Source organism: Salarias fasciatus, chromosome 4 (assembly GCF_902148845.1).
Source record: "Salarias fasciatus chromosome 4, fSalaFa1.1, whole genome shotgun sequence".
Classification (NCBI taxonomy): Eukaryota; Metazoa; Chordata; class Actinopteri; order Blenniiformes; family Blenniidae; genus Salarias; species Salarias fasciatus.
The window spans coordinates 18,703,544-18,913,509 of NC_043748.1; the positions used below are offsets into that span (position 1 = coordinate 18,703,544).

Sequence of the window (209,966 nt, forward strand, 5' to 3'; positions counted from 1 at the left end):
AAAGAAAAACCAACAATCCCTATCTCAAAAAATTAGCGTATTATGAAGATGTACTCTAAACGGGCTCTTAACCTAATCATCTGAATTAATGAGTTAACTCTAAACACCTGCAAAAGATTCCTGAGGCCTTTAAAAACTCCCAGCCTGGTTCGTTAAATCAAATCAACTCAAACTTCATTTGTAAAGCACTTTTTCATATTTATGAAAACAACGCAAAGTGCTGAACAGTAAAAACGGTCATAAAAACAAAATAATAAAAACTGCACCATCAATCAGTATACACCACACACACACACACACACACACACACACACTCCCAATTTTTTGCGCACAGCAGAAGGGACATGGCATGGCACTAAGGGCGAATCCCAATTCTCTGCTTAATCCTCAATCTTACTCCTCATTCCTCAAAATGCGCGCTCCCGTGAGGTTAAGTGCTGTCCCATTCCTTAACAAGTTGAGGAAAGGAGCGAGACTAAGGAGCATTATCTCCCTTAATTTTGAGTTTCTATGAGACCTACCTTGGAGTTAAGGATAATCCAGAATGCTTGTTAAATAGTTCGTTTTGGTGTTATTTTATTAATAAAAAATCTTGTATATTACTTTGGGAGTAATTGTATTAAGTTTCTATCACAGATAATATTTACAAAGGCTATTAGAAAGAAATCAAGAAAATTCATTTGAATGCATTTATTAACAAGGTCACACATGCAAAATGTTAAACATTTGTAATGCAGGGCACATTACTTACAGTTATAAAGGATGTTGTTATGGATCATTGACCTAAATTATTACAAAATTATTGCGGAGAGAAAAAAAAAAAACAGCGCTCCACGCGTGTGCGCTCTCTCTCTCCTTCGGACGGTCCAAAGAAGCGTCGCGCGAGCCCCTAGCACCCTCCCGACGGTCCGAAACCCCCCCCAAACTTTTTTCCTGCAGGAAAAACTGCACTTCCAGCTTTCTTCTACCCTCTTGCGCAGTGCTGCCCCCTGTGGTCCAAGGATGTAACTGTCTTTAAGGGTTGTCCCATTTCCAAGTGACATTACATTCCTTAACACTTGTTTTGAGGAGGCACTTAATTTGAGATTGAGGATCAAGGTTGAGGAGTGAGGATTAAGCAGAGAATTGGGATTGGGCCAAAGCATCATGGGAAAACACTACCATTACTCAAAACCGCAATCATGGGTAAGACTGCCGACCTGACTGCTGTCCAGAAGGCCATCACTGACACCCTCAAGCAAGAGGGGAAGACACAGAAAGACATTTCTGAGCGAATAGGCTGTTCCCAGAGTGCGGTATCAAGGCACCTCAGTGGGAAGTCTGTGGGAAGGAAAAGTGTGGCAGGAAACGCTGCTCAACTAGAAGAGGTGACCGGACCCTGAGGAAGACTGTGGAGAAGGCCAATTCCAGACCTTGGGGGACCTGCGGAGTGGACTGAGTCTGGAGTAGAAACATCCAGAGCCGCCGTGCACAGGCGTGTGCAGGAAATGGGCTACAGGCGGCGCATTCCCCAGGTCAAGACACTTTTGAACCAGAAACAGCAGCAGAAGCGCCTGACCCGGGCTACAGAGAAGCAGACTGGACTGTTGCTCAGTGGTCCAAAGGACTTTTTTCGGATGAAAGCAAATTTTGCAGGTCATTCGGAAATCAAGGTGCCAGAGTCTGAGGGAAGACTGGGGAGGAGGAAATGCCAAAATGCCTTCAGGCATTTTGAAGTCCAGAGTCCGGTATCCACAGTCAGTGATGGTCTGGGGGCCATGTCAGCTGCTGCTGGGGGTCCACTGTGTTTTATCAAGGGCAGGGTCAATGCAGCGAGCTATCAGGAGATTTTGGAGCACATCATGCTTACATCTGCTGAAAAGCTTTATGGAGATGAAGATTTCATTTTTCAGCACGACCTGGCACCTGCTCACAGAGCCAGAACCACTGGGAAATGGTTTACTGACCATGGTGTTGCTGTGCTCAATTGGCCTGCCAACTCTCCTGACCTGAACCCCAGAGAGAGTCTGTGGGATATTGTGAAGAGGAGGTTGAGAGTCACCAGACCCCCCCACTGTGGATGAGCTGAAGGCCGCTATCGAAGCATCCTGGGCCTCCAGAACACCTCAGCAGAGCCACAGGCTGCTGCCTCCATGCCACGCCGCACTGAAGCAGTCATTTCTGCAAAAGGATTCCCGACCAAGTATTGAGTGCATAAGTGCACATAATTATTTGAAGGTTGACTTTTTTTTTTTTTTTTTTTTAATATTAAAAACACTTTTCTTTAATTGGTTGGATGGAATATGCAAATTTTTTGAGATAGGGATTTTTGGTTTTTCTTCACTTTTTGGCCAAAATCATCAATAATAAAACAATAAAAGGCTTGAACTACTTCAGTTGTGGGTAATGACTCTAACATATATGAAAGTCTAATGTTTACCAGTACATTACAGAAAATAATGCACTTTGTCACAATATGCTAATTTTTTGAGAAGGACCTGTACGTCGGCGTGCAGCAGCAGAAACTGGCGGACAGCAGAGCCGGGGCTGTTTGAATGCACGTTCAACGTGCTGACGTCATCAGAAATGTCCAATGAGGAAAAGTATCATCGGTTTGTCGTTTTGACTCAAATTCCTAATTCCACTGGAATCGTTTCTCTAATTTTGAAAAGTTTTCTTTGGTGAACACAACATAACATCTTCAGTTATCACAGCTGTTTCAATAGTCTGTAGTCCTGCTGACTAAAATTCTTAATTTATCATGGCTAATTGGTAGAATTATTTTTTAGGGTGTAGAATTTTATGCAGAGAAATTTACATCAAGACCAAGCAAGCAAAACTTGTTTATGGAAGTTTGAAAGATGAACAGGATTTTTTTTCAATGTTACAGTTACACTCTAGAGGAAGCTTTAGGCCTCCAGCCAGATAGCATGGCTAGAAATAAAAATCCACATTGAGTTATGTTTTTTCATAACAGTTTGACAAATTTAATCTTAAATGTTTTGTTTAGAGTATCAAAGTCTATGAAGTTGAGTTCTTCATTCTCATATGTATTCACGACAACAGGTTTTTACAAAAACATTTGAAAAGCATCTTGTCCATGCACTGGATGGTTTTATTATCAACAAAGGGCTGCGTAGGTGAGTCTAGAGACTCCCTCTGCTTTTGATGTAAGTGTTCTACCCTTGATTTTCAGTGATGCTGTGGATAATGATTCACTTTATAAAATATTCATGAATTTTGTCCTTTTTTCAGATTTAAGTTTGAATAGCAAAAAATATGATAATGTAAAAAAACAGTAAGCTACAGCAGTAATAAAACTGTAATTTTGAAGTTATGCTATATTATATATGCTGTTAGACGCCAGAATGAAAATAAGTGGTTTTAATGATAGTAAATGAGCTCAAAATCGTTTCCAGGAAAAAGTGTGATTTTTATTTGTCTACACGTTATTGAAATGTCAACATACTTGAAAAAAAAAATTTAAATCTTTGTCAGATTTCACAGCATGAACGACATGAATGAGAGCACAAATAAAACAAAAGATAACAGAGGACAAAAAATATTGTGCATTAAAAGAGGCCAATTAAAGTTAATGGTATTTCACACCTGAAATATAATTTTTATTGAATTTGGTACAAACAATAATATCTGTCATTGTGAGCTTATCTCTACATGAAGAACAGACCCGGGTCACATGTGGCACAGTTTGATATGTGGGCCACATACTAAACTTAACATCTGGCCCACATCTTTTTTTCCACCTTAAAGTGATACCAACCGAATGCCACCTGTGGCCCACTGCTCTTTTTTGACACGGCCACATATTAAACTCAACATCTGGCCCACATTCGGTTTGCCACCTTAAAGAAGGCACCACCTCTGCCACATCTGGGCCATGTTTGGTTCACATGCTGCATGCCAGTGCCGACCGAATGCCACCTGCGCCAGCTTCCAGCCAGATGTGGGTCAAATGTCTCTGCTATGTGGGGAGCATTCACAGCACTACTCACTTTATCCTTATATAAAAATGAATGTTAGCTAACCAACATTTTTGCAGCACTGGCAACTTGACAAAGCAATGTAAAGCTCCAACAATAAGAGCTAATGTTTCCCACAGGCAGATGAATTCATTCATTTGTTTTTCGTTTAGGGACTCACCTCACCGTGACTTCTGTTCTCTTCTGGATAGTAGGGGTGGGCGGATCGATCCAAATATCAATAGTATCGATACTAAAGTCAGTACTGGTATCGGATCGATACTGGCACGTTGAGATCGGTTCTTTTGTTTTCTGCTCCTGACAGAGCCTCTCTGTCGGGCCTGCAAACAGCTCACTCTGGCTCTCCTTCCTCTGCTCTGAGCAGACAGAGAGCGAGCGAGAGAGAGAGAGAGAGAGAGAGAGAGAGAGAGAGAGAGAGAGAGAGAGAGAGAGAGAGAGAGAGAGAGAGAGAGAGAGAGATGTTCGTGCGGCCCACATACCGCATGGAACGATGGCGCTTGGGAGGTACGCTCCTGTTTGCCAAAAGTGGGCCACTACCAAGCCTTCACGGTGCCAGATGTGAACCAAAAACAGGCCAAATACATCGACACTCAACCGAATGTGGGCCACTGAGGCAAAGCGATGGCGGACAGGAGAAGAAGTGCTGCGTGAATGACTGAACGTACTATTTCACAGCTTCAGACAGAGACACAGCGTCATGTAATGTGTGCAGGAAATAAATTCTCTTCTGTTGTAACACCACCAATCTGCACAAACATTTAAAAGCAGTGTAAACGGAGGGAGGAGGAGGGAAAGTCCCAATCGACCAGACCCCCGACACAGAGACAGAGGTCTCTGCCTGAGGCTTTTCAACAGAAGCCTCAAGAATAACCAGGGAGCTGTGTAATAGAAGTGAATGAAGATTTAGGTATTTCCAGCATAATTTGATGTTGCTTTTCAAGGTGCAATTGGTGTTCAAAGGTATCATTTTAACAGTGAATAAACCATTTTCATATACAGTATTTAGTCAACTGAAGTAAATCCTGACTGTGTTAAAGCTATAGTGCGTAACTTTTAAATGTCTATGAATGTCCGTTTTAGCCAAGCCACTGCTAGTGGAGATGACAAAGTGCAGATTAAGCCCATCGGCTCCTCTAACATGTCGCAGGATTTTTCAATATATATAATTCTTGCTTTGCGTGTTGACCGGCGACATTCCCGCGCTGGCGCGCAGGAAATTATGCATTTTACGTCACAACAAGACGGGAGTGGGAGGACGGGAGGGTCTCATAGCAACAGGCACAGCTCAGGCAGAATGAGGAAGCGGCATGGCGGATAATCCAAAGAAACGGCTGAGAAAGAGTCCTGAGGTGGATCCTACCTCCAAAAAAAAAAAGCCTGGACGGTCGGCAGAAGGATTGCTGATGGAAAAGGAAGGTGACCGACGGAGAAGGCAAACGAGGATTTGTATTGGCGTGGCTTTTCCTCAGTGGAGAGCGTTGAAAGCAGAAATTGGGCTGAGGGCAGACACAGACGTTGCCTTGCTGCTGTTGGATAAGTAAGGGACTTGGTTTATAATTTATAAGTACTTTATTATTTTTTGTAAATGGTGCTATGAACGTTATTTTGTAATGTTAGCAGCCTGCTAACATAATGTCACACGGTAATAATCACACATTCGCAAATCCACTAACCTGTCAGTTACAAATTAGCAGGCACCTTGTCTCCCGTTTCTAATAAGCTTTCTGCTTCTGTGGCAAAAAATAATAATAATAAAAAATAATAAATAAATAAATAATTACCTCTTCGGAAGAGTCCATCTTTTTTTCACCAGCGGTCCTTATTCACACAGAATAAAAACCAACGGTGATTCGCGCGGTGGAAGCGCGAATCACCGCGGCAGTGGTTGAGGGAGAAGGGAAGGGGAACATCGGGGACACCTGGGTGTACGTCATGTGGAAGCGCCGGCTTTATTGTTGTAAGAAGGCAGAATTCCACTAGAGGGCGACCGAAGTTACGCACTATAGCTTTAATGGAACTAAAAATATATAATATATATGAAAGGTGGCGGTGAATGACAGCTAACTATAGCTTACAGTATATTAACACTAATGGCTGGAGTTGTTTAAAGCATGTGCTGTGTTGTGTTGACGCAGAAAATGTGTGTTTTTTAAGATTTGTATTTATTATGCAACTACTCACGATATCCGGACAAAAAAGGGGACCTCGGGGCATCAGCTCTTTGAGAAAAGAGCAAAGAGCCAATAGCATTTTGCACCTTTTTTGCACTATTGATTTTATTTTTCATAAACTCCTATGGGTAATGGTACTTTTTGTTGTACTGCCGATATCGTTACATTTTTTTATATTGTTATATTTTTAGCATTGACATTTTTTTGTGTATTAAAAAGGCAAAAAGATTATTTTATTTTAAAATGTTCACATAGTTGTAATATTCTTATGCTAGTTAATAAAAATTGTTCTTTTATTTGTTTAAAATCTTCATCCTGTGTTTTATGATCCTGGTGAGATAACTGAGCTACTTTACAGCGTCAGACAGCAAAACCGCTACCTGTGGTGTATGTAAAATAAAAGTTAAAAATGTAAAAAAAAAAAAAAGAAAACCTAGTAAAAATGATCTGGCCCAGTATTTACTTGGTATCAGATCAATACCAAAATTCGGAGTATCACTGGAGAGACCTTGCAGCTCGCGAGCTTTTTGCTTCCTTGCGCCCTTTCATCAGTTCAAATATGATGCATTTAAAGGATTCAGTAATTTGAAAAACTCCAATTTAAACCGTGAAAAAAAAAAAAAAAAAAAACATGATGGAAAGTAGAGTTTGAATAAAGATACGATCCTTCACGGTATATAGATGTAATAACAAGGACGTCATTAACAAAAAACTGTCAGTGTGGGTGATGTGTTCAGGTACATGTAGGTCTTTTACATTTTCCAGTGTCTATAGGGGCCTTCAGCTGAGAGGCCTGCCAGTCATTTTCTATGTGACACTGAGTTTCGGCAGAGAGCAGGTGGGAGCGGTTTCTGTTCACAAATGAACTGTCCCTCTTGGCCGAGCTTTTATTGGCACAATCCATCATGTCAAGGAATGTACACTCACCGGCCACTTTCTTAGGTACACCTTGCTAGTTCTGGGTTGGACCCCCTTTTGTTTTCATAACTGCCTAAATCCTTCGTGGCATAGATTGGAGCTGTAGGCTTTTTGTTTAAAAGGTTGAAAAACACTGAACTAACATGGCGTAATATGATTTCAGAGGACACTCAGTCAATTACAAAAATAATAAATAATTACAATTGTTGCCGTTGGTATATATTTATAGACAGAGAGATTACTTGATTTACACAATAATAAAGTCACACTTCTATTTATTTATAATTATATCTCAAATATGTCTCATTGAAACTGAACATTTGCTTTGGGGACATCGTAAAAAGGTGTATATGTTAAAAAAAAGGTAATTAAAAGTAAATGAAATATATTTTGCATGCGTTATTTTGTGTTAATCCTATAAAGAAGACCTCAATCGATAATAAAAGCTTTTCATCAGACATTTACTTGCCATTTTTCGGCCAGAATGTGTTTTCCATCATTCGCCAAATGTGTTTCAGCAAAGGTGGGCCACGTGTGCTGCACCACATGTGGCCCAGCCTTGGTTCACCTACAGAATAACCATTTCCTACCCTGTCACGTATTTACCAAAGATGGACCATATTTGTTTATATGTAAGGGCCAATTGTAGTGTTTACCACACGGGCCGCTTTCAGCTCACATCTGTTTTGTGCGGCCCAGAAGAATGCCTACGGTGCCGGATTGTTGCCTGAATTGGTCTACATTCGTATGCTATCTGGGAGCCAAATGTTATGTTTTCAGTCTGTGTTGAGACAGAATAAAACCGTTTCCGGGGATAAATGAGCCTGCAAGCTCATCTAATCGATCACCACCAAACCTGCGTTTCTGTTCAGGCTAATTAATACAAATGAAATTATAAGGCTTATTAAAATGATCACTGACGGACCGTCTCACTCAAACTGGCCCGTTCACATCTAACGTACTAAGATTCTATAAGATAGTTTAGTTCAGGGGTCACATGCAGCCCGATCTCACCTGCACTGTGTCTAAGAAATATGTGAAAAATCAGTTTTTCCTTTGAATTTTCTACAGTTTGCTTGATGGCCCGGTGGGCTAGATTGGCGCCTCTTGCGGGCCGGTTCTGGCCCACAAGCCTTATATTTAACACCCCCGATTTAATGTATTAACATGCAAACAAGGGTTTTTTTTTTCACAATTATAAAAAGAGAACTAGCCAAGTTGAGTTCACTAATGGATGATTGGTCCTAATGTACCTAATACTCTGTATACCTACCAGTCTGGGTTTAAAACTCATTGCTGTCTCACCTTTGAAGAACCAAAACAAACTAGAGTCCAGATCAGAATGCAAAATATATCAACAACATGAAGAGAAGCCCCATGCTGTGAATGTACGGAGACAGATTCCTCTGACCCTGCAGCATCAACACGACCTGAGACGATGACGATGTGCTACATTTAATATCAGCACCTCTCAGTTTCCGCTTCGTTGTCTGTCACCATCAGAAATTTCACTTTACTTACAGATCGATCCTCGCTTGGTTGATGGAAGCCTTGTGGTTCAACGGAGCACCAAAGTCACAAACCTGTTTCCTGACATGCAGATTTCATCATGCAAATTATTAATTAAATTAAATTAAAAGATGAGTACAAGAAACAAAAAAAGAGCATGAGCTGCATGGCAGAACTTAGAAGTTAATCCAATTTAATTTTGCAACAGTAAGGACACTAACGCTGGGGAAAGTAATTAATTTACTCATTTCTAAAAATAGTAACACCGTTAGTAACACTGTTTTATCACAGTTACTCTCGTCACTGGTAGAGGATATAGATCAGTTTAGCAGTTCTGGTCACCGTTTAAACTGGTAGCTCACCAGAGTGGGAACATTTCTCCAACTGAATTACTTCATCCCAGATGATGTCCTTTTACCTGGCAACCCAGCAGAGGTTGCCAGAGCTGAGGTCAGTTAGAAACGGGGATGGAGAAGTTGAACGCTCCAGAAATAAACCCGTTTACACAATGCTTCAAATGAAAACATCAAAACTAGGGATGTTCGATACCACTCTTTTTCAGACCGATACCGAGTATGAGTACTCCATCTTCAGTACTCACCGATACTCATACCGATACTTTTGACACATAGAATTTCAAACAATGCAATGACAGATAATTTTTGAAAAAATGACTTTTATTTCTAAAAAGGGCAGCACAGCCACTATCCTTAAGTCCAAAATAATACCAGTCTGAGTTTAAGATATATAACAAAAGTGAAAAATAAAACAAACAACTCTGAGTTTTACCCTTTTTAAATGAAATTAAGCGCAAGATAAAACAATTTCTCTGAGTTTTAGGGTTTTTTTTTTAATTAACTGAAGTACAAGATGTAAACAAAAAAACTCTTGAGTAATACTTTGTTAAATTTAAAATGAATTTTAACATTTTTTAAATGAACTAAAGTGCAAAATAAAACAGCTTTCTCTGAGTGTGTGTGACAGAGAGAGAGGGAGAGGGAGGGTGTGCGTGTGTATTACCTGGACTGTTGTGATTGACCGACATATTCAAGCAATGTGGGACCAGTGTGTGACCGTGTTGCGCGTACGTGCCAGTCACGCCGGTATACGCAAGCGCCAAAGCGCCACGGCAAACAAACCGTGACAGCCTCTCGTCCACATGCTTCGCCCTGACGCGTTTCAACAAATTACTAGTGTTAAATGAACAAGATCGCGCACCTCCTCTAGCAATTTTAGCATTGCAGAGTTTGCATCCTGCAAAGCTTGTCTTGTTTTCTCTTATATAAAAGGATTTCCACACCGGTGAAGTTTTGGCGAGACATGTAGAAGTCAGCCAGTGGCAGTGTAGCGCCAACTCCCGGCGAGGAGGGCTTACTACACGTGGAATTTTCTTGCCTTGAGTATCCGCAGCTGGTATCGGTAGCCTTCAAAAATACTCAATACTTTGAAATAAGGCCAGTATCGGCCCGATACTGATACCTGGTATCGGTACTCACCCATCCCTAATCAGAACCATGTCCGCTAACACACAAACTACAGAGACACTGAAAGGCACGCAGTCAGCATCCCAGGCCATGAGGTGGCGCTGTTGTGTTTGGACAACCCCTCCAATAAAGGAACACGTCAATGACCACAGGCGACACAGGTTTACAGTCAAGAACATCCTTTTATTCAATCAAGTAAAGGTGTTGCTCTTTTCAAACTGTTTTTTATTATTATTATGGAAAAGAAACTGTAATTAACACATGCATTTCACCATGGGCTCTGGGAGGCGTGACTGAGGAGGGCGGGGCACCCGTGACCCTGCAGTGGGCGGGGCTTACAGGCCGAGCGAGGGAGGGCGGCGAGGCGGGGCGGGGCCACTAAAATCACTAAACACAGCCTGGAGTTCCACGAGACGAGTTAGAAACAAACCAAGGAAACGAAAAAAAAAAAAAAAAAAAAAATCAAAGTAGGTTCGGCGGACGGTTGGGCCACAGGGTCCGACTGGGGCTCTCTGATTGGTGCAAGGAGCAGATACTGCAGACACACTCACTCCACTGGAACACACAGAGACACACACACACACACACACACACATACACACACACACACTCCGCTCCGTGCAACCTGTTCGCCTCTGATATGGCTTCTCGGCTGTGGCTTCTCGCTTTCACTCGTCAAGGCTTGATTGATAATACTGCTGCTGGCTTCGTTTGCTTGGTAAAGAAAAAATAATAAAAGAAAGAAATAAAGTTGCATATGCACGTTTGCTTTCCTGTTCTGTTAATTGCTGGACTTTGCTGGTGGAATTTCTCGGTTCTTTTCGCTCACAACTCACTGACTTGACTTGACTTTTTTTTTTTTGGAACCGCATCACTTTGGTCAACGGCGGGTGAATCGGGTTTGAAAAATGATTGTGCTAAAAATGTGAGCCGGTCAGTCTGGGATGCTGTGGAGCCGCTCCGCTCTTAAGGTGCTTCATTTTTACATTTTTTTTGTAAGTTTTCTTTTTATATATATTTTTTTTAAATAGCTGGTCTCATTCAACCACTAGAAAGGTGCATAATTGTAGGTGTCGACGCAGCGTCTCGTCCGCTGCCTAAGATATGCAGTAACATCGACAAAATTAAAACAAAAAAAAAAAAGCAAATCCAAATTGAATTATAAAAAAAAAATAAATAGAGGCAAGGATTACAAAACGTTTTTTTTCTTTTTAAATTCTGCCTACACTAGCAGTACTACTGGTCGTCGCCCTCGCCGTCAGCGTTGCGCTGCTCCCTCCCACCACCGGGGGGCAGACGTGGTTTCTCCCTGGGTCCTCAGCACAGCCCAGAGCCCCGTGGTGTAACTTGTTCACTTACATTAGCTGTTGAATGGAGAAGCTGAAGAAGATGGGTATGGTAATACAATGTGAAGCGTACAGACAAGAATAACATGTGAGCTAACTGCATTCCGCTCAGACGAAAACAAAAAACAAAAACAAAAACAGGAGAAAAAAAAAACAACAAAAAAACAAAAACTGAAAAAAAATTGCGTATTCTTTTTTTTTTTGAGTGTTTTCTTTTTGTTTTTTTTTTAAACCCCGCCGTTCAGAGAAAGGGAGAAAAAGGAGGGGGAAGGGAAATGGAGGAGGAGGAGGAGAAGGTCACGCGGCTACAGACTACTCCAGTGTCCAAGATAGACAGACGACAAGATACAGAGGAAAGAGAAGCAAGACAGAAAATAGCTTTTTTTTGGCCTTTTTTCAGCTTTTCTTAATTATTCAACAATAAAAAGAGGAACTAAATCACACCAATTTCCTTTAGTACTATGTATACTGCTTTAAAAAGCTCGAAGAAGAAGGAAGAGAAAGATATAGAAGCATGAAGGAGGGGACTGTTTTTGTCGGTTTTTTTTTTCCTTTTTTTCTTTTGAGATGGGCACTCAGGATTACAAGATGGAAATCTGTGAACAAAAGGCACTTTTTAGGGACAACCTTTAAAGATGCTCTGAGTCTATAACACTACATCACCAAACAAATATTTATAATCATTTACAGCGAAGGGAGGAGGGGGGTGGGGGGTGGAGGAGGGGATTCTGGGAGGAGTGGATGGCTGGGTGAGTCGGTGGGTGTCGGTTCGGGTGGGGGTGGAGGGGGTGGGGCTCATGTTGTTACTGATGACGGCGCCGCTCTCTGAGAAGAGAGGCGGCCGATTCCCTCTCGTCCAACCCTGGTAATCTTTAAAAAAAAAAAAAACCAGAACTGATAAATTCGATCAGATTTGACTGTTGCTGCTGCTCTGCTGAATCAGGGATCAATTCCTGTGCATCTCCCAAAACTGGGGAAGATCTTGTCTCTTTTTTGTTTCTTTTTTTTCCCCCACATTAGGACCACATGCTGGATGCTACGGAGACCCGGAGGGGTCAAAGTCAGGCTCTGACCTTTAACCTTGCAGCTTTGATCGAAGTTTGCGATGCGTTCAGGTGAGCTCGTATTTTCTTAGCTTATTCAGCATCTGTTCGTGACAAGTTAGCATTAGCTTCTGTGTTTTCTGCCTTGTAATGCCTGAAAATTGGTGTTAGATTACAACGTCTTGAACTGAACAAAACATTTAGCATTAGGTTTTTTTTGGGAGGGATTTCATTAGTCTAGCTTTTTTGGTGGTACTCTGCATCACCTCATTCATCTGCATAACTCTGGAAAATGTTCCATGCATTACCTCAGATTAGCCAATAATCTACTTTTTTTGTAATTGCATGCGTTACTTCAACAACGCATGGCAGCTTAAGCAATTCCACTCTGCAGTGTTTTGGTTTAGTTCGTCATAATTTCAGTTTCCTTGTGATATTTATAAATCTCCTCATAATGAAGTTTTTGAACGAGACTAAGGTAATAACAAAATCTGGAATGGCATGGATATTTTTAACAGGAATTCAGATCTAATGAAATTTGCCAGTCATTCAATTAAAAAAAAAAAATTGTTAAAAATATCCAAAATCAAGGACGGCTAACTGCACTTTGGTTTTGTTTGTGATTCTGGTGGTAAAGGAGTTTGAAGGAATCAGCAAAATGAAATAATGCAGAGAACTAAACTATCACGAGGAAAGCCACAATCGCTGCAAGGTAACTCAGGCGATTTCCTGCAGCGCCCCCGTCAGGCTCCGTAGGATACAACATGACCAACTGTTGGAAAATTTTGCATCTTTCAAGGTTTTACAGCTTTTTTGTTTCGTCTCCCTGCTGCGGCGTAAAGGTTGGGGAGGAAAAATGCCTTTTGTCACAACAACCTTTTCATACAACGAACCCCTCCCCCCCTCAGTAAATACAAAAAAGAGAAATAGAATAATGCATGTTTTCCTAAAAATTTGCTTCTTATGATAACACTTAATTTCGTTTACTATCATTTATGTATAATAGAGATCGAACGTACTTTATTCTTTACGAAAGCACCAGTTTTCATAGTGATATATACTTTACGAGTTGCAAAAATTGTTCCTTCAGCCCTCCCACATTTTTGAAAACAAATCAAGAGTTTTTTTTCTTTAAAAAAAGAAGTGATAAAAGGAGAAAAAATATAACATAAAAGGAAATTAAAAAAACAATTTCCCCAAAAAACTTAGTCATACAAAGAGACTGGGATTTTTTTTTTCTTTTCTTTTTTTTTTCTTGCCGCCCTCGTATTTAGAGTCCCGGAGCATGTGGACTTGAGAACAGAACAAAAAGAAAGAAAAAAAACCTTGAAGAGGGTTTTTTTTTTTAAATTCCCCCTCGTTTCGCTTGACACCCTCGAAACAATCGCTAACAAACACAATTCCTCTACCAAGGCATTGCACATGGCTCAATCAACATACATCATTTAGTTTCAAGAACAATACTTCCCATCGAAAACAAGAAAACAAACAACAAAACCTAATCTGCTCTTCTTTTTTTAAATCACCATCATCATCATCAGTTGCTGTCTGTGTATCTACTGTGTTTGCCATGGATCTTCCTCTCATGTCCTTTAATGTGGGTTTAAACTGGTACTTTAGCTCAAATCAGCACTTTTTTTTGTTTTTTTTTTTTGTCTTTTCGAGATGCATCCTATGACCTGCGATGTTCGCCATGCTTCAAAAAATAACTAGACTGCCACAGAGCTTATCTTGCAAATAAAAAAAAGTATATATCTATAAATATATATGTGTATTATATATAAAGATGCTTGCGATTATCTAGTGAGCTGTTTTTTTTTCTTCTTCTTCTTCTTCTTCCTTTTCCCTCCTCCTGTCATAAATGTTTTCACTATAGCTTATATGTGAGAAAAAAGAACCTGAATTCATGTTTGACAAATTGCATAATGGGAATACAGAGGCACTTCCATAGATTAGAAAAGAAATCACCTTTAGCCGTCGTTGGCGTTCAGCGGAGCTAGTTTCTCTCTACCAAGCTGATGAGATGCTCGCCGGCCGGGGGGGGGGCCGGCCGGCCCTGTGGCGTTTTTCCCTGCAGTGAAGAACATGGCCAGGCAGTCCAGTTATTTTGTGAGGTTGGATGGGTGGTTCTGAATCAGAATGTGTGTGTCTGTGTGTTTACATTTGTGTGTATGTGTGTGTGTGTTTGTGTGTTGATTATATCCGTCGATATATTGATATATAAAATGATTAAAAGCATAAAGGCCTCCACAGATTGTCTATTTTTAAGACTTCCCTTTGAATACAAGTCGGGCTCATGGGGGCGTTGTTTTTTTGTTTGTTTGTTTGTTTTAAAGAAGTGGCGATCTGTGCTCTACCAGCGCGTTTCCATCCCAGTAACACGTCCACTGAAGTTGGTGGTCAATCTGCTGTAATGCTTACAAAAAAAAAAAAAAAAAAAAAAAAAAAAAAAAAAAGAAAGAATAAAGACTCACAAGGTTGGCTGGCGTGATTGTATTAGTGCATTTTTTTTTTTTGTGTTGATCTAGAAGGGCTCTTCCTTTCAGAATAAGAGGGCGGGGGAGGGGGAGTGCTGGTGTGTGTGTGTGTTCGTTTAAAGTGCGCGGCGTTCGAAACTCAGACGCACACACACGGAAGAAAAAAAAAACTGAAAAAAAGGGGGGCACAAGTGTGATCCTCCTCCCGCCGGCCCTGGAGGCCCCTCGGCCCTCTGGGACCAGATACGTCACATCCTCTCCTCGTTCCATTTTTTGCTCCGCAGTGTGGCCTCCTCTGCTCTTGGAGCAGCGGCTCATCTGGGAGTGTAAACAACAGGGTAAACTTTAAGAGCGACTCTTCCTCTCTTTTTTTTTCTTTTTCTGTTTTATAACTCCTCCTTGGGCCGGCTGGTGTCTCCGCCGCCGCCAGCAGCCACTAGCTAAACGCCTCCGTCCGCTCGGTTCCCAGAAGTGAGACCGGCTTCCTGTGATTGTCTAAACCCGGCGCCGGGCCGTCCGACGGCGCAGGTTCGTCTGAGAACGGACGGCGCGAGAGGAAAACGGGCTTCCGGGGAAATGCGCTCGTGTGAAACGTCGATGCCACTCGCGTGTTTCCGGAAACGGAAAACTGCAGCTCGTGTGAAGCCAATTCAGAAAGTTGTGATGTTAAATCTGGTTTTAGCTTCAAAGGAGCTCCATAAGGTTTTTTTTTGTGTTTTTTTTGCCTCAATAAAGTTTGGCGTCAAGCAAGATATTGAAAAATGACGTCTGTCTTACACCAAACCCCTTAAAACAATGTAGTTAGCACACCAGTCCACAAGTTGGAGCTGTTGGTCATTTCTATGATAAACCAGACGCGATAAGTTTTGAATTTTCACTTGAAAACTGAACTTAAACTTGCTTTATTCCTGCAAATAAATCTTTGACTTTAAATGGACTAAATAGAGAAAACTGAGGAGATCGCCTCCCTCTGCAGCGGTTCGGGTAAATTCAGATTTATAATGAGAGTAACATGGCTTAGCACAGATTCTGAGATCATTTAATTCAAGCCGGATGGCAGTGACATGAAATGAAACAATCAAAATACACATTAAAACAGAGTTTGGCCTTTGTTTCCATCCACTGACTGTGGAAATGCGCGTTTTAAGGCTGGTTTTTCGACGCTCCTCGAGCTCATGGGTTCATCTGATTGAAGGCATCTGATGCTGTGAGTTGAGATGTCTCGACACCTGTGGCTTCTCAACCAGTTCTGCGAGACAGCAGGATCAATATTTGGTTTATTTTAGCTGCACTTTTAGAAAAAAGTAAAAAAAAAACAAAAAAGAAAAAACAAAAAAGTAAAAAAAAGGCAGGATTCTGGTACGATTCTGAAAATTTGCGTGTGTATGAGTAACCGGAATGTCAGGGTCGTATTCTCACGAGATGGAGGGTGTTTTGGTATCTGCATTAATAGCTGTATTTATTTAGTGAGGATGGATTCTAATCATCGGCTAAATGCTCAACAAACGACCAGTTCCTCCCTTTAAAAATCACAACTTTAGGTTCCGCACACGAGTGCTGGATTTTCAGGTGCAGCTAAACGTAAAGGACAAGCGAGTGGCATCGAGTTTCATTCCCCGTGGGAAAAAAAAAAAAAAATCCTGGATTTTATTTGTTGAATTGTAATTTTTTTTTGCAAGCACTACTTGATCCGGCTTCGCTCACCACCCTGTCTACACCGCTTCAACACACCGCTTCCTGCTGTGTTTCTCTTTAAGGTGCTGTCATTCAAATACAAAACAATTATAAAATAGTACAAATCCAAAAAAAAAAAAAAAAAAGGAATAAATGCAAATAAGAGATAACACACAAGAGATAATAATAAAAAAAAGAAAATCATTCATCTACATCACAAGAGGGCAAAACGGGGAAGCAATAGCTGCTGTCTATTGTGAAAACTGATGAACACACACTGCCATTTGTCAGTGTGCGAGTGTGTGTGTGATTGTGTATCTGATTCACTGGGCTTCTTTTGTGTGTATGTGCGTGTGTGTGCATTTAAAATGATCGTAACACAACACCACCACCGATTAAAACACTACAATCTAAATGGTCAGACTGGGCAAATGAGTGTGTGTGTGTGTGTTTTTTTTTTTTTTTTTTTTTTTTTGAGAATGAATGGGAGGCCGATGATTTGTCGAACTGAACGATGGGTGGGTGGGGGTCGGGTGGGGGGGTCGGGGTGGGGGTGCGGAGGACACGTGAAGGCTTCTTGCACCTCGGTTTACTTCCTCTTTGAAACTTCTGTCGGGCGTGGCCTCGCACGCCCCGCGGGTGAAATAGTGCACATCGTTACGATTAGTGTTAATTGATTCGGCTTGTAGTGCAACCCTTGATCAAGATATGTTTTGGCATGGTCTCTCTCTAGTTAGTAGTAAGGGTGGAAAAAAAGGGGGCTTGGTGGAGTCAATGGTCATTCGGAGGGACGGGAACATTGGTTAATTTCGAGGTGGGGGGGGGTGTTTTGTTGTCGTTTTTGTCCGGGTGTGATGACAGACATCACAGGAGCACGGACCGCAGCTTTCACTGGAAAAAGTAATGCTTTGCTTTGATTTTTTTTTTTTGTTTGTTTGTTTTGTTTGCAGCTTGAATCTGCACCTGCTGGGTTTTTCCTTTCACACAAACGCGTCCCTTCGTCGAAGTAGGCGGAGCTGCGTCTTCCCGCTCGTCCACAGGTTCCTCCCACGTCCTCCCGCCGCCGTGTTGTGCTGGTTGGTTTCGAGGAGAGATGCCTGCATTGCTGCTTGCCCCTTTATCCCCCCCTTCTCTCATCCTAGCATCCTCTTTGTCCATCCATTCGTGCTTTCAGTCCATCCATCTTTGTTTAGAAAAAAAAAAAAAAAAGGGTCCTCCCTCTGACTGCGTAAAATAAGTCCGGAGTTCCACTAAAAGCGTCATGCTGCTGTAATTTCCTGCTTTGCTCGGTTATATTTCATATCAGGTGACAGTCGGGGGGCCGGTCGGTCAGTGGGGCGGTTGGAGGACAATTATTATCCTGCGGGTTGTTTCACTATTTATTTGTTTTGTTTCCTTTTTCTATCTCCGATTGTAAAGAAAGAATTCTAGTTGCTGGTTTGTGCACAGATCTTGTCAGAGGAACCAAGACTGAAAAAGAAAGAAGGAAAAGAGCGTCAGTGACCATAAAACCAAAAAAACATGAACAGAAACAAAACCACCAGGTGAGCAATGACAAGAAGAAGAAGAACAAGAAGAACAAGAACAACAAGAACAACAACAACAACAATAAGAACAACAAAGAAAAACTATACAGTTTAAATTTAAAGGTCATCATGGCATTATTGCGGCATTATCGCGGCAGTCCGGCCCACTTCAGATGAAGCTCTGCTGCATGACCCCTGAACTGAAATGAGTTTAACACCTCTGCTCCAAGTCTGGATAAGACGGACCATCAGTGCCGGGACCCAGATTTTGAAACTACACTGAGGTGAAAGACGGTTTTACAGAGGCAAACTGGAAGCGTCACCCACTGACGGCTTCAGAGTAACACTCAGCAGATCACTGACGTTATCAGAAGTTATCCCCTTGACGTTCTTCCAACATCTCCAGTGCATTTCGGTTCGCCATCTGTCCAGGAGTTGGCAAGATATTTCTCTGGGAACCGCACAGGTCAGGCTTGTGGCGGCGTTTGAGAGAAAGTGTTGGGGACCATGCAGGTGGCGAGGATTCATCCCGTCACCTCGGTGCACGTATTGCACATGTCTACAGGAATTTCTTTGAAATTTCCAGTTTGGACGGTGTGTCTGGCTCCAGGACGCCTCGGGCCAGAAGCACTGTACTGTAAACCGTGTCCGGGACTCCGTGGAGCACGTTGGCTTTTGGCTCCTCTGGTTCTTAAATACAGAGGGTGAGAGAACAGTGATCCGGGCGGCCGGCCCAGCTTATTACCACCAAGTCTGTCCGTTCCTCCGGAGCGGTACAGTATGCCTAGAACTTGGCTCCTGATGGTCAGTCGGGGGGACGGAGAGTCTGGCGCTCTGTGTCAGTCGCGCCATCTTCACGTCGGGCCTCTCCGGCTCAGCGTGAGCAGGGAGCAGAAACGGGTCACCGCCGCCGTTGTTGGCTGCCCCGCTTGGCCCGCAGGATCCGGCTCGGCGGGGGGCCGGTGTGCCAACATTCAAGAAGTCAAGCCTTGGAAACTGCTCGCAGGAAGGAGGAGGGGAGGGAGGAGAGGCAGCCTTTTTGTCTTGTTTTGTTTGACTCTAACAGGTCTCATGAATACCCCCTCCTGCCTCCTTGCCCTTCCCAGCTCACCCTGCTCCCCCGGGCACTGTCCCAGCAGGCCTCGGGGCATTGTAACTTCTCCCTTCTTAGTTACTCTCTCTCTCTCCCTTCTGTGTGTTCGCTCTTACAAACACACACAATCCATCTATCTCCCGTGAACACTCCCACTAAATCCTTGGCAGCAGACAGTGACCACCCTCTTTTCTTTTCGCCCCCCCCCCCCTCCCACCCTCCCCCCCTCCCCCCCCTCTCTCCGGCAAACGCTTCTCAAATTCAAGATCAACTGGCTATGACATCATGTCTGGTTGCCGGGGGTAACGAGACAACCGGGACGTGACTCCTATAAGGGGCCGAAACTCTGTTGCTCTGTTCCCTCCATTTCCCCCTGTTGCTCCTCGCTGCGAGTATCTCGTTTCTCTTCCTCAACCCTTCCAAAAAGCCGCAGTACCCCGAACCCGCCACACGAGTGCGCAAGAAGCCCACCGTAGGGGCGGGCAGAGGCTTTCCAGGCTTTCAAGTCACCACGTACACACTTTTGACAAGGTCTTTGTCTTGTAAGCGATCTTTCTGTGGCTCATTAATCTTTTTTTTCCTCTTTTTTTTTTTCTGGTGTCGTTGTGGAGACACGTGTAAACAGTTAGCCGGTTCTGCCTTGAAAAGCAAAACCACACGTCAGATATTTTACCCCGCTCTGTACAGAAGAAGCGCCACACAGCCAAAAAACGCATGTGGTTAACTCTTGTCCATATACTCGTGTTTACTGGGTCGAGGCTTGTTTTTCTTTTTTTGCTTCCAGAGAAGGTGTATCCAAAGTTTGAGGAAAGCCAGAGTCTTGTCTTGAAAGACAACTGGACCTGCTTTAGGTCTCGAAGAGGACTGAAAACAGTCTGAAAGAACATTCCCAAAACATGGAAATGAATTTCACAACTAAAAACAAAGTCTACACAAGAATCAGGAATACTATGATCTGGATGATAGAATCTTCACAGAGGTTTGAGGAAGACTTTGCAGTGGTACGGCATGATGGTACCAATGCGCACAAAGACAACGTGCAAATCCAGGATCCACAATGAAATGTTCAGTAAGTGTTCAATCAATTTGGGAATGTTAGGGGAACTCCAAATCAGCTCGAAAAATTCTGGAGAAATCACAAAAATGGCCTTGTTGCTCAAGAGTGGAGGAAGAACATTAATACCCCTGGGTTTGGAAAAAGGATTTCTAATCAAATACACTAAACAACACAAGAGTCTGGAGTCGACCCGGAGTCCAGGCAACTTGTACCAAAAATGGAGGCGCAGAGATGGAAAGAAAGGAAAAGTGAGAGAACGAAGGGCAGAGAAAGGGAGGGGATCAGGCGAGCGGCTTCAGATGGTTTCCATGTGTCGAGGAGCCGAGTTGCGCTGAGCTGAGCTGAGCTGGCTCCAGGCGGGTGTGGTTGGACACTAATGAGAAAAGTACTGGTGGTAATGGTGGAGGCGCATGAACGAGGCGATGGGAGGGAGCAGCAAAAAGGTGCGAAAGGGAGAAAGTTACTGGGAAAACAGAGAAAATCAGCATGGAGGAAGGAAGATGGTGGAGCACGACGGCTCAGAACGGGGAGAAAGTGAAGATGAAAAAGTGGATGGGAGGTAGCGAACGAGGGGAGCGAAAAAGGCAGCAAGGGAGCCGACCTGCAGCCCGAAGGGGAGGCTCCATATGTGCCAAATAAACAGTCCAGCGCATATGGTAAACCACACACGTACAGTAAAATACAGATGTACAAATGCACACACTGGCGGTGTGCTGTGGGACGGCGAGAGATGAGAGGCAGAGGAAACAGCAGCAGGTTTGAGGGAATGAGGGAATAAGAAATATTTTGGCGCACGTCCACGGAGTTAATAAGTTTCCCGAGTTCGACGGGCAATCGCAGTCAAAACAGACGAGTCTTCCTCCTCTACTCGGCCAGACAGACCGTCAGGCAGCGGCGACTCCTACCTGTGTCTGCTGCGGGATGTTCAGAAAGTTGTTGTCCCGTGATCCGATGCCGACAAACCTGTTGGGAGCTGTGGCGCCTGGCGTGGAGTATGCTACAGAAACAGAAGAACAACAACACAGGACATGAGGACACGCTAACGGAGCGAGCGCTACAGCCGCCTGCAGGACGCTAAAAGTACAAGTTCATATTCTGGGGAAACAAAATCGTCCATGTAGATAAAACACTTTGAATACCATGTTACCCCGTTAGCTTGTTAGCTTATCATGAAAGCAATACAGACAGAAATAGTTCACTTAAGTTCTTTAATATGACAAGAGACAAATGAACAAGCCAGGAAGGAGTCTAAGCAACTACTCAGAAAGGAGAAATTTCAGATTTATGTCAAGTTACGCTCAAAACCCTTAAGATTAGCCGCTAAGCTAGCTTGCTATGGCATCATATTTAACATGCAGGTGTGCTAGTGGCCTTTTATAAAGAAAAGAAAAGAAGAAAAGTAAACTGGTGTTCTCAAAACAGTAATGAAAATATCATGAAGTAGTGTTAGATTTTTATTTTCTCTAGTTGCTAGCAGTTGCTAATATTTGAGACCGTCATTTTTTTTTCTAACTACTTACGGAAAACTTAGTTACTGCCAACATAACATTGCTATAATGGTTAATTGGCAGAATTAAACACAATACAATATTCTTCAAAAGTTGTCAAGAAATAAGTGAAAGAAGAAATGTTTGGTTGTGCGAAATAAAGAAATGTTTTATACCTGGAGGTATTTTGCTTCAGTTTTTAAGCCTAAATATGTATATGTATGATAACATATTCAACAATGTTAATTGTAGAATGTTTTAAAGTTTATCATTGTCAGTATTGAAATATTTAATTCAACAGTAAATTGAATTTATACGAAAAGTAAATGTTTCTGTTTGTGGTGTTAATATTGAGCACTATCACTGTTTCACTTCAAGAATATAGTTGATATTTAATCCAAAATGGTATTTTTTATTTTTTTTTAAGAAGGAACATTCTTTGATTTAATTAAGATTTTAACAAAAATGAATAATGTGCTGATAATGCAAACTTGATCAAACAAAGAAAAAAAGAAATGCATGATTTAAGATAAGCTTAAAGTGCTGCTGTTTGTAATTGAGGTCAAACTTGAAGAAAAGTTTGCCAAAAATCTGGTATGCAAACTGAGATCTCCCTGAGTGATAAAATCCACTTGATGAACTCATTTGGAAGTGATTGAGCACACCAGAACCCTGACACCGAGGATCAGTCAGGGACATTTAAAACCCACTGGCATCAACGTCTCTGACAAATTTAGGGCAGTTTGAGGTACCCTACGGACTCCAGAATCTGAATTTCACCGAGGGGATTCGCAGAAGTTGTGTACATGTGAGTCAGTTCGTGTGAAGGGAAAAAAGAGGGGGAGGAAGAACGAGAAGAAGAGCGACAGGAAGAAAGATACAGCATACATCCATGTGTTTCTAAGAACTGGATACATATATAAGACATAGAAGACTTAGAGACACTGACTGGGGGTAAAACGGAAACACTAAATTTGAAGGAGAGCTAAGAAACAAACAAGAAAACAAACGTGCTCCATCCAGTGCCCCTCCTATCATAGGTGAGGAAATGCACGCCTGACAAAGCCTTCACCCGAACGCACAACCTGCGCTTTATTAGTTTGGTCCAACAAAAAAGGGAAATGACGGTTAAAAAAAAAAAAAAAAAAAATCACCCAAAAAGAAAATAATTCCACCAATGTCCCCATTTCTACTCTTTGGAGTCCATGGAAATTAACTGCCCTAAATTTGTGCCCGGAAAGTAGGATTAATGAGAAGAGCCGTCGAGGTGAGTGCAGCGTCCACACCAGACAATGCAGAGCCACTCAAATCCAGCGGGGGCCTCATACGGAACCCTGAGGAGTCTCACGGAAGGCGGCGGTGATGGGAAGCGCTCACCAGACCTCTCGGTGGCTGCGATCTACTCTGACAAGCTCCACACGCTGATCTCTACAGGCCGTCCGAGGGTTCGGGGACGTGAAATGCTGGATACACACTGATGACACGTTGAAGGTAGAACAATGGCAGGGGTCTTGTCTCACCGGAGAGGGTCGGGGAGGGAGGGTCTGATTCTTTTTTGTTTGTTTGTTTTGGTGCTGGTTTGGATTTGAGACCGGTCTCTGCGGGGTCACTTACACGGAGATGTGGGCGAGGAGAGTCCGCCGTCAGGGGGCGTGCTGTTGGGTTTAGAGTCGGGCATGGGGAGGGGCACTGGGCGGGCCACTGGGGGAGGTGGAGGCAGCAAGAAGGAGCCTGGCATTTTGCTCTGGCCGCTCCCGTTTGGCTGCAGACAACACAAATAGGGTCAAGGAGGGCGACATGCGACAGTCCGCAAGACACGGGATGAAAATGAGGCGCAGCTCAGGGAGGCCGGGCCCCAAAAAATATCCATGACGGAGGGAAGGAGGGGATGGTGGAAGAAGAGGGGAAGGAGGTGGTGGGTGGTGGGACACAACCAAAGGAATGAGGTATGCGGCTGGCTTCTTTTATGGAGGTGTGAAAAATAATAGTCACCACAAGGTTTGATAAGAGTGGGAGCTGGAGCTGGAGGTGAGAGGGTCCACGGTGGGGGGAGTGGTCCATGTCGGGTGGAGGAAGAGGAGGAGGGGAGTGAGCAAATCATTCGACTGGGATTCGTCCAGAAGATGGCAAGAAATCAAAATCATGGGAGAATACTCTGCTACACAGGCACAACACCAACCAACCAACCAACCAGCCAACCAGCCAACCAACCAACCAACCAACAAACGATACCGCCACCAAACGACCAAACTCCAACTAAAATCGGAACATCTAGAGATGAAAACAGAAACACGATGACACAACACAAGGGCGAGGTATGCTTGGCTGAAGAGTGCCGTGACTGATTCACGCTCGTGCGAATGGTTGTAACTTCTGAGGGGTTGGGTGGAGCGAAAGAAAATAGAAATAAAGAAAAGAACAATACAGGAGAAGGAGGGAAAACGTTGGGGGTCTGAAACGGGAAACGGCAAGATGACATTGACAAGACAGCACAAAGAATTGTAGACCAACCGACTGAAGAGCGTTGAGTTTGTGTTGCTGTGGTTGTGTTTTCCCATCAGGGAGGTGGACTGACACCATTATATAAGCTTCTAACATGCACACGGTGTGTACATACAGTATAGGTTCATATTTTGAGATGCATTTTGAAGCACACTGTCTTTGATTTGGCAAAAAAATAAATAAAAATCTAAAGAGATGTAGTTATGATCAGAAGAAGACCAAACTGTGAAATTTAACCACAGCTTAAAAACCACTGAAAGTAACCATTAAAACCGAAGTCCGAAGGGTTTTATGTGCAACTTAAAACACTTTAGGATGCAAAGATAACCTTGGTTTTCTGACAACTTGAGCCTCACTGTGGTAAAAGTTTCAGCTTTGCAATTGTTGGTCTTTTGCAGTTTGCATGTTTTAGTACCGGTTTGTTATTTCTGCACACTACAAACCTGAAGTATTTTATCTTACAGACGGAATATTAATTGAGCATGTGCGGGAGCAGTGCTTCAGATACGTTGTGTTTCCCCCCCGTTTCCATGGAGATGGTGATGGCGTGTTTTTAAAAAGTTGCACCTTTTCCCCATTGGGGATCAATGAAGTTTCTTGAATCTTTGGGAGTCGTTTTCAAAAAGCTGAGTCTTCAGTGGCTCTGAGCACTGCTGTCATGAAAACGGACCCCAAAATGCAACAAAGGTTCTGCGTTCTTGTTGGCCCTAAGCCAATGCACCGATAGTAACTAAAGACTGAAGGACAAACGAGGCAGTAGTGGGTTGTAATTCAAGCTTCAGCAGGTGCTGCCACATCAAAAAATCTTAAATTCAGCCTTTAGGTAGAGAGCAGTGGTTAAATTTCACTGTGGGAGAGGCAGCTGTGCGTAGATTTTTGAATCATTCTTGTCGACAGAACTCACACTTTTCAATTAAAACGCCTATTGTCTGGCTTTTGGTGTGCTTGAAGCAAGGTTGTGCATTAGCACTGTACGCTCTGCTGGTACCTAACGCGCATCAAAGGTAGTAGTCATGCCTTACCTGTCCGGCGCCTTGGCCCGAGCCATCAGCACAGACAAACTGCACAAATTCCTTCAGGGGGTCCTGTCCAGGGTGGTGGTGGTAGCGGATGGTTGGGTGGGTGAAGTAGGGGCTAGACTGCTGGATGATGGAGGGAGACGGGAAGTGCAGGGCCGAGGCTGAAGCACGGGGACTCCCTGCGAACACAGGTGTTGGTGTTAGAGGAACGCCGGCGGCGAAAAAAAGAGAGGACAGAGCGAGACGAGGAAACGGACGGAGAGAGCAAACGGTGACAAAAACATCACGTCACACAGTGAAAAGCTGGGAAGAAAGCTCGTTTCTCGCCCGAGAAACAAAGACTGCCAGGTGAAAACCACAATGAGCGTCCAATCAGTGCAGCTTCACGGAGATTTGTACACATCGTATTCATATGCACACACTGGTGTCGACACAATGCCAAGCCCGAAGGTGCAGCGATTCAGGTGATGCTAGTGCAACATTTTGAAATGAGATGCAAACAGCTTGCACAGAGAAAGAAGGAAAAAAAAAAAAAAAAGCAAAACACAAAGAGATCGTGGAGCTCCGTCTTAAATTAGCCGGTCTTAATGCCGGCACGCTGCTTTCAGAGTGTGATTCATTTGGCGTTGACGCAACTTGGCATTGAGACGGTAAAGCCGTTTTTTTTTTTTCTCCTTATCTGACACATTTTTCCTCTGTGACAGAATTAATCTGTACGTACACTTCAGATCTGCAAAACAGCTTCACATATCTGCAAATATGAACGTATGTGTGTACGAAAAGGTGTGGAGGTGTGAAGTACATGGCCGGTAAGCACGTTTGGTTTTTTGTTTTTTTTGAGGGAGGAAAAAAAATCTGAAGAAACTCACACTAAACAGAGCTGAATGTATGTCGAGGCGTGAAAGGGGGGCAGTTGGTCGAGCCCGTCCACACCGAACACAAAGAACTCTCTGTCAGACCTATATCCATTACTAAATCTCCTTGATTTGTATTAGAGGGCTGTTCTCCTGTGAGCCGTGCCCGTCTGACGCCCACCCCGTCCCGTCCAGGCCCCCCAGCTGCCCACGCCAGGCTGCCAACAGTCTCTGGTGCTCCAGTCTTATACATTGTGTGTGTGTGTGTGAGTGTGTACTTGACGAGGGTGCCAGCCCGGCTGCATTACCCCCCAGACGGGCTCATGCCTCCGAGCCCGGCAGCGCCTCGCTCCCATGCCAGGCCGCCTGCTCCCGAGTGCAGCCGTCTCCCCGCTCCTATAGCGCCATGCTAATCTCATTAGGGACTGGGCCCGGGCCAAGCCGAGGGGGTCTGGGGGCGGGTCGGGGACGGGATGGGTCGTGGGGAAAGCAGGATGAGAGGGAATCCCCTCACCCGCCCTGATCTCCTCTCAACTCCCACTCGAGCTGCTGTTTTTTGTTCGACGTGCTCCAGTCAGGTCAGGCGAACCCAGAAACCCTTCGACTCACATCACTCCTGCAGATCTGGTCCAGCGTTGCAATAAAGATACGACTTGTGATCAATACACTTACGCAAATAATCATATCTTAGAACGATGCTCTTTCTCTTTCTTCTCATTTAGACCTGCTTGTTTTTATTTTCATCATAATTTTAAACGTTTTCTGACTTAGTTGTTTATCTTTTTTAAAATTTTTGTGCTTCCAGTTTCTAGCCTGAAGACAACAGGTATGAAATAATAAATTAAAATGTCCTTAACTGGGTAATCACACATGTTTTGTGACTTTATTTGTATTGGGTATTTCAAATTCTGTCATTTGGAAAATTGAAAATCTGACCCATCTCCAGATAGCAATCACAATAAAATAGCGGTGTACAGTGCAGCTCTGCTCTGAACACTGTTGACCATGATGTAGTACTGCCAGTGTATCAGGTTCAACCACTCCACCAGTTCTTCAAGATGAACAGACTCAATTTATTATTGGAAAAAGCACCAAAATAAATAAATAAATAAATAATTAAACAAACATGCTAAAAATGCAGTAAACAGTGCATATATGCAGATGTTGATAAATAGACTGAAATGTAAAAAAATCTTCAAAATTTCAAAATCCCATTCGGACTTCTGGCATCAATGACTCTTTAAATAAATGTCATCAACACACAAACACATCTTTTCCATCATTGTTAGCTGGACTACATGCTACAAGCTCATTTAGCAGCCTTGGAGCAGCAGAAATAACACTGGTCTCCAGGTACAGCCGGCTGTGTGGCCACTGCTCAGGGACCGGCTACAAATTCCAACTGTGAAGACAGATACTACAAACATTCACTGCAGTGCCACCAGAATCACCGCTGCCTTCACTCGTATCCTGCTGATCGCACTACAACACTTGGTTTGATATAAAAAAAAAAAAAAAAGGCTTTTTCAAGCAGTGTGTTTGTTCAGTTTGTTCATTCTGCAGGGAAATAAAGTCCAGCAGACAGAAGCACCTGTCAGAAACTCCAGACTTGAGAGCTACAGTCCTTCACAAGGGCTGGCAGGACATTAATAATGTCAAATATTTTCCATTTTAAAAGATGGACGTGTTCCTCAAACGCAGATGGAGGATGGTTAAATGTGACTGAAGGGACAAACTCCGTGGAAGCCGTGGCAGCCGGCCCCGGCACGCTCCTCCAGCCCACTTCTCCAAACCCCAAACCCTCTTGGACGTCGTCCTTCACACAAAACAACAACATCGCCGACGATGTGGTGAACGCTTTCACGCCGGCGTCGCTGCCACGCCGGCGTGGCAGCGACCCCGGCGGCGTGGGTTACGACCGCTGGACGGGGAAACGGGGGGGGCGCTGGGATACGCCGTCCGTCCGCGTGCGCCGCTGCAGGCACGTACGCCATACACGCGTAAGTGAGGAGATCAGAGCGGCTGTAGCTACATCTCGAGAGGCAGCGGGTCTGTCAACAACCGCCGAGGAGGGTTTAATGACACGGCGGTCAACCTCATCGCCTCACATCTGCTCAGCGGCTTAAAAAAAAAAAAACCCTTTGATGTCGCCTCGTACAGAACTAAAGCACATGGGTAATTATCTCCAGCGAGCCCCTTCGCCCGGCGCACTTTGGGAGAAGAGGAGAGAAAGTCTCCGTGCGATAAAACGCAGAGGGCGATGATTTATATTTGGATGTGACTGACATCCGAGCGGCCTCGCACGTTCTAGATCCGAACCGCACTTTCCACCCTGGAACGAAGGGTTCAGCATGTGACCGACCGCAACGTCAAGGCGGGAGAAAAAAACATTAATGACCAAAAATAGGAAGAAGCACATCAAAATTCAGAGCGCACGGCCAAATCCGCCAGTAGTAGCTCAGTGGAGTTTGGTGTTCTGGCGCCTCCCGTGTGGCGTGTTCAGCATCCCGCAGTATCACGTGGTTGTTGTGTGATAATCTGATAACGCTCCAATTAATTCTGGGATCAGGAGCTATCAGTATCACCTTACCAGTACACTGTGACACACGGCTCCAACACTCATTAGGAGAGTCCTGTCACACGGCTTCAGATTGTGTTGTGGTGCCGAAAACAAAACTGCGTTTCATCAAATCATGAAGGTGGAGGAGAGGGCGGAGGTGGAGGGGAAGCCGAGCCAGCCAGAGCCACAGGAGTCACTCTGGACACTGCAGGTCCCACCATGGACCCCGGTTCGAGTCTGGGCTCAAGACCTTTCCCAATAGTTTGCATGTTCTACCAGTGCATACATGGGTTTCCTCCTGGATTTCTCCAACAATCCGGAACATGCCAGGTGTTTGAATAACGGCGACTGTAAGGATCTGTTGACACGACAGCAGAAGCCTGAAGCCACTGAAAAAGTGACTCGTTTTGAGAACGGCTCCCAAGGTGAAATGGGCAAAAATGCAACTTCTGGAAATCGCTCAGGCTGTGGACGGAGGAAACGCTGCTGCTGCACATGAGCATCATGACCGGAGGAGAAAGGTCTTCTGCACATGTGAGGAGATGGAGAATAACAACGTTTTGCTCCAGAGTGTCAACACTCCCGGTCCATATCCTCCTGGACGTGGTAGTTTTGGAGTTGACAGTCACCATTTTAATGTTCTTTGTGCGTGTGTGTGTGTGCGTGCGTGCGTGCGTGCGTGCGCGTGTGCGTGTGTGTGTGTGTGTGTGTGTGTGTGTGTGTGTGTGTGTGTGTGGTTTGATTACAAAAACTAAACAACAAAAATGTTTCGCTACCAGAAAACCACATCGCTGCCTGGTTCTCTTCATCGTTCTTGGTGTTTCTGTCGTTGCCGTGGAAATGGACGTCCTTTTGAGAATGTTGCCATGTAGACGTAAAACTTTTCTGAAACATCGTGTAAACAGTGGCCTAAACTTATTAGTAAACTAATCATACTTTATTTATTAATCCTCTGTTGGGGAAATTACTTACTGATGTGATTTGCAGGATGTGGTGGGCAGCCATATTGAGGTGCTGTTGGGAGCTGACTGGGGTCAAAGTTCATGTTGTGGGACCCACAGAGGTAACCTGTCGACTGTGGGATTTGAACGTGAACTTCAGATCCAAAGTCTGCTTCTATCTCGCCTTAATATTTAAACTGCCTCAATATTATCTATTCGTGAGGGACTGACCTGTTTATAAGGCGTCTCACTGGCCCATGTGCAATCTGCTTTACTGCAGGTATATTTTGTTATTTTCTAAAATAAATGTTGCAATTTAATGATAATTCAATCATGAGATTGAAGTGAGAATGAAAGGTATTGAGTGAAAATAAAGTACGTCTTTCACAACATTCCTAAGATAGATCCATTGATTGTATTGAGTTCACTTCCAGATAACACAGGTTTAAATGACTAAACACGTTGAACTGCACCCGTCCGCCAAGCGAACATGTGACCGAATCGAAGCGAGCCGCAGTCGGCTGCCTGAAGACGCCACAGACCAGAGAGAAAGGAAGCAGCGACCACCGAGCGCCCGGAGAAAGGAGGCGGCGACTACCGACCGATCTGACCACCAACCATCTGCCACCCAGCAAAAAAAAAAGCAAAAAACACACCCCTGCAAGCGGCGCCACCAGCAATGTCCTGCACCCCACCAAGGTCAGCAGGCGGGGGGGGGGGGGGGGGTCAGATGAGGAAGAGGACGCCACACCCCGCCAGCTCTCACCCCCAGCCAGCGACAACGCCCCCACCTCGAAACCAGCGGGGGAGGGAGGAGGAGAGGGAGGGGGCGGGTGGAGGGGGAGGTCGGGGGAGGGGGTCGGGGAGGGTGGGTGGGTGGGTGGGTGGGTTTCGGGAGCTGGGTTGGTCTCACCTGGTCTCACTCCCGCCAGCATTGGCAGTGGGTGGTGGGTGAACGCCATGCGGGGGGACCTCGTCTGGGAGGACAGGGCGCTGAAATCGAATTTCCCCGGCTTCTTAAGAGAACCAGGCGACGAGAGTCCTGGCAAAGAGGGGATCAACAGAATGGCAGAACAGAGACGAGGTTTTAATCAAACATGGCTGCGTTTCTGAACTTCGACTCTACTTTTACAAAAAAAAAAAAAAAAAAGAAAAAAGGAAAAGAATCTTATCAGACTTCTATCAGATTTGATTACAGGAATCAAATGGTTATGACCGACTGAAATCAATGGATTGATCTGCTGATTCATTCATTGATTTGTTTGATTGGCTGAACATACAGATGGGTCGTCACAATCTGTACTGAGGTCTAGGTTTGCTGCGCCGCGTCCGTCAGACAGCGGGGTGGAGGAGGGGGGGAGGGGGGGAATCCGGTGAGAGGCCATGTTTTCCAAGCAGCAAAAAAGGGGTTGAGAGTGAAGGGAGGTGGGCGGGCGGGCGGGGGAGGCGGGGGGGCAGAGGTCAGGTGGGGCACAGCGTCAGGGACAGGAGGAGAGCTGGGAAACGCGTCCGCCAGGGCGAAAAAACATCAAAACCACCAGAAAAAAAAAAAAAAAAAAAAAAAAAAAAACTCCCGGAACCACGAGCGCCGCCACGGATCTCCGACAACACTGTGATCGCCGTCCAACGCCGCCGCCGCCGCCGATCCCACCAAAACACACATCAACCGACCCTCTGATGTGCATATCTGCCTGTCAGGTATTCCACCGTCTTAAGACGTATAGCATTTCATAAAGAAATGCTTCAAATCACACACACACACACACACACACACACACACACACACACACACACACTGGCTCACACAAGCTGTTGGGGCTGGGTGGCGAAGCGCCGGGCGAGCCGCCAGTGACGGCTGGAGGAGGATGGGAGGAGGAGCGGTGACGGCACACAGACAAACATATTAAAGTCCCCCCCGCCCCCCCTCCTCCTCCTTTCTGTCTATAAATGTGGGCTGAGGCTGGAGGGCCGCTCCGTTCGGTTAAGAGCCGGGCGCAGTAAGTACAGACCCGGCTCACCAGCGGACCAGAAACATGGCCAAACGTGTGAGAGCCTCAGATAAAAGCGGCTCTCTCTCTCTCTCCTGTGATCCCGGCCTCGTGCGGCCGGCACCCGGGGAATTTATTTTGATGTATGGTAATCCAAAAGGAGCAATTTAGACTTTCAGGGTTTGAGGAGCAGCGCCAAATGGTGCGTCTGACCTCTGCCGGGGGAAACCGCAGCGTTGAATATACGCTGGAATAAAAACTCTGGAAAAGAAAGAAATCCATAAAACGGGGAATAACGAGGAAGAGAGCGAGCGGAGAAGTGGATCGGTCGGACGCGCAGACCTCATTACCTCTCTCTGAGCTCATGTTCTGTTTGCTTCAGATTCGCTTGAAAGAATCGAGCGATAAACAAGCTTGGCGAGCGAAGAGGCCTGTAAACTACTAAACGACACAATATTCACACATATAAAACAAACACACTCGAATAAAGACGGGGGTAATTTCAACAAGGCCCAAAGAGATGTGGAAATAGATTTTTATGAGCAAAGCTTATAAAGTCCAACAGAGCAGATTTCTGAAAAGCTTTTCTTTTTTTTTTCTTCCTTCTTTTCTTTAAATGCTACACTGGGAAACATTTTTATCGCGATTGACTCACAGCGGGTGCAGCTGCGCTCGTGCGGGCACCGAGAAGTTTGGCTTATGCTGGAGCAGCCATGTCATGTGACTCCATATGTAGGTGTGCGGCAGGAGGAGGGGGGGGGGGGGGGGGGGGGGGGGGGGCGATATAGGTTTTATTAGCTGGTTGCATTCTGGGATGAAAGAATAAAAATCCACGTGCAAAGAAATAAATAGGAGTTGCATCCATCTGGTAACGATATTGCACTTCTGGCGATGTGCTAGTTTTAGCAGGGTAACGTATAACTAACAGTTTACGGCCAAACAAAGTGAACCGCGCGCGCGTGTGTGTGTATTGTTGTTACGCACACAGATCGGCCAAAACAGAAGAACATTTCAGCAGTCTTTGCTTTCTTGTAATTATTGCGTCATATAATTAAATTACAGCTGCTGCTCACTTTGTGCATCAGTTTAAAAAAAATATGCACAACGTAAAGGTAGACAACGGAACAAATAAGACAAGTTATAAGGTAACCATGAACAGGGCTACATATGATGGAGATTAAAACACTCGTCTCCGGGGAAACAGTTATTTAATGATCTGATGGATAAAAACTGAAATAAAGATTTCATAATCTCTGGTGAAAGTAAAATCTACTGCAGAATGTCGTCAAAACTGGAAAAAAGTAACATTATGTACTGAACAGCTTTTGGGTAAATCGGTGAGAAAGTGCTGTTTCAGCTTTTACTTTTTACGTCATTTTTATAAGTCGCAGTTTTCTTTATGAACTTAAAAAACAAAATGAAGCAAGAACGGAGTAGCGGTTTTACAAATTGTGTACACGTTCCAATATTTACCTCCTGAACAATCTCCTGATTATTGTTTTGGTGCCGTTTTGATCATTTTCTTCCTGTCATGCCAATCTGGAAGTCATCATTGTTTCTATTGTCCGTCTCCTCTCGCATCTACACAAGAGCTATTTACTTTAGCATTTCAGAAAAATTGTTCTCTCCTAATTTCTTCAGAGTCGAAACTATTTTCCAAAAGTTCTTCTATCAGTGGCTCCGAGCACCATCGTCACGTAAACAGATGCTCAAGACAACAAAGGTTTTCTGTTTTCAGTTGAAAAGGTCGTGTTTGCACGGATGCAATACTTCACAGGTATGTTTCTATTTGCACTTCTTAAAGTCACAAAACTACCTAATTGCGTCATTATGTGTCATTTATAACTCCAATGGAAAAAGCATAAAGTCGAGAGAAATTAAGAACATTTCACGAAAAGGTCACTGAAAATCTGTCTACATGTGAAATATTCATCACTATGTCCAGAACGTGATGAGTCATTTACAACAAAGGCCGTTTAATCTGCCCACAGTGTTTCTATTTTAACAGTATTTCCACAAATTTAACGAAAATTCCTCATGAGCAGCACCGATTTGTCATTGTTTTTTTAGTTTGGAATCAACAGGAAGAAATGAGGACTCTATTAAATAAATAAAAAAAAAAAATGAAACACTTTAGAGAGTTTGATGATTATCAAACTGTGAAGCTGATATCACTGATATCTAAACTCGGGTCAGGAAATGTTGTCAAAAAGTCAATTTCAACTTCAGAATTTTTCCGATTTGCGTGGTCATTTCCGGGGCTGGCTTGGAGTCTCTTGTGGGCCAGTTTTGGCCCACGGACCTTATGTTCAACACCCTTGAGCTCCGCCATAAAAGGCAGGAGGTCATAAAGTAACGGCTGAGCAGTGAAAATATCGTCTTTAGTGAAAATCTTCAAAACCGTTTCCCTTTTCGAGGCCTCTTCTTCTTTCTTATTGGATCATTTCAACATTTATTTAAGTAAAACCATGTGAGGAGTTTAGTTTCACTGGAAGAAAAAAAAAAAATCCTCGCTGTTTTGAAGTTTTCACGACATTAAAAGCTAAAACTTGTTTTGAACATAATTTTCCTGTTCTGTGAGCTGCTGGGTCAATCGGCCATCCGAGAGCTGCTACACGAAACGTTTCAGCTATTTTATAGATGATTTTATATAAAAGATCATAAATCTGAAGGAACTTGAGATCATTATTGGGAGAGAGAGAAGAAAAGGAATGGAAAACCAAATCTGTCTTCTGTTCTTTCTTTTTCTTGAGGAAATACTGGAACATTTGAAGATTTATTGAAGTGAAACCATGTGAGAAGTTTAGAGGAGAAAAAAAGCATTTTTTTTTGCGTGTGAAGCTGTTAACAACTCTGACATATGAAATATGACCCTGACTGAACATCGCATTTTTCAAGAAAACGCTTCAAACCGCTGCATCCATCTTCTGAGGATCAGGAAACAAGTTTGTAACCAGAAGTATGCCGGTTCAAATCCGAATATGGGGTAAAAAAATCTGCTGTTTTTGGCCCCGGAAAAGACGTCAAAACTTTTTCTGTTTTCCAGTGTGTTCAGATTATGGCCAGTTTATCATTCTGAGAAGATCCCAGAGTTTTGTTATTGACCACTTCCCTGCAGTGAGCTTCAAATCTGCTGCTTATTCTCATTTTGTACTGAGAGCAAACTCAATGCTACGTGTTGCTCATCACACCCTCTAGTGGCATGAAGTGAAATCACAACAGGAAATTCGCTGCACACGTATGTTTAAAGATGTGCTCGAGTCATTTTAATATAACAGGCAGAGCATCAAGTGAATAAAACACAATATTTCTGTCTAAAATGTAACATACATAAGTGAAGAGAAAAATGAAAAATGGAAGTTCTACTGTGGTTCTGTAGCAGGATTCTGTTGTCACACACTGACATCTAGTGGTCACAGTTGGTATGTTTCCTTAAATTAATAATTCACTTGTTAACATGAGCTGCAAAAAGAGTGTCACTTATAATCTGAAGAATACGGTGGTCTGTAACTTCATTTTAATAATAAAAAGAAAAGATATTGCCTCGCTCTGCATAGCTAAGCTCTAAATCTGACGCAGGTCTCCGTTTCCTGGAGGAGAGGAAACAAACGAGCAGCAGATAAAGACGGCGTTGGAGGAGCAGCAGGTTTGGCTGCAGCACTGATGCTGTGAAGAACAAAACCAGCTGGAGAGGGCCGGCTGAGAGCTGCTGACGTGAACAAACACCAAAGAAAAGGGAAATACCTGGCTGGATGCTGAAAGGACAAAGGTAAGACGTTGTGTACGTCTGGCAGAGGAATGGATAAACTGAGACGTTTGTAGCTTGGAGAGGAACAACAGGCATACAGACGGTTTTGCTCAAGAAAGAACTTTGAAAGTGGCCCAAAAAAATGCACCAAGTTATTGGAGACTCTTCTCGTGTTTGTATATTTGAACTGGGGGGAAAGCAAACTGAAGCAAGGCCTTTCTATATTATAATAACTGTATTGTTTATATGTGAACGACAGGACCAAGATGAAGGAAATGCTGAAGTTTACGTCTTTCCTCTGTGAGGAAACAAACGTACAAGAGAGACTTTCTGAAGATTGATGCTGTTTGACCATAAAAAGGTTGAATATCGAGGGCTGATCGGTAATTTGACACCAGCCTCGCCAAGTAAGGGACTCTCCCTTTGCCGGCACGTATTAAAACTAATGTTTTAAATCTTTACGGAAGCAACTTAAGCAGGCATCCAACCACTGACATGGAAAACACATTCATTCACACTTCTCAGATGACACTGGACTGAAATGTCCGCTGGTTCAACTGTACAGTGAACTCTAGTCCAAGCCAGTGTGTCAAACACACTGTCCCACTCAGTCCCAAACACACTCTGGTAGTGAGCTCCGCTCAAAGGTGACTAATGGACCAAACAATAGCAGTTCGGACGTAATCGTCAGAAGCGAAGCGTCTTTGCAGCATATTGTATTCATTGGCGTTTGTTTGTACAATGGAGGAGTTCCTGCTGGTGTTTTGACTCATTTATGAGTTCTTGATGAGTTTCCAGCTGGTAAAAATTCCACTATAATAACTGTACGAGTGCATTTAGCCCAGCGTGGAGCGTTGCAGTGGAAGACAGCTGTCCGACATGCTTTCTGTAGGAATCTTCCAGCTTTTCCAAAGGCCAGAATAACACAGTTACAAGAGAACAGAGTGAGCTGGACGCAGCATGAAACACGGAAATGCAGCTTAAATGTCAATATTCCTCCTGCTCCGCTCCTTATTCTCACACAAAAAAATATAATACCAACATGAAATGAGGTTTTTTCGATGTATTTCTGCAAACAGACCCAGGCGGCCGCTTTGGCTCCGGCTCCTCCATACAGGGACGACGGCACGCCACCAAGTCCCCGCTTCAATTAGAACCAGCTTATTAAGCATAAACAGCCTTAAATTATACATATTGTTTTTAGTCTCTGTGATATTCCCTAATTAGCCGGTATCTCGCTGAAATATCGGCGGCGACGCCGCTTCTCAGCGAGGAGCGGCGAACGAGGCCCAGATGCCCAATGAAAGCTTTGTCTGATAAAGCTAACAGAAGTTACTCTGATCTCTCCCTTAATCTGTGTGTGTGTGTGTGTGTGTGTGTGTGTGTGTGTGTGTGTGTGTGTGTGTGTGTGTGTGTGTGTGTGTGTGTGTGAGAGAGAGAGAGAGGATCTACACATTCACAGTTGTTTGTTCAACATTATTTCGGTGTCCTGCTCCTGGCACACTCGCACCAGCAGCCTGGCAGCCAATTGCTCCCATGACCCTGTAGTCTTGCCACGCTAACAAGCTGGCGACCGCACAAACCCCCTTAACTGTCACCGAACCGGTCCACTCGCAGGCGCCCGCACACACGCACACACACACACACACACACACACACACACACACACACAGGAGAAAAGAGCTCGCACACTCCTTATCCAGGTGAGCGAGAAACACCAGCAATCCTCATTAACCGCCAACCACGCTGCCATTAGCGCTCATGAAGAAACGTCCTTCAGGCAAAGAGAAGGAACACACACACCCCCACACACACACACAGCACAGTGCACAAACCACCAGCTTCAATTCTCCGTCAGACAACCCCACTCCCCGTTCCCTTATCCGGGAGGAAGGAAGAAGAGGAAGAAGCAGAAGAAGAGGAAGAGGAAGAGGAAGTGGGGCTTCCCCACCGCTGAGCAGCAGCAGCAGGAGGAGGAGGAGGAGGAGGAGGAGGAGGAGGAGGAGGAGGAGGAGGAGGAGGAGGAGGAGGAGGAGCGCCAGAGCGGCAGACAGCACACCCAATGATGAATTACATGATCACCTGCTACGCCTCGGAGCTCTTCATTCAGGTAAGAGAAGCACCTCCGGAGCGGGCAGAGGCGGCGGCGGAGGCGGAGGCCCCCCTCTCCCCTCCCCTCCTCTCGCTCCCAAACACCACCAGCACCATCACCAGAACAGATGTCTGCTGTAACCCAGTAGCTCCCCTCGCTGTAGACACATGGAGGCGCCATCTGGACCGGAACGCCGTTCCTCTCCAGATTGGGGAGCGTTGTTGTTGTGTACGGGTGTGTAAGTGTGTGTGTGTGTGTGTGTGTGTGTGTGTGTGTGTGTGTGTGTGTGTGTGTGTGCGTGCGTGCGTGTGTGTGTTCCAATGTGTGTATGTATGCGAATGTAAATCACAGAAGCTTCTATTTAGTTTCCCGAGCGTCGTTTGTAAATGTGCGTGTCAGTGAGTAAAAAGCGCGTCTCGGAGACAGAAGGCGCCGCCGCTGACACACCTGAGCGCCGTGTTTGTTTGGGTCGTATGTTGTTGGCTGTTTTTTTCGGAGGCGGTTGAGTCAGGCCTTGCGGCAGGTGGGGAGCGACTCAGCCGCTCTGGCTAAATAACCGTCTGGATCGAAGGCGGAACCCAACTCGACGGAGAAATCACAACACCCAAACCGCCCGGCTAAATATAGCTCTGCTCGCTCCCATGTGGCGTCACAAACAAACATGTTTGTTTTTCATTAGAATGATGCAACATTGCGTTTTCACAGAATTACCTGTGACTGTGGTTCAATCCATCCCATGATGAGGCTTTTACAGTGTTTCACAATGACAACCGGCTCCAGCAGCTCCCGACAGCTTCCTGATCTATCTATAAATCTTAACCGGCATGATTTCTGAACAATGTTTCCTGCAGATCTCCTGAGACGATGGCGTCCCCCCACAACCTCATGTCTCCCGCCACAATCAGAAACAAGATGCTTATTAAAGAGAATGTTGCAACTGCCCTGTTTCCCCATCCCTGCGTCTGTGGCGGCCCACCACGTCTCTCATTACAGGCCTTCAGTCTCCTTTGGTATCTTGGTATAAATGTTTCCCAGTGATTCCCGGGGACTGCGGTGGCCCACGTTAATCTGAGGAACCCACAAATGGCCCATTAGAGCCGTCAGTTGTCCCGTCCAGAGCTGGATGAGGAAACTAAACTGTCATTTCATCATTAATTGTACCAAAAATGTTTCTTTTTTGTTAACATAATGACTCAAATGCTACAATTTATTTCAGGAATCCACATATATTCCAGTTTCACCTCAAGTGAGCCACAAAATTTAAACATTAAGGTTTTTTTCTTTGAGTATATGTGATGAAAATGTCAATATTTGCTCAAAAACAAAACAATTATTCCCAAAAAGTATTAAAAATTTCGACATAAAGTCAGATTTGAAAATGCAAAATGCCCAACAGCCTTCTCCTAAAGCTGTTGCATAATTACTATTTTATAAACTTGTGGCTTTGGGGCTGGTTTGATAGCAGCAAGGCTCAGTGAGGGCAGAGTCACTGATATCTCAGCTGCTGTTGGGCCAGATCGGAGCCTCTTTTGGGCCGGTTTTGGCCCACGGGCCTTATGTTGGACTCTCTTGGTGGCCTATCAAGGTCTAATTTATTCTACTACAATTTTTTGAGGAATCAGAAACTGTCTTTCCATCTCTTATTCAAATAATCAAGGTGTTTTTTTTTGTCTCAGCAGTAATTCCCACTGCAAATGACTAACAGTAATTATTTAACGAGACCTCGATTCACAACAATATTGTGATTTTTGAATGGCATTACGCACGTGACTTTGGCATCCCTTAATCGTCTAATCTGAGGCTCCACAGTTTCTTCATGAACCTCAAATGACTTTACAAATCTGTCTTCTCTTCCCAACATGAACCAAACACGGACCATACAGACTGTATGGAAACAATGGCGACCCAATCGCATTCTCACAAAACGCTGCGGGACGACACACTTCGCACGGCTTCAGCGCGCTGCGGACGACTCCGTCCCGCCAGACTTCTGATCCCTCCCACAGATTTACAGCAAGCAGCTCTGAAGCAGACAGGCGGTGGATGTTATGGAGCTACCGGGCGACCAAAAGGCTTTGGTGAACCCGCAGTGGACAACAGCAGACATCTGGTAGAAACACAACCCCACCCAGCAGCAGCAGCAGCAGCATAGCCAGAGAACAAGACACGAGAGAGCGATGGAGGAGGAGGAGGAGGAGGAGGAAGAAGAGAGATCACAGGAAGTTTAAAACAGGCGTGAATCAAAAGGACAGAGAGAGAAGAGATGGACACAGGTTGAGGGTGGTGTTGAGCGGAAGTAGAGCAAATGTATATACATGTACACAGTATAATGTTTAATGTTGTTCTAACCATGGTAAGGAAACTGCACTCCATCGCTCTCATGCTTAATCTTCCTCTCCTGCACACTGGCCAAATGGTGCTGCACTGAAAGGCCAAACAGGGGAGAAGGGAAGAGTTAACAATGGAGGAGAGAAATAAAGACAGGAGACAGAGAGAGAGAGAGAGAGAGAGGGAGAGAGAGAGAGACACACACACACACACACAAAGGTGGTAAAATAACGGGCAATGGGGGATTTTAATGTTATAGAGTGCAGCAAGTGTCCATAAAATAGTTACATCACGACTGCTGGCAGCGTTAAAATGGCAGCATGTGAGTGGGAGTGACGGCTACAAACTGGAAAGAACATGAACATTTCGCAAAACAAGGGGGGGAAAAAAAAGAAAAAAGAAAATCCCCCAAGTCGCCCTCTCTCCACCCAACAGGCACAGATGAGGTGTGTTGTGGATGCGTGTTCGACGTGACGCCCGTTGGGAAGGGTGAGCGGCGGGGAGTGAATGGGTGATTACACAGGTGGCGCTCTCCTCGCCGTAATCAGGAGGACGACACAGAGGGGGAATTAAATGGAAACAGTCAGGAGGCGTCTGGGGTGTGTGTGTGTGTGTGTGTGTGTGTGTGTGTGTGTGTGGAACTTTCTGGGGATGGAAGTCGCCGGGCAGAGGTAGATTACAGGCCGGTTCCAGCCATTAGCAGTGAGAGTGGGAATAAATCATCTCAACTGATGCGCAGCGAGGAAGCAGGATAAATAGGATTACCCGAAATGTCGACTATATCTTTAATGCGAAATGGTTCCAATTAAAAAAAAAGGAAACGTGCACTATTTGTTCATTGCGACGGCGGTAATGCTATACGCAGTAATTACGGCCCACGGCTGCGGTTTGGTGAGGTTTCGGTATGAAAATGACTGTTTGGACGTGATTTATTCTGATACTGACACAGAATTAATGCTTTATGTTCATCTACTTGTACAGTCACTTTTAATTTCACATGAAACTGAAACTTGTCAGGACTTTTGTTCCGAGTTCATGTCATCTCCTCCCTCTCTGCTCGCCCTGCAGCTCCATACTGCCACATTTCTGGAGAACCGATTGAATCTTGGGATCAGCTGTCCACGTTTCACCGTCTCTGGGCCTGATTGACTGAGATCCTGCATGATGTGCGCTAAGCTGCACCTTCAGGCCCCGTTTACCAAACGTTCCAAGTGAAAACTTGTGGCATTTGCGGTTTCTTTTCAGGAAAGTTTCATGTTTACACGGCAGAGTTCTGAAAATGATGTTTGTTTCCACGGAAACGGCAGAATGTGTCAACGTGAAACCTTTCTGAAACTTAAAAATGATGCGTTTTCACTGGAAATGTGAAGCAAACAGGTTGAAAACCTGTGGGTTGACGTTAAATATCTGAGAAAAATGCTGGTAAATAAAAGCCGTGGTGAGCCAGCTGTGGAAACCACTCCTGCAGGCGGAGCTGGTTTGAACCTTCTCTTCAGAAGCATAATGTGTCTGGAAACGTGTTAACTGGAAAGTGTGTGTTATTTTGCACATCTGTCGGACGTGTTCCTCAACGTGTCGCGTCCGCAGATCGCTTTCCACTGTGTGTGCACGCCATATCGTGTCGGTGTCATCCTCACACACGCAGCTCTTCGGGTAGACCAGGCCCTTCCAGTATTATGTTTTAAAACTGATTATAGCTTCAAAACCACCCGAAACCAAGCGATTCAGCTCCATCTCCCCAACATGAAAGCCAAAAAATATTTACCTAAATATTATACTATCGTTTACATATAATGAAACACTGTTAGTTTTACTCATTTTGCCTGACTCACACAGTTAAACATAATCCTACACAAAAAGGAGACAAACTCCGGAGCTGAACGGCTTTCTGCAGCCTGCTGTGTTGCATCTCCGGCCTGTGGCTTTGGCTCTCGCACGCACACACAGTCCCGGAGTCGAGCTCTGTGTATGTTAGCGCTAACGCCATAAACAACTAACTGGACCGAATGTATCATCCCTGACACTCCTCTCAATGGCAGAAGTTTATGAGTCAGACTGAAGAGAGCGGGCATATTTTTGCGCCGCGTCACGTCGTCCGTGCGCGGATAGCTTGGGCTTTATGTGCTGAAACTGTGAGACACCGGTAAGCGATACCTCTGCCTCCGCCCCGGCACCACAGAGGTGTGGTTGTGCTGTGGAAACTGGCAGCAGAGTGTCATTCGAGAGAGAGCGCCTGTCCCAGTTTCTGGAGTCCTTCAACTATCGCGTTACACCACAAATTATATTTCATTTACCTTCATTGTACTGAAGTTCTGGCAAAGGTTTCGCTGGTGGAAATCACTAAATTCCCTGAAATTAAACCCAAACTGTCCGCAAACCATGAAGGGTAACTGAGAAAGTGATACTTTTATGTGTTGCGAGTCGTGGCTGCGTGTGAGAAACGAGGCTGCGGTGGAGAGCGGGCCCGACGTGCTGCACGGGGCTTTAACTGGAAACAGGTTGTGAATGAAAGATGCTGAGAGTGAAGAAAGTGAGGAGAGGGGGGGGGTCGAGTGATGGAGGGAGGGAGGGGGCGATCGACACAGCACAGAGGTCAGGGGTCAGGGCGGCCAACTGTGGCTTCTGGTCCATTTCAATTCAGATTGGTAGAAATTCACATCTCATGAACTTTGCAGTCAGATCGGAAGGAAAAGTTCAACATTTGTTTCGTCAATCAAGAAACATTACATGTAACTTCCTTCGCCTGTATTCTATTCTACCATTTTTCTTGAACTCACTGCCAAAAATCAAGGCAATACGATGCCGTCAGGATCCCTCTAGGTGACGATCAAGCTGTTTAAACTTTACTTTAAGGGGGTCAAATCTTTCTGCAGACATAAAATGAGGCAAATAAATGCAGTCCCAATAGAAATCACATCATTTTCCGAACAATCAAAAAAAAAAAAAAAATCTCGATTCTCATTCTACAAGACTAAAGGCCGTGTCACATTATTTCCTTTTGTATTGCTTTAAAAAACTGTGAGGAACAAAAGATCTGGAAGTTATTTCTCAAAATTTTCTGACATTTGAAGTGAGAAGCTACAGGAGCACGACGTCAACACCACCGCTGCGAAGCTTCCGATAAATAATCTGAATAAGACTGAACATTAGCGTGTCCAGTCGGGTTTAATCTGAAAATACTGAGTAGTATAAGATAAGAAAGTTAGCATTAGCATGGTCATGGTTGAACACCCTGAACTCAAAGTTAACATATATTTCACACAGTTTCGTTTAACAAGTCATAGAAGGAGGACTACATGTTTTTCTGATTTCCCAAAATGTTGAACTTTTTCCTTCTACAATTAAAAAAAAAAAAAATCTGAATTTATTATCCAGTCTCAAGACGTTTGAAATCAGTATAATCTTGAATAGTGTCTGGATTGAGGTGGACTTCGGCCCAGCGGCGTTTCGGGACTCGTGCATGGATCTGATGGGGGGGAGGGGGGGGGCGCTGGACTACCTGCATCCACATCATTGGGCCAACCGCTGGACTGAGAGCTGCTGCCGGCCGCCGGGGAGCGGCCCGAGTAGAAGACATCGTCCACCGGACTCTCCATCTCGCTGTCGTCAATGGACTTGCGCTTGTTGGAGCTGAGAGGAATAAAAAGAAGAACAACACTTAGGAATTCACAACGAAGAGTTAAAACCTTCTATTTCTTTAAATCCTAATCCGATCTGGGCGTCTCGTTAAAAACAGGCATCAGTAATTTGTGTTTGTGCGTGCTAATGAATCTGCGCGTATCGCTTGTGTGTTTATTTCCCCGGGAGTCGGGCATGAGTCTGCATAACGATCAAGAGCAATAAAAAATCCCAAATGTCAAGGTCGCCGCGCAATGTTTTGTTTTCAGATTGAGTTTCAGCCGGGGGGGTCGAAGCGCGACGCGACGGGAACCAGCGAGACGAGCGTGAGGCCGGGCTGTTCTGAGCGTGCACGGCGGCGGCGGCGGCGCCTTGGAGCGTTCCTGCGTGTGTGTGTGTGTGTTTGCAGATTCTTATACACTCGTACATCTGTGACCAATAAAAAAACTGCAAATGTACAGCATGTGCATATCTGTGCGACAGCATGCGTGTGTGTGGGTTTTTTTTTTTTTCTTCTTTTTTTTTATTTTTGGGAGTGTGATGCAGGGTCTGTGTTACATTAGTATCAAGGGAGATATTCAGTAATGAGTGTAACTACCTCCGTGGGAGACTTGCATAAAGCTCCATTTCAGTCCTGCAGCAGTAAGATGAGCGGGAGGAGGAGGAGGAGGAGGAGGAGGAGGGGGGGCAGAAAGAGATGCAAAAAGAGACAAGGCGATGGACAGAGAATGAGGAGGATTAGTGGCGAGGAGGAGGGAGAGAAGGGGAAATAAAGAGCACCATCAAAAAGCAGAGTAAGCAGAGTTCAGAGGTTAGGAAACTTCAGAAAGGAGGAGAGTGTGAGCGCGGGGGGCGGGGCGTACCTGGTGGAGGGGGTGGAGGTGATGGAGCGCCGTCCCAGGGTCACCTGGTTGATGTTGTAGTAGCCGGGGCTGTCCAGGTCCGCCAGGGAGAAGTTGGGGCCCGTCGCCGTGGCAACTGGAGCTGAGGAGAGACGGAAGTGAGACGATTGTGACGATGGGAACGCGACTTTACATCTTCACTCCTCACGTCACAAAGAACCGCTCAATAAAAGACGAACGCAACTTCAACCGTCTGCGCATCAACTACAGTTTTCACATTTTGAAAGAGTTTTTTTTAAAGCTCCTTTATTCATGTAATAAATACCTTATTACATTATTGGCAAAATGTTATTACAATAATGGATTGAATATATTCATTACAGTATTGGATATTATTCCATTTTTGGCTGTTTATGTGCTTTAAATTGAAAACACTAAACTTTTTTTTGATTATGAAGGCCGAACACACAGCAGTCCGACCTCCTAAAACCATTCCCTCCTTCTCCGTGTGTCTTTGACTCTCTTGTTCCAGGAACTCTGGAGAACCGTGTGGAACAAGACGAGCACCGTCACTCCAGGGAAATCAAAGGCCGGCCGGCCGGCCGGTCTGATGGACACCATTAAACAAACACATGACGGGCCGCCAGCGCATTTCCACACTTTAATGATCCCGAGAGGAAAATCAAACTCAACTCGGAGGTTTCTGCTTAGCTTCATTCTGCAGGGCGACCCAACACACTGCTGCTGCTGCTGCTGCTTCTTCTTTTTGTTTTTTAAAAGCTTTGTGCGGGAACCGTAACACCCACTGGCTGGATTCCTCTACAGCAGGCAAAAGGCCACTTTTTTTTTTTTTTTAATTTTCCAAGACGAGAGCGAACAATGTGTTGGTGAATTTATCGATGTGAAAATAAGACGACTCCGCAAAGGTACGGAGTGATTCTCAAACTGTGGGTTTGGTCATCAGGAACAATTCACTGTTTTCACTAGTTGTTCTTTACAGTGTTCTCCTGATTCTGTTTCACCAAAGACTGAATGCATTGATAGAACCTTTAAAGCCTTTATTGACTACATATTGTGCGTATATCTGATTTGGATCTAGTTTAGATTCTACATTATATTCTATTCCATTTAAATAACATAATATTTTCTGCTGAAGCTTCACCCAAGAGATATCAAACCGTGTTGTTATTACAGTGTTATAACAGGTAGATCAGGTGTGTTAGGAGCAACAGCGAGTAAAGAAGTGACTCACTCTGTGACACCCGGACCAGCTCGGCCACGTTCCACACCCCTGAAGTCACAAAGCAGTCCTGGAAACTCAAGTGGCCTGAGCAGAAGACACAAGAAGAGGAGCAGTGTGGGTAAAAAATGCATGCTTTAAACATGTAGAAAAAAAAAAAAAAACACACACACACACACGGAAAGACAAACACGTGTGGAAAGGCGGGACCCGACGCCAGTGTCATCCAGTGGGACCATGTGTTTCCTATAAGATACAACAGGCCTTTGGTTTGGACATGTTCATTCTTTCGACTGTTGACAGTCCAACATACACGAGCAGTCAGGTCCAACAAGCCCGTTTAATCTCCACTCACACAGCTATATAATGTACGGCGCATCGCGCGCCGTGTGCTCCCCGTGTCCATGTGGCACGACGCATATCAGAGCGCTCATGTCGGAGGATAATGATGCATGACGACGTGTTTTCAGCTCCAGGAAGTCCTTTTCTCCAACGATACAGAAACCGGAACCTCAAAGTGGCGCTGGGCTCTGACGGCCTGAGAGCTGCGTCCACGGGTTTGACTATCAGCTGCGATTAGACAGATTCGATCCATAAACTGTGACTGATTCGGAGCCTCTGGCTGGTTCATTGCTGAACCGTCGTCTGACGGCTCGTGTTTCTGCTTTTGTCCGTTTGGAGTCTCCGATTTTCCATATGTAGAAGTTCCATTCCACTGTTGTAGTGACAGATCCTTTCATTTCTACAGTGTGTCGTTCTCTGCCTGCATGTGTGGTTTTAGTTCATGAACGACCAACTGTTGGGCAGTGATGGATGCTCACTCCGTCGTTTTCAGAGTTTCTGCCGTTTCTGTGTGAACGGACATCATTTTCAAACTTTTCTGACATGAAAATACAAAAATGATGCAATTTTCTTTCAAGAAATGTGGCGGTATAGAGTCAGGACTCCTAAAATCCTTTTTGGTTCAGGGGATTCGTGGAGCTGAATCAGACCAATGAACCCGTCAGACGTCTCAGGAGACGTTTTGTCCATTAGCCAAGTGGCTTCATCAGTTCAGGCTTTGTTTGCTGTTACCTATATGACAATGAACATCTTCAGTCTTAAGTCAATTATTGCTCCAGCCTTCTTTTGACATCAGCCATTCAGATTCACTCCCTCGTCTCCCATAAACATCATTTCTTGCTGTTTTCTTGCCCACACCGAACATCAGTGCTTAAATGAAAAGTAAGTTGGAAGCACGAGTTTTATTAAGGGGTTTCTGTATTTATGAAGTGGTTTGAATGACTGCATGAACGTCGTGTGGTATTCTGGGCCAGCGTCTCCCCGTGAGGTTTAAGTAGGTAAGACCCTATAATGTGCAGCGCCGTCACATCCAGGCCGGTATGGAAGCCCGTAAAAGACGTCTTGGGGCTTGAGAGTTGGGGGACTCTTAAATGGGGGCTGTTCCTCTCTTCATTCTCTCCATCTGTCCATCACTCCACTCCTCAACCCCTCACCTCCTATTTCCCGCCCCCCCCCCCCCTCCATCCTTCACTCCTCAGCTCCGGCGCTGCCCGGGGTTTAACCGCAGCGGGGACGGCGCATGAGGTCAGCGCTGGGCTCGGCTCGGCTGGGCTCGGCGGCGGCCATGTGGTTCCCATCTTCCAATAACGTCAGTGTGATTTATGAGCGGCCCGCCGCGGCCTCGGCGCAGCCCCCCCACCTCCCCTCGCCATCCAGCTCCCCTTACCATAATAAACTCCGCGCAGAGGCCCGTGCGCAGGGGCGGCGTGCGTGCACACGCATGTGTTTCAGCATCCGCATCAATGTGGTTGCATGTGCATGCAGGTATGTCAGACATTTGTGTCCGTGTGCACGTAAAGAGTCAAACTCGTAGAACGTACCGTTCGGTGGCGGCTTCACGTCTGTGTCTCCTTGCTGGTTTGAATTGTCTGATTGTCCTGATTGTTCTGAAAGAGATAAAAAAAAGAAGAAGAACAAAGGGAGATGGTTAGTCAGGTGGACAGATGTCTGGACCGGACCCAGAGCGAGGGGGCAGATCGGGATCACAGGAAACGCTTCAGAAAGTCGACGGGGAAACGGCGCCTACTTTCTTCTCCGCTGAGAAGAGACAGACGCGGAGCTGAGATTAAAGATAGGCGCTTATTTCCATGTCGGTCCACTCAGAAGTGCAAGAAAAACTATTGCAAAACAGAAAAGTTCAAGATCCATATTTCTGGAATTGATTAGAGGAGAAAAAAAATGGGAGACTGTTTGTGCAGAATTCTCTCCGCTGACTTTGTAGACTCCATTTAAAATACTGTCATCCATTCGCCTCAGTGCAAGTCGGTTAAAAGCACTGAAAACACAAGAAACCAAACTTCGTTCGATACCATGAGAGGGCGTTCGGTTCTGTTTACACGGTTTCTATGACTTCATGTGAGGTTTCCCTCTGGAAAACATGCCGAGTCAGCGCGGATCTCGAAAACCCGGTGGAAGAAGTGTCAGCTTCCCCCGAGCCGCTCCGCATTTCCAAGAATAAAACCACTGGTTGCATGGCTTCTTTCTGAGGAACTCCCACTTGTTTAATCCAATAAACACTCCTCAATTGAGTCAAGAAGCGAAATTCCAGGAATAAAACAAAGTTCACTCCTGAGTTCACTCGAATGTACGTTCTATAAAATCAAGCAAAGTGCAACAAACCTCAGAAAAACTAAACAGTTTTTCAGAGCTGACATGTCTGTTGAGGAACTTCTAACAAACGAAGCCACTTCCTGCGGTTTATAAGTTGTTTTCTGAATATCTTCCCTAAAGCTGAAGCTTGTAAGTCATGGACTTTGACTCTAGATCCAACAAATGTCAACGTCTCCCTGTTAAACCCTGAACTGGAGAAGCAGCATTACGGTCTGCGTACTGTTACGCTGCTTTTACTGGGTTTCTGTAAGGTAAAACCATCAAACCCACTTACTCTTTGCACATTATTCTTGATGAAAACTCTCACCAGCAATAACACTCTGTAGTTTCTTTGAAGACTTAAAACGTGCTGCTGCGTTACTTCAGGCTTTTGATGGTGGAAACTGACTAACGGACCTTGGATTAATCTTACACTCGTAAAGCTGTACATTTTTTTTTGCCTGGAATTGCTTTTTGAGTGTTCCTCAATCAACAAATCCACTTCTTCCAGCTTGTTTTCATAAAACGTCACATTTGTCATTTAATGCCATTTAAGGTGCCCTTCCAGCTCCCGGCGGTCCTCTGCTGCTCCAGCTGTGACACTGAGACACACACTCTCTCACTGAAGCCCTTTGACACTGCGGAGTTTGGCCTCTCTCCAATTACTCTTCAGAATTGAGGAGTAATTGTAAGACGAGTGGAATAACATTTATTATTTACCACACTGAGCAGTTTCTATCTTTGATGGCTGAAACCTTCTCTTTGACTTCCCTCAGTTCAAATCAAGCTGCTTTTGCTTGTTTTCTTGGGATATCTGCCAATTCAAACATACAATTACTTCTTGAATGAGGACATTTGACTGGCTGTGTAGGGGAAGGTGGGAGAAGAGTGAAGCGCCGCAAAAGGCGGCGCATTTCTTGGCTTTGGGGCCTGGTTGGAGCTCGTATCTCTCGAGTGCATTAACCTTAAGAAAACCACTTTCGGACAGGTAATGGCTTTCTCTCTCTCGGCCTCTAATACACACACACACACACACACACACGCAGGGAGTTTTTATGACGGTGTGAGTTGGGCGAAGTGCTACAAGTCCCCAGAAACCTCTGCTTCGCAACTGCTGACTTGTAAAAGGCGGGTTTCCTCGCCGTTGTTTGGACTGCATCTCCGGTGTGTGTTTACCCTCAGCTCCGCGGGGCCGGGCGGGCCGAGAGCTGCCTGCTTCAGCGAGTTTGCTTTGGCCCCGCCGGCTGCCATTCTTCTTCCGACGCGTAATGCAGCCTTAGAGCGGAGTTTTACGGTTGTATCATACAGGCCGTTCGGGCCAATCGCCCCCGCGGTGCTCCAGCTTTAGGGCCGCGGCGGGCCGCGGCGGGCCGACAGCGCGGCCTCCTCCCGGCCGCCACCAGGCCCCCCGAATCTCAACATCTCCTAAGCCCGAGTCGGCGTCCTAATCTTGGGTGGCAGCGGCGCTCGGCGTGCCAAGAAAGCGGCTGCACTATTCACCCCCGTGCGCTCGCTGCCAAAACCCAAGAAAACAAGAAAAGGGGAGAGACAGAAAAATCAGGACGATCATGACTCCGGGCCCGAAGCGAGAGGGAGGCAGGCGGGACGACGGGAGTTCCTGCTTCCTCCCGCGAAGCTCGCCGCTGGTTCTGTTTGGAAGGGAGAGTCCATCTTCCAGTTTTTTCTCCTCTCACACACTCGTCGGGTCTGTGATTCTCTTTCTCTCTCTCGCACTGTCGCTCTGTGGAATCCTGGCAGCCATCTTAGCGCTTGGCAGCCATCTTAGCTTTGGCGGTACCCATGCATTCCTGCTAGCTGACGGCACACACACACACACACACACACACACACACACACTCTCACTCACACACGCACACGGCCCCAATAGTCTTAAAGATAAAAAGACCTACAGAGGATATGCAACGCTAATGGGGTGAGGATGAAACCGGCGGGAAGCGTCTCGGCGGTCCTTCGAGTGTCGTCTGACGGCCGAGACGACAGTCCGTCACCGGCGTCAGGACACACTCCTCAAGTACAGAAGCAGTGCGGAAACAACCGCGTGAAGGGAATCACTCGAGGAAAAATAACGCGGAGCGCGAGCGGAACAAAAGCCCGGGGCCTTTTCTAAAACACGCCGGCGGTGCGTTTCGCCACGGGAAGGCGGAAAGAAACCGTCAAAAAAAAAAAAAAAAAAAACCTTTTTAGACCTGGAAACAAAACAAAAAAAACCCCCGAAAATCTCCGTTACATTATGTGACAGCCTCCACGCCAAAAACTCAGTGCCCGGTTGCCATGACAACAGGGATGGCACGGCGCAGCCAGAGTCCCCGGTGATGAGTGGCTGAAGCCTGCGCGTGCATATGTGTCGCTGTTTGGCCTGGCAATTAGCTCCAATGAAGATAATAATATAGCTGACTGGCACCGGCTCCGCGTGTTGTTTTGTTTAAGTATCTCTTGGCACCAAACGGCGCAGCAGCCACCGTCATCACAAAGCCGCCGCCGCCGCCGCCGCCGCCCCCCCCTTTACTATAGGAGCCGTTCTGTATTTCCAGGCGTTAAATCCTCCCTCTTAACGTTATCAAACACCATTTTAGGAACTTTGCCGCTCGTCTTGGCAACGCGCTGATAAAACCTCACCTGATTGCTGGTGAAGTGGAAATAGTATGGATCCACGACAGCTGATGGCGTGCCAGCTGAATGCTCATACTGAGTTTTTCTTTCAGAAAACCATTTTTGACGAATTTACTTTAACTCCAAGCTTTTTGCATGAAGCTTTTGATTACAATCTTCTACGACCAATGTATGAGATCAGATGCTGGAGGTTAGTGGGCATTGTTTGTCCTGGTAGGATATAATCAGGCTTTTTGACTCAGCCAACTCGATCTAACTTTTATGGGATTTTCTAGATCTAACTTAGAAAATTCCTCTATAAATGTACAACCCTTTTGTGATGCTTGCAATCCAAAGCCTTGAATTTGCACAGGCGTGGTTTCATTGGGAGCATTTTGTCTCAGAAATGTTGTTATCATCTCTTGTTGAGCGGGTTTGCTTCATGTTCTGGTCCTCATTTTTGAAAATTAACTTTATTTTCTTTAAAAACATTGAATTCTTCCACACTCATGTCGCTTTTTACCCAATTAGCTGCTCTATACTGTATCCTGGTTAACAGAGTCTGCGTCCGTTTGAGAGTCAGTGGTTGTTCGCTGCAGTCCAAGCTCCAGCAGGTACGTTTGACAGGTGAATGTTGATCCACAGGACTGATACTTGTCGCCTTGATTTTAACCCCCAGTGCCTCAGGAAGCTGTTCTGCATGGTCAGCAGACGGGAGCATTTCTACACACTGTGACGGCTTCTGATGAAATATAGTCTAGATTCTGTGCCTGGTCTGTTCATGTGCAGGTTGAACAAAGTTAAATAAGAAAAATCAGAAAAAAATAAGTTTTTTTTGGAATTTACTGTGAGTCAGCATGTGATGAATTGTGTATTTATACTTTTTTCACAGTTTTATGTTGCATGGTTAAGAGTATTCATGTAAATATAGTTTTGTGTGTATGTGTGTGTGTGTGTGTGTGTGTGTGTGTGTGTGTGTGTGTGTGTGTGTGTGAACAATGAGCGTGGAGGGTGTTACATTCAAGAGGGAAGATGCTCTATTTTCATAGAGAACAATGGAGAAGGTGTGTATTATTATGTTATTATATCATCAAATGCGTTACACACACTGCCTGCAGGGAGAAATCACTGCCAGGAGGCACCTATCCACACACACACACACACACACACACACACACACACACACACACACACTTGTGAATGTCAGTGGAAATGCTTGAACGTGCACACATCAACACAGATACACATGCCTCCAAAGCACAAACATGCGATGACACACACAACGAGAGAGACACACACACACACACACACACACACACACACACACACACACGCTCAAACACAGATGAATCGCTCTTATCTAGTGCGCACAGTCGCCCCAAGGCCCCCTGCTCCTGCTCTGCCCCACCAGAGATAATACAGCGTGCACACACACACACACACACACACACACACACACACACACACACACACACACACACACACACACACACACACACACACACACACACACACACACACACACACACACACACACACACACACACTCACAGGCACACACACACCTTGTCAATATAGTGTACAGTTCCTGCTGATAGACTCCAGGGAGTGTGTACACAAAAGTTCGCGTCGGCCATACATTTATCACACTGCAGATGCAGACAGAGGCCAATAACTCACACCCGGGATAACGTACACACACTCCAAAAGAAGTCGCACTTCCATAATTACCCCCATTCATCACGCACGTACAAACCGCACCGCGGCGCACGCACGTGCACTCTCGTGCACGCAACATGGAGAGACACTCGAATGTAAAATCACACACACATGCTCAGTCAGAGCCCGGGCTGCTGCCGCTGCTGCTGCCAGTGCTAATGGACTCATTTAGCCTGTGCATATTCATATATGAGTGCAGCCGCAGCCCCCCCCACTAATTCGCCCAACAGCTTAGAGTGTTTGTTTGTGCATCAAAAGCACACACGAGTGACGGGAGTGACGGCAGACAATAAAATTAGCATCTCTGGTCCGGCGCCGGAGATGCTCACCGTGATTAACTGGATGGAAATGGGAGGAAACGGTCACCGAAACGACACATTTCCATAAACGAGTCGAGGAGACACACAGCCGAATCTGGAGCTACGAAAACTGCAGACGTCAAACGTGTCGTCGAAGCTGTTCCCCGAAATGTTCTTCTCAGTGACTCTGAGCATCGTTCTCATGTAAACAGACACGGAACTGAACCGAAGTTCTGTGTTTTTCAGTCTAACTGAACTAAACTAAAATGATGCAGCTGCTGAAAACTAACAGTTTTCCAACTATAATTCTGTGTTTTTCTTATTAGTTATTATGTTAACAATCAAGTTTACATCTTGTTCAACTTATTCCGGCTTGAACTTTTGACCCTGTTGTTACCATGGTGATCGAGATGAAGCACATTTACACTGTTCCTCACATCCACGATGGTGTTGAGCTCCACTGGGATCAATCTGGGGTTCAATGCCTTGCTTATGGACGTTTTAAATGCTATCTCCTGAATGGAAGGGAAACTGTTAGTTGTAACTCGAGGATTTATGTAAATGTTGCTTCAGTGACTCGGTCTGATTGTTGTTTGTGAACAAACACATTCGGAATGTTCCTTTTGAAATATATGCAAAGATATTCTAACAAAGCATGAAATGAAGCCGATCGGAGCTCCTTGTGCTTTCCTGACAGAACGCCGTGTCTCCTGCATGGTGATTGAGACGTGAAACTGTCGGAGTGGCTCTTTAAATACACCCGAGCAGGCCGGAGTTCAGAGGTGACCACGGCGCGGCCTCCGTCAGAAAGCCTCCGCGCCGCCGCCCGTCGGGCCGCCGACCTCTCTGACTCACTCGCTCCCTGCCGCCGCCGCCGCCGCCGTGTCATTTAAGGACAGCTCCCCGGACACGGTTCAGCTCGCAGTCAAATGATAGGGGCCTCTTCCTCCGCCTCGGCCTCGGCCTCTCCCTTCCACCCGCCCCGCCTCTCCTTCCCGTGCGGCCGGGCCTCGGCTGCGGTTCGCCGTCCGTCCGTCTCTGAAGTGACGGAGGTCGGCCCCGGCCGAACTGCGGCGGCGCGTTGCGGAGACGAGGGATAACTAAATATACTGGAAATTGGAGGGCCGGCGCCGCCGCACGCTGACAGGAGGAGGATGCAGAGCGGAGGACGGAACACAAACCGACTGACACGTCGTGAGCGCGAAAAGCGCGTCTGAGTGGAAGTGGCTGCACCCCCCCCCTTCCTCCTCCACCCCCCCACTCACCCACCAGCCTCTGGATAAAGAAACCCAGCAGCCTCCCCAATTGGGTTTCGCTTAAGAGGTTTATCGGTATGTTGCTAAACATTCTGACCTTTTTTTTTAATCTTTAATGCGCTTAAAATGTTCCAAACCCTCCTAATCCCCACGGCTATCCCACACAGATGTTCACTCCGCTCTTTTATTGGACTTCATTTCAACCTCTTTTTTTTTTCCTGTTCTCCTTCTTCTCCTGCTTCCCTCCTCCTCCTCCTCCACCGCCTCCTCCATCCTCTCCACGTCCCACTTCACATTCCCCCCAACCTCCTCCACACCTCCGTCTTCATTCGCGTTTCTAGTTTTCGAAAACGACTCATCGCCTTCTAATCCCCCCCCTCTGTTTCAATCTTCTCCAGCGAAGCCGAGTTTTCAGCCCAGATTGTGTGTAGAGGTGGTGGAGTGTCTTATTGCGGTGACGGTTGAGGACATGCTGTCCTACGGATGACCCCGGCTCAGAAAACCACTGGAGGCGACGCCGCTGCCTCCGGAGGAGGAAAGAAAAAGACATCGAACGATAACTCGCTTCATCGAGTGACGGACGGTGTGACGCAACAAGATAAAGACAGAGAAAGACAAAAAAAAGACTGCTGGAGTTATTTTCCCTTGATCTTCAGCACAGAAACAAGTCGCTCCACCACTTTTTGTGGCTTTGAGCTCATTCACTAATTAGAAATTCTATTTTTTGGTAATTGCAAGAGAGAAGTCCTTTCACTAGAAAACATCGAATAATCGAAGCCTAATTTATTTTAACTTCTTTAAACAGCAAAAACCTAATAATAAAAAAAAAAACTTTCTGCACGAAGGAAGTTTTGAAATGTTTCAATCTCAGAAAAGATGAACCTGAATGCAGCTGTATGAAGCTGAACTTCTTAGTACTTGTTCAATCTACCTGACTTCCAGTCACGATGCGACCACTTCCCCCGCCTAACCGCCCAACAGGTGCCTTTTCTACTTGCCTGTTTAACCCATCACGGGAAATCTCCATACCAGTGTGAATAAAACATATTTCAAGACGGAGGACGTTGAAATCGGTGGACATAAAAGCGACAATGTGCCTATTTGCTATAATAAAGCCCGTGAAACGATGTCAAATATGAAATCTAACCTTGAATACTTCTGTATTTTGAGACTTAATCGCACCCATTTAGATTGAAAATTGAAGAACTGAATGAAAAAAAAAAAAGATTATTTCAAAAGTCAACAGCGGGAAAATGCAATAAGTCAGCCTGAAATATCAAAAGGTATGAAGATTACTAAGATTTTCGTTTAATCTCTAATAGCTGATAAACACATTGTCATTATTATTGCCCTGACAACCAAAGATGATTCACTTTTCCTTTCATTAGCGGTGGATTTTACTTGAACATCTCAGTTCACAGGAAGTTGAACTTTGATGAACTAAATACAGATGTTGTCTTTGAGTAACATCTGGTGTCTGGAGGTAAAGAAAACATCACCCGGAGCAGACTGCGCCGAGCCCGAGAGGCGAAAAAAAGACACGAAACACAAAATTATGGAGGACTGAGGATTCCTTCAGTCACCTACAGCCGCCCTGTGTTCAGTGACGGCGGCACCGGCTCATTTACCGCCAGTGACGCCGCTCCTCCTTGCTCACAAATGAAGGCTGAGACTTCGGGGGGAACTGAAGGAATAACAACACGTTTTCCTTCTTGTCCTGCTTCAGGAAGGATTTTCCCCCTTTTTCAGCTATTTTCGGCGCCGTCCTGGGAAGTTTATTTGGCCTCCGCATCCACACCCTCCCCATTAAACCCGGCGGCTCCGAAACCTCCGGCGCTTTCTGTCCGCCGGTGCGAAATCCTCATCTCCCCGATACGTGGAAACGTCTTTAGAAATCAAACCTCGGTGCCCACATTCGGCACAAATAAAGAGAGGGAAAAAAAATGACAATGGCGGATCTGTGTGTCGCTGGGTGAATGCCTGGCATGTAACTGCATGTGACAGCGCAGCATGGGGCGATGTGATTAATTGTGAAATGTGTTTCTGCGCTGGTAGTGGCGAAGTGTGAACGTGTGGGCGCCGCCACTATAAATACATCAGTCAGCGGCTACGGATGTGAGACGACTGTGTCTTATATATATGTTTATGATGGTGTATAAGTGTAAGAAAGAAAAAAAAAAAAAGAAGAAATTTCTGGAGAGCACATGTTGAGGCGCAGTTGGAGATAAGCGTGTAAACATCTGTGAGTGACAGGCCGAGCGGCGGCGTGTGGGAGGGGAGACGCCGGCCTCCGTCACCGATCCCCGTCTGCATGTGGGAAAGTTCAATAAATCGGGGGAGATAATTCTGCGTTGGATGCACATCTGTGTTTGTGTGTGCGTGCGTGTGCGTTCGTGTGTGTGTGTGTGTGTGTGTGTGTGTGTGTGTGTGTGTGTGCGTGGCCGCCTGGCCTGAGCCCCGTGCCAGCAAGGAGCAGGTGTGGGGAGGCAGCCCTGCGTTGCCCGTTGCCCATCTGCGCGGCCGTCTGTGTGCCGCCTGCGCCCTCTCTGTGCCAACGCCACACAGAGCCGGGGAGCCGGGGGGGTGAGGCGGGCAGGGGGGGGGGGGGGCCGAGGGGTGAGAGGGGCCTAAAGGGAATCAACCATGGGAGAGAGAAGAGGGCAGGGGGTAGGAAGGATGGAGAGGGGAAGGCAGAGGGCTGGCTGGCTGCCCATGTGTACCCCGGCCCCCCCCCTCCCTCTGCCCCGCTTTCTTTTATCTTTTATCTGTGCCTATGCTGATGAGCTGTGATGCACAGGGAGGGGGGGCACACACACACACACACACACACACACACACACACACACACACACACACACACACACACACACACACACACACACACACACACACACACACACACACACACACACACACACACACACACACACACACACACGAGTCCCCGCTCCAGCCCGGCTCGTTCTCAGGGTAGAAGCACGAGGGCGAGAGAAATCCTCTTCAGACGTGTGTGAAAACACACCGATCCAACGGTTCTGACGGTTCATCCAGACTCACCGGCCTGGTAAAGTATTTTTTAAAAAAAACCAACAAGAGGAAGGACTCGCCCTCACACGTCTGCTGAAGCTCTCTGAAGGCGACAGCAGACACACCACGCAGCATACAAATGATAGAAATGGACTATTTTTACATATTTACCCAAATAGCTACCAAAAGCACCAAACCTGATGAGAAAGTTCAACTCAAATCATTCAAGGACACTGATTGCCTCAAATTGCTTCAGTTTATTCCATTAAATCATCAGTGGCGATTCGATTTGAGCACAAGTAGCTGAACTGTTCCAGCTTCAGCGATTAAAGTCGGGTGATTATCGTCGTCTCCGTACCATTTGGAGGACTTTAAGAGGAAATAATGGTTACAATAATCTATAAAGGAAAATAAAGATGAATTTTTCTGTTGGTCGGTTGAGTGAGTTGTCTCCCAGTCAGAAGGTGGATGGTTCAATCCCCCATCTCGCCCTACATGCCGTGTGAATGGATGAATTTTGTTCTTGTAAAGTGCTTTGGGGAAAAACAGTGGAAAGAGTCCAGTCCATTTAATATTAATCCAAATTAATCCAAACACAAGTTGATGAAACTTGAGAAATACCAACAAATCCAACTCGCATTTAGATTTTTTTTATGCTTCAGATCTGTTCTTGTATTTTTATGTTCTGAAGGTTTGGCAGCAGCTGCAGCTCCGTCCTCTTTCACTTCGTACTGAAAGGTGACGACTGTCGAGTGCGACGACTTCCCAACGCTTCACACTCAACTTTCTGACCATTTTCAGAATGCCATCTGGGCTTGTTATGTATGTGCTTTTTGCATTAGGCGTCATCGTGCAGCCACTGGTTTGGGCTATATGCAATCCTCCGCTAACGTTACAGAAGATGAGGTGAAAGTATAGAGTGTCTTCCAGGAAAGAAATACTCATGCTCTCATTTTCATTCCTTGGTTTGCAAGAGTTCATATATTCAGATGCACATTATTTGATTGCACAAGTAGGAAAACAATATTGTCACAAACTAATCTATCCAGTCTAATATAATCCAATGCAACAGATCAACACTTTTCTCAACTTGCGAGACGATGATTCCTGAATATATCATGCATACTTCTCATTAACCCTGTATTAACACCATTTCAGCATCTGCTTTTTGAGGTTTGTGACTTTTTACAGCCAATCCTCCACTGGCTGTGTTTTAAATGTCACGGAAAGTGTTTGAAAGTGCAAAACTGATGAAAATAACATTGCATTTCTCGAAAAAAGCATCTCAAAATAGGCTCAAAATGCAAGTCTCATCCTGATCACCTGTGGGTTTTATCACCATAAAAGTGATGTGTTCTATAATGGTTTTGACATTAAAAAGATGCACATTTAAAAAGAAGAATAACTTATGTACTATCAGATTGACAGTGATAGGACCCTGCGAGTGTATAAATGTACTTTCTGAAATGCAAACTGTGTTCATCATGTCAGTTATGAATTTACTTGTGTTAAAAGTCAATAGATTCAATATAGATTATGCTAATTTTATTTAAATTTAGTAGAAATTTTTCGAAATGAGTTCAGTATGTGAACCACATCTTTATGAACACTGGAAGTATACTTTTTAAAAGAACTTTTAGATTGAAAAGTTCCATTATTTGAATTTCTCTCTTTCTACATATAGAAAGCTGTAATTCTGCCTTGTGGCCAGCAGGTGTCACTTGATAGCAGTGGGCTGCTGCAGCCATGCACACATGTTAAAGAAATCTGCCTCTCTCACTTTACTTTTCTTTTTTTTTTTTTTTTTTTGGGGGGGGGGGGGGGGGGGGGGGGGGGGGGGGGACTTTAGCGTGAGGGGCAGGCTGGGGGGTGTTTAGAGCAGAAAGCTCTCCAGCGCAGCTTGCTGGCAAGCTGCGCTGGAGAAACCAGGCAAAAACTCAACAAATGAACAATCTGCCTTTTTCTGAAATTTGGTCACATTTGGTCTCTTCAACTGGAGATCATCTATAGTACCCCCTGAGGCATGCTGGGTAACTGCACCATAAACAGTGTCCAGGCAAACTTCTTCTTCTTTTTCTAATCACACGGGGAGAACTGTTTAAACTGCGCTGATGATGTGTGGATATTAAGTTTCACGTAAACAGAAAGGAGGCCGAGAAACGTGGAGCTTCACAGCTCCGAGTGAAAGACATGAACCACCCTGCTGCACTCCAACGGTTCCCATGTTGTGGTGCGTGTGTGTGTGCGTGTGTGTGTGTGTGTGTGTGTGTGTGTGTGTGTGTGTGTGTGTGTGTGCCTGGGCACCAGTGGGATTGAGCGGGATCATGTGATGCCAGCCTTTGCCAAGGAAAGAGGGGAGACGAGGAGGGGGGAGGAAAGCTGAGGAGACACAAGAAACAGATAAAAAAAAGAGTGAAGGGTGAGGAGAGCGAGAGAGAGAGAGAGAGAGAGAGAGAGGTAGAAAGAGATGGAGAGAATGAGGAGAGGAGAGGTGGAGTGGGCGGGGCTTGAGTTGCGGGGGGATTGTGAGAGCTGTGGGAACGTTTTGCCTCGCCAAGAAAGACGTGAGTAGTGAGAATAAAAGGAGGAATGAAAGAAAGAAAGAAAGAGACTTGTTGGCAAGGAAGAAGAGTGTAGGGAGGAGGAGGAGGAGGAGGAGGAGGAGGAGGAGGAGGGTAACAAGGAGTGTACAGTGGGCACCAGCCAGGGAGCAGACGCGATGGAACCCAGCACAACGGGGGGAGACCAGAGAAAGCAAACACACACCACGACGCCTCCACCGTGAGGCGGAGTCGCCACCCCCATCAAGGAGGAACACCGGCTCCCCCGTCCGCCCGCCGCTCCCCACTCGTGTCGGCGGCGGCGGCGGCGGGTGGGCGTGCTGTGAGGCGGGGGCCCGGAGGTGGCGGCGGACTGTCAGTCAAAGCTTCAGGGATGGCGCGGGGGGAGCAGGGAGCGTGACCCCGTGAACTTCTGGTTTGGCATCCGGCGGCCGGTTCAAACTGTGCCGCTTCCTCCTCGGAACAAATCCTCAGCGGCGAGCTTCGCCTCAGCCCAGATCATCAAGCTTTTAATGTCAGAATCAAGAAAGGCAGGCAGGGAAACGGGCGCCAAAATGACAGGAGGCCCCCGCCACTGCTGATCGTGGTGTTTAGCTAGAAATTTATGTCTAAAATTTGCAAAACAGCAAATTTTGCATCAGTATTTGAGGCCCCGTTTCCATGACGACGTTTCAAGAAAAAAATCATCATTTGCTCTTTTTTACTCTTTGTAAAGTTTCACACTAATACGACTAATTTTTAACAACGTCTACAAAGTAACACCAGGAACACTGAAAGCGATGTAGTTTTCACATTGGGCCACTAGTGGGTGTCGCCATTTGTTTCTGTAGTGAAACCAAACACACAAGCAGAGAACAACAAACATTAACAGCGGTGAGTAAACGGACATTCGACTGGACTGATGTCGAAGTGTGATTAGCTGTAAAAACAGTTCATCAGTTCCAGATAAAAAAGAAGGAACTGTACAAACACGAAAAGACGATAGCAGATTTTTACATACGTTGCATCCTGTGCAGTTTTATTAGCTCGTTGTTAGCAACAAGAGACACTTAAAAGCTTCTAAAATCTAGTTAGGTTTTTATTAATACACTTCAAAACTTTGTAGAGTAAAACATGAAAACCACAGAATGGATTGTATTTAAGGTATTTAACAAAAGCAAACTCCTGAGCTAATGCTAATCTGCTAAAATGCTAACCTACTTTCTGTATGGCAAACTTATCCTCGCGTCATACTGTTGATATGAAACCAAATAACTATTTGCAACGCTCCGCTCCTTTATAAAGCAGTGATTCAAACAGCAGGAGGCTGATCAAAACTTTCCAATAACAAATTTGACCAAACACACCAACACACACAAATCACTAAAGCAACACAAGTAAATAAACTGATCAACACACACAGGGCACATCAAAACTTTATAATTCTATAATTACACAAAATTTGGTCCAGTTGCTCGGAATTACTTCCTCAATCATCTGCAGTCAACATGTGGAACGTGGTCTTCTGCCATATTGGATCAATCAACATAATACTGGAGCGATTTTAAAAATGAACGCTGATATAACACAAATAACTCAGAAATGCGGATGTGCTCCCATCAAGGATCAGCAGCATCGACTGCAGCTCATAAATGAAACGCACAGTGCCAGCTTCACCAAAACCTGACCGAAATCCAGCTTTTCCTTCATGGCGAGCTCCGTCTGAGAGGCATTCAAGGACTGCTCTGAGCGTCGGTCATCTGAGACTCGAAGCGATTTAATGCCAGTTAAACAATGATTAGACAATAATTTTACTGCTTATAGGCTCAGTGATCTGTCACAGGTGGTCATAACAAGGTTCAAGTTTGCTTGCTTTTTTTTTTTTGTCAGCAAACAACACACTTTTGCATCTTCACTGATACCGATCCTTCAATTGACCAGTAGAACACAAGAATAATTTTTATCAAAATGATCAAGTGTAAGGGTAAGGGTTTTCACTTTTTTTTTTGCTTCATTTAAAATTTTAGAATTTTTTTTTTTTTCTAAATGTAATAACCGATTTAATTTATTTTCCCTCGTCCCTCAGATTCTTCCATAGTCGTGACATTAGACCAAAAAGCAGATTTCCTTTTACTTTCTTCTGAATCTCAGCACTTTGGGAATATCTCCTCTCTCTACTCCCTGCACCATACTCGCCCTGAGTTGTAAAATAAGTTTCTAAAATATGACAATATGAAGACTTGAAGCTAAATTAAAAGAAAAACTAAAGATTTTTCAGCCTTTTCCACCATAGCATTAGAATCAAAGTACATAAAATATCCGGCAGTAAATTTTATCCCCTAAAAAAATAAAAAATGCGAAACTTCGACGTGTAAAAAATAGAGCAAACCTTAAATTAAAGCATATAACTCTGCTATGACAATCACGAAACAAGAAAACTACCCAGTATATGCACGCTGATAAGCTTATGCTTCATTTGTAGAACACTACAGTAACAGTACTTTCTATTCTGAAAGACATCTCACTCACTATAACAGGATGTGATCCTACTGAGAGTCCATAATGATGAATAAATCAGCCGTCTTCTGGGGCAGTCAGACGGTCCTTTTAAGCCCAACGAGACACAAAAACCAAAAGAAAACTGTATTTTGCATTTTGACAAGACACTGCGAATCCAAACTTTGCTCTCAGGCTTCGCACCAAATGTCATTTGAATAGTGTACAGGCAGTATTCTTCTCACATTTTAATACAATGTCAACAAAATATTACTCAAATTACAAGACAACATTGTCTGCATCGCACTCTTTATTTACACCAGCAGGGCCTCCAGTCTGATCCGGCTCCAGGGCCAGAAAACACTAAAGATTTATTTTGGGTTTGTGAACTATGCAAATAAATGCTCCCAAATCTATCTGGGGCTTGGAGAACGTGTTTTATGAGGGTTGTAAAACTCCACACAAACACATAAAGCGGGCCTGTAAAAATAATGTGTGCTCTGCATAAATGCTCATTTGGACTAATGAATTAGGGGAGCGATGAATGGCTGCGTAAAAGTCCACATCCTCCCCGGGCGCTGCCAGCCACGGCTTAATGTATGATGTGCATGATTTGCAAAGTGAGGCTGCACGTCTGCTTTTTGTACATACGCACCAACTGTGGGAGTGTGTGTGTGTGTGTGTGTGCGTGTGTGTGTGTGTGTGTGTGTGGCTGGAGTTCATTTGTAGGAATGACTCAGGATCTCATCTTCCATACGAATGTCCGCGGTATCGCTCTGAAGATGTTGCCGTGTAAAACGCAAAACTCGAAAAATGCCGACGTTTTCACTTTCGCTCGTGCAAACGAGGCCAGAAGTCAGAGGCTGTGAGAGACGCACACATACACACACGTATATTTATACACACACCAGCAGAGGCTAAACATGGAACAGTAGAAGCCGCTCTGCATGAGCCCTCCTCACATGCTGGGGGCTTTCCCAAGTTAACCGCCGCAGTAAAGTCCAAGAATGAGAGTTCCTGGGGAATAATCAACCACATCTGCATACCGAGAGCATGACCTGAAGATTTGATTTTTCACTGAGAGAGAAGAGGAGGAGGAGGAAGAGGAAAAAAAGAGAGCAAGAGGAGGCCTGAGAAAAAACAATCAGCCAAACGAGGGCACAAATAGAAAGGCGACCTTTGACCACCAGCTGTCTGGGAGTCACTGCCCAGCCGCATATGTCAGTCTGTGTCCCCAGACGAACCCTGACCCGGGGGTCAGCGGCTCCAGGCACAGTGTGTGCATGCACTCCTGCAGACTCACGCACGCATTAGCGAGTCCATGCTGTGTGTGTATGTGTGTGTGTGTGTGTGCCGTGCGCTTGCTGCTATCTGTGTCAAAGCTGGCTTTATCTCCCCGTCAGATAAGGTGAGTAAACAGCCGCCCGGCTCCTCCTCCCTGCGACATTCTCGCCGATTAGCGCCTCTCCGGTGTCGGAGCCGGGCGCCCGGGACAAAACACTCAGGCGAGCTCCAGGCTTTGGCTGCAGCTGCAGGCCCCAAAAGTGAAAACCCAGTCCATCTTCTCATAAGTCATATCTTCACCCCCAGATGTGAGGAGCAGGTCCTTGCAGTGGTCACGCATGTATTTAATGCCCCGGCACAATCAGATCGGCCGCATAAGTGAATCAAAAGGCATGTCAGACACACAGGATTAGCCCAGTTTGGGCAGCTTAAGGCTCCACTCACGCTCTCCCTCTCAGTCAAGCTGATAATTGGAGATTTATTCCTCCCATCTATCAATCCATCTATTAACTTATTAACCCAGATGAAAGCTTTAAAAAGCGTCCTCTCCCCCCCGCTCAACAGTCAACACAGCGAAACCCGATTAAACGGGTGCAAATCCACTTAGCGAGTTCAAAAAAACATATTCATCAATAAGCATCGCTGACTTTAGCCTGAATATGCGAGCCGCCGCTCGCTCGAGTGAAGCACTTTTCATTCTGACCTTGTTTGAAAAACAGAAATGTAAATAAAACAAAAGAGAGAGGATGAGCTGCAGTCTTCATGAAAGGATATAAAGATTAAATATCCGCACAGAGAGGAAGACAATCTGCTGAAACTGAGCTCATTGGCAACTTTTTCAAATCTCGTCATGAAAACATCCACGTCCATGATATGAAGGGATTATTTTATGTCTTTGTAATCACAGATGACGGTTTTTGACACATCTGCCACCAAAATATTGGACTAAATAAGGCTTTCATATCAGTTTTGCATGCTTTAAACTGGGAGAAAAACAGCCGTGTGAGTTTAGTTTGCACTGTGGGGGTGTCAACAGCTCTGCGGCTGATGCTGCGTTGCTCACTAGTTTGTATTTAACTTGTCTCATTATTCCTTCTCAAACAAACACACATGGGTGTGCACATATTTTACCAGTTTGCACTGTGGGGGTGTCTGAGGAAATGCTGCAAAAGCAAATTTGACTGCACAGACATTCCACTAATGCACAAATTGATGTCAACCTTCATGCCGTTGCACCTTTTCAATATTTTACTTTTTGCACTCTGGGGGTGTCTGTCAGAGAGACACTGCAGCAGGTGTTGTAAGAAGTTATATTTTCTTTTTGGAGTGATTCATGACTGCATGTGCTGCCTTGCCACAGTACGAACCATTCCAATGTGCAAGCCAATGTACCTTTTAAAACGGAGTTTGCACTTGGATATATCTCTTGGGCAAAAAAGGAAGCGGATATCAAAAGTCGTTTTGCTAAAGGTTCTACTGATTTTGACTACTTTTTTGCCATTCAAGAGCTGATCTTGCTTCATCACCACAGGTCAAAGCACAAAGCTTTTGAAGATCTGTTCGCACTGTGGAGGTGTCGGGTTGAGAACTGCTGTAGAGGCTACACAGGTATTCTGCTGGTTTTCATGCTTTGCTGCTTGATGTCTCACATTAGGTAAAAACACACACATGTTCATGCTGATGCACTTTTTAAAGTTTTGTTTGCACTGTGGGGGAGTCTGTCAGACAGCAGGTGTGGGATCATGTGTCATTTTCTGCTTGATCCATGCCAACTTGTGCTGCCTCACCACAGGGCAAACCACCCTAAGATGCACCGCTTACTTTAATTGTGGAGGCTTTGTTTGCACTGTGGGGGTGTGTCAAGAAAAAAAAGATTTCCGAGAAAGTCCTTTTTATAAAGGTTGCACTAATTTATTAATTTAATTATTCTTTTGCGCCTCGATATCTGAGTCCATACTACACATCAAAACACACAACATTTGAAGATTTGTTTGCGCTATGGAATATCTGACAGAGACTACAGAAACCGTAATTCCTTAGAGCTTCCTAAATGTGTTCTTCTTATTTCTGTTGTGCACATTCACTGCCCTACCACAGGGCTAAGTACATTCTTTGAGGCACTTCTTCAAATTGTGTTTGCACTCTGGGGGTGTCTGCTGGTGGGTCTACATCAGAACCTCGTCTTCTGATTGATGCATTGATGTTAAGTTTTCTCGTTTTGAACGCTGAATGGATGAGGTTATATCCTCATCATGAGGCAAAGCAGGCTACTGGGAGCCGCTATGGGGGTTTCTGCCAGTGCCAGAGTTAGATGTGCATCTGAGCTGTTTTGTTTTTTTGCACTATGGGGTGCCTGCCAGTGATTTCTTTTGTTTGAATCCTGTTTTGTTTTTGTTGTTCTCTTTTGGACAGGTTTTGATGACATTTTAAAAATGGTGTCGTCTTGATTTATGAACGCCGACACAGGAAGTGACAACTGAATTATCCCGATTTGTGAGAGTGTATTAATTGAAATGGGAACCCCTTGTCAGCGCGCTCTGCCCCCGTAGAGGGAGGAAATGTCAGCAGGATGGCTGCCCCGTAGCCCACGGCGCTCTGCTATTAAATGGAGAGGATGTTCGCGTCGAGGGGCAGACCAGAGGAGCCTGCATCTGTTTGGCAGTCACTCAGAAATGTCTAGCGTTTCATACTACGCCTCTGGGATCGCTGGCTCCAACTCAGCCAAAAGTTTATGAAAAACAGAGCGAACCGAGGATGGGGGGTGGGGGGGGACGACCAGGAAAGAGAGAAAAGCGAGGGGGTGGGTGAGAGTGATGGAGCGTGAAGCGGAGGAGAAGAATGAGCCGGGTGACATGAGAAGACAGGGAGAGAGATAGCGGAGAGGAGGAGGCTGGACAGCTGAAACCAGAACGGGAACCGGTTTAGATGATGATGTGATGTTTTCCATTCTGTCTGCACAGTGTGTGTGTGTGTGTGTGTGCGTGTGTGTGTGTGTGTAGGGGTTATTCTGAGGCCCCTGAGGAACCCGAGGGCCCACTGGTAGGAAACTGACAGTGGATTCAGGTGAGCAACAGGTGCAATCGCACAGCAAAACACTGCTGCGAGCGTGGCGATCACACGCTGCGGATAAAGGACAAATGCGTGCGTTCACACGTCCACGTCTGCAATCTTAAACCGTGAGAGCAGCGGTGCATGACTGCGAGAGTATATTTTATGTACCGTAAAGCACCGGCGCCCGTGTATTCCTTGGATGGAGATGTGACAGGCGGCCCTGCCTTCAGTCAAGCCCGTTCCCAGGAGGCCAATCTTTGGTTTTGGTCTCTGTCGGCGCTGTCACCGCGCCCGCACCGTCTGCCTCCCGTCAGCCTCGCCGAGGAAATAATCCACGATTTACAGCCCCAGCACACAGATCCATACATTCAGCTTTCTGCATATCAGCATTTTAACAGGGATAAATTGTGCAATGAAAGTCAGAGGGAGCAAGTTTTCACTTTTAGACACTAAGGAAGTTATCTGTAGTACTTTGGATTATTTCTGTTTCAATGCAGAGGTGTTCAAAGTATGGCATATTTTAAAATCTGAAACATGAAACACATGAAACTTGTATTTCACTTTAACAAGGCTAATTATAGAAGAAAAATTGTGCTCCTGGTGATTAAAACTGGCAGAATAATGTCCAATTTACATATGTTTCAAGTGGAAACGTTTCAAGCATTTCCATTTCAGAACATCCATCCATTTTCTGAACCGCTTCTCCCTTTCGGGGTCGCGGGTGGCTGGAGCCAATCCCAGCTTCTGCAGGTGAGGGCAGAGTCACCCTGGACAGGTCGCCAGTCTGTCGCAGGGCTGACACAGATAGACCAACAACCATTCACACTCACACCTACGGGCAATTTTGGGTGACCAATTACCCTGACATGCATGTTTTTGGACCGTGGGAGGAACCCACGCACACACGGGGAGAACATGCAAACTCCACACAGAAAGGCCTGAGCCCCTTCTTGCTGTGAGGCAAGAGCGCTAACCACTGCGCCACCGTGCGGCCCCATTTCAGAACAGCTTTCAGCGGCCCTCAGCACCGTTGTCGTGTAAACAGACACCCAAAACACAACAAAACTTTTCTGCTGTGGTGAAGACGGGACCTAAACTAACGCGGGGTTCTTTGATTTTTTTTATCTTTTTGCATTCAAACTAGCTGGATGTTTTACAAACTTAACTCTTCAAATGTCGTGTTCAGTCCTTAACTTACTAAATAGTTAAAAAGCCTGTTTGAAAGGTCGTCGGTAAAGTATGAACTATTATTAAACAGAAAATGATTCACTTAATGCCAATTCTTTGTTAATGTGGGGAAAGCTGGAGTCTGTTCTTGTATTTCTCATAAAAGTCCCTTTATTGAAAAAGTAAAAGTGGTCTTTTGTATCATTTATGTCCCAGTAATACAATCGTTTTTTATATTTTGTGTGTACATTCATGGCTGAATGAACTCATATTGCTTTAGGGCATATTTTCACGGTAAGCCTCTGCTAATGGCCTCCAACCTCTTTCCCTCTGAATATGAGCCTTGTTGTCAAGTTAAAATAAAACTTGTGGATTTATATTTGAATCAATACGTCTGTCTGTATGACTTAATTCAATAAAACCGCTTTATTTGGAGGAGTGGTTCACATGAGGACAATTTAAAGAAAAATATTGCTGTAAAACTAGATCTTTAAATGACACTTCAACAAGCCGAGATCACTTGAATTATGTCAACAAAATACATCATAATGAACTGAAACTGCGCAGCAATGAACATCTTTTAAAATCAAAACGGCGCTGTATCCACTGCTACGTCGTTTATCAGTGGTGAAATCTGCTCCTTGCTGCTTCTTTAGGCCGGATCCAGCATTTCTTCACACACCACAGTCACCCCTCGGTCAGGGTTTGAAGTGAAGCCGGGATTTCCACAGCAAATTACAAAGCCTGTGACTCTAAAAAAGAGGTTTTACGCTGTATAAATCTGGTGTACCCAATGTTTTGGTAGCGGGACCACGACGGCAGGTCCTGCCCGACGAGCGTGGAGGAGGGAGAGCGGGTGATCAAAGCCGCGCCGCTGGTCAGCGAGAAGCCGCAGCTTCCCCGGGAAAAGCCAAATTAAAATGCACGATACAGGGTCCAGCTTATGCTTAGAATTCTTCATAAATAGATGGATTTTTTTTTTGTCATGATATTAATCACACCGATTCCATTAACATCTGATCATTTGATATGAAAAGAGCACATCTCATTTAGAAATGATTATTTCCCCCCCCCCCAAAAAAAAAAAAAAAATTATTGGAGGCATAGATGATGGACAAAAATAAACATTTTGAGTCTAAATTACAAAAACCAGGATGATCAGACAATCACTGGAAATAGTAGAAAACACAATTGGCTTTGCTGGAGATTTGATCTTCGTGACTGAATGCATGTAATCTGCACCCATCTGGTCCCTCGAACCCGTTTTTAACCCTTTGTAGGTCAAGAAAAAATGTCAAAAATAGCACAAAATCAGAACCAAAAAGAAGATTGTTGTAAAATATTGCTTGCATGCTACTTTCTCTGGAACATATTTGTAAATCCTTGATGTTATTTGCTCCATGCTGTAACTTTGATCAGGATTTAGATCTTTCCTGATGAGGCCGGTCAGACCAAACATCATCTAGTCCACGATTGTCGTCAACTTCCTCTTGAAAATGTGGAGGTTCTATAAAAATCTTTCATGGAGAGCAGACTATAGTGCTGTTGCACATAACAGCGAGGTACACAGCTCGTCAGCACATGGAAAAGAAACAGCAGTGGCAGATCGCAATCCAACATGGCCGAAGGTTTGTCAGTGTTTACAGTGTGTTGTTCTTTGCACGCATGTGTGTGGTTTTATTATAAAAACCTAACGGCAGCCACTGGTGGCCCCACCTGAAAAGTAATAGTTTCCAGTGTTTTTATTTGAAACGCTGTTGTGTTAAAAAAGGACCCGAGTCCTGAATGTGGCCCTGAACTCGAATGTGAAACGCTGAAGGCGGACGAGTTCCCGGAGACGTCTCGAGGCAACACGAGCCGGGATTCCTCCTCTCAGGTCCGGAGCTACCGTCGGACCCTCCTCGCTGTGTGGCCTGTAAGGGGGGGGGGGAGGCAGTGGCAGCCTGTTTATTTTACTGAGGGCTGTATCTGGCCGTCATTATCTCACGCCGTAAACAGATGCTCGAAGCCGTCTGAGGATGCCGAGCTCAGACGTGGCAAAAAAGAAAAAAATCAAACGTAGCCGGGGATCTAAATCTGCAGGTTGAGGACGAGGATGAGGCCACAGCTGGAGCTGGAGCTGGGGACGGATTGACGCGATGCGGCATCGCACTCGAAAGGGGGGTAAAAAAAAAAAAAAAAAGAAAGCCTCGCTTTGCAAGTGGTCACAACTCAGGGGGAAGCCGCATCGATTCAAGATGCTCTTGCCGGAAAGCTCAACAAACACTGGCAGAGAAGTTTTCACAGAGCCGCGTGGCCGAAAACAAACCGCCGTGGAAAGAACAGAGAGCAGGAGAGACGGCGAGGAGGGGAGGAGAGGGGGGAGGGACAAAAATGAAATGGCGTCTCTGTTAGTTACAGTCCGGAGTGGGATCGAACGCCCCCCCCCTCTTTTTTTTTTTTTTCTCCTCAATTTTAATCGAAAGCAGAGGCGCTGCGCAGTGGAAAAAAGCATGACGAAAAGCAAAGTTTACATGAGCTAAAGGCAGAGAGAAGGAGGAGGAACGGGAGAGACGAAGGGTAGAGACAAACAAACAGACAACTACTGACGAACAGCTGCGCCAAGCAACCGGGAGAGAGAGAGAGAGAAAGAGAGAGAGACTGAGACAGAGACAAAAATGGAAAGTCCACATTTCAACGCAGTATGGAAATATGGTCCTCATTTCATGATTCAGTTCCCGCTCCCTCCCTCGGTCCCTCCCTCTCTAACTACCTCCTTTCCCTCAACATAGACTCCTGCTCTCTTTTGCAGCTGCAGCCGGGTTTATAAAAGCCCGTTAAAGCTCAGGAAGGCCAGTAAAACCCATTGAAAAAAATAGCAGGAGGGAGGTCTCGCGCCCAGAGGTTCCAGCCTAGCAAGTGTGAAGAAGTTCCTCGTGTTACTACTCAGTTACTTCACCAGGGAAGGAACTCAGGACACTGTGGCGTCTGTGTATCCAGACAGATGTAAAGTGATTCTCTCGGGGATAAAAAAAAAAAAAACAGAACACAGCCATCTTCAAACACAACATGACTGAATCTGTTGAGTACTGAGACAAAAAACAAACCAGGAATCCAAAATTCACATGGAATCTATAGAAGCTGATCTGCAGACGTCTGCAGCTGTTTGGCCGTGGCTCAGCGGTCTGGAGGGATTAATGAGAAACATGGAATAAAGTGAGGGAACAGAATGCATGTGAGATCACTGAGTGGCGGTTTTCAGCTCTGTTTTTCAGTGTGCATAGCTCAGAACTGCAGGTGTAGCTTTCTTTTATTTTATTTTGAAAATATGCAAAGAAATCCAAGAATGTGATCAGAAACAAGGAAAAGAAGAAAAACTGATTCTGACAGGTTGTTTCTTCTGCGACTCTCCCTGACATAAGAGCATTTCTGTACTTCATCAGCCTCCATCCCTCGCTTTAATCTCAGACTCATCTTCTCCTCATCCCTGCATTGCATGTACACTAACACACACACACACACACACACACACACACACACACACACACACACACACACACACAGACACACACACACACACACACTGAGTTCACGGTGGCCATAAAGCTGCATCTAAAGGTCCCTGCGACCCCGTAAGGGGCTCATCCCGACCTCGTCCTCCCGCGTCTTCAACCCTCACACAGGCTTTAATCCCGGCGGCTTTACATCTTAAAACTCCCCTCCCCTCCGGCTCAGGACCCGCGCCAGCCAGAAATTAAAAATGCTGCCCTAAGACGCCGAAGAGGCAGTAACCCCGCTGACATTACACATCCGAGAACAGCGAGGATCAGAGGCCCAGCGGCTCTGCCCGACTTGTCCTCAGACGACATCCTCTCTCCTCTCATCTGGTTCTGTTCACTATCTGTTCACGATGTTTTCTCTGACTTTCATTCCTCCGTCAGGTCTTTTACCCGCTTCTTCTCCGCAGCTCGCCTCCCTCCCCGCTCGGATCGCCGAGTTAGGCCAGGCAGTTCATTATTTCAAATTTACGGCCTGTCCGTTTGGCCGGCCTGGAGGAGGAATAAAACCGGGCTTTGGGTTGGCGCGAGGATCCGAGGCCGAGGCCGGACCCCGCCCCCACGCCCCCCCACCCCCCGCCTCCTTTGACAGTTTAATATAAAGTCATATCGAATTAAATTTAATGAATAAAAAAAGAAAAAAAAAAGATTGAGTGTGCCAAGAGCTTTCGCATGACCACAACACACCTTAACCCATGATATAGACACACACACACACACACACACACACACACACACACACGGAGCTGTGTAGGAAAACACTGAGCATCGTTCAGCTTGTGGCAAAAAAAGCATACATTTAGCATGTCAACCTAAAAAAAGACATCTGCATGTGGATGGAGAAGAGCGCTATGAGCATGTGTGTGTGTGAGTGTGTGTGTGTGTGTTTCATGCATATTGACCCACATCTATTAACCCGCCGCCGAGCAGAATGGAAGAAGCTGAATTTTAAAAGGATCGGGCTCCACGGTAATGCTAAATAATGACGGTTGTGCTGTGTGGAGGCCCTCCGAGCCGTCCCATCCCCGCGTGCTCATCGGCCCGTCGGGGATTTCAGCCATTTGAAAATATTTTAAAGAGGCCCGACTGCCCCCAGCTCAGCGGCTCAGAGAGGCCTTAAAACCCTGCAGCTAAATCCCGGGGTTATGTAAGGTAAAGCCCTAAAGCTCACCGCGCCTGATGTTACATATTACTGTAATTGCAAATTAAATTAAAAAAAAAAAAAACAGGGGGAAAAATACCGGGTGGGGTGAAGAAATGCAGGGAAACAGGGGGACTTCAGGGGCTAGTAGGAGGAGGAAAGGAAAGGAAATGAGTGAGGTGTGAGAGGATGGATGGAGCAGTGGAAAGAGGAACGATGAAACCAGGAATTGATCCGAGGGAAAGAATGAGGCGAGTGCTTCTCCGAGACCCCCGAGGTGAGCGCTCCTTCTTTTGTGACGCTCACGGACTCGCGGGGGGAAAGCAGTCAGAGCCAACGACGTGGACTTAAAAGGAAATCCGGCGAAAACTCTGCGTTTCTCATCTGTCGGCCTCACGCCGTCCGTCATCCTCCCGAACCCCCCCGGAGCCGATACCGACACATGTAAACATCGACTCGTGACGGAAAAGCGCGCCACGTTTCCAGAGAAAGAAACCCCGCTCCGACTGTTTCTCCGGCGTCTCGCTGCAGTGGGATGTGCGCTTTCAGTGCGGTCGGCGGATCGGAAATGCGCGCGGAGGCGGATAAGGCAGTTAGCGTTGTGATCATGGTGCATGATGCAACGCACCGCTCCAAGATGTAAACAGCACACGAGGAGTTTCTTTCAAAAAAAAAAAAAAAAGAGGAGGTTTATACAGCGAGTAGCGCCCGGAGCAGAGGCTCAAGCTTTTGACGAGACAAATCTGTGAGATCTGTCGCTGCGACAGGAGGCCCGCCTGGAAGGAGTACAGCTTGATCTTTGCTCTTTTTTGATCTTTCCATCACGCAGATAATAGGCTGATGCTAACATGCTAAACGGCTATAATCCAGCAGGGATCGCAACACCTTTTAAATACAGAGATCTCAATAACGCTTTGAAGAAAGATCACATCATAACCTGTGCGATTTTAGGTAATACAGTTGAAATGCTAGTGACAGAAAAACTCTTGTTTAAAGTTTAACCAACTCCATTATCTGAACAATAGAATCTAAAGTACCACCAACTGCAAACATCAAGCTGCAAACCCCAAACCTTCAAACAGAGAGCGAGCACCTTGAATTTCTCTATTCATCTTAAATTAAAGCAACTCTTCGCTGAAGTAGGAGAGCCGATCTTTTATTCACATTTCCAGTTTTACAAGTCAGAGTTTTTTTTTTTCTATCAACGTCATTTGAAGGTTGTTTTTGGCAAAATCAAGAAGAGTCTTTTACATTTACATCAAGGTTTCAAACTGAGGTTCTGCGGGAATTTAACCAACACTGATTGTAGACTGTGCATAAAAAAATGAGCTTAAGTCCCATTAAAATCACCAAGAAGCAACATACTAATGACTGGGATGAAGCAGAAAGATGAGTATTCTGTACATTTTTCATTAAAATTAATCAAATTTGGGATGTTCTCCTAATCTGCCCATTGATTAGACACAATTCCTGGAGCCGGCACGGGCTGGCATTGTTCAAAAAAATTGAATTAAGTCAACAATGGAAGACAATACGTGGACAAACTGGAGGTACAAACGCGCAGACAACGGGAAGAATAGACCCCAGACGACGTAAAAGTAATTGAGATTGTGAAAGCCTCTGGGAGCCATTGGCACAGTGGGACTCGCACCGCCACACAGCGGTGTAGCCCAGTCTGTTGCCGTGCCCATTAAACATCATAATGAAATTAAGCCAGCATTAGCACCGACACCAGGGACTGGATTATACCTCGCCGGCGGATTAGAGGGCCGACGGCGGCGCAGACCCGAGAAAGGTTAGACGGAATGAAGACGAAGGTTGTAGGGGGAAGGTGGGGGGGTGGGGGGGGCGGGGGGTGGCGGCGGAGGAATGCCGCTCACGTAGATCAGCGGCGCTGTCTGTGCCGCTGGCCGCCGTCCAGGACGAGGACAGTCAACAAAGGGACGCGCACAAAAGCGGAGGGGAGAGACGGTAATCTGCTGCGACTGGGGGATGTCAGGTAAACGAGGGGTTGTGTCTCTGCAGCGTGGAAGTCAAGAAGAACAAAGGGGGTCGGTGGCAGATGGCGCTATTACAGGTGAGGACGAAGTGACAGGATCCAAGTTAGGAAAGTTGATCATTTAAGGCTCATTAACGGTTCCCAATTCCCCCGCTGGCTGAGCGAACGACAAGGCTAATTCTCGCCTACCCTTGACGAGAGGCTTGGGCACATTTCAAGAAAACTCATTCAGAGCAGGAGGAACGACAGACCCTCGCCGTCTCCTTCACATGGCACGCGCTTTTTCTTTTCTCTTCTTCTCTGGAAACCCAACACAGCCAGTGTCATCCACGTTCTATTGCTTCAGCTCATGGCTCTGGCTCTTGTTAGCGACACCGCCTTCCCATTGACATCAGTGTTTCCCATTAATTCCCAGACTGTGGCGGCCCACCATCGTCGAATGTGTCCCAACAAAGCCTCTCGCACTTTTATGGGGTTCTGCAACTTTTTGGTGGTGACCATTACTTCCAATTTGTTGCAGGGAAGAAAAAAAATAATAAAGTGAAAACTCAACGAGCAGTTATAAGATGTGTGATGATTCAATTTCAGGCAAGGTATTAAGATCAACGTTTCCCGCTAATTACGAAGACCGTGACGACCCACCAGAGTCCAATTCGTCCCACCAGGGTCTCTTTATGTTTTGGCAGGTTCAACTGATTTTGATTGTTGTATTACTTCATTTTTTTTTCCCTACAAAGAAGAAGAAAGAGAGGGTGGAGTGTAAAAACACTGAGCCTTACTTCACAGTGACAACAGAGAGACTGACAGCCCTCCATAGAATGACTGATACGGTTGATATAGTCTTGTAACCAAGGTTCATCCCCTGTTTGAACCAAACACCTGGATACAGTCTTAAAACATTTTCTTGATCCACCAAAAATATGCTGCAAACTGTTCAAAAATGACCGAACAAAACCGACAACTCACTCACTGATCTCTTTTTCAACTCATTTCATTTTTTTTAGCACCGTCAGCTGCAGTCCTTTCAGCAAACTCATTCCCCAACACACATTAGGTGAAACTTCACCAGCAGCAAACAACAAAAAGACTAAATTAGCAGCTAGCTGGTGAACACAGCAGAGTGTTCAGCTGCCACAGAGCCAGATATTACCCTCATTAGTCAGCGGAGGCCAACATGAAGCTAAATGGAGCATGAATATTGGGCCTACATTCATTAGATGGACACAAACATGACTCTAAGTGAATGCCACAGTTTTTTTTATCGGATTTGATGATTGTCAATATGCAAACAAAAGCTGCGTATAGAGCAGAATGAGGGCTGCATAGCTTCACAGTGTCTGTTTCTGTGTGGTTATACTTATTTACCAAACTCATTTTTCGTTAAAATCTATCTGCTGGGCCTCGTTCTTCCTCATCATTCTAAAATTCCCTTTCCAGTCCTTTCACTCTTCTCCTTCTCTGCATTTTCCCCTGAAAGCGCCGCCAACATGTGATTTCACTTATCTCCCAGTGAAATTAGAGCGGAGAAGAGCCGAATTAATGGTCATCTCCTTGTCTCTTCCTTCTTTCCCTCTCCTCACCGTGACAGGGCCTGATGAAAGGACCTGTATATTTTGCTTTAGTTTCAAATTCCGCCGCACAAAAATGCTGCAGATGTGGGCCGCTCGCCACACCTACACAAAAATGCAGGAATGAGGAGGAAAAGAACGGCACAGACAAAAGAGCGCAGGGGGAAACGGATCTCCAGCTCTTTCCATCGTCGCATAAACACAAGCGGAGCTCCCATTTATTCTCCATCCAGAAAAGTCACCTGGTCAGATCCTCCCCGCCGACTCCCCGATAAAGCCTTCACTGCACCTCTCCAGTGAGGAATTAAGTTAATCAGCACCTCGGCAGCAGGCACGGATACAGCAGGCCCAGCTGCGAAAACACGCTGAGGCAGCACCGGCAGGCCATCAGAAGACGGCCGACATAAAAACGACCGTCATCTCGGCTCCTATTAGTCCCAGAGAGGATCTGCTGCCGTCTTCTAGGAACAGTCACGGTGATCAATCAGTCCCGCTCCTCCCGCTGTCCTCTCATCTCCGTCCCTTTGGTGCCTTCACGGGCCACGAACACGCGGCCGTACATCTGCGGCGGCCATCATCCTCGGACTCCGCGGGGGTCCGAAGGTCTCGAGAGCTCACGGAACAATCAGCGGGAGAGCAGAGCCGCGGCGAGGGACGTCCGACATGAAATACGAGCTGATTTCTAGACAAAGTCTGACATATCCAGTGTTTTCAGAGTGTTTGTATTCACAGAGGCGCCTCAAGTCAAGTGAAATATGGAGCAACTAAATTAAAAGTAACAGTAAAGCCATTAAACTCCAGCTGAAAATGGACAGCAAAATCTCTTTTTAGAGTTTAAAAAAAGTACATTGCAGTACAACTGAAAAATTATCCCATAATGCAATATTATAACTGTTACAGGTTTGACAGCTGCAGCCTGCATGTAAAGACTTTCACCGTCACCTTGAAAACATGGCAGCTGGGGGTCCGATCACACGGAAACGATGCTCGGGGCCAGTGAAAATGCAAGTTTTTTTTAAATCGCTCCTACTCAGGAAAACCTTTTCCTCCAGAGGTGTCATGACTCCCGGTCCATATTCTCCTGGGACTTGGTAGTTTCAGAGTTGATCTTCACTGTAAACCAACAGCAGCCACTAGTGGCCCAACATGGTAACTACACTGTTGTCAGTGTTTCTGCTGTTTCCATGTAAACAGATCTTGTTTTGAAGACATTTCTGAAGTGAAAATGCAAAAACAATGCTTTTTCTGCTTGAAACGTTGACGTGTATACGATTCTTTAGTGATGGATTGGTTGCATGTGGATCCAAAACAACAAAAACTAAAATCACCGAAGTTTTCTGTTCCAGCAGAAAGGAACAAAAAGTACTTTAATGCTTCGCAGCGGCCTCACTGCTCCCTGGTTGTTGAGAGAAAGCATTTGCACACTGAAGAAAAACTTACTGCAGGAAGTACCTCACCAATAGTAACCCCACTGGGATCGTAAGATAAAATGGAAAAAAAGGAAGGAAAAAAAAAGAAGGAGCGAGGGGGTGGAGAAGGGATGGAGAGCTAAAAGGCTGCTGGAGCCAGAGAAACAGAGGGGAAGAGATGGAGGGAACGGCTGCTAATGTTTTCTGCAGAACCTGGCTCCTGAATGTTCCTGTAATTGGTGCGACACGAGAAGCTGGATCTTTCCATTCCAGCTCTCCGGGTCTTTCTACTCCTCCCTTCTTCTGCTCCTCTTGTCTTTCACCTCGTCCTCATCCTCGAACCTGCAGGAAGCATGTTGGCTAGTGTTTTCTTCTTCATCTTTTTCCAAATTCTTTGTCTCCTTCATTTAGCGGGAGCGAGTTAAAGAGGAACCGCAGGACGGGAATAGCACCGTCGACCCGGAGCGCCCTTGAGGAGAAACCCTGATTATTCCAATCAGAATGCAAAGTCAGCGAACGCTGTAAATGAGGGCGGAAAAGCCAAAATCAACGCGGGTGAAGAAACACAGGTGGCGATTTCATGATCTCCGCCTGTGAGTTTTTCCACACGGACTCTTCTGTCAGAATAAAGCCCCGTTCACAAGACTCTCCAGCCAAATCTTCAAACTCCTGCTGCGTTTCAACTGTTCTCGAGTCTCTGACAAAAGCATTTTGGAACCAGAATCCAAAGTGCAAAGTTTTCTAAACATTTCTAGCGCATATGTTCACAGTCAATAACTGATCGATATTGTTTCTCATTAAATCACTGAGCTGTTTCCTGTCCCAGCCTCCCAACTCTGAGAATCACCTGGATCACCTGCAGGAATGCATTTATAGACCCTGTTTAAACGACTGCGGCGCTCGGAGCCACTGAAAACGTTCATGATCACGTGTACGACCACTGTTTTTAAAGATCAAACGAAAACAGATATGTAGAGTTTCCAGGGCCTAAACGTGCGGCTTGCACAACCGGCCGTCCCGGCCGGGGCTTCAGCTCCAGCTGCAGCGCAGGTCGCCATCTCCTCTGCGCAGGACTGCCGGCGTCTTTAAATAATTCAACGTGTCCCTCTCTGATTGCACCAGTGTTTAATGCTGTGCTGTTCACAGCAGCACTAACACAACAAATCCCAGTGTGTGTCTGAGGTCAGGCCGAGAGGGCCTCCGAGGCATGAGCACCTTTAAGACCTCTGGCTTTGCAGCTGAAAGGGAAGAGATAAGCTTGCTTAGCGGCGCATAAAGACTACCTCCACACCGCTGAGGAGGGGACACGCCGACTTAGGCGGATTATTCTCCAGCTATATGATCCATTCACGACGGCGTGTGTGTGTGTGTGTGTGTGTGTGTGTATGTGTTAACCTGAGCGACCATAAGCCACACTCGCCATGCACGGAGCCGGGCGAAGGTTTGGTTTGAGGTCTCTGAATACCAACTCCAAGCATGAGTTTGATTAACATCACTTACTTCAATAAGTGATCATGGGTTTGTGCCTTTTGATGTTCGGCAGGGGAAATCAAACGTCTCACACACACCACGGGTGTTTAATTTTGTCCTTAAGTTTCACACATCAAAGTCAGCTGGCAGGACCGGAGGAGTTTTGCTCCATATGTGGAGAGAAAAGGAGCCTTTTTTTTTTCTTCTTTTTTTTCGCTTCTGGAGACTACAAGTTTGACAATGTGAAATAAATGTGAAATGAACTTACCAGACCTTGAGCGCCAGATCTCTGCTTGAGGCGACTGGCTTTAGGCTGCATCAGGTTTTTTTATTAGCGCCGCGCCAGAGTCCCTGACTGAACTGTTTGCGGTCAAGTTGCATTGTGGGTAATGACAGTGAGAGATTATGTGAAATGAAAGAGAGGGGAACCTTTTTTGTTCCCTTCATCAGACGTCGAACGGTGCAATAAAAAAGCAATGCAAACGCGAACATAGCTGCACAACTGCAGTCATCCAAAATCAAATCTGCACTTCAACTTTACTATTGTTATTTTACTCTTTCTTTTTAGATTGCTGTATTAATACTGTGATGGTTTTACTGCATTAATAGCATTTACACAGACTATTTGCATCTGTGAATAACTTTACCTTGAAGTCTGCAAATTTGTAATGCCACAATAGAAGAAACCATTTCTAGCAAGTTAAGCTGGAATTGTATTAAATTCCAATAATGAAATCCAAAAATCCTATAAGGTTGGAGTAATTTAGCATCATCTCATCTCCACTATACACATATGGTAAAAAAGAAAACTTCCCCCAACACTATGGGAACCGATGATTCTTCCGTTGGCGGTTTGACGTTCAAACCGATGGATTTGTCATTATGGATTTTTTTTTTAAAGCAGCTTACATCTGGATGTTAGTAGTCCTTTCACTCTGAATGGAGGACTGATGCTCGGCCACTGGACAGTTTTGCCTCGCTGGTTGAGATCTGCTTAAACCGTATGCAAATCCTGAATTCATATAAATATATCTTCATGAATTCAGTTAATCCCGACCGGGGTTTGAATCCCTCCCCTCAATCTGCCTGTCCTGTTTTTTTTAATATCTCCTGAACCCAGAGCAGCAGAAGGTCTCTGAGTCTGGTTCTGCAGGTTTCTTCCTATTTAAAAAGAGTTTTTCGTTTCCACCGTCTCGTCTATTTGCACATGTGGAATTGTTCGGCTCTCCTCTGCCTTAAAGCGTTTAAAGCCAACTCCTGATGAACACTGAAGGCCTCTGTCTCTTCTTTTAGCGTAAAACGAGGCTCAATACACTGGTTTTTTTTCTCTGTTGTGTGAAAAGTCAAAGGCAGCAGTGATGTTTTACGTCACATGCCTCCAACTATGAGTGGATTTCCTCTTCCCATAAAGGATCATCCAATTCCCAACAAGGCCGTTTGACCTCCGGCTCTGATTCCGTCCCCAATCAAAAAAAGCACAACCTCGTCTTTTAATCCCGCTCCATAATCACAAATTCTGCCCGTTCGCATCAGCGTGGCCTCGCTGGCCTCCAGAGCTCTGGACAGAGTGTACAGAGCTGAGCGGACGCCCTCGTATTACAGCAAATGAATATCTCCACTGATTAAATCATTAAGGAGCTTTTTTTTTTCCCCCCCCTGACACGTCCCAATGAAATCCCGTCCCCTCGATTTGCCTCCGTTTCTCCCCCTCCGCTGTAGATCAGGAGTTAGTGAGAGGATGAGGCGGTGGAGGGGGGGGTTAGCCGTGGTGGGGGCGGGGATTAACTTGTTTGGGCTGTCCGCAGGCTCAAACATTAAGCGCTCAATCACTCAATCACCGGGATCCACACGCTCACGAGGACTTAGCCTCGCAGATCCCACTGACATTGACCGCAACCGGACCGCTAAATCTCTCCACTCCCCGGTTGACCCGCAAAGCCACCGATGATCCCATATCTGTATCTGTATTGACCAAACCTCCGTCACTATCAGCAGCTGGCCGCCAACGGCGATATGAAAGCGGGGTGGAGCAGGAAGGTGGAGGATGAACGGACCGCTTCGGTTTTCTCTATTTCAGAAAAGACGTTCGGGACTCTTCACAAAATAATGATGTGGTTTGTCGACGATCTTATCTGAAACCAGCAGTTTGTACAGTCCTTATTTCAATAACAGAAAGTATTAAAATATAATTTCCTTGCTGCCTCATAATTTTCCTGGTGAATGTTCTCCCCGTGTTGTTCTTACTGGCTCTCTGGAGACTCCCAGCTAAACAGACGCAGCCAAACGTCCTTTTCTAACTAGAGGAATGGTGTGTGAAGCAGAGTCATATAGACAGAGACAGAATGTCAGAAAGCCCACAGGTTCAACTCAGCGCTCACTTTCTGTCCCTCCAAGGCACATTAATATTCCTCTCATCACCTATAGCGCTGCTCCTCCTCCCCGCTACTCTCCACACCTCATATACAACAAGGGCTTCGCATAATATTTCTTTTTCCTGAATCGGTCCCAGAGCATCTCTAAACTCTGGCCGGTCAGGGTTCCAGTTCACCTTCGGAAAAAGAATTTTACACAAATTATATACATTTTAATCCTTGCAGAACAATACTTGCTTTATAAGCTTCGGGTGTAATTCAGCACCAACTGGAGGCAGAAGGGAGGATTCATGGCATCTCCAGTAAAAAGTAGAATCGATGAAGGCAGGCAGCATATATTATAAATGACACAGAGTTATACGATTTTTACCAAGGAGATCAGTGTTGCAATCTACAACTACATCAATAATCTGGCTGAAAGGGACACCTTTAACAACTCAAATTTTATTCCAATAAAGAAATGTTTCGAAAGTTACAAATGCATAGTGACCGTGGTTAAAACCGAGTGACGTTTTAATTCACAACACATGCATTTTATGCATTTTCATTTTAGAAAAGTTTTGTGTTTATTTTGAAAACAACGCACATTTACTTAAAAAAGCTAAAACTGATGCCGTTAGCATGCTGGGCCACTAGTGGGCGCTGTTGGTTGTTTTTGTAATGAAACAACAGGAATGAGCGACAGACAATGAGGCTGCATTGTTGTGACCGGTGACTCTAAACTCTAAAGCTGTCAAGTCTGTTGATTTGAAAGTTACAAAAGTGAAATAATTCATTCCTGTAAATTTCCGCTGCTGCCTTACGAAGCCGCCGCAGTCCATTATTTCCCCACATTTCCACAAGTCTGAGGCTTCCTGATGCAAACTTGATCAAAACCTTGCAGCTCTAAACAACTAATGTCGTCTTAACGTATAGAAGCCTGCATGGATTGACTTCAGTCGGCGTCTCGTCAGATCAGAACCACCTGATGGAGGTAAGCTGTGCGTCCGACCTCCTGCTTCTAATCACACCATCCTCCAACACGGAGCGCTGCTGGATCGCAGCGTTACACACACACGGAGCCGGGAAAACATCATGCAATAATCAAGACTAATGTAGCTGTCCTACAAACGGAGAAAAACTGAAAGTCATTCAGCTGTTGTCCAAAAGCATTACTGTCCAAGCCTTGAGGAGGAAAAAAAAAAAAAAAAAAAAGGGTTTTGTTGAGAGCAAACTGTTGACATGGGGTTGAGGCCAACCGCAGTGCGAATACAGCCAAGCTCCTCAAGCCTGGTTTTATTTATTTGGAGATTATTAGTCAGGTTATTACATTTTCATTTTATTAAGACGGCCTCATTGCTCGACTATTTGTCGCTTTTATTTATAAGCGCTGTTATCTAAACAGCTCATCTTTATGAGCCAATAAGAGAGTCCCGACAGGGGCTGCTCCTGCTGCTGTGGAGGGTTTTTATCATCTCTGGAGTTCAGTTCTCAGATATTAAACTGTAAATTGGCGTTGGTAAAATCAGATTTGGGTTTTTTTCCAGTGAGTTTACTTTTCATGACCAACAAGAGGCAAAAGCAGAGAAAACTTGAGCGAGAGGAGAAGTTTTTTTGGAGAAGCACGAGGTGAGAAAAGATGGCGTTGAGGGTTCGGAGGAGGAGAGCGGCGAGCGAGATGGGGAGCAAGCGGAGCGGCGCTGGTGTCTGTTTTCCCTCTGGCTGGTGATGGGCGACTGCAGCCAGCATAAACACATGCCTTCATGGCTCACACATTTCCTGCTTCACTCCACATCCCAGTGCTGGGCCACACAGGCTCAGGACACCACAGCGAATTTTCTCTGTGTGTGTGTGTGTGTGTGTGTGTGAGTGTGTGTGCATTTGCATACATGCGTGTACAGTATGCATGCACGCTCACTGGCCTTGCGGTTCGCCCGGACTCTCTGCGTCTTTGGCGGAAATGTCTCCCTTATCACTTGTCTGACTGCAGACGCGCACAAATCACACGTGAAAAGCACATCGCGGCTGCGCGTCACGCCGGGTGTATTTCACATCTTTTCTTGGAGGGAGGAGAGAAGCAGGCTTATTCCCATCTGATTCCAACATATGCGCTTTAACAAGCATTAACACTATTCATCTTCTGGGTTGTTGGCGTACCTCTCCTCCCACAGGCAAGATATCTTAATGCGTGGTACTCCTTTTTTTTTTCTTCTTCTTGCTGTCGTGCGGTACATATGTGCGTGTCGGTGTGTGTGAGAGTGTGTTGCATCATTCTGTTACTTTTAGGGGGGGGTGGGGGTGGGGGGGGGCAGCAAGGTTGTCTAATGTGTTGATTCTACACAGCTTCTTTCATCTATAGAGAGCCTCTTTTCATCTACAGCGAGAACCTCCTCTAGCACCTTTCAGACAAAATCAAGCGGAAAGGGAGATTTAAGACACAATGACGACGGGCAGAGAGGAGCAGGGGAGTGTGGGAGATTGAGAGATGAGGGGTGGAAGTGGGGCGGGCGGGCGGCGGGGGCTAAAGAGACGGATGGAGGAGAAAGAGATAGAGTAGACAAACGAAGGGGAGCAAGGGTCTTCGCCATCGATCATCCTGCAGAGACACTTCCCAAGAAAGCAACAGGGCCTTTTTCACCCCCTCCAGAGTTCCTCTAATTCGGAAGCATGCGGTTAATCGAGAAAGACATTACGGCCCGGCTCCAGCTGCGTCGTCTCTCCTCCACACTGGCCTGGTACATCCCCGGGCTTATTTACTTATGCTTAATTTTAAGCGTTAATTTGAGAAATGGAGGAGAAAAAGGCTCCTGTCGCCATCCATCCCTGCAGCAAAGGACCTCAGAGCAAAGGGGTCACTGAGGCAAGTCGGCGCCTCTCTTCCTGGTAAATGGGCTGTAAAACAGGCCTGGTGCTGAAGGTGGCTGCAGCCCAGAAGGAGATGATTATCTGGGGCTAATTTCACCCACAGCGGGGCTCCGAGTGTCCCCTGAGGATCACATCGGGCCCGTACAGACCCAACCACACACAACTGGACGAGCGTACCCCGAAGAAACAGGGCGATCATCTGGGTATCATCCTCCCTGGATCGACGGCGCACGATTCTCCATTCATAAATCTGACTAATGAGGTACTGGGAGGAGGACGGTCTGCCTGCTTGCAATAAAAACATCACTGGATCATGTTCAAAAGCTGGAAAATGTGGGAAAGACTCAAAATGTGTTCATGCTACTGTTTACAACCAATAGTAATAATAATAAAAAAAACTTCCATTGACAACTGAGAAATCTAAACAAGTCTATCAAGAACATTCAATACAGAAAACCTTTTCATTGACATGGTGACGATGATTATGAGCAATTTATTATCTGTTTGGTGCACCATATATATCTGACTAGTTTGATCAAACCGTCATACTAAGTCTTGAAATTAAAAACGCAACATGATCTCACTTATGTACCTTTGAAAAACTCCACATATTTAACATTCGCAAACTGGACTTGAACAATGGTAACTAGTCAAAAGAAGATAAGAGTCCGTAATCTTACTCACACACTTTAACGCTTTAATGCCATATTTGTTTGAATGTAAATCAAATTAATCTGAATAAAAGACAAAAGAACCATCCTGTTGTCACCTCAAAACCAGCCAGTATCATATTCCCAAACCCGTTTATTCTTGCAATACGAGTTTCCACCACAAGGTGGTGTTATGAGTCATAAGAAGAATATATAAACCAACACTTACTGAAGGTCCTGGCAACAACAGAGAGGTGGAGTCTCTGTGATAAGCAAGTTTAATCTTTTCTGTATCAACAGCAGGGGTTTGGACCACTAACTGGACTCACATTGTTAAAATCTACAGGTTACACACATTAAGTTCCTACATTGTAATTGACACAGTTTAAAAATGATTTATTTTTCCCTAAAAGCCCAAGCTTAATAATAGCCACAAGCACAGCAAACAACAAACAGTTGACTCCGAGCTCAAACTATGCTAGCTTAGCAACACGTTAGCTTAGCAACACGTCCCTCAATCACCAGGAGGCGCTTCGAGACAACCTCGACACATCAGCTGAAGTTGCTGAAGTCCGGCTCTCTTACACTAATTAAAACCAAGTCGTCGTTCGGTGTCAAGTCGCTGCTCTCGCGAGTGTAAAACGCCGGCTGGGACCCGAACTCTTCCCGTCTGCGTCGAACACTCGAACACAAAAGCTCGCCGCCCCCCAGTCGGTCTAATCATGCGTGACAACATGTGTTAAGTGCGTTTGCCGGGGTCACCGGAGTGCGCAAGATGAAAGCTGATCATCCGCCGGCCTATCGGCTTACGTGAAAATTAATATGCGTCGCACAAACTCTCTCGTGTGACATTTTGTCTTTTTCTACCATCACCCTCCCCCTCCTCCTCTTCCTCCTCCTCCTCCTCCTCCTCCTCCTCTCTGTCTGCTTTTCATTCTGCCTGCAGCCTCCTAATGGCTCAAGTGAGGTAATTCTTTTCGGAGAATGCACCGAGTAACCCCTGTCAGTGTGCATATGTGTGTGTGTGTCTTTGCATATGGATGTACACACTGTATATGTCTGAGCATGCATGAAAGTGTGTGAATGTGTGTTTCTCGTGTGAGCCCAGAGCGGCTGTGTGTGTGTGTGAGTGTGTGTGTGTGCCGCTGAGCGCTGGGCTGTTTCAGGCTGCGGTCTAAGTTCAATAAGCCAGGTTTGACATATGCTAACGTTCTGTACAAACACTGTCCAGCGGCGAGGCCTGCGCCCTCGCCCTGCCATTACCGCCGCCGTGCCGCCCGCCCGCCCGTGCGTGCGTGTGTTCCCGGTAAAGACGAGGAAGGAAAACAAGAGGAGATGGCACCCGAGGAGCGCGGAGGGGAGCGACCGCAGCTCCCTGTGATCGTTCTTCCTCCACAACTGATTCAGTGGAAACGGTGGAACCAACTGGAAGAAGACGGGTCAGAGTGGAGCCTGCAGGTGTCCTCACGTATCACCACAGGCAGGGAGCCGAGCTTCACTGAGGAGCTGCTGATCGGACTGAACGTTTCCCTCAAAACACAAAATAATCAACACCTTTAGGTGAGAAAGCTAAAAAAATATACACAAAATCCTGTTTTTTTTTCCTTAAAGAAAAAAAAGTAGTACCCACCAATGACGGAAACATGTGGGATATTTTAAAAGCAAAGTCAATGACATCACTATATGCCGACAATATTATGAAATATCTGAATCAATTATGTTATCGGATGCTAAATTATTGCCGTCCAAGTAAAAACGAAGGATTCCATTCCATGGAAATAAAAGTTCTCTACAGATTTTGAGCTTATCTAAAAAAATGTATCATGGATGGTAAAGTCAGTAATTATGTTTGTGAATATATTTTGACTATATTATTGAATTACTGAGACGTTATTACATTATTGGCTTTATTTCATTAAAAAAAAAGCATTATTCTTTTCATTATTGGTTGTGACAAAGTCACTGGATTTTAGATTTACTCGACATGTTAGATCTGAATTCTGAAGACGGTTTCATAAAACACGCTTTTCTGACCATGTAACAAACTTCAAGCCAACTTTCATTTATCTGTTCAGTCGTATGTCAATAAAAATGATAACAACTCAAGCAGCTTACCAGTTTAAGACAGCTATTCTATCTGGAAAAGTTCATTTTATTTGCTTGGCAAAGTTAACATGTTGGAAAATCAGTGGAGGGAATCAAACACTGTATCTTTATGAACTAATGAGTCGATCAAACTGAACACACAAAGATCAACTGATGCTTTTACTGGAGAAACTGAAGAAAATCTAACGACAGCTCAATCTTTCAAGTTGTATCAACTCAGATGACAACTTTTATTGTTGTTTTCGGTTGTATGGACAGAAGCTGCATCAATAGTATTCCCTTTATGTGAGATATTTGAAGGGTTTGGCTTAAATGAGCTACAAAAATATAAATCCTCCAATCCCCTCTGCTTTTTGACACGTTGTTTTACACTGTATAGGTGTTTTCACTGTTAATGTTTCCGTCAGATTGGCACAAACATGTTCGGCCTCCTCCACTTTCACACTAAAGCCAGTTAAGTTTCACACTGAGAGCAGAAAACACACAACAATGGAAGATGCTCTCCGGGGAGACGTGTGAAGAAACAAAGAAGAAACAAAAGTTTTATCAACAAGTGTTTTTAAAAGCGATAACAGCACGACATTTCAAGTTGTGCACATATACTCCGGAGTCCCAATCACTGTTGTATGACTTGAATTTGATGTTTCTCCATCCTAAGTAAAGCTTAATCCACTCAACCAATCCAGACATAATGAACAAATGGCCATTGAGCTAAACTTTAAAGAAAATTACCTTTAAGCTCTGATCAAATCCCAATTTGCTCGTATGGAAAGCAACCGGTAATACTGAAGAGTCCAATCTGCGTAATAAAATTCACCAAATGGAAAAAGTGAATTGGTTTAGTGGTCTGAGAAACCAGCGACGATGTTAATCCTCAGTATTAACTGTACTTTGCCGTACTGCGCTCTAATCTAATTGACCAGTGAAGGGCATCAGATAAAAGCCTGTCCTGTGTGGCTTCCACATCCTGTGAGGCACTAAACGCCTGCCTGCCTTCCTACCTGACCCCCCCCCCTTAAAATCCCACCCTCCTCTGTCTGACAGACCGGGCCGTGGCTCGCTCGCCCGACACGACGCCCTCCTGCCTCCGTCTTCCTGGCGGTTCTGGCGTGAAGCGCTGCAGAGCGTCGGGCGGCTTGCCTGCCAGCTTGCTGCTCCTATAAAGATGCAGGAATGAGGGACCAATCTCATTAGGGGAAGATTAGGCCAACATCTGTTTGCTGTCCCGATGCCGCCACCGCCGCCGCCACCGCCGCCGCCGCCGCCGCTGCTGCTGCGGAGCTGTGATGAGTGTTAATGCCACTGCCGGGGTATTGTACCAGCTAACCTGCACTCTTTCTCACACTTTTCAAGCCCTTGTGAGTTACTGATCACTGCTGTCAAAGAAAGAGTCGGCGGTGGTGGTGAGTCTGTCTCTACTGTATGCTTCATGTCCGCAAACAAGTCCCAAAACACCCAGGGGAGATGAGTAACGGGCCAGAGACACAACCCGAAAACAGCTACGATGTTATGAGAGGGAGAGAGAAAAAGCAACAAGTGAGACAAGACGGAGGGAGGGAGGGAGGGAAACACGTGAGGAGGTTAAATGTAACAGAGGGTTTATTGTTTGCGGTTCTTTGGGGAGGGAGCGGAGCGAGCGGAGGAGGGGGGGGGGAGGGAGCGGGATGAGGGGCGGAGACGAGTCGGAGGAGGAGGAGGAGGAGGAGGAGGAGGAGGAGGAGGGAGACGGTGGAGCAGAGACCTGCTCAGTCAGACACCAGCAGCTCAACAGTCATTACTAATGCCGCTCAGCAGACGAGCCGGCACGCCGGGAAATCAAGCGGCTACGGTCGCAGATTAAAACGGCCGGTGGCGGCCGACGGCGACCTTCCTCAGTCAGGTCACTGACGGCCGACGGCGACCTTCCTCGGTCAGGTCACTGACGGCCGACGGCGACCTTCCTCTGTCAGGTCACTGACGGGCGACGGGACCCGAGCTTAACTCTTAATGTCAGGTTTTCTTAGCGAGAAGCGTTGTTTTTACACACCACAGCGGACTGAACTTGAGGACTTATAGCAAATTGAAAATAAACACCCACGCCCTGAAAAACCCCAGAAAAACATCATATTTGGTACATTTACCGATTAAAACCTCCAAGCAGTGTGAAGCCACGGCTGCACTGGCATTGCAGTCGCCGACAACTCTGCTCTTCCTCCTCTTGGATACAATTCTGACCTTTTTTCCCCTCTAATCACACACACACACACACACACACACACACACACACACACACACACACACACACACACACACACACACACACACACACACACACACACACACACACACCAGCTGTTTCCAGCATCAGCGAAGTACTTTCTATCCATTCTAGTTATTTTTCCTTGATTTTCGAACTTCCCCTCCTGGTATGATGTAATGTTTAAATCATTAAGTGAAAAACTATCCGTTGTCAACACATGTAGAGCAGTACGGCTCCGTCTGATTGTCCCAATATGTTGGCACGCAGAGCATGAATTCATGGAAACAAGTAATCTATGCAGTTCTGTCAAAACTTACATTTCAAATTTTAACACCACAATGAAAATGAATATGCAAAACGTCTTACAGCCCTGCAGAAGTGGTCATAGAAATTAAAAGACAAACATTTCTTTAATGAACTGCAATGCTTCAAAAGTGAAAGAGTATCCTTTAGGAACAGTTAAAAGTTACCTTCTTTAAGCTAAGAGACATTTCAAAAGCCTCCAAATCTTACAAGCTAAAGAGCATATATATATATAAAAATGCATTGTTGTTGTAAATTACATTGGCCTAACCCATATTTTTATACAAAGCATGAGCCTAATCGATTGGAAAACGTTAATAAATGAGACGATACAATAAAAACTCACAAACTTTCTTAGAAAGACGAAGTTTGGCGACTGATTAGCTCACATGCGGAGAGTTTGGCAAGACATTTAATACCACTTTTGTGTCTTTGCGGCAAATCCAAGCAGAGGAAAACGATTAGCTTAGCTTAGCTTGGCACTGAGACGGGACACAGGTGGAAACACTTCTCCATTGTTCATAAACCAAAACAGCAGAACAAAAAAAAAAAAGCTTGTTAATTAAACACATTATTAAATCTGAGGTGGCCTACTGTGATTTAAGTTAAATTTCCAACACTAACAGGAGGTTTCTGTATGCATAACCTGGTAGCTGGCTATGCTAGCTGATCCATGCCTGTTCAGCCACTTTAGCTAAAAAACTTCCAATCCAACGTCCCACACTGACAGACAGAAATATCATTGGAGCACACTTTTATCGGAGGACAGAAACTTTGGACATTTTCCACCCATTTCGATGTCCTGAGCGAAGATGGGGAGTTACTCAACACCTACATTCAATATAATTATGAACTAACTTTACCTTCTGTCCTGTGAATGTGTCATCCCTGCACTTAAAATCTGCCACCTTTCTATCTTTTCTATTCTAAAAAAGGCTTTTTTGGGTTGCTCCATTGGAAAATCTTCTGTTGTTTCAAAGTTTACCAGCTCAGCGTGAGATTCAAATTTTGTGTGAAAGTGGAGGAAGGCGAACTCGCTTTTGCCAATCACATTGAAACATTAACACCATCACACCTCAACGGTGTAAAACAAGAAAAGGGTCCAGATCAAAATAATAAAAACCCAGGTTTAACCTCCTAATGAGCATGACACAAGGATTTAATTTGGTTTTAAGGCTGCAGAATTGCCAAGAAATGCGCAGTGAGTGAGAATTTCTGCCTGTTTTAATAACTTGTAAGTTTCACTGAACGGTAGTTTTTCTATCTCACAGTCTGTTTTCAAAGGTACAGGGTTGCTCATGTTACAAATGTGTGCAGATGGACGAACCGCAGTGCAGTGTTGCAGTTAATACCACCTAGACCAAGACTGAGTCAAGTCCAAGACCCAGAGCATCCCGAGATCAAGACTCCAAGAAGTCAAGACCAAATCAAGTCCAAGAAAAGACAAAGATTTTAAGGGGGCTGAAACCAAATCAAGTCCAAGACGAGAGCATCCCGGGAACAAGACAAGGCAAAGATTTTAAGGGGGCCGGGACCAGGCGAAGACCAGAGTAAAGCAGAATCAAGACAAGACCAAGACTTGCTGGGGTCGAGACCAAGTCAAGCTTTAGACCAGAGTATCCCGGGATTGGTGCAGGGTTTTTTGAGGGCCAAAGTTACAGCATGTACTGTAAATGGGGGCAACTTTCCACTTTTTCACTTTCTGATAGTTTTAAAATCTCTTGAGGATCACTGGTGATGAGTTATAGAGATCACAATTACAAAAACCAAACAAACCCAGGATAAACGGTCGGTGAAGACATAGCAGGAATTTCTCCAGATTCACTAATGATTTGAAACCGAACCAGCATGTTACTTATCAACATGCAGCGGAGCTTAAAAAGCCAATGAGACTTGAACTGATTTGGCTCATGTTACCATCAGAACCCATTAAGAGGTCCAGAGAAGTGCGACAGCTGAATTCACTTCTGCTGAAGTTAGCATCAGGCTAAAGAGCCCAGCATGCCCAGCGTGCATTCATCCATCAAGTGTGGAAATCTATCCCTATCGAGATCTTAAAAAACTCCACTAACTGAGATTTTAACTTTATTTTTTGGACTCGATCAGTCTTTGGTTTTCTCATATCAGAAAGTTCTGCAAAGTCGACATTACACAATAATCTGGCCCGCAGACATGAAGTCCTTGTTCAGTATCAGTTGTAGACCCCCTGGCTCCAGCAGCTCAGCAGGTTTACGGTCTAGCACGACTTTTTTTTTTCCCTCCCGAGAACTAGTATGTACAGTATCCATGGAAAGCAATGCACATATGGACGCATTTCTTCGTCAGCTGCAGGAAGACAACTGGCAGATAATGATCTGCGGAGGGGCCGAGGGGTCTCGCTCCCCCGCCCCGCTCCTTCTCCTTCCCCTAACTCTTGCACTTACTCATTTTCTCTCTGTCTTTGATAGATTTTAAATAAATACCAGCAAACAAGCAATTATTTCTGGCAGCCTGGGCCCCGTCTCCCTTCCAAAAGACATGGAGCAGAGGGAGAGGGGGTGGATGAAATCACCCTAACAGATGTGATTTAAATCAATATTACATTAAATGTGCCTTATTTATTTAAAGAAAAAAAAAAAAAGAAAGAAAGAAATAAAGAACCAACACAGGGAACCAAACCAAAAAAAGAGCCCAGTGATGACTGCTGCCCTTCACTTGACGGAATAATTGCTTTTAATACGTCAGGGTTTTTCATATTTTAATTTCCTTTTACCCCCTGCTCGTCTTTCTTCTGTGTTCCTGAAGGTCTGAGCAATCCCCCCGATGTTAAAATAATATCAGGCAAGAGAAGGAGAAAATAAAAAAAAAGAAAGAGGGAAAAAGCGGAGCTGTCAAATGTGGAGTTTTAACACAAACCATCTGGTGGAGCGATGGAGGTAAACAGGCGCAAACAGAACCGAGCTGGGAGGAAGAGTGGAGTGGAGGGGTTTTAGGGGTGGGGGTGGGGGTGGGGGTGGGGGGCCGCCGAGGGAGGAGACAAGAAGCAGAGATGGGGGTGAGATAAGTCGAACGCCACAGAGGAGGAGCTGGAGTAATGGGAGATACAGTCAGCGGGAGGAGGAGAAAAATGGGGGGAATAAAGTGGAGAATTTGGAGGCAAAGGAGGCGAAAGGTGGAGGATGAAGGGGGGGAGGAGGAGGAGGAGGAGGCAGAGATCATCGGGGGGGGGGGGGGGGGGGGGGGGGGGGGGGGGGGGCAAAACGTGAGTCTGGGAACAAATGAAGGTGCTGAAGAAGAGGCCTGACAGAAGGAGAGGAGGAGTGGGAGCTTCAGACGCCGCTGTGTGGTATCCTCCAGAGCAGGATATGGGACAGTGGGACGGCTGTCCCCCCCCCCAAAAAAAAAAAAAAAACACTCAAAAACTACATTTAAGTGAGAATTTTCCTTCAAATCTGCAAACTAATTATCAGAGCTTCATCCGGACCATATTCAAGATGAAGGCAGGTGTGATCAAACCTGCCTCAGTGTTTTGCCGCCGTTCGTTTTCCAATAGTTGTGCATGCAGGTCAATGAAAAGTTTGTTTTGGGGTAAAAATCTTCCAGCTTCCTTCATGTCACGCATGCTGTGTATGTGTAGACACACTCAGCTCTCTGCAAAAGTAAACAGAGAAGCATTCCCCATACACTGGATATAAATATGTTTATTCGCCTGCCTGGAAGCAAACGCAGGCTATGAAACGCAGACGCTGACAGAGCTGGCCTCTGCCATAGGATTACCCGGTTTCCACTCAACTCGGACGGCGTGTAATTCAATAGAGAGGGAGCACATGGGAAAGGAGACACTGAGGTAAATACATGTCAGTAAGAAGGGCGTCTTACCTTTTGTTGAGACAAGCGACGGCCACCAGGAGAAACATGGAAGAGAGGAGAAAGAAAAGACGTTAATTAACTTAAAATGGAAAAGATTATAAAGCAAATATCGTGTGAAAGAACTGCGCCCTCCTGTCTCTCATGGAAACAAGCCATTTTTTTTCCAAACCGAGTTGAGAGTCTGTAATTTGACACCAGCTTCATCATAAATTCAGCCCCTAACTGTGCCGACAATATGAAGAAACCAGAGCTCCCGTCATGTGGTGTGACCACTGTGAGAATTTATTAAGTCTGCCTTGTTCTCAGGAGCAGGCCGGACCTCCTCTCGCCTTCAGAACTCGTCCCATCACCCCATCCCCCGTAGATCCCGCCGTATCCAGACCCGGGATGTGAACGTGTTGTGTGGACGGCGATGGTTTGCTGCAAGCCCGGCCAGTAACAAGTGGTTATTTGAGTTACTGCTCAAACAAGTCCACACATTCTCCCTCTGACATCTGGCATCAACAAAACATTTCCACCCACAGAAGTGGGTATTTTCTCTTTTTTTCTAGCATCCTCTGTAAACTCCAGCGGTGGTGCCCCAGTAGATGAGCAGTTTGGGAAACACTCAGACCAACAACCATGTTTAAAGTGGCATAAATCACCCTCTTGTCCGTCCTCGTGCTCGGTCTGAACCTCAGTGAGTGTGTAAACACGCGGCGCTGCAGCCTTGTGATTGACTGGTTAGCACTTTGCTTTAACCGGCGGCTGAACAGGCGTCTTAATGAAGCGGCCCGTGAGTGTTTATGTAGGCGGAAAATGGGGAAAACATCTCCCGTAATGTTTCAGCCTCACGGCCCCCCCCCCCCCCCCCCCCCCCCCCCCCCCCCCCCCCGTGCGCGCACCCCTCCCCTTCGTGCGCTGCTCTGCGCTCGGTGGCATGGCCCCCGTCAGGTGACACAGGAGCTGATGAGGCCTGACAGAAGGTCAGCGACCTCACTTCCCCCTCTAATTGGTCCTGGGTGATAAACCGGTCCCGGGGGAAGGGGGTCTTACGACTGAGGGGGGGGGGTTCTTACGAGGCCTCTTCTAACTCAAGCATTTGGTAATGCGCTAATTAATTTTAAGAGTTCAACATGCCCCCCCCCCCCCCCCCCCCCCCCCCACACACACACCCCTTCCTCTTTCTGGCCCTCACAAGAAACAGATGTTAAGTTTGTGGGAGGGGGCGGCGGGTGATACGCTGCTGAGCGAAACCCAGATTCTGATCTCCAGAACGAGGCAGAGGAGACCGAGCGCTCGCTGCAAAGCTTCCCAGCCACCCTGACAGGTGAGGCGGACGGCGGGGGCAATTCCTCACTCCGGCAGATTCCCCCTCCGTCTCAGCGAATAAAAGAAACATCTTGTGGAGCAGCGTGCCCACGCCTACTGCCGCTCGTAGTAAAAGGGACTGCAAGTGATTGCGAGAGGTGCTGCAGACGAAAATGAGCAAGATTTTCTGTACTTGGCTGGAAATCACAGAAAAACGTGTGGTGATCATTTATGGGTTTGTTGCTGTAAATATAGCCAATGAAGCTGAAACATGTTTCTAAAAAGCAAGTGGGACTCAGGTCCCTCTTGGGAGCAGTTTTTTTTTTTTTTTTTTTTCCCCAAAAAGTTATGTTTTCAGTGGCTCCCAAACCAAAACACAAGTTTTGCAGCTTAACTTGAAAATGTTGTGTAAAATGAGGCTAAAATATGAATGAAAAGTCGTGACCTAGAGGTTGTAGAAACAGACACGGGATCAGTGGTTGGCAGGTTTGAATCCCACAGTGAGTCCCTGAGCAAGACCCTGGACCCCCAACAGTGCACGAGCCACCGCTCCTCCACATATGATCAATTATATTAGGGGAAATCGAGTAATTGTTTCCTCCTAATTAACTGATTGACCACTCTAATTACTTCACAGCAGGTGGGAACAGGACAGAACTCATAGAATTTAATGTAAACGTAAATATAAATTCTTTTGATTGCCTTTACAGACTTACATATTTGTTTTGTCTGTCATTCTACTCTTCATCTCAGAGGATTGAATATTAAGATTTATTGAAATTCATACAATTATGGTGACACTCGATAACAGAATACTGATATCCTTGGCCAGGATATCCCAGCCCTGGATCACATCACATGGGGGGTGGGGGGGTGTCGTGAAATCAGTGCACACAGAGACGAGTGTGAAGGGAAAGTGAAGTTATCAGCAGCGAGCGCAGGATCAGCAGCAGAAAGCGTCTTGTTTTGCCTTCTGTGTGAGCAGATCTGGAAGTGATCTGTGGCTCTGACATGAAAACAGGAGGGTGTGTGTTGGGGGTGGGGGGGGTGGGGGGGCATGGGGTTGGAAGGATTTAAGTGTTTAAAGGGTTGGGGGGGGGGGGGTTCAGGGAGGCCCAGTTGTTGTAACCTCTGACCTTTCGGCACGCTCCTGGGCCTCCCAGAAGCCACTTCAAATGCGCCCTGCATGGGAGCGGCCCCTCGGCCGCCCCCCCACCACACCACCACCACCGAAGGCCTCGTGCCACAGGGGGGCAGCGGGATGGGGGGGGGGGGGGGGGGGGGGGGCGAGACACAGCTGTCAACGCTGTCACAGAGCTGCTGTTCGCAAAAACCTCCACGCAAAAAACTTATTTGTTCCAGCATCTGTTTCTGTGTTTTCACTAACCAGGAGACACGCCGAGCCGTCCGTCTCCCCCCCCCAACCCCCCCCACAACCCTCCCGCCGAGGACGACGAGCCGCTGCCATACATCCACTGACTGACACATGCTGCAGATTTCCATCTCAACTTTTCACCTTCTGCTTCTCCCAGTGCCGCCTCTCGCAGCTCGTCCCACAACTCTGGTTTTCAACACTCTGCCCTCAAAATCAAGATAACGCTCAGCCTCGTCTGCACGTCGCTCTTTAGGCTGACCGTCGTATTCTCTGTTGTTTCCTAATTCTCAACAAATGGGCAACAAACGCTTCAGCGGAGACGACTTCTTACAAGAGAATTCACAGAGTAGAAGTAAGTAAACTAAGTGACACAAAATGTGTAGAAAATAATGAAAACAAACACGAGAATTTGTAAAATGTGAACACAAATGTGTATAAAAAATTTTATTTTTAAGAAAGTGAGAATGATGACTCGCTGTTACATGCTGGCATGTTTGGGATTATTTTAGGACAATAACTTTAGAAAGATGGAAATAAACTTTTACTAATGCGAAATCAGAAAAAAAATTTAATAAAACATGAAAGATCAAATCCAATAAATTGAATTCTGACAAATGATGTGTGGCATGCTGGCGAATACTTGGCATCATTAAAATAAAATTGGGAACGAAAGGTCGACCTGTTGCTCAATTATTTGGGATGATTCAGAAAACCAGTTGGAAAAGAAGGAAATGTGGAGAAAAGGAGGGAAAGCAAATTCAAAATAGGATTAAAACAAATGAAATCAAAAAGAAAACCAGAAGTAACTCCTTCCAAACTTCTGCGTTCTTGAACTCATTCGACTATATTCCAACAAAAAAAAAAAAAAATGTTCACAGCCTTCAGTAAAAAAGGAAAATGGCTCATATTAAAACCAGCGCAACTGGCAACTTTTTTCTTTAATTTCTTTGAAGAGAAAACCCCAAACTTTTTTGTGGATCCATCTGATCAGTCATGTGATCATTTTCTCTTCCTCTCCCAAAAATCTCTTTCAGTATCCACTTTTCCTTCTTAAAACCTCCACTTTCTGTCAACTGTGTCTTGCACTAGTTTTCTACTATTAGTGCATTAAAAGCCCTGATGGATACGGAGCAGTCATATTCCAGTTATTGTGCCTTTTGAATGGACTGAAATCTAATTTAATGCAGATTTTTATACTAAAAGTGAAAAGATTGTCAGATCATGCTGTGCTGCTGCAGCTGAAAGGCCTATTTAAGCAAAAAAGACCAATTTGTCCTTTATAGTTTCCACCTTAAACTGTTTAAAACTGACTCTGACAGCATATATCAACAACAGTAAACAGCCGAGACATAAATCCACCACCTGTGAATGAGTTTCTTTAAGAGATTTAATGAGGCATTCGCTGCTATTTACAGGAAAATGTGACTGGCCTGGTTTTATTCCACCTGAACGTCCCTAAACGGCCCCTTTCTGGTGATCCGTCCCTCTTTTCTCCCTCAATTCTGCTTTTTCAACGTTTTTTTCCACACACCTCCGACTGTCTCCCTGAAGCCTCAGAAGCCCCGCCCCTTCCTGCGAAGCGACGGACCCCCACCCCCCCCGGTCTGCTGTTAGCGTGTGTGGTCCGATTGCTGCGGTTCAGGCCCGACCCGGCCGGCGCTCAGCTCAGGCGGGGTTGCATTGGTGCACTCTGAAGTGCCAGCACCAGGAAATGTGATCCCATCCTCAAGCTGTGGGCTCGGAGCGAGAGAGCAGACCCACAGCAGTGTTATCGTGCCAGCCCCGTCCCGTCCCGCCCCCCCACCACTCAATTCCTCCCATAACCCCGTGGCTATTTCTGACCCCGGTAAAAACCGGGCCTGACAGATGACGGGAATCCCTCATCAATCACGCCTTGACGGACGCAGTCAAACAGTCAGGCTGATCCAGCACCAACGTGAAGTTCCCGTCCGATAACAGCGGCGGGGGGGAGGAAGCGCTCGTTTGCTTTGGCCGCCTCGGCAGACGGCAGCCGCCTTGGCCAGACAGACTCTGGACGGGTCTTCGCTGGCCTGCAGAGCAGCAACAAGGCTGCAGCAGCTCCAAACACACAGAAACATGCAGGATGCAAAGCATCCAATGGATCCACGCAGCAAAACCCTCCTTCAAATCAATACACTAATCCAGACGATGACACTCTATAAGACAACTTCTTCTTATGTTCATCTACCGAGCATGAGCAGGAGAACAGCCGCGGTGCACATGCGCAGTAACAGCGTTTCAGAAAAGTTGCGTTTTCCTCCGTTTACATGGAGACAGTCGGAGCATTTTTGAAAAGTATCGTCTTCACAGGCTCCGAGTGCCGTCGTCATGTCAACCAACCCCCAAAACACAACGAGAGACGGCGTTGCAGCATTTTCAGAGAGCTGCGTTTTCCCCCCGTCTCCATGGAGGCGGAGTCTCAAAAAGTTCCACCTTGGACGCTGAGCTTGAAGCTGAACTTGAGGCCTAAACTCCTGCGATTAGCTCCGTGTCTCCCTGCCCGGCCTCGACTTGTTCGACTCAACCTCATAGACGCCTCCTCACAGCACGACTGGGAGACACTGACGTATTTACATCAGATGAAAGCGTCGTGTGGCAATACGCTTTTCTCCTTTTCATACTGAAGCAGGTTTTAATGGGGTTCTGGAAGCAGGGCTGCTGCTTGTCCCCGTCTTCCCTCGCCGCAGAAAGCACACGAGGACGGCAAAAGTCCAGGAACCAGGGAGGGAGGCTCTGCCAACCACCTACTAGGCTGCTTCTCCGCACTATTTGAAGAGCACTGCGTCTCCAGCCAAAGCGTAAAAACACATGATGGCGGCCCTTCCTGATGAGAGCCAAGGGGGCGGGGGAGGGCGGGGGGGGGGGGGGGGGGGGGGGGGGCTCTTCCCCCCACAACGTACGACCGTAATGATGTTTTCACGCCGAGACGGTCCGAGGGAGAAACGCCGAAAAAACAAGCCGGGAGTCTGTGTGTGGACGCACGGGAGGGGAGAGTGCGGCGAGGGGGGGTGTGGGGGGGGTGGGGGGGATTTTAAGTCACTAAGTCCTTCATTTCCTGTGAAGGCGAGGCTGAAGAATTCAGCGACGTGCTGCGAATGTTTCACCAACAACTGTCGGCCATATTGGTGATCACAACTGGCAGCGTTCCCCCGGTCGGGCCGATCCGGGGCCTCGGCGCTCGACAGATTGAGCTGTGCGAGTGTGTGTGTGTGAGTGAGTGTGTGTGTGTGTGTGTGTGTGTGTGTGTGTGTGTGTGTGTGTGTGTGTGTGTGTGTGTGTGTGTGTGTGTGTGTGTGTGTGTGTGTGTGTGTGTGTGTGTGTGTGTGTGTGTGTGTGCGCTCACCATCGCACATGTTCGAACTGTCATAGCAGTCATCTGCTCGGAGCTCTCTGCATACACTGGGCGCACACTCACGCACACACACACACACACACACACAGAGTGAAATATTGACACAAGCTGCTGGAAGCCTGGTGATTTTGTGCAGCAAAATGCAGGAAAGGCCTCGTCTTTCCGTCACTCAAATCTTGGCCTCGGCCGTTCTGTTTTGGTTCACGTCTTGCTGCTTTCTGGAGCTTCGGGAGGAAAAGGAGACGGAGGCCTGAATGCATACCACATGCTAAATGTGTGCGCCGGTGATAATGCGGGGGCAATCTGGACGGAGGGGTTGGAGCTGGGTGGGGGGGGGGGATGCCGGCGCAGCCTCGGACAGATTCGCAGGAAACGGGTCTTCGAGCCCGACCTCCAGATTATCGGTTTGTGCATAAATGCGAGCCCTGGAGAATATCCCGGCGACCGATAATGACAGACACCATGAATTCTGGAGTCAATGAGCCTAACAAATGTTAACAATGCGGCCCCCCTCTCACCGTCACCCCCCCCTTATTTTTTTTCCAGCCCCCCCAACCGCTGGGACCATTGTAGCAATTAGTATAATGAATGTGGTTTTGCTGGTAGGTAATCACACACTGTATAGCACAGCCCCCTCTCCCCACATACAAGCGCTCCGCTTTGAATGCTTTGGTTTCATTACAGTCCTACCCTGGAAAGAAAAAGAAGAAAAAAAAGAAAAAAGCCCTCACTCCCACTTGCTTTCCCTCTCTTTCTCCGCGTTGCAAAGCTCGCCTCCTAACTCCTACACCCTTCCTTTCCGCTCCGTTCAAATCTAAACAAAAGACACATCTGGTCCGTCTCTTGCCCCCCTTTTCTCCCCTCCAGCTTTCTTTCTCTTTAACTCCCTCCTTGTTTCTACCGCGACTCTTTTTCAACTGTTTCTATCGGCGTAAGAGCAGCACTTTGTCGGTGGGAAGAGCCGGGTGGAGGGCGCTTTGTCCGCGGGTCAACCACTCGACTTAAGTCTGCAGCCGGAGTCCGGCTCGCAGTGAAAAGACAGTCGCCGTGTCCCACAACCTCATGTATACAAACTGCGAAGCCGCTGTGTATTAATCTGCCTTTCAGGCGCTGGCCGCGCTGCCAGTGCAGCCGGCAGTGGTTTCCCAGAGTGTTTCCTCTGATGCGACGCCACGATCCGGCCGGGACGACAGAAACCCCCCCCCTCCCCGACGTCCCGACGCGGCGCCCGATCCACACGATTACCGTTAATGACATAACGCTGTTTAACGCGACAGCTGAGGGGTGCATCGCATCCATCCATTTCACCGTTTTATGACACTTTTAGTGGATTTTATTTATGTAACCGACTTCTGGCTGAAGACGTCACATTTTTCATCAATTACTTTTAATAACCTTAACGAAGCTAATCATGCACTGGCGTGCTAACTACACTGTTTTCAGCGTTTCTGCCATTTCCATGTCAACGGACATCATTTTCAAAACGTTGCCTTGAAAACACCAGACTTTTGGAGCCTTAATCTATAAACTAACTCTGCTTTAGATTTTTTAATCTAGTTTTTAAGCAAACAAAACTGTTCTATCAACCTAAACTATGCCAAAAACAAATTCTCAAAAACCTTGATGGTTTACTCAACTGTAATCAAAATGATCTAAATCGGTTTTATACTTTCATCTAACTTTGTAATTTGTACAGTCGGAGAGCTGAGCTCTAACCTTCAGCCAACGACACGACTGTTACTTTCAGTTTACACTCCGTTTCATCCTGGTTTCTATTCTAAGCAGAGCTTTGTTTATTAGGCTTGGCATCAAAACTCTGATTACTTTGGCCCGACTTGATTAAAACAGAACCATTTAACAGCTACACAGTCATGCTAACTATTACTGTTTGAATAATAATCTGCCATCTCCTGCTGGGCTCATCCTCTCCGTGTCTTGCGTCGTATCGGCTGAGATCGGCTCTGGCGCCACCCTCGGTACGTCAAGACGGTTTCTGGCGTTCGATTCCCTCATCTGACACTTCGCCCTCGACCGCCGGGGTAAAATGGCGTGCCGAGAGCGTCCCGATGGAGGCGCGGGGCGAGCGGCGGCGGCCAGGTGACGACGGACCGCGGCTACATCTGTTCAGACCGTGTCGCGAGCGGAGAGGGGAGCGTGTCGCCGCGCAAATTTAGACCTATTGATCATCGTCTCAACAGATAACCTCCTTCATCCGTTGTGCCTCGTCAGGGCCCTCGGGGAGTCTCCGGTCTCCGCTGAAGTCTGCCGACACCACCAACACACACACACACACACACACACACACACACACACACACACACACACACACGGTGCTGCGAGTGTGCAGAGCATGTTTTCAAAGCCTCTGACAACTATATGCACTGTTCCACCTCAGGCTGAGCGGCATTAACTCAAACGTATACACCGACGTCATTTTATACACATAATCATCATTACTGTGTGAATAACAAGAAAGTCAACCTGCAGTTGCAGATATTAAACAGATAAATGAAAATAAATGGTGTAATCAGGTTAAAAGTGGTTCCAAAAGATAAAGTGATGTTATTTAGATGTACAAATACGCGGGTAGAATCAATGTTTTCACCAAAAGTCGACAGCGTTAAGTCACATGTTTAATTAATAGCGTGCGGATCTCGAGTGTTCGATCCCTCGTCTCGCTCTGTCCATTAGGTTAAGGCGTCCTTGAGGACTGAATAAACAAACACTGAGAGGCAGCTCGCTGTGCACGGCAGCTGCTGCCACCGGTGTGTGTGTGTGTGTGTGTGTGTGTGTGTGTCAGAATGGATGAATGTGATGGGACATGTACAGTGCGTACAGTGCTAAGGAGGTAAAAATGTGGCTCTGTAGGTGAAAGTCGGTCGGCCTTCAGCCCTGCGGCAGCGGAGTTTCCCGCCGCTCCATCACGGCGTCCCGTTATCAAACCGAGTGTCCGTCCTTCGCTGCAGGGTCACCGGGGTCACAGTGACTCACCAGCTGCCTCATTTTTCGCCCTATGAGCTGTCAAACCGGAGCAGCTTCACATCTGGACCCAAGGTGCTGTTGTCAACCCGTCCTCCTTTTTCTTTTTTATTAATTTGACTCTTCTTTTTTTTCTTTCCACCCATTCCCTTAACCTTATCTCTTTCTTTCTCACTCTCTCTCCCTTGCTCCATTTCTCTCAATCCCCCCCCCCCCCCTCGGTTTTATATAGAAAAACATTCCTGGTGTTCTCCTCGGCTCCACTGAAACCTGGTGCTTATTTTCAGGGCCCTAAATTGATAGCAAATGTGAAGACAGATCCCTCCTCTGCCTCGCTCTTCCCTCCCTCCATTCCTCCCCCTGCTCTCACCCCCTCCTCCTCCCTTTCTGGCATCGGCGGCGGAGGATACGTGGAACATTTTCGTGACCATATTGAACCCTGGGGTTTTATGTTTTCGGAGGTGTTCTCCTTTATATTCGGCTGCATGTGTTTTTGTTGAATTTTCTGGAGGGAGCGGGAGTCTGCAGCCCGAGAGTCTCCTTGAGAGCGAGCCTGACTCATGGACGTTTTGTTTTTCAGAAAGCCCTCCCACTGCACCGTGGAAACCAAACCTGGTTAGCCTCAGCTGTCTTTACCCATAATTCAACAATCCCTGTGTGTTTGTTTTCTCGTTGTGCCTCTCTTTTGCGCCCCCCGCCCCCCCCCCCCCCCCCTTTTCTCCGACTCTGTAAGTGAAACCCTAACTGCTCCCTTCATTTTGATGCAGCCGAAGGACTTGTGCTGGACCAAAATGCCCTCTATTGTCAGGGATGTGTGCCGCCGAGAGAACCTGAGCCTTGCGGATCGTCCCTCTGTGGGTGAAGCTCATAATACTTTTGATTAGGAAATGTGTGTGTGTGTGTGTGTGTGTGTGTGTGTGTGTGTGTGTGTGTGTGTGTGTGTGTGTGTCTGTTGGAGGAGAGTCAGCTCCTTGTTGAGTCTGTTTCTGTTTCAAATTCAAACCTCTGGATTTTACGAGTGGAGCCTGTAGATAAACTTTCAAAATGCTACATTTATGTTTTGTTGCTGGTCTTTCTTTTCTTTCTTTTTTTTTTTTTTTTTTTTTGCACAATGCATGCAGGCAGAAATGAAATTAAGCAATTACCCCCCAAATGGAGCACAGCTGAACAGCTATTTCAACTCAAGTTTTCAATAGAACAAGTCACCTGCTTATTATCCAATTATGAAGTTGTCCTAATTCACCATCCATCCGCCGCTGCAGCTTGTTATCATTTTTCAAATACCATCCAGAACAGCACGGTGAAGAAAGGACTCACTGAAAGCTCGTTCAGCCGAACAACACTACCGGATGAATCAGTGGAAGCACTGATCTTCAATCAGTACCGACCAGGAAGATTAGATCAAACGATATTGGATAAAACTTCATTATTAGACCGTATTCAAGAGGAGCATTTCTGCACCGATTATGAAGAAGCTAGAAACACTCGACTTGTTCAGTGTTCCAGTAAAAAGTCATTTGGATGCAGATGAACCAACTCTCCACGTGGGAATCTGGGAATCACAGCAGCTATTAGACAACCCAGGAGAATTTAAATAAATATATTTTTCTGCCAACTTTGCATGAAATCGTCACTACTCGTTCTCTTCATTGGTTCTTATTGGTGGGACACGTGGCGCCCCCTACTTGCCTGAATAAATATAACAAGAACAATGTAGAAAATCAATGGTGACGGGGTTTGTGTTTGCAAAATCACTGGATTTTTTTTTTTTTTTTTTTTATTATTACCGTAAGTCCTCTTATAGTAGCCGGGGCTTTTATTTGTCTCAACTGGAGCTGGCACCAGGCTTTTAATGGAAGGAGGCATGTATAAGAGAGGGGCTTATATTTTAAAATGTTCAAAAAGAGCAGAAAGATCTTTAGACAGTAATGCAGTTTAGAGCTGGGGATATATCGAATTAATTCAAATAATTACATTTTATTTTTTCAATCGATGTGAAAAAAATTAAATCTCAACATCGAGTTTAAAGTTTTCTGTCCCTCCGCCATTTTTACCGAACGCGTGTAATACACACAGTCGCCATACCAGGAGGACTGGCGCTGTAGCACAGACTGTCAGTACAGCGCCGTCGCGCTTCACAGAAAAAAAAGAAAAGCCAAAAAAAAAAAAAAAAAAAACCAGGCTTATACTGGGAGGCGGCTTTTATTAGTTTTCTTCAAAGACGCACCCGGTCAATAAAGGAGACGGGCTTTTAATGGAATACAGGTCATTATTAGAGGATTTACGGTATTTAGTTTTTAATATAATTTGGACACTAAAGTTTGTATACAGGCTACATTTCAATGAACTAATCCTAATGTTTTCATTTGTCAGACTGATGTTCTTCACAGGTAAAATGTTAGATTTCATAATCCGGTGATATTAAACGACAGGTAAGCCAGTCTTCATGAAAACAGCTATCTTAGATTATTTAAGTGCTGAAATGTTTATTTTTGTCTTATTCGGTAAAAAAGGCTAACATGTATTCAACAACTGCAGGTCCTGTATTCACTGCTCCTGGTATGAGTCGGTAAGGTTAACTATCAACAGGAAAACTGTGTCTTAAATTAACCGACACCTCCATCCTCACCCGTCTGTCTTTCCTTCGTTCTGCGATGGACGTCTAATGTACACGGAGTCTTTGGAGCTTTCGAACATATTGCTCAAGAAGGTTTTATAACAGATGTGGGGGAGTGGAACAAAAAAGTAATTGTGGGCTTTAAAAGTTAAATAACGAGTTCAGCAACATTAAAACGTCTCTGCGGAGCTGAAGGAAACAGCTGTCAAGTGATCATTCCCTGTGAGAGTTTACCCCAACCAGCGATCCATCACTGCTAAAGCCACTCTCAGCGTTCGCCATTAGCCTGAAAGTCATTTGTTTTTAATACTTGCTGGCCGCTGAATGCCAGAAGTGACTCGAGGCGGGCACCGGCGGCTCCCGGGCCGGGCCGGGCGACGGCGGCGGGGCGAGCCGCTGGTTGTTGAGCTCTGCAGGGACGGAGAGCCAGGCCTGCCTGTTTGTATTGGCCACCTCTCAGCATTCCACATGTCTTTGTGATTTTCAGCTCCCTGACCTCAGGAGACCCTCCACGCTACTGTAAGTTATACTCACACCAGGAGCGCAGATGGATCGGGACGGAACGCCGCGTTCCTATTGGCCCACAGCTGCTTTCCAAATACCCTCGCCGCGGCGGCCGCAGACTAAAATACGGCCCGATGATCCCCCGTTAACGATCTAATCACTGACTTTTCTCGCTGAAGGTCGGAGTTACAAGAGCAAAATAAGTCTTCGCCGTGAATCTCCAGCTTTATTGCCGTTCACGTCTGAGAACGAGTGCAGCTCGGAAACGAGGTTACCGCTCCCGGTTGAGAGAGGAGAGGACGGATGCGGCGCGTTGAAGCTCCAAGTGGAGCAGCGAGTCGGGGGCAGTCGCCCGCGGTGTGCCACCGAGTCTGCAGCGCACGCAGCACGTGCGCAGCACCTTTCGCCGCGAGGCATTGTTAGCACGGCTAATCACGGCAATTCCGCTGAAAATGAAATTAGGAGCTATTACAGTGTCGAGGTGCGAATTACACACTCGCTGTCTGGCCAGGGGAAAGAGGAAGAACCGGATTTCTGACACAGTCTAATGCAGATTTCAAGAGAGAGAGAGAGGGGGGGGGGTGCAGTTTTCAACTTTATTTTAGGAAAAAATCTTGAGAAAGGGAGATCCGTGAAAGCAGCAGAGAACACAAAATCATAACCACAAAACCAACAATGTCAATAAACCACAATGGAGTAAAATGCATGGCTTATTGCAACAACTTCACTCTTACAGCATGTTTCCATCGATACCCTTGATAGTGTTTTTCTGACCTTAACCAAGTAATTTCGGTGTTTTAAACCAAATCAAGTAGTTTTTCCAAGGGATAAACCTCCAAAAGGAACAGGATTTAAATCAAAGCCACTGCCTTGTGCTCAACCCAACGGTGAGATCCTGGCATTAAAACTCAACTGTGATGGAGCCAGAAAGTTACCAGCGTTGTTATTATTGCCGTGGCTGTGCAGGACCAGGATGACATCCATTTACATAACGTAATCATGAAACAAACATTTGGTTCAGAAAGAAAACATCTTGGTGGGGGAGTTATTGGGAAACTAGGAGAAAAAGAAAAAACACACAATATGATAAATCTCCAAGCAAAACATCAGTTTCACTTCAGACAGGCCAAGTTTACACGCCGTTTGAGAGTGAAAATGGAAAACTTTTGTCGCGTTTTCGTTGTCCGTTTCTAAATGCAGACGTGAGCGTGGAAGTTTATCTGAAACTGAAAATGTAAAAATGATGCATTTCTGCTCTCCAGGCAGCAGCGACAGCCCGCTCCGGACCTGCACACAGTTCATTGACCAAACAAGCGGAATCTTCCCCCGTATGTTGACTCAACAGTGTCAGTGTCACCTTACCCGCCCGCTCCGCAGCCGTCACCTCGGCCGACCTATCGGGCCGCTCCGGCGGCGGGGAGCCGGGCGCGCGCTCAACCGTGCGCTCGACAAGCGGAGTTCAAGTGCGCGGCGCGAGAGGAGATAAAAACAGAGCGAGGCGAGCGGAGAAATGAGGAGATGGTGCATGAACGAGATTACGAGGAAGTGCTGAGGTGATTAGGGGGAGGGGGGGAGGGGGGAGGGGCAGGTGGAGTGTGGTTCGGAGCCAAATTAAGGAGCAAGTAGCGCCTCGGGGCTGATCTGAACAGGATTTACCTGTTGCTGTCCCGAGGTGACTGGCTTCACTCATTTAGTCTGCACCGCCGCCGGGCCTCGGCTCCCAAAGACCTCATTAATCAAGGTGCAGACATGCAAAATGCTCTCCGTGTGTGTGTGTGTGTGTGTGTGTGTGTGTGTGTGTGTGTGGGGGGGGGGGGGGGGGGGGGGGGGGGGGTGCAAACGCTCGCGAAAGCTCGATATCCATGTATCCATGTAAAAAAAACAAGCTGGAATAACTTCCATTTTTATTGAATTATCTGACAGCGCCACTTTAAATCAGCGTCTCTCAGACTCCCGTAAACATGAAGGTAATTTTTTAGACATTCATGAAGCGTGTGGCGGTCCTGCTCCGACAGAGGGGGTCTCTGTAACCCTCCCCGCTACCGCTCGCTCCTCACTCCAGTTTATTCAACTTCAGTCACTAGAAGAATTGCGAACTTTAATCAACAAATTCTCATGTAATAAATTCTCCAAGCAAAACACAAGTGTGACAGGTGGAGGAGGTGGAGGAGGTGAGGCCGCCCTGCAAACCGGATCATTTTGGATTTGAACCTGACAGAGCGGCGCTTGACTCGCGCTCGTCAGCGGGTCGTGTCAGGATGTCACCAACCCGTCACTCCACAGGCCCAAAACAGTAACCGTCAGCCGGAGCGGGGACGGAGGCCACGTCCCGATCTCCACCCCCCGCCAGCGGAGACGGAACCGTCTGAGGGAAATATATGAATATTCCTGCATCCGCCCTTTGCCCCCGGGACTGTATGTCAGGATGGTTTACACACCAAAAACAAACAGGCGTCCCAGCGCAACAGCAAGAGAAATGGATGTGGGTTTGGACGAGTCGGGAGGGAGGGAGTGGAAAGAGAGGGGAGGCGTGGAGGCGGGAGGGGGGGCCATGCGGGAGGGAAGGAAGGAGCAGGGAAAGGGAACGAGGGGGAGTCGAGGCGCCGCAGAGCCAAGAGAGTGAAAGTTGTCATAAAACGACAATAATGAGAGGCCTCAGTGCCACCCAGTGACCACATGAAAGCTGCAGTAATGACAGGCTGAGGGGAACACATGTCTGCATGAGAGGGTGTGTGTGCGTGTGTGTGTGTGTGTGTCCTCCTTGACAGTGCTAAAAAAAATGGCTTCGTTAAGCAAGTCGTATCATTCTCAGCTGGGACACCAGCGGCGCGTATCATTCCCGCCGCAGAACAGCAGAGGACGCATGCAAACCTTCACTTAAACTGCAGGATCAGCAGCTGTGCTCTCCTAATTGTAGCGCGGCCCGAGAAGCTCGCCGAGCGCCTTCGCCGGTGACGTCTCGGGATGTGAAATCACCCCGTTGGAAGCGGCGGCCGGGGCTGCCCCCTCCCGCCGCCTCCTGACCGCAGCTCCAGCCTTCGTCTCTCAAGTCGACCGACTCGACAACAAACACGGCCGTTGGGATCTGACAGCGAAGTCGGTCTGGAGTCGGCATGTGGCGCACCACTGCCCCCGGATCTCGGTGTCACGTTGGGTTCGCTTGCTGGCTGTTTTGCTCATGAACCACTGCTGGAAGTGAATGAAGTAGTTTTCAGAAGTATCATCCATTAAAGAGGTTTTATCATGTAGAAAAATCATCTCATGAGGTTTGTTTACAACCACTTTGGCTTGAAGGACCCTTCAGTAACACCATGGCTGATTGAAAGAGTTAAAACTAACATCCTTGGGTTTCTGCTTCTTAAATCAAAATATTTAGTGGTTTCTTTTCATGACCCATGAAATATCTTGATTAGAAGGACAACAAACGAGACTTTATGTCACATCTCAGAGAGCTGATGTGAGATTCCAGCAGAGATGAATCAATAAAGAAAGTAAGCCTTCAGATTTGTTTGCTGATTTGGAATTTTTTTCTGCACCGGGTCTTTCCCATCGAGCAGGAAGAGAAGCGGCAACGTTCAAAAAAATCCTACTGAACCCGTTTGTTCGTCAATCAAGTCAATGTTTTTGCATATTTAGGATCACAACGGCGACCTGACACAACTGTGTCAGAGTCGTGAGTCAACTCGCTGCCAGCGGAATAACAAAGAAAGGAGAAAGCAGATGTATTACATGCCGCACACACATCCAGCGCACGTGGCATGTACTGTACATTCAGACTAAACCATAGAGCTCATACGAGGGAAGAAGAAGAAGAAGAAAAAAAAAAAGCACAGCCAGAAGGAAGAGTGGTGCAATATTCCAAGCAAAATGCGAGCATTTCCAAAAATGACCCCAGCGTGTGTGATAAACAGTGTGTGTGTTAAGACACGGCTGTTTACCGGAGCAGACCTGGAGCACGACTGCCAGACGGGTCGGCGATGCAGGGACCTGTGCCCAGGAGAGAAAACCCTGTTCTTTTTCACAAACACCTTGGAGAAGAGAGAGAGAAAAAAAAAAAATACATGCCTGACCACAAAAGAGGCTCTGTGTGCTGGAGGCTATTTCAGTGAGAGAGTTCCAGCCAGGACAGATCCAGAGCGAGATGGAAAGAGAAAAGGAGCTTTATTTGGTTAACAACTTCCACGAATCACGACGGGAGGAAGAATGTCTGTGATTTGGCTGTGTTTGTCTTGCATTAGGATATAAAATATGGCGGGATTACTTCATCACACATCTAAAGGCGAGCGAAAGGGAGACGGGCGAGAGAATAGAGGGTGAACTGAAGGAGGGGGAGAACCGTGGTTCTTTGGGTGGCGTATCAAATGCTCCTCGCCGGGACGACGTCTTCGGCAGAGCGCGGTGAAAGTATACGAGCCAAAAGTGCCAGAGAGACAACCTCAATCGACATGAAAACTACTTGGCAAGGCGAGACAGAAACGCAGCTGTATTTATCCGCCACGTTCAGCCGTTTCAACCGTCCTGCCATCACTTCTAACTGACTTCTTGGCTTAATGCAGACTCAACGTCTCTGAGCAGTATTTCTACAGACGTACACACCGATTGGAGGAATTTGATGCAGCATGATCTGGAATGGAAGCTAGAGTTTAACTCAAACATACTGCAAGTGTGAGCCTGGTATTTTTTCTCTTTTAAAAACATACAATTAGTGTAAACTGTGTGTAGCAGGGAACGTCTGTGGAGCAGAAATGTTACTAAAGACTAAAATATGAGGCACTGGCTCCTCCTCTTGTATTTTCAGCTCCATAATTCCCATGATTTGGAAACTAAGGCCGCATTTGCACAACAAAACGACGCATCTTCACTTGAAACACTGTGGTGTAAATGGCACCTGGGTGTAAAGCTTTCCATAGTTTACTGTAGCTTCACCTACAATTGTACTTGTGAAATCACAACAGAAAAAAATCCTCAAAACTAATTTTAAAAGAAGAATAAAGCCAGTGGTGCTTTCAGAAAGTTTCCATTTAAAAGCTGCTCTTTCTTTCAGGACACTTTATTCTTCCGTCATTTGAATGATTTGATCATTTAGAAGGCAGAGTTAGTTCAAGCTGCTTTAAAAGAAGTGAAAATTGAGAGAAGAACTACTGATCCCAGCTGAGGGAGGGCGAACGCTGCTGCTGACTTCACTAGTTCTGTTTTGCAGCACTTATCCAATCACATGAATTTACATTTTTCAGGTTTTTTTTGTCCCGTCTGTTTAAAACCTGACAACCTGTGACAAAAAGTCAACAAGTAAATGTTTCAGCTTGTGTGGAAGTGTTCAATCAAAACCAATTAACCTCTGTTTTTCAGTTTGTAGTGTTCAAAAAAAAAAACAAGGAGAAGGCAATGATATGAAACTTTTAAGTGTTTTCCATTATTACCTGAACATTTTATATTCGATTTGTCGGGTTGTATTTATCTGCTGCGAAAAAAATCTCATGAAAAGAAAAAAAAGCAGCTCAGATGAGTTCAGAAAACGCCTTCAGCCACGAGCGCCCAACAGTTTGTGACGCTAAACCCTGTGTAAGCATCATTATCGTAAAGAGGCACCTTTGGGTTAAACACACAGGTAGAGGGAAATGTGTGAAACCGGAGCTCTATATGCGATCCGGAGTTTACCTGGATAATCGTGCTTCTTATCGTAAGGATTTCCCGATGTAGCTACTGGGATTGTGTAGTTTGAATCTGTGCCCAAAGACTAAATCCTTCAGTCCATCAGAGCAGAGGGAAGCGGAGAACTTGGTGGAGTGTGTGTTTGTGTGTGTATGTGTGTGTGTTTGAGGAGCTGGACGGTCGGGAAGGGTCCGCTTCACAGCCGAGCCAGAGGGGAACGTAAACTCAGAGGAGAAGAACAGGAACAATGAAAAAAGGCAGACAGGAAGAAGAAAAAAAAAATCAGAAAGAATGGATTTGAGATGCTCTTCAGGCCAAATCTGCAGATAGAAATCTGACCGTTCAATGAAGTCCAGATTGCTGTAATTCGCTGTCATCTCAGCTATTTTTCCTGTTTGCTTGTCTTTCTGTCTTCCTGCGTGGCAGAAAACCCCTGATCCACCCACATCTCTCCTCCATTCAGGGTTTACTGCTCTTAAATTGTTTGCCCTCTGCTTTTAATGGCCATCTCCAGATCATCAGCTCTTAAAATAAACACAGAGTCTTGGATTACGCTCCCTATCGCCATCTCACCCGAGCAGAACAGCCTCCCCCCCCTCCTCCCCTCTTTTTCCTCCTCTTCTTGCCTTTACGTTGACTCCACGCTCCCGCCCCTCCCTCCTGTATGTTTGGGCTGCTTGGAAAAGAGCCTGACATTAAAGCTGGAGCGGCAGAAGAATGGAAACTCAAGTGGGCCTCCGGAGCAGGGTGGTCTGCGTCTAATAACACACCAATCAAACGCTGCCGCACAAGAGGGCGAGTAACGGCGGATCAGCCGGAGGGGACACCCGAGAGATCAGAACGCCGGCCATTAAGTGGAATTGCGACGTTCGGCACCTTCAAGTCGTCGGCGGGAGAGTTTCATTTCCCTGCGGTCCGTTCGGTTTGACAGCTTTCCACGCTTTGCGGCGACAGATCGCAGCCAGTGGGAGACCAGCGAGCGAGGACCCGGTCCGGGCCTGGTCTCTCTCTCTCTCTCTCTCTCTCTCTCGCTCTGCGCTCCGAGTCCCGCCGTTTGCAGCTGGGTCATGCGGATACGGCGCCCACGGCGGGCATCAGGTGCGACGGGGGGGTTCAGGTGCAGGGAGGGCTCTCATGTGTTCTGCTGCGGACGCTCGTTTGTTGTCACTCGGCTTGCGTCCACGCCGCATATGAGCTTCCACGCCGCCGCTCCGGTGGAGAGCAGCACGCCGGCTAAAAGCACACTTCACACACTCTTCACTCCTATGGAGCTGCAGAGAGCCACGAGGGATGTGGGCTTCATCTTTCAACATTACCATCTGAGTGGATTTTGTTTTTTTTAACAACACAAAAGAGGCGAACTCACGCAACGATGAAGAGAGAATTCAGATGTTATTGCAATGTCAATATAGAAAGATCCCCAAATTATAGAGAGAATTAGTCCAGTAAATGCTGTTTTACCCCATTTTTTGAGAATTCTATGGGAATTCCATTGGATATTGGAACATTTGATCCCTCACGATTGTCCAAACATATATATTATTGATATTTTATTAATAAGGGTTTAAAAACTGGATTGTCTGATACCTTACATACTGTATCTCTTTGTAAGGGCAGAACTAAAGTGTTAGAGCAGTGCACAGTTATTCCCTTATAAAGTTTCTTTAATTCTAAAAACACTAAGTTTCCGACCATGCTTAGAACCCGGTACCACCACACTCAATCTGAAGACTTTTGAGGCCAGATCCTGGATAACAAGAGGCTTTCACAATCAAATATATGTTCAAAATTTGGGAATAAACACTGTTGTATGCTTTACAGCCGTGGTGAAGAACCACAAAGGTTAAAACCAGCGAGTCCTTCATACTGTATCACGGTCTCCCCTGCTTTTCTAATTAAATAATATCTGAGCCGCCATCTCAAACGGTACTTATAGCTTCTTAGAGCGAAGAAAGCCCCCCCGGACCGAGCTAAGCCGAAACCAAACGTGTGAATACCGTTAAGGCTCTAAAATTACAGCGACGTTTTTATATGTCTGGCTTGGTCCGCGTCCAACGGTAAGTGTTTAATATATCTCGAAATAGTATATCATGAAGAAAATCTAATATCCTCCTCTCTCTCCGAGGAAAACAAATGATTCTTTTGAATCTGAGTGGTGATGTTGACACAGGAACACAGCAGCGGTTATCTGGGTGGACGTCCCTCCGCCCCCCCCCCCACCCTCCGCTGTATAGGTATCTGGTCCCTGTGAGGAGCGAGTGTGGGGGATGCCCTCTATAGACTGAAAGCGATCTGAGCAGATTCCTCTGGCAGGGCTTTGTGCTCCGGTTGCCCACACAGAGAGCCGGAGCGCCACGGAAACGGCCCGGCGCTGCACGGCCGCTCGCCGTGCCAACCAGGCCAGTCGCTGCTGACACTCCTTGGACGTCACCCAGAAAAGGTACGCTGGGAGAAGGGGGGGGGCAACGTGGCCATGGCAACCCGTATTCATCTGGCTTTCTGGACATCTGTCCAATGCATACATAAGAGAGCAGCTCATAACGGGATTTCAAAGGTTTTGCTACATCAGCTCGTTTCCCGAATCAGATCAACTCAAAAGAAGGGAGAAATATGAAAATCTGATTTTTGGCGATAGAACCTAGTTTGTTCTTTTAGCAGCCATTTCATGGGTGAAGTGTGTGTTGGTTGGTTGATTTAGCAAGGCTTAACAGCTATTTTATGAAACAAGTAATGCAGTTTGAAATTCCGTCATCTTGGTTGGTGTTGTCAGTGGACTCAAGAGCTGAGCCCATTATTAGCAACAATCTTCCATTTCTTCCATTTATTTATCCATTTCAGGCTCACAGGGGGCTGGAGATGATCCTGGCAGACCATAAACGAAGGCAGGCTAAACCTCAGGCTCCTTGTCATTTTGTTTCAGAAAAGTTTCGCGTTTACACGACAACGCTTTGAAAACAATGACTGTTAACAAGGAAAAGACAGAAACAGTGAAAACCACGAGTGGGTGCTGTTTGGTGCTGTGATGAAACCACAAGTTATAAACATTAACAGTGAAGGACAGACGTATGGACAGACGTACGGACAGACGTATGGACAGACGTATGGACAGACGGCCAAGTTGGACTGTTGTTACGGCTGACTGTCAACCCTAACAGCCCCAGGAGAATAAGGACCGGGAGCCACGACTCTCTGCAGAACCCAACTGTGCAGGAAAACCACCCGACTCCATCATGGGTCAAACACACTCATGCTCACACTGCATCGTTTGGGATGCAGGAAGAAAAGCCATGTGAGAGAGAGAACATGCAAACTCCACCCACACTGTTACTCAGAAGGAGCAGCTCTGTTGCTGTTTCTCAGAACCGTTTACTAAAGAATTCCTCCTCTCCCTTGTAAGAATAGTAGTTTATCTGGATCCCTGAGAAATCCTCTGGGGACCGCTGGAGGACTGCTGATTACTCTTCTCAGTCACAGTATAATCAAATTTCTTACCTGACATTTTCATGCAAATTAAACTTCATCCGCTTAACATTTGAAGTGGGCCAGATTTGAAGTTGTTCATTTCCACAGTGGAAAGTTTTTTTTTTTTCTTTTATAACTTCTCCATTTAAAAACAAGGGTCAAGGATTTAAAATGTTCCAAAACTAAAATACGGCGCTGGACATGTGTTTATCAGATAAATAAATCCAAACAAAGAACGCAATTTCAAGCCTTCCTTTCTCCCTAATCTCTTCCATATTTTATTGCTCACCAGGGAGAAAATGAGAGGTGGGGGAAAAACTGTGTTGTTTTCCTGTTTTTTAAGAAATTTATGCGTCGAAGCTGCCAATAAGAATTCAAATGAGTCTGAAATTACAGACGAGAGAGTTGAGCGCTGACAGTTGACGGGTATAATGAGAACGTTACCGTCCAAAAATGATGCCTCTGAAACCGAGCTGGCCATCAAAATATAAAGCAAACAGACGGAGGAAGAAGTGAGTGAACCTGTCAGGTGAGAAAGCTTTTCATGATTTTTTTTTTTCCCTTTTTCTAACAGGAGCTAAGAGTTGGACTCAGGATTTGCCCTGGAGAATGACTTCAGAAGAGCGACGGAGGAAGACTGTCATGCAAATATGAGAATAAGATGAGCGAAGGCTTGGCGGAGAAAAGGATTTCTACGACAGGTGTGAAAGTTGTTTTCATCAGTGGCTAAATATTAAATTATACAGTCAGAGACAAGTCGGAGGCAAGACTGAAGTCTACAGGAATGATAAAGGTAGAGTAATAGTAAGGATTTGAATCACAGTTAAGTCAAGTCACAGTCAAGTTTTCAGTCATTGTAAAGTCTTTACCGCTATCGAAGTCTTTAGTCATAGCGTTTGTCATTGTAGGTCTGCAGTTTTAGCAAAGTCTTTAGTCATAGCACAGTTTTTAGTTCTAGTGAAGTCTTCAGTTCTGCAAAATCTTTAGTTCTAGCAAAGTATTTAGTCATAGTAAAGTCTTAAAGTCTTTAGTCACAGCCAAGTTTTTAGTTCTAGTAAATTCTTCAGTTCTGCAAAGTCTGTAGTCATTGTAAAGTCTTTAGATTTTCCAAAATCTTTAGTTCTGGCAAAGTCCTTAGCCATAGAAAGTCTTTAGTCGTAGCAAAGTCTTTAGTTCTATCAAAGTTGTTAGTTCTAGCCAAGTCTTTAGTCATATTAAAGTCTTTAGTCATAGCAAAGTCTTTAGTCATAGTGAAGTCTTCAGTCATAGTTAAGTCCTTAGTTTTTCCAAAATCTTTAGTTCTAGCGAAGTCTAGACAGTGAGAACCTCAGTAGCAGTTTGTAACGGCTATGGTGATAGAAATGTGAAAGCCACAACAAATTTAGTCATGACTTTAAAGTAGAAAATTTGACTGAGATGTTTGACTTTGATCATATCAAGATGAACAGTACCATTAACTTCTTTGTGAACGGTACATAATAATAACACTCAAATGGTGGCAATCGTGACACGTATAGTCATATTACACTTAATCATAAAGATAAAGAGCCACAGTAACATTAAAGTCTGTGATAACAGTAATTTTTCTATCAGTCACTTTCATATAGGAATAGTGATATAAACCTTGATGCAGTTATCAAAACAGCAACAACGTCGTTCTAAACAGAAAATCATCTAAATGTGAGCAGAAGCCTTCCTGTACGTGACGTTACGGCACAAAACAAAGAAAGCACAGCCTCTTTATTCCTTCTAACAACTTGTTCTAGGTGTAAATCCCTCTTCTCCTCACTCCGTCCCCGCCTGAGCTCGGCGTTCGCCGTTCAGATGCTCGGAGACGCGGCGAGATTATTTATTTATCCATCCGTTTCCCCGTTAATTAGAACATTTGCACCGACAAACGTGGAAGCAGTGGCATTAGCGCCTGGTTTACGCCCACCTTCCCCTGACTGTCGGCTCGCAGGATGAAGGAGTCGGAGGAAGAAAACCGGCGGGGTTTTTTTTTTTTTTTTTTTCCCTTCCAGTGACGATAGTGGAGCAGAGGGGAGGAGAGACGCCCAGGTGCACCTCCAAACGCAAAGGAACACTTTCAAACCGGCTGCCAGAACGGCTGAACCCGCGACACCGGCGCATTTCAACACATCGGAGAGTTAATTACACAAGAGTTTCAAAGAAATGCAAGAGGGGGAAGAAGCCAGAAAAGCTACATTAAAGAGCAAAACTGAATAAATAAAGAAAAAAATAAATTATACGACTGTAATATTGAGAGCAGCTGCACGACTGTGCAAAACGTAAATAAAAACAGAACGCACTGGTGTGAAAATCACTTAAATAAATCCAATATTTAACTGGAAATGGTGCAAAGACAACAAACAAAGTGTTAAAAAACTTTAAAAAAAAATAAGCTAATTGCGAGTCCCACGCCAGCAGCCATGAAAGTTACTGTTTTCCTTCATTTCTTCTAACACTTTGGAAATGGAAGAAATTCATAGTTTGAAGCTGGAAGAAAACCCAAAAGTTAAACTTCTACAGAGTTTCTCTTGATGTAGGAACATTTCAGCATCTCGTCGGTTCTCAGCGCCGCCGGGTTCCTGATATTTTGGACTTTAACGTATGCTGGATGTGGCCCCTGAGCCAAAATGTGTTTGACATCCCTGCATTCTGAGAAACTGGATTACTGCACGTCTAAATATCTATTCTTACTCTGCAACAGAGAGATTTGTTCATCGTCTCACTGATTCCAGAAAAGAGGACTGTCACTGGCGCTTCGCTGAACGCTGTTCTTGCATCCAGCTTCAGGCTCGAGGACGTGCACGACTTTCACTGAAGGCTTCGGCTGTTAGTCCATCTTTATTCGATTGAATCTTCAGCACAGTCTTCTAGAGTTGTGTACTTTTCGTCTATACAATATCAAACGATCCACATTTTGAGAATCATCTGTTGGGAAACATGGCCGAATGATTGGATTCATTCAGATTGCGGCTGGACCCTCGTGTGCTTGAGGGAACTTTATCTCTACAATGTCTTGCTTTAATTGCTTTTAGCGTCTTTCTCTCTGTATGTTGTTTCCTTTTCTTGTTTTTGTTTTTTTTTCTTTTTTACCTCCCTTATTCCAACTTTCTTGAACAAATCTCTGGCATTAAAGTCCAATTCATCTGCAGATGTTGACATATCTGGTCACTTCTGGTGACTCCTTCCTGTTGCTTTCAAACTAACATCATGTTTTATTTCTTAATATCAATCTAAGGGTTTTCAATTCGACAGGATTGATGCTTTTTGTCAGAAAAAGATGAAAAATCCTGGAAAAGATTGTGGAATGTCTTGGAGAAATGGATTCCATTGAGAGGAATTCTTCTATGAATAGTGAGATATGTGAGCATTCAATCAGTTGAACACTTCCCAGCAGATTTTGCCGAATGGAAAGTAAGTGTAAGGATTGACTCTGAATTTAAAACCCGTCACGGGGAATAAGATGTGGTGCTCAGACGCTTGTGACGGGAAGGTCGGGGTTCAAATCCCACACTGTACTGGGGAGGAAACGAAGACTTATGCCAGGTTAAACACACACTGATCTATCTGGAAGGATGATCACCAACATCAGTCGCTCTCATGAATTCATCCGCCTGCTAACCTCCTCCTCTGAAACCATCTTCCTGATATCACTGTGTGCCTCATAAAGGGTTAAAGGTCAACATCTGACACGTCATCTCGGTGCTATATTTGATCAGATTCCGTGCTCGAGGGATTTACGGTGCAGTAAAAGGAGACGTATGTCACAGCAGGCAGCTTTACTCCAAACAGGGACCCCCCCACCACCACCACCACCTCCGTGACCCCCATATATTCACGCTGTTATTCCAGGGAACAAAAGCGGGGCTCTCGAGGCCGTGGGTGGATCCATGAAAGGGAAGAAAGGAGTCCGGCTCCTGGTCCGGGCTGAATGGGGGCCTTTCACACTTAGAGAGGCCTGTTTACTCTCCCTCAATAATGGCTCTAATTTTCTGATCATTATTGAGTAATTCCATCCACCCCCGCGCCCGGCGTTCCGCGCTCTCTCTCTCTCTCTCTCATCACTCACGATCGCCACCTTCTTGTATCCGAAGACAGACCCCCGGGTTCTCCGTCCGCGGTTCTCCATTCCCTCTGAATCCACCGGCGCTTTAATCCTGACTGCTAATTTCCTGCTCTGCTTGCCAGGATCAAAAATATGAACACACACACCAAAAAAAAAAAAAAAAGGCAAAAATATAAAAACAGGAATCATTCAGAATTGTAAATTTGCCAATAATATTTTTTTTTATTTTCCCCCCACATGTGGAATCGTTCTGGGCTGTGATTGGAGAGAAGCCGCGTTTTATCCTCCATTTTGTTTTGGACGTGGATCCAGAGAAGCACCATCACAGCGAGTAACAATATTTGCTCTGCTTGGAGAGAAAAAAAAAAAAAAAGAGAGAGAGTGGAAAATATTCTGGAGGAAGGAAAAGAGAAAAATAAAAAGCTGTAACACGATATCCATTTTATTCAACGCAACCAACTTTAAATGTCCCTGCAGCTCGGCCATTTTTTCTTTCTTTTTTTTTTTTTTAAACCTGGCAACCCCCGCAGAGAGCGAGCATCCATAGGCGAGGTGGAGGTGGAGCCGGAGGTTCAGGGGGACGAAGAGTTAAGCGAAGAGCAAGGATATGGGGGGAAAATGTTAAAACGAGAGAGAAAGAAAAGGATCAGAAGGAGAGAAGTTGGCAGCGGAGCCGTGTGTCGGTTTGAAAAGCTGGCACCTCCTAAACGGAGCGGCGGCTCCGGGTGCCAAGCGCTGCCAACCAGCCCCACTAGCCTGAATATCTGCCCTCCCTCTCCCTTTGTCTTCAGCATGGCATCTCGCATTATCTGTTTTCTACGCTTTTCTTCTTACTTTATATCAGCGCTCAATATCAGACGGCGGCGGCGACGTTTATTACCACTAAATGAGGATGTTAAAAAATAAATAGGGATGATTTTAAGTCATTTGCATGTTATTAGTGGGCTGGGGATTTGTTTGTGTGTGTGTGTGTGTGTGTGTGCATAATTGTTTATTTTTGGAATTTTTTAAAAAGCCATCCTGGCGGAGACGTTTTCTTCTCTCTGGAAAGAGCTGTCCCGATTACAGGGCGGGCTCAGCGTTCTCCGCTCCGCTGGACCGAGGGAGCAAGGCGCGAGGCGGACCGATCAGAATCTGGCTGCTGAGGACAATCGGCCCAGACTTTCACTTTTTCCTCTCCTCCTCCTCCACCTCTCCTCCTGCTCTTTGCCCCTTGGAGATGACCCCCCCCCCCCCCCTCGCTCCTGTACCGGGACGCTTTCAGCCGGGCGGACACGTGTCAGGCCTGGCGGAGGATCACACGCTGCCGCAGAGCCGAAAAGCCCGGAGCCGAAACTAAAAGTCGAGCTAAAATTAATCACTAAATAACGTCCATTTATTTTTTAATAGCATTTGTTCACCAAACTCAGTCATATTATTAACTAATTTAATTCCTCGAGAATTAAATAAATCTGTTTGTTAAACGACAGTATAAAAACTGTGAGCTGCTTAAAGACGCACCATAACATTTATTTATTAACCTTAATTACGCAAATAATTAAAAATCACTGTACAGTGAAATTGGGGAATAAAGCGACTCCGCGGTGCCCACAATGAGCGCTCTGTGCTACGATGGATTTTTCTATTTGTAAAGCTAAGACCTGACCTTCGTTTCAAAATTAGACCTAATTCAATCACACACTCGCTCTTTTGTGTATCTTTTTTCTGTATTATTCACTAAACTGGATAATTACGGCGAATGTGGCGCGGGCTGGAATGATCCCAAACCCGCCGAGCCGCTCAGCAGTGGCGGGAAAAAAAAACTTGTGCGAGAACGGTTGAAGGAGGTCAGAGACGGCTGGCCGTCCGCAACCTTTTCTTTTTTAAACGATCACATGATCTGGAATAATCTGTTTACCAGTGATTTTCTTACACTTGTCACACTCCACTCATAGAAAAAAAAAAAAAAAAGTGAGTTAAAAAGTGTCTGAGATGTCTCGACAGTCCCAGAACTCAAACTTTATGGTGAGCGTTAATTCAAACGGGAGTTTCCGCTCAGAGTGTGTGGAACGCGGCTCCCCGGGCGCCGGCGCTCTGCGGTTCCTGCCTGATCCCCGATCACGATGCCTCTTCTTTTCTCAGGTACAGGTTCTTAAAGCAGCAATAAAGCCGAGGCGCACTTCGTCCTGTTTGGTTTCTTCTTCATTATGTAACTGCATCTGATAGCGCCGCCTCCCTTTGAAGCGCAGGATATTGGGCGAAGCAGATAAGATGTGTTTGATGGATTAGCGTGACGTGAAGGCGTTAAGTCCCTCGGACTGGCTGTCCGTCCTCCAAGTCCATTCCCGTCTCTTTGTTTGTCTCTATTAAAAAGACATTCTCTCCCGGCCGTTTGGAACCACGTACAAAGACACACCGATGGGTGAATGGACATCTTGGGCCGGCCGCCGCCGCCACACGGCGATCAGCCGCTGTCTGGCACAAACACACAGTCGGTTTGGCGCTCGGACCTGGCCCGGGCCGGACCTCGTTCTCCCGTCTGTCTGCAGCTCGGAGAGGAGAGAGAGGAGGGACGGGCAGGCCTGCGTTCGCCGGAACATCTTTTTATCATAAGAGTAATGAAAGCCGTATGAAGCCGCTCGGCTCCAAACATGACTAATGCTGGAACCGTCCGACAGACACGTCGCTCACAAAGACGACGACCCGGGGCCGGGGGTTTCTCTCCGAACGGATGGAGAGACGAGTGCCGCACCCCCACACACCCAGCCCGATTGGCGAGCCAGCCAAGTCGGCGGCCCGGCCGGCGAACTGGAATCTGATGTGGAGAGACGGTGTGATCAGAGATGAGCTCAGACGCTCTCCTTCACTTCCTCCACATCGCGGAACCATTATCGTTATCATCATCAAACGTTAGCGAGAGGGAAAGTCCAGCACTTCTGGGGTTCGGTATATCACGGAGTGTGCGTGTGTGTGTGTGTGTGTTGAGCCAGGTAGCTGCCAGGAGGGAAACATCCAGGCGTTTTTTTTTTTTGTTTTTTTTTTTTTCCTGTTTTGGTGGGACCTTGCTCTGCAGCTGCAGCGCAGGCGATCAGAGCGCCACTGCTTTGATCTGCCCCGGCTCCGCTCGCCGCCCCGCCCGGCCGGGGCCCGAGTCTATAATTGGACAAAAGCAGAGACACACACTGTACTGCAGGGACCTCGAAAGACGAGTCGGCGGGGGCGGAGGGGGGGCATCTCCTGTTCTGTCAATCACACTGCTTGAAAGCAGAAAGCCCCCCCCCCCCCCCCCATCACTTCCAACACCACCCGCCCCACCCTCTGCAGCTGGCCACAGTGACATCAGCGGGGACGGACTACACTTCCAAACACTGCGGGTCGGTGGGGGGGGGGGGGGGGGGGGGGCAGACACGGCTGTGGTCCAATCATCAGGGCTCTGGCAACTGATAGCTTCCGCAAAAGACACAGACACCCTGGAATGAAAGTGGGAAGGGAGGGAGGAGAGGAGGGGAGGCGGAGGTGGGGGGGAGCTAAGAATAAAACTGTAACGCTGCCACCCCCAAAGGTTAGAATGGAGCCACTGTTAAACTCTGCCTCAGCCACCTCTTGTCTGTCGTTATTTCCCATCCGGGCCTCGGCTCCACCTGACTTTCCTGCAAGATGCTGCTCAGACTGCGAAGACCAAACCTGTCAGCCCTCCGCATTATCAGACCTGCACCTCGCAAAAACAAACACACAACGCAACATTTAGCAGAGCAACAAAGCCATGTGAAGGAAACTGGTGACCACGGACGGGAAACAACGATCATCTCTGTGGCAACAGGGGCCACAAACAGCGCAATATCACCTGGACTGGCAAAATAAAGCCATAATAAAGTTTTTCTTTGTCGTGGCACAGAGTATACATTATGAACCTGTTCCAAACATTTGCTACAATCTCAATGCGAAGCCAATTTCAAGGAAAACTTCTGGTGCAAAATACAGTGAAAACTTCTTTCCAGACTCTCCCTGACAGCATGCCTCTGAGACTAATGCTAGTTAGCTAGCAAGGGAACTAGCTAACGAGGTAACTAGCTGTAATGCAGTATTGCCGATCTCTCAGCCCGGGTCTCGGTGTTGTGTTGCGTCTGCAAATCTCCAGGTATTTGATTTATAAAAACAATCTATGCTTTCATTGAAATAAGTACAGTGTCTTGGTGGTTTCTTTGGCCAGATCCGAACCTCTTACAGGCCGTTTTTGGACCACGGGCCTTATGTTTGAGACCAATTCGGTAGCGGGTGAGATATATTAGGCAACATTTTGTGGAAGATTTCGTGAATTCAAAAGGAAATAGATCATTCTCCGTCTGCAGAATCCAGTCAAAACGCTCCGAGCAGGGAAAGCAGTGGAGCGGAGGCGGGGTCACGGCTGGCCAATGCTCACCGACGCACGTGGCGAGCGCAGCCTGGCCAGACAGGTCCGGTCCAAACAGACGAGCCATTGTGGCTCAAACTGCTGCGCAAAGTAATGCGGGAAGGTGCATCAGAGAGAGCCATGACGCCGCGGCAGACTCCAAACCAACACAAAGACGCCGGCTTCCGGCCGCCGCGCGTTTGATTTTTTTTTTCAAAAGCCGGGCTTTCCTCTCTGAGGGGCGGCCGGCTGCGCTTGGAGCTCGTCTGAACGGCGGCGGCGGCGGCTTCGCCACGCTGCATTGTGGAACAGGAAGAGGCGCTCACGGAGGCCCCGCGAACTCAAGCAGAGTTAACACAGTGGGCTTGAAAGGGAGCCTGGCGTGTGGGGAGGGGGCGGGGGGGGCGAGGGGGGGGACTCCGTCACAGAGGGAGCGCCGCACCTCCCCTGCCAAGGAGAGGAGAATTAAGGCCCTGTAACTGTACGCCAGTCTGCAACGGGAAAGGAAAAGCAAGAGAGGAGCGTCTCTGTGTGTGACGATGAGAAAAGTCACCTGACAGAAACACACAGCTGGATGGAAGGACACCAACCGGGCGAGAACTGCATATATTCTCTAAAAATATACAATTCGGATGAAAAATCTGCTCAAACGGTCTCATATAAACGCATTAATTAGCTGTTCATGTGGGGAAACTAAATCAGGCGGAACACTGAAGACTTAGCAATGCCATGTTACTTCATAAATTGCAAATAAATAAAAATTGTACTTGGCGGTGATAAATGAGAAGCAGTTGTATTCCCGCTCCACAGGCTGAGAGATACAACATTTATAGCAGGGTTTTATGACAGAGTCGGTCATTACGCCGCAATAAAAAAAAAAAGAAAAAAAGAGTGAAGTTGGAGGAACAGACTGAAAACATTATCTTCTCTGATAAAATAAATGTTGAGAAACTTTTCCTTTGGGGACAATGAAAAAAAAAGAATGTACAGAAAATCCCAGTGACGTCTCAACTGGAGGACGGTGAAGTGAGCTGTCAGATTCCATCATGTGGCTTCGAATCATTCACACACTCATGAAATAACAATAACACACAACTTTCAATATGTTGTTTCATATTCAAACACAATCACACGACTGGATCCACAACTATTGATCAAATATTAAAGCAGTCTCAAATTCAGACTGAAGCCTGGAAATATGAATAATTTAAGATTTCTTCGGTCTTTCAGTTAGAATTAAAAAAATAAAATAAAATTAAGGATTGCTGAGCGATACGATTGTGGACATCTTGCAAATTTTGAGGAAGATAAAATATTTAGAAAACCATAAAGAGAGAAATTAAATGAAAATCTCCCTGATATTTGACTGCACATTTAATACTGAAGAGAGGGAAGAAGAAGACAAAACACATTTTTAAAAGTTTTCCTTCTGATTGGAGAGAAGAAGTAAAAGCTAAATATATCCCCCATAAATCGCTCTTTACACAAAGAACACATTTAAATGAAAATCTGAATGCTCAGATAACTTGATGATAAACAGAATCTGTATTGTCTGTGGTCAAAACATTTAAAACATTATTAAAGAACTAATTACATTAAAAAAAAATTCATCACAAAAATGAATAATGTCATTTTCAGGTCTGTTTCCAGCAAGAAAAATGTGAAAATTAATCTTTCTTATTCCCTTAAAAACTGATCATATTCTATTATTTTTTGCCAATAAAGCATCAACATTTAACCTTTATTCTGAGTTAAGAAAAATGTATTTTCACTGCTGAAATTGAGCGTAGAGACAGTAAAATAAGTAACGGCGGGATCCAGTGAAGTGGAGAGCCCGGCTATTGTATTTCTCAGAGTGCATGGCCGCCCTGGCAGAAGAATGCGTGTGGGTTTGCAGACGCGTCGCGTTCACATGTTTTCACCACGTCTATTTTAACTCCGGGGTCACGGCAGGAAACACATGTGGCGAGGATGGAAAAATAAAAACATCTCGCCGCTGTAAACAGAGACTATTGACGTGTGATCGGCTCAGGCGGCGAGGCCCAGCGGCTCGGGTGTTTTCAGACCTGCCTGCGTGTGTGTGTGTGTGTGTGTGTGTGTGTGTGTGTGTGTGTGTGTGTGTGTGTGGGGGAGGGGGGGGGGGGGGGGGGGGGGTGTGTGTTAGTGTGTGAGGCTGTGGACTGGCCGGCTTGCCCTGCCTCCTAAAAACTACCTGGGACCGGGGCCAGCTGTCACTGTGCTCTCCAGACCACCACACACACACACACACACACACACACACACACACACAAAGAAACCCACACATATATACATGCATATACACACTCCTGCATGTACACACACCAATCTCCCTGCAACATACACACGGATTACCGGCACATGACAAACCACCTCTCGCACACACACACACACACACACACACACACACACACACACACACACACACACACACACACACACACACGTATGCACGTCGCATGCACACGCAGATAAACAGGTTTGCAGACGCTTTTGTTTACAGATGGCACCGGAAAACATGCACATTTGGATTTAGGCAAATTTGCACACAAATACTTGAACAAATGTACCAGTGCAAACATATCTCTAGGTAAACACAGGTTTTAAGCCTGGCTGTCAAATTCTCAGGATCTCTTTAAACCAGATAGAAACATCTACCCGCAGAACTGTCTTTTTTTTTTTCCTCCCCCTTTCTTTTTCTTTTTTTTTTTTTTTTAAGGATTACGCTGCGCAGACTGTCCCTTTAAATGTCAAGACGGGGTCCTTATCGCAGCCCTGACTGGGTTTATCAAAGACTGGCATTGGCTCAGCTAGGTACACAGAGCAAGGGGGAGGGGGCGGGGGGCAGGGTCTAATCAGAGGCTGGCTCGCCAATTTGTGTGTGTGTGGGTGTGTGTGTGTGTGTGTGGGTACGGGACCACGCGGGCGTCGCATACCTGGCGTGTGGACGAAGTAGGCCAGGTAGAGATCCAGCTCCTTGACCGTCACCCCGATGTGGTGCGGCTGGACGCACAGGCCGTGGTTGGAGCACTGGGGCGACTTGACCAGCCGCTCGCCGTCCGTGCTCTCCAGCGGGCTGCCCTTAAACAGGATGACCATGACCAGGTCCAGCCGCCACACCTTGTCGGCCTGGCGCAGGCAGTCGATGCGGCGGATCTTGCCCTTCTGGTCGGGGTTGGACAGCACGCAGCAGGGCGGCTTCTTCCCCGTGATGGTCAGCACAAAGTCCTCGCGGAACTCGGGCCGGATGTCCTTGCGGAGCTTGGCCAGCAGGCGCGAGGCCCACTTCTGCTTGATCTCGGGCTTCTCCCCCAGCAGCTCGTCCTTCACGGCGCGCTCCTCGTCCTTGGTCATCCTCTTCTCGTGCTTCTTGAAGTACTTGCGCTTACGGGCCTGCAGGTTGAACCAGGTGTAGGAGAAGGCACGGACATGGGGGAGGAGGGCCTCAATGAAGGGATGAAATTCATCCTGATGGGGGGAAGAAAAAAAAAAAAAGACACAGACGGCGTCAGAAAACCGGAAAAATATCATGCGTCTGGTTAAAAACAAAGCAGGCAAGGCTGGAAAACAAGGCTAAAATTGTGAAAATGTGATTTAAAAAAAATTCTAAAATTATTCAAATTATGTAATTTTTTTCATAAAACACAACTTAATTTATCATTCAGATAAAAATGGAAATAAACATGCAAGCATGCGTCAGTAAAAGCAGTAAAAATTATCTTAACTTCGACATGCAAAACATTCATTAAAAGAAAAGAAAGAAAAAAGAAAGAAAACCTGCAAAATGCATCAAATTCAAATCCAAAAAATTAAAGGGAAAAAAAAAAAACTGAGCCAAGTTGCGCTCCCGCTTTTTCTGCTGCGAAAAGAGAAGTTATTCTGCGGCACCGTAATACCTTCACTACATATCTCTGGGCAACAAAGCCCAGATCTCGCCACAGCGCTCCTGTGCCAGGGTTGCCACACACCGGTCGCTCACCACCACCACCGCCGCCAAGCTTTGCCGCCACTAGACCACTGTTGAAATGCGCCGCTAAGAGATCAGCCATACCATTTCCTATCTCCTGCTCTAGGAACCATGCAAAAAAAGGGAGCTCCAACCGGACTCACATCATTTCCACAACAAACTGAAAGCAGACAGAAATCACCACAGAAAACCACACTGCGAGAGGAAGACAGACGGCCTGGTAGTTACCATTTTGCACTCTCATCATAAATTTGGCACAGCGTTTAAAGTGAAAAAAAAAAAAATCTCCTGCACCAGTTTTTTTTTTTTTCCTCCTCCCGCGCTCCCCAATGTAAAGCAAGCAAGTGCTGGTTTGGTTGGCAGGATGTGGAGAATTAGCAGATGAAAAAAAAAAAAAAAAAAAACTTGAGGGGGGGGTTGTATAAAAAAAAAAAGCTGAATTCACTGCCTGCTTAAAACAGTGGGCTGAAGTTTAAAGGGAAAAAAAAGACTTTAGTGAAGGACGACAGCCAAGAAAAACAAATACATTAAAAAGAAAAAAAACTTGTACAAAAAAAATAATTGTCAGATAAAAATAGAAATTAGGAAAAAAAGGAACTTCAACAACTAGGATGGAATAAACAATCCTTTGTGCTTTCCAAAAATTTAAAAAATGAACCTCGGTTAAGATTTAGGAAAAAAAAAAAAAATCCTTGGCAAAGTGTAATTGGTAGTGGTGTCTCTTCTGATCCCTGGGCCCGGCGCAAGACACACAAACACACACTGACACACACACTGAACACACACACTCGAACACACACAGATGGGGGGGCCAGAGAGAGCAGAGCGCAGAATAGGGAGAGAGAAAAAAAAAAAAAAATAGAGAGCCGAATCAATGTTGGACGAGCGCATACGACCGCTGGCAAAGCCGAGTGCTGCTTCTTTTTTCCCCCCTTTTCTCTCCAACTCTCTCTCTCCCTTTCTCTTTCAGTTCCTCGCTCGCCGTCTCTCGTCCTCTCCGCGTTCTTTCCCTAACCATTGCTTGAGCCTCTGCCAGCGCCAGCGCAGGGCCCACCTATTTGGCAACGAGACGCCTGTAGCCCAGCCAATGCGTTAGCTTCAAGAGCTGAAAAGGGAGGGAAAAGAGAAAGAGGAGAGGGAAGGGGAGAGGAGGAGGAGGAGGAGGAGGAGGAGGGGAGGGGGGTGTAGTGGCAATGAGAGAGAGAGAGAGAGAGAGAGAGAGAGAGAGATGGAGGGGGGGGCAGGTGGCGGCGTCAGAGAGCGCGCAGCCTCGTCCGACAGTCGCGCAATTCGCCAAATCGACAAGTTCCACTCTGACACGGGAGGCAAAGTTCAGGCGGAGCGAGTCTCCTCCTGCCCCCCCGACACAAGCCCCCTTTAGCCTTCCTCCATCTTTACTATGGCCGCCGCGCCGTCTTCCCCACACACCAACATTCCCCCCCCCCCCCCCTCCTCTTTCCACCCCGCTCCCTTGCTTGCATAATGCCACCTTGGCAGAGGATGGCAGAGAGAGGACACACAGCTCCAGAATCCCTCCAGACCCCACCGACCGGCAGCTGCTCCGGGGTTTTTCACCACCGCAAACAAAGAGGGAGAAACAAACCCGGGGCGGCCGCACTCCTCTCTCTCTCTCTCTCTCTCTCTCCGCCGCCTCGCACGCAGGAGATGATTTAGAGGCAACAAACACAGGAATCGCAACAAGAACTCATGAAGGAGGGGGACGGCGCTTTAGTGGAAGGGTACAGAGGAGACGGGAGTTCTGAACCATCGCCGCCGTGAATCCCCCAATTTTCCCCCCCGATTTCCCCGAGGGGAAGGCGGGCATCGGGCGTCGGGAGCGGGAGCGGTGGCAGCGAGGGACGGAGGCTGCCATGTTGCCTCATGGCGAAGCGTGTCATTCTCGGGCTGCACCTGCTCTGCAGACAGAAGGCGCCGAGCGCTGCCGGAGCACAGAGCGAGCGAGAGAGAGAGAGAGGGAGGGAGAGAGAGAGAGAGGGAGAGAGAGGGAGAGCGAGAGGCTGGTGGCTGCAGATCCACAGACGCCAGAAGGGTCGGACATGATCGGCTCATCCAGATCTGCAAAATGTCACCGACACAGAACGGTTCAGAACGGCTCCTCAGAGCTTCACACAGCCTCAGACGCTTTGTTTAGTCCGGTATGACAATAAACAACAAGACAATCATCACTTTCCCGTCAAAAGATTCACTTTCAAGACCCTATTTCACGAGTTCGGGCAAATATTCCAACAGTTCCTCCTTCAGTCGTGGTTAAAAACTGGCAAAACACATTTCCTGAACCTCGAGAGGCACCTTGAGAAGTCCTGTTTCACCCCGTCAGACAGAACACAGCCAAACAATGCTCACTTTACTATCAAAATATTCACATTTGGGACCTGTAAATTACAGCTGCAACTAAAATTTGACTCATATTTTGTTAAAAATGATTCAAAAGATATTCACATGAATGCACCAGTGGACCACGAAGTCAACAGAAAACACGTTTAAGAAGAAAAAACTGGAGAAATGTACCTATAACACACTCAAAAACAGAAACATTCAGGAGAATTTTTCCCGTCAGAGACTGAAATTGTGAGCTTCAAAGCAGAATCGGCCTGAACTGAACTCTCCCACTGTTCATGGCTGATATATACAAAGGAAAATCATGTTTCTGTAGGAAACTGTGCTCACAGCAGGCAGGAATCCTGGAAGGTAAATGGCTTTTCTGCTTTAATATAAAAGCAAATCTCAGGTGTAACCCTAAAACAGAACTAATGAGGCATCAGAAAATAGAAAGAAATTGATCAATTTGATTTCAGTATTAATTTCAGCATCCATGTAAATCCAAAAGGTATTTATAACAAAAGACTAGTAAACACAGGGGCCTCTTATTCCAGGATGATAAAAAAAAATAAAAAGCTCTGCCACAAATAGATCAACACTAATAATGCAAAAACACTACTGACATGACAAATGAAATGAAAGTGAAAACCCAGCTGCAGAAACATTTCAGCGACTTCCAGAAGACGACTCCAACCATGACGATTCAAAAGGCTTATTAGACAGTCTGGAGACGAGCTCTCACTACGATACAGCAGATGGAAGCAGATCTGGAAAATCAGACCATTTTCAATCAGAAGCCTAAAAAAATTGAGTTAATTTAAAAGATTATAGACGCATCTTCCTAAAAACAGGAGACTAATGATCGCCAGTTAAGAACAAAAACATCAAAGATCAGGGTTATTTTCTTTTTCACAGTTTTTCTCCTTATTGCATTTTAAATATCTGAAATCACAAATTTCCCCTCCGACCGGACCACCAGCGCCGTGAAAAAAAAAAAACCCAGACGAGACTGAGTGATAACCGAGGTCATTCAAATCCTGGTTGGGAGTTAAAAGGCAGCGGAGCGGGCAGACAATGGGGAGCTGATAAAACACACCACCTCCGAATCGCTCCAGCTCCATCACCGAGCCATAAACACACATTAACTCTCCCATCACACACACCTCCACATCCATCTCCGTCCCGCAGGCCCCACCGCGATGTGTGGTTAGATAACGCAACAAAGGAGAGCTGTGTGTGAGTGTGTGTGTGTCAGTCAGTGCAACATATTGGTGCAACCCATCATGCACCTGCAGAAACTTAAGTGTAGCAGGAGAAAGATAACTGGCACTTGAATGTGACTCCCTGTGTGTCTGCTTTTCAGCGGGAGTTAAAGCCTCTCTGGGGTGACCCTGCCAAAAATGCAAATACGCCACCATTCAAATGTCAGTGGAATTTGACTACAAGGAGGTTTAAGTCATTTTTCCTTCGCCATGCTTGGGAGGGAGGAAGAAAAAAAAAAGAGAGAGAGTCACGTGTTTATTTTCTCCGGGAAATAAGTGTTATGCAGATCCGCGCAAAAAGTGCCAAACTGTGGAGGAGTGGAGAGGAGAGGAGAGGAGAGGAGAGGAGAGACGGTGATCCAGACTGTGGGTGCAGATCTGCTGCTTTGTGCCGCTCAGGACGCCGCGCGCGCGTCTCCACAGAGCGCGCGAGACAGGAAGGAAGGTGTCTCCCGGTTAATCTCCTTACCTGGGAATTCAATTATAGGCCAAATGCGCTTGGCCTTCAGAGCTTTAATTCGGGCTTATTATCAATTAGCGGGCGGAACTCTGCGTCTTTCCTCCGCTTTTTTTTTTTCCGTTTCTCAGAACAGCGCAACTTCCCAGCATTAATATTTTTTTTAACTCATTACTTTTTCCTTAAACGTCGAACGGAATAAACAAAAAACAAAAACACTGGTGCATCAATTTTTCCTTTAAAATATGCAGGAATGTTTTCATGAAAAATTACTACAAAAAAAAAGAAGCGCAAAAAACGCAGCGTCACATTTTCCTCACAGCATCATCTGCCAGGAAAATAAAAAAATAAAAATAAAAAAATATATATATAAAAGGAAAAAGGCTGGCATAACTGCAAGCGATATATTAGTGCTACACCGTTACTAAAACCCCGACGTGGATTAATTTTGAGAGGAGACCCGGAAACACGGTGAAGAAGCGACGCGCCAAGAGGCCCGAGATGACCCGGAGACATATGAAGCTTCTCACAGTCTCTCCTCCTCCTCCTCCTCCTCTTCCTCCTCCGAAAAGTATACATTTAATCAACCTTCCTCTCAAAGGATTCTCCAGCAATTTCATTAAATCAATTAAAATCACAATTTAAGCCTAAAAATGCTTCTCCTGCCCGTCAAACCTCATTTTATTTGAAAACGATATTATACGTGTAAAATATATAAATAAATGAAAAAATACAAATCCTCCTTCTGTCGAACAGAGAGCGCCCATGACGAGACAAAAGAAATGATTTTAAGTCCCTTTATTTCTCAATTCTCCGCACGTCTGACCGAGACTGAGAGGAGTTTGGCTGCCAACTTCAGATTAACTCTTTCAGCGGAGGCAGAAAAGAGTCTTTTAGTGTGGAAAAATACAGGAGAGAAAGGAAGGAGGGGGAAAAAACCCTGAGTTTGATTCATTGGTGCGTCTTTACATTTTCAGCTTCATCTGAATGAACAATGGCAGAGTCCATCACAGCAATTAAAGATGAGTATTTATTTTATTTTTAAATCCTGCACTGTTCTGTATGAGCACATTTCAAAAAGGAATCCAATTAGTGAATTATGGGATCTTTTTGGGTCATTTATACTGAATTGTGATGATTTGATAAATGCAATACATCCATGCTGTTCCACAATTTCAATAATATATCAATCTTTATTTAAAAAATCTTAGATGTATATATATATATTAAAAAAAAAAAGATTTTCATAACGTTTATACTTTCTGCTGCTTTTTCCTATTTCAATTTAAAACCCTGCATATAAAGAAAAATCCTCCAAACCAGCTTCCAAACCAAACCGTACACCCGTTAGCAGGAGGCCCGCCGGCTCCCACCGATCCGTCCTCTCCAAAACAAAACAGGTGGAAATTCTGCAATTAATAGTGAAAATTACCAGCATTGTTCCCACTTCCAAGAAGAGATGGAGGTAAAAAGTGCACAAACTCCAAATCCCAAAGCCAAATAATCAGCACACTGGCACAACGAAGGGCATGTTTTGGGTGGGGGTTGAGAAATCCCTGGCTTAAATGTTGTGCTTTAACACCACAATTAAAACCATTTGCATAATTTGAACCCTTTTTTTAAAAATAAAAAAAAGAAAAACACTTGGGCATCACCTCGCTTTTTTTCCTTTTTTTTTTTTTTTTTTTTTTAACAGGAAGCAGCAGTGGTAGAAGTCCAGTTTGTGCCCCAGCGCCGGGCCTGGTTCCCTCTTCCTGCCCCCCTCCTGCAGTACCTGACCTCGCCTGCATCTCACCAGGCCAATTAAAAGCCGTGGTCTGGCCCGTGACCCCCGAGGGCGCCGCCCGGCCGCCTGGCCCTTCATTAGCGGCGGCCCTGTGCTTGGTGGGAGCTCGACCGGCGTCCTCTGCCTGGCCGGCTCGGCGTCCCTGACCCCGGCCCGGACCTGACACCACCCCCCTCCCTCCTCCCACAGACCGACCCTCCGACTGGCGGCCAGGGCGAGCGGAGGGACGAGCCAGCCACTCACTTCTCAGGCCTGTGAGGCGAATCAGGTGGAACTGACAACACAGTCTGGTGTTCTTAAGGATGTTATTGTCCTGTTCTTTAATGCATCTTCAACATATGTGATTATATTTATTCTTTTCTAGATATAATAGCGCTGAATTTAAGTGTATCTGATGACGGTAAAACCTTATTCATCAGGTTTTAAGCTGCATTTTTTTGTGAAACCACCCTGCATCCAGCACCATAATAATTATTTAGTGTATTGGGAGAATCCATCAATGAAATGGAAAATTTGAGTCACCCAAAATTAAGTATTTCAGATATATTTTTTCACATATTTCTATATATTTTTGCTACAGGGATTTAGCTTCATTTCATTGTGTGTGTGTTCATGTTGGTGCACGATGAAGAAAACAGAACATTTTTAGTGTCTGCTCCGTCTTTCTACATTTGTTTTCTTTTATCACATAAAAATATTAAAAAAAAAAAGAGCATCTGGAGTCTTCTAGTGTTGAGGACATTCACATTACTGTAAATTCTCCCAAACCACACAAAACTGCTGACATGTCTTCTAGGTTTTGTGAAAAAAAAAAAAAAAAAACGAAGCAAACTGATTCCCTGTGGTTTTGTACTGTAATCAAAACAAGCCGCACCACCTGCTGCACCGCCATTTGCCTTTTTAATCGCACGGACAGTAATCCTTACGTCCGCGCTCTTCACCCGTTTCACCAAACCGAGGGTCACGCCGCGCCGGAGCCGCTTCCTGCCGACAGTGGGCAGCGAGCGCGGGAAGCCCTGGACGGGTCGGCCGTCCGTCACGGGGCGAACACACACTCACATTCACACCTACGGCCGTATTAGGGCCATCCAATTAACCTAACCTGCAGGCCTCTGGCTTTTGGGGGGAAGAAACTGGAGAAAAGAAGAAAAAAAAAAACCTGCATGTGGAGGGAGAACATGCAAACAAAGAGAGGCTTCAAGACCGAAACGAGCTGCACCGTGATGGTGAGTCGTTAAAAAACGGCACAGGCGGGTGGAGGAGGGACATGGGATTGAATTTGAAAAAGAAACGGTCGAGTTTGGACCTCTTTTTTTTTTTTTTTCACCCCCCCCCTTCTCACTAGAGTCCCACATTGGATGCACTTATCCTTGAGTTTACAAACCGGCACGTTACTATGTGTGAAAAATCTGCAAGCAATTTGCGGTGGCTGCGTGCAAACGTGCCCGGGGTGGGGGGTGGGGGGGGGGGGGGGGGGGGTGGCGGGGGTGCTGGGAGGGTGGGGGGGCGGTGGAGGAAGAGGCACGCATGGCACATTCCAGTCCCCAACAAAGCAGCTCGCTCCCCGCTCGGCTCGGCTGGACGGTCTGAGCCCTTTTGAACCCTTGGAGCTCGCGTTTTGTCCCGACTCCGACCACATGAACGCAGATTCACTCAGATTCCAGGAGATCAACACCGCCATAAAACACCGAGTGTGACTGAGCGAAGCAGTGGGAGAAACTAAAGACACGGTACGCTAAAAAAAATCCTCCAAATTCCTCTGTCCACACTTGTCAGCTTTCTGTGGACCTTTTGATGGATCTTCAGTCTGTCTGGTGTTCTCTATATCGAGGTCTGTTTTAATAGGACACCAAGCACAGAACGTTGCCTGGAACCTTTTGTTCCAGACATGTCTCTACCAGGAACTCAGAAGGTTCCCGTTGTCCTAAAGTCAGGTGTACAATGTAGAGAACGGCAAAGAAAGCTACGCTTCGCAAGGCAAACATCTGGCCTGTGGAAGAAAACAGGACCGTCGTCGTTCCAAACTACCAAGCAAGTCGTAAATATTTACAAGAAAACATTTCTTAAAAGGACACAACAAAACACTGAGACCTGAGCTGAAGGCCATTAAAGCTTCAGCCACCTTTGCTGCTGTTAAACGAGCCTCAGAGCCATCTAGAAACACTGAGAAACAGACTCAGACAATGCTGGGAAGCCCTTGTAGTAAGGTGGAGCCATTAAGCCATCAGTGCCGAGTTCTCTGTTTCAATGAAGGGAAACATTGTAGAGTTCACCACCACAGATCCTAATCCGAGGTTTTCAAGGTCAAAAGATGACAGAAGAACGAGATTTAAAACGTCACTCCAGTCGTCAAACTAAGACAACATGAAGAACCCCTGCACTCACCATGGTGGAAATAGAGTTTACTCCTTGTAGAGTCTAGCCTAGTTGGAGGATATTTCAATGTAGCTGGTGCTTGTGTTTCTTGCGTTGACCTCGCTTTGCACTGGTGTTAGCACCTGCTGCTTAATCTTTCATCAGACCGAGAGAGCAGAATAGTTACTTAAGCATTTAGTCCGGGTATCAAAGTTTGGCAGATCGCTGGGTGGCGAGTCTCTGCCAGGAACTTTAACCAGCGTTGCGCTCACCTCTCTGTTCATCAGTGTTAGCACCTGCTGCGTTTTCTTTTGTAAGACTACAGAAACAGGCCTGTTCCTTTAGCATCTGAACAGGGTATCAGAAGTTTGGCAGGTTGCTTCTTGGTGGTGGCCAATCACTTGAACCATTGTTGTGTTTTACCTCTCTTTTCGTCAGTGTTGGTGCCTTCTGCTTTCTCTTTCATCGGACTGCGAGGACAGACTTACACCGTTTAGCGCCTGGTCTGGTTATCGGAAGTTTGGCAAGATGCTTTCAGTTTTGTCTTGGGCCAATCGATTCGCTTCATGTTGCTTGTTTGTAATCATTCCTGAACATCAACTTCTCAAGAAAAGGCTGGATGGAAGTTTCAGGTACTTATATATATTGAAGTATATGAAAAGTATGTAAAGAGCGACTCACGATAACACCTTGTGGTACAAAGTGGTACTGCAAGATGAAACAAGCTGACGGGTTTAGTAGTTTATTTAAATTTTTAATATTTTACCTTTCAGATAAGTTCCTTCAATAAAAACGGTGACTCAAATGACTTGAGGCTTTCCTTGAAGTTCTCTTTAGAGAATTAACAACGGAATATCTGCTCCTGCTTGAAGAGGCAGGATGAATACATGTACCGACGTGCAGATGAGTTCAGGTGAGCGAGGCGGGCGGAGGGGAGGAACCCGGCCGCTCCACGTATTGATCACCTGCGATATAATCGACTCATCTGCTGACGAAGCAACACATCCCCAAAACTTCCTTCCCTCCTGCCGCTCGCTGAAGGAATGAAGGAGCGGCCCTCGGTGTCTGGGATGCGTGGCCGTGCCGGGACAGGCCGACTCAGCACCGCGGCAGACATGACTGAGTGTTTTCTCACCGCGCCGGCCAACAGGCTGCCGCTGCTCAGGCCGCTGCCAGCGATACTACTGACCGCACCGAGACGCGCTGCTCCTTTCTCCTCTTTCTCTCCTGTTGTTGATGTTTCTCGCCTCGTCTCTCAACGATTCAAACGTCACCGAATTCAACTGGTGAATCAAAAAGGAAAGAAAGAAAACAGAAAAAAGAAAAGAGAAAAGCATACCTGCCAGCTAAATCCTACAATTTCTCCAAGATCCAAATAAAAAATCCTGCCAAAGTGGCAGGTAGTAGAGACAAACTTACAAACCGCAGCCAGCTTTTTAGCAGCGTTTGGCCGGTGGCGGGTGTTAATTTTCTACCCTGGTAAAAACCAGCTCTGTAATCGGTAAACACGGTACGCCTGGCCTGCAACAAAGAAATGCATTTAGCAGATTCATTCTCTTTGATCCGGCGTCCCTATTGCGGTTTGACGAGGAGTGCCTACATTTTTGATGAGACATTTCATCACGCGAGAAGTGAGATATCATATATTCTAAACAGTATATAAGCAGCCAGGAGCCGGCGGCCTTATAGCGCGTTATCTTTGATCTCCGCGGTCTGGTCGACATACATCACACAGAATTACAAGCTCATTGATTTATCAACAGGCTCAAAGCAGAAGGATGTTACACCACGTCCCCTCGCATGAAAAGATCCCTTTGCAATTTGGAATTAGAATTTCAACACGGGCCCGAAATGAAAAGGCTCCTCAGGTTCATGTGTTAACTTGCCGCTTAGCAAAGCTGTAGGGCTTTGCTCCTTCTTTCAAAGAGACGAGTGTGAAATGCCAGCGCCGGGCTTTTCACACACTGCTGGGGAGAAGAAAGTGAGCTGAAACAACGCGATTTGTGCTCTCAAACCCGAGACAGAGCGTGAACGCCGGTGTTTGTTGCCCTCTGTTTGAAGGTAAAACTCCCCCACAACCCCCCTCTCGGACCGCAAACAGCCAGCAGCGTTCTCACACTTAAAGATCGGAAACATTCTCTTGATTCACTGAAAACCAACGCCGCGGTTCAGAGAGTGATCTGTGAGCGACGCGGCTTTGTCTCCTCTCGCCAGGTGTGTGAAGATCGGCTTCACGGAGGAGCAAAAGTGCATCGCGAAGCCTCTGGCTGCTGACGGATCGTCTGTCAGACACAGGATCGTCTTTTCCCATGTGTCCATTTCTATTTTGAAAAGGTAAAGATTCATATTTGACACACATCACTGAATCACTGTCGACATTTCAGGAGCCAAAAAAGGGAAAAATTGTAAAGAATCCACCTGGAAGCAAAGCAAAACTGATTTATTATGTCCAATCACCTCCGAAAACACAATCTTTTACTTAGCACCGTAAAAAAAAGAGGCTCATCATTCTTTCTGAACTGCTCAGAAAAACTTCTATCGTAATGAGATAAAATATCAGTTTCATATATTAAGTTCCAGAAACTGAAGTAGCGTTTTCTCCCTAACTCACTCAGAATAATAACAATCAATGAGTTGAAAAAATTCAGTTTTTAGTTGTTGTGATAGTTTAAAAAATATAAAGATGCATTTTTAAACCATCATTAAGAAAAGTTTCCATTTTCCCTTTGTTGCTGTGATTCTTGATTCAATCACTCCAGCTTCTTCATTTACACAAGCCTGCGTCTGCAGAAAGTGACCGGCACAGCTAAAAAAACACGTCCGACGTGAGGCTTGCCGCTCCGCTGCAGTTCAAATAAATTCAGCCTGATTTCCACAAAGACTCCAAGCACAATTAAAAGTCTTACACAAGCTTGATGGCTCGCCGTCAGCAAATCGGAGCCATAAGCTGGAGGCATGTGTGTCTGGAAATGTGAGAAGCGTGCCGACGTTTCAGGGCCATAAATGAAGCGAGTGCTTCCTTTTGCAGAGATCCACCTTTTGAGCATCACAACCGATTCACAACCAACCATGGAAAACTCCTTTAAAAAAGTCTTACAAAGTGAGAAAAAACACTGATCTAGTACAAACTTTAAATTAAAGATAATGTCAGTCGTATTTATTTTGCACGATGTTTATCATGCAGAGACTCCTGCTGTTCTCCATTCAGCCGAATGTATTCAGAATGGAAATTACATGTAGCCGTTGCCAATTTAAAAAGCAAAATACTGCATGTTTGCAGAGAAAACAGTCTGAAATATTCTAATTGCAGGGGTGGATCTTGTTATTTTGAGGGGGGAAAAAAGGACAGACACAATTTCATTGTACTTTGTGTGTCTTTTTAGGCCTGTTTGCTGAAATACGGGCAGCAAAGATAAACACAGATATGTCACCGTGTGATATGGGAGGAGATACAGCAGTGATTTGTAATTCAACATTTACAGGGAAATACAGTAATTTTTGTTATAATTACTCAGCACTAAATTATTATATTTATATTAGAGCCAAATTTCCTCATATATATTTCTATATAAGCACTGACCTGGAAAAGCCACAAAACTTTATCATTCAGATCACAGAATGTTAGGAACACATCAATAATTCACATATTGATGATTATGGCTTTTGTTTTTCATTTCACACCACCTCACCGGTATGTTATTTTAAAGTATGCGTCGCTGAAGATCTGGGAGTTAAATACTGACAGAAAGGATAAATCTGAGATGTTTTATTGGTGATTTATCCCAATTTTACCCAACTCACTATTCTCACTTGTTCTGATAAAGCCACATTTAAAAGTAATGTATTAAATATCTATCACAGGTCAAATTATTGGGGACTTCTTTGTTTTAGTATTCTTTGAAAAAAAAACAGTAAGAAAAGCATAAAAGCAAAACATCTGAAAACAGAGAAATTCTTGAAACTCCATAAACTATAAAATATGACGAATCTGAGTGGTTTAATGACAAGCTCCCTATTTATATGGATCCCAAACACTGTTGTCAATGGTTACTTTCGTTTTAAAATGTATTTGGACATTAGAAACAGAGATTCCATTAGTAAACCAGGTGTTGTGTTATTAGGTGGGATTTCCAGTGTGAACGTCTCAAATCCCAGCAGCCAATCAGATTCGGAGCCTCTTCCAGGACACTTCATCCTGATGTTGCTTTATGATTCGTGCATCAGAAGTAAATATTCACAATTCAATATGAAGTATTTCAGTAATTTCTAGGAAGTATTAATTCTTCAAATCTGTGTTTCCGATCTTTGACGACCGGACCGAGGTCGGGTTCCTGACCGGCTCTGTTCCTCTGATATGGGGAAATATAATGTTTCGTGCATGACCGGTGCGGAGTCCAGCCTAACGGGGAAAAGCTTTCTGCTGCGCTGTGTGAACAATGCCTGGCAGCGCAGCATCCGTGTGTAATGATCTGTGCGGTTCCACCTTAATTCAATTCAGCGGCGCTTCGCTGGGGTGGCCATGGCGGCAGAGGGAATGATGGAGCGGTTTCTGCAAGCCGATTTCACCCGTTTTATTAAAACGTCATGATCAGAATCTTTAATTACGCCCTCTTCTTTCCATAACCGCTGTTCATCAGTGTCCACAGATCCCCGCGCTGAGGTTTATGGTCACAGCATCACACTGGTAGCGAGCGCGGCCGGCGCTGAGGCTCCTGGAACGACGCTGCTCACAGACAGAAATAACACGTCCGCGCGAAATAATTGTCCCTTTCACAACTTGCAAGCATCACATAGCCGGAGCCACAGCCGGCAGGATGGAAACAGCAGTGTTGTGGCTCGGAGAAACAGAAGGTAAGAGGCGCACACAAACGCAGACAGACACAAAGTCGCTGGCGGCCGCTCCGCGGAAGCGTCTTCCGGTCTGTATTTATCTTTGAAATTGCGTCTGAATATGGCGCCGGGCTGAAAAAACCAACAGTGTCGCTAACCTTAGCGGGCGGGGCCTCGGCGAAAAACTTTCACCGAGGCGCCCGACGCGCCGATCGCGCGCAATCTAGACTGGGAGACATATGCGAGGCGACAGCCTCGGAGCGGGCCAAGGCAGAAAGACTCCCTCCTGAATGAAGGCTCCAGGAAAGTAAAGCCCACTACTGATGCAGCGTTGAACGCTTTGCAATCAGACAAATAAAGGGGCAATCTAGCACACAATCAAACTAGAGATTTAGCCTAGTCCGCTGCCAACAGCGAGGGACCTCCTCTTTCTGAACAAGGGATGCACTATTGACTACCCCCCCCTCTCTTTCTGTCTCTCTCTCTCCAGTCTTCCCTCTCTGCCAGTCTGAAAGGCGTGATGCCAACCTTTTCCACCATTGGGCATGCTGCCCTGCCCTTTATGCAAATGCTTCGCCGCCGTCCCCGACTCACATCCCCCACCGTCTCACCCGCCTCGTCTGTGCACGCCCCCCCTCTCGCGGCCCCCCGTCTATATACTCTTTATCTTTATGTGTAAATTAGCCAGGAAACTGAGCTTAAGCCGTAGCCATGAGTTATTAATTATACCGTGATGGTCTGAGGTCCTGCGTGCGCGGATCTAGAAACGCTCGCCACGCAGCCCGTCGGGCCCGTATTTCGTTTGGTGCCCTGAGCAGGTGGGAAAAAAAATAAAAAATGTCTGCACCGACCACGGGCAAATACTTGACAGAGGTGTGGTTGTATGTGTCTGTACGGGCCCTGATAAAGAAGGACATCTCCTGGCAAAATAAGTGGAATAAAGACAAAAGAACTGGAGGGAGGGCAGGGTGGAGGAAGAACGACGGAAGAATGAGAGAACAAGAGGAACCATTCCTGCAATTAGTCGCGATGTTTTCGCATCGCATCACCGTTCATTACGACGCCTGTAAGAAGCGCATTTGACAACGGCCGCCGCCGCCGTCGTTAACGGCGCGGCGGCAAGGGAAAGTTGAGAGAGGTTCGACATGAAAATCCGCCAGACACAAAGGCCCATTTCAGAGAAGAAAAGAAGCATAATGAGGTGTTAGTACACACTGAACGAGAAGGAATGAGTGTTGGAACATCTGGCTGCTTATTGCTCCCAATATTGCAGATCTTTTACATGATAAATGAAACGCTTGTCGAGATAGTGGAACACTTTCGATTCACTGAGCTATACATCGCTGCCAGCTTAAGCCACCTCGTACTGTTGCATCACTTTATACAGAAACATCCTGACTCACAGGGATGTTCCCACAATAAAAGACTGTGTGCAAAAGAAAACTGGTGTTGTTGTGAAGATTTCTCCATAAATGACAGTAGACTGTTTTAGAGTGCACGTAGAGCATTGTGACAGAATAAAATGAGTTTGTAATGTTGCAGAGGAGGGCTGCAGATTGCAATGGAAATAATGTGCAGGCTTGAACGACATGATGAAAATTCAAGGAAACGCATGAAAACGCGGCAAAGTGCAACTTCATGCAGCAGATCGGGATGTAAAGACCGTTGCTAGGGGACTCTGGATGTACGTTTAGGCATTTAATCTAGAATAGAGCCAAGAAAAGTACTCGTTTGACAAGACGAATGCGAAGAGCTGAGCTGTACTACCACAGGACGAAAGTGAGCGAACAACTAACAAAGAGCCTTTTTGAGAAAGTAATAAGGATACCTTGCCAAATGAGAAACGAGTAGGAAGTTTTAAGATAGTTTTGGATCACACAGTCTGTTAGCAGAGGTGTTCCATCAAGAGGCCTTGAGTCTGTAACTCCATCGAAAAGAAGATTCTGACTGGAAAATATCCGAGACTGATGAAGTAATCCCATGTGCAGAACTGTGGCAGGACGCAGTGATCGGGAGGGAAAGCCAACCTGAAACGGAGCTCAGGTCGGACTGAGAAGTTGCGTCTGCCGCCGTAAACACAACATCATCCAGGAACAATCATCAAGAGGTCAATGATATCGCAATGCAGTGGAGAAGCGTGCCGTTTAACTTCTTTCTGTTGCAGTTTGTGACGCAAATGGACTAATTCTGATCCAGATTGTGTTTCTGACGACGTCACTCCGCTCCAGATCACTGATGAGAGACATCAGGAAGCAACATGAAGAACGTTCTGCTGTGGAACGTTTGGTTAATGATGCTATTCTTTTGGGAAGTAGTTATAAATGACATTCTATTAAAAAAAAAATGCATTATGCTCTTCTGGAATGTTGTTTTGATGACATCATCGTGTTCCGGAATGTGTTAATAATGACAGTTTTATTGTGAATTACTAACAAATGACATCATCGTGTTCCGGAACATGCATATAATAACATTCCGTTTCAAGATCACTTTCTGGTTGGTCAGAAATTACATCAGTTTCTTCCAGAATGTTCTTTTGATGACATCATTCTATTCCGGAAATATAGAAATAACCCTGTTTATTTCTGGACTGCCTGTAAATGACATCATGCTCTTACAGAAAGTGTTCATAATGATACTCCTGTTGTCTGGAAGTTTGAAATGGCAACTTTCTGTTCTAGAATGTTCTTTAAAGGGCATCGTTCTGTTCGGGAATGCATGAATACTAATAGAATTTCAATGTGGATTAACTAAGAAATGAAATCATTCAGTTCCAGAGTCGTTCTGTTCCAGAATATTTGAATAAAGACACAAATTTATTCCAGAATATTTTTAAAGTCCATATTTTGATTTCAGAATGTGCTATTCATGATGTTATTCTGCCTTTAATGGTTACAAATGACTTCATTCTGTTCCGTGGTGTCTTATTAATGACGTAATTCATCTTTGGATTGGTTCTAAATGACATCATGCAGTGTTAATGGCTTCACAGCACTACGGATCGTAATATAAAGCATTCTATAGGGAGGTTTTCGGAACTCACACAATAATGTTGAACTGCATTGCATAAAAGATGATCCACCAATAATCATTTCACATGAATATGTAAAGCCGCAGCTGAATTATCAAACTTAAAAGAGTCATTTTGTTCTAATTGTGGCTCGACAGCATTTTCCAAGTGTTGGTATTGTGGAAATTGCTTAAAATAATGTGAGAAAAACATGAGGCGGTTCAGCCCAGCCTCAACTGGCTGACTCTGGCGGTTGGCACAGAGGCAGAATAAACAGGAAAGGTTAATAGACGGGGTGTAAATACAGAAGACGAGGCGGGAATCGAACACAGACGAGTCGGGTTCGGCTCGTTTTCGGAGATCAAATGAGGAACTGGGTGCGTCGGCCATAAAGAGAGAGAGTGGGGACAGAGAGAGGGTTAATAAAGCTGAAGGAAGAGGACTGCTAATGCTATTACAGTAGAGCTTCCTCTTTATACACACACACACACACACCGTAGGAAAAGGAGCTGGGATCTAAGACAAACACTGCGCACACACACACACACACACACACACACACACACTCACTCACAGTCTCCTTACATGCCCCGGGAATACCAGGACATGCGGTCTGCTGGGCCTCTCGCACCAAATGTGGCACAAAAACATTCATGAAAAACTACTGAGAAGTTTTGTTATAAAATCTGAATCTGATGTTTTGCAACCTTCGCACGTTCCCACCACCTCATTGCAAAATAAATTGGGATTTCGGTGGCGATCGCTGGATTTTTTTTTTTTTTTTTTCTTTCATTTTCCCGCATAAACAAACAAAGAAGTCTGAAACCCTCCACAGTCTAAACCAACAGCGCGGCGCTGCAACAGTCTCCAAATATAAACTTGGAGGCCTTATTCCCCAAAGCCGCCACACAATGGCTGCTGTAATCTTCCTCAGAGTGGAGAGACGAATAAACACAAGCAAACAGGTCGGTTGAGGGAGAATTAAGATTTTAACACCCTTTCCTCTTTGTGAGAACGCCACCACACGTGCACACACACACACACACACACACACTCAGGTACATTTGTTTTGACTGCTGCTATGTGATTTTCATTGCCTGAATACGTGGAAAATAGTTTTGTTTTTTTTAATATAATGGGACAGATGATGTCCACCGATGTGTGTTCTATTTTTTCCCCTCACTGTGTGACTATGTTTTGTCGTTCGTGTGTATTGTTGCATTATTTTTTCCTGAGGATTCTCCAAAAAGAAGAAAAAAAAAATCAACCCATAAAAATACTAAATCGATTTCCCCACCGATAGAGTTAAGATATTCTTTTTAAGATGTGCAGCCACAAAATAAATACACCAGATGCAGGAATCAAAGAGTTAAGACAATAAAAACACACAAAAAAAACCCATCAAACGATAACTTATTAAATTAGTCTGTGATGATTTAACCAATTAATAGTTTAGAGGACATATTAATAGAAATAACTGTGTTGAAACCACTGAAAGTCTGCAAACGATGGTTTAGAACACACTGCACTGAAGCTGGGAGCAGATGCAAACACACACACACACACACACACACACACACACACACACACACACACACACACACACACACACAGAGGGTGTATCGACAGCACACATTACACAATATTGGATATTAATACACTGTGAAGAAAATAATAAAGTGCTGTTTGAAATCAGGGGAAAAAAACATCCTCTGACATTTCACCTCTTTACTTCTGCTGAATCTGAAACTGTTTTAGATGTTTGGATGGTTTCTAAATTAGCATAAAAAACATATTAGGACCTAATAATTTTCCTTTTCTCATGAGTGACGGTTGTTGAGATGCACACATGCTTCATATTATTTTAACACGGTCCTTATTTAACTTTACATCAGAAAAGCTGCAATAATATGTTCACATTAGAAAAGTAGAAACCTTCCTTTAATAGACTGAACTATTATCCTTTTTGTCATAAAAACAGCAGGACAGTCTTATTTCAGTTTAGCAATACTGTACTGGCCTGTTGAATGTCATCAGTCCAAACTACTTAATTTAAGGCTTCTGTTCTTTCCAGTATAATTAAAAAAAAATCTACTCGCTTTTATAGCCTAATTTAATTGCGTTGATATATTGTAATAATATGTCAAATTCTAAGTTACAAAAAAACAGTGAAAAATAACATTTTAACAGTCGTAACAATGGAAGACTTTGAGCAGTTGAGTAAGCTCACAAAATGACATTTTAACCACAGTAGAGATATTAAAGCCAGGAAAAGACGGATTAAAATCATGAAATCTTTCGATATATGCTGTGATATCGAGGTATTGTTCAGTCAACCCCAACTCCCCCATTTTCAATTATCATCTGTAACTATTAACATTTCTCTAATGAATAATATGTAAAATGGCCAAGAATTATGGCGCATTTGTAAAAAAAAGTGTGATAACATTTAACATAACTGCAGTAACAATGGAAGCTGAGCAGTTCTGTCGGTTTGAAAGTTATATGACACTTCAATACATCTGTTAAATTAAGACTCATGCAGTCAAGGTATACCATAATATGATATATAATCATATTTGCTGAACAAATGCAGTTGTTAACTTTTCCACCTGAAATTAGTTGAAAACTACTTAAATGGCCTAAAAAGAAGGAAAATCCAGTCACTATTTGATGTTTTCTATACAACATGAGGCCAAATCTATTCTCATATCACAGCAGCAACATATTATAGATAAATTATCCAACTCGAACAAAAAAACTAAATGTCCTGTTGAAGATTGTTTTTTTGTCTTATTCGTGCGCGATTAACTTTGATACAACCTTCCTTCAATTATGTTCTGATGAATCCACGCCAATAAAATGCTCCAAAGACAAGAAACACACATATAAAGATTGATGTCAGGAGATTTTTAGCTCGTAATTAGCTCCCATCAGGGCAAACCGGGACGCATTGTGAAACAGAAAGTATTCGTGTGTGCAAGAGTGTGTGAGTGTGTGTGTGTGTGTGTGTGTGTGTGTGTGTGCGCGCGGTGGAAGGAGGGAGAGACATGAATGAGGCCTTTTCTTGCAGCAGGGCCCAGATCAGAGCTTCTAACTATGGGATTTGGTGCTGTTGCCTTTCTCCCCCTGGAGGGAGTAATTAGGTTAGGGAGGACAACTGCCGCATTGTTTCAACAGAGGAGGGATTGTGCCGGCCAAAGTCCCACCAGCAACATGCTTCCCTCACAACAAAAAATGCCAAACGGATTCTGCGGTGCAACATATACACTCTTCTTTTAGGGTTTTCCTTCATTACAGAGTTGTTGTTTTTTTTTTTTTTTTGCTATGAAATGTCAGATCCAGTCCAGCAGTGTCAGATATCCTCCACGCTGTTGTGGGATTCTGGCTCTTTGTGGGGACTTCTTTTTTTTCTTCTTCTTCTTTGGAGTAACTTGCGTCTCCTCTCCTCTGTATCCAGAGGCCTGGCAGAGCTCGCCGCTCCTAACTAGTATAATATGGTTATGATGCATTTGCATTCCTTCCAATCCCCTCGGAAACACAATACGCCTATATCGCCTGTTTTAATCACGGGCCGCTTCCAAGCGGAGTAAGAGGAGAATACAAACAGCCACGGCTATAAAGGGGCTTTCTCAAATATACTTCGAGTTCGTTTAAATACGTCCTCCGCTGATTGATAGAGAGTAAATCAAACAAATCGTGCTGGTAGAAAAAAAAAAGCCGGTGTTTACAACAGGCAGATGACGGCCGCTCTCATTTCTCCTCCTGCAAGAATTAAAAAAAAAGAAAGAAGTCTGCATAAATCTCCAGAGTCTGCCAGCAATATAGGTTTAATTTGCGGCCCCCGTGTGAGTCTTAACTCTCAGCTCATTCAGGTGTGCAGAAAAACCTTCGGGGCCGCTGCTGGGAATCGAACCGCGAGTCCGTGCGGCCTGCCGCAGGTGGCAGGGATGATTACACTTCATTCCAGATGATGACCGTAATGAGGCCAGTTTTGAGTTTCATTGGGCTTCTCTTTTCTATCCTCTCTCTTTTGACACGTCAGTCAGTTCGTCCACGTCGCGGGGAAAAAAAAAAAAAAACAAAAAAAACTGCGAGCCACAAAAGGCGGGAACGGCGAGCGCGGCTCGGTTACAGCGTACCGCTCTGAGGTTACCTCCACCAGATACACATCTTCACAGCGACCGAGGCCAGTTTATAAACTACCCCCCCCCCCCTTTTTGTGAATTCGTGGAGTGAAAGTTAAATCTGTCCCATCTGTGTTTTACATTTCAGCGGCAACACGAAATCCTCATCCTGCGCCGAATTTTCCAGCCCGATATACAACTTTCCATGTAACGAACACTAATCCTGCAGCGAGTCCCCCCCCCCCGCTGCAGCTGCAGTGGGGTGGTAGTTACTGGCTGGCCGGGCCAAAAGGAGAAGCCACAGAGTTGTGTTTGAGTCTAACCCTGAGCCCCGCTTGGCCTCGCTCCGCTCTACTCTATTTTCATACTTTCTTTATTTTTGTCTCTTTCTCTCTTCTTTTGAAACCAACAAGGGTCTATTTGACTCTACTGTATTCCACTGCTCTGTGGAGGGGGAAGGGGGGGCGGCTCTCCGACGGCCTGCGGCCCTGCAACCGGAGGAGCGCTCACGTCCAACACACACACGCACGCACACACACACACACACACAGACCGCTTCCACACAAACAAGAGTCAGTTAATAACACACAAACTCCCGCCCTCCAGCTCTGTTTGCTCACAGCTGCCAGGCCTCCTCAGGGTTCATCCGAGGTAAAGATATGTTATATTATGCAACCGAGTATAGATTTTCCACCCTTGGCCACGCGCCAACTTCCTGCTCCGAGGCGCAGGCTCTGGCGCTTTGTTCCCTGGGGTGACAGCTATTCCTTTGCTGGACGGGGCGGCCGAATTAGATACGCAGAACGAAACGGAGAGGGAAGGTAGAGGGAAGCGCAGAGCCGGGAAGAGAGACAGAAAGTCAGACGGCAGCGAGGAGCACAGAGACACGTTTTCTCTAATTGTTTGTCTTCATCTCAGAATCCTCCTTCCTTCAACTTCTCTCTCTCTCTCTCTGTTTCTCTCTCGCTCTCTTTCCCCGGCTCTTGAAATCAGGTCACAACTGTTTTCATTACTGTTTGACTTGCGGGTTCATAAGCCTGCGAGCGTCAACGTTCCTCCACCCACCCCCAAGACAGGAAAAGATTTTCCCTCCAACGTTAACCCAATAAATGCCTATTTAGCCCGATCGCAGGCTCCTTCTCCTTCTTCCCGGGGGGAAAAGTCAATCTCAAACTCTGACGCGGACTTTAAGCTGCGGACGAAGCCACAGCTGGACTCTCACAATCCCAGCCGGTAAATAACAGCAGTGGGTTACACCCGCCTCGACGGCGTGAGGTAATGCCGCCTGGTGATGAAAGAAAGCCTCGAGAAATACGAGGCGCAATCAGCGAGGCCGATCTCGGCCTCCTTACCCCCCCACCCCCCCCAACGCTAAAGGAAAACTTAAAGACAAGTGGTGAAAAGTTGATGAACGCCATGACTTCATGGAAACGCTTCAACGCGTGACGTTACCGCAAGGCTCTGAAGAGCTTTTTATCTTTTCATGTCTAATTACCTGTCCAGGATGGAAGGATCATATCACACCACAGATTAGTTAGGTTAGCGCGTGCTCATGCACATGCTCAGTAGACGGACAATAAGACCAGTATTTCCCTCCAGATTCTCCCGAACTTGGTAGTTTCACAGCTGATTCGCCCGGCATATCAGTCCAACTTGGCCGACTGTCCAGACGAACGTCACGACATTATCAATGTTTATATTGTTCTCTGCTTCCATGTGTGTATGATTTCATGATGAAAACAACCAACAGCACCCACTAGTGACCAAACAAGCTAACTGCACGGTTTTCAACAGTTCCGCTGTTTCTGTGCAAACGCAAAACGATGTTTTCTTTTGAAATGTGTAAATGGAGACTCTGTTTAGAGTTGCTCAACGGTAATGGAAAGAACAGGGAATAACGAGGAAAAAAAATAGATTTATTAAAATATTATTATAATCGAGTGCCCACAGTAAAGTACTTGCTTGGTTTTTTCATTTTTTAGATTTAATTTGACATCTTAGAATGCTTTTAGTACATTATTAAAAAAAATCTGGCAAAATATCTTGAATTGACCAATATCACATAATTATCTGTTTACTGGCTGAAGCTGAGATTGATTTCTTGATAAATTTCAATTTCAACTGTCTTCTATCCAACTGTGCAATGTACTTTATGCAAAAAGCCTAAATACAATTTACCAGACGTGTGAAAGCTGAGGTACTGATCACGAGATTCACTCGACAGGAAGTAACGTGGAAATGACCAAATATGGTTACCCGATTAATGAACGTAGGCTTCCCAGTATATCTGCTATGGATTTCAATTAAACAAACTAAAGAAAATTCTTTTCTCTTGTAATTTACTCTTCCCTTAATGTTGATACCAACAATCTGCCGATGTGCTTCTTTCCTGACGATAAGCTGAGGAGGAATCTTTATGGGCCGGCACGGTGGTGTAGCGTTTAGCACGGCACGAGGGCTTTCTCCTGCTACGAAGGTTTCCTCCAAAGTAGAAAAACACGATTCAGAGGCTAGTTACCAACAGCAATTGATTCAAGCTAAAACAATTATTTTGCCTTTTGTCGACTCTGCATAGTTCAGGGTTGTCAAACATAAGGCCCGTGGTCCAAAACACTGTATTTTGCACCAGATGGTTGCATTAAAATTAGCTTTATGTTGTATTAATATTCATGCATACTCTACAATGCCACCACAAAAACAAAACTAAATCAACATTTAAAGTTTGAATATAAAAGTTATTATGGCACTATTTACCTGCGTGTGGCCCCTGAACTAAAATGATTTTGACACTCCTGGTCTCTGTTACATAACTATTATTGAATGTTTTCATCACAAGTTATTAGGGGTGTCCTCAGATACTCGACAATTCGACGATTCGTTCGAAGGGGCCTGATTCGACGGCCAATCATACAGTCGAAGCGTCACAAAATGTGGTTATTAAACGAGTACCATTCCATTACAGCTGTATGGGGGTGCTGAATGACTGATTTAACATAGACTTGCTTGTTTTTTCCAAATAAACATGATATAAAGCCTATTTGAGCCTATTTGATATACATGTTAGCCTATCAAATATACTGTGGAAAAATTTACTTAACTTGTACTTTTATTCGATAGTCTATCTATTTAGTGTTTGTGAATGAACCACCATGGTGAGTGGCACAATCCGATTTTACGCAGAGCTCCGTCACAGAGCAGCATCTCGGTGGTGATTTGGCTTAACTTCAAAAGGCTCACAATGTCGGGAAAAAACTTCAGAACAAGTCAAAGACGATCCAAAAAAAGTCAAATAAGTTGTGTCAGCAGCTCCTTTCTTATCATTCCACAACTAACACGGCTTTCCACCTTAAACGGGTCAGTAGCCAGATGATTGTGCTAATAAAATACGGTTCTGTAACTCACTTCTCAATTGCAATGCTGAATTTTATTTCGTTTAATTGTAATATTTTAGGTGATTATATTATTTTTCTTATTAATCTAAAAGGCTTATTATATTTAATTTAGTGTTGTTTTTTTATTTTTTGCATAGATGTTGCACTGCTAAAGGGACCCGACACAGCACAATTAAGCCTATTTCATTTAATTTGAGCAGATAATGTGAGAAATTATTTAGCCAAAAAATGTGGGCAGAGATATCTTATCTTATCTTATCTGCAGAGATTATAGATATAAATAAATTACACGCTTTAGCCCGTTTGTTAGAAGTAGGTTTGGTTCTGGTCATTTGAACTACTTCATTTGTTTGATATTTAAAGTTACCGACACTTTGTTCCAGTCTGTGTTTCAGTGTGTAGGAAAAAAATAAAAGTGTTGTTTAACCTGCCTGCGCTGTTTTTATTTTCATTACCCCAACATTCTGCTGCAGCCTATATTCAAATGATTCTAAAAAAAAAAAAAAAATTGATAGATTGGACTATCAGTCGACGATCAGCAGGATCAGACGAATCTGATTCGACTATGGAAATTCTTAGCCGGGGACACCTCTACAAGTTATATAGTAAATTGTTAGCTAACGCTAATAAACAAGGCTAAAATCCAGAGTTAAGTAATGAGACCCCGTAAACAGCTAAAACATTTCAGTCCAACCTTGACGTAGCACCTCAGTAGAAATAAATATGGTAATAATATCCACTTCCATGTAATCAGCAGTTTTAAATAACCATTAGCGGGGTTATGAAAGGCTACCGGAGAGCATTTGGCAAGGCAGAGTGACTGGAAACTACTTTATCACAGAACGCACAGCCGCCTGCTCTAATGCTCTTGTAATGGGTGATTCTTTTTTTTTTTTTTTACCCCCCCGAAAGAATGCACACCTGTGCTTGCTGTGATTAAGTGTGTGCAGGTGTGTTATGTGTGTGTGTGTGAAGCCACACAGAAACCGTGGCTTCCATACGTAGCGGGACGCGCGCACGGCGATTTGTGAATGGAAGGGGAGACCGAAACGCCGCTCCTGTCTTATTCATGAGACGCTGGCGTGGCGGACGCCTGTGCCATGTTTGTGTGAATGCCTGCGTTTGTCATTATTTCAGGAGGGGTGTGTGTGTGTGTGTGTGTGTGTGTGTGTACGCCTGAGCGACTGAATGAGATGGAAAGTCAAGAGAGGCTGCAGCGAAAGCCACAGAGTGAAGAGCGGCGATCAGATTTCATCCAGATTAATCTGGAAGCTTTGTAATGAGGGGTCTACTGTATATATTTAGCCGGCGCGGCGAGATGTAGGTCAGACCGACAGACAGGCCAAACAACACGGCCGGATTGGCCACGCCGAAGTGACCTTGAGTGGGACGCCAATGATCCGCGACAACAACCATCCATCTATTCCTGTTGACCAAAGGCTCGCCTCGTGTCTGCGTCCGACCCGGAGGCCTTCAGGTCTCCCAGAATCCACCACTCCTCAAAGGAAGGGGTCTTGGGAAATTTGATATCATGCAGCTTTTGTCTTTTTTTTTTTTTTTTTTCTGTAACAGAAACATTACATGTTGATTAAAAGGAAAAGAGCACAGAATGAATTACTGTCAACGTTCGCTCGCCGTGTTGACACTGGCAGCCGTTCAAATTTGCTCAACGCGAGAACAAAGCACGCTCAGAAACATTTCTCAGTCTGTCCTCTGCGCCTCGAAACAAAGCTAACCAAACACCGCCGAGCGTACGACATTTCTCATCATGCAATCTGCAACGCCACGTTATTGACTGGAATCCGTCACGGCGCTGACAGTCTGGGCTACCGGACTCCTTATCGTGGCTTTGGGAGATTTAATTCGGCAATACACGATTCCTGAACGGCTGCAATCAAGAAATCGACTCGGAACAGAACGCATCAGATGCCCTGTTTTTGTTCGGAGCGCCTCTCCACACACGACTGTCGTTTGCTTATTCTGGCGTGTTGAGCTCCACTCTGCTCATCCCTTCGTTTGCGCGCCACCTTAAGTCTGAATAAAACCCAGATTTTCAAAGCAAAGAGTCTTCAAACAGTTCAAACTGGGGGGTGCAGGGGGGGGGGGTTCTGGAAGTTTCCGCAACAAAGGCCCGAGCTGCAAATGAGACGCCACTTTGCAGTGGAAAAGCTCTCGCCCTTAAAACCCACTCCAGAGTCAGCCAGCTGTGACAGAAGTGGCAGCTGGAGTTTGACACATCGCTCTCGTAGATTCACGATCCATTCAGAGAAACCTGAAGCCCAGAAGGAGGAGGAGGAGGAGGAGGAGGAGGAGGAAGAGGAGGAGGAAGAGGAGGAGGGCGCTGAAGGAAATATGTGTCTCATGGTGTATCTGCTGCCACACCCTTTCTCCTCCTCTCTGCACAAACCACCACATGTGTGTGCCACCACTAACACCTAACCCCCCCCTCCACTGGCCCGTCGGATCGTCGGCGCTGCCCAAACATCCACACAATGGCCGCACTGTTATTTAGATCCATGAGTCAAAATCAAAAGGGAAAGAACACGCTGTACCCATGTGTAAGAAACCCGGCCGTGACAAAGCGCTCAAAAATTCACCAATGCATGCATGCATGTCCGTCCGTTCCCTGCTCACGGTGCTCGCTCTGGTGAAGGCACACTGTGTCCCCCTCCGTGCACGCTCGCCCTCAAACCCCCTCCGTGCACGCTCGCTCTCTGTCCCCCAGTTTTTCTCAGCTCTCTCACGTTGTACTCTAAGTATTTTGTGTTCCTCTGTATATTCTAGCTCAATTATGTAATTTAGCACCCGTGTGTGTGTGTGTGTGTGTGTGTGTGTGCGCGTGTGTGTGTGTGTCTGTGCAGTAGCCATGGCAACCGCACAACATATCGGCGACCACAGAACCGCACTGGGGCCGCGGGCACTGCCAGGGTTGTGCCAAAGACTAATCCATGCCAGAGGTGACATGAGCGAAGGAAAAGTGAGGCGGGTGGAGACAACATGACACACACATGCAAGAAATCACACACACACACACACACACACACACACAGATATAGAAGGAGGCAGACATGTGTGCACGCAGACACAGCAGCATATTCCTCTCCCCTCGCTCCTCTCACTCCTCGCCTTCCTTTTAAAACACAGGCGCACACACTGGATATCCTCCCATTCTTCTTGGCTGGAGCCTCCCGTGGCAGGAGCAGTAGGAATCCATTCTCCACGGATGCTGGGACAGCTGTGCTGATATTGAATGAGACGCAGTTGGTTCTGCCTCCCTCTCTCTCTGCATGCGGCTCGAGATAAAAAACTACATGCTACTTAATTCAGAATCTATATCGCGCGCTGCCAAAACGCGAGCGGCTCATCTCGTCTTTGTCCCCGCCACCAAAGAGAGCGCCGGATTTCTTCACAAAAAAGGAGGGGAAAAAAATAACAATAATAAAAAATTGCTATAAATTTGCTCCTGCTGACGCATGGTGGCCCCCAGTCACCAGCTGACAATAAGCAGTGAGAATTTAGAACAAAAAGGAAAGACGTTAATCACAGAAACCTTCATGTGCTTAGCATGCAAATTTCAGCGGCTTTGAAGCTGCAGGAGCGATAATTTGAAAAAGATTATCTGAGGACGGTGACCTCTCCGCCGCAGGTCACACATTACACATCAACTTGAAGCGACTAACCGGGGTTAGCTGGTGTTTCTCTGGAAGTGGGGTATAAATGGAACACGGTGTCCCGGGCAGCGTCCGACACCGTGACCTCCCGGTGGAAGAGGGTCCAACATCAGGCGGCGCGGCCAATCAGGCGCTCCGATTACACGCGCACAATAGATCAACCTCAGCCCGTCAATCAAAACCCGCTATGAGTTCATTCTCCCGTCCGGGAGAGCTTTTCTGGCTCTCTCAGGAGTTCGCTTCTCCTCGCCGAGCCGCTACGGCCTGCGCCGACGCACATATTCACATATACAGCCCAGACAATCGTCTCAGAAAGCACACAAGCGAGCACACCAAGGTGAGAAATCTAATCCTCCGCCGACTTTGCTTCAAAAGTCGAGCCGACTTTCTGTAAAGGACATGCGAGGCTGGGAGCTGGCAGCAGGCGGCGGCGGCTCTCAGGGACGTAAACTATCATGGAGACATGCGGTGGCACCAAGAGGAAGAAGAAAAGCAGGCTCTGCCCTGCACCGACGCTCCTGCATGCACGTCTGCCATTCAAAAAAAATATATCCAACATTTTCCGGTGTATTCAAACTCCCTTCCCATCAGATTTTTTTTTTTTTTTTTTTTTTTAATCCTCCCAACAGCTGTTCCAGCTCATTTTCCAGGCCATGGCAGGAGACGGCAGGTTTGGAGGGCTGGGTGGCTTTCCAAATAAGTGCGTGAACGTAAAGGTAACGCTTGAAAATTCGGATCTTCGTGACGTTTAATTTAATCAGATTTCCACACAGAAACAAAGCGGCTCATGCACCTCGCCGACTCTCTGCGCTGAATGAGGTTTTTAGTGGAAAGAGAAACATCCTTCATGGAGGAAAAGGAGCGAGAAAGTCACTTTAAAGTTCTCCAGAAGAACGTCTCTGACAATCAGCATGCCACTTAATTAACATGAACCTCATGTCGCAGGAGAAAGTCAACGTTCGAGGTTCAATTAATACTTCATTCGGGTCGCGGGTTCGAGTCCCGCCGCGGACGCTTTTCTCATGTCGCACATGTGATCAGGACTGAAACCGCGAGCTCAGTTATGTTGGAATACATGCACTTTTTACATTTAAAAAATAAATAAATCACGTCTAAATCAAGACAGTCTGATATTAAAAACGCTGCCAGTTTTGTGCGCTGCTGCCCCGAAAAAAAAAAAAAAAAAAAAAAAAAAAACTGACTTCTGGTCGGATCAAACTGTTCCAACAGACATTAGGAGAGAAAAAAACACAACTTTTTGACTACGAGTGTGTGCAAATCATTAAAGGATGCACTTCACTGTGCGCTCTGAATAAATCCAGCTGCAGGTCACTCAAAAAAAGCATTTCTCTCAAGACCGATTACTGAAAAATTAAATAAAAAAAAGAAAAAGAAAACACATACACCTGATGCTGAATAAATAGGGACTAAACAGGACTTACCACTAAGGCATTGTTTAGAAGGTGAGTAGGGTAATACTTTAGTGTTGAGAGGGTGTTAAGAGGCGAGGAGGAGCAGGGGTCAGCGTCCAGGCGGGCAGAGGGACGGGGGCGGGAGGGCAGAGGGAAGCAATCAGTTAAAACAGTCTGAGATGACAACATTTGATGAGCTGCATCAAGATCTGAAACACATCAATCAATGAGATGACACAAAAAAAAAGAGATGGGGAATAAAAAGGTATCAGGGTTTGTGCTGCGTCATTATGGATTAATGGAGCGCACGCTTTTCTGGAAGAGGGGGGGGGGGGGGGGGGGGGGAGCAACAAAACCGAGAAAAAAATGAAAATACACGTCTTAATGATGGATTATGCCTGCAATTAGCTGAAGTTGGAACTTTTAAAATCGGTTAATTGATTTTTTTTTTTTTGGGAAGACACGAGCGCAGTGCATGAGGAGGCGCAGCGCATCCAGACCGCTCCAGATGCAGTCACAGACCACAGCACGGCTGGATGCGCCGCTTTTATGTGTGTACACAATATATAAAACACAGGTTTTAAGCTCAAACTGGAGTGGGAGCCGCACAGCAAACACACGCCAGTCCTGCGGAGCGTGTTTGGTTTTTGCGTTACGCACCGTGCGCCTTCATCCATCCCGGCGCGCGGCTGCTGCTCCGCGAGCCGCTTCTCACAGTTAATAATTCATCCGATTGTTTACAATTGTTGCCATATCCGAGGTCCAAGCTCGATTTTTTAATTATTAACAGCAATTAAATAAACAAAATGTGCCTAGCCGTCTGCAGACGGAGCTGCAAGAAATGCCCCGTGTGTGTGTGTGTGTGGATGTGTGTGTGCGTGTGTGTATAGAGAGGGAGGTTGTGTGCACAGAGGAGGAAAAGAGTGGACATGTCTTACAATATGCAAAGAAAAGGCAGAGGGGTTTGTCATTTGCTCACACGCTGCAGGCTGCCGTCACGTGCAACATGTGCGCTGCATTTACTCCGCGCGAGCTTCTGCCGCTACTTCCTTCTAATTAAGGAGCAAATTTATGGAGCTACATAAAAAGCTCATTTGGTCAAAGGATTATCTGCAGTGGAAGACGGTTTAGAGGAGAAGGCCTGTTTGGAAGCTGAAAGGTTAAATCTTACAAATGAATCATATCAAAAACACGAAAGCAACACAACTCATGATTTAATGTTTATGTGAATTATTGAGATATGTTAATAGGTTTTATGATTTGTCCCTATAAATTTGGTAGAGTGTGATCTTTTTGTGGTCATTGCACCTGATTTAACTTGGAAATACACACTAAAAAAATGAAGATAGGCTAAAAGGAATAACTGTAAATGTTCCTTTGCAAACACACTCAATGCTGAAGTGAAGTTTAGATGGATTTTTGTTTATAATCTTAGTGTATGGAGAAATACTTTAACAGAATTCCCCTGTGGGATTCATAAAGTAATTCTATTTTTGTGTTGAATACACTTTATTGTAAAATGCAACTGAAAGAGCTCCAATTCACGGACTCTTTGGGCTCAAAATTGTGAATTATTAGTCATTTTTGTCAGTTTAAGGCTTTTGAACTGACTTTTTTTTCTTCATTATAAAAGAGTCTTAGGAGTAAATACTCAAATCTTTAAAATTTTTCATTTCCAAGTATCCTAGAGTCCTTTGAAGGGTTAAAGCTTAAAGAAATGTACTGTTTTACCCTAACATTGCTCAAAACGCTGTGAATAAATGCACTACACACGTCAAGCCTCAGATAATATGATGGAAACCTTAAACAGATGAATGATTAACTCATTTTGTTTGTCAAACTGAATTGTTTGGCGACGATCTGCGAGAAGTTTTCCTATCTGAACTTAGTTTAAAGAGTTTAAATCAGCTTTCCATCCTCAGAAACATTCGATATTTTCAGCTGAGCCTTGTCTGCTCATTTTTTTCCCACTATACACAAAGAAATTGTAAATCTGCAGGCAGTATGTCTGAAGCGTGTAATCCTGTTTAGCCAATGTGTTTCTGTTTCCCTCTCCATCACTGGTCTTTTAAAAGTCAACACACTAAGTATCCTTTAATGGCCGCTTCAATAAAAGGAGGAATTAAAAAGGGAAAATCATAAAATCTGCTCTCCCTCTCAGTGCAGACGAGAGGCCGGCGTTCTGATCCTCTGCTGCTCATGCTTTCAAATGGGAACCAGACATGGCCCGTGCCCGCATGCACGAGAGCAGCCCCGAGCAGCCCGGAGCATCCTCCCAGCCTCTGGTAGCAGGCCGGCCGGCGGGACGGGAGGGAAGCACGCTCTTAATAAAACCACTGTAAAAATCAGGACTGAATTACGCATCAAACGGGCGGCGCTGGCAGTCCGCTGTCAGGCCAAGCCAGCGAGGGATAAACAAGTCTGCTTTATAGGAGGGGAGACTTCCAGCAGCCGTATTAAAAAAGCGGGGAGGTCACGGCGAGCGCGGCTGCCTAAACGAAGAAAACACCTGAAAACAACAACCTGGAAATAGAAAAAACAAGCTCAAAGTGTCAAATTCGCTGCTAAATATGTGGGATTTTAATCCACCGTATGACGACTTTAACCTGACTGATGCAACATGCGTCTCTACATGAAGGACGGACAGAGGCTTTTCCACTTCAACGCTTCACCATAGTGGCACTTTAAGGTGAAAATCTAGGCTCAAATGTGGCGTTTCACTGCAAAGACTTGAGACAATCACACATAAAATGCACCTACAAGTCAAAACTGACACGAAAATGAAATTATAAAAAGTCTACCAGCAATCAGAGTGATTATATTTTAGAACCAAGCAGTGAGAAAGAATCACAACATGATCTCATGTGTATTTTTTTCACACTGATCATGCAAAAAAAAGAGGGTATCTGGAGCTCTGACAAACTGGGGAAAAAAATACTGAAAAGAGAAAAAAAGAGCAAAATAATGTGAAATCTGACCCAAAAATATCAAATTACTATCAAATGATGAGGTTTGGGTTGAGATCACGGTGAGAAATGTGATTTCTAATCCCTCCATCTGAGGTCAGGCTGCACATGGACACACGTGTTGCGTTCAAGTGCAGAACTTCAGTCAAGGCAAAAAGACATTTCCACGGAGATACACGCGGGACGTCGGGGAAGTACGTGCGCGCGCGCACGCACACGCAAACTCTCACTTTTTTTTTTTTTTTTTTTTTTACATGGAAGCAGCCCTAAAGGCGTATACACACGCACACACACACACACAACACACACACACTGAAAAAAAAAAAAAAAAAACTCCTTAACGACAGTCAGTCATGGCTCCAAACTCGCGCTCCTCGCATCGCGTCCCGCTTCCTCTCACGACCCCTTCCTTAAAATCAAATAAGTTATGAAATACATTTCGGGAGAGCAGCGCCATTTTCTCTGGGAAAAAAAAAAAAGTGCGGAGGGAAGAGCACGAACTTTGAAAACGCGCTTCGGCACGCGCAAAAAAGAAACAGAAGAAGAAGAAGGAAAAAAAAAACGCGCAACCGGGACGCGCAAAAGACGCACGGACGGCGGAGAGTTGGAGCGAAGTTTCACAGGAGACAAACAGACAGGAGGACTGAAGACACGGAGGACAGACAGCACGGAGAGGCACCGAGGTTAAAAAAAAGAAAAAAAAAAAAAAAAGAAGAGGAGAAAAAAAAAAGACAAGACCCGGCGTCCACAAACTGTAATCTACCCAAACAATGAAGGAAGAGGAGAGAATTTACCTGTGTCAAGCAGTACGGGGAGTACATGGTTATTTTTAGAGAGGCGGATTGGAGAGCTTATTTAAGTTGGATGGAAGCTCGGTGCGGTGCTGCATTGCAATCGCTCGCCGTCCTGTTTCTCTCACTCCATGCTGCTGCAGCTTACAGTAACCCCGCCTAGAAAGTGAAAGCTTGCACAAACTTTCAGGGAAAAAACTTTGTCTCCCTCCCCTCGCCTCTCTTTTTTAAGCAGTTCTCCCTTTTTTAAAATCGCGCTCCTTTTCCCCCCCTCTCCTCCCCCTCAACCCCCCACAATTAATGTTTTTTAAGAAATCAGGCTTGACTTGGAAAAAAAAACGTTTGTGTGTGTGTGTGTGTGCGTGTGCAGAGATCTGATCCGCTGCACAGTCCGCAGGCTTCCTCATGCAACTTTTTTTTTTACATGCCATGCCTTAGTTGCGTTCACTGACCCGTGCATTCCAGCTTATGAGCATGCATGTTGAGGATGCGTTTTAGACCATAAACGCATCACGACTATAGTTTTTTTTTTTTTTTTGCATAAAAAAACTTGTGCAAATCTCAGATTTAACTCTGAAAACACGTTATAACATCGTGTTTGCTTTAAAAAAAAAAGGCACCTTTGTGATTCAAGCTGTGTAAAAACTTCTGAAACTGGGGGATTCTTATGCATTGAATCTGGATTATACACTTTTGAAATTGATTTTAAATCAATGCACCAGCTCACTGTGGCTGTAAAGGTTTATGTACTGTTGTGTTACAGACAGCAAGTCCCAAACAGAGGGCAGATAGAGGATCATTTGGATAGATCATGAAAAAAAGGAATAAAAGTTGTGCAGACTTGCCTCTGATTTAACTCTGAAAACACTGTATTATGAGATATAACATAAAAAACCAGCTTTGAGCTTTCAGCTGTGTGAAAACTTCTTCGACTGGGTGATTCTCATGCACTGAATTCAGTTTCAACACGTAAAATCAAGTCTAGTGCCTCAAATCGGCCTGCACCTGCAAAGTTGCATTTGGTGACCAGTGAATGACGTTAAGGAAATTCAGAATAACGAAAGCATAAACTTGTGCAAACCTGCCTCTGATTTAACTCTAAAAACAAGATGCATGGTTAAAAGAAGTCATTCAGCTGTGTGGAAAACTACAACGCAACTCAGATTTTCTCTCATACATCAAAACATAAAGCTTGCATTGTGTCATATATAGAAAATCAGTTCTGGGCAATGAAATCAATGCATCCATTTATCATTCGATCATCTGTGCATGCATGAAACAATCCAACTGATGATGCAAGAACACTGATGTGAACACAGATGTACAGTTTTTCCTCCGATTTGACTCCTAAAACACTGAAATATGCATAATGCAGTTTTCTGCAGCACAGATGATGATTTCTCTTCCACAATGTAAAGGATTAGGTTCTTAAAACTGATTACCGGCTTTTAATTTGCAGCTGTAAAGTTGCATTTACTGACCACATTATGAACATGCATGTAATAATCAATCACAAACGTGTATCCACTGACAAGAATGCATCATAAGCCCCGATGATTGGAGGGAAAAAGTACAAATCTTGTGTAAACTTGCCTCTGAGTTTAGTTCTAAATCACGAAAGCCTGGTTTGAGTTTCAGCTGTGTGAGAACGTTTGAAAGGCTGCTGCAGCTCGGCTAATGTGAGGATTTTTCTCACTGATTAAAAGCTACGGTTTGCTTAGAATCGCGTGCAGGTGATCAAATCGTGGCGTTCGCTGACCCGTAAATTCCACGATATGACCCTGCATGTAATAAGACGCATCGTCAAAGCAGTGTGTGTGTGTGTGTGTGTTCAATCAACTTGTGCAAACTTGCCTCTAATTTGACTCTTAAAACAGTTTATTAGAAATGCATCAGCTGTAAAAGAAACAAAGAAACCAGCTTTGTGCTTTCAGCTGTGTGAAAACTTCTCAAACAATCTGCTGAAGTTGTGCTAATTAGAAGATGTCTCTCACGAATTAAGTTTTCCTTGGATTATTTACTTAAAATCGATTGCAGGCATACAAATCCACTTATTGGATCAGCGAAATCCGCTAATTTGCAAGTTATGAACATGCATGGATAATATGATGAGAACAAGACGTGACGATAGTTGTTTTTTTCTTTTCCACCAACTAATCTTGTCCAAACATGAAGATTAGACACTTCTGCAATGGATTATATATTCAAAATCGATTTGAGGTCTTCCAATCAATGCATTTTGCTTGACATGGCTGTAAAGTTGATTTTTTTTTTTTTAACTTGTGCATGTTATGTGATGAACATGCATGTAATAATCCCATGGGACATGTCATGCATGGATACTGTCACATAAATGCATGAGTGTAGAGCTCTTTTGCATGGATTCAATTTGTGGAAATACAAAGATTAGACGCTTCTGAAAGACTCTGCTGCAGCTCAGATAAAATTAAAAACAGTTTGTATTGGATTGTAAATTTAAAAGCTTATCAAGGCCTTCAGATCAATGCATTGTGCTTGTTGTTTTTAAAGTTTGATTTCTTTTGTGCACGTCAAATTATGAGCATGCATGTAATAATCCCATGTGCTTTGACATGATGCATTGTGACGACACATTCTTCTTTCTTCTGCATGGATTAAACTTGTGCAAACATGCAGAATTGACACTTCTGGAACACGATGCTGCAGCTCAGCCAATGGGAGGATTTCCATCGTGCACTAAAAACCAAAGTTTGCATTGGATTATATTTTTAAAATTGATTTAAAGCATTCTATCCAATGCATTTAGCTGTAAATTAGGATTTTCTTTTACTTGTGCATGTCATGTTTTCAGCATGCGTGTAAGAACTGTAGTAGACACGTCACGACTACTGATTTTTTTTTTTTTTCCTTTTGCAAGGAATAAACTTGTGCAAACATGCAGATTTGACACTTCTGGAACACTATGCTGCAGTTCAGCTAATGTGAGGATTCCCATCATGCAATAAAAACCGAATTTTGCACTGGATCGTATATTTGAAATCAATTTAAGGCCTTCCAATCAATGTGTTTCTAATCTTATGGAACATGCATGGATGCTGTAGGTTTCTTTGCAATGCAACCTGTGCAAACTTGCATCTGAGTTGACTGAAAGCTTTATTTGCAGCATGTTACTAAAGGAAAGCAGGCTTTTGTTTCAAACTTCTGAAACAGTCTGCTGCAGATCAGCTGATGTGGAGATTTCCCTCAAAGTTTACATTGGATTACATATTTCAAATTGATTGCAGGGGTTCAAATCAATACGTCCTCTTATCGCGGCTGTAAAGCTAAGTCTATTTATTTACTGAACCATGTCTGACCCGCTGTGGAACCCACAGCTAAGCCAGTGCCGTGAATCCAAGCCAAACACTCGCTATGCAGTGGAGAAGTAGGTAAGAGTGAGGACAGACGTATAATCACAGCCTCCGAGTCCATCAAAATACTGCACTGTGTGAGGAAGGAGACGCCATCGCTCACTCTCTCACACACACACACACACACAAGTGGGAGATCCACATATCGTAAGAAAAAGAAAAAGAAATAAATAAAACGCGTCTCTTGGATCAGGTCCCAAGTGGTCCGTGTGAGTCTGGGTGGGAGTCGACGGCATTGTGCAGAAGAGGAGCAGAATTTTGGGGCCTGACGTCGGAGTGCCGCGGATTTATGAGGGCCGACTGCTTGTGCATTTTTCACCGCGAGGCCGAAACAAAGAGAGATCTGGGCTCTGTGTGGCCAATTACTGCACCGCGGCCAGATCGGCGAGCCAGGCGGGGAGAGAGGGAGGGAGAGAGAGAGAGAGAGTGTGTGGTCAGGAGTGTATGCACGCAGCAGAAAAACTGCAGGCTCCTGTCCTCCTCCTCCTCCTCCCGCCGCCGCCACACAGGGTTATAAGACCCACATTCCTTTCTGTGAATCTGATACATGATGAGATGAAACAGACACGCCCGGTATCTCACACACACACACACACACACACACACACACACACACACACACACACACACACATGCACCTTTCCAGTCTCCCTGCAGGCAGGTGTATTCACTCCATGCAGGATTTCTTCGTGTTTGCAGCTCCACACTGAGTGCAAAAGGTTAACGTGAGAATTTTTAGGTCGGGATCAAACCCCCCTCCTTCCTCCTCCTCTTCCTCCTCTCTCCTTCGGCTCGCATGCAACACACGCAAAGGCGCTCCTCTGCCGTGGCTCCTCAAACGAGCCACACATTTAGTGGTCTGTGTGAGTAAATCTCTCATTAAGTAACACATGGCGGGGCCATATGCTACGGTTGGTGGGTCTGCTGCGGCTCTGCTTTTTCACACGCTCGGAATATACATATTTACCACTGCTCCAGAGCGGCCGGCGCTGCCGCGCTCTCACCCAGCCAGCTTGGTGGTTCTCGCTGTTGTACAGTTGCATCAGAGCCGAGGCTTTTTCATTAAGGAGCGATCACAGCTTCTCGCTCCGAAACCATCCGCCGCCGCCGTGCCAGCCGCTCGAGGGAAGCCGCGAGGCTTCGGCCGTGCAAAACAGGTTATTCAAGGATGGAAGTAACCGCAAGTTTGCATCAAGCCCACATTCAGACACACACACACACACACACACACACAGCAGTGTTGATACCTGTGTGTGGATGCAGGACAGAGGCGGGAGGCCAACGTGTGGTCGCGCTTTCACCATTGTTTACATACACAGCAACACACACGGCTTAAAGTAGTGGTTTCCAAATATGTAACAGGATCCTTTCTAACCTCCCCCCCCAAAAAAAAAAAAAAATTCTGCATGTAACTTGAGTCTCTTTAACACAAAGAAGTGGTTTTCTTCTTGTTTTTACAGTTTACTTTGCTGAATGATGCATGAGTTCATGTGCATTTTCACGTCTGTCATCTAGAACTCATCATTTATTTCTACTTGCTGCAGGAATAAAGTGACAGTACGATATTATTCCTCATGAAAATACTGTGTATCAATGTAACTTATTCTTCAAGGCATCCTTTAAAATCCTGGGTGTCAGACTGATTATATTTCAGGGGCCACAAACAGCCCAGTTTCATCTAGAGAGGGCCGAAACAGTAAAATAGTCTCATGATGACCTTCAAATCTAAACTGGAATGTTTTTCTTTGCTGTGGTGCACAACATAAATGTTGAAAATGTCTTTATTGTCATTCAACCAATGGGAAACTCACCCTGACAGTATGGCTATGAGGCTAATGCTAATGTTAGCTTTCTGTTAGCTTCCATGGCAGCATCGCTGATGGCTCAGCTCACCTCTCAGTGTTTGTTCTCTGCTCTCACAGGCCTTATGTTGGACACCCTTGGTTTAAATGCACGTCAGGGACATGCATTTGTGGGATGCACACCTCTTTTTTCAAAGCTCTGCTGCTCATCCCACAAATGCACATTGTGCAAAATCGGGGAAAACATTTTTTCAACAGATTCTACTCCAGGAAGCATTGCTACAACAGAGAAACAAAGCAGCAAAACATACATTTCTTCCCTTTTTGCAGGAGTTTGGTGATAAAATGAATTGTTTGTTCAATACTGAATTAGTCATTTTCAATGCAATGCACAAGTTACGGTCAGGAATCCTTTTTTTTGGAAAATTTCACTGCATTTATTTACTTTAAATTGAGACTGCAGTCATTTTCAGTCATAACTGTTTGATTTTGTGAAAATATAGACGTCTTCATTGTGTACATTCTGCACCACGACAAAGAATAACTTCAACATTTAAAAGTTAAAGGTTACTATAGCAGTATTTCTTCGGTCTGGCCCACTAAAGATGACACTGGGCTGTATGTGGCTCCCTGAACTAAAAAGTGTTTGATTCTGTGGTGCAGAGAAACAAAAACAATCATGAACCAACCAGTATGAAACTCAGCCAGGGGAGACGAATCTTATGCAAGTGAATGTTACTTAATTGTTATTAAGGTCATGCAAAAAAAAAGCTTTGAAAATTAACTGTTGCGTCTTGCCCAAGCAAGAGCAAGTGAGATTGAGTTCCTCCTCCACCTCTTCCTTGCATTTACGTTCAGGTAAAAACACCTGCCGAAGGAAGCAGACTCAAAATATGGACGAGGGTCCAACTGCTCGGTAAAGTGCTGGAGCTGCTTTGATCGCAGCTCGTTTCCTATAAAACAAGGTTCCTCCACAGGTGTCAAAAATCACAGCCTGTACGATCATCTTCAGCATCTTCAATAAAGATCCTGCCACACACTGGACTTCTCCCCGCCACCCAGAGTCGGTTCAAGTAATGCAAAATATTAATGGACGGATGGTTTCAGGAACATTAATCTGCCTTATCTTTGGTCCACATGGTGAGAAAATGAGGGTGAGGAGAGGACAGGCAGCGCAGGGGTCAAAGTTCAGTCGCCTAGCAGCAGCTTTTTCCCCTTTTAATTGGTAACATGAGGTTAAACTGTGCCCAACCAACGATCAACAGGATCAGACCAGCTCCTAACATCCAGTTCTGAACCTGCAGAGCTTCGCTTTACGTTCTGAGCAGCAATCAATACAATCAGAGTGTGTGTGATGGGAATATTGATCAGATGGATGAACTGAGCTGTCGCATCAGCTCCACTGTCCATTCTCCTGCACACGCAGGCCAAATCAGTGAAATCTCTGATTTTGGCACCAAAGGGCAAACTGAAACTTTTTCTGCAGACTTTTCTTTAACTTTATAGACCCTGTTCAGACGACGGCGTTCGCAAGTAAAAATGCAAAACTCTGGTTGTGTTTTGTGTCTGTTTACACATTGACAGTGGAAACGCAACTTTTTGAAAACAGCTCTGAAAGTGGAACTCTCCATCTCACCCTCTTCCGACCATACCAATGTCTATGTTGTCCAGTTGTCAATGTTTGTTCTCTGCACACAGGTGTTTGTAGCTTTCTAACACTAAACAACCTGTGGTGCCAAATTGTCCTTTTGTTTCTTATTAATCTTCATTACGAAGAAAAATTGCAAGATTTTAAATGGAACTCGTTCAGAGACTTGACTTGTTCCAAATAAGTAAAGAATGCAACAGTTTTCTTGAGGCGTCTTCATTTTGACTCAACATTAGCTGGGCTGTCGAGTTTAATTAATCAGGATTTAAAGGCAGAAAAGTGGTCTTAATGTTGAAAAAAGGAGGAGAAAAAAGGACACAAAAGGAGGGAAAATAATGACTGTTTGGTGTGGATCTTAAATCAAATTCACATCACGGCCAAATTTAATGAGCTGGTTTAAAGGGACGGCAGCACGAGGCTTCAAGCTTCACACCAAATTCAATATATGGTGATGATTTAATGTCTTCATTTGGCTGAACTCGATATTTTACCTGCAGTTAACCCGAAAACCCGAACCCAAAAACCCAACCCAAACCCGAGAACCCGAACCCTGAACCCAGACGCTTCAAACAAAGCTAAGCCCCGCCCCCAGCGGCTGACACATGGCCGTCCATGCCCTTGAACTCGTTGCCCCCCAAAACCTCTAACACAGACACCCCAAAATGCCGCCCCCCCCCCCCGGTTACGGCCCCCATGGCCGATTCCTCGCAGCTCCGGCGACACGCCACCACCGCTCGGCCAGACTTGGCCTCCGGTCTAAACTCTGGGAGACAAAAGGCTGAAGAGCGGCTCCCACCTCATTAACAATCACGTTTTCAGCCATCCACAGACCCCCCACCCCCCCCCCCCCCCCCCCCCCACTCCACCCCTCCCCATCGCTGTTATTTTACTGCCATTTTAAAACCACGCCGATCGTCGTAAATCCGCCCCACTCGCTGGGTGGATTTCTTTTTTTTTTTTTTTTGCTCACTTTCCTTTAACTTTATCCTCGTTTTTTCTGACTTCATGCAGCTCGGCACGCTGCACATTATCGTCGTAATTTTCACTCCCACGAGGCAGCGGTGGAGTTGCAAAGGCCTCTCGCTTTTTTTTTTTTTTCTCCCCCTTTTTTTTGGTTGGTGGAGGTGGAGGTGGAGGTGGGGGGGGGGGGGGGTAAATGTGCGTGTGGAAATAATAATTGTAATGGTTTGCAGCTGAGTAGAGGGAGCTGTGAATGACATTATGATTGTGGTGCAATTACCAAGAGCATGAAAACAGACCGTCAGTCACAGTAATGAGGAATGACTCCAGCAACACATTTTACACCAAGACATGAAATAATAATAATAAAAATAATAATAATAATAATAGATGCATACCCTGTATGAATCTGATACTACAAAGCATTCAGGCATCCCAGGACCTCGGGTGGGTTCCTCGTTCAACAGAAAGGTTTCGGTCGCCTGAAACGTAACACATTGATTCATTAGTTGACACTGTATTTAGGATCAGGGAACTTAAGAGAGGAAAAACACACACACACGCACACACACGGACACACACAGAAAAGCTGGTTGTAAAGCTGCAAAAGCAGAGTTTAGTGGTGAAAATCCTCCTCATCCTGCTGCTTGACCTATTTAATAATCGTCCTCAAGTCCCTCCAGCAGATAACTGCTGCAAACGTACACTTCTGCACGCACACACACACACACACACACACACACACATACATGCAGAGTGGATGTGCAGGCCTGAGGCCCGGCCCTGCCAGTCACCGCCACCACCAGCGCCACTTGAATGAATTCGCCACTGCACACAATGCCCCCGGCAACAATGGCATTTCCTGTCCCTGCTATTTCACCTGCATGGTCACTTTTCTGTCGGCGCTCACTGATTCAGCACAAATCATTCACACACACACACACACACACACACACACACACACACACACACACACACACACACACACTGCACAACACAGACTGCCACATGTAGAGGCCATACGTCTGCCACACACACACACACACACACACACACACACACACACACCACAAGGCTCCGCTGCTGCCGGTAGATGCAGCTCAAGTGTTTGTTGGTGTGTTTGTTTCCATTCAGCGAGCTTCATTTGTATGCCGGCGGAGAGCCGGGCGGTGAATGGGGAATCCACTGCGAGCTGCGCCGGGCCAGACGACACGGCCGGGAGGGAGGGAACCACAGACCGAGGACCTGCGTCCAGGACGGGCGGTCCTGCCGGAGCCTGCTCTCCCTGCGGCCACAGCGTCTTCTACTACAAATTGCTTTTCGCCATGATGAATTTAAAATGTCTGCTTTGGAAACAGACTAAACCTGTCAGAGCTGGAGCTAAAAAAGAACCAGTTGGAAATACCTTGAAACACAAGGAGGAAGTTTGAAGCTCGATAAATTTAGGGGAAGATGAGAGAGTAATCCCTTTTTACCAGAACGTCGCCGTCGTACCTTAAAGCGGGAAACAAACGAAACGGGAACAGACATCGCCAAGTTCGACTAATTAAAGGCATTCTGGAGCGTTCAAATTGACATGAGGCGGGGGGTGGGGGTGGGGGGGGGGCACGGGATTGCCCTTGAACAAATACATGCGGAGACGTGTGCATAAACACGCGGCACTATAATAAGTCCCAGACTGGGGCTGACCGAGCTGCGGCTATTCATATCCTGCAGAATGAGAGGTTACGGCTCGTTTTCCCTCTCGGTGTCACACAGGAAGGGACGCCGGTGTCTGTGTGTGTGTGATTTCACTCGGCGTCTGCGGCCGACAGTCTGAGCGCCGGGTTTGTTTGGCCTCATGGCTGAGTTGAACAACGTGAGAGGACAAGTCGCCGGGGCGACTGAGGAAACCCGGGACCCGATCCCCGGCCCGCCACCGTCAATGTGCCGGAGGAAAACCACCTGAAAACCATTTGTCCCACTAAATGCTGCCCTTGTGGAGCTCCGGGGGTTTTCTGTTAAGCCCTTAAACGGTGATTTTACCACTGGAACCGGACCGGACAGCCGAGCTCGGGCCGCCGTCCTGCCTCGCTGCGTCTGCGGCCCTCAGAGGCGGCCATCGCTGAATGTTTGATGCAGCTCCCCGCAGCACTGGCCCCCTTTTTCCACCCCGTCTCCACGCAGCACGGCATCAATTATATATATAATGTGTGTTTTTCTTTCTGTTACATACATATGCACATATGTCTAATCCATATGGCCGGCCTCGGGGCGAAACAGATTCTGGTGTAATTAACACTTAAAAAGCTCCAGAAGTCACTTGATGTTGACTTTTTAACACAAAGCTGGAGCGGCCTCAGACAAACAGACAAACCGCAGGATGAGAGCAGTTCACCAGAGAACTGATCGACGTGCAGTTCGTCTGGATCTTAAACGACAGATCCTCTTGTTGTACTGATGCCTCTTATTGATCGGTCTCATTCCGTTGGGGTTTTTCTTAAATAACGTCTATCCATTATATTTTGAGAAAAGACCTTTGAAGGAGACATAACGGTGGACGTTTGATGTAAGAAACATGCAGTTAGTTTTTATCAGCTCAGGTTACTCGGTCTTTCAGTGAGCCATTAAAGCCTTTCGAGTGTTTTGAGCAGAAGAACTCTTTACTACAGCCGTGCATGCACATGCAGTCGCAGCATCATTGCATCCAATCATATATATAATATTGGTCATGAGAGTTCACAACCAGACTCCAACCCCAGGTCACCATCAGGTTTCCGTAGTGACTGGAGGGGGAACCATTTGGCCCTGAAGCCTCGGGTGTTGGGGAACAATAAAAAGCAGTGACGGCTTCTCGGCCGCCGCTGATATGAAGCCGGCTGCTGGCAGCGCCGCCGATGCTGTAATGGAAATGCATACGGCGTTACGCTTTTCTTTAAGCGGCCAAATGACACACGGCCGGGCCGGCGCTGGCTCGCCGAGCCCCAGTGTCCTTTTGCAGCGACCTCAGCTGCACCCTGCCTGCTCACGTCTCACCCTGCAGCCACGTGCACAATGGCTCGGGTTTAAAAAAAGACGGGCAGCCAGACACACAGGAACCGCTTACAAATGGGGACGTTTTTGACTTTTTGTTTCAGAAAACTTGGTTTTTACATTTGAATCAACTGTAAAACACCAGGTGTGACATGTAAACGTTATGAAAACGTTGTCGTGTAAACGGGGCTGAAAAGTTTGCTGCTTCTCCTGAAAGCTGGGGAAGGAAAAATAAAAGTCAAAAATCAAAAATCAGAGCGCATCTGCATTTTCCCCTCCTTCCTCTGTTTGCTCTCTTTGTCTGGGAAACCCAGCTGGGCGGGAGGCGGGCATCTTCACCCCTCTGATCGTCCCACCTGATCGACGCAACCGGCGGCCCGAGCGAGGATCCGCTCCGCAGCGGATCCTCGCTCCTCACCTGGTAACGAGCGAACAAACCCGCGCAGATGTGGCAGGAACATCAAAGGCAGGGAGCCGGCCACGGCAGGGGAGGGGGAGCTTGTTTGTAGGGAGAAAAAAATGTGTGTGTGGGGGAATATGAAGAGGGAGGCGGAGGAGGGTGGTGGGGGGGGAGTTTACGTTGTGTGAGTCCAAGCCAGCGCCACCTCAGGGAGAAATGCTGGAAAAATGTGATATTTTACACCTGCATCTCAGGAGGTGTAGAATAAGAGACGGGAAGAGGGGAGGCGGTAATTAGAGGAGTGTGTGTGTGTGTGTGTGTGTGTGTGTAGGGTTTTTAGTATGTTTCTGGGGCTTGCCACTGGTTCTGTTTCAGCATTCAATTTGGTACAACGCATTCGATGCCAGATTATTAAAAATGCTAAACCTGGTAACGAATGCTTAAAAAAAAAAAAAGGAAAAAGTGTTGAAAATTTAAACAAATATGCTAATATTGTTACAGTGATAAATAGCTGGCAAGCCCCGTTTAATGAATAATGCTATTGGCTCTAATTCCTCATTAAGGCCCTAAAGAGGAGAGTGAAGAGAGGAAAATACATGTATTGTTGCGATCGTCTCCCCCTCCTCCTCCTCCTCCTCCTCCTCTTTTTTCCAAATTAAACTCGGAAGGCAGAAGATACCAACACCTTCCCAAATTAAGTTGATTCAAATTACCGGGCTCCACAGCTGCTGTGCAGTCTGGGGCGTCTTGTGAAACCAATTAATGTGAGGGTTAAAGTCTCGATAAAGTAATGGAGGCAGGGCTGGAAATGAGACGGAGGAGTTCGGTGATCTGGCGGAGGTTAACGAGATAAAACCACAATTTGTTTACGCTGTTAAAAAAGAAGAAGTCTTGGAATTTTGTCATGTGTGACACGCATCTGCGTTTCCGAAGCAAACTAGTACTAATATTAGTGACACTTTGTCTTCAAGTTTTCAGGTGTTTTCTCTTTGCAGGATGTGATCACGTTTAAAACTTTCTTCAAACTTAATTTTGAGTTAATTCAACAAACTTCTCTTCTCTTGCATGTTAAAAAAAATGCCCGTTACCCAGGTTACATTTCGAGCTCTGTTTAGACGACAACGTTTTCACTTTCGTTGTGTTTTGTGCAGGGATGTCCAAAAGTTTACCCAAGTTAACCACAACGAAACATATTTTGCATGTTTTAAAATTCTTTTATTTTGCATTTCAATGTAAAGCATTTCTTATCAGGGTGCCTGAACTGGGAACCAAATAAACTTAGGACTCAGCAGTAGGAAACTACTTCCAAATATTAACAAGAATAAAGTTACTATGAGAGATTCTTTATATCAGACAAGAGATTCAGAAATGTCCATTATCTATGTTTTCTCTCCGATTTCCTCTCTTTGAGCCAACTGTTCATCGCTGGGATTAACCATGATTAAAAAAATTAATCTTTGAGAATCCTACACAATTAATACTGAAAACCTTCGTTTTGGATGCTCAGCGGCACTCGAAGGAACTTTTTGAAAATGCTCTGTGGAAACAGGGGAAAAGGACTTTTTGAAAAGGTTCCAAGTCTGTCTCCGTGGAAAAGGAAACTGCAGCTTGTTTGAAACGCTGCTCCTGCACACGTCGTAGTAAACAGTTCTTCTGCACATGCTCAGTAGACGGACAGGGACAATGACGGCGGCCTCCAGGGTGGCGTGGCGTTTTCAAAACGTTGCCGTTTGGACAGTGAACTCTTCTGAAACTCAATCACAAAAATTCTTCTGATTTCACTTCGAGTTTTGTCTTGTAAGCAAAGAATTATTCTATCTGCCTTTTACCATGTTGGCCTGAACTCTTTCGGATGCACTTAAAATGTTTAAAATGTTTGTGTGTGTGTGTGTGTGTGTGTGTGTGTGTGTGTGTGTGTGTGTGTGTGTGTGTGTGTGTGTGTGTGTGTACTTTCTAAGTTCCAGAAAAGTGTCAATCTGAGTTCCTGGAACATCTTTCTTGTATGAAATATCTGTCAGAAAGCTTTATCGTTACAGTAACTATAAAACAAAGATCTGAAAAAAATATCTACGTCCAAAACATACAAATCTTATTCAATCTGATATTTCAGGAGAAACCAAATCTGCCTGCTTGATTCCAGATCAAATTCTTTGTTGGTTTTGATGAAAATCATTTTGTAAACATGTTTCTAAGGACAGCAGATGAAAATAACTTTAAACTGCGAATGCAGGTCAGTCAGACATATAAAGTTCCATGATTTGGTTCCACTCAGGATGGCCTTGGAATTCATTACACCACATGAGTTAAAAAAAGAACTCGCACCAGAGTCCTGCAGCGTCTTCAACCGTTCACTGAAAACTGGATAAAATGTGACTTTTTAACGGAGAAGTTTTGAATTCTTTACTGATCACGGGAGCAGCTCCAGATCTCTAACTGAAGGTTTGCTTGAACTGAAATGCTCCCAAATGCAGGGATTAAACTCTTTTTTGTCTACATTTTTAGCTGCACCCTTAAAGATTCACACTTTCTGAAACAGAAATAATCTGATTTCATTATGGATTTAAGATTCTCACTCAAAATTGATCTGTCAAACTTCATTTTTTGGAGTTTCTTTTACATATCTTATCTTTTTAGGGGAGTTAGTACACATAGAAGGATAGATTTCCCAAATCAAAGTTGCTTGTTTAATTAATTTTTGCTCCGTTTGAACTGTTTTTTTCTTAAGAAGAGTTCAGAGTACTTTAATGGATGAGCTGCAAACAGCTGCAATATCAACACAAATATACATTTAGCAGCATCCCAGAACTAAAAACCTACAATTTTCACTTTGCAATGACTTCTACGTTTGAAACGGAATGTTTTTGTTCTTAAAAGATAAGTTCGGTTTAAACAGTTTTCACGTTGTTTATGGAATGAATGAATGCATATATGACGTGGAGGAGAGGCGTGAGCAGACCATGATGAAATATTGGTGAAACTAATGAGTTTTTGGATGATTAAAGCCGTTTTAGGAGCAGCGCTATACATGCCCCATTGGCTAACAGTATATGGATGTGCGCCGCTCAATTTTCAATCTAACTTTCTCCCAAAGCACTGTTTGGATCAGAAAAGCCTTCTGGGTGAGTATATTGTTGTACTTCATTCCATAAACAACATGAAAACTGTTTAAACCGAACTTATCCTTTAAAATTGTTGTTCCTTCCGATATTTAGGGTTTTTTTTAAATGTATTTTCCTCTTCTGTAAAACGAATTTTCCCAAAAATTCATAGCATATCAAATTTCCTTGTTTAGGTGTTTTTATAGTGAATGATGGATTAGTTAAATGGATGATAGTTGGGATAAAGTTACCAAATGTAATCACTCAATAAAACGATCACATATTTAAGCGGTAGCAGCTCAGTCTGAATGAAACGTCGCCTCATGTGGAAATGAAAGGTTTATTACAGAGTAAGGACAGAGGGGTGGAAACGTCTTCTGTGTCAGCTGAGTAACGTGTTTCGCTCGTGGTCCGACAACGGTGACGTGTCGGTAATCGGAATTGAACCAGTAAACATCTGACAAGGCAACAAAAAACGCCTTGAAGGTGTTTTATTGGGCTCTTTAAACCTGCTGAAAGATGAACTCTCTTCATACTGATGCAGGTTTAAGGGTCCGCTGCTGGCGGAGTGTTGTGCATCATGCAGCCTTCAACATGCATCTCTCCACTAATTCACCCTCAGTGTGGCTCTGATGCTAATGCTACTTCATTAGCAGGTAGTTAGCTATCAGTGCCGTCACCCTGCGGACCCGAGCAGACCCTCTCCTGGGCTTTTCACTCCTTTAAAATGACCCGACGACCTTGCATAGAGGTCAGATGGGTCTCCTTGTGTGTCGCACTTGTAGCAATTAAACTTCAACTCTTTCTGAATCTGCAAGCAGCGTTTAAGCTGGATGATTTGATGAAACATGCAGAGAGATTGAGGTTCCACGTGCGGAATGTCAGAATAAGGTTTGCAAAGTTTCAGTCTCTCGTGAACCAAACGGTATAAAGTCGCTGATCTTCTTTCTTTCGATTCATTTATCGCAATCTCAATATTTCTTCCTCAGCTTCGGACCGAATCGACCCGGCGAGCACGTCTGAGCTCACTATCCTAATATTTACGCTGCTCGGAGCGCATATCAGACTTTCCATCTTCAGGCTGCAAGCTCGCGCTTTACACGTCGCATAAGCTGTTGCAGCTTTTTGCTCGGAGCCGTATTTATTTTTCCAGGGAGACGTCGAGGCCAGGACAAACATAATAGCATAATATTCTGTATACAGTGAGGGATGACATCACTGGCAGCGGCGACAGCCAAGAGGGAGATCACACAAGACTGGAAAACCGCTCGTCTGATCGTCATGTGGTGGTTTGCACACAAGCACACACACACACACAAACACACACACTGACAGCCCTGCATGATAACTCAACTTTCCCCACTGCTTATTGCAAAGTCCAATATTCTTTTACATTTGAAACCGACCCCCCCCCCTCCCATTTGCTTTTTAGCATATATGCAAAACTGCATGACCTATAAATCTGCAGATATGGATCATCTCTGCAGGAGGAAGTGTTGTTTAAGGGTTTATCTGTGCTTCAGAGACGGCCTCGGGGAACGCTAACTGAATCCTGAGACTGATTGACAGATGCCTCCAGTGCATTCTGACTAACCTAACTCAAATGCTTGGCACTAATTCACTATATAGCCTTAAAAAAAGAAAAAAAGAAGGAGGTGAGTTGCTGCTATAAGTAGGAGAATAACAAGTGGAGATAATCCCATGTGAGGCCTGTCCTGAATTCTGTATCATTTTTACTGATGAGCTCCTTGGGCAGCTGCCATGTCAGCGAGGAAGCTCGTAAACAAATAATTATTCATACTAATAATCTTCCATATTCATGTGCAAATAAGATTCCTTGCTGGTGTCTAAGCGGCTTCAAGGTTGTATGTGGGAGGTTCCTCTAACTACTGCCTGACTTGACTCATTCTGTGCCAAAAACAGAATCCGTCTAAGAGGTCAAGGTTGTGGGAGCTGCACATCACAGTCCCTGCACAAAAACTGCTCGTTTGGATCGGCCACTTTTAAGAAGCCTATAATTCAAATCCATGTTTTCAAATCCTCACAGGGAGCCCGTTTGCCACATATCCTGTTGAGGGTAAATGGGGACAAAGCAGGAAACAATAAATGATTTTCTGTTGAAAGTGCTGTGCCAATTCAAATCATAAGGAAACCACAAATAAAAAGCCCCACTGTTGATGTATGCTGAAGGAATGCTGTAAGTGACCTCGTCGCGGGATTTTCTCTGAATTGCTCATATAAATCACCTGCCTAATGAAGGTATTAGTTAAAAAAAAAAAAAAAAGAAAACCACTGTGCGTAATTACGCACAAATCAAACACTTAAAAAAACATTCCATTTTCTTTTTGCCAAGTTTCCAAAACTCTCCTAAACTTTCCCTCAATGTTAGACTTCAAGCTGTGGGGGCCTCTTTTGCGTAACCTTTACACACTGCGTGACGCTTCTTTATTAGCTGCTTACACTGAATGATAGGCGATAGCGCGTATCATATATGTGGCTATAAATAGCGTCAGACTGGCCCACATCAGAGACCACAGCGAAGTGAGGAGTCATGTTCCTGCTGCTGGACCGAGGAGGGCCGGACACTGATTTGGCCAGCAGGTTGGGGGGGTGGGGGGGGGGGGGACTGGCAACATGTTGTGTAACTATTACATTTGTATTTTTTCCTTGAAGGAGCATCGCTGAATGCATTACACAGAAGCAATCCTCCCATATTTAAAAATAAGCATAACATCACAATTAGCCTGAATGTGACAGCAGACACGCTCAGGTAGGTGGAGGGACTTGGCGCACACACACACACTCTGCAGTGCTGACTCTCACACAGTAAACACACACACACTCTCACACACACACACACACACACACACAAGAGTAAGAAAGTGAAGCTCGCAGTAAAGTTATCATTAAGATATGAACAATGAAGGTGAAAGCTGACTGCACAAATGAGCAAATGATTGGTTTGCATAGCACGTACCATTGTGGTGTGAGGAAGAGTGCCAACAGTCTCAAAGACCCATTTTCCACTCTGAAAAGTTCGGCTTCCAAAAAAAAAAAAAAAAAGTGTGTGGGAGAGAGAAAACTGCTCGGTTTCTTGCTCAGTCGGGCCTTGTACCGGAAGCAAAAGAGCCCTAAAACACGGCCTGTTGCCCGGTAAACATTGCTTTCTCTTTTCTTTTTTTCTTTCTTTTTTGGACGGAGTGGATTTGCAGTCAACTCTCCACAGTCGAGGCGGGCGCGGAGCGCAGCGGAGTAATCCAAGCCGTCTGTTTCCCCGACGTCTTTACGCGCGCTGTTTACGCTCCGTCTCAACTCCAGATATTTCCATGAAAACAAGAAAGCAAACAAAAAACAAAAGCAGCGGTTTCGAGGCTGAGCGCGTCCGGCGGTGCGCGTCTCGCAATCTGTCCCCCTCCGCCTCCTCCTCCGGTACCGGTAACGTCCACCGATCCGCCGGCGACGCAGTCACCGTCTGAAACCCGCGTGGCAGAGCGCGAGCCTCTGGCTGTGCACCGACAGTAAGTAGCCCGAACTCTCCCGCCCGCGCGCTCTCCGGATCAGCTGTTGCTCCTGCAGAGCGGGGACGACGACGACGACGGAGCGGCGCGCGCTTTTCCCTCGTGGTGCATGCTCCGGCTTTTCCGCTGATGTGTGTATATTTCACCAAACCGGCCCCAGGTCCTCCTCCTCCTCCCTCCTTCTCCTCCTCCACCACCACCACCACCACCACCTGTTCCTCAAGTGTCCGGAGAAAGTTGCGCGTGGAGCGGGGCGCCTAAAAAAGTCCGCGTGCGGGGCGCGCGGCGACTGTCACAGCACCAGAGAGTTGGTGCGAAGAGAGACTGGAAAAAGACTTTGGTGGGAAAAGACTGACTGGGAGAAGCACCGCGTCCCCCCTGAAATAAAACAATTAAAGAAACATGCGGGAGGTGGGGGAGAAAAAAAAAAGAAAGAAAAAGAAGCGTACAGCGCGTGGGTTTTTGCGCGCACACACGCGCCGGTCGAGGGGGACGTGCAGTGTCCTGCGCGGCCGCGGCCGGAGACGCGGAGGAGCGGGAGGTGCTGCTGGTGAATTATTAATAACCAGAGCGGTTCACAGTCTGTCGTGTTCAGTGAGTAACCAGGGCGGCAGCTGGGGGTTTAGAGGAATTAAATACGGGCTCACAGTAAACCGTGGACGCGGGGGATTAGTAGCTCTCACCGGCAACAGTGTATCGGGGCAGCCCGGGGCCGACGGGAGAGGGCGGGAGGGAGCGGAGGGGGGGAGGCAGCAGGTTATCATGGAACCGAAATATGCTTCTGGAGTGATTAAATTATGGCCCCATAAGAAATGCCGACCAAAAACCCACACTTCTTTAAATCTCTATATATTTTTCATTTTTACGCATTTTAAGGAAAATTCTAAAAGATCAGTTTTTAACAAGAAGCATATAGTTTGTCCATGATGTGCACAAAAAGAGGTCAACCCTCACATCATGCTTTATTTGGCTCTTAAAAACATGAGTCAGCCCTCTTACATGCCAGCCCTTTAGTGGAAACATCATATATGTCGACAAGATTTGAGTCATTCCGGTGTTTTACGCACAGCGAAGGACTCGACTGCATGCAGGCCTAATGGCTCATAATCATAAACCCAAATCCAAATTATGTATTTAAAACCAATCTGTCTTGTTCCATTCAGATGGCCCAGTGTTTATTTAGTGGCGGACAAAGCAATCAAGCTGGAGCAGAAGTTCGAAACAGATAGGTCAGACAGCGCAGGTGCATGACTTCTGGCTGGAATATGAACCCAATATTTATTCACCACAAATATCCAATTAGGCCTGGAAATTCAGGGGGAATTTCAGCAGACACGCCTTCAGTGGAGAGGGAGAGAGAGAGAGAGAGAGAGAGAGAGAGAGAGAGAGAGAGATTGGCCTGTTTGTGAATAAATTACCAAACCAGAGCTTTTGACCTTTTATGGGGAAAGCAGATTTTTTTTGACGGAAGTGCGCAACTGCACACGTCACGTAATTAAAAAAAAAAAAAAGAAGGAAATCTACAAGCGGTGACAAAATAAATGGATCCGTCCGGCTGCCAGTTGAGCCTGTGTTGGTTCAACTTTATCACTTCACAAACAGACAAATAAAAAGCTGATGGGCTCAGGCTTAAACAGACACCGGAGCAGGGAAATCTCTCCATTTTCACATTAATTAGAAAGATTTTCACAGAGAAATACAGAAAAATTGCACAGAATTTACTCAAAGATTTGAATCAAAGGAATACGAAAACACATTTTAGTGTCTGTGACACATAAGTTATTGATTAAAAATCTGAATCACAGAATTATGACCGTCTGTAACATTCCAGCATTTTTATTTTCTTAAAAAAAACATTCAAACTAAAATATATAATTGTAAGATTTGTTGAAGTAGATAAATGTAGAGTAACGTGATTCTCAATATTGACATTGAGTTCATTTGAACCAGGTTCGAATTTCAAAAGAGTTTAAAAAAAAATGCAGTTTTGGTTATTTCATTTATTCAGAAACTATATGTGATGTTTTCATTTTCTTTTTAGGAAAAAAGCACACCTATAATCTTCTAAAATCAGGTTCTATTGTATCCTAATTTTAGGTGAACTCATCATCAGTGGATCCAGGATTGTTGTTCCTGTTTTATTTTAACACATTAAGCCAATGCAAACACATTTTAAAAACATGTTTTTGATAATAGATAAATGGAACCCTCAGATTTTTGTTGTAGGGGAATAAATTATTTCAGTTGGGTTTGCAAGTGCAAACAAAAATCTCAACTTAAAAAAAAAAGTTGAGGCCTGAATCGTTTAATTTGAAGCCCAAAAATTGATTTTGAGATTGAGGTCTGATGAAAATGTACAAAAACATCAATAAATGTGACGAGATTATTTTTGTGGAATTGTTTCTTCTCTAAAGGCCACACAAGCATCACCATGTGCAAAATTACCAATCACGTCCATTTTTTTTTATTCCTGTAATAAATTAGAAACAGTGGGGTTTCCCCTGTGCATTGCCAATTTAAATTTTTCATCCTGTAAATAAGAGTGATTAATTATTAAGGCTGTAAATATTAATGTGTGTGAGTGAGTGAGTGTGCGTGTGTGTGGCCTTTTCCAGTGAGCCGGGCCTGCAGGAAAAGCGCCGCTTTCAGCACAGCTGCCAAAGAAATCTGCTCCAGGCCTCGATTTGTTATATGTGAGGCGGTTTTTTATTCACTTTTATTCCACTCAGTTATTGGCCGCTCTGAAAACGCCATTTTTATTTTCTGCAGAAATTGCTCAGAGTACTCATTCTTGAGGAGGCCCTGTGAAATTCAGCCGTGAAGCGCACGTTTGATGACCCAAACTTGACGCGTAAAAGGGGAAATAAAACGCGTGGACGTGACTCTGAGCGTAATGACACACGCTTCTCGTGTCTGCTGTGCGTGGTTCGTTTGATTTGTTTTTTTAACTTGACCTCTAGTTTGACCTGAAAACATCTTACTTCATTTACTTCATCTGACTTCTCTTGAACTTAATCCTGCGCGTCGCCGTGCGTAAAAGCGCGCACATTCAGGTTTATTCTAAAGAGAATAAAACTGAAATGCTTGTTGGACGTGCGTCTGGCTTTTTTTGGGGGAGAATTTGAAGAGCTGGGTGTTGGGGTATTATTAGACTGCACAGTCAAACACACTCGGGGCGCTTGTTAAAATTGCCGGTGAAAAGTTTCCACAACAAAAAGACGCAATAGTTGACACAGATCTGGGCCATGGCCCATGAGAACACCTCTCAAACACCTCAAACGACGCCCGGGATTTAGCAGGCAACCTTTTGTTATAGCTGTGTGTCAAACGACACCGAGAGAAACTAAAAAAAAAAAAAAAAAATCAGAGAAACAACAAACCCGACCTGCGCAGCCTCTCAGGTCTGTGTTCCTGCAAACCACGAGTTTGCGCTCACTTGTGGAAAAAAAAAAGAAAGAGAGTAAAAAAAAAAAAAAAAGTCATTTTCTTTGGTTTCTCCCCAGCTCCCGCTCCTATATACCATCTCTCCCGGGAGGTTTACATAAACTGTGAGACAAAAGTTCCACTAGGCAACGGCCTGTCGAGGAATGCTGACCTTGGCACGGCCAGTGGAACCGGCCATTCTCCACAGGTTTTTTTTTTTTTTCCTTTCTTTTTTTTTCGGACGGGGTTTGAATTAAGACGCATTTGACCTGCGCCAACTCTGAGGAAGGTGACTGGAGGCTGGCTGGATGTAGCCCACTGCTGCTGCTGCAGAACTGAAAAGAGTCCTGAGAGGTTGGAAAGTTAACGAGCAAAATGGTAAGAAGAAGAAAATCACCACCGACACTCAGGACAGGTGCATGCAGGTAAACCACTATCGTTACTGACTGTGGAAAAGAGGTCACGAAAATGCTTATTAAGAGGGTAACAATATGAAGTCTAAAGAAAAACACATTTCTCTTACTACTTAAACTACAGAAAAAAGCATAAATGTACCCAAAAAAGTATTGAAAAAGAACATTATTTTATCACAAATAGCACAGTGTCACGTTTCATTGTTTTTAAATGCACATGGATGTTTTTCTGCTGTTTTTTATTCTAGTATAGGTCAAAAACATGATTTTACAAATACAACCCATCTCTCATGAAAAAGGACACATGCTGAGTCAATTTGTCACTTTTGGAGAAATGTGAAGGAGTAAAAATTTTCCCCTGATATTTGACAGGAAAAAGGTTTTGAAGAATATCACAATATCAGTAAAAACACTTCAGGTCACTACAATATGAAGTGTGAATGCACAAAAATATACCAAAAAAGCATCCTCACAGAGGTAACACACACTTATGGAGACTAAACACTGCATCTCCCATTAGTTAGAAAATAAGACTTTTCTAAATGGACAAAAATAGATTTGGAATCGCACATATGTTGCTTTAATCCCAAAATAAACTGCCAATAGTCACTTTTTGATGAATATAAAACATATTTGTTTTACAATAAAAGCATCTACAGCTTGGCAGTGAGTGAGGTGGTGGATTAAACCATCTTTCAGAATTCCCAGTAAACCTGGGAAAAAGCTGTGCTTTTGATATTAATTCTATAGATTCCTTTACCTACCAGACTTTTTCACATGGTTTGATATTGAAATGTTTCATCATATACCGATTCATGCGAGAAGGTAAAGGAAGTCCCCGGAGGCCTTTGAAATGCAGGTTGGTGTTTTAATTAGTCGAGTTTAGAAATGGTACTTAATTACCTAAAGACCCTTGAGAGAGAGTGCAGGCTCCTTTGTACATCAAGGTCGAAAAAGAAAAAAAAAAACCTCAGTGTTAAGAAGGATTAGACTGAAATCACAACATCAAATATAGAAGTGTTTACTGACTGGGAAAGGGTTTTTTCTTCTTTAATTGATGGGATTTCTGATGCTGGATTTTTACAGGATGGATTCTCTTAATGTAAAAATAAAGCTGTGTGTGTGTGTGTGTGTGTGTGTGTGTGTGTGTGCGCGTGTGTGTGTGTGTGCGTGCACTCTGTGATCACATTTTTATCAAAGTGCCACCTCCCTCCTCGCGCGCCGGGCTGCATTAGCACACAAAGTGCGTCGGCGCCTCCACCTGCAGGCTGAGCGCTGAGATTAGCAACACCTGATGGAGGCCGGCGATTGGCGGAGCCCCGGGCGCCGGCGTCCGCCGATTGGCCCGGGAGAGGATCTGGCTAACTGATGCCGAGCGGCTGTGTGTGTGTGTGTGTGTGTGTGTGTGTGTGTGTGTGTGTGTGTGTGTGTGTGTGTGTGTGTGAGAATCTGTCAGGGTATCCCACACTCCCCTGCCTTATCAGGCGGCTCCACGGCAGCGCTAGAGGAGTGCTGCTCTCAGGAGGGCAGAGCTACCAGCGCGCCGCTTATCTTCTACCGGCAAGAAGGGTTTATAGGTCTGATTAACTCACCGTTTGTGTGTGTGTATGGGAAAAGAAGAGAGAGATGTGTGTGGCTCGCCACTGCACTCCAGTTAACACCTTTCACACACACACACACACATCCAAATCTGTGGATTCCTGGGCGAGTCGCAGCTCTCCAGAGGCTCAGAAGTGACACAACAAAAGGCAGCGTGTTGGAGCGAAGTGCCGGTGGAGTGTCGGGCGCCCCACAGCGCCCTTCAAAAGCCCTCTTGTTGTGATGCATTACAAAGCACCAAACTTCTCCCTCCTTTGTGTGACTCTCTATCGAATCGCCGGCCGGTTGTCATCGTGGCGATCGGAGCACACTCTCCTCCCTCCGGCAGGGAGACGCCGAGCGTCGTGATTCGCTCTGGTTCGGGTCCAGCCGGTACCGGCGCAGAGCGTCGTCGTCGTTGTCGTCTGAGCGAAGAAGTGGGGGAGGTAGGCACCCCCCACCTTGCTCCCCTCCAGCCCAATCCACACATAGGAGAAAGCGCGGCTGCTATAATCTCCTTTCCTGGCTCTCCATGAAAGGGCGAGGAAGAGCCACTAGAGCCTGGGTCCGCTCAGATCTGCTGCCCCTCACCCCAGCCGTCTATCTCCTATCTCCTCTTTCCCCTCTCTGGCCGTCCTTTTCTTCTTCCTCTGCTTGACGAAGCCCCCACAGCCCCGATCCCCCCCGGAGACACGTTTCACCCCTCAGTCCTTCGCCGGTTGGGGTTATTCAGGTTTCTCACATGTTCATCTGTTTCTTCTGCGCCTGAACTGGTCTGAACCCAGGTTATTGTTACTTTTCCAGAAACTCCTGAGACAGATGTTTAAGATGTACTAATAACCTCCAGGTTTCTGGACTGGGGGAAGTCAATGTAGAAAATGGAGAAAAGCCAAGAACAAACATGCAAACTCTGCACAGAAAAACCCAAAGCATCGCACTCCAGCAGTCTCAAAGTGAGACAGTTGTGCTAACTGCTAACCACAGCACCACTTTGCAGCCCTTATTCGGTGTAGTGATGGGAATAATCTAGTGACAATGCAGGATAAAGACGAGAGAGACGGTCAAACAGCTGCTGTTTTGCTAGATTAAAGTAAAAACATTTGATTTTTAGAAGTTACAGACATTACATACACCATATAAACAACCTAAAGAGACCTTTTGTTTGTTTCACACTGGAGTTTAAATGAGTAGATGGTAAAACGGATGCTAAAGCCCCTCGCAGTGTGAAGCCCTGTTTACATGACAACATGAAAATGCAACTTTTTGAAAACGGCTCCAAAGGTGCAGCCTTTTTGAGAATGCTCCAACTCTGTTTCTGTAGAAACGGGTGAAACTTGTCTGCAATGCTGCCACTGTGCAGGCACACCATGTCTGAAGTAAGTAGTTCCAGTAGATGAACGATAAGAATCATGTCTCCCCGTCCATATTCTCCTGGATCTGGTAGTTTTAGAGTTGACAGCCAGACAGTTCCCAGGGCCAAACATCTTCCAACGATCCGTTGACATACCCCTCTGTGATTCCAGTCCTGCCTTTCTGTATTGACAGTGTTGTGTCCGCTGCGTCCATCATTACACCTCAAGACAGTCGGGCTGCGTGCCTGAACTCAATAAGTCAATCTGATCCCTGACGACAAAGATTTCCTAAACTTATTCTATACCTCCAATGTGTAAAAGTCACTGATAATTTACTGATCCGTCTAGAAAGTGTAGAGCTCATTCCTCAGATGTATGGAATCGAGTCGACCTGTTTTAAACCGGAGCTGCATCTGAACCGGCAGCCTCAGGAGATGCATTGACCCACTTGTCTAACCAGCTTTCAATACATACATTCTCAGAATGAAATGTTTTTTTTTCCTCAACTCAGTAAAAACCTGCTGCCAATAATCCTTGAATATGTTTCTATATTGTGGAAAATCAGGGAAACTACAAGTTTTCCATTCTAATTGGCAAAATTTGTAAATTGTTTATGTCAAGCTGCCTGCAGATGAGAAAACGGGCTGTTTTATTGCAGTGCACAAATCAGACAACATAAACAATATCTGAGGATTTCTTTATGTTTTCTTTGGTGCATAGGGAAGCCGTTTCAAGCTGTCTTTTTTGTTTTTTATGTAGCAAAGTAAGGGCGATTTACCAGACTGTCATTGAATCTGATTGAATACAAAACCTCATGATGCAATACATGTGATGACTTTTGATCAGCGGATTTAACACAGAAAAGAAGCAGGAAAAAGAAAGAATGTGCAGATACTTCATGGGTTTCATGGAAACGTTAAGAATCTGATTATTTCTGGATAGACAGCCCAACATGTACGTCCTCCTCACTGCTTCATTAATATCGACGTTGCAAATATTCTTTGCGACTTTTCCCACACACACATGAAACTGCTGCATGAGATTTCGAGCAAAGTGAGCAAAGAACAAAATGTTCCCGTATTGTTTGCTAAAAGTCCGACATCCGCTCCTTTTTTTTTTTTCCCTCCTCCTACTGCATCCTCTCCTGCCCTCCGCTGGCTGTGCTTCCTCTTTCACACCTCTAAGGGGAGGTGGTACGGGGGAAAGAGAGTGTGTGTGTGTGTGTGTGTGTGTGTGTGTGTGGTGGGGGGGTATCATTTTATGGATCCTTGCCATTCAGTCTGATCCCCCTCCCCTCGCTCTCCGTCTGCCTGCCTTTCCCATACTTTTCCATCCATCACGTCTCCCGGAGTCTTTCTATCCATCCTCGCCGTTTCCTCCTTCCTCCCTCTCTTCGACCTCACTCGCACCCCATAACCCCGTGCCTCCTCACCTCCCTTCCCCCTGGTTGTTGTTTTTTTTTGTTAATGGGTGGGGTCTCCTTTCCTTTGTGGTACCATTTTTTTCCCCCTTCCTGTTTGGTGGTTCATCCAAGAGAGCATGAATATTCATGACTAATCCACTCTGCGCCCTCCACCCGCAAACCACCGCCGCTCGGCCCTGCCGTCGGAGGCAACACTTGGTAGCGGCACATGGCGAGACAGCTGTTGCGAACCGAGCCAGGCATCTGTGCAGCAGGGAGAGGAAAACCAGAGACTGAGAGGAAGGGGGGCGGGGGGGGGGGGTCAAAGCAAGAAACACGGTCAGAAAACAGATAGAGGCGAAGAGATCAGACGAACCCGGACGTGAGGATGGAGGAGGGATGTATGGATCGGGCAGTGGTGGGTAGCAGTGGGTTGGGGAGGGGTGGTGGTGGGTGGTGGGTGGTGGAGGGCGGGGAGGATCTGGGCATCTGGGTAAAGAAGAGAGCCAGACAGACAGAAGGAACGGGGCGGTGGCGAGGTCATCTGGGTGAAAAGGAAGGGGACAAGCCAGACGGAGGGAAATGGGCTCTGATGGGAGGGTCTGTCTGGGGACGGAGAGAGAGAGAGAGAGAAAAAAAGATGGGAGGAAGAGGAAGAGGGGAAAAAGAAGGTGTTTCTCATCACAGACAAGACTTGCACACCTCACGTCTTTCTTTTTTTTTTTCTTTCCCACAGTATGTTGGGATTCCCTAACAGAACCATCCAAACGCAGCTGACTTCCATCAACGTTTGAAAACATCCAAAATTCCAGATTTAATCAAACAAAAATGGGTTCTGGCTTATTGGTGGCAGTAAATCTCTTTGATCTCCTTCTCTTCTACTCACAGGAAGTTGATTCCACTTAAAAATAAAAGCACTTCAACACACACGACACTGAGAATGTATTAAATAACTTAAATGATTAGTTTCAAATCTAATATTTGAGAAACCGATGTTTTTAACTTCATTAAACAGCAAATTTTAAGCCTATTTTGACTTTTTACATTATGTTTTTGCGTTGTAGTGGAACAGTTTTGTAAACAAAATGCTTTAAATTAGCTTTAACAGTTAAATTTAGCAAATGAGTCAAATAAATTGACGTCAGGATCCAGTTTTTAATCCGACTCAGATGTGGCCTGGCAGCATCTAACTGAAAGAAGCAAGACTCTGAGAAACACGCCAGAACATTGTTAAACATGAATGAAACATGTTTGGACGTGGAAGTGAGGCCATGTTGGAGTTAAAGCTGTAAAGTCAACAGATCGCAGGACTCGTCCTTCATCTCCGTCCATCCTGAATGACTTCACATCCGAAGAGGACGGCGTCTCGTCCGGATCCGGTTTCGTCTTCGCGTGATTGACTTCTGACTTTGACTGGTGGATGAACTGACGACCTGGGATTCAAACCGCATGATGGGTTTTGTTTTCGATGCAGCGCCGGCCGAGGGCTCAGATATCAAAATCAACTTTGGGGTTTGTTCCTTTTGTGCAAAGATTTCACTTAATTCTGTCAATCTTTCAGTGATTCTTCGTACAACTGGTGATTTATTATTGAAGTCATTTGCACCAGCCACCTCTTTAGGTTGGTAACTTTTGATCCTTATGTGTCGTTTTTGGTTTTATGTTCCAGAAATTTTTTGGGTTTCCATGTAGACACGGAGTCAGATCTTTTTCAAAAAGTTGCATTTTCAGTTGCTTGGAGCACCGTCGTCGTGCAAATGGGGCCTGAGGATCCTAAAGATCCAACGGAGGCAAAGGGTTGCAAAATCTGCAGCTTCAGCTCATCATTATGACAGACATGACTTGTCTTTCACAAAAAAAACGTAAGAAATCCTCAACATCTACAAATCTGTGCAGCCATCTTCCAGTCCTGGTCCTGACGGTCCCTGCCCCACATGGGTTTGATGCCTTGTTGCTAAATGAAGGAGTCCTCAAGACTCAGGGTTGGACACCTGCATTCAGTTCCACTTTCTGTGGTCTGGAGTTGATCCCAGACCTGACCAGTCGTATTCAGACACACTCACACCACATGAAGGTGAACGCCACTGGGTGACAACTTGGAGTTTTATGTCTCTGCCAGAGACACTTTGACACACAGACAGGCTGAGATGAGAATCAAACCAGTTACCCTGAGATTGGACGACTTCCCGCTCTGCCACCTGAGCTCACAGCTGCACACCATCCATGTTCAAGCTGAGTAAAGCAGGACTCGTAATGCCACGTTCTGTACCTGCTGTAACCAAGCTACGGCTCAAGAAACGGTTCATCCATCCAAACTCAGACTTCTCCACCCAAACTTCTCCCGTAGCCATTTTAATTTAACATGTTTTTACAAACTCTTTTAAAAAAATAAAAAAAAAATAAATGTTTTCTTTGAAATTTGTCCACTTTTGGTGGCTTGGCAGGTAGATGGAAGTGAGTAAATAAGCTACCCTGTTTACCATCATTTGTTCTGCTGGTTCATCTGCAGTGAGACATGATAAATGAAATCTCTTCCTTCTATTTGATGCCATTCTGACCTTCATATCAATTCTTTTGTTAGTAGCTGTCAAAAAAGGGAAAACAAAAACACTAAGCATGGTAAAGACGGAGAAAACCGCACAAGCACAGGGAAGAACATGCAAACTCAACTCAGAAAAGACACAAGCCCAGATTCAGACTCAATTTGATTGGTGATGCCAGCAAGTAAAAAACAGAGCGTTAAGCTAATCTGTGACTCTGAGCAGTCTCTGTGAGTGCGTCAGCTGCTTGAAGCGATACTCTTCTCAAACACCTTCATGGAGGAGGGGGTTCGAGCGTTTCCAGCCACAGTGGAGTTTAAATGAGGCTGGACAAAGCCTCTCCGGGAATCCTGGGGTTTGTGTATCGCAGAGCCGAGACGGCCACAGACGGAGGGAATGCTCATTTTGCCAGCCGTGCCCAGCTTGTGCCCCTCTCCCTGCCCCCGGAGCACCCTGCCCCCCCCCCCCCCGCCATCCACCATACACCCCCTTCCTCCCGACTCTCCATCTCCTGCATCCCTGCATGGGGCCCCAGTGCTGGCTGCCGTCCCTCGCCACCCCCTCCCTCTCTCCTCCGCCCTCCCCCCCACCACCCCCACCCCTAATTCCCACCCAGGCGGAGGACCCAGCTCTGCCCTACATAGCGGCGAGCGCAGCAGGCTGGAGCTGAGAGGAACCCCCGGGTTTGCAAACTGTGTCAGGCCTCGAGACGCCGCTGTGATCAACACCAAACCGCCACATGAGAGGAAATAATAAAGCAACAGCTACCAGGAGGACGGCGTGATTGATGTTGTCAATATGAGAGATCTGGAATAAATTAGCTCTCTGATCTCATCCGAGCCGTCGACGTGTGTGTGTGTGTGTGTGTGTGTCGTCGAGGAAAGCTGAAGGTCACGAGCACAACAATGTCAAACTCCATTCACAAATCAAAGCTTAAAGAATATTAGTGGAAGCAAGAGATCCACGTCACAGGTAAAAAGAAAAAATACATAAAATCATCACAAACCATTAAAAATAGGAAAACCAACATATCTGCCTTAAAACTGTATCGTGGCCTTAATAAAATTCAGAATCATATCCTCTGGTGGAAAAAACAGGTTTTAATTAAAAACCCTCATCCTGGGGGATGAGCCCCAGATCTCTCTGATGAAGTCAATCACCCAAATTATCTTGTAATTAGAATTTAGGAGGAGAAACTGAGTGCATGTGAGGGAAAGCGGCGCCGCTAAGGTTTACACACACATTCCAAGATATAAATCTCAAAAAGGGTGCTCAGTTTGTTCCACCTGCAGAAAGTAAACCGCAAAGAATCTGATTCCCATCGGCCTTGAGCACCAAACACAGCGAGTGTCTGAACACGATACGAGGAAACATGCAGCCCGAACGACAAACACAGATCTGATCCAACGACCGAGAGCAAGAGTGAAGAGAGATGTCACACACACACACACACACAAACACACACACACACAAGCAAAGCACGTGAACAGCAAGCAGACACGCTGATGGGTACAGGATGAGGGAGAGACGGGGAGCATCCATCCTACCATCCACCATGACCTGGCAGAGAAGTCATAACACAGCTGCCACCTGAGCCCGGGGTCACTCTGCCTCTCCCACGCCATTTTCCACACACCGCCTCTCGGCCCTCGCCAGAATCCTCGTCCCGGGACTGCTGGTAAATATATAAATATATACACAACGGCACACAGTCAGTGAGGGGAAGGAAACGGGGACGGAGTCGCCAATCAGGAGCTATCTGTTACCGGGGATGCTGCTGCGGCGTGAGTGATGGAGAGGGTGTGTGTATGTGTGGGTATATACTGTATGTATGCTCTGGTGTGTGTGTGTGTGTGTGTGTGTGTGTGTGTTTGGAGGGAGTAGGGACCACAGACACAGAAATGCCACGGAGACCCTCTCCAAGCAGCTGTGCCTCTCGCCTCGCCGGTCCAACAAGCTCCGGCTGCCATGTGCCGACGCGCCGAGCCACCGGGACGCTGGAGGTGCCCGCGCCGCACGGCGGCGAGCGCGCACGCTTCCTACTGTACGTCCCCGCGCCACGGGCGTGTTTCTGAGTATTTACGGCGCACGTTGTCGGTCGGAGGCAGCGCTTTCCTCTCTGCTGTGCTCGGCGCTGATATACACGTTCCAGGAGGCCGCGGGCCAAGCTCAGAAGTGCGAGCCAGGTTACTGAAGGGCTTCCATTGGACACCAGCACGGCAGGTCAGAACACAGCCGCCGCTGCTGGTTATGTATATACGCCTTCATTAGCATCCGATCTCAGCCAGCTCTAATGTGGTATCAGTTAAACCAGTGGTTTGGGGTGGGACTCCCCTGGGGGGCAGCGGGAGGCGACAGGAGAAGGAAAAAAAATAAATCACATTATCACATGAAAATATGAGAAAAGATGCTCCTTTTTTAGTTCCACATTGGAGAAACTGCACGTGTTGTGGCAGTGAACAGGGAGGGAAAATATATACAAGACCAGCAGTTTAATGTAAATAGAATAATGTATAAAAACCTGCTTTTTAAATCGTGTTTCCTGAGTTTTCTGTCAATTTCATTCGGTCTATGCTTATATTAGTCACACTAAAGCCTTGAACATCTTGATATGTAATATTACTTATTTAATTTTCATTTCCCTCTGGATTTAACAAAGTATTTCAATGAGTAAAATAATATACAGTCTTTATGAATAATGATATACAAGTCAATGCAAACCCCATATAAATATATAACAGTCATAGAATGGGGACGCTGCAGTGTTTAATTCTCATCTGCTTTATTATTATGGGCTTCCTGCTCGGTGGTGTAGCGGTTACAACACTTTTCTCAGAGCCAGACGGTCCCCGGTTTGAGCCCAGGTCTGGATCTGGGTATTCCAGTTTAAAAGATTAAAAAAAAAAAAAAAACAACAACATGCGCCTGATGGTTCCCTGTAGATGTGAATGTGAGCGAGTGTGTTGGCCTGGCTGCCTTCGGCCACAGTTAGCTGGAATTAGCTTCTGCATTCTGTGAAAGTCAGTTAAAAAAAAAACGATGAATAATGAATGGACGCGGTGGCATTTCAATAGTTTGATCAGAGAGTTCAAAGCAAGAAGGAAGCCGGTCGTGACATTTTATTTAAAATGATTCAATTCTAAGAGGAATATTATTAATTAAAAAAAAAAAAAAGCCATTTTCTGACAGAGTTTGGTTTTTAGGAGCTAAATTTGTTTCGCAAATATTCTGTATTCACCTGGAGGAAACTTTACAATTATATATTTAGTTTTACTGCAGCCACCTGACTACATATATATAAAAAAACAGTTTATCCTGAGACCCTTCCTGTGCGTGGCGGCTCACGTCGGCAGGCGTTCCTCTCCGCCGCGCTGCCTTCATGCAAACCAGAGGGAAATCTGTTGCTGATGAACGGAGCAAAAACAAAACGAAAGTCATTTTCTTCCCTGGTATAAACAGTTAGTCATTTCACATGAGGACGGCATTATTGTGGATTTTATTTAGTCACGCCTATTATGCAGAATAAAAAGAAAGGTCTGAGAGCGGAATGGGGCTTGGCCTTTTGTTTGAGTTTTGTGCTCAATCCGATGGAACGGCGGAGTTTATCTGATGCGTTGTATCTATTTGATCAGTGCGATCCCGGCTCCGCCCGTCCGCCGGCCGGCACATGGCGCTGTCTTTATTTATCCGTCTGTCTCCGGGAGGGGGAATGAAAGCGGAGCGCGGCTCGACGACGCGGACCTGTATGTTTATGTATGGCTTCATTAACGGGTGGAGGAGGGCGCCGTCGACCAGCCGCGTGTTCCCGAGCGGCGGTCCCACGCCGAGCGTCTCTCGGTGTTTTACATGCGTGGCGGACGACCGGGGACGAGTGGCAATTACTGGGCAGGTTATGGCACGGTGGACTGCTCCGCGGGCCACGCTTGGCAAGGGTTCCCTTTAAAAGCACTCTTACTGAGTGACCCCCTCCTCCCCCACCTCCTCCATCTCTCCGCCTCCATCCATCGTTAGCTTCCAGTCATGATTCGGTCCCGTTTTTACTCTCACCAGGCCTCAGCGGGGCTTAAAAAGCGCACGGACTGGGCGCTGTGCCTGGATGACCCCCGGTAATGTTGAAATGGAAGGAGAGAACCCCGCTCACGGTCCCCTGTGAAGCCGCTCACACACTCTCACACACACACCACTCGTATTAGCACACGTCCAGTGCCGACCGCGCCAGCCTCACCTGAAATCTTTCTGCCAGCAGAGTGACGACTCTACACACATTCAGTCTTTCCTCTGCGGAAAAGAAGGCCGGCGTCGTGTCGCTGCAGCATGCTTCCCTCTTCCTCCTCCTCCTCCTCCTCCTCCTCCTCCTCAACAGGCTGAAAACTCCTCAACCTGCACCTCACCGTGTTTTCTGATTCAACGTCACCTGTCCGCAAACACCGCGAGGCACAAGTTGAATCCATTCTGCATTTCTGATCATTTTATCACTCATTGACAGACAGGAAATGTGAAAAAATCCAGTTTCCTCCATCGTTCTCACACGTCAGGTGACCCACACTGACTTCAGACTGTCAGCACATCGTCTACAGGGCTGCTCCCTCTCTGAAGGACACCCACCAAACCACTGTCCAGGAGGAAGAATTGTGAGACGGCGGCACCAGACCTTCACCTGCCGACCCCGCATCGAGCTCGTCGATCACAAACGTGGCTGCAGACGACGAAGATCACAACTTCATGAGCTCTGTTCCTGAAGTCAAGCCATGATGATGACTTTGACTTATGTTAACTTTCATTATTCATACTGCAATCTCAACAATACCTACTACTGTAACCTGACTCTCGACCTCAGTATGATCCATGCCGATGTGTCAGTGTGCGATGAGGATTATAGTCTTTCTGTTACAGTAATATCTTCACAACAAGCTCCTAACATCAAGCCTGCTTGTGACTTCAGCTGCAAAAGAACAACTTAACACTGAAACAGATGCAAAATGTTGTGGCTTCACTCTAAACTCAACTGTAACTATTAGTTTTTAACACTTTGAAACCCACTGTCAACAGCTCAGGTTAATATCTCCTCATGTGTTTCTTTCTAATAGACTTTAAAACCAGCAGAGGAGCACAATAAAACACTGATACACAGGTTTGCAGTCATTTCTCTGTAAAGTTTATCCATTGCTGTAATCCTCGCTCTCGCATCTAACCATAATGCAGTTGTGACCCCAGACCTTCAACTACACCTTGACACTAACTTAACCCTTAACCCCTGACCTCTAACCCTGGTGTGTGGCCTGCATGTTTTTCACCCCAGGAGGTAGAGAAGATAACACAATGGGGAATGCTTACAGTTTTCAGGCCCCACAAAATGAGTTTCCTGCTGTTTCACACTGAGTTCAACTGTAACCTTTAGTTTTGGAACCCTAAACTTAATCTTAATCTACAACGTGAACCACTAGAAAAGATTATCAGGAAAAATATAAGCAAAAATGCCAAATATCCTGAAATGCACAATGTATTTCTATTGCAACAAGACGTTACCAAGTAGGGTAAAACTAACCTTTCTCACAACGGTTTAAACCCTGGGTGAACAATTCCAGGTGAATTCTGCTTTTTAATGACAGGAAGAGCCGATGGCGAAGGATCAAAGAGCGACGCTGCTATGAACGCTTCCTTCCAACAACCTCCTCCTCCTCCACGGTGGACAACTACGGCAAGAAACCCACGTACTGAGGCTATGAAATTGAAACTAAATTTAAGAGGAAATTCAACAGTTTCCTCCTGGGTTTCTCGGAAAGAAGCTGGAGATGATACATAAGGAAATATTTTGGTAATTCTGCCCGCCGCGGCTCAGATTTCAGACATTTCCGTGATTCATTTGTTGTGAAACTTGCCTTGGTAAACTGGGTAAAATTCCTAGCAGAGGTCAAACAATTAAAAGACTTAATATGCCTATTGGTAAAAAAAAAAAATAGCTTAAGTTAAAACCCCAGCATCACATCTTCACACTGAGGGACATGTAAAGTGAGAAAAACATTTGTGGCTCCAGGAGGGGGGTCAGACCTGTCAGGCTGCCGCTGGTTTTCAGGTCCCAGAACGAGAGAATTTCCTGTCATTTCCCTCTGAACTCAGCTGTAGCTGCTGGTTTCCCACCCCTGACCTTAATACGACCTTAAAACGTGTTTTTACCTTCAAAAACGCGTCCCGGTAGGATCAGTGTGTAATCAGTGCAACACACGCTTTGCTTCCTTTATGGGCCTTTCTCTTGACATAATTGCCTTCATTGCCGCACTCAAATACGTTTTCAGCCGAGAGACGTCGGTCGGATCTGACATCTGAACTCTGCGACTAATCATTTTCTCATTCCTGTCTGACTTGGAACCTCAAATTTCAGTTTCTGCCCTCCGACATGAGTTCCACTGGGTTCGTTTGCAATCAGGCTGATGCCTTCAGCAGAATAAAAGCATCTTGAGGAACTGTCCTTGTGGGATTTCTCCGTTTTAAATTCACTCCCAAACCAGCAACAGTTCGACAAAACCCTCAAATTCATATAGACCGGAGCAGGATCCTTTATTTCGGACCCCACAAGGACTCACATACACACATACACACACACAGCCCTGCCGTAATTTGTCTGCGCACTGCTTTCACTTATTAAGTTTCAAAAGGTTTCTGGGCAACGTGGTTCCAGAAAGAGGGGAAAAAAAAAAAAGAGGGACCATGGCATTTTTTTGGCACACCGCTCTGCCCGTCTTGCCCAGAACGAGGAGGTTACCATGGCATCAGCGGGCACCTCATAAAGCAGACCATTGTTGGGCGCTTGCGACTGTGTGCATGTGTGTGTGAGAGTGTGTGTGTGTGTGTGTGTGTGTGTGCCACATTGAGTTGCATGGCAACAACCTCTGGGCACTGCCAGCACTCGCAAGAGGCTGCAGAAGTTGCGCGGGGCAGTGGCGGCCCGGCAACGTAAACCCCGGCCTGTCGGATCTCTCTTCTACCTGAAAACACACACACACACACACACACACAAACAATTCATCATCTCCAAACACAACAGAGAAACACTGTCAGAGGTCAGCAAATCAGAAATGATCTCCAGCATGTTCCCCCCCCCCCCCCCCCCCCCCCCCCCTTCTGTGCAGTGGTGTGCACAGAGTTTCATTAAAGCTAGAAAATTGCTGCGAAACATGCACAGCATGCTGGGGGAACGGCCGCCGTAATTAGAAAACGAGCCCGCAATCTAAAATAACCCGAGGGGAGGAACGGGGAAGGTTTGATTTTCTTGTCTTCTCGAGTCACGTCCATTAGCCGAGACGGGGCGGAACACAGGTTTGTTTGTAATTGTTTCAGTTCCAAATAGCCCAAAACACTAAGTTACTATGTGTGAAAATCTGGACACAATTTGTGGTTCCCGTGGAAAAAAAGAAAAAGAGAAAAGAGAGAGAGAGAGAAGCAGCGAGCATGAGGGGAGGAAAGGAGCTATTTTCAGCTTATAAAAAGTTCTGGTGGGAGTTGAGAGGCACGGGTGACAACAGCCTCTGACAGGTGTGTGTGCCGCGGCTCACTGCAGCCTTTGTCTTAGTTAAAGGCTGAATGTGGCGAGTCTGAGCTGCAGGGCGAGGAGTGAAGCCGGACGAGACGTGGGTCCTCTGGCACACTCTACTGGTGTGGTGGAAGAAGTCAGGCTGATTGATCCGGCCTCAGAGAGAGAGAGAGAGAGAGAGCAGCGTCTGAGCCGAGACTGTGGGGAGGAAACTGGCGCACATGGAGAACATGCAAACTCCAGCCTCGCCGTGACTCCGTTCCTCACATATAAATGTAATTCTGACAGCTGCAGTTCTGTTCACCGAGACTGTGAAGAAAAATGTTTTAACCCAAAACATTCTCCAAAAGGCTTTCAGTTCTTCACAGAAAGACACACAGCTGCAGAAATTCAAGATAAGAACTGCGTATTAAAGTTAAAAGTATTCCTTTGACCTGTTGGAGGCAGCGGGAGTTTATACACTCACGGGGAGAACATGCAAACTCCTCAGCCCAGAATGCGACTCTGTTCAACTTTGAAAAACCCATCAGTCTACTGTCTTCAATGTCAGGGATGTCGAGCTCGTTTCAATTCAGGAGTCAAGCAGCGCAATCTGATGTCAAGTGGGAACCGGTAAAGAATCGCATTATAATCTATAAATCAGCCAAACTCGAAGTCAGTTTTTGTTTCATCGCAACAAAGGGACACAATTATTGTACTATCCTGAAACAAAATGTGGAAAACCTGACATTTGAATGAAAGAACTGCACTATTGCACCATTTAGCTGGAATCAAAACTACTGAAGGCTCTTTCATACTGGTCAAGTTCTACAAATGATCTTTAATGTAGACACATTCCTAGGTCTGTGTAGAAATCTTAATCACATAAATTGATTCACCACATAATACTGACTCAAGTGGGGGAAAAAAGAAGACTACAGATACCCAAGTGCCAAATAAATATCGCCGTTAATATCAGTATCTCACAGCTGGCAAAGTTCATCCTGTCCGTCAGATTGGACTCATCTACTAATCTGTTATACATTTAAATAGATTTAATGCAAAATTACCCAAATCCAGAACTGTATTTCTAACTTCTGCAAAACCCATTAATCAAACCACTTTATCAATCAGCGGCTGAAGCCATCAGAGGAAACCAGGAGGAGCACGATCGATCTAAGGCGTCGCTCAGAGAGACACAAACTCAAAGAACAACTGTTGTGTTGAAGTCTTTCCAGCTCTACATACAGTCCACTTTAATCCACAGTGGCCCGAATGAGAAGAACGGGAACCAATAACTTTAAAAAGCAAGTTTTTAGACCACTCCTTGTATTAAACTCAGATAAGTCGGACATTTTAAAGAAAAATACGTGCAACTGTAAAATCTCTCACTTTGCTCCTACTCACGTACTGTGTGTGCAGAAGAACTATTTCCTGCACATGTATCTGCTCGTGAACAGTTCTCAGCATTCAGACCATCTCTCTAGGTCATTGGAGCATTTTCACAAAGTTGCATTTTCAGCAAATCTGAGCACGGTCGTGACGTAAACAGAACGGCAAAACGCAGCAGAGGTTTTACGTTTTCCACTTGAAACTTCATGTAAATGGGGCCTCAGTCCGATACCTGAATCGCAAAAACCAAGTAAATCTCAACAAAACCAAACCGCGCCCCTCATAGCATCTCCTTGTAGCGAGACGCTAACGAAGCTGCTAACAATGCAGCTAACAACGCTGCTAGCGAAACGTGCTAACGGTGGCGTTGAATGCATTGGTCTGGTGCAGTGACTGAGTGGAAGAATAAAAGGAAGGCTGCGCTGCAAGAAGAGCACATGACCGCCTTCACGTCTTTTACGAGAAGCACAAAGACACTTAGGGTTCATTAGGAAACTGCAGCGAGAAGCCGCAGCCTCGGGAATTAGCCGGGTCCACCGTTCTGGAGATGGAGGTGATTTTATTTGACATTTTCCAAGTTTGAAGCTTTAGAGTCGGTACGAAACAGCAGTGGGATCCATTAACAGTCCGGGGGGGATTCGGGCCCGATGTTTGCCAAGGTTACCATTATTTTCACAAAAACACAGAGTTGATCTAAAGAGCACATCGTCTGAACTGTAGGGAGCTGTGGGGAGTTTTAACTCCAGTGTTTCTGAATCCTTCTGTCTCAACTCGTGTTTACAGGCTCCGAACTTGTCTCAACAATCAAATGATTGAAACTACAATTTACAAATGGTGTGTTTACTCCGGGTAAATAAAACGAAAGCTTAATGTGATTTAATTCCCGCGCGATGTCTCACAGGGTGGAAATGTTGACGGCCTCTAATTCGACTCAGCTTTAACGTCGGAGGTGTGAACTGCGGACGTTTCCTCGGACGCGTCGGCCCTCGCTCGTCTCACTCTGGCACCTCGCAGCCTGCTTTTGTGATTCCTGCTCAGCCGAGTTCGGATCCAAAACGGGATGTAAACAAAGAGGATTTGTGTTGCGTAGCAAATCGGAACGTACAGGAGACTCTGGGCTCTGTGCTGCTGGTGAAAAGCGTCTCCGAGGTTCAGTGTTCTGCTCCTAAAACAGGCTGAAGTTCTTCTTTTCCCTCTCTGGATGTGATAAAGTTCAGACTGAAATCTCTCCTCTGATCACCGCCCTGAATGAACCGACTGACACACACACACACACACACACACACACCGAAGAGAAGAGCCATTAAATCTTTGACACAATAACTTCATGTTTGCTCCATCTGTACCTATTTTTGTTCATCTCATTGATTACTGCAGACTTCCTCTATATTTACTTCTAACATAATTTTCCAGCTGTGCATTTTGTTAAATTCTGACATGTTTTTAACATTTTTAGCTTTCACCTCGTTGTTAATGATCTGAAACATAATTCACTTTTAACCAATTGTTTCATATTAACGCATTTTCAAGTTCTTGTAAGACACTTATTATATTATGTTATATTAATAATGTCATTACTTAATAGGCTTTCAGTTCTATTTTTGACTTTTCAAGTACTGTAATTTAGCTTATTTGCTAATTTATAGAATAATTTCTTGTTAAAGTTTTTGCTCTTTTATATTTAAGAGAAACATTTTATATTTTATTAATTACAACTACAGATGCATTTAAAATAATGTTAGGACAGTTTTTTTCTCCTCAAATTATAGAAACAAAATATGTCCATCTATTCTAAGTTTTATTGCGACTTCAGTGACCGCCCTCTAGTCTTATATTGAGAACTTTTAACTTCCATGACATACAAGCTAAAAATTAAGAATGAAACATAAAAAGTGTGATAAACCTAAAAAGCATGAAAACTGAATTGATAATGGAAAAAAGTGAAGATCTGTATTGTAATCTATAAAATTACAATTTTAAGAATCTTAACACTTCTAGATCTAAGCTGAATTTTCTAAGTTAATAAATCTTTTTTTTTTCTATTTTGTACTTACGCTGAAAAACTACAAACCTTCATCACAGATTTTTTTTTTGTTTCCCCTTGGGAGAATAAAAAAGGCTTTGTCCCTGAAATAGTCTTAACACTTTGCCACCTCTAACAGTTACAGAAAAAAACATTCATTCATTGTAAGACTCCCCAAATTAAGCTTTTAACTAAAACACTTCAGTTTCATGATCAAATATCAGGATGTGAAAAAGGTTAAATATGAATCTAAGCTGAATCAGGTCACCTGCAGTTATACGATAAAGTTCGTTAAAACCGTTTGTGGAGTGAAGGAGATGAAACAGCTTCCATATTTTTCCTTCTTACAATATTATGAGTTAATGACACTTTCAGCTTATTTTCAGAAACAAAAAAACATATCTGTACCTTGTAAAATATTAAATCTTTAAAAACAGATTTTCTTGTTACATTTTAAGCCTTTTCTGAAGACTATAGGTTGCAAAGTGTGTCATTTCGATGAGTTTCACAGAAGAACTCTCACAGATTATATATAACAAATTACAGTTTCTTCTGATTTTTAAACGACAAAGAAAGAGGCTTAAAGGACAGTAAATTTTAATAATGTCTCAATAAATGTCCCATTAAAGGTTAATTACACTGATTTTCTTCTACATCTAGTTTGCTAAAATCCTGACATTCAACTCTTAAAGTACTTTGAAATCATGCTGTGATACAGAAAAAACTTTCCTTTAATTTGTGCTGGAAAGGCAGACTAAACCCAATCTACAGGGAATGAAAGCATAATATTTGAAAATATAGCAAATGCTTTGGCACTAATGTGATGAATTAAGGCTTAAAACACACACAGACACACACACACACACACACACAGTCACACACACAGTCTGGTGACCTAAGAGGTTCGAACTGATCCCAACTTATACAGGCAGCCACCTGGAACAGAGTCCATCACTTGCCAAATACATGCCATGTTTAGCGCTTCAGAGTGTGTGTGTGTGTGTGTGTGTGTGTGTGTGTTGTGCAGCATGCGGCCCTCAGATTAACGCTTTAAATGAGACTCTCTCCTGTTCTGAATGCCCCCTCTGTTTGCTTACAAGGCCCGGGTGAGAGTGAGGAAGAGTGTGTGTGTGTGTGTGTGTGTGTGTGTGTGTGTGTGTGTGTGTGTGTGTTGGGGGGGACATCCCATTATGACTGGAGAGCTAAAAAAAAAAGGGAGGGCCTGGTCACAAAGGGTTAAAACCTGAGTGTCTTTTTTTTTTTTTTTTTTTTTACAATTTTTGGCAAAATCCACAGAATTGGCTTTTTTAAGGAAAAAAAAAAAAAAAAAGACATGTGGAAAACGGCTCCAAACAGATTTTAGTGGAAGACAGGTGCCAGCTCTGCCATCTGCTTTCAGTTTTACCTCCCTCTCTGTCTGCTCTCAGACCATCCCCTCCCCGACTCATCCATCTCTCGCTCCGTTTTTCTTTTTCCTCTTTCCACCAATCGCATCGGCCTGACGGCCTCCTCATCACGCGCTGGCGCACACACCCTTTAGGTACCTGCGAGAAATTAGAAGTGAGCAGGAATCCAATCAAAAGGACATTTATTAACGTCGGGTGTGACTTTAACTGTGGGAATAAAGTTTTAACATAAACAGTCGAAGGAAAAGTTAAAGAAGTGGGGTTTTTTCCCTCCTTCTCTTTTGGGGCAGTTTCCTGTTAAATGCTGCTGCAGCAGATCTCCTTCTTCCAACATCATCTGTCTTCTGTGAGTCTCCCCTCAACCTCGTCCTCCGGATGTCCTCATCCTTCATCCCGTTGGTTCAGTCCAGACCTGACCTCCAGAATCTGTCGAACCTTTTCTGAAGTTTCGAGGGGAAAATGTGTAGTTTTTTTCATTTTTGTTTTGGAAAAGTTTCACGTTTAAACATCGACGTTCTGAAAACGAAGTCTGGGGAAGCTGATCTCAAAAATGTGTCTTTTCAGTGACGTATAAATGGGCCCCGATTCACTCGGACATTCACTACACCTGATTTTAGGAGAGAAAATCACCGTCTATTTGTTCAGAAACTCCGAACTATGGTTTTTGTAGAATGATCCAGGCTCAGGAAAAAATCCATTCAATCAAGTTCTTATCAGTCACTCGTTATCGTTACATAAGAATCAAATTCCGCAGAACTACAGCAGTTTGTAAAGCTCATGTTTGACGATTTTTCAAGGTTTTACAACAACTTTCCTCTTGCATTCCCTGATAAACTGGTCCTGGCTTTATGTGTGCAGAAAACCTCTCTGGTTTTATTTCATTAACAAAGCTGTTGTTGGTAAAACTTCTTTATCTAAAGATTTTTCTCAAAATTCACGCCACAGACAGGAGATCTATATGTCTGCTCTGCAGCAGACCTTCAAACTTCCTACATTTATTCTGCTTTCCTTTCTTAATATATCGCTGTGAAGACTTCTAAGACGGTTTGACACCGGTTTATTGCATATATTTATTTCTATATTGGTAAAATAGGGATCTTCTTCACCTTATCAAAAAAAAAAAAAAAAACAAACATTTTATGCGTTTTTTGTGCACAAGGCTCCATTCTCACCATGTGAATTCCTTCATTTTCTAGTTCTTTCTCTCCTCTAACCGCGCTCCACTCGGAGTGGATGAATAGTTCCCGTCCTGCCAGACGTTTCCAGCGGCCGGGCCAGCCGGCGTCCGGCTCCCCACATGTGTGGATTCTGGAGGAGTTGCTGTAATCACCCCGGGGGTCACGGAGGGGCACTTTTAAACTTTATCATGTGTTAATCATCCTCTCATAATCTTTTGTGTATCGGCGGCATCTGGAGGGAGTTTCTGATGATCGTGGCCGTACTGTGCTAAATAACTGGAGTGTGCTTTAGAAATTACAGGCACTTCTCCAAATCAGCAGGAACAGATGAGGGATTGTCTGCAGAGGACGGGATTGGTGGAAATTTTGACAGGTGCACAAAGGCAGAGTGGAGATTACCTATGTTGTTGATTTCATGCTTTGCGTTTGTAAAAAGTGAGTTAAGTGGGTTGAAAAAAAAAAAAAAGCATGAGAACAGTACTTACTGGCACGTTCCTTTGTGGAAACTGAAGTCTCTTTATCCACATGATTAATCCGACAGCAGAATAACAGACATGAAAAGGACAGAAGAATTACAATAGCAGAAGACAAGAGGAAAGGAAGTTTCATAACGTCACACACTGTTCACGTAAAGCCACAAAAAGACCAATCAGATCAATTCATGCCAGTTTTTGCTAATTTTAAGTTGATTAAGTTCATCAATTTGATACTTTTTAGCCGATTTCAGGCCATTTTCAATTTAATAATGACTGCAAAAGTTAGAAAATGAGCCTAAACCTGATTCCTGCCGTCGACACGGACCGGTATTAAAAGACTGTTTCAGGAAATACTTCAGTTTATTCAAAGACTTTCTGCATGCCATCACCGTCTTGTTTGAGGAAAGGTGAGATCTCCCGAGAAGCTACAATAATGAACCCAAATTCAATGCAATCACACTTTCATGCCATTTATCTGAAATTCCTGCAACTCCTCAAGCAATTTTAAACATCACATTATAAAAATGTTTACTTGCCAAAAAATATAGCAAAGGTGAATTTTAAACAGTTTCCTGATATTTATATGAAAAAAAGGTCTTCGTTTGACCGATTCTGAAAGTTTTAAACGTGATTGTGATTTCAATACAATAAAATCACCTAAAAAAAAAAACAAATCACTTCAACGGTTCAATGTTGACATTTTAAGTCATTTGTCTGCTTTTTACATCTTATATTGACGCACAAAGGGAGCAGCACCTGTAATTTTATTATAAGCAACACAGTGAAGCTTTTCAGGTCAATTCATAATAATTCATGGATTTAATAAGCATATTATATTATCTATAGTTGTTGGTTTGACTTCTTCTCTTGAAGAAATTGCATGAAGAATCAGGATGAACTGGAACGGTTCCCCCTAGTGGTCACAGGCGGGATCACATTAAACTCTGATAAAAGCAGTGGTTTTTTTTTTTTGGTTTTTTTTTCCATTGAAAATTAAAATTACACTGTGGCCTGATCGTGTTTGCGTCCCTGACGTGTTAAACATAAAATATTAAAGTTTACTTTAGCTAAACTTGATTGAGGAATCAAAGTATTTGACTGAACATGCCTTAGTGAAACGTGTTTACACTCGTCTTTTAAAACAGGAGTAAAAATACTTAATTGGTCATTAAACAGAAGCTTTTACTTTTATTACCGTTATATTAAAGTGGTTGATTTATTATGCCTTGTTAAAACTTTAATACAACGGTAATTTATTTCCTTGTAAAGCTCTAATTGCTTTGTGTCTGAATGGTAATGGAGAAAAAAAAATCAATAAAACCTCACATTTATAAACTTAGCTTTGAAAAACTCTACATAAAAATATAATTATCATGTAGATAATGCACGATTTTCTCAATTCAAATGTCTTTTTTTTTCTTCATACATCTTCAAGTGTTTCCACATCTTACTGTGTTTTATCTTAATAGACATGTCAGATTTAATTGATTTGTTGACTGTAAAAACAAGTAAAGCCATATGAAATTCACTCTCTACCAACATAACATGACAATTATCATGTTTCTATTATTTTTAACCATGGTTCATTTTTTATTGTTGTAGATGAAAATCTCATTTTGGAACAAATAAAGGATTTTCAATCAATCAATATTCCTCTGTAACTTATAATCATTTGCAATTAGTAAAATATCGGCTGCAATTTTTAAGGGAGTAATAAACAAAAAAAGGGCATCAAAAATGTGTTTAACACCGCGACTGCTCTCTGCTAAACATCGGAGCTGGGATTTAAAGGGTTAATTCAGCTATTTGAGGCAGTAAAGTTCCAGATTATTTGAAGCTGAATCATCACCTGTGCAGCAGCACAGAGTCGCGGCTCCTCGCCGCATTAGGAAGCCCGGCCCAATGAGTGACGGCAGCCTCCAGATGTGGGAACCTCTGGGAGCTCCAAATTATGTTTCCCCGGCACAGAACCTGCTGTGCGCGTGAAACCTGCTGCGAGCGCGCTGCCTCGAGGAGCCGGGAGCGGAGCGGAGCCCCTCGCAGAGACCGGGGAAGGAGGGAATTTAATTTTAGCACGGGCATGTAGCGTTTCTGGAAAAAGATGCAGATTTCCTCGTGAAAAATGTCGACTTTAATAGCCGGCTCCACGACTTATGAAAATACATAAAAGTGAAAACACATTGTTGGCCCGTCTCCCCGCCGCGTCCCCGGGAGGGAAGCGGGGCCAGGCCTCATTTAGAGCGCGGCGCCTGGGCCGTGTCGCTCGGTTCAGGAGCGCCGCCGCTCGAACCCGGCGGCTTCCTCCTCCTCCTGGAACCGGGCCGCCGCTAATGAGCCCGTCAGGACAAAGGTGAGCGCCGAGAAAAGTAAACAAGCCAGGTGACAAATTGCGAGGCGGCCCGGTCGGGGATGGAGAAAGTTTTCCTCGCGCTTGTTGTGAAGAGTTTGGACATTCTGTTTCTGGGCCTCTTGTAGCGTGCAGGTGCTCTTTTCAAAGGCGGCCCTCTCCGCCAGACACTTCTTGGCCGCGGCTGAATGTCGGGCTCCCGGGGTGTTTGTTTGGGTTCTGTTTTGTATGCCTAGTGTCTACGCCTGCTTGATACCTTTTCCTCCTTTCTTCTCTTATTTAAGTGCACTTTGTAGAGAAGGCCTTTACCAAGAAAAAAGAGAAAAAAAAAAAACTTATAGCTCTGCTCACAAAAGGCTCCTTTCCTCCATTCACCGGTTCACAAAAGCAAAAGACGAAACAAACTCATAATTATAAATCTCAACCTAACGAGTCATCGCGCGACTCGCTTCCGGGAGCAGAGATCATCGGGAGTGTGTTCTGAGTTTGAGGCCCCGTCCCCGGGTTTTTGGCGGCGGTCGCGCCGGGCAGGCGGGCAGCGGCGGTGCCACTCTGTGTGGTCGGGCCACGGCGAGCCCCCTCAAGCTGCTGTTTCCAATTCGCCACTAACTCCGCCGCCGCCGCCGCGTCCTCGCTCGCCGCAGCAGATGGCGGCGCGCTCGCTGTTTGCGCGCGCGCACGTGTTTGCCCAATTTCTTTTTGAGAGGCAGCTGTGAGAGGCAAAGCTTTTTTTTCTTTCCCCCCCTTCAGCAGAGGGGGGGGGGGGGGGGGGGGGGGGGGGGGGGGATGAAACCAAACTGTGGACAACAACAACAGGATGCCTCCAGTTAAAGCCCAGAGTGAAATCTCTCGTATCATCCCGAGAGGCCGCGGACGGTTTCATCTGAGAGTAATCCTTGAGATTATATCCCTGCATGGTGGACAATGAGCATATTGTTGTGATCTTGTTGCTGTAATCCAGCTCAGCGCCATATGCAATAGGCAGCGACGCTCTCTGGAGAGCCGCAGCAGCAAATAATGGACCGTCCAGCCTGAGCCCGGCAATCCATCTGCCGCCGCGCCTGCCCGAGAATATCTCCGCTACAATCAAATCAAAGCGTGAAGACAACATATACGAAATCCTCTCACTTTGTTTTTATTCCGCTAAAACAGACTCCAGTCGTCAGAAGGCTGATATTTTGGTGGTAGCCTCGAGTGCGCGTCGATGCAGGAGGAGGCCGGGGCGAAGCCATCTGTTTTGCGGTAATATCAGCGAGACGGGGAGAAGAAATGTGGAGGAGCCGGCGCTCATAAAGAGACGGCGGACTCCGGCCAAATTGTCAGGCAGTTAGTGGATGAGATGTCATGCTAGCCAGACATGCTAGACAGGCGGGCGGCGTTGCCCGAGGAGGAATCCTGCGATTTAATGCGCCTCGGCAACCCAGCTGATTCACCGCTACACCATCCAGTCTAATAGGTTTTGTTCTGGTGAATCACTCCAGGTTTCCTTAATGGAAAAGCCAAACATACTGCTCTAACATTGGGTGACAAGGGCACCTTGGGTTTGCAGATGTTCACGCAGATGACAGATGGCGCCGGCGCAGCTAAGGGAGCAACGGGAATGATGTCTGCGCCAGGCTGGTGCCACACGCGCCCCCTCCTCCCTCGTAAATCCCCCCCCTCGGCACAGCCCAGTCCTCCCCATCCCAAAACCTCCTAATTGAGCGTTCGCGCCTGTGCATATGTACCCGCCTGAACGCGAACACGCACATGCAGTGACTCAGCACACCGCAGCCAGGGTTCAAGGTCCTGCGCAGCTGCAGCGAGGATCTCAAACATCTGGACGCTCCGGGCTGGACCCGGTGGCCGCTCGGACCGCCTTTCATACGGAGCGGATCACTGCAAGTTCAGGAGGTCGGACCAATCACGGCTGCTGCGCCGGTGAAGCCGAGCCACGCAGCTGACGGCGGCCACATCAAAAATCATCATCATCAGCTCATTTGTTGAATTCAGAATCTGAAAATTGTTTCTTACTAACAATTCTGTGCGCTTTCAAATCCCGACTGGTCCGCAGCGACACACAAGAAGCCGAAACACGACACCCCTCTGTTAGGATCGGCATTAACTTCTGAAGCAGTTGGAGCCACAGTAGCTCGTCTGCCGGGTCCGACCGCACAGGCCAGCTTTCACTCTGCATGTGCATCAATGAACCCTGGCCACGGTTCAAAGCTTTGCCTTCCTTTGATCGCTTTTCATAGATACTGATGGAGAACACTCCACAAAAACAACAGTTTCACAGATTTTCTGACCACAGTGTTCCTGCTTCCACTACGTCCAGTTAACAGTCAAAATGTTGACCGACTACCTGCCCAACAACTCACAAACAGGTACCATGATTGATAAATAATCGGAGCTAATCACTTGACCCGTTTGAGGTTACAATCTCATGACTGACTGGTGAATATTTTACTTTGGAAAAGAAGGAAAAGTCTTGAGGTCCAAGAAAGCCCACATTTGGAGGAGGATGGATTGGATGGATGGGTTGCAGATGTATGGCTAATTTAAAAGATTTAGGAGTCGAGTGTATTGAGCAGCACACACACGCACAGAAAGCACAAAACGTTCCTTGTGTTTGGGAGTCCGTTTACACAACGGTGCTTGGAGCCACTGAAAAGGCAACTTTTTCAAAACAACTCCCAAGGTGGAACTTTTTGAAAAAACTCTGACTCTGTTACTGTGTAAACTGCTACTTCTGGAAAATGCCAAGGCTTTGTCTGTAGATTGTGTAGATATCGCTGATAGACTAAAACGAAAATGCAAAAATGAAGCATTTTCACTTGAAATGTCAGATAAACGAGTCTGAGTTTCCATATATAATGTTAAGGGATTTCAAACATCACAAGGAAACTCACATTTCACATTTATGCTCTTGTATGACTGATCCTAAAAATGTGAAGACGCCAGGCGATCACATTTCCTTCCACAATTCGGAAACGCTTCAGGTGACCCTTTGGCCATTTCGGATCGATGGACCACTGTCCACACTCTTCTCCGTCCAACTCTCAACCTTCTCTGTCCAACTCTCAACCACTTCTGTACAATCAAAAGCACTCTCACATACACAGAATCCTGATTCCATGACAAAAAAGTGGACATTTCTAAAGGTGGCTGCTGGAAAATACAGAAAACTAGTGCATGCTAAAAGTTTTTGTCACGCTGTCTCTAACAGCTCTACCAGGGGTCACTATTCTGGTCATTTGGCTGCAAATTCAGAGCCTCTTGAAGGAGATTTCATAGAAATTGCTGGCATTTTACAACAATGCCAACTGGAAAAGCAAGCAGTAATGGCTCTCTTGACCAAGTGACAGCAGCAGCCCGACTATCAGTGGAGAAAGCTTTGTGATGAGACCATTTGGCGCCGGCGTGCAGAGCGAGGCATCCGGTGTGGCACTTCTGTGTCAGATGAGAGCAACAATGCCGCTGCATTAGTATAATGTGGAATAATCTCTCACTTCAGACTCAATTGAGATCTATCGGTAAAAAGACGAGTTCCGAGTCAGCCGTCAGGTTTTTCCTGCGGTCCTGGAGCCGCAGGACGCCGCGCAGACGGCTGACAAACAGGTAGAGCCGATAATTACCTCCATTCATCTTCACTGGACCCCGGCACCGCTTCATGAAGGTGCATGCGAGTGCGGGCCCGCGTTTGATAAATCTCTCCTTAAATTAGCAGTCACCAGCGGATCGAGCGCCTCCGTCACTCCGTATGCTCACATTCATCATCTCATTAGGACCCTGGGCCCGGGCCGTAAAGGCCCGCCGACTCCCAGAGAGCCGGGAGGAACTACCAGCTCCATCATGGCCGAAACATTTCGGGGGAATGTTATCATTGCTGTTTACAAATCTGTCAAATCGGGCACATACGCATTTTTTATAAACCGCAATCTGTTCAACTCCCAAGGCCATTTGATCATTTGTAGGGAAAAAAAAAAAAAAACTCTTAATGTATCGTGGGCAGAGAGTGGCACAGTTGTTTACTACCACGGGAATGCGGCGCTATTACAGAGAGGGAACAAATGCCAAATCCTTATGTAAACCCAGCGTGTGTATACGTTTATAGGAATGTGTTTCTCCTCAGGTGTTTACATGAGCGTGAGATATAAAGATTTGCGATGCGAGATAATTCCGCTAAAACGTTACAGCCATTATGTGGCGGGAGAAGCGGGGGCGGTCCGGGGACTCCCAGGCTGCCATTTGCGTTGCGCTCTTTGCTGCAAAGTGAGCAGAAATAAAAGCTGTCGGGTGGGTTAGGCCGCTACCCTCCCATCTAAAGTCGCCCCCCCCCCCCCCTTCGCCTCATCCACCGCCGCCCAGGTGGATGCATCTCAGAAAAACCACCGACACTCTCCAGTTGCTGCAGGACGCCGAGACAGCCCACCCCCTCCCCGCCCCCACTAACTGGATTTCCATGTGGTGCATCCATTACCGTAAAACACTCCGCTGCTCCTCACTGAAAGCTCTCCATCCTCCTCTGCCCTCCCTGAAAAAAGCCTCCCTTCATGAGAGCGCTTACGTTTGCAGTTCTGAATTGGGCAGAGTCCAAGTTTAACATTAGTGGGGGGGGGGGGGGGGGATGTCATGTTGTTTGAAAACTGCAAGCACAGCCATGACTGCAGCGCAAGAAAAAAAAAAGCAGGTTGCTGCTCATTACTTTGTAGTAAACACGTTTTAACCACAAAGTTAGAAGCTCCATGCAAACACGCAGATTTGAGCAGGAAGTCATCTCTGGGAAATTCATACCCCACTGGCCAAGCACAACATTAGTTACCTTTGGATTATTAATTTCTGTGCGATGTTCATGCTGAGAGCTGTAATTTATCACCAGCACTAAGGGGAGCTGGCTTTTTTTTTTTTTTTAAATACTCCCCCCTCATACTTGCATAGCACAGCCACAGTGTGCTGTCATTTCCAGGAAATGGAGATATTTTAAGGCTCAGGCTCTCTTTTATTTGGATTTTGTCCTCATTGCCTTGTTCTCTGCGAGATGCTGACAAATCTGATTCCTGCTGCCAAAATTCGGAGTAAAACCCCGTCATTGTTTCAGGCCAACAAAAGAGCGGTTCATTTAGACTCGATTTATTATGATTTCTTCTTTGTGTCAACAAATAGTAACGCTGGCTTGGCAAATTGCTTCATTGGAAACATAAACCCAAACCTCGTCTCTTTCTGCCTGTGGGTGCATGCATGTACGGTCGTACGGAGGTGGGCCGTCCAATGGAAATACTCATTGTTTTTGGCATATTAGTAAATATTTGATATTGTTTGAAACAGCTTCGAGTTTTTTTTTCTTGCATCCCAGATCAGCCACACTGAAAAGGAAGTATAGTTAGGGTACAAATGTATTTCCTTTGTCAAAATGCCTAAATTCTTATTTATAAGAAAACACAGGTAATAGGGGAGGCGGTTTAATAGTTATTGTACTGCCACATTTCCACCTTTAATTTGAATAGCAGAGAAATTTAGGACAGAAGTGTCCCGCTCAAGTTTATATTGATGCCAAACAGGCAGGCATCTTTCACAATGGAAGGATGTAAATCAAGGAAGCAGACGCAAACAGGAATTTTGCAATAAAATCTGTTCAACATTTTAATTTTGAAACACAATATTCAAGAAGGGTTTTTTACTTCTAAATTCATTTTAATGCCAGACATGAACTTTCCAGTTGAAGTTCATTGATTGACATTTTTGCCGAACGGGGATTTTGAGGGTCAAGTGTTTGCATTTGGATTGTGAGGGGGGAAGGTCAAAGGGCAAAGAATGCATTGTGTCCCAACAAAGATGTGCCTGAAAGGGAGGAAGAAGAAGTATTCTCCCAATAAAAGACCCGTAATAACTATTCAAGTCAAACAAGACAGGAGAGAAGCTACTTGAACTTCATTTTGCACTATGCATGGAAAGCAAGTTA

At 45.4% G+C, this 209,966-nt stretch overlaps 1 protein-coding gene and 2 long non-coding RNA genes across 21 annotated transcripts; 2 read left to right on the plus strand and 1 right to left on the minus strand.

Annotated features, from left to right (window-relative positions):
* Positions 1-14,525: 14,525 nt before the first annotated feature.
* On the plus strand, positions 14,526-37,737 carry LOC115387254 (uncharacterized). The gene is made up of 3 exons (XR_003931351.1): positions 14,526-14,604; positions 23,200-23,202; positions 37,713-37,737. It is a non-coding gene; the product is annotated as an uncharacterized LOC115387254 (long non-coding RNA).
* On the minus strand, positions 17,986-177,177 carry nfixb (nuclear factor I/Xb). 19 transcript variants are annotated; one of them, XM_030089888.1, is made up of 15 exons: positions 176,448-177,177; positions 167,359-167,442; positions 155,435-155,470; positions 125,732-126,263; positions 47,381-47,446; positions 45,510-45,584; positions 44,279-44,399; positions 44,014-44,049; positions 43,297-43,427; positions 39,819-39,893; positions 30,555-30,683; positions 25,290-25,465; positions 23,380-23,527; positions 21,184-21,275; positions 17,986-18,072 (listed from the first exon to the last, which is right to left on the minus strand). In XM_030089888.1, exons 1-15 carry the CDS (start codon positions 176,448-176,450, stop codon positions 18,058-18,060), a joined length of 1,719 nt encoding a protein of 572 aa, XP_029945748.1. In that variant the 5' UTR covers positions 176,451-177,177; the 3' UTR covers positions 17,986-18,057. The 19 variants fall into 19 exon arrangements, with proteins under 19 accessions (XP_029945748.1, XP_029945750.1, XP_029945752.1 ...); XM_030089890.1 differs by lacking the exon at positions 155,435-155,470; XM_030089892.1 differs by lacking the exons at positions 167,359-167,442; positions 176,448-177,177 and adding an exon at positions 159,165-159,320.
* On the plus strand, positions 41,730-63,216 carry LOC115387255 (uncharacterized). The gene is made up of 3 exons (XR_003931352.1): positions 41,730-41,743; positions 44,822-44,825; positions 63,013-63,216. It is a non-coding gene; the product is annotated as an uncharacterized LOC115387255 (long non-coding RNA).
* Positions 177,178-209,966: the final 32,789 nt, after the last annotated feature.

Excerpts from the sequence above, each read along its gene's own strand:
- nfixb (XM_030089887.1), bottom strand. The coding sequence starts at position 126,844 with ATGGCTGATCTCTTAGCGGCGCATTTCAACAGTGGTCTAGTGGCGGCA. Across the intron at positions 43,428-44,013 it reads TATGCAAGTCTCCCACGGAG|CTCCAACAAGCGCAAGTCCA; the intron begins GTAGTTACACTC and ends TATTCCTCTCAG. Across the intron at positions 23,528-25,289 it reads CGGGCCAAGGCGCCGGACAG|CCAAACGGGAGCGGCCAGAG; the intron begins GTAAGGCATGAC and ends TGTTGTCTGCAG.